Source organism: Salminus brasiliensis, chromosome 11 (assembly GCF_030463535.1).
Source record: "Salminus brasiliensis chromosome 11, fSalBra1.hap2, whole genome shotgun sequence".
NCBI classification, from domain to species: domain Eukaryota; kingdom Metazoa; phylum Chordata; class Actinopteri; order Characiformes; family Bryconidae; genus Salminus; species Salminus brasiliensis.
In genome coordinates, this window is record NC_132888.1 from 12,128,337 (window position 1) to 12,358,580 (window position 230,244).

The 230,244-nt window shown below is 40.4% G+C and overlaps 5 protein-coding genes and 1 pseudogene across 8 annotated transcripts in view; 4 read left to right on the forward strand and 2 right to left on the reverse strand.

Annotated features, from left to right (window-relative positions):
• The first annotated feature begins 2,810 nt into the window (after positions 1 to 2,810).
• gbe1b (glucan (1,4-alpha-), branching enzyme 1b) lies at positions 2,811 to 131,120 on the forward strand. The gene is made up of 16 exons (XM_072691768.1): positions 2,811 to 3,067; positions 16,481 to 16,650; positions 19,434 to 19,549; positions 26,361 to 26,486; positions 28,423 to 28,558; positions 36,673 to 36,763; positions 39,300 to 39,509; positions 53,879 to 53,994; positions 54,466 to 54,593; positions 58,062 to 58,160; positions 68,814 to 68,924; positions 74,123 to 74,294; positions 89,402 to 89,586; positions 96,392 to 96,522; positions 109,454 to 109,571; positions 128,230 to 131,120. The coding sequence occupies exons 1-16, from the start codon at positions 2,970 to 2,972 to the stop codon at positions 128,290 to 128,292; spliced, it is 2,070 nt and encodes a 689-aa protein (XP_072547869.1). The 5' UTR covers positions 2,811 to 2,969; the 3' UTR covers positions 128,293 to 131,120.
• Positions 127,464 to 127,611, forward strand: LOC140568447 (U1 spliceosomal RNA; annotated as a pseudogene).
• An 11,944-nt stretch (positions 131,121 to 143,064) lies between the features above and the next one.
• Positions 143,065 to 158,728, forward strand: slc7a1b (solute carrier family 7 member 1b). Its single transcript, XM_072691789.1, has 12 exons — positions 143,065 to 143,144; positions 150,887 to 151,320; positions 151,825 to 151,983; positions 152,070 to 152,235; positions 152,326 to 152,459; positions 152,592 to 152,814; positions 153,990 to 154,129; positions 155,274 to 155,376; positions 155,483 to 155,691; positions 156,403 to 156,554; positions 156,658 to 156,766; positions 157,270 to 158,728. Exons 2-12 carry the CDS (start codon positions 150,951 to 150,953, stop codon positions 157,461 to 157,463), a joined length of 1,959 nt encoding a protein of 652 aa, XP_072547890.1. The 5' UTR covers positions 143,065 to 143,144; positions 150,887 to 150,950; the 3' UTR covers positions 157,464 to 158,728.
• A 3,145-nt stretch (positions 158,729 to 161,873) lies between these two features.
• Positions 161,874 to 211,127, forward strand: mtus2b (microtubule associated tumor suppressor candidate 2b). Of its 4 annotated transcripts, none has more exons than XM_072691775.1 (15): positions 166,033 to 166,111; positions 175,229 to 177,262; positions 177,423 to 177,630; positions 179,593 to 179,802; positions 188,328 to 188,492; positions 193,133 to 193,228; positions 194,970 to 195,169; positions 200,796 to 200,862; positions 201,238 to 201,452; positions 202,165 to 202,270; positions 203,206 to 203,279; positions 203,395 to 203,493; positions 204,861 to 204,980; positions 205,624 to 205,721; positions 205,872 to 211,127. In XM_072691775.1, exons 2-15 carry the CDS (start codon positions 175,409 to 175,411, stop codon positions 206,074 to 206,076), a joined length of 3,717 nt encoding a protein of 1,238 aa, XP_072547876.1. In that variant the 5' UTR covers positions 166,033 to 166,111; positions 175,229 to 175,408; the 3' UTR covers positions 206,077 to 211,127. The 4 variants fall into 4 exon arrangements, with proteins under 4 accessions (XP_072547880.1, XP_072547876.1, XP_072547879.1 ...); XM_072691777.1 differs by having other exon boundaries at positions 166,070 to 166,111; positions 175,226 to 177,262; XM_072691778.1 differs by lacking the exon at positions 188,328 to 188,492.
• A 2,531-nt stretch (positions 211,128 to 213,658) lies between these two features.
• On the reverse strand, positions 213,659 to 220,206 carry stoml3a (stomatin (EPB72)-like 3a). Its single transcript, XM_072691113.1, has 7 exons — positions 220,090 to 220,206; positions 217,220 to 217,323; positions 217,042 to 217,114; positions 216,482 to 216,564; positions 216,015 to 216,218; positions 215,731 to 215,865; positions 213,659 to 213,850 (listed from the first exon to the last, which is right to left on the reverse strand). The coding sequence occupies exons 1-7, from the start codon at positions 220,181 to 220,183 to the stop codon at positions 213,659 to 213,661; spliced, it is 885 nt and encodes a 294-aa protein (XP_072547214.1). The 5' UTR covers positions 220,184 to 220,206.
• Positions 220,207 to 225,210: 5,004 nt separating this feature from the next.
• slc25a15a (solute carrier family 25 member 15a) overlaps positions 225,211 to 230,244 on the reverse strand; it is a 5,459-nt gene continuing 425 nt past the window's right edge. Inside the window, 6 exon segments of the mRNA XM_072691041.1 lie at positions 225,211 to 226,151; positions 227,106 to 227,264; positions 227,382 to 227,557; positions 227,759 to 227,899; positions 229,868 to 229,895; positions 229,898 to 230,125. Coding sequence (XP_072547142.1) covers positions 226,030 to 226,151; positions 227,106 to 227,264; positions 227,382 to 227,557; positions 227,759 to 227,899; positions 229,868 to 229,895; positions 229,898 to 230,125 — 854 coding nt within the window. The 3' untranslated portion in view covers positions 225,211 to 226,029.

Genomic DNA, 230,244 nt, shown 5'->3' on the forward strand with positions numbered 1-230,244 from the left:
TTTGTATGATATTCAGGGTTTAAGAGCAGTGTATGTTGAGATTTGTGTATCTAGGAATCCATATGGATTAGCTTAAGGTATCTTTTGGATTCTAGCCAACACAAACTAGCTAAGGATATTTGAGTAATTGATTGCACTTTAACAATAAGATGTTAAGGCCTTTCTATAAACGTCCCTTCAATCCTCAAGTTTCCTGGTGGTCCTATAATTACGTCTTAGCTGAAGCTGGTGTGAAGGCTGTTTTAGCAATGAGGATATGCGACACTATAAATGTGTCATACAACATGCAAGCCATTTTAAAATTAAATATTTGAATTATCCATCTTCCTGTGTTCTCACGTACTTTAACTAACAGTAGCATTAGCTTTCATATGGAAAATATGGATGTGCACTTCCTTTTCATAAAGACACCTTAAGCACTTTACATAAAGTGATGCTTCTACTTGTAGGAGTTAATTAAGCTATAATAATATGCATTTGTATTAAAGCTATTACAACAATCCCAAGGACAGCAAAGCATGTGACAGATTTTATATGTTAAACACATCCTTACACTCACACGGTCACTCAAGTTGTAATACCAGGCTTCCCTTCACACCCAGATCTCCCATCTGTCAAACACAGACTAGGGTAGTAGATACATTAACAACAGGTAATGCAAGAGCCACACTTTATATACTTTATCAAACTGAATTCCTTAAGTGTGAAGCATTTTAACAACCAACCAACTGAGCTCAACTTCCCCCTCAGTCTACTACTGTACTTGTGCAGGAAGGCAGCCGATGGCATGGACTACATTTCCCAGAAGCCCCTTGTTTGCAGAGATGTAAAGGTGACTGGCAGGGCGTTGGAACAATTATGAAGGAGAATAACCCCTGTAGGGGAAAAAAATAATTGTAAAGGCATTTAAAGTTGTACTTCTTGCCTGAAATACGCTTCATGTGCTTTAGCTTACTATTTTAGCCAATGAATTAATTAATAGAGGAGAAGTATACTCATATATGGTTGTTTTTGTAACAAGGCTATCCTCGACTTTTTTCATTGTGAAAGCCTTTGTTTTTGGTTGGTGAGCCTTAATGGACAGATTTCTTGTGCAAAAACCATTGTGGCGTCACAGCACTTCCTGTTTGATGCAATTTAAGCCCAGTAAGAGGCAAGTAAGCTGTGTGTAAAGCTGTGCCCTATTCACCAGATTGTGCGCTTTCTTGGTGTGCTGGCGGTTAGACGTTTCAGTGCAGATGTTTCTAATCCTACAATGCAGTACAACAGTGTTTCTTAATGATGCACCCCTGCTGAATAGCCACAGATTCACAGCTTATTTTTTCTTTTTATGTATATGTGTGTAAATTTCAGATTGTTCATGCAACACAATCAGCTGTAGCTCCTGAGTTTCACATGTAGGGGATTAGCAAATAGGGCACAGTTTCGAACACTGCTCTTACATTAGGCTGTGACTGAAAGCTGTTGACATCTTAAAAATGTTAAAAAATGTATTTGCTTTTGAGCAGCTCACTAATTGTGAATATATTTGTAAATATTACTTGTATTGACTGTATTCACCCAGGGAGCACTGGGGTCAAATAACCCCCCCTTTTTTTTGCACCTAACCAGAAGCATTTCCATTTGTCTTCTCTAATGGACCTTCATAATGATGGAAAATACAGCTTTAAGTATGGATTGGATACACATATATACACTAGGTTTAAGCTTCTTTGGTTTAAAAAGCTTTTCTTGGGCCAAATTAACCCAAAAATGTATGTGGCGAGAGCAAATTAAGAGACGTGTCCCCTCCGTCCACTTTATATTAAAGCTGCCAAACACTGTGTAAAAGAGGGGAAATCCTCACTGTTTCCTTCTGAATTGAGGCAGAGTAAAACCAGTTTTAGCCGTAAAGCAGCTACAGGTGGACTTATCACTTGTTTTAACAAAATACATACAGCGCATATGTTAACCCTTAACCCTTAATCACTACCCTACATTTAAATATTTGCAGATTTTGATTCAGATTTCTGCATAATTTAATTGCTATGAAGTAAACAAACTGGAGATGGCACATTAGTATCAGTGGCTATGTGTACGGGCTGATATCAGCAGAACATGCTGGATCAGATATCAGAGGAACAACAAAAGCATGAATTCCAACCGATCCTGTAACAAATCTAGCCTGAAACAGGGCCACACTCACACTGTGAAGTGGTGATGTTAGCTGTGTATTTCTGACTATTCTGTGCTGTCCGTGGAGAAAAAGGCAGGATTTTAGGATTGAGTCAGGATGGATCTCAGTGGTGGTGACAGAAACTATATGTCTGACGTGTTTAATGGCTCTAAAAGCTGTGTATATTATCATATATATATATATATATATACATAAAATACATATACTTGGTTATATTACAGAATAAGGGGCATGTGCTTATAAAAGTCACACCTTAAAGAGGAATTACATACATAAGTTAAAAAAATATATATATGTCTATATATATATATATATATTTATATATAAATGTCCACCTTATGTATGTAATTCCTTATTAAGGTGTGCCTGTTATAAGCACATGCCCCTCATTCTGTAATATAACCAACTGCTGTGATCTCATGTTCTTGACCCATAAGGGTTGGAGTGTCTAGACCCCCTCATGACCCCTGTGTGTAAGTCCCCTGCATGTTTCCAGGGCAGATGATTAACAGTGTGTGTTCACTCCTTCCTCCTTTCCAACGGTTCTGGTGTCATCTTAAAGGAACAGTTTCATTTTAGGACACCAATGTAGCAGGTGCCCCAAAATGCCCTTTGCCATTCGAGCTGAGGGAGAATCGACTGACCCGTCGTGATCTTTCACCGCCACCAGCAGCACTAAAAAGCCGCTGCCCTCTGCACTGGCTCTGTTTCCGAGCAGCGTTCAAGCGCGTGCACTGCTCTGCTCTGCTCTGCTCTGCGAGCCTGTACTCGATTACTCCCGTCTGGAGCGAACATGGCAGATGCTGAGGATAAGGTTTCTGTTCCTGAGCTCAGCTCGCTTCTACAACTGGATCCTTACCTCAAGCCTTTTGAAAAGGACTTTAACCGGAGGTAAAGTGTGCTTTTAAGTATAACATTTGCATCGCTCCGGCTTGTGATGGCCCTAGCACGCCGAGAAGCGAGGCTCACTGGCGTGCCGGACGCCCCTGCTCTCCTCTGTGAGAAGTTGCAGCTGTTAATTCACAAGACAGACCCGCAGAAGCTGCTTGTGACTTCTCTGGCTTGAGTATTTGGCAGCTGCTCCTGCTGCCATGTGTCCTAGCTAACTGTCTTCTAAACACTGTAGCTGAAGCGATGTGCCCTTGAGCTCTCTGAGGGGTGCACAAGCAGGCGAAGCAATTGAACGCCCCCAGCCACTGTTAGCCAGCTAGCATTAGGCTACATGCAGCTTGAGCATTTCAGCTCTGTTTGGCTAGCCGTGCATGCTAGCTCTCATTGATGCAACCTTGTGTTTTTACACGGCGAACTAAAAAAGCTAGTACTAACAGGTGTATGCTCAGTAGGGCTCCGAATCATAGGAAAAGCAAACTTCCCCTTCGGCTGAATCTCAAATGCGTCTCTGCTCCCTACCTAGTACACTAGCTACGTAGGTCACGTAGATCATTAACGGCTTCTGTACCCAAAAGTCAGCAGTGTGTCTAACAAAGGGCCACTGGGAATTCAGCCAGGTGTGCACAGATACCTAAATGCACTGCTTTGGCGTAGAAGCTGTACATTTGCAAGCCATATGACTTCTAGTGTACTAGGGTGTAGGGGGCGATTTGGGATTGAGCCGGATTCCGCTTTACCAGGCGCACCTCTTCCGCGCTTGTGATGCAACGCTAGCAGACAGATTAAGCATGTTGCAGTGACTCCAGCTGAGCCTTAAAGTTTAGAAAAGTGCCTCTATCACTTCCTATGGTAAACAAAAAATCCCCAAACCTGATGCTGTCTGTTCTGTGTGCATTTTCCTCCTCAATAACACTAAAGGCTGATGAAATGTCAAGGCTATTTTGGCATGTAGAAATAAGGGTGTTGCAACATCCATGCTTAATGACTGAGCTGACTACATAACTAACTTTAAATGGGATATACTATTAAAAACTTTTTTTTTTCTCAGTGCTTCTGAACATACATTTGGGTATACTTGGGTATATCTGCAGTGCCGTACACAGCGTTCAGTATCTCCATAATGCCCATTTTTTTACTCTCTTTGCTTAGTGGTAGTATAAAATATAATAATAACATATTATTATTATTATATTATATTATAATACATAATTATATATTTAATAATATTTAATAATATTTAAATAAATAATATTATTTATTTATATATATAATTATTTATAATAATAAGTCCAAAAACTGCTGAATCTGTCTGGATTTGCCTTTCTGTTACTCCCAGCACCAGTCGCTCTTGTGTCGGGAGCTCAGCAGTTATCTAGTCTGACAACAGCCGCTGGCTCTTAGTCGGTGGAGCTGTGACTGAGCTAGCTCAGCAAAGTCTAGCTTAGCGAGTGAGCTACAAATCCAAACCCAAAACCGAAACAATCTCCTTAATGTCAACTTTCTATCCTTTCAACAGCAGTCGCTCGATTAGAGTTATTTCCATTTAGCTAAAGGCCTATACAAGGGTTTTCTGTCAGCCAGACTTGAATTGGTTCAGTAGTGAGCAGACTGTTATCCTGCTAACTATTTTCTCTCTCCCCATTCAGAGCGGTCTAACATTAGCAGCAGTTCTCAGACTGGCCATTCAACATTTATTAAATGACAGATCTAAAATTGTGCTTGTCCACTTAGTGTTTCACACTGTGAGCAAACTGATCTCTGTGTTTGATCAGTTGTCAGTAAAAATAAGACGGGTTGAGGAGGTAGCACTAGCTCCCCGATATCGGCCACTTCCGTGTAGTGTGGATTTCCCCTCTCTCCGCTCTCTCTTTGCCAATCGCTTGGATAAAATTAGGCCTAACTTAAACTTTGCTCTTGCAAAAAAAAAACTAAAAATCACATCTGAAAACAATGTTTAAACATCGCTAACAGCGGCGTAATCTTGCGTATCTTGGGCGTCAATGCGCAGTACGCAGAAGTGGCCGATATTGGGGACTTCGGTTGTTTATTGATTAAACGTTTGGTTGTTCAGTGAAAGCATTTATATATTTTTGTATATTTATATAAGCATTTATAAAGTTCTGCTTGCAACTAACTATGTGGCGTGTCATTCATTTCTGCTGTTGACAAAATGTACATTGATGATAGTGTTATATGATGATATAGTTCCTTTAATGCATCCAATATTTTCTATTCCAATAAATTCCCAAAATTTCCATTGAAAGGGTAAATTTTGGAATCTCTCCAAAATTCCTGATCTAAAGTTCCCATGTCTAGTGCTTTTTACAACTGTTGTCATCACAAAGCAGCTGCACATAAATAATGATTAATAAAAGAGAGACAAAAAAAAGAAGTAACGTAAGACATGAAGGATCAAAGACCCCCATGGAAAGTAACCATTAATTTATTGGAAATTTACTGGAAATATAAGGCAAACATCCCACCCCTATTGCAAAACCTAGCACCAAGATAACAAGCATATATCAGTCCACACCACTGAGTGTTTGACACTGCCGTTCCCCCCTCGGACCACCTAGGTATTATAATTGTCATATGAACAACACAGAACAGAGCAAGTTTTTAAGCTGCTTTCATGTGCTATTGGAATTATGGTAAATACGGCTTGGAAGTTGCACATGAACACACCCCCTCAAGTCATAATTTCTGTTGGGAAATTCAGAGATAATTTTGAGTTGAGGTGAGGTAATTCTTTATTTTTAACAGTGCAGCTGCTCTTAATGCTGTGGTTGTGCACAACAGTGCTATTTCCGTTCTTTCTATAGTAAATTGACTGCTCTGCTAGCGCAGTGTAAGTTATTACTGTTAGATTAGCTGCCTTTTTAATTATTATTTTAGGTTCATGCTGTGTGTTATTGTTTCTAATTGTTATTAGTGTATCTGCACACTCCTCACTGCATATTTGGCACAAGTCGTATCACAGTGTAGCAGTATTTTGTCGATATTATGAAGACATGAGAAACAAACAGCGTTTGTGGTGATGTTTGTGGACTTGCTCACATACGCTTGCCTGCTTTTGCAGAACGACATGATTCAGAATGACTCAGCACTGATTGATTCAGCGTACTTCATGTACTGCATTTCAGGTCATGTAATGAAATGCAAATTGTAGCATTTTCCTTGAAGCTAATGTGTGCAACATGCTGCTGGCTGCCGCACACCTCGCCAGTGGTGGTATAGTTGCTGTGTTCAGGAGTTTTGGCTGCTGAGTAATCGAACACTTCATTGTAATGCAGCGAGTGATTTTTGCTCTGTAAAGGTAATGCCTATCCGTGCACATCTTAGTTTGATAGATGCTGTCTTTCCTGGGTTGATATCGCTTGGGAAATCACGATCATGCAGCCCATCATTAATGATAATGGTGATAATGGTGATAATGATGAGCAACAGGTCCGCACTATCCATCCCTCATATTTGCTGCTCCAACCAAATTGGCATCAGGTTTTGCATAATCCCATAGCTACTCTGGTGTGGTCCTTGAATAGACACAAACACTAAGCAACACAAACACACTGCTTTTGATCCCAGTATGAGACGGAGTTGGTTTCAGAAGCTATGGCCATTGCTGTCATCACCAGAGAGACCTGTAAGGGTAGAACCAAACTGTTTTAGATTTTAATTACCGTCAAAGTCTGGAGAGGTGGTCTCTGAAGGACCTCAAATATGAAAGGTTACTCATTTTACCTTTCTCTGGGGAAAAGGTCAGATCGTTCAGATCTGTTCTATATAAATTAATATGAAATGAGTGTCAGGTGCTCACTGCGGAGGGTTTTCCTGAGGCGCAAGATGGGTTTTGATTATTTAAAGATCCTGCTATTCTAATTATTTAAGGGTTCTTTAGTAAGGGCAGTGGATCCAGGTAGAGCTATGACTTAAAGAACAGTTTGGAAGTACTATTTTGGGAGAATTTAACTTGTTATTTGACGTATAAATAAAAGATTGGAAAATGTCCAGATTTACAACCCTGTTATTTAGTTTCAGAATGAAACATGCTGATTTTTCTTTTATGGTGGGCTTGCAGAAAATGTTCTATGCTCTGATTGTTTGGTTTATGGCATTGCAATGGCTCACAGGTCCCACTTAGCATAGCATTTAAATAAATTAATTAATTAATATTCATTCGTTCATTCCCTGGATAATCTTACTAGATGGTCTGATGAGCAAGCTGACGAGATTGTTGTTGGGATGGCTTTTAGCCTAGCACCCTTTTACCTCCCCAGCTTTAACTGTGTTTAACTGTGTCTGTGGACACTGGTACATGCAAAGCCACAGTGGCAAGGCCTGGTTTGTGTAGCACCCTGTTTTCCTTTAATTAGCAGAGTCTGGTTAGTTGAATGTAAAACGTTGGGGGTGTAAATGAAATGAGTCAACGGTGGTTGAGGTTCACGGTACGTCACTTTCAAGTACTGAACTCCCACTTAAATATACCAATGATTACCAATGAAACCATTGGTAGATGCTTTTGTATGGCACCAAGAACCATTTTCATTACTGTATTGAACTTTATTGTATATAAGCTTACAGTAAAGACGTCTAGAATTCCTGGTGTTTTCTGGTGATTTTTTTTTTTGAAGGGTATCTTGGTATTATTTATCAGCAAGTGAACTCGCACAAGGACTTTTCAGGTTAAATGACTGACCCTTATGGACCCAAAGCAAATGATGCCTAGAAGTGAGCTCACAGGTACAAGAGGCCCATGTGTACAACTGTCGACTAACGCTTGTGAGCAAAGTCTAAAATTTGACTCAATGCCCTGATTAGCTTGAATGGTCTAACTTGGCTGGCAAACTGCCAAGTGAGCCGAAACGGGCCAACACTGTTTTTCCCAGCTTTTTTTTCATGAATATTTAATGTTGCGCTTTTCCCTTAGTGTAATAGTTAATAGGATGGTGTGTGCTTTCAGGACATGTAATTGGGTGTAATGAGTGAACCCCACCATGCTCCAGTCTTTGCATTAACATGAGTTACGAGAGGAAGCAGAGTCAGCTGGCTTTTTTTTTGGCTTTGCTTCAAGAGGGAATACAAAATAAGAAGAGGAAAAAAACCCAAAACAAATATTCAGAGAGATTTCCAGGATCCAATTTTCCAAGTTGCTTCACTGTCCAAGTTAAATGAGAAGCTATCCTAGGCCATATGTATAGTTATAGAGGTTTAGACCAGTTAATGACGGAATTCAGTCATCCAATGCTGACACAGGTGTTGGTTTGCTCGGGAGAAGCCACACATGAGCCTAAGGTTACCCTGCCTAATGCAAAGAATCTGCCCCCAGCTTTGTGCTGTGGATCTGTCTTCTCTGGAATGACGAAGCTCCATCCAGTACTTGGCTTTGAGATGATCCAGAACTAAGCATTTGACCTTCACTTTAGCACCCGGCCTCGCTAATGCTCTCAGGGCTTCTACCTCAACAACAAGCTCCCTATTTAATCAAGCCATGATCATGCTTTTATTTTTTATGACTATTCTTCTGATTGTTTTGACATATGGCTGAGGTCTTTATATCTATTAGCCTACTTAAAAATCTAAATAGGCTAAATGAATCTTTTACCTGGTTAGTTTATGTGCTAGGTCATATTAAGCATAACCTATTGGGTCATGGCATTTAAACTTTCAAATTCTTATGTTTCTGCAGTCAATATACAGTGACATTTACCCGCCTCTAAATGGCTTCTGACGTTTGGCTACATGGTCAAGTGCAAGGGGAAGGGAAAATGTATTATTAACCAGTAATATCACAGCATGCTTTCCCTCCCACTCCAACCACCCCCACCTATTATCGAGTGAAAAGGCCAGTCCTTACCTCAGTTTTACGGTTGTATGAACAGACCTAAATAAATATGGAGCGAAAGCCGTCTGCTCCTCCTCCATCAGTATTCTGCCCCCTTTATCCAGTGCAGGTGCCAGTGTGATGTAGCAGGAGGCAAGTACTCCTCCATGGCTGACTGCAGGCTAGCGTCCAGCCCTGACTATCGAAATGCCTGCTTCCCACCATCCAATCAAAACCTGATAGAAAAAATCGCCTGCATGTCCCAACTCACTTTCATGTACTGAACTCCCACTTAAATATACCAATGATTACCAATGAAACCATTGGTAGATGCTTTTGTATGGCACCAAGAACCATTTTCATTACTGTATTGAACTTTATTGTATATAAGCTTACAGTAAAGACGTCTAGAATTCCTGGTGTTTTCTGGTAGATTTTTTTTCGAAGGGTATCTTGGTATTATTTATCAGCAAGTGAACTCGCACAAGGCTTTTTCAGGTAAATGACTGACCTTTATGGACCCAAAGCAAATGATGCCTAGAAGTGAGCTCACAGGTACAAGAGGCCCATGTGTACAACTGTCGACTAACGCTTGTGAGCAAGTCCCAACTCACTTGGAAATATGTAATCTGAGAGGAAAAATGTCCTGATATCTGATCTGATTTTTCATTGTAAAGTAACCGGAAATGAAATAAAGAGCTCCATCAAAAGTAAGAGGCAGCTGTTAACACACTTTTGCCAGTGTCAAAATAAGAAACTGGCCGATTGCAGTTGGTAAAATTTTATTCCAAGTAAGAGGTTATGGCCGATACCTTTAACAACCCTGGCCTGTCTCGATACCTACTGGGCTCTCTACACAGACAGCATTTTATGTCTTGACAGCATTTTGTAGCATGCGCCCCCGTCAAGAAGACCATCTCTGATTTTAGGGACTCTAAATGTGCTGCCTGCTGAGATGCCTTTGCCGAATATAAAGGCAGTTTTGGACCCTTTCTCGGCTACAAAGGCAAAATCATGAGTGACCTACAAACTTTTGAACACCTAGGACTGACGTAGTTTACACAGCTATACTGTCAGTATCTATCGAGCTGGCTGACTGTTTGTCTGTGTTGCAATTGATCTGCCTGTTTATGTGGAGTGCGAGAGACAGGCTGGTTACTCTTAGTTCAGTAGTACCTGAGAGAGATACTGGCCCTTTAATTTGGATTGGAGTGTGTGGTAGTTTCTGACTCTGACACAGCACGGGCTCCAGCAAACCACAGACGTGCCTCCCGCACCTGTCTGACCCCCACTATAAATAATTTTACATAGGCAGGCACCACAGCGAGTGTCAGTTAGCGGCTGATCAAACTCCGTACGAGACACCCCAGAGCACCAGCAGGATTTCTCATGAATGTAAGCGCCCAACTCCACAAGCTTGTTGAGAATCATGCTGGGCCTAACTGGAGTAGCACGGTGCCAGGACTACTGATGACTAATTCAAAAGAGACCTGGCTACCCCATAGCTGGGGTGAATTTCATTAATGTTCCAAAGTTGTCTCTCTTGGTTCCAGAGGCCAAGGCAAAGCTGGAGAATGCAGCATTTATTGATCACGGTGGTGGCGATCTGTTCTGTGGACATGCTGGATTTAACTAAGGCTCCTCTTGTCCACTGCTGGAAGAGATGCTGTGTGAAAGATATTCCTCACAGCTGTGAGGCAAGAATAGCTTTAGACCATTCAGAGCGTGCTGGCCTGGCTCTTTCATGATTGTTTGACCTGCTTTCTTGCTTATTTCTTTATTTATGGCAGCATGTCCTTTTGCATTTAAGCCGAGTTGGCCTTACTGAGTTACAGTGTGGCTCGGTGTCGAAGAACAAAAGGGTAAATCCTCAGTAATGCCAAGGTCTTGGCGGTAGTAAAATGCCGGCCTTAATAGAATGCTGGCCAAGTTCATCTCCTACAACTCCTCCAGCTGTTTTCTTCACTCAGGCCTGCGCTGAACACCTGCACAGATAATAGAGGGGCAAAGCTGAATACTTACAAACCGCTGGCAACCAGTCAAGAGCTTTGACTGGTTTCATCAACCTGAACCTTCATTCCTTAGGTGTTGTTTTTAAACCTAACTGCTGAAGGCTTCTTTTACGTTAACGTGTCTGTGTTTGCCAGTTTCCCAACCTTGGGACTGCTATCTCTGTCCTGTGCGCAGTGGGGATGCACGATGATGGTGGGTTCATGTTTGTATTAGGCAGATAAAATGCTTAAAAATGAATAGTGTGGGACAGATGGTTAGATTTGACCGTCTGTATTACGTTCCGATATTCACTGGTGGTGTTACTGAAGGCAAGCAGTGGAGAATGGTTAGGCAACACTGGGCTAGCTGCACTTAAATAACTGTGTTTTGGTGCATTTATTTATTTATTTGCTTATGTATTATTTTTTTAACCTATGCAATTTAATAGTCAGTGTGTAGTTCATCATATAAGCTTGTGTGTTCTGCTATGAAGAAGATGAGGAGGCTCAGATTGAATAAATCACGCAGCAATGCAGTCCTCGGTTTCTAACGGTGTGAAAGACGTATACGTGTGTTCGTTTTCTAAACCTGCCGTCAATAAACCTTATGATGACCAACAACCCAACAATGCTGTAGCATAAAGTCATGCAAAATTAAGAGACCTTGGGAAATGGAATATTATAATTAAACGTTTAACTGCTCACAGAAACCAGGAAGGCATTCAAGAGCAATGACTTGTACAGGGCTGTGGTGCTGCCTTTTGAGTGCACACTCTTGATTTAACCAAGACGGGCCATATCGGAGTACAGCTCGTCAGCCCTACCTGCATTAAAACAGTGGCGAGACCGTGTGAACCACAGGTGATGGGTCACTTGCTGAGAACACTATTAAAGGTGGATTTGAGGAACTAGCTGGAGGTTGCAGAGTTTCACAAGAAGGTTAGGGAAGTTGTGTGTCTGTCCCTCCAGTTCAGTACCGTTTTAACACACTCATCAGCTTGCCCTCACCATTTCCCCCTGAGGAAATCCCTGACTCAATCTTGAAGGTCATTCTGTTACTGTATTTAGCTTAAGCGAAGTTAGCTGAATTGAGCCAACATGTGTGAACATTTTAGGAGAAGTCTGTTTTTGTACCTTTTCAAACTTTTTTGTTCTGTTTTTGTTTAAGGTATTTTCATCTACTTTTATTTTTAGAATGCATTTAATATTAATAAGTACGATAATAAAAATCATTGGCATAAAAACGTATCGATTAGTTGGGTTGATTTACATTTGCCCTTGCTATTTACATCATGTTTAAAAAGTGGGAAATATGATTTAAAAATGTGGTTTGTTTAAAAGAACATTAAGCAATGAATGCTTAATTAGAAATATTTAGTTACTGACAGACTACTAATATATATATATATATATATATATATATATATATATATATATATATATATATATATATATATATATATACACACACACACACACACACACACACACACACACACACACACACACACAGTATGTAGTCAGCCACTGATTGTGCTCTAGAGGAGATCTGCATGGAGGAATGGGCAAAACTACCAGCTACAGTGTGTGCAAACCTGGTGAAGACTCACAGGAAACATTTGACCTCTGTCATTGCCAACAAAGGTTATGTTACAAAGTATTGAGTTGAACATTTAGTTATTGACCAAATACTTATTTTCCACCATAATTTACAAATAAATTCTTTAAAAATCCTACAATGGGATTGCCTGGATTTGTTTTTCCTCATTTTGTCTCTGATAGTTGAAGGGTACCTATGATGAAAATTACAGACCTCTCTCATCTTTCTATGTAGGAAAACTTGCACAATCAGTGGCTGACTAAATACTTTTTTGTCTCACTTTAAATATTTATCTTTTTTTCTGATCATTGAATAATTACTGAATACTAAATTAAATATTACTGAATAACATAGCATTGGTTTTTGTGATTAGGTTACCAATATGGTTTCCTTCTGATGACTTTCCACCCAGATCATGTTTGTGTGAGCATTGCTGCACAGTAGAATAGTGCACCACTACTCCGTTGTTGGCTCAACCTTACTGCGGGTTCTTTGCTGTCATAGTGGGGTTCTGTACACCATACAGTCAGTCCTCAACTTCCACAGTTGCCCTTAACTGCCATTTCTTAATTGCTTTCTGGACAGAGGAAATTTTGAGCTGGAGGTGCTTTGAGACCTTGTTCTAGTAGATGGAGCCATCAGTTAACTTAATTTTCAGATCCCCAGAGATCTGCTTTGAGGAGCCCATTGTTGATGAGTGTTCACGACCTGTCTGATCAATCCTAATGAGTCAATATTAGAATCAATACAGGACTGCATGTTTCTGTAAGTGTTTAAATTAATCGAGACTTTCACATGGCCTAACAAACATGATCCGTTTTGGTCAACATTGGACAGTCTTTAATCATGTCTCATCAAACATTTACTAATAGTGATTAGATTGCTCAAGATGCAGGAATATAGTCGCAACATGGTGTGTTGTCCATATTGAAGCTGCAGTTGTTCATAAGGCTTTCTGGTGGAGCTGTGAGTTGAGGGCTTTGTTCAAGAAGGAATATTGCTATGCATGTTGACACAAGAAGATTTTCATTGGCTCATGACCTTGTTCTGAGAGCATTTTTAAATCCCCTTTTGCTTATGTTGAGGAGCACTATATCTGAGGATTCGTGGGGGATGGACGCTTTTATATTACCAGTCGCAAGGATTTCTCAGTACCTCGGCTGTGATGAGGTGCTTGCCGACCTTCAAGTAGACTCGTAGTCGAAGAAATAATTCCAGAAAGGTGTATACAAAAAGCTTGATGATTTCTCAAATTAAGGACGGTGAGGGATTGTCTTAATGGATTCTCATTCAATTGACTGTTTCATAATTGGACAATTAGTTAATAATTGGAAAAGTAGTTAAAATATTTTGAAGTATCCCCATCTGTTGTAATAAATGCTGTAGCATATCACAATTTGCTCTCCTGGATAGGCCTGTATCATGGATATTGTCAGCACTTGAAGAATGGTGGGCCTTCAAGATAAATATCTTCTTCTAAACCACTTAGGCAGTTTTCACAAACCCCTTGACAGATGCCACCGTAAATGAAGGTAATGTAGGTCCTTCACTGTACTTGTCGGTGGTGCTAATTTTATGGCTAATTTTATTATATACTTATATCAAGCTGTACAGTTTCAGAAATTCTAGAGTTGCTAATATCATATTTAAAGATGAATCTTTTTCTAATATTATGGCAGACCTTTAAATCTTAGACATTTAACATTGTCTAAACATTGGACCTGGGGGGGGGGGGGATGTCTTTGGACTCTAGTTTTAAGAGGGTCTGAGAAGCAAATCAGCTTCTAAATGATTGTTTCTTGTCTTCACTAAATGTAAGTTGACACATTTGGCGTGAAAATATGTTTTATTTATCCAAAAGGTTTTCATACAGTGCTGTAATGTTGTGCAACTATGGCCTGCGGTTATACGGTTATTGGTTTATACATATGCATATACTTGACATCTGATGCATTTGAGAGTATTTGTGCTTTTTAGTATTTTAAGTAGTGCTAGTTTGTGGCGGACTGAGCTTTTATCAGAACCACTGCTTGGGGGCCTATGTTGGATGATTTAGTCTGGAGTGTACTTAACTGATGATGTGTGTGTGTGTGTGTGTGTGTGTGTGTGTGTTGAACTTGAACTTGAGAAATAATCGCAATTTAAAGTAAGATCTTTGAATCTGCCAGTTCTCTACACTACATCCCCCTCTGCTGGCTTTGAAAACCTATAAGTCTAGTAAGCCATGTATAATGTGACAACCCTGCTGAAATATACTGAAACGTTATTCTAACTCTTCACAGTTCACACTGCCTCGCAATTTTGTCTAAGTTTCACAGTACAGCAAAACTTTACTCATCATCATAAACATGTTTTTCATTCTTGCTACTAAATGAAGTTTATTCATGTAGAGGAAAAAAAAATGAAAAACTTGTCATCTGTATTTTGTATCTTAGGATATCAAGGACGACTACTGTCTGCTCCAGTTGTGCGCTCATTATTACTAATAAGCGGGTTGGCCCAAGTTTTGATTCTGCAGCCGTTCGAGTTACGGTAATGACTGTGCTGGAAATCAGCTTCCTATGAAGTCACCTTGACTGGCTGATTGAGATTCAGTTTTGGATGTCTTCTCCAGACTCTAATCATCTGGGACACGAGCCGGTGGACATGCCGAGAATAACACTATTTTATGGGGTGCCACTAAGCAAATCCTTCACCCAATCAACAGCTTGTGAATTACTTATAATGGCCATGACTTTGGGCATCATGTTGTAGTTTGTGACTGAGGGTCAGATCAGATTGAATGGAAGGGAGTCGTGATTTTAGATTGGGAAGGGGGGAAATTATAATTACTATATACACATATATGTCTATGTGAGAGGGAGAGAGAGCTGGGCAATATGAAAAAAATGTATATCACAATTTTTAACAATATTTATTGCAATATTTCATCATGTAGACAAAATGCTCAAACAGCGTAAAAATAAAAAAGCTGCTATCCGAAATCTCTCCCATACTGAGTACTGTAATGTTTACTCAAAATATGCAGCAAAGATAATGAAATGTGCAGATAATCAGTGCTCTGACGATATATATCGGTGAGAGATCTCGATATGTCTTTCTCTCTATCTCTGATAAAAGTTAGCTTGTGTTTGGGCATACGTCCTTTAAGAAAGTCATACACACTATGTCAACTGAATGGCTGACTCAGTAAGTAGTTAAATTGGTTGACAATTATTATCTAATGTAATATTAATAAAAATCCTGCTATATATAGAGTTTCATACCCTTGATACCATCAGGAACCAAGCTGTGTGATAGTTGGCACAACAGGGGTCTGTAATGTATACCAACAGTAATGGGGGTGGAAAGTGATGGATAGATGTGTTTGTTTCATTCTTGATTTCAGAAGCACTTGGCATTAGCTTCTGGCTTGGTGTATTGAGAGTGATTGTGTTTCTAACGCAGTGTCTGGTGCTGGAAAAAGGGTGAAATTGCTTGTTTGGGTACAAGTATAAAAGTCAAAGTGTCTGTTTGACTGAGAACCAATATGGTGTTCTGAAGATTTTTAAGAAGCACTTGGTGTTTTGATGTTTTTCTCATTCGCAGTGTTTTTGTTTTGTTCTATATTAAATTAAGAGGGGCCTGTTGTTCATATTCTGCACTGTGTTGTTGAAAGGTAATGCCTGAGGTGCTCGATACATGGTATGGATGATAATAATACAGCACTCCAGCTTGTTGATACAGTCAGCTTGAACTTTTGAATGCCAAAGAGTGTGTCTGTATAGTTTTCCTCCCATATCTGCGAGGGTCCTTTTGATTTTCTATATGCCATCCTAAGCATCCTTGAGTATGATTCTACTAATGTGCTTTTCTTCTTGTAGACCCTGAAACATCAACCCTATTAATGTTTCACAGTGTTTTCAGGGCTCTTAAGGCTTTTAAGGTGAGGATAGTAAGATTTTTGTCTTACCCAACCCTTGTTTATGATGTGTGTCTCTCCTCTTGTCTTTGCTCGGTAGATATGGCCTGTTCCAGAAGCAGCTCTCACTCCTGGAGGAGGCCGAGGGAGGCTTTGATCAGTTCACACGCAGCTACTGGAGCTTCGGTGCTCACCGCCAGCCAGACAACAGCCTAGTCTTTAAAGAGTGGGCCCCAGCTGCTGAGGCGCTGTTCCTCACTGGAGAGTTCAGTATGTACAAGTTTCTTTCTTTCTTTTTTTTTTCTTTTTTTTTTTCTTCTTAAGCTCTGTTTTGAAAATGCGTCCTGCTGTTTGGTTGATGAGATTGCGTCAATTAGTTTCCGTCCTGTAAGTTCTACACGCTTCCTTGTGTTTATATCCTGCTCTTCATTGAAATGTAGCCCAAGGTATATTGCGCTCCTTTTAGAGCACTAAAAATACCATTATTGAAATTGCGCAACACTGACAGAGAGAGCCACATTAAAATCCATTGGCTGCTGTTTTATTTGGGTCATTAGTGTGTGTGTATGTATGTGTGTGTGTGTGTGTGTTCTTGAAAATATTTAATGAAAGCGAAACCCATAAACCCTTTATCTGCATTCTATGTGAATTTTTAGTTGATTTACTTTTTAGTCTTTTTGTAACACTAGATAAAACAACTTTATGTACATCTGCCACGGGAAGGGGGAAAAAAAGACATCAAGGGTGTCTTGGATCGCATGTAAAATAAAATTAGAGTCTGGCTTCACAAAGAAACTGTCTTCTGAATTTTTTTTATTCAGTGATTGGGTTTCTCTTTGAGAAAAGAGAGTTCAAGAATAAAGAACATTTCTTCACTGTTTCCTGTGTTCAAATTAGGCCAGATTTTTCCCTCAAATATTATTTTGGCATGGGTTTGATTCATGTTTTCTTATTTGAAGCATCACAGTGCAGTTTATAAATAATTATTATTAATTAAATAAATATTTTTATTGTTTTAACTCTGCGCTTCAGCACAATGGATTTGAAGCAGGACAATGACTGAGGTTAAAGTATAGAATAGTATATGTCAGCTTGAATTGCATCTAATTCCTTACATCTACACTAAGTAAAAATTATTCTTAAAATGGTATTAAAATAATTATTTTATTTTATTTTATTTTATTATTTTTTTTTTTGAATTTTCCCTGCTTTGTTGTTGTTGTCACTGTATAATTAGCTAATGAACAAGAAAACTGACAGCATGTCTTCTCAAACATTACATGTGTCAAAATAAACTGCTTAGGTATATTAAGAACTTAATGTTGTTCTGGGATACTAAACCCATGCTCAGGGGTCTGGGGACACTGGGTCTAAAACGATAAATAAAAGGGTATTTTAGTGATATATAAATTCCATACCCTACATGGTCCTCTGAATTTCATGGTCATTAAAAAGCATTTAGAACCTCATCTAACTTTACGCATAGCACAGTGCAGTCAGGCAGGTAACGCTCTCCTGGCATTTGCCAAACCAAGACTCCCCCAGCAGACTGCCAGATAGTGATTCGTCACTCCACAGAACACCTTTCCACTGCTCCAGAGTCCAGTGGCTGGGTGCTTCACACCTCTTCATCTGCCATCAGCCATTAAAAACCCATGCTGTGAAGCTCCCGGCACACAGTTTGTGTGCTGCTGTTAATGCCAAGGGAGGTTTCGAACTCTGAGCGTTGGTGACTTATGCACTATGCTCCTCAGAATTTTTAGACTCCTCTCTGTAACTTTACGTGGTCTGCCACTTTGCGGCTGAGTTGGTGTGGTTCCTAAACACTTCCACTTTTTAGGAATATCACTCATAGTTGATGGTGGAATATCTAGGAAACAGGGACTTCACAAACTGACTTGTTGCTATGGTGCCATCTTATTACATACAGTACCACACTGCAATTCAGTGAACTATTTAGAATGACTCTTTCACGAAGGCAGACTGCATGGCTAGGTGCTTGATTTTATATATATGTGGCAATGAGACTGAATGAAAGACTTAAGACTGAATTCGGTGATTAAGAAGTGTGCCCAGATATGTTACACCATATGGTGTATTTTGGCTCAAACATACACAAATTGCATGTCCGGTAATTGGTTTCTCAAAGTTTTGCTATTATATATGTATATTATGTATTATATATTGTATATTCCCTGATGTTCTGAGCTTGTAAGCCAGTCTCGTCTTGTGTGAGCTCAGTCTCATCTTGTGTGAGTTGAAGATAGATTTGTCCAGTCTAGAACATTTTCACTTTCATTGGCCCTGAAAAACTCCCAGGTGCTTTAGTAATATTTTTCAGGTCACTGTGCTGCAGCAAGGTGAAGCCACTCACTGGGTGAGGTTTTGAGGCATTTGGAGGAGTTACCGGGTTTCTGTGTACTTCAGCATTCATCCTGCTGCTGCTGTTGCTGCTGCTGCTGTTGCTGACCGACACATAATCAATAACTAAAGTAAACCAGTTCTTCCTCTGAAACAGTGCCTCACAGATGAGGTAGTAAGGTTATACCAACACACTGACACAGAGACAAAGTGACGACTGAAGAGTTTTAAAGGAGCTGGAAGCTGAATGGTCAGGAAGGAGAGTCAGACCGAATTATAAGATATTAAACACTATAAAACAAGAAGTAGAAAAGTCTCTACTAAGCTAAATCGATCAGTCCAGAATGTCTCATTATAGAAACTGATACTAAAAATAAAGGGATTTTACTGAACGTTTCATAATGATATTAATCAGCAGCTCATCTGATCTAAACTGTGTGACTGTTATTTACACAAACACAAAGATCGGATCAATTTCAGCTGATTTTCAACATTTAAGAGACTCCAATTCAATCTGAGAAATTCTTGTTTTTTATAAATGTTTTCATTACACTTGCTTGAATTTAAATCCCAGTCGCTTGGTTTTACTTTGATGTACCACATGGTCAAATGTAAAAATCGTCATACGTTTTTGGAGCTATTTCTCCGCAGCTGTTCTGGAATTAACACGACTTTGTCTTTGCTTTTAATAGACGGCTGGGATAAATTCTCTCACCCGTACAAAAAGAAGGAATTTGGGAAATGGGAGCTGCACATACCACCAAAGGAAGGCAACACCCCAGCTGTTGCTCACAATTCCAAACTGAAGGTGAGTAGTCCTCTTGTGCATTTTTCCTCTCTTGCATCAGTTTGAAGGGGCAATTAAGTAGGATATTGTCCATTATCTGCACAAACCTGCAGATCTGCTGACTCAAAACTGTATTGTTACAGAAAGACAGCTTTACCTTAAGCTCATTAGAAAGCCAGCCTGTCATCAGGGCCAAGTGAATGAGTGTCCGATTACTGAGATCCACGTTTGATTTCCAGTCATGCTGCAACCATGAGAGAGTCTATGAGAGGTTATTACAGACTGTAGTGTCTTTTACTATCATATAAATATGTGTAGATAGAACATGTACACATTGCTGCATATCTAGTGTTTGAAAAATGAGGTTCTTTAACGCCTCTGTGTTCTGGTCACCGTAAAAAATAAAAAATTAAAAAGAATTAATGAATAAATAAACATCAGGGAAAGACTAACATTTGCCATCAAGCATCTTTACAAAGAACCGTGTGCTTTGAATAGATCCGTCTTGAGTCTTGCCCTGAAGCGTGGTTTCCTCCTTGCACACCTCCCATGAAAGTCAGAGTAGATGCTGTACTTGACATGCCGTGAAAACATTTTTTTGGATTGTTGGAGGCTTCTTTACGCACCTTGTGGTCTGCTGTTGGACTGAACTGGCTAGCCGGACCGGACCTGACCTGACCTGACCGGGCAATGTTGGTGGTTGTTTCACTTTTAAATGATTTTTCTGGACGTGAGTGATTTCTTCTGATTGTTCTGAGATCTTTTGAACTTCCTTCTCAGACCCCTCTGCGTCTACAGCCTTCTTTCTGAAGGCCCCAGAGTGCACCTTGGTGATATATCACCATGGTGATCTTCACCTCTCACTTCAAAAATCAAGAGTAAACCAAACAGAATTAGACGGGCTTCTCTAATGATGTTCTAATCATCTGCTGCTGATGTGCTGCACCTGGTTCTAATTCTAGGCAATTTAAGTAGTAATGAATGTGGGAGTGTTGTAACTTTTTCTTCACAAGAAAACTGCATTTTACTAATTATTTTTAAAAATATATATTTTTACTTTTCATGTTTAGTTCCATTACCTCCAACTCTCAATAGTGTGATCACATGTCCATATGTGTAAATATGTCAGTGACTGTGGTAAGAAAAGCGCCCAAAGAGCAAGAGGGAGAAAACATGACAGGAAAGAAGACTAAGACGTGGGACCCATCTTCTTGTGATTGACACCAGGGAGGAATTTAACAACTTGCTTGGGCCCGAAGGTGGCGATCGTCTAATAGGAATGTCACTTAGCTTTCTCCGTTTGGGCAGGCGAATCTGTCTAAACTGAGAAATGGCAAAATTACACACCAATCCCAATAATTATGAATAAAGATTAAGGTTAGCCAATTAATTCCAGTCGCTAATGTCTACCAGTGTTGTCAGAAAATTAATTACATCAAGTAGACTAAGTAAATGAAGTACACTTAAGTTTTAGAAGCCCATGTTAAAATACCAATAACAAAAAATATCTAGTTAATGCATTATTTTTGCTTGTTCAGAACTAGGAGCGATCTTTAGTACCCCTCCATTTATTCAGAGCAGTGCTGTCCAGTCAAGGGTGTCTGTTAGATCATGTACATACAGTGGATAGCACTTGAGGAGAGTTTCCTTCCAAAAAGTGCACTGAGCTGTCCAACAATGTCAAAAAAAAACTTTCCCAGGTTGGTGACTGTCATATGATGGGGAGACAGTGGGTGGGAATTCTAGACAGTGGGGGGGAACTGACAGTGACTGTCTTGTGGATTGTTTTTGTTTTGTTTTTTTAACTCCTCACATTTCCATGCTTATTGCATTCAATAACTACAGAATTTTCATAAATCCTAGAGACAAGGAATAGAGGTCTACCTCTGGTAGAGGGTTGTGGGCATTTGAGGGTTAACTCTGTACCCGGCAGTAGCAAAGTTTGCAGCCAGATTGTTACTTAAAAGCAATAAAAATGACTTTGGCTGCTAATAAAGAGCGACCGACAATGGAAACCAATTAGCCTCTTTCACCAGGCCCTTCTGGCATTTGTCAAATCTTGGCTTTGATGGCTCTTTTGGGGTGAAGTGTTCCTTTAAATACCACCACCTACTAGAAGCAGTCCACAGCGGTAATGGTGGCTGAAGTGTGATGGATGACATGAGGGCGGCTCTTTCGCTGGATGGAGCTCAGCAGGCGTAAGCTGGTCTTCTGGCTGCCGGGTTGCTATTGTCAGCCTGGGTCAGGCAGTGGGTGATAAGAAGCAGATGCAGACCCTGGCATCTGCTCCTGCCTCGGTTAGCCCCTCGGCCCAACTCAGACCGCCGCTGTAAACTGGATTATCCTCTCTGAGAACAATGCTGCATGCTGATGTTCCTGCAGCCGATCCTTTGCAGGCCCATGGATCCAGGAAGCGGGTTTCCACCACTCATTTACATAATAAAAGACTTCTTTCCTGTTATTCACCTTTACCTTTTCTAAAAAATGACAGATTTTTCTACACTTGACATGCTTAATCTACAAGGATAGTGCTATTATTAATATATTAAAATAAAAGGTGCATAGCAATATTAGAAACTCCAGCTTTGCTAATAATGAGTGGGTGCTAAAAGGTCATAGTTGACAGTAATCTAATTTTGTTTGTGAATTTTAAATATACATATTTTTTCATCAATCACATTTTTCTGCTTAATTATTCTGCTTAAAAAAGGGTTCTTCCAGAGATATCGACACAACTCCAGATGGTTCTGTCTGATTGTGCGGTTTGGACTTGTAAACCGCTTTTTGGTTGGACCGATGTTTTGTTTTGATGATTTTATTTATTTTATTTTTTTTGTTTCATAGAAATGAATGGAGTGTAAATGTTTGTGCACCATTCCCATGTCACAGTGATACAAATATACAACTAACACCAACAAACCACAAAGGCTACCACAGCAACTGCCTAGCAACCACTAAACAATACCATAGTGAACACCATGCAACTTTGTAGGACCCTTCTGACATCAACCTAGCAGTGCTCTAAGAACCACCTGTGATACCATAGGAAACATGTAGCAACCAGCTAGCACAGAAACCACCTGGAATACCCTAGCAACAGCTTAGCATTTGCCTGGAAGTGGAATTGGCTGCACCGTCTAGTTGTGTGTGTTTCTCTCCATTGGGACAATTTGTGTGGGTTTTCCAAAATTCGGTTCTCCGTGACATGAACCCTTTATGTCAGTTCATTTACACCTGTGATGTAAGAACTTGTCATTATGTCCTTTTAGCGCTTTCTCTTCTGCAGCAGTCCCCACCTGTCACTCTCTTTCCCTCTGCCAGTTTGTCTGGCAGTGCTTCCCTTCATTCATCCAGTGGTTTGGCAGTAATTGTATAAATGGTGCGGGGCCTGCAGTGCGGCGGGGTTGCATAGCCTCCAGAGAGATGGTGCTAATGACTGTGTCCCAGTGGGACACTGCTCCATGGGTCACCTGCAGGGGACAATGGGCTAGTCATTACCTCTCTATGGTAGTTGAGAGAAGGCACCATCAAATGATCTATCCTCAGAGAGGGAGAAAGACAGAGCGCCTTCGGGTGTGTTCGTGCTGTGAGAAATGCTCCAGCATCGATCCGTGCTCCCATGCTGACTGCGCCGTGACGGTGCATGACTGCAGGCACAGGAAAGGGGGGGGCTGTAAGTTAGTTAGGTTGCAACAGTCGACTGCACACAGACCAACACTCGCTCCTTTTTACTTCTGTTTGAAAAGGCTGATTGGAAAGTGGACATGTGACTGTAATGACAATCAGTGCATGGGAACTTGCTGTCTGTTGCCGTATTTAGAGAGAGCATGCGTACGTCCTTTATTGTTATTAATGCAGGCCATTGAGGTACTGATAACACTGAAGTGTGTAGTTGCTCCGGAGCATCCCATTGTATTGGCAGTTTTTCTATGTAGGTTATACAAGCTATGTTAGCTATGTCTATGTGCAGCTAAACACCAAAGTCAGCAATGGCTGCACCTTAAGTTAGCTGAATTCAGATTTCAGAGGTGCAAAAGGTTATTCCTTTGATATTGGACTGGTAAACTGTAACTCCCTTCAAAATACAAAGCTGAATCATACCTGAAGCTCGTGCATCTCTAGGTGCATGTCTGTGAACTCGAACCATTTTTTTTTTATTTTTATAAATTGCTGTGTACGTGGCCATGTCTACAGTGCCTAAGTTTCTGGAAGACATGGTGCAGAGCTGGGGGAGGGGGTCCAGGATATGCTTTGATATCTAATGAATTTGCATTGCTTGAATCCCAGAGGTTGCATATAACCGGACCAATCCTCAACCTAATCCAGCACGATCACAAGTCCTCTCTTGCCTCCCAGCTCTAGTCTCATTAGTAGATTATGCAAGCACTGCATACAGTCATCAAGGGGGGAAATACCAGCTTTTAGGGCATGTTCTAACTTTGTAAAATTTAATTAATAGAAATGCAATTTTCTTGTGAGAACAAATTATAAAAAAAAAAAGATTTAGGTATATTGTTTATTTTACCCCAGTCTCTTAAAATTGTCCATATTTGTAAAAATATTAAAACCGATTATCATGTCCTAGACATTTTTTAACAAAACTGTGTTCGGGATGTCCTATTTTAATGAATCGGTAATGGGCTATTTTAATTACAATCTAGTTCTGTGTTCAAATGGTTGCGGAACCCCTTTTTGTTCCATAACTAACCATGTTTGTAGTGGAAATGTGAAAGTGTGAGGATCCTTTACAATGGTAAAGAACCTTTACATCAACCAGAAGATCTTCAGACCATCAAAAGGTTCTTCATGCTCTCATTTCTGTTACAGACTTGGTCCTTTATGGAACCACAAATGTTTCTTCTGTGTTCTCTATGGACTCAAAATCCTAATACACTGCAATCCGAAACACCCGCCCGGAATCTCATTGGTCCTACTGTGTGTGAGAGGATGCACAAAGTCAAGCCTCCTGTTCCTTTGGTGTTTAAAAACAGTACAGATGACAGTGTTTTAAATGTTAGCATGGCTATAAATAACTTTCACCAATACAGACGTGAAGATCAAATGACTCTATAACCAGAAATTTGTCTGCTCTGCATTAGCAAACATCCTCTCCCTAAGACGTGGGTCAGACCACACTTCCACTAGGAAGAAAAATGTGGCGTGTTCAGTGAACGCGTCATGCTTTGTGGATGATTTTGATCATAAAGCAGTGTCAGGGGGGAAAAAATATCTTCCTTGAATGTAATTTATAATCTCTACTCACCTTGAAATGTCAGCGCATCAGACGATCCGATTATATACGCACCCACACATAAGCATATTTCCCTCCTCTCTCTTCACTGCCTTACACAGACATGTCTGGCCTGCCATGATAGAGAGAATGTGCAGCTGTGCTGGCGCACATTCACGATGTGCGGACAGAACGGTTCTGACCATGTGACTGCAGCCTGTATATATGCAGTATTTACATTTACATTTAAGGCATTTAGCAGACGCTCTTATCCAGAGCGACTTAAAAAAGTGCTTTGCTATTTACCCAAGAAAAACTTCAGCTAGTTAGAATAGACCAATAATTCAAAGGATACCTCTAAGCTTAGACATTACTAAACACAAGACAATAAGGTGACCATAGTACTCTAATCGTCCAAGTACTCTCGGAAGAGGTGGGTCTTCAGTCTGAGTTTTTACATTCCCCTGTATCTCTCTTAGCTGGATTTCCAATTTCTAAAATAATCGCCCATGATCTGCAAAAGGTGATTTTCATAAGGCAACTAGGAAATGAATTAGTTTCCGGTCATTTGCACTGTCCTCAGCTCTTTGGAGGAGAAGAAGGTGGAGGTTGGGGGTTGGACTATATGATCAAGTGTTCAGTTGATGGGAGATTTACATTAAGAAAATAATATCTGTTTTTTTTCTGTATATGCATTTCCTGTAGCTTCACATGGTCTTGTATACAGTATATGTGGAAATGGCGAGACTGGGTATACAGTTGCAATTGAAAAATATTCAATGCTCTTTGCAAATTAGGTTTATTAGCAAAATTTACATACTCTCAGCTTGGGCTACGATTCCTCAGGAACGCTACCAAAATCTGGTGTTTGCAGCAGATCATAACAGCAAAAGGATGCTCTGTTAATTCCTAAAGACGCTGGTCATGAAGGATTTTAATAATTCTGAGACTGCAGTAGTTAAGTGTTCTTTTGTGTTGGATTTGGAGAAAGCACTTGTCGAACTACTGTCGACGTGGCATCACCTGTCAGCAGGTACCCATGTGTCGACCAGCAAGTAGACACGTGTCGACCAGCGTCTACAAGATCTGTGCCGATATCACCATCTACCCACCCGGCCAATTGTGCTCTACCGGATTGTGGCCTCTGATGTCAAAGCATGGCCCAGGGTCCAAACTTGTGAGCCCTGGGCCATAGTGGCCATTCATTACGCTGCTGAGCCACTCGCGTCATCTTTATTATTTTTCATTTTTATATATTTCCTTTTGTTTTATTGGATGTTTTTGTCCTTTTCTGTGTTCATCCGATTGTTAATGGTTACCGGTACTTGAATATCAAAATTAGTTGGCATGCAGCACATCCTTATTGAGAACATGGCTCAGCCAGGCAGGTTTTAGGACCAGATCTGTATTCTAGTAAGCAAAAGACCCGGTTTTAATCTTTTCCAGATTGCCTCCTCTGTGTGCAGATCTCTCTCCCTCCTCTCCTCTCTCTGTGTCTCTCCCTCTCTGTGTTTATACTGAATGTCCTTCACCCATACCAGCTTCATATCTACGTCCTCGCTGTCCTTGTCGTAACATTGCATCGTTTGTCTCCCTCACTAGGTGGTCGTTCACACCAAAGAAGGGGAGCGGTTATACCGGATTTCACCTTGGGCAACGTATGTGACTAAGGTCGGCACTTCTGTTGTGTATGATTGGGTGTTCTGGGACCCTCCTCAGCCGTATGTGGTAAGTTACTGGGTGTTGCAGCCCTTAAAGTGGTGGTTTGGCCAAAAATGTCTGTATTACAAATTTACAATCTAAACCAAAAAGGGGTCCTGAAAGTGGGTTCTTTGACTTGTAGCAATAGTAGAAACACTTGAATTCTACATGTGGGGAACTCCCATGTACAAAAGGTTTTCCGCCAATGTGGAAAATGTGTATATTTTAGATTTGATGAATATTTTAGTGTTTAATGTTTGAAGAATCGTAAGTTAGCTCTGAGGCTAATGTAGCAACAAGTAATGCAAGCTCTGTTTTTTTTGCAAGCTTGTGCAAACCAAAATAGACTCAAACATGATCTCAAATATACTTGCTTATGTGTCTGGACAAAATCACAGACAAAGCAGAACTTGACAGCACCTTCTGAGTATGTCTCTACATTTACATTTATGGCATTTAGCAGAAAGTGCTTCACTATTCACTCAAGGATAACCTCAGCTAGTTTGAATAGACTAAAAATTCAAAGATACTACTAAACACAAGTCAATATGGAGACCATAATTCTCTACTCTTCGTCCAAGTACCATGTACTTTTGACCATTGCCATCAAGTACGGAGGCGCTGGTCCTTTCTGGGCTTTGTAGGCCAGCATCAGGGTTTTGAATCTGATGCAGGGCGCAGCTAGCCAGGAAAGAGAACGCAGCAGTGAAGTGACATGGCTGAACTTAGAAACGTTGAAGACGACCCGTGCCACTGCCTTCTGGATTAGTTGCAGGGGCCTGATGGTGCACAAAGCGAGACCAGTCAGAAGAGAGTTTCAGTAGTCAAGTCTTGAATTGACGAGAGACTAAACGAGCACCTAGGTGTGCCTCTGTAGAGAGGAAGGGTTAAGTTCTACAGATGTTGTACAGGACTTAGTTCTGCTCATTTTTGTATAGGTGTCAGCATTAAATTTTTGGCCAAAACGTTGTATTAAATTGAAGCGTCTAACATTAACTCTCGAATGTCAGGGATATGTCTAAAATCTAAAGATGTATATGCTGCTGTTGCTCATAAACTGGTGGTACACCAAATGTTTGTGGACACCCCTTCTAATGAATTTGTTCAGCTACTTTAAATTGACCCCACACAGCTTGTTTAGTCCCTGTGGAGAAGTATTGCCAATAAAATAGGACTCTTTAGCGCAAATAAACATGAACCTATTGGTCCCATGCCTAATGCCAGGTGTGGGCAAGTGGGCAAGCTTTGAGCTGTGAAGCCATGTTTTCTTTGGAATGATGGTGCTTCATCCAATACTTAAGTTGGGATGTGGGGGGCTGTTGTGGATATCAAACATTCTGACCTCACTAATGCAATGCTGAATACAATCAAATCCTCACAGTAATTATCCATCTAGTACAAAGCATTCCCTGGAAAGTAGAGACTGTTATTCCAACAATACTTTTGGTAAAACCGCTGATTTTAGAAGAAACACTGAATTTAGGTGTCCCAATATATATATATATATATATATATATATATATATATATATATATATATATAAAATTGTGTAAATATCTAGTGTAGGTGAAAAGCTCATTCATTAAAAAAGCTAATTAAAAGTGTGTTATTATTAGAATGTGTCTCTTTTTGAATGATTTTCTTTATGTAAAGAGAAAAATATTTTGTATGTATTTTCAAAATGTATTGAATATTTGTGTATAAATGCAATAAAATAAAATCATTGCATTCATTTTTAACCAGATTCAACTACAGGCTTGTTTAGAATTTGTCACATTTGAATATTTAATGGAAAGTGAATTAATTAAAAACAATAAAATAATAATCAGCTCAGTGTGAATCTTCTTGGCCTCAGGGGCTACTGTATGATATGGCTCCCTGCTCCAGTATGGCAGATCTATGAATCAGTGTTTATATAAAAAGAATGAGCTACACAGCAAGTCTCTTCCTTTTCCTGTTTCAGCACAAGCATCCTCGGCCACGGAAGCCCCGCAGCTTACGGATCTACGAGTCTCACGTTGGCATCGCGTCACCAGAGGGCAAAGTGGCATCTTACAGCAACTTCACACACAATGTACTGCCTCGAATAAAAAACCTTGGTGAGCCATTTCTCAGTTAACACTGATTATCAGTGAGTCCATATTAGGGCTGCACAGTATATTGTTTTAGCATAGCCATCACAATGTGTGCAAGCACAGTAGTCACATCACAGGATGTGCAATGTCCAATTAAGTCTACAAGCTCTAACTTGCTTGATACAACAGGAAGATCTTCACTGTTCTCATTTTACACGTTAGGCAGATTCTCTTATCTGCCCAATATTATTTATTTTACTCCAGAGCAGCAAAATATCGCAATGAATCTATCATCTTCAAAAGAGTTTGAATGGTAAAATAAGAGTTTATTCTAAGTAATTTAGAGCATTTCTATTGGTCTATTTGTCCAGAATTATTTACAGTGTACAGAGCAGCTCAAATCATGGAGAAAACTAAAAACAGAACAAATGGAGATGCATGGTTTTCCTTGGACAGCAGCGATTTGGGCTTAAGTTACTCTCTCTCTGGTAACTACTTATTATTTAATAGTAGACACCAAATGCTTCATAGTAGGTAGTTATTAAGTTTTTAGATTAATTACTGACTATTTCTTCTGCAGTTTTATAGTATCAGCCTTGGAATTGCAGTTATTACCAGCAATAACAGAAGCATGGAGTGATGTTTGACTAATTATTTCTTAATGATACCTTTTAGCACATTCAAATTCAGCTTGTTTTAAAGCTATGTTTTGCCAGTGTTTCTCGTTGCATTGAGGGGGGAAAATACCTGAGGTTCAGACTCTGAGCTATCGATACAAAATATAGACGGGATGTCAATTTAATTCATTATGTAAATCACTTTGCAATTTAATATGTAATTGTTTGAATAGTAAAATGTATTTACTAGTTATTTGTGTGAGGTTAATTTATTTATTTATGAAATAGAAGTGAAACTTTGTTGCATTTTTATACATACAGTGTGCCTGGTGCACTCTACACCCCCTCAAAAGATGAGGCGCAAACTGTCAGCTCTGAGAACTCTGAAGTTATTTTTTTCCTTTTCTTTTTTTCCTTTTTTTTTTTTACATTCCTTGTTAGTTTAGGGGAAAGAAATATTATTATTTTTTTTTGCTTCACACACCTGACTCTATGCCGGAGAGGTTGTTTTCCATCTGCCAGTGTTTCTCCATCAGGCAGGCCCTGAGTGGCATTGGTGCTTAACCTGGCAAACCTGACGTGCGGAGGATGAGCCGCTGTCACCTGCATTAGACGTGTGGAGGAGCTGTTCACAGTGCGCACTCTCGGCTCTCTGCACTCAGCCTCTTTTGCAGGCCCTCCTGTAGGTCAAACCCCTGTTTCCAGCCTGCCGCTGGCATGTAAAGTGGTCATTAGTGTCTTTTCTGTGTGTTTTGAGCTTGCATGTAGATTTGCTTGTGTATGCAACAGAGTGAGAAAGGGTGAGTGAGAGTGGCATGACTGCTTACAAGCACAAATCCCCTGCAGGAGAAAGGTCTGATGGGGTGCTGTGGTGGTTTGGCAGATGAAGTGCAATTTCTGGATTCTCTGTCTAATCGTTCCCTACTTAGTATTTCCTGTTTTTATAGTTTGCAGTATTTTTTTTATAAATGTAAGCAGTTTACAGTCATGCAGTTCTTTTTTTCGTCCTTAGCTTTTTTAAATATGATATTGCCTATAGAATCTGCTGGTATTTCATTAAATCTGTTGTCCCCTGTGCCACTGGCTGCAACACAACCCCAAAGTGATCAGTTCATCCCGTGCTTAACAGTTGGAAAAGTGTGGTTGGTGTGGCGCAACAGATAAAACCACTAGCTGCCAGTGAGCTATTACACTGTGTGGGAGACCAGGGTTTGATTCCCAATCTGGGCGATTCCCAGTCCCTGGGCAAAACTCCTAACACTACATTGGCCCACCTGTGTAATACAAGTCACCTTATAAGTTGCTCTGGATAAGCGCGTCAGCTAAATGCCATAAATGTAAATGTGTTCTATTAATTAATTTAACACCAATTTTTCTTCAAACATATCTTTGTTATTTGATCTATTTTAACTTCATGAGGCCACAGGACTTCCCTGAAATGCATCAGGCACATTTAGACGTTCCTTTAGATGTGTCTGATGCTTAACTTTGTGGTGAAGGCAAAATGGTTTTCTTCTGATTATAATGGAGTAGTGCAAGACCTATCCAGTGTCTAACTGCAAAAGATCTTCAGGTAGATTTAGCAAACAGGTGTTTTGCCTTTCTAGCAATCTTACGAGTAGTTCAGAAAGTTTACTTGGTCTTTAAGACCCAAGTTTACCATTTACAGTTACAGTCATACAAAGCAAAAGTAATTAGAGCTGTCCCAATGGTCTTCAGTGCTATCTTAAAAACAGAGAAAGGTGTGTGGTTCTCCCGCTGGTAAAACGGAGCATTTCAGTAAAAGTTTTAGAGAGGTTCAGACATTATAGTCCGTTTTCATGTTCCATTATAAAATAGCTTCACACTTCAGACTCTCAACTCTTATTTTCTGCCGGCTGGGCAATAACGTCCATTAATGGCGCCTCAAGGACACCAGATTTCCTTTAGTTTAAGACTGTGTTCTGTGTTTTTTGTTACTTGTCATACGTGTTGCTCTCACCAAGACAAATTCCTTGCATGTGTAACATACTTGGTGAAATAAAGAGATTCTGATTCTGATTCTGCGCTCTAAACACCATGGTTAAAACAAAGAATCGTAACAGGATTGGGATTAAAATACTTGGTACCCGATTCATTAAAATATGCCGAGATCGCCCCTGATCCGATCCACTGGATTAGGGCCGCCCTAAAAAAAAATAATAATAATAATTTTGCTTAAAATGATCAAAAGTGTGTTGCACAATTAACGTTTCTGACCAGCTGTGCCCAAACTTTTGCCGTCCTGCATAGGTGGGTGTTTCTTTATCAGGTGTCTCCTTCCACACTGCATATGCCAAGCAGCTGCTTAGAACGTGATGCATAACTTGGTCACTTTACAGCCATATTTCTATTTTAGTGTCTTCAGGCCGTGGGTTTTCGTCTAAGACGCAGTGTGATGGAACACTCACTTTGATGTGACAGTTCCTGCACCACGCTGCCGAGTCTCAAAGGCGCTCTTTCACACAGGCTGAGGTTTAAATAAACGCTTTCTAAAGTCAGCAATCTCTCACTAGAGACCCAGCACAAACAATTAAGACATAAAAAGGCCCCAAATTACGAAGTGTCTGTGCATTTTTACACCCCTAGTTAATATAGCTCTGGCAAAAGTGGAACTCTTGGATAAAAAAAAAAAAAAAACATATCGTTTTGCCTGTGTTTTGAGAATAAACACAACAATTAACAGAAGTATGAGCAGACACTTCTGTCTGAGTCTGATTCATCTTTTGAAATGTTTTCAGAAGGGACACAATTATTTGAATTTTAGGCCTTTCTAAATCTTAATTGTTTGTGCTGTGTCTCTAGTGAGAGATTGCTGACTTTAGAAAGTGTTTATTTAAACCTCAGCCTGTGTGAAAAAGTGCCTTTGAGACTCTGCAGTGTAAGAGACTGTCTCATCAAACGTCTGACTTCCATCACACTGTCCTCGTCGCCTGAAGACAGTAAGATAGAAACATGGCTTGAAAAGTGACCAATTAGTGTCTTTTGATTACTCTAATAGATGGTTTGTAAGTAATTTAGAAGTGAAGAATCTGGTGCTAGTAGGGCTGTAAAATGCAGTGATGTGTGACGACGGGTCAGTCTGAAGGTGGTGATTTTAGCTACATTGCTTTTAGAAAGTTGAAATCAACTAGAAAAGTGCATTGCCTGAAGGAAACATGGCTTGAGTGTTTTTTTTTTTGTTTTACATCCAAGTAATTGCTAGGCGGTTGCTACATGGTCCCTAGGGTTAAACTGTTTTTGCTGGGTGGCTGCTATGGTGTTGATGGGTAGGTGCTGTTTCTGTGGTATCCCAAGTAGTCCCTAGGGTGTTGCTGGTGTTGCTATGGAATCCCAGGAGGTTGCTTAGTGCTTGTTAGTTAGTTGCTAGCCAATTGCTGCCAATAGGAAGTTGGTGGGTCCTTGCTGGTGGTGTTGCATGTAGTCTCCAGGCGTTTGCCAGGTAGTTGCTGTGGTATCCAAAAGAAACCCTACGTGGCTGCTGTGGCATCCCAGGTGGTTGCTATAGTGTTACTAGGCAGATGCTTTGTGATTGCTAGGCAGTTGCATTGGTCCGTTTGTGTTGTTAGTTAGTTGCTATCGTGTTTCTAGGTGGTTGCTTTGGTATTCCAGGTAGTTCTGGAATCCTAGAGTATTGCAAGGTGATTGGTGTGGTATTTCAGGAGGTTGCTTGGTGGTTGCTATGCAGTTGCGAGGAGGTAGGAGACTGGTTCTTGCTATGGTATTGCAGATAGCCTCTAGATGTTTGCTTGGTAGTTGCTATGGTATCCAAAGGTGTTGCTATAATGTTGCTTGGTGGATGCTATACTATCCCAGGTGGCTGCTGTGGTGATTCTGTGTGGTTACTGGGCAGTTGCACCCTCTTCATTCATTGAATGGTTGTCACAGATCACAGTCACAGATTGGCGCTTACTGTACCGACGGTCTCTCCAGAGCTGCCTGGTTTTGACTCCTCTGTATTTCCTGAGGAAAAACTGCAAGATGACTGTGACTTCCAAAGAGCTGTGTGTGTGTGTGTGTGTGTGTGTGTGTGTGTGTGTGTGTGTGTGTGTGTGTGTGTGTGTGTGTGTGTGTGTGTGTGTGTGTGTGTGTGTCACTGAGAGCTTCTGGACAACCGTGAGCCGAGCGAAGCTTCTTCAGAGCCCATAGCGCTGTCACACCTCATCACAAAAAAGAAAGGAAGGAAAAAACCTCCAAACTTTGTGTGAAGCGGTGAAGAAGCTCTCTAAATAAATAAATAAGCCACTTTCTTCTCCAAAAAACAATACAAGGCCACGCCAGCTCCCTCAGAGTACTCCTTTCGCTCTCGCCCTTCTTTGCAAAGGCCTGTCAGCGTGCGTCTGCAAAGCGTGAGTGTTTTTGACCTGGTGAGTCATCATGCACGCGCCTGCGTCCCAGCGGCCACAGCCTGTCTACAGGATGCAGGGGCTCGTGGCAGCAGCGAAAAAGCTGCCCTCTTTTCTCTGGAACCTCTGGAAGCTCTGGAAGCTCACCTGTCAAGCGTGGAAAGGTTCGAACAGGGACAGCGGCTTGTTGGGGTTGCGAGAGGATGATGGGGTTACTGGATGTTTATTGTGAAAGAAAAAGGAGTAACGAGTTGCCTGAGCCGCTCGTGGGGACTGAGAGCACAGATGTGATGTCAGACGAGTGGCGTGTCTTTTTTTCAGGCAGATATTAAACATCAGTGTCAAACGCTGGATGCCTTTTTTTAATTTTATATATTATTATTGTTTTTATATACTTACATTTCTTCCTGTTTAAACCAGACAGTTTCACTAACAGCCAGTTTGTTAGACATGCTTAAGCAATGCTTGCTTTCTGTTTATGACATTACGTGAACTGAGTCGCTGAGGGCCGATCAAGGTTTGGTGTAATTTGTGTGGTTTGTTGGGCCAGTGCTGGACTATTGATTGACTGAGTTGTGAGTTCAGTACCTGGGTTCGGGTTTACATCTTAACCAATTAGTTACACAGACAACTCCATGGAATTTTCATTCAAAAGCCTCAAAGTGATGGGTGTCAGAAATGGGAGCAATGCAGCTTTGTCTCAAGAGGAATTTGTACATGTGAATAAAAGACCACCAACTTATTGACACAATCAAACTTTATTAAAAAAAAATAGCTGAACCTATATCTCAACCTTAACCTAAACTTTACCTACTACTTTACCCCTAAACGTAGGCTAAACCCATCCATTATCATAACCTTAACCTAATCCTTACACTAACCATAATGTTTGCTTTAACCTAACCCTTACCTAACTCTAGCCTTAACAGTAATTTAACCTAATTGACTACCCTATCCATAACACTTACCATAACTTAAACTTCACCTAACTCTAACCTATACCTCTAGCCTTAAGAATAACTTAACCTAGTCCTAACCTTAACCTAATTAACTACCCTAGCCTTAACACTTACCATAACCTACACTTTACCTAATCATTAACTACTCTAACCTTTACCATAACCTAAACATAACCTTACTCTAACCCCTTATCTTACCCATAGTATAATGTGAAATTCTTACCGATGTGCAGGAATTTCTATCCATTATTTCTATTTATATATTCCTGCTCCATAATGGAGAAAATATTGTGTCGATACAGTTTTCTCAATTCTTCTTCGAGTACATTATAGGCTGGCAAAACGTCTGCAGTGGACAGGAGCTCTTTTTGAATTGTTAAATGTATACAGTGAGCTCCTTGTGAATCATGTACAGATTCTACGCTATGTATATGCGTTATCACATTTTATGAGCTCTTGTTGAACAGTGTCTACTCTGTACCATTCAAATACCATTCAAATTAAATTGCATGCCGTGTAGATCTTTTGTGTTGGAAAGTGTGTTGTGGTAGTAATACAAACTTTATCTGCAATTAGACCAACATCACACCCACTGAACAGAAGTGAAAGTGTGTGTGTGTGTGTGTGTGTGTGTGTGTGTGTGTGTGTGTGTGTGTGTGTGTGTGTGTGTGTGTGTGTGTGTGTGCTTTTGTTGATGTAAGAGGCAACTGCAGTGCCAAGTAAAATAGGTTCACGCTAATGAAGCAGGTTCGACTGTTACTGTGATATTAGTACATCTCCAGCCGTTCACTGGGTAAAGATAATTGAACCATCTCTGCGATTATTTTTGTGTCTATTTGATCCTGCCACCGGTCTTGCCTGTCTGTACAGGTGTACAGAAACTATAGCTCAATCTTTTTCCATGTGAGATTTGTGTTGGCCATTGAGCTTCATCAGAGTTCAGTTTCTGACTTCAGGGCTTAGGATGTGCATTCTGACTAATTTTGATATTCAGACTGCAGTAAGAGTTAATGTACAGATTTCTGGCTGCCTGCAGAGAAGGGAAATGTCAGGTTAGGGTTTTATGTATTGAAAATTCACTAACTTCAAAGTAAAGTGGAATTATAGAGCATCATAGACCGCAGGAAGTGCAGCGGGGCGACTGTTGAATATACAAAAAAGGTTTTTGCACATGCAAGACTGTACATACTGTCTTTAGAAGGTCAGTTTGCATGCCACTGTACAGTTGCAGTAGTACAACACAGCAGAGCATGAGATTACATTGAGCATGTTTTAATGAAAAAGTGCAAGTTTAAAAGGGGTAAAAAATGGAAACCGAAGAAACATTATGAAAAACCCTGTAATTTACAGAAATCTTTTATCTCTAAAACCATTATTTTATAGAGCAGGACTAAACATCTGAACCTTCAGTGGAAGTCAGTGTGAAAAGTATTTATTCCAGTCATCATTTGGAGTGTTTCTATTGGTCCATTTAGCATGATGTTTTTACACAGGGTAAAGAACAATATCAGATTCAAACATGTTTTTTGGTTTGCTTGATCTCAACAATATAAAGATAAAGGAAAATGCTCCAATTGAACCAGATTTCTCATTTGCTATTGTAAGGCCCATGGGAGGGTATGGAAATGTCAACATTGTATAATTATTTTTTCATTTTATTTTTTTTAGTTTACATTGAAACTCATCGGAGGCCAGCTTGAGAGCATGCTTAGTACCAAACTCTAAAATCCAACGATTCTACTTTTAATGAATAAATAATAAATAATTGTATTAAATTGGAAAAGAGGAGCGTGAGACAGAAGCATTTTCTCTAGTGGTCCTTTTCAGAGTTCTGAGCTGCTCTGTACATACACGCACAGTGGAAACTATTGACAAAGGAAAAGAAGAAACAGAAAGAGGGGTGGAGAGAGCAAAAGCAGCAACAAAAAGGAATAAGACTGAGTCTGGCCAAAATTAGCCTAGGGCTTACTTTTTAGTTGATATGATGGTTTGGAGGTTAAAAATTTAAAACGTATTTTATTATTCAAAAATAGCCAAGGGAAATCTGGGCTTTCATGTTGGGTGAGTAAAGCAGTCATATTAGAGGCTTCTGATAAAATGGCTAGTGACTGTAGATGCAAGTTAGATGTGCCTTATCAACATTTGTGGCAACTTTGCACATTCCACACAACTACTCGTTTTCTCTCTTCTTTGCACAGGCTACAACTGTATTCAGCTGATGGCTATTATGGAACACGCCTACTATGCTAGCTTTGGGTACCAAATTACAAGTTTCTTCGCGGCATCTAGGTAAGTATTGTTTGATCATTTGTTTTGAATGTTTAACACATTCAGGATGCATTTAAGGATAGCAGTTTTCTAAAAGCAGTGTTATTTTGTAGATACTGGGATTGTAGCGATCCAGCTGTGTTTGTTAGCTACAATTAATCCCATGGTAATTTGTCAGAGAAAGACAATGTCTTGGTGTAAGTGGTGTGTGTGGAACCTACAATACGTCCCTAATGCAAACGGACGAACATGCTGTGTCAAAAATACGTCGCTAATTCAACGAACAAACAGAACACATAAAAATTAGTCGCTAATGCAAACGAACCAACAGAACACGTCATAATACATTGCTAATATGAGCGAACAGAACACTGCATAATATGTCGCGGACGTACAGAATGTGTCAAAATACGTCGCTAAAGCAAGCGGATGAACAGAATGCCTCAAAATACATCACTAATGCAAACAAACGAACAGAACGCATCAAAATACGTCGCTAATACGAACGAACAGAACACGTTATATGTCGTTAATGCAAGTGGACGAACAGAATGCGTCAAAATACGTTGCTAAAGCAAGTGGACGAACAGAATGCGTCAAAATATGTCGCTAATGCAACAAGCAGTAACGCTAAATACTTTTGAACTAAAAGCTAAAATTGGTGTCTCATTTTTCAGTTTTTTTAAAAATTAATTTTACAAACTTTACAAATTTATTAGTTTACAAACATGATCTTTCACTGTCAAACTGTGCACCACTCTGAACTGTGAGTTTTGTGATCCGTTACACCACTGCTTGCTGTATATGGCATATATGCACCGGTACCTTAAGTCTGTGGGTAACAGTAGCTGAGAAACATTGCATGTCATTTGATTGATTGATCAGGGTAGAATAGCTAAATCCCCCCTCTTTGTCAAAACAGCTACTTGTTCCACATTTGTCTGATATTGCAGAAGTCAATACAGCAGCACAGCTATGACACAATTTTCATATTCGCATGTAAGACTTGGTTATCAATTTAAGCATAAAGCAACAGCAAAGTAACGAGTGCAAGTCCTGTGTTAGGGGTAGCCAAGACCTAGAGGGATGCTTTCTACAGCCGCAGCTCTAAATGGAAGTGAGGGGCCTCTGACGGGACCCGATAATCTCCCTGTAAACACATTCAGAGTTAATCCTGAGAAGCGGCACAACTCCTAGATAAAGGAAGGCCGGGCAGGGATGCTTCATTTATGCTCTTGATTCCTCCGGTCGTCTTAGCTAGCCGCCTGGTGGAGAGAGCCCAGAGCCGGAGTGTAATATATACAGAGTAATTTCACCCATGATTGATCTCTCATGGCCATTTAAAAGTGCAGCGGCTGGATGCCGGTAAGCGAGGGCAACGTTGTCGCCGCGCCCTGTGCTTTGCTGGCAGGCATGGGGGGGAAAGGGGTGGGGTGGAGGTGTGGTGGGTGATGTGATGATGGCTCAAAGGACGGTTAAGCCTTCATGGAACAATTACATGAGGGGGATACATAAGGATTGTTGTTGTTGATGAAAATATACTCCCTGTTGCCCTTTGTTCCACAAAGAGCATCGGCCCGCTGGGCACGGCCTCGAATGTAAAATGTGACCTCCATACACTGTCATTGTAAACAGTCTTGCCATTGATTTGATTTTTATTGCTGGTGTTTTTAAATGGGCTTTCTGAAATGCAAAGTGATTACTGTGTGAAATGAAAAACACGCACACGGATTATACGGATGTGTGGGGTTGACTGAGCCTTTGATATGCGTGTTGAGTAAATTTATTTTCTACAGTACTGTGAAAAAGTATATGCCTCCTTCCCAATTTGTTTTTTGTTTCACGTTTAAATGTTTCAGATCATCCAGCTGATTGTAATGTAAGGCATAAGCCTGTTTACACCTGGCATTAACATGTGTCTTGCATCCGGATAGTATCTGGATCTACGACTGGATTCTGTTTACAGTTAAACCGATTTCACATTTCCACGTAAAAAGTTCATCAACATGTACATCATTTTCGTGTTGCTTCCGGTCAACAAGGCTTTCTCATCAAAGCTGTCCTGCTCCAGGAGAACAGTGGGGGTTCGACAGTACAGTGGAACAACGAATGGTTCCTGCATTCCTATAATGGCTCTTTCAGAAAAAGCAACAGACTATTGAAACCACAAGGGAGAAAACTCTAATACCACTCTCATCTACCGGTACCTTAGCACGTGCATGCATGAGTTGTGCAGTTGATCAGTGTTCTTTAAGCTCTTTAAATACCATGAAAGTCACACACACACACACACACACACACACACACACACATAAAAAAAAGATTATATATATATATGTATCATATCTACTGGCTAACTTAGTAGAGTGTCTGCAGAAAACTACAGTATTAAGGGATGGGTGATAGATTTTAGTGAAAAATGCAGAATGAATGATTTGCTGCAGTTTAAAAGCACATCCACCATCATCACATCTTCTATAGTCATTGTGCAGCTTTTCCTGCTCAGAACCTCTGATTAGTCTTCACTGAGATTTTCTTTCCTCCACTTTTCCTCCAGTCGTTATGGCACTCCGGACGAGCTAAAGGAGCTGATTGACGTGGCTCACTCTATGGGCATCGTAGTGCTTTTAGACGTGGTCCACAGCCATGCATCTAAGAACACAGAGGACGGCCTGAACCAGTTTGATGGCTCTGACTCCTGCTTCTTCCACAGCGGCCTGCGGGGAGAGCACTCGCTCTGGGACAGCCGACTGTTCAACTATTCAAGGTGGGAACTTTAGACTCAAGGTGCTTTAGACTGTTGTGAACGGACGGTGCACAATTGTTCAGAAGTTTGGGATCACCGTTTTCAGTAATATGAGGTTTTCAGGTTCTGGATTGGGGTACTGTGCAACTGCACAGGGTTCAAGAAGAGTGAGAAAATGGGTTTGTGCACCCAGAATAATGAACAGAGAGGTAGGTCGGTCCCATGACAGTCGAGACAGAGTTTCAGTAAAATAAACATTCGACTCCCATTTGGAAGTAGATACATTTGTGCATAACTGAATATAAAGAGCACTTTTTAATTTATTTAATTTACTTAATTTAATACACATTAATTATTATTATTTTTTTTATTTAATCACTTTTTTTCTCCAAAACAAAAAGTCTGCAGATGCTTTTTGTCTACTCTGACATTTAGATATATACTGTACAGGTTAAACTATATTTTTCCAAACTTTTAGCAGTGGTGTTGTGGAGGTTTTGGCACCCGTCAATTCCTGTGCCCTTAACCTTTTAAATTTAAATAATGATAAATTCTTATTATGGAGACTCTGAAGGTGCATTAAGTACTCCAACAGACCTTCCTCTTGGAAAGCCATGGACACATTTTGCTTTCCACTTTTATTTTCCACTATAATTTTAAGCACTATTACTCATGCAGCATTTAAGTTGCACTTCTTCTAAAACTCCTGAAGCCCTTTCCTCTGTGTGTGTACGAACTATGCTCCCAGGTCATGTCTCTGTAATTAATAACATGGCGTGGAATTATGCCTGCATAATTAGTTCTCCTCATCAGCACTTTTGTTTGCTCATGATCAAGCATGTATTTGTGCTTATCCAAAGTGGTGGAATATTCATGTAAATTGCTTTAAGCATTTTTAAAGATTTGTTTGTGAATAATCGTAACAAAGGGTTTTTAATTCTCTGAGAGTCCTTTATTTCCTGAACAATAGCGCAGTGAGAAGTGGCTTTAAAGCCCAGCGCTGGCAGTGGAGCTGTTGATGAACATGGCCTCATTGGTGTCCATGGCTTTCCAAGTGGACAGAACCTCAAAGGTTTTTGTGCATTCACTGCAAAAAATGAAAAATAATCAGGACCTATTTCTGGATATTTTATGTGTAAGAAGAGTTTATATTAAGCTTATATGATTTTCATTTACATCTTTTAAGCATTATTTCACAAGTAAAATTGTCAAGATTCAATAATTTGTCATTTCTTAATATTCTTACAATAGTCTAGATATTAGGCTGCATATACATCTCTTTGACTTGCCAATATAAACTGTATCGTTTTTTTTTTATCAGGTTTTGCAGCAGTATAACACATTATTAGGAAAATGTTATGATATCAAAGTTTGTATTATTTTACTTGAATCAACATTATGTAGCATTTGTACCTTAAAATAACAGCTCCAAAATCACATGTATGTTCTGCTGAGCATCTCTGTAATAGGCAGAGTAGCATCTCAGTCATTGCTACTCCAAGCTCGGCATGCTGCTAACTGCAGAATGTAACTTGGGAGATGACTGAAGACCCATCTTTTCCAAGAGTACTTGGGCAAAGTGTAGAGTATGTTGAGTATTATGGTCTCCGTTTAGTAGCTTCTAAGCTTAGAGGGATATTTTGGATCCTAATCTATATGAACTAGCTATGGGTATTTTCTAAGTGAGCAGTGAAGCACTTTTGTAAGTCGCTCTGGTAAATGCCTTAAATGTGAATGTGAATGCAGGTGGTCCTTCAGATGGTCTCTTCCAACTGACTTCTGGGGGGAAAATAAAAGGTATCCAAATATTGGCTGTTGGAATTAGACACTGGAGATGGAAAGACCATTTAGAGGATAAGCATGAAATAGAAAATGAGCTATTGTGTCATTGAAACATCCGGGGATGGGTAGAGCTACACATCATACTGCAACCAGCCAGCAGAGGCGCTAGACCTGTGGTGGCTTCACTTTTTAGAGACTGCCCATGCTGTCCATGCTTTTCTCCAGTCATTGCCTCAAAATGAAATTTCTTTTCCTATAGTTTCATTCTGTTTAATTTCACAAGATTTTGTATTTAAAAAAAATAATAAAAATTACTTGTTCAGCCCACATGCAGTGTAGTGAAATATTAAGCAAATTGATTGACCTCTTTATACAGTTATACAGTAACCAGACAGTGAGGTTTACTGAGTGTACTCCACACTCAGCGCACTGGCTGGGTCTTAAGTCACCAGTTTAGACCTTGTAAGTAATGGATCATTTTTAATAATGGTATTTATTTATTTATCTATTTTCCTGTTTGTTTTTATCATTAATAGTGGATGTGTTTTATGACTTACTTTCACACACTCCTAACAGCAATTTAGTTGTTTATTGCTGCTGTTGTCACACTCGTTTCCAGTTTCGTCTCGGAGGACAGATGTGATCAGTGGCTTTTGTATTCAAATCCACAATTTTACAAATTGGGCAGAGGTGTGAGGGTGTTTTGCTGTCAGCTCGGATTCTGCGCTTAATTAAGATGTGTTTTGGAAATCCGAGTGCTTATATGTAGTCTGTGTGTGAGAGAGATGGTATAATTCAACTTTCAACCATTGGCTGTGGAGTAGACTTTGTACATTTTCTAAATTTTATATATATATGTATGTATGTATGTATGTATATGTGAAAAGAAAAATTATATAGTACTGTATTTGAGTAGAAATATGCTGCTCTCCTTTTACGCTGAATGCACTGCCAGTGATGCTATTTACAGTTGTGAATGACTGATGCTGTTTGATGCTACAAACTATTGGATTAATTGTTAAACTGTAAAAAAAAAAAAAAAAAAAAAAAAAACAGCTGACAAAGGTACAAAACCAAGTTTCTCAACCCACCAAAATGATGCATCCTTCACTTGTTTCGAGCATCCAAATCAATGTGGTTTAGAATGCATAGCTGAATACTGGAGCAGCTATTCTGAGTAAGCGGAACCATTTTTACATGAGCACAACAAGTGGTATCATTCCACACAAGACGACCAAAGGCCTCATTTCCGTAGCGGTATGAAAGCAGAATAATACTACAAAGCCTGGGATAATTATGCAGTTCCCATTTTAGCTTAAAGGCGCTGTTTACGATTCTGGAGAAGCACTGTTGATATTTGAACTCAAGAGCAAAACAAACACCCCCCCCCCCACCACCACCACCCCTCCCTCCCTTTAGTGCTCCGTCAGAAGCTCAACCCCTCATTCATCTGTGTGCATAACCAAACCTTTCTTTTTACATCTTCATGGCCATAAAACCCCTCTAAAAAAATTTTTTTATTGTACAATCAAATTCCACGATATAACTCGGGTAATTGGCTTTAGCTAGGTTAGCTTTAGCTAGGTAGTTTGTGACATAGCAATCTGTTACAATTTCTGCTGCTAAGCAAACCCACCTATTCAGCGGGATAGAGCAACATCCTCATCTCTGTACATGCCTTTCAGTGTTTGGAGGTCTGTCCACCATCCAAATGCCCCACCAACGTGCCTTCGCCCTCGCCCAATCCGAGACTGTATCTGGCACTTGGTCCGAGCCTTGTGCATGTTGTTACAGAGATAACATTGGTGGCAGTTTAAGCCTAGTGATTGTTAGCCACATTAGCCTAGCATCTCCAATTTTGTAATTAAGAAGCACACATTAGATATCAAACATGTCTGACTGTGGTGAGAGTGAAATCATGTTCGTTGAGCTTTTTGCCAATTCCAGGTTTATGGGCCTGGTTTGGAAAAAATGTGTAGACTAAATGTGCTGGTCAGTTAATTTAAGAAATGAAAACCAATATACATCCGACTTCAAAGTTGAATGTGATTTGTAAGCATTGAATTCAAATAGTGGGGAAACAATACAACATAAAAATAAAATTCCAGAACAAAATAATCATCTCTGCGTCTCCTGTGTTCTGAGAAAGGCGATGCCCAAAAGTTGTGCCTAAATGGTGGGCACCTAATTGGTCTTCTGGTCTGTCTCACCTGTGTCTTTGCTGGTCAGTAGTTGGACTTGGTTGTACCACTACTTTGATTTACTTAGATGTTCCTCAGTGCCCAGCAAAGGCTTCTGGAGCAAGCTCTGAACAGATGCAGTGATTGGAGTCTTGATCAAGAGGCAAGCACAACTGTGAAATAATGAGAGCCAGTCACTTTCCGCTCTTATGCCGCGTCAGTGACACACCAAGGACGTGGCCCTGTTGGACCCTGTAAGATGAGTTGTAGCGCTGTGAAATATATAATAATTATTTCATTATTCTGATTCATTACTCTGTGACTCAATGGGGACAAGACCTAGAAATAATAATCACAGGAACAGACTTGATGTGGAATGTGAGAACCCAGTATTAGAGTCTAAGTGGTGGAGTGACTTCACCCTCACTTCCAGAATGGCCTCCTGGCTCAGGGATCTATTATATATTTTTTAAGCACGTCTGCACTTCAAGCATTCTTTAAGCTCCAAAGGCTTTGACCCCTCATAATAATGCAAGCAACATATGCCACTCCATGGAAACCTGTCCAGGGCGGGTTTCTCGCATCATTACGACTGTATTGATAAGAGCTCCATAGGTAATAGTGAGCCCGTCTGTCTCCCAAGCGTGCTCTGACCCTTAACGGCCCCTCGCACCTGGACCAAAAACCCCTGATTGGCGCTGTTGCGGCTCCTGATAATTAAGTGTCTCTCTCATTTTTCTCCATATCTGAAGCTTTGGCATCAACAAGGCGCTATGATGTGATTCGGCTGCCTTTTTGAACCCGGGTTTAACAAGTGTGTGTCAAGCTGCAGCCGGCAAAGCATTATCCAGTGTTTAGTGGCAGGCAGTGTAGGGTTTGACTGGTATGAGTGAGGCAAGCTGGAGTTTCATTACTTATGGAGCCTACCCTGTTTTCAGAGGGACTCATTAGACGGGGTTCAGACATGTGTCACAACTGCCAGGCTTCTGAAGAAGAGCCATTTGTAGAAGTAAAAAAAAGAAAACAAGCCCACAGGACAACTTCGGTGTCATTTTTGGTTGGTGGGAGTTAATTTTTGTTTATTATAAATGTTTTTTTTTTGTTAAATGTGTTAAATGTTTGGTTTTTTTTGCTTTTTCAGGCTGGTGTTTGTTTGTCTGCGTCTCAGGGTTGAGCCGTTTCCTCTAAAGCTAGCTTTCCAAGGAGATTAATTGAGAAAGGGAGACCGGAAGCTTGGGGAAGAGTGTATGGCTTTGGTGCAGCATCGCTTAATCAGGCCACTTTGATATTGATGATCAGAAGGAGCTGGCTGTGGCTGCCATTAGCGGAAGAGTGAGAGATGGAGAGAGAGAAAGTGGGGTGGAGGGAGAGGGGTTGGCAGGAACTAAGCTTTTGTCTGCCTCTTTTTAAGCCTGCTACGCTTCTTCATAAATGTCTGACTCTGTTTAAATGCCGTCACAAGAGAGTTGTGGGTAGGTGGAGGGAGGGGGGGCAAAGCACCGGTATGACTCACCGCAATTACCATGCTGCAATTTACCTTCTGCTGAGCGTGGTGGATTCACACCACAGCCAACAGACTCTTCCAACATAAACAGAGAAACTCTGAGGAAATTACCTGCTCTGTATTGCAAAGAAGAGGCACTGCTAGACTTAAAGCAGGCTGTTGCAGCGCCTTGATTTGATGAAAGGTATGAACAGAGTAATGATTGTAGAAAGAAGTCATCTTTGGAAGGTTGTTGAGCTGCAGTTGGAGTAGTTCTTATGTAGGGGAACCAGAGGGAGAAGAGCCATGTCAGAAGGATGTGCATGGTTCTTACCATACTTTGAATGTCTGTTTTTTTTTTTAGACCCTTAAAGACATTTTGATTGATCAGTCTCAGTGTTTGGAGCTTCTTCAGGGCTGCTAGAAAAGCATCAGATATGAAGCTGAAATGTCTAAAATGTGTCTTACATTAATATGGTAAATTAGAGAGGTTGTCTTTACAGAAGCTTTGAGCTCATATGTTAACTCCGGACACTTTTGAGGAGTGTTCTTATCCTCAGATTTTGAAAAGCCTTTGGTTAGTATAGTACCGCTGTGTTGTGGAGGTTTAAACCGTTTTTTAAAGGTTCTTTACACGTCTATCTTATATCTTGTTCACAAAAATCTACTGTAAGACTTTCATAGAGAACTTCTGTTTTTGTTTCAGAGAACAGTTTTTAGATATTGTAAAATTTGCTATATAACAAAAATACAATGATATCCCTAGAAGCTGCAATTACAGGGTTCAGACACAGCCAACTTTGAGGCCTAGTCCAGTTTAGATGGGTAATGGAGAGTCAGAGTTTTTGAAAAGGTCTCCAGCTGTTAGGATTAAAGATCAGGGGTTCATTGTTTGCTCTTGGTTCAATAATCTTTTAATGTTTATTGCAGTCTCTACATCTTAAGATTGACACTTTTGCCAGTAGCTTCATATCAGATCAGTCCAACCTGGGACTAGTTCATGAAAGAATGTTGTGCATTGAATGCAAATTGGCAAAAAAGAAAATAATAAATTAGTTAAATATTTTTGGTAGATGAAGCTGGGGGGAAAAAGGATTTGATGTACGACCTTCGGGAGGCATGGGGCCACAATACATTTGACTGTGCTGTCGCGCCCCCTTGAGACCAGTGTGCATGAGTAGCAGGAGGCATTACTACCTATTGACCAGGTTTCATGTCTACCTACCTACATTTCGTTCTGGGTAATTTCTTTAATTTGAGAAAAGGGAAAGGGAAAACAGAAACTCCCAATAGGATTTTAGCAGTATGTGCTTGAACCTTTAATCAAGTGTGTCTAAACTTTGGACTGGTGCTGTACCTTTATCATTAGATCAGCTGCTGTGGTCTCATTTAGAGGCTTACAGTGTATGAAAACTCTTGCTGAGCTCTGTAATGTTTTAAAGCCACATCTACACCATATTTATATTCAAATGGGTCAGAGTTAGATGTGTGTGAAAAGATGCTGTGTCCCCACAGACCAAAAACTCATTCAGCCCTTTGAAAGCTCCATGTTGCCTCCACAAATTCCACATAAACAAACAAAGCCCTTGGAGTAGGCAACTCTCTGCTGAATAACAAATACACAAACACGGTAGGTGTGCTCAGCGCAAGCAAAACCCTTACTCTATTGTACTGATTTGGATTTGATGGTTCTTTTAACCGCCTTATCTATGACTTCGCCATGTAGCTTTGATACGTTTTAGAAACGGATTTCAGGAGATTTTGGAGATTCAGGAGATTAATGTAAAGCCATGCATTTTGGAGACAGGTGTGAAGAAAATCGCCCTTTTCTCAGGCTGAGGGTTAGCATTGTTGTTGCTGCCAACAAAACCCTAAACAATCATATGCAATGTTGGCCTTTTTAGGAGAAGGAGGAAGTGGTCTCACGACTTTATTCCAAGCCCTTTTTTTTAAAACCGTTTATTGGTTCATTTATTAATTCATGGAATATTCACACAGTGTAAAGCAGGGCAGCTGGAGGTACATCGTTTTGATATGAAGGCAATGATGTGCATTTAAAATCAGTAACATTTGAACGCAGAGCAGCGACAACCAGGAGAGCCCTTGAATGGCTGCCCCCTTCTCCGGCATTTGTATGGAAATGTGCCCGGATGAGCGCTTGAGCATTCTGTCCTTGTAGTGTTGGAGCTAACTAGCCCAGGGCGTCCGCTCGGTCGCTACGTGCCTTCCTGGGCCTTTCACTTAATAGGCTTTTTCAAAGCGCCGCAAGGACACCTTGTGAAGGCGAGTAAATGAGTCCGGCAGGCTCCTCCCGGCTGCTGAAGGGCAGGCGCAGGCCCTCTTGGCCGCGGCGGCATCCTGCGCTCTGTGCCAAACGTGGAGCACTTCAGATGTGTGACTTCATAGGACTTTTCCCCTCCACTCATCTCTGCTCTATTGGTTGATTTGCATCTATTTTTCATCAATCATCATTTAAATGTGCCTCCACTTCAAATAGGACCTGGACCTGGACTGGATGATTTTTATTTACTTATTTATTTACTTACTTATTCATTTAAACGGAGGCTTTTTCGAATTGTGCATTATGTTTTATTTACCCCCCCCCCTTCTTCTTCCAAGGAAAGCAGGAGAAGGTGGTGTTTTAATGGCCACGCAAGACATGCTTGATATGCCTAGCAAGTAATACTGGATTATGTTGAGATGTTGAGTGAATGATTCCCGATGCCAAGTGTCGGTAATTTCCGCGTAGCATGCACGTACGGCAGCGCACCCAAGCAGCCCTTTCCATTTGACGAAATGCCCCTTTTTTTCCAGGAACATTCATTATCTTAACACGCATTGCCTATTCCCCCAACGCCTCTCAGTGTGACTTAATAAACTTTCTATTGAGACGAATGTCTCAAATCGGCAGGAGACGCAGCTGGGTGTCAATAGAAGCAGCCTAATTCTGGCAGTTTTAGCACTGCATCCAGGAAGCCCTTTATGACATGGAGATGACACCAGGATGGCACATGTCACATCGTTTCATCTGAGCGCGATTCATCTCTTAACCAATAAACATTAATCCGCCACGCCTGTCTCTTATTGAATGAGCGAGGAAGCGCTTTTTGCCCGTGCTACAGGAGGGCGGCGTGAGAGAGACGCGTGAAATGAGGTGCCTCAGTCATCGTTTCCCCGCAAGGCCCAGCGGCCCACCATCCCTCAGCCTGTCAGGTGCCGTCGCTTCGCTGTTACGCCTCTTGTGAAATGACCTGTCAAGGTGGTAAATTTATTTGTACTTATCTGCAGGTTGACTGTAATGGCGAGGATTCAGGGATTTCAATCATTTCTCACTCTGGCTCAGTCGGGGTTAGCCGGGGTTGGAGTCGCCACTTCAGGGACGAGGGATGCAAATGAGTTCCTGCTGGGCCTCTGTTAATGAGGGAGCAGCCTGTGTTACATTTCACCTGTTAGGGGTTTGGGTTTAGGGATGTTCTCACTGTAGAACAGGTTTTGGTACCTGTGGGGTGTGAGGGGACACAGCCGTGATTTATACTTCTTTATATTCTGTTTAATCAAGCCTGGGCTCTTGTTCCATAGGGGGAAAGGTGGTGAAAGATGGGATTAAATACTGAAATACTGCAGAAATTTCAACATCAATTCACACTTTATAAAAGGTTTCTTTTAGTGCTATTAAGGAGCATATTAAAGTAATTCTAAGGTTTCTTAGGGAAGCAAAAGTGATTCTTCGATGGTGGTGATCCATAAAATTAGCATCTTCGTGTGTTTATTCTGCTTGCTCCTAGGAACCTTTCCCCTGCTATCATCACCCTTGAATAGAGGGTGTGCAGTTACGTCACATTCCCGTTGGAACACGCCCCCTTTAGTCGGACTGAGTGGAAAGCATTCTGCAGCACGGCTGCGTTTATTAGGGAAAGCGCCCAAACTGGGAATGAAACCAGCGATTATCTGCTCAAGTTAAAGGCAGTTGGACCTGACAGCGATCCATCCACATTACCAAAGAATCAATGCTCCCTGGACATTGATGTGTAGCCAGGAACGTCCAGCTAACTGAGGCTCAAATCATGCCCGCTTAGAGGATAAAACCTCATATCTGAGAGCAGAGTGACTGGCCTTAGGAGTGTTTTCCACTGTTTTCAGGCAATTTAGTAGACTGGTACTCCCAGGACTGCTAGCTTTCTTGCGTACTTGAACTTGGCGTGATGCCAAATTTGCAGCTATAGTGGGCCTGGTTTTCCCCACCTGTTTTCAAAGCGTGACTTTTCGGGTCTGGATTGCAAGCATTTCTGCAAATTGCAGCAATCCTTTCGTTTCTCTTCTCTTTAGCTTTCAGCACTCTGTAAAAGGACAGCTTTGATTTTCCTGCCGAATCTGTTTGTACAGTGTTGTCATTCACACAACAGCTCTTTCAAACACTGCCACTCTGTGGAAAGGCTGCAGTGACTCCCGCCACCTGTGACGTCCCATGCATGCCCTCTATTGCCCCTCTGGGGTCTGTGCCCACGTGTCTGTTATGAGAAGTGATGTAATAAGAATTGAATGTGTATTTAAACCGTATCAGAGTATTGAAGTTTCATCTGGCATTAAACTGAAGAAAGGGACAAATCTAAGCTCATTAACATGGTTTTTATCTGTGGAAGCAGTGATGACCGTCTGAAGTGTCTGCACACCAGCAGACCCAAAAGCAAAATAATTGAATTTGCCAAAAGGTCTTTTAGGTGATATATGAGTCTTGTAAAGGGCATTTTGCTTCTGGTCAGCATGCTAGCCAAAGCACTTGTCACAACAAGTGTAATGGATGCCCTTACAACTGTAGGAAATATGAAAAAAAAGCTCCAAACACAGTCTTGGAGGTTTGAGACTCATATTGGAGAACACATAGCTGCATGGTTTTATAGGTGTTCAAGTCCCCTCGACTCAGACCTACTTTACTGTTACGATGTTTAAGTTACAATGGTGGATACCCGTTTCTCCAGTGTCCTCTTTTTTTTTAAATCGAAATATGGTCACTGCATTCAATCGGGTCAGTGATTATGTTGAGAGAAATGTTAATGTAGACATATGTGAAAAATTTCTGCTATGGAATGAACTCCCTCTTGTCAGTTTCCTTATTCTATGAGCTGGCGTTAGTTGGTGCTGTACAACAGAGGGAAATACTGGATGTAATGCTGGCCTTTTAGTGAGAAAATGCGTATAACATTAGGTGGGAATTGTAACCGTAGCAAGCCTTCCACCAACTACACTAGCTAGCTAACTAACTTGCAGGACTCAAAAACGATCCTTCTCAAGTTAACAGTCTGCTGTAAGTATGTGCTGTAGTTAGAGATGGTGTCACTTCAAGTTGGCTTGCATTAGTGTCAACAGCTTTATGGGCTTCTGGCTAACATGCAGCGCCTGTACTCTGGTAGCTTATGTGTCTGGGCTTCAATACACCAAGCTAACTTGGCACAGTGTTCAATGAGTGATGGGACTAGATTTGCTGGACACGCTCCGCTCTATCACGGTCACTTCTAGTTAATTGGTAGCTTTTGTACCTCGCATGTCACATACCTATTTAATTAATAATATTAACAATAATAAACAAAACTTTACTGGCTAAGATAACAGTGGGTATTAGATTGTGCATGGAATAATGAAATGCATGACTTTGTATTAATAACAATAATCTTCAACCCAAATACTGACCTTTATTTATCGACCTATTGTTTATCGGCAATGGTACGCCCTGCTCTCTTAATATTGAAATTGCCATTTAATCTGCCATTGAAAAACCCATATCAGTCCACCACTATGAATTACATCCCTAGTCACTGTTCTGAATGAATCTATGCTAGTATAATGCTAATATATACATTATCTAGTGACTAGAGTGAAAATGTGGGTCCTTATTCAGACCCTACAGCTGTACCTTTGTACTCAGTTGGGAATCCACAGCGTTGAGAAAAGGTTGTGTTGGGGGGCAAAAGACAGATTTAGAAATGATTAAAAAGAGGATTTTATCAACCTTCCATATTTCCCTGAAGTTGTTCATCTTCAGAGCATAACCTCGGCTCATTCATCACTTTATCACCCGATCAGTGTCAGTTACACATAATTTCACAAACCATCACCTCAACTCCCTCTTTCCCCGACGTAAGGCCAAGTCCTCCATTTAAAGCTTCACAAGCGCCTGGTTGTCTTAGTCCGTAAGCGGGCCGCTTGCTCTGGGCAGTAATTGACTGTATTGATTAATAGCGGCGCTTTAGGCTGTAACGCACCGGTACGGTTTTGTGGTGGCTCTGCTGCTCAGGGTGGCCATTAACTCATTCCCAGTAGGGCGCAGCATGCGCCGGCTCTTTGTGGCGCCGTGCGCACAGTGTCAGGCGGAGGCTAATCTATTCATCACACACAGGCCAGTGACCGCTTGAGCCACACGCTTATCGGGCCACTTCAGGCCCCGCGCCTGGGGAATGCTAACTCGCTGTTCACACCTTCATTTACGGAAAGTGCACCAGGGATATCTACATCAGCGGTTTCACCACAGCTGAGAAAACCGCAATCTGTCCCGGCCCCGTTCTACTCCCAGAGCAGAACCAATTGTGAGAAGCACAACAGTTCAGAGAGAAACGTGAGGGGAGGGGATTTGTGCCTTCCCAGTGGAGGCTTGTATCCATATATTCGATTTAGCATACATGAATGTAGTTGCCTACCTCAGCAGGAAACGGAATATGTTGGGTTGATGCATCACATGACTCGAAATGAAGGTTGTGGCACCAGATTTTGTATTAATGTTATCAGACATCTGCCAACGGTTCTGCAGACCCACATGTGGGACAGGGGGGTCCATGAGTTATGCTGAATAGCCTCAAATTCCGGTGTAAGTGTCAGATCACCGAAAAGACACTTCATTTCCATATTTTCTCATTTTCTTGTCTGTGGCCCTCTTGACGTTGTTATTTTTTTTTTTTTTTGAGGAGAGGGAGGGGAGGGTCATAGAAAATTCATCCATGCACTCATATTTTCTTTGAATTTACTATTGGAGAAGTGGGATTAGAGGTATTTTTCGTGCTAAATCAAGGCCCGTGTGCGAAACTGAGACCATAACTGTCAGACTGCAAAATGAACGACCCATGAGAGCATTTTGAGACAAAACAGTCACCGATTACAAGTGCAATACATTAAGCTTGCTGCAGCATAAAGGGCCTGTTAATTTGCCATCCTTGTATGATTGAGATACTTTACCTTGTTTTGTGTGCATTACGCATAATGCTAGAGGACCCCGGCACTTGCATTTTAACTAAGTTTCTATGGCAACATGGCTATTACTCCTGGAGAGCGAAGGTGTAGAGGATTCTCAACTCAAAGTGGCTAGTCACAAGTGCCTTCAGATACCATCCAAACACCCCAGGATATGGAGCTACTTTAGAGATGAGGGTTTTCTTTTCCTTTTTTTTTCCGCTGCTATATTTTTCCACCTCAGTGCTTAATTTATGCTCATAGCCTTGTGTCCTGGGGAGCTGAGTGAGGTGCTTGATAAAAGTCTGATATAGCTAGCTTGAATTAGTATTCACTTTTGCATTTGGACTGTTTGGACTGAGGCACTCGCAGGGACCAGTGTAGATCTTTTGAATTCTTCCACTGTTAAGGGTTTGTAAGCACACTGTGCACAAGTAACAGTGTGCTTGAAGTATCACAGAAAAATAAGCAATTAATGAAGAACCTGAAATAGCCTTTGTAGAATATTATTATTATTATTATTATTATTATCATCATATGCTTTTCTCAGTACCAATAAGCTAAAAGCGTTTTGACCACCTGATTTAAAATGCTGTTTGTCTTCCATGTGTTAGCAAAATATCTCTGAAGGCACCCTGTTAGTAAGTCCTGTAAGTTATGAGGTGGAGCTAATGCCTTCCACTGTTCCTACTAGTCCTACTAGACCTTCTTCCATATCTCCAAGGTCCAGTTCAGATGCACACACATCCATGGTAGGTGCTTTCAACAGTGGACAGGGGTTAGCATAAGCACAATGACTGGTTTGAGGATACACAGCCCCATACGCCACTGACGCACTCTCCCCATAACCATTGTTTAACAGTTTAGTGACCTGCAGTAGCTGTTCTGTTGGTTCCAATGACTGTAGAAAAAATGGACACAGTGTTTCTATTCAAATGCATTCAATAGAAATTAAGCCAAAATTAAGTTTACACACATAAGCAGAGTGGGTTTTCCTCCTGGATACCCAGTTTGTCCCAATAAGCATAATGTTTCAACAGTAAACCTGCAGTTCATTTAAGTTCCACTACAACTCCGCTGTTCCACATAATGAACCGAAAAGAGATGCAGGTCCTGCAGAAGGTCTCTTTCAGCCCAGGCGGTCAATCACTTCATTTATAGCAGTGATATAGCAAAGTCGCATTTTAAAAAAGGATTTGTTTGGGGGGGGGGGGGTCCAGAGGCACTACACCAGTGGTTGCTTCACTTTTGCAATGTCCATGTTTTATACAGTCGATGTGGAAATGAAAGATGATTCTTACATCTTCATTTAAATTTATCAAGCCTTATTTGAACTCCTCTTCCTGGTACCCACTGTGACCACACTCACTCATATACAGTATACACATTTGATGATGTCAGTGCTATCGATTCCACTGCCATGGTGCCAGGAAATCTGGAACCACAGTGTCTCGGCTGTCACCACCCGAAAAAGTGGGCGCTCTCTGACCGTGGTAATCTACCCTTTCAGCAGGGTCTCAAGTGGGAAATGTTGTGTGACTTACACTGTCGAGCACTTTGAGAGCCATTTCAGCAGTTGCGTATACAAATCCATGACCTTGTAAGCACTGGCTGACGTTTCAAGAGTTTTCCAAATATTCAAGAGTTTTCAAAGTCCACTTTTCCCAAACCATAATCCTGTAAACAGAACGACTGAGTGTGTATGTATGTGTGCCCTCTCTCCTTTATAGCTGGGAAGTGCTGCGTTTTCTGTTGTCGAACCTGCGTTGGTGGTTGGAGGAGTACCGCTTTGACGGCTTCAGGTTCGATGGGATCACGTCCATGCTCTACCATCATCACGGCATCGGTATGTCCATGGTACTGTATGAAAACTATGAAGGTTTGAAGTCGGAATATTTCATTGCTTAAAGTGTAATAGAACATATAAATAGCAGCAGACTGCCATTGTTGGTTCTCCAGCTAATCTGTTCCAATCACACACATTTTTATATAAAGTTCATATAAGAGGTAAGAGAAGGGAAAAAAGCTCTTCACACAAAGTGCTTTCAAGCAAGAAATTAATTAGAGAGCTTGTTCAGTATAGGCTTTTTGGACTTTTTTTTTTTTTTTTTTTTTTTTTTTTAGATTTGTAGTTAAAGGAACTTGCAGCAGAACTGCAAAACATGTTGTACAGTTGGGAAAGTCATAGAGTGGGGAAAAGAGAAATAATGATTTCATGAGTCTGTAGACATTTTAAAATATGTAATTTCATATTATTGCCTCTAAATACAATTAGTGCTTTGTGCTGAATCTCATCTTGCTCTTGTGCTATGTTCAGGTGCAGGATTTTCAGGTGACTACTCAGAGTATTTTGGTCTTCAGGTTGATGAGGATTCATTGGTCTACCTCATGCTAGCCAACCACATTCTTCACACATTGTATGAGGACTGCATCACTATAGCAGAGGTAAGGTTGTTGTTGTTGTTGTTGTTGTTTAATGGCTAGACAGCCTAATTATCTACACTTACATTAGAAAATACAGCTGCTTTGTTTGTTCACTTAGTAGATGTAGGTGTTTTGTTAGAAAATGCATCTTTTACTATTCATCAGTGGTCACTTTCTGACCAGGGGACCACTTTGCAACTCAGCAATGGCCTTAAGATATATATATACAGTCATGCCCGAAAGTATTCATACCCCTGTCAAAGTTTGACTTAAATTTACTTTTATTTAACCAGAAATTATATTTTTGCCTGGAAATGACACAGGCATCTCCCAGGAGATAACACGATGATGTACAAGAGGCATCATTGTGGGAAAAAATATTTCTCAGCTTTTATACACATTTGAACAAAAAGTGGCATGTCCAAAATTATTCATACCCTTCTCAATAATTAATAGAAAAACCTTTATTGGCTATTACAGCAATCAAACGCTTCCTGTAATTGCTGACCAGCTTTTTGCATGTCTCCACTGGTATTTTTGCCCATTCATCTTTAGTGATGAGCTCCAACTCTTTGAGGTTCGAGGGTCTCCTTGCCATCACCCTGATCTTTAGCTCCCTCCACAGATTCTCAATTGGATTCAAGTCAGGACTCTGGCTGGGCCACTGCAAAACATTAATGTTTTTGTCTGCTAACCATTTCTTCACCACTTTGGCTGTGTGTTTTGGGTCGTTGTCGTGCTGAAATGTCCACCGGTTCCCAAGGCCAAGTTTCTCTGCAGACTGCCTGATGTTGTTGTTGAGAATCTTGATGTATTGCTCTTTTTTCATGGTGCCATTTACTGCGATCAAGTTCCCTGGCCCATTGGCTGAAAAACACCCCCAAAACATTAGGTTCCCACCACCATGTTTGACAGTGGGGATGGTGTTCTTAGGGTTGAAGGCTTCTCCTTTTTTACGCCAAATGGTGCACACATCATTGTGGCCAAACAATTAAATTTTTGTTTCATCTGACCATAAAACAGAACACCAGAAGTCTTCTTCTTTGTCCAGATGAGCATTTGCAAAGGTCAAGCAGGCTTTTGTGTGCCTTTTCTGGAGAAGTGGTGTCCTCCTTGGCCTGCGTCCGTGGAACCCAGCAGTGTGCAGTGTCCGTTGAACTGTCTGCCTTGAGATGTCGCCACCAGCAGAGTCCAGATTCACCAGGATGGCCTTGGTGGTCATCCTTGGATTTTTCTTCACCTCTCTCACTATTCTCCTGGCCAGCACAGGTGTCACTTTTGGCTTCCGACCACATCTTCTGAGATTTTCCACAGTGCGGAACTTCTTGTATTTTTTAATAATACTTTGCACTGTAGCCACTGGAACTTGAAAACATTTTGATATGGCTTTATAGCCCTTTCCTGACTTGTGAGCGGCCACAATGCACAGCCGCAGGTCCTTAGTGAGCTCCTTTGTCTTAGCCATGACTGTCCACAAACCAACTGCAGAGAGCTGCTGTTTTTCTCCTGTTGAGTTGATTAAAACAGCTGTTCCCAATGAATCAGGGTAATTAGGATGCTTTAAAACAGCTTGGACTATTTGGAATGGTATAGAACTTTGGATTTTCCCATATACTGTGACAGTTTTCAAAGGGTATGAATAATTTTGGACATGCCACTTTTTGTTCAAATGTGTATAAAAGCTAAGAAATACCTTTTCCCCACAATGATGCCTCTTGTACATCATCGTGTTATCTCCTGGGAGATGCCTGTGTCGTTTCAAGGCAAAAATATAACTTCTGGTTAAATAAAAGTAAATTTAAGTCAAACTTTGCCAGGGGTATGAATACTTTCGGGCATGACTGTATATATATATATATATATAAAAAAAAAAAAAACACCGCCATGATGAACACCTAACATGACACTCCTTCAAAAAAAGCAAAGGAGCAATACCATAGAAGATCAATAAAACATTTTTCTAATAGCGATTAAATGAGTGTGAAGAACCTGTAAATTGACAAGGATCTTTAAGCCCTGTAAAGGTTCTTCACTTGAACATGCTCTACCATCAGTAGCCGGAGTTTGAGAGAGCAGAACTGCCCATGCTCTCTGCGGTTGGGTCCGGTTCGGTTGGCGCTCTCTCTCCCCTCATCACTCTTAAGCGATGTTGGCCGGCACTGGCGTCTTTTAGCTGGTGCGGTGGAGCTGGGCACTCAACGCTTTCCTGCCATATCTGCGGCAGTTCAAAAAGAGGCCATGGCTGGCTTTGCATGTATCTGAGACGTGCTATGTTTTTACTCTTCTAGTGGCTGGAGCTTTGATGGTGCTAATGGGTTGGGCAGTACCAAAATTGGAAGAGAAAGAGGAAAATTTGACAAAGGAAGTTGAAAAAAAATCAGTGTAGAGACAAGATACTACGACCATGCTGATGTCACCAAAATATTGTATGGTGCTCTATGGTGGTCCTGTAGTGGCTTTATGCCATTCATAATTGAAGTAAATGGAGACCAATACATTGTGCAGCAACAGATGATGTGAAAATAACTGTCAGATTCACATTATATTAAAAAGTGACTGCAATGATATCTTGGATTTCTTAATAAACTGAACTGCCAGAGGTACCCAATCATGTTTCTAAGCATTGACCTGTTGCTATTCAAAACGAGGGGATGTTTAGATTAGCATGTTTTAAAGGTTCGTTCTAGGGGTCTATGGAGATTTCTGGGGGAATCTCTTAAGATGTTATTTCGTCAATCGTACTACTGTAAGACCCCTCTCCCATGTTTTATCTCAGTAAAGTTTGATATTCTCATACCTCATAACTCAGTAGCAAAGTGCAGTAATGTGCTGAGGTGCTGTTTCTTTCTCCTCATTACTCCACATAAAAAATTCTACCATCATCCCAAGTTCCAACAATAGTTGTGTTCTCGGTTCACTAACCCTAGTCTTGTCAACAGAGCTAGTTTCTTTTACCTCCACAAAGAAGAAATTAACCTCCAGAGTCAAAGGAGCACAGCACATTAAATTAGCACTCAGTGCCACTGTCTTACTGTCTAAAGCCATGATTAATGAAAGCACTTACTCATTTGACTCAATGTTCTCTGTGTTTTTGTAATTAGTGGACAGTGCCTTCTCTAGATAAAATCTTGCACTTGTTTATGAACTGCACCGAATTGGATTCAAGTCTTCTAAAACTGGAAAAAGGAAAAAGGTGCTTCCTCAGCTCCCATTAAATAGTGAAAAATGCAACTAATACCTAATCAAAAGTAGATAAACACAGGCTTTTGATACTTTGGGAAATGTTGGACTGATGAATCAGCAAGTGTAGTTAAATAAAGGTAAGATAAGTCAAAACAGTTTTTCAGCATAATTGCAAAAGTTATCAAAGTCCCTCTTGGCCTTCTTTCACAAAACCTATCAAAGAGCTGAAAGGACTAATTCTGATTTAAAATTATGTTTATTTTTTTAATGTTTTTTTTTTTTTTTTTTTTTTTTTTTTTCACCCAGGATGTGTCTGGTATGCCCACGCTATGTCGACCCATAAAGGAGGGAGGCTGCGGCTTTGACTATAGACTGGCCATGGCCATTCCTGACAAATGGATCCAGGTGAGCGTTCTCTCTTTTTAGGCAGTAAATGTTGAATATGCCTCTCCCTTGTTTTGCACTGCACTGGCTCGTGATTTGTTCTCCAGGTTGCGATACTTTTAATTTAATCCCTTGAACTTTATGTGAGACCTGTGACGCTACTCTCTTTCACTACACATTGGTTTCAGAATCCTTTACTGTGGTTACCAAAATAATAGCAGTTACTGAAATAAATCTTAAGATTATTAACAAAACAATAATAATTCAAGGGTTTAGAGGTGCAATTAATTAATGAATTTATTGAGTACTTTAGGTTGTTTATAGTGTATAAATAGTAATTATGGGAGTTTTTTTGGGGTGAAAATGCTCACGTGCAGTTTTACAACCCTGTTACAGCACTGTTTTTTTTTATTCTCAGAATGAAACACACTGATTTTTCTTTGTATGATTAGCTTTTCTTGGCAGGTTAATGTCACTGTGACGGCCCACTCTAGCTGCATAGCATACCCAAACCTAGCCTAGCATGGTTTTTAAACCCGTAACATGAATTGTAATTATTTTTTCTTCATTTTCAGAAATGAAATGAAGAGGTTTTGCATGATGGTGAGGTACTGCTCATCAGCTATTGCAACATTACTGCTACAACGTTTGCATTAATGCATTACTGAGAATCATTTCAGTGTTGGGAACATAAAGTCTTAGCATTATGATCATAGAGCAGCAGACATTCAGTCTTTCTGAGGATTTTTCAGTGTATTGGTAAGTGTGCCATGCCATGTAGGGCATACACACCCAGTAAGCGTTTCCAGAAACCTCCAATCAGACTACATTCCATGGCGGAGTAATTGACAGCATTGCAGGTGGCTCTCGCTGTGCACCCGTTTTGGCAAGGTCCCTCAGGATAGCACCGTCAGCTCTGGGTTGTTCAAGTCTTGTCATGCTAAGTGTCTCATTTATCAAATGTTTGTCCTGGTTGCGATTCAGAAGCAAACTATGGCTCTGCTCCCCCTCCCTCTCTCTCAGGGGGACAAACGAGACATCTGTTTTATTTTTGGATAGGTTTCAATACTAGGCTCAGTGAGTTTCTCTTATTTAGTCATTCCTTTATTTATTTTTTGATGCGAATCATTAAATGTGTGTCATGTATTTATTTATTTATTTTTATCTCTGTTTAATTACTTTGTCTTCAGTGAATTGATTTAGTTTTAGGCACTTTCTTTTCATGCATATTCAGGACAGCCTGCCTGACCACTGACATACATTTGCATTTGTTTGCATGTTTTTTTTTATATTGTTTTTGTTTTTATCTCTGAATATTTTACTCTTGATCAGAGTGCGTTAGTTTCTGCACAGTTAGTCTGATACAGCCAATTGCATGAACACTTTTTTTTTTTTTTTTTTTTTTATAACCTTGCTCAGTTCTCAATTAAAGTGCAGATATTTTTTTCCAACTGTGTCTGCATTATCGTTTATATCCGTCAGTGTCTGTGACAATTCCTTGAATTTAGTTAAGTACGAATTACCATTTATCGGAGTGTTGGTGGCTGACACCGATAGGAAATTTCTTGGACGCCCCCTTCTCCCTTTTCTGAAGAAGAGAATTCGATCGTGGTTACTTAAATAACTCAGAAACCACTCAATTAACCGCCATGTCACGTTTTTGGCATTTCTTTTCTCCTACGCTGAAAGGAGCCTTTGTGGAGACGGGTAATTAGAAAAATCTGCGCCGTCCAAATGAAAACCTTAAAAGAGTTTTGTGCTCTTGGCATGAAATGGCGGGCCTCCATTGTGCTACTGTACATCAAGGGCATGCAGACTTTCGCCCTATCATTTAGAGCAGTAGTTTTGCAGTGTCCTTGTTATCTGATTGGAAGTTGGTGAATGTCATGGAATTTCCAAGTCTGCTATTTGCTCAACCCTCTAAGGCAACACTAGTGCTGTGCCAGTTCTCTTTCTTGGCGGATTTGCTGAGGTTTCAACGTTTCTGAAAGCTGAAGAAACCAACCAAATAGCGTACAAACCTTCATCACTTACCTTCTCTAATCTCTTCCTCATCTCTTTTCCAACATTTCTGCTTTCCACAGCTTTATGTTTTATGGAGGTGGTTATTAAGCAGAACTGTGAGAAAGTTTCATGCATGGCTCATAGCAGTGATTGTCAAACAAGTTAACTCAAGGAGAGTGGGATTAAGTTATTTGCCTTGCTGCTGCTGTTGCTGCTGCTAATACTGATGTTGCTTGTGCTGTTGTTGCTGTATTTGTTGCTGGTGCTGTTTATTGATGGTTTGTCCCTCTGTCCCGGCAACGTAACATCATAGATTTTTAAATTTTGCATAGCCTGTCTTCAAAATGTTTCGCCATACCTTTATTTTCTGTCAGAGTTTCTTCTTTGTCTAGTCCATATAGCAGTGGTCATGTTTCACTCAAAGTATTTGCTACACTGTCCCTCACAATTTCCAGTGGTACTCCTCCGTTCCCCTTCGTATCCATGAGCTTTCAGAGAACGAGCACAAATACAGACAAAGTGAAGAGTGCAGAGTAGGGACAGAAAGCTCCATCGGCTGCTGTTAATGCTGCTGTTTTGGTGGTTGCTGCTGTTGAAATTTTAGACCATTTTTGGTGCTTTGTTTGTCATGAAGTGTTAATATGTGCAGTTGGTTTTCTCAAGTAAAATAAAAAAAAATTAAGAGGTTTGTTTTGTATGACCGTGATGTATTGCTTATCAGCTATTGCTATATCAAGATTGCTGCTAAAATATGAAAGCCTTATTTTAAATCCTTGTAGTTCTGTGAAAGTAAAGTCTTAGCCTTATGAGAGAGCAGCACATATTCAGTCTTTCAGAGGAATGTTCAGTATATTGGTAAGTGTACCTTGACATGTAGGGTACACACACCAGTAAGTAAGCGTTTTGAGAACCTTTGAATAATAATTGTAGTAGTTGCTGTTTTTGTTGCGTTATCATTGCTGGTGCTTTGTATAGTCAGATTTAGCTGGAGTTGTATGTATTCTGTTTACGACATAATTGAAATTGCATAATTGCATTATTTTATAGTAGTGTTCACTTTTCTGTTTCTCTCTTCTTCACCACTATTCCTTCTGTTCAACTATTATTGTAGTATTTTACAAAGTTTTTTATAGTTTAAGAGGAGGACCTTGCCCAACGCATCTCCTCCTTGTAATCGGACTAGGTGTGTTCACACACCTCTACCTCCTCAGTCCTCTCTCTGTATGTCAGGGAAGAGAGATGTACAGCCATCTAGCATAAAGCAGTAACCGTCCAGAGCTCCATCTGAAGTTCTGAGAGCTCCGAGTCATGCAGCCTCTTCAAATCACGTCCTGATATTGAAGCATTTCACCATAAATTCTCTTACTCCAAGACTTATTTTGGATGCCCTTTTTATAGCATATGATCAGTTGCACTTACACGTCCTGCTTTTTACTTCCATCTATAGTTTCATTCTACTTTCTCTCTGTTGGTCTTCCTGAAGCCTGAATGTTAAGTATACTGGTGTCCTGAATGCAGTAGCTGGGGTAATTCCTGTGGCCGAGGCTCTAGCTGTTTCTCTAAGTGCTGAGCGCAGGGTCTCGGCGGAGGAAAGGCATGCATTACTAACCAAGGCTACCAGAAGTACAAGGCTTTTTTTTTCTCTCTCTCTCTCTCTCCTTCCCTGGACTTCCACGGAGCAGCACGGTTCACTTTGATCCCGGATGACCTCTTCCTCGGCTGTGCTCCGCTAGCCCGGCTCCTCGCTGCTCTCTCAATGCACAGACGCATCCACTTGACTGACTCCGGATCACTCCAGGGAATAGCTTTTGGGCTGCTGGCCCCCATTTTTTCCCCTTTTTTCTACATTTGCTTTTTCGTACAACGTTGCCCAGCATGCAATATTTATTTAGGCCTTTTCATCCGACACTGCTATCGATTTCATTCCGTGTTGCGGTACCAAAGAGACTGAGAGACTTTGAGGGCTGGTGCACTCCGATACCCACAGTTTTTTGTGTGTGTGTGTGTGTGTGTGTGTGTGTGTGTGTGTGTGTGTGTGTGTGTGTGTGTGTGTGTGTGTGTGTGTGTGTGTGTGTGACTGGCTATTCTCTTGTGAGGTAGTATGTGTATGATATGTTTTGACATTGCTTGAGAAGGTTTTCTGCCCTGTGCTGTTGTAGAAGCCCAGTAAACTCACACATCATAAACTCTCTCTAGACTTGGCTGAAGTGAGCAAGGGAAGTAAATCTCAGAGTTTCTGATGCACACAACTGTGTGTTAAACAGTTTTGGTTGTCGTTCTGTTTAGAAGTGTATGGCACTAAAACTGGAGAGGTGTGGTTTTGTATGCAGTATTTGTTGATGCAGTTTGTCTTCTGCACGTCAGGAAGGGACAGTATCCAATTCTGAGTAATGAAGGCTGATATCTACGTACCAATTACAAACGTTATGGCACAGTGTAAGTCAGCTATGATCTTGCCATCTCCTTTGAGAACTCACTGGTCACTCCATCTACAGAAGTACGGAGTCTTGGTGTAGTCATGGATGATCAGTTATCGTTCTCAAGTCACGTTGCAAATCAGACTCGTGCAGATTTCTCCTTTTTTGACCCTTCCTGTCTAGAGAGGATCTCGTTCCGTCCAGGTGCTCGTTCAGTCTCTTGTCAATTCAAGACTTGATTACTGCAACTCTCTTCTGGCTGGTCTCCCTCTAAGTTCAGCCATGTCACTCCACTGCTGCGTTCTCTTCACTGGCTTCCTGTAGCTGCTGCCTGCATCAGATTCAAAACCCTGACTCTGGCCTACAAAGCCAAAAATGGACCAGCCCCTCCGTACTTGATGGCAATGGTCAAAAGCCAATCACTACAAAAAATTGAGCCCTTCAAGCTTTAGGTACAGCTTGGCTTGATCCGCCATCCCTTAAGATCCACGGAAGACAACCGTCCAGGCTTTTTTTATTATCCTGGCACCAAAGTCACTAAAAAAGACCATTTACTTAATGCCTTCAATGTAAATAATTAAATGTATGTTGTGCAAGAACCTCATTTCTGAAGCTTTGTAACTTTCAATGGACGTAAAAATGTTCATCCACCATGCTCTTTAGTGGTCTGGACCCCACAGGACCACCACAGAGCAGGTATTACTTGAGTGGTGGTTCATTCTCTGCAGTCCTGCTGCACTGCACTGACCCTGACATGGTGGTGGCGGAGTATTGCCCTGGTGTCCGCTCACAGTGCGCTCTATTAGACACCCCTACGTAGTTGGTCCACCTTGTAGATGTGAAGTTGGAGACGGAAGCTCGTGGTCACACTGGACACTGACAACAGGGTCCTGTGGCCGGCATCCTGTGACCACTGAGATTTCGGTACTTTTCATGTTCCCCCATTTGTATTAGTTCCACATTGCAGACTCTAAACAGTTCTGTTACACAGGGATCCGAAACTGGATTGGGCTTAAAATGCCCTATCCATTAAAATACCCCTGAAACGGCCCCAATCCACTGGATTGCCTAGGGACAACCCTAACATGCACACACACACGCTGCATCAGCCTCCACTGTCCCCTAACCTGCTTGATTAATCAGTCTTCTGTCCCTGTCAAGGCCATGCTTGCTCATCTCGCAGCCTGCGAGAAATGAAGATGTCCTAATAGGAGAAGCAGATAAGGCATGGCGCACAAGTTTGGCCTGATTGTATCTGATTACGACTCCAAAATGCTGTCGCTTCTAATGGATAATGTAACAAAGGCCCTCTAATTTACCAAGCGCCCTTCCCCGCAGCTCCAGCAGATTGAAATGTAATGGAAACAATTAGAGCGAGGGACTGGAGTGAGGTGTACCGCCAAGGACAAGAAGCAGTGAAAGGGCGTCACTTTGTTCTGTCGCCCGTCTAAATATACAAATTACCTTTTGATTGTGGTCTGAAGACCATCTCATCGATTATGGCCTGATTAGGTTGCTTTTTAGAGTTGATATGTATGAAAGGAACGATGGAGGACCGCTTTTTTCTAGTGTTTTGCAACCGGCGGTGCAAGGGACACATGCCCTCCACACAAAGCTTCAGGTTTATGAGGATGAATTTTACTCTTTTTCAGTAACAAAAATATAAAATTGAAGCTACTTTACTATTAGATGCACTACACTAGATGTCTAAATGTTTGTGGACACCCCTTATAAAAAAATGCATTCAGCTACTTTAAGTTGCACCCATTTCTGACACTGATGTACAGATGTGCTCACACACGCAGCTTGTCTAGCCTGGGTAGATAAGTACTGCCAACAGAAAAGGACTTGGCATCATGCCTAATGCCAGGTGTGGGTTTGAGGGGTATAAAGCCCCCCAGCACTGAGCTGTGGAGCAGTGGAGTGATCATCTCTGGACCGATGGTGCTTCATCCAGTATTTCTGGGATGAGTTTGGGATAAGGTGAGGTGGTGATCATGCAAGCTCCTGTACTTTAGTTACTAAGCTAACTGTACCTTAGCATGGTAGCTGCCAGAAATGCCTGGGATTTCTTCCTTTCTTTACATTATCAAACATTCAGAAATAATACAATAAATAATAATAAATAATAATACAAAAAAAATGAGGCATTGTTAGTGTTGAGTACTCTTTAGTGGATTACATTTTGCCCATGCCATGAGAACCATAGTATGCTAATTTGTGGAAAATGTGGAGAGCAGTGATTGGGTACAGCAGTAAATGACCAGTAAGCTGCCTCTCTCACTCCCTCACTCTTAGCTCTTAGTCCTACTTCTTCAACAAAAACTTGATCGGCTCCTCAGTGGGCTTGTGCAGATGCTGAGAATCTGAACCACTCTGTATTTTTTTTTATTGTAGCACAGCCCTAGGCTAGCAGAGTTGTAGTGGGATAAAGGTTCATCCTGTAGTTAATGGTTGAAAGAGGAGTGAGGGGATGTGCAGTTCATGCTGTGTGTTTTTACTAAGAGCTGAGAGAGCTATGGATGGGAGCAATATTTTTAGGCCAGGTGCGGGTGCAGGTACAGGTCACTGCAGATTCAAAAGAGAGATGGAAATAAGTATATATGGGACAAAGTGGGGGGGTTCCCTCTTGCTCAACTAGACTTGTTAAATCAGTTATAAGCCGTGTTCCCATCTCTGTTCTTCTTTTGTGTCTGTTGGCTTTAGAGCTTCTCCATCAACTCTGCATCCTTCCAGACCCACAGTATTTAGTCGTCTTCACCCAGTGGAAGAATGGATAGAAACACCTGTGGATTAGTTCAGATCTGAAGTGGAGCTTGACATTTCTCCTCTCTGGAAATGATAATGGATAAACAGCACTTAAATCTGATTGGGATCTACCAACTCTTTCACAAGTATATTCCCACCCTTGGAGTCAGAGCGTTTAGCCTTCAAAGTGATGCAGCAATCAGCATCACTTTTCTTCTCACAACATACTGCACATCCCTAAAATGCAAGAATTTTTACATGTACCTTAAATGGTGCATTAAATGGTGCATTACAGGTAGCCAGAACTTCCTTGCGAAAGAGTCAATAACTCTATGTATTTCCACCTTCCTTTTGCAAGTGGATCTCTAATCTCCTCAGATATGTTTTCTAAAGTTGTACTGAAAGCAGTGTAATGCCGGAATGGGTATTGCCGTCTTGCTCCTGGGCTCCCCCTACAGCCAGGAGGTGTAATTTGTGCTTTGAGCCACCACTAAAGAACAGGCTTTACACAGCATTTCTGAACAAAATGAAAGACAAATGAAGTTAGGGTAAAGCAGTAGAGTGATATTACTGGTTTTTACACAAATATCACTCATGTTACGCAGTGTTAAGGTCATTTTTGCTTATCGTTAAATACATAACACAAGCTAATGGGTACAGATGGAATGGAGCAGTACCAGTGAAAATCATGGGGGCAGTGTAGCCAATAGTTCAGTCGAAACACGACCACTGCCATGTGGACACGTCGAAGAAGAATCTCTGGCAGAAAAGAAACTCGGTAGAGCTTTTTTACACAGATTTTGTCAGTTTGTGTGTAATATATATGCTCTCACTTCCTCCTCCTTCTCTGTTACCATGTTTGTTGTTGTCAAAAATTGCCCTCTAGTGGACGTACTGCGTAACATCTATGCCGCTGTAAAGGACGCACAGAAGTATGTGGGCAGTGGTGGTAACATCTTTAAATGAGCCTTTACAAAGTTTGTAGTTTGAAGCTGTAATTTTAGGTAAAAATGCCAGTCGTCGCACAACATGCAGCGAATCTCTACAAAGCAGTAATTTTTGGTTCCACCTTAAATGGCCTGTCTGATTTTAAAGCTGTCTTCCAAAACATACAGCTCATCCCTATAATGCCTGTAATCCCCATAATATCATTCCACCTTAAATTCTGCAGAACTGTAGAACAGGAACATGGACCATCACAGGTAGATAAAACTTACTTGGACCTGCCTGACTTTTGAAGCTGTTTTAAGGTAAAATTTCAATGTCAAACAGTGTGAGTTCTTAAAAGTGGTAAGCTTCAGCAAAGTGCAGCCTGCATAGTGCTAATGGGTGGCTATAAGCTCCCATCCAGTCCGTGATGGTTGTATTGTCTATGTAGCTCCAGTTGGACAGCCGACTACATTTTGTGTCGGGCAAATCGTCTGACAAATCTGATAGTTACTTTAACTTACTCTTACATATAGAAAAAAAATGTTCCTCTCTATTTAGCTGAAAACTTTCCCTGTAAATCCATCCAGTGTCTGCATGACCCTCTTATTAAACAATTCATGCGGGTAAAAATAACCACTCAGCACATGCAGAGCTCTGTGTCCCTCTGAACACATCCTGAGGGACCATCACACACACGCTTGAAGGTGCAGAAAGATGACCTTAGCTGGGCTCTTTGTTGTGTCTATTTTCAGTTCTTTTTGCTATCTGTTTCTCCATCTCTCGCCCATCGATCATGCAGCTGTGGGGTAATAAAAAGGTTTCCCTGAGTGTCACTCAACTGTCCTTCCTAGTCACGTTGAACACACGGGCGCCTTCAGCCTGATGGGCCACTGGGCTGCTGTCAGTCACCACACCATTACCCTCCCTCCCCCTCCCTAAGCCTCCCCCTCCAGACTGGGTGATGGAGCCCAGGCTGAAGGGTTGAGGGACTGAGAGGTGTGAGCAAGGCCTCTAGAGAAAAAGTGATTACCCTTACTGATTTTGGGAGTATGAAATTATGTACCCTTTGCTTGTACTTGTGCAGTGAAGATAGAGCTGGTTCTTTGAGGAACCTCCTCATAATGCAGCACTTTTTACAGATTCCTACCTGGGCGAGCCTCCTATATTTTTATAGTCTGGGCAAGACTAAACCTAACACTGTGTTCATCTTCAAAATGTAACTGACTTTGGAAAATAACAGCAAGACACATGTGAAGCCCACAATTCCATGGTCTGATCTCCTTAGTTGAAGATTGTTAAAAAAAAAAGAAAAAGAAAAAATGAAACATGGGTGTCATGGTTCCACCTTCCATTCTAAAGAAATCTGTGTAGTAGACAACAGAGGCGGAGCCCGATTATCCTACTCATTTGGTAGACCTACCCTCTTCTCCCAGACCAGGTGTATCTCAGACAGCCTTCATTGAGCTTACAGTGCTAAAGCAAAGCAGACTAAAGCCCTGGATTTATCCCCTGGACAAACTCATTCCCAGTTTGTCCATTAAGTAATGTTTTAACTCTGCCATATATTCAACTTCATTTTTAAGGATAACTCCCAATAACAGTCTAAGGTTTTTAAAAATGCTTTCTGGGGGAAATAAATACTGTGCTAACTGTTGGAATTAGACACAGGAGATGGAAATATAAGTTCAGCAGTAGCAGCTGCTCAGATCTGAGGAATCAAGGCACCAGGTGTGCGTGGAAAATGACTGACTGTGCTGCCATCCAGTATCTGCGTGGGGTATTCTCCGTCACACCTGGGTGGTTGTATTGTTTGTTCATAGTAAATGTCATGCTATTGAAATGAAACCCATCCAGAAGGGACAGACATGTTCCAGTACAGAGGTGAATCGTGTCTGGGTCATTTTTGAATCGAGCATTCTTCCTTTCAGCTGTTCTAGACAGCTGTGTGGAGGTAGGTGTCGGAGTCTGCTGTCTAGTAAAATAAGCAAGTGCTAATTCATTTGCAGGAAAGGTTTTTTTCCTTTTCTTCAGCTCTTCTTCACTGAATTCATGACCTTGAGCTGCATTATCACCTCAGGACTGTTCTGCAGGCCGGCAGTGAGAGATGAAAGCATGCTCTACAGAAACCAAAGATTCAGCTCTGTGTGTGTGTATGTGTAGATCTGAACTGAACAGACTGAAATAATGGAGAGAGAGGATAAACACACATTCATGAAGCAATGCGGAACTGAACACGCTATCCAGACTCCAACACACTTTTTTCTTTATTTTCTTTTACTTTTTCTGTCTCTCTTGTTTTCTTTCTCTCTCTTTTTTCTTTTTCTCCTTTTTTCTCTCTAATTTTCTCAATTTCTCTCTTTCTTTTTCCTTTTCTCTCTTTCAATTATTTTTATTCCTTTCTGAGCTTTTATTCCTCTTTCTTTCTTTTTTTTCTCTTTCTTTCATGGCTTTCTGTCTTTCTTTTTATGCCTTTTTTCCTTTCCCGTTTCTTGTTTTTTGTTCTTTTTTTTATTATTATTTCTTTTTTTTCTCTTCCAACAACGCATTTTTATTCTTGTGTGTGTTTTCTCCTCAGATCCTGAAGGAATTTACAGATGAGAACTGGGACATCGGAAATATCGTGTACACGCTTACCAACAGGCGCTACGGGGAGAACTGCATTGCGTATGCAGAGAGCCATGACCAGGTACTGCCACCACAAACTCCCCATTCTACACACAGGGCAGAGAGGAGCAAATGTAATCAATGCATCATTTAGGATGGAAATTGGTGTCACCACAGGTTGAGGGACTCTGGGGGAGAGGGGGAAATTAGAAATGAACACATCCACCTTGTTTGTGCACTTTCCAGCCCCACCAGCTAAAACAACTCTCTTACTTTCTTTTACTTCATCATCGTCATCACCATGGGGCTGTGAGGTCCTAAGGTAAACAGCAGAACAGGTTGCTCAGTTTACAGGAAAGAATTTCTCACATATAGCCCACAGAGCGGTCACCATGGGAAAGTGACTGTATGGTGTGTGGAGCAGTCATACACCACACAATGCTCTGAAAGCACTTTTCACTGCATGCTTTTCACTCTGTTTATATAATGATGCTGCTTCTCAACATGCGTCACTTCAGTGAGCCTGAGCCAAAACTCAAATTTCATACAACTTTTCATTTTTCAACTGTTGTTTGCTTTTGTTATGTGTCAACAAAATAAGACTCACTCTGGATTCAGGATGTTTTGTTCAGTGACCACAGAATGAGTTTGGTGGCAACATGCATATATAGACTAAAATGTGTATTGTTTGAATACAAAGGTACATCTAGAATCAGGAGATCAGAGGTCTCCTATCATAACATGGGGCGGAAGACCAGTTAGTGGCCTGAATGTTAAGTGAATGATAAGTTAGATTAAGAGACAGGTGTTGGAGGTAAATGTCATTTTATATATAATTATATAAATTATTTTATATATTTTATATATACATACATATATATGGTTCCTTATATTGTGCCACAATGATGAATCAATGGAAATGCTCTAAAATCACATGGACTGAAATCTTTTACATTGACCTTTATCAAGTTATTTTATTAGTATATATAAAAAGAAGAAGTTCAAAATGTCATAAGGCAAAACTTTCAAAAACGATCAGTATAAAAATAATTCGGCGTCATTTCCATTGGTCCATTCATCATGAGATTCTGATACAATATAAACATCTATTCAGATAATATCTTTTTTTTTTTTTTTAAACCAGTTTAGGCTCCATTTTCCAAGCTTTATTGTCTTCTATATTGCTACACACTCTTAAAAATAAAAGTTCCTCAGTGGATTTTATCCTGGATATTTCCAGGATATTTAAACTTTGAAATGGTTCTTCACGAATCTCATTTCTAAAACGCTCTTTGAACAACCATCTATTCAGATATTCTTTAGGGGATTTGTCTGTTGCATCGTTTCAGAGGATGCTTGTTTCCATTTTCATTAGAGCATACCAGGGGCTGCCAAACAGTGGGAATAGGACAGTTCTTCTTGGAACCTTCATTCAATCCAAAAGTCCTTTAAGAAGACCGTATCCAGGCTTAGGATGCACTTCTGTTTTAAATTAGGGGTTCTCACTGGTGTGGGGTCCAGTGAGCCTGTGCTATTGCACTGGTGCAGAGTTAGGATCAAATGAAACAAAGCCAAATGTGTAATATTTTTATTTATTTTTTTGTTTTTGTTTTTTTAATTGCCTGTTGCTTTTATAGTCACAACATGGCAAAAAGTCCATTACAAATGTAGCTGTAGCAACATCTTTATTAACTACTCATGTTTAGGAACATGTAAGCAACGCGTTTGTAGAACCTGTGAATTTGCAAATGAACATGACTGTGTGTGAGCAACTGGCAGTACGTCCTGGTGGTGTACACACAGGTGTCAGCTGTACTCTTTGCTGGAAAGTGCTAATGATCAGTTCCTGGAGCTGTAACACCCTTAATTTACTCAACAAGCAGCCAGTGCAGCGACACACGTCGCTGTTCACATACACTCCTCTCTTGCTTTGCCTTTGGGAGTGAGTTATGACATGTTTTGCTCAAATGGATTTATTAGGTCCAATCTCATTTTTAGGTGTAAAAACTGCTTATCCCAATGTGTTGCATTCTGAGAGTGGAGTGGAGTGGTAGTCATTCTGTTACTCACAAAGCATTCTGTAATCTCTGTCACTTCCACCCGACTCTAGGTCCCATCGTTTCCGGACGCCTCTTGGCACCTGCTCATACCATTTGATTTATTTTTTGTTTATTTTTTATTTTTTTCCCCCAAAACATTCTTTATTCTTACAGTATAATGTGCTATTAATGGTTCTTTGAGTGATGCCATGGAAGAACCTCTTTTGGTACTGTGTTTGTAATACAGATATGTGAGTGTGAACCTTCTCAAGGTCTCAGGAACCATCTCTTGGTAAAATTTTTCTTTACTAATTCAAAGACTTTTTACACTCTCACCCAGGGGCACTGCTATGGATTTTGGCCCCACAACTCAACAACTTTGCCAGAATATTCCATTAAAACATTTTTAGAGACCATGTCATTCACAGGCCCTTAATCATCCTAATTTCCCCCCATATGGTGCCCCTGCTCACACATATATTACAAACATGGTTCTTGATTGAACCAAAAGCGGTTCTTCTATGCAATCACTCAAAAAACAGTCACAGTGCGTTTATTTTTTAACAGTGGACTGCAGTATTTTTATTCTACTGACTTGTATGCATCTAACTTAGAAAATATCCCGAAAAGTCCATATTAAGCACAGTTTCTATTTTTGATGAATCATTCAAGTTATTTAAATATTTAGTCCTCACACAGATATTAATGGTGTAACTTTTCAGCTGATTCACTGTTCGAATTGGATCACAGTTTCTTTTTATTCATGGATCAGGTCATTTTTTAGATCAGCAAAAATTTAAATGAGTACTTTTATGTTTGAAAGTATTCTTGTGTTACTGACTTTTATTTTGACACTGTCTGTGATGTAACAGTCTCTCTCGCATGCTTTTTATTTATTGAATTCCCCCCCCCCCACACTCTGTAACACATTTAAAAGTTAGATAGAGTCAGTTTTGAGGATGACTTCCTTCAAGCTTCCTCTTTGTTTACACTCGGCTCGTGTCCATTTGAGACTCCCATGCCTCACACTAATATAACTCTGCTCTCCACTCTCACATCAGAGTGAAGTCGCTGCAGATGTGTGGCCATGCTCAGTCAGAATCCGATTGATTGGCCAAGTATGTTCACACATACAAGTAATTTGTTTCCGGCTGTTAGGGTCTCTCTAGTATTAACAATAAGCAGATTCTCTACATTCAATTTACAGACAATACACAATATACAGAGAACAATAGTATATACAGTATACATAGACTTTACGAGGACATTTCTATACAGTGTGCTTTACAGTGTTATTCACAGCATAGCAGCATGAAACACTATACAGATGTGTGTATATATATACAGATGTTAATATTCTGTAACCACAGCAGCGTGCACATGAAATTAATAATGGTGCAGTAATGCAGTAACTGTAGGATAAGAGAGATAAGAGTTTATCTATAGCCTGAAGCTGATGATGGTGATCAGCTGTTGATAAAGGTGATAGCCTTATGGCTTTCGTGGCACAATGTTCGTACCAGTTTTGTCCACACACCTTGGTTACGTTACAGACAGCTTGTATGTTTTCACTGCAGCTCTTTGTCGAGGTTTAGAAAATTACTGTAAAAAGTAACTGCAGCAGTAAAACTGTATTTCACACAGTCATGGTTAAACTGCTTATTATCAGTGGTTTCGTACTCGCTACTGCTCTAGCAGACATATCAGAGTTGTCCGAGCACTGCAGAGTAACCAAATGCTTGAGATTTTAAAGGTGAACTACTGTGCATTTACTGAGTATGTTAAGTTTGTTTGGGGGGGGGCAAACAATGCTCAGATGTGGTTTTACCACCCTGTTATTTTGCCTTAAAATATAACATGCTGCATTTTCTTTTATGGTGTGAAGTGAGCTTTGCTTTGGCAGGTTTGTCACTATGGCAGTCCACATAAGCCTAATCTAGTGTTGTTTTTAGACCTATAACAACTATAACTGTAATTCTATTCTTATCAGATACTGATGCTGTCCCCTCTGGATCATCTAGGGTTAGCTTTTATGGTTAGCACACACTTGTTTCACTTACTCTTTCCTGGTCGTTGCATGTGGCCCTCCTTGCAGTCCCTTTCGCAGCCCCAATTTGGCTGATGTACAGAGACGCTACCTCTGGTCAGCTGTTCTCAAGGTGGTGCCTCACCTGGTCAGCTGTAGCCTGTTTAGCCTCATTCTCCCAAAGTAGTGGTTGCATTTAACCCTGAAAGGCTTTTGAGGTTTATGGCACGTCAGTTCCATGTGCTGAACTCTATTATTTAACTCTGTCAAAATAAACACAGTTTACCATTCTAGGGTGCCTTTGTCCCAATTTACGTTCCAGCAGCAGAATGGATTGCATGAGACAAATTGAGTGAAATCCAGTATGACTGAGAATTTCCAGTATAGGCTCACTGCACCATTCCACAGGGCAAGCACTCTGTTATGTGTCTGACTGGCCTGTGTGTGTGTGTGAACTGTAACGCTCACACCACCGCATCACTCACGCCACTCAGAGGTAGTATAAACAGGCCTTCAGGTCAGGTGGTATCGGAGCAATCTTGGAGTGATACAGAACACTGACGTGCCGACTTTCTGAAAAGCTGCTTCTTGCTCCAGGCAAAATCATGCCACTGTGCTCCATGCAGCACTCTCGCTCTGCACCGCTCACATACTGAGTAGGGAATACTTAAAACTAGCATGGCTAACAATAGATAGAAGGTTGTAACCACCAATTAGCTCCAATTGCACCAATTAACATTAGCATAATGCTAATTAGGGCTGATCCACTTTTGTTCTTTGTTTATTGCATTAGCTTTTGCCCGAACTCTTTCTGCTGTAAGCTGATGTATTAAAGTACGCTCTTCTACACGCCCAAATACAACAGTTGCCTCTTGTAATTCCACAGCTGTGACCAAAAAAAAGAAAGAAAAAAAAAAGCAGCATCACATGATTTGTGTACTTGGTCGCTCTTGAAAATGTGACTTGCTCGGAGATAGCGTCCCGTCATGTCCTACAGTGTTTTTACACGATCTAATCCATGTCCTGATCTTATCTTAACTCCAAGTGACTGCGGGTTAGTCTGACAACATGTTCAACGCATAGCCTAGCAGCCTCCCAGAGCGTCTGCCCACCTTCAGGGACAGCTGACATCCATAAGCCGGTTCAATAATCATTACTCACACAACTAATGTACTGTATGTGTTCAATTCTCATAATCCTGCGACTTTCTGACAGGCTCTGGTGGGAGACAAGACCCTGGCCTTCTGGCTGATGGATAAGGAGATGTACACCAGCATGAGCTCCATAATTCCCATGAACTCCATCATTGATCGGGGCATCCAGCTGCACAAGATGATCCGACTGCTGACGCACAGCCTGGGAGGGGAGGGCTACCTCAACTTTATGGGTGAGTCTCTCCATAGGCACCATACAAATGCTATAGTCTTGTGGGGAAAACTAACTTTGATTGTAATTCTTTTTTCTTTTTATCACCAATTTTTCATTGATGATGCAATGACTACGGTGGAGAACGCTGGTCTTAGATCTGCTTCAAAGGGGGATCTCCCACCCAGAGTTTCATTTACATGCATGGATTTGATAATAAATGAATGAATAAATGCATACATTTGCATGGACTTGATAAATAAATGAGTACATGGATAATGCCCCTGACATTGCCTTGAGATTCTTAATATGGCCACATATTAAGATTTGTTATGTACATTCAGGCCATTTTGGATTTGTCTATTTCAGGGCCATGATATTAATGGCTGTCTGAGATATGAATTTCTAAGATATTCAATTATCACATTACACAGCTCCACAAGAGCATGCATAAACTAGCATTAGTGATATTGGTATTGGAATCATTACAAATCATAGAAACTCACTCCTCCTGTATTCCAATCAATCATCCAGCATTGCTGATTGGAAGAAAGAGCACTCTCATTCCTTCATAAATCTGTAAATCCATACATTTGTAAGAAGCACTATATGGAAAAAAAGTATTGGGATGCCTGTTCATTAATGTTTTTTTCTGAAATCAAGGGTACTAAAGAGTTTATCTTGCTTTTGTTGGAGTAACTGGCAGGCTTTCTACTAGTTTTTGGAGCATTGCTGTGAGGATTTGATTGCATTCATCTACAACAGTGTTAGCAAAATCATAATGTTTGGTGATCACCACCCCAACTCCGCCAACTCACCAACTCATCCCAAAGGTCTTGGATGGAGCACCGTTATTCCAGAGAACACGTCCACTGCTCCACAGCTCAATGCTGAGGGGCTTTATACCCCTCTAGCCCTCACCTAGCATTAGGCTGTAGTAGGTTTAGTTGGTTCATGTTCATCTGCTCCAGAGAGTCCTACTCTATTTGCAGTACTTCTCTTATCTAAACTAGCATTAGTAATGTCAGTCCAATCTCGTTATGGTTAGTAATAATTTGGACAATGTTATTTCCAGCCTTATGAAACTCCTAGAAGCTGACTTGCATCTCCCCTATCAGTTTTCCAGTCATGCCGAATAAGAAAGAGCACTGTGTTAAAGCATTAAAGCAGTGTGTTGTGTTTTATATTGAGTACGTTATGAGAGTTCTGTGCATAAGATATCACTGCCGGACTCCATCTAGACTTTGTTCAGCATTACATTGACCACAGAGTTTGCCGTCATGAAATGGTCAATATAACTGTCTGAAAGAGTGCCTGTCTTTCCTTCCGCTTAGGGACAGGGTGTTCTTCAACCAGCTTTCTATGGCGTTCTAGCCCCACCTACTGATCAGGTGAACGGCCAGTTGAACAGGCAGAATGGGGACGCTACGCTTTCTTGACCCCTCTCATTAGCTTAACTGATCCCACTGTAGTCTCTGTATCAAGAAACTGTGAAACAGCGAGGAGCCTGATTGTATCCATACAAAAGTTGAGGGTGTTTGCACTTACAGAAGTTGGAAAACGTGACCGATGTGTTGTGGAAATCACACCGTGGGGGCACAGGCCACAGCATGTGTTCAGCAATGCTGGTCGGCTTGATCACACCAGTGAGCTTTTGCATTTCCAAACAGACAGAGAGCGTGCAGGCTCCCCTCTCGCTAACCAAATGACTGGAACTTTCCCTTTCTTTGTATAAGAAATTTCTTCACTCTTTTTGTCTAGAGTTTTGTGTTGTTTAGTGAGCCGCTGTTTGTTCTTCTTGTCTGGGCTTGTTACCATCTGCCTTTCCAAGTCCCACATGAGCACAGAGTCAGCAAGCAGCTCAACACTCAAACAAGAGCGCCTAACGCTGTTTGAAATATATGAGAGGATGGAACACAAGCCTCCTTCTAATTAAGGTTATATAGTGGGTCCTCACACAACACAGTGCGTGTTGGACTTGTGACCCACAGACTGGATTCATTTTATGATTAAAGAGGAAGACTTCCAGTGTTTTTCAATGTGCTCTCTGTCTGCACACCTTTTGATTACCAGAGAATTCATTTTGACGACGTTTTCCTGTAGTTAGAAGAGAATTGCAATTCTCTGGAATCAAAACTCGCTTATTGGAATCTGCTGTGTGGTTGCTAAGTCTACATAATGGGAGTTTATAACTATAATTGGTACATTTGTTTAATATATACTGGTCTTGTATAGGGATGCACAAATATGAATTTTGGGCCGATGTGATTATCTGATAATTTCAATGTATATATCTGCTGGTGCTGGGCTGATACATAAACATTTATTAAAGAAATGCAGAAATTGAGGCTAAATATATGTGGATTAGCATTCCAGAGGAATCTAACCTATGTTACAATAGGGTTACAAATGCAGTAAAAGGAGTAATGTGCTGAAATCTTAGCACATCTGCATCATTTAAACATTCTGCTCATTTGGAGATCATTAAATACATTACATATACATTTAAAATGTTGATGAAATATAACAAATCACATATTGTTAATCAATAAATATTAATATACATACTTATTTTAAAGCATTTTTCAGCCAGTGTTAAATTGTGTGTCCCCAGTTTTTTTAAATAAGACAGACATGAAGGACTGATCAGTGTTTTTGGGAGCTATACCAGCAATACCCATTGTCTATTAACATGACCAGCCGATTGAGGGTGTGGCTGGTTGTCACATTAATCATTTCCTTATGAGACATTTTTACTTTTAGTCATATATGATATAAAGCCAGCACTCAGCAGCTATTCCAACACTGGCTTTAATGGGGTTCTGCAACTGTTAATAAGGTCCAAATTAAACGAGGAACTGCAGCATGCTGTGACATCACACAAAGCTGCAGCAACTTGCAAAATGTGGATAATGTGATCTGACCAGCTCCCAAAATTGAGCAAATGATAAAGTCGATCACATATTCGGGATGAAAATTGTTTGATACCGATACATAACCCATGGATCTCTCTATCTCTAGGGAAAGCTTTTAACTTAAGTTTGATCAAATGTAGGAAGAATGTTATGGTTCTAAAACATGACACATACAGAAACTAAATTTCAAAATTAGCTAATTCTGATTTATAGTATTTATAAATTTTTAAAATGTGATGATCCCTGTGATGTCTACGCATGATTTGCTTTTCTATGTTGGTAATGCTGCACCACAAACTCTTCCCTTTAGAAAAGTAGTGCCTTCTCTTAAGGAACAACGTTTTCATTAATTTGGACTGAAGAAGTCTTCTACAAAGACATTTCTCTAATACATTTCAACAAACAACCTCTGTAGGTTCTTGTCCATGCAAGTCAGCTTTCCTGTTCTGTTCACAAGGAAAGTGCATTGTCTATGGTGGTTGGCTGTGCAGTACAGAGTTGGAGTATTCATGCCTCCTGAACCATCTCACTGAGCAGTGTAATTATTCCTCCATCCACACAGGTTCCATCTCGAGACCATTGTCTCTTCAGCAGTAATAACCAAGAACGAAGCCAAGCAGACTCCATTGATTCCACAGATTTCGTTTGACCCATTGATTGCTATTTTTATGATGAAGAAATCCAAATCTGCTGTGCTCAAAGTGAAAATATATTTATTGCTTTTCTGTACGCACATTTTGTAAGCATGCAATAAAAAAGCAGGGTGAAAAGAGTGAGCAGAAGTAAATACAGGCCGACATGTCATGTCAATGGATCAATGGCTGTGGAGTCATTTAACCAGTGCAGAGCAAGAACAAATTGTTTGTGCAAGCGAATCAATTTGAGCCGCTCCCCTGCTCGGCGAAAGCCATCTGTTTACTCTCCGGCAAATAGAGGAGCCTTATGAGCTAAAAGCCTCACATCTAGGTGGTGGCCAGGTTCGCTTGCAGACAGTGGAGCACTGTAACGACGGCATATGACATTAAAACACACACACTCCTCCACAAGCAGGGAGCCAGCAAGCAAGTTACTCACCAGCTCCAGCAATGGAGCAGTAGGCGGACAAGGGAAATATACATCCAGCTTCCGGCTTTCAGATCAGCTCCACTGTCGCTGAGGCACTCCTGTTTGAACAGGAGAGCTGTCAATGTAACTGAAGGTGCTTTTCTTCGACAGTAACCTATACAACAACAAGTGAGTGTACAGGAAGCTGTCAGACCTGATTACTCATAGTGCTGGGTGGTATTGATGAAATCCAAGATCATATATCAATATAGGCACCCAGATATCACTACCATATCAGCTTGTAGGACATCTCATTCAAAAAACAAAGGGATGGGTATTGATTATGGAGCCAAATCCCCCCCCCCCCTTTTTTTTTTTTTTGGCTTTCATACCAGCTTTCTCTCATGTGGGTTCACTAGATTTTGGCACACTCTATTTCCCTTCCATTCATTGCCATTCCATTCAGCAAGCAAAGCATTAGAGTGAGGTCAGGCAGTGATGTGGAGTGATAGTTGGTGTCCTAATTCATCACAAGGGTATCTAATAGGCTTAAGGTCAGGGCTATGTAGGTCAGTTTATTTCTTCTACTCCAAACTCTTCAAACCATGTCTTTATGAGCCTCACTTTGTGCATGGGGACGGTGGGGGTCTTCCACAAACTGTCCCTACAAAATTGGAAGCTCATACAAGGTCTCCCTTTGTCCACCGTCAGGCCCCTGCAATTAATCCAGAATGCAACTTTCTGGTTCAACCACGTAACTCCTCTGCAGCGCTCTCTTCACTGGCTTCCTGTAGCTGCCGGCCTGATTAGAATCAAAACCCTGGCGCTGGCCTACAAAGCCAAGAATGGACCAGCCCCTCTATACAATGATCAGGCAATGGTCAAAAGCCAATCAGTACCAAGACCCCTTCGAGCTTCAAGTACTGCTCCGCTTGACCTGCCATCCTTTAAGATCCAGGGAAGACGAGCATTCAGGTTTTTTTCTGTCCTGGCACCAAAGTGGTGGAACGAACTTCCCCCCCTGGGTGTCTTCGCTGTCTTCGTATTTAGTAGTATCTAAGCTTAGAAATATCTTTGAGCTAGCTAAGGGTATTTTCTTGTAAGTTGCCCTGAATAAGAGCTTCTGTTAAATGCTTTAAAAGTAACATTGCTTCCAGAGGCTTTTTGGAACTTCAATGTTAAAGTAACAACACAGGCTAGATTCTGATGTGCTTCACAGCTGAGCTGCTGTCGCTCCTAAAAATATTTGCTTTGCAAATAACAGTGCCTGCAATTAACCAGTGCAGCTGTAGCAAGGGATGCATTTGACTTGTTGGAAAGGTTGCATTCCAGGACAGTGAGAGGACATACAATGTTTTAGTTTGTTTGCATCTTAAACTGCTTTTTCAAAAGGTTAACTACCTGGAATATACTGTAGATTTAATGTACTGCTTTTTTATTGAGTAGACTGTTCTCATGGATATAATTTCTCATTGTCCATAGTACCATTATAACTGACACATTTTAAAAACCAGTGAAAAATTCATATCATTTGTTGGCCCAGGTAACGCTAAGTTATGCTATTTGTTGCTCTATTATTTGTTTCTCTTTTATCTCATTTCTTTGTATGTGATACACAAAGAATTAAGGCTAAAGGTAGTTTCATCAGTAAAAGCATTGTGATGGGACAGTTACTGATGTTACATTTCTAAATAATTGCGAAGCATACTTGAATGGCATGATTATCTATTCGGGTACTTGGGCTGACCATTGTTAGATCCTTTCTGAGGCATTTTCTCATTTACAAACAGCCTCACTTAGCTTGAACTTGGCAAAATGTAAAATTTCCTATACCCATAATTTTGCTCAAGTTAATGCCATTTCTAGGAAAGTTTTTTAATAACAAAACCCTTCTTATTTAAATAAAGTATTGTAAAGTTTAGTTTTTTATATATGCACCTATTTGCCTTGCATATAACCCCAGACCTATTAGCATTATGCAAAGATATTTAATATGTTCACAACTGATTTCAGTTTATTTGCACCATCACCGGTATACACTTTTAAAACGTTTTTGCCTTACACTAGCTATATATTATATATTATATTTGGTCTGCAATGTAAAGTAAAAACAGTATTGTCTTTATAGTATTGTATTGGACATAAATAGTCAAAGTACAAATTGTTTTTAGTATCTGGTGGAAGAGAGTGTTTGATTAAAGAAATCCCAACTAGTGTTCAAAGCTCTGAAAATGCTGTTTAGACTGGTCCTATTCCTTACCAAGCACTAATTGCACCAGTGGAAATGCTCAAAATGAAACGTTAGTTTTTAATTAAAATGTAATGTGTAATATTTTGTTTTTCCCGTGACTTTTTTGACTGATTTCTTTTCCCAAAAGGAATATTGAGCCTTTTTCCATCATCAAGTGGCAGCAGCCACTTTATTCTTTTAAGTTTTCTCTTTTTGACTAGACTGTTGGCTTTGTTTTATATGAATGGTGATGAAAGCACATGTATTGCCTTTTATTTTTCAGTGTAGATGCCTCTCCATTCTGAAGTCTGGGTTAATAGCTTAAATCGTTTTGGATCCTTCAGCTGGGTCCGTTCTTATTTTAGATCCTTTTCCAGCTATAGACTTTCAGAGCTGCATTCAGATTCACATTCTGAATGGATGCCCTCATCTCTTGTAGCATCTAGTTTCAGGCTGGCATTTGCTCATGCTAATTACCTACATGGAGTTTGTTGCCAATGTGGCACCAAGGACAGCCAGAAATGTGTGCCCACAGTAACTAGTTTGTTCTGAAGTAATTACTGACCTCTTTTTTTCATGCATTTGATTTAAACTGCTGCATCGTGCTGGGATTTGACATGATCTTATCTACAGCCTGTTTCTGAACTTCTTTTATAGGAGTTTTGGTAATTTTTCAGAAGCTCCTAAACACGTTTTTTAACTTATTTGTAAGTGATTGGCAGGGATGGACTTTATTACTAGGATTTGCCTTCAGATTGTCAACAGTGATGTTTGATAATGAGAAGAACTTGAGCCAAGAAATCTGCAGCAATGCCAATTACGCCTCTGATATGCGAACACCTTGAAACTTCGGAAAGTCCTGAAATCTTCCTTTTTCTTTTGTTTCTCCTCTAAAGTCCAGCTATGGCCAGAGGCTTTTACCTGTTGTTTTAATTCCATGGCAAACCAGATATTCTGTGTTGTTCAATAGAGCACCAATGACAAATTCTTCCACAGGCAGCAAAACGTTCCAGCAAGATTTCCCAACTTTTGCAATCGAACATAAACACAATGTTGATTTTTCTGGAAACATGGGTGCAGTGAAAACTAGGTGTACCTAGTAATGTACAACATAAACTGAATTTTAATTGAAATTCTGTACCGCGTAATATTCATGTATTTGCAGAACACTACATAGGATAGACAGTCAATAACAACACCATGGTCCCACAGGAATGCTAATGCTGATGTATGTAAATTGACTTTCGTCTGATAGGCAGTCCTATATTGTGCCTCATTGAAAAAGCAGTCAGGAGTGAAACTCTCATTCAGTGACTAGGTGGAGCTAAACCTGCTGTGCGATGAATATGCAGCTATATGTAAATGAAGAATTCAAAATGTGCTATATTTGCAGCTAGTTTTTCACATATGGAGCTGAATGGAATGGTGAATGACTATGTCTCAACCCCTTAAAGCTCCTGGGAACACATTTTGCACATTGGTTTATTTGTTTTGTATAATACTAAACTTGGATGTTAAATCAAATGTTTAATAAAAAAAAGTTTAAATTGAAAACGCTCCTCAAAAATCGCCAAAATGCACTCTTCCGGCCTCTCTGAAAATGGTCTGGGCATGGTCTTACAGCCCCCCATCTCTGGCGAACATTTCCATTACTATGGCAACGCACACATCCTTGAGACTGAGAATTTTTTTTTTTTTTTACTTTAAAGCTTTGAAGCTATGTGCTACGTCACCCCTTCCTGTATGTCACGGCCTCTAAATTTTGCGCTAGCTTTAGCTTTAGCTCTCCAGGTTGTTCGGACTCTAAGAGTGCGGCGCCAAGTTAGCCTTGTGATTTGGTCTGGGATATGCTGATGTAAACCTCACCCACGTTTAGGACCGCCCATTCCACCTCGAGAGTAGAGTAATACTGGGCAAATACGGCAAACGTATTAGACTTTGGGAAGATATTTACAGACATACTTTGTACATTTACATTGGGGTTCCTGAGAAGCTAGAGTAACTTTATTGTAAAGAAAACCCAGATTTAGGTTTCCCGGGGCTTTAAACCCTAAAGGCGTGCATGTGAGCTCATGATTCATAATTACTTGCCCTGAGATGACACAAGTTTCATATTAGTCACATAGAAGTTACTCATTTCTTTTTGAGAAGTTACTGAATAATTAGTAGCTTTAGGGTCAGTCACAGGCCCTTAGAATTGTCCACATCTCTGGTTCCCCAAAGTTCTAAATAGAATCACCTATAAAATTATTATTCTACTCGTGTGAAGAACAATGCAAAAAACTATTTAAGCATCCAAATGGTTCCTTAAATCTTTAATGCCTGTATGTTGTTATAACTGCATTATAACAATAATGTGGTTATAAGATAATGATGTTATAATGTTTCATAGACCCTAAAATGGAACCCTGTGGGACGCCACAAATTGTGCTTAACTGTTACCACAGTTCATTGCAGTTTCTGCATTAGGATATGTTACGAAATGAAGTGTACTTCTGTAAAGAAACCCTGCCTTTCCTGAAGAACCCTCAAAGAACCATTTTTGTAGAAAGTCTAGTGTTAAAGAGGTTTAAACTGTTTATATATTTTGTTTAGTCTATTTCCCCCCCCCCCATGATATGAACCCTTTTAAGTTCACCCGCTGATTAGTCTCAGAGCATGCCAACTCATAAAATACAGCCTTTTTAATGGGAGAAAAGAAAGTGACAGTTTAAGCCGTGGCAATTTACAGCTTTTGCGCGAGACCTACGTGAAGGAAACACTCAGAAATTCACGTCGCACCTCATGCTTCCGTTTCTCCACCTTCTCTCTGTTTAAATCGATTCCGGATAGCGCGGCTTCATGCCGGGAGACTTTCTCAGCTCAGAGTTCGACTTTTTTGACCCACTTTGACTTTCAGTCCGTTCACCTTGACTAAGCAAACACTGGCCTCTAACTATACTTTCTGCTTCGGAGTGGAGATGACATTACAGGAGCTTCCCGACACTCTTTGAGCTTCTCCGTGGGATCGGTTGGGAAAATCTTGGCAGGCTTTGTGAGGGGCTACGCTACAGAATACCACATTGAGGTCAGGCCCCTGTACAGGTGAAGGTTTTCAATCCTTTGAAGCACGGCTGACCAAAATCCTTTAAATGGCTTTCAGTTCTGTCTGTACCTTCATGCCTTATTTATAAATATTATCTTTCTGGAGACTGAGCACAGTATTGAGCACCGGCATCATCTGGCAGTACAGAACCAAGGAATAAAGGAGTCAGCAGAAATAGGAGAGTTCTTAGAGACGCCTCCACACGCGTAGTGCAAGACAAAGAGAATTAGATTATTTGAATGTATGTCAGAAGTGCACCTCAGAAAACTCCGTTCTGTTTGAACAGAACGCCAGTGTTGTATATCACCCTCTCTCACACACACGAGCAGCACACTCTTTGAACAAAACTACAAGGAAAAGGTCACCCCTGAATACGTTCTACAGTCAGATGGAAGGAAAAGAGAGAGAAGGAGAGGGAGAGAGAGGAAGAAGTTCATCCTCCAAACGAGGTTTACTTTCTGCTCTGGGAAGTTTGCACACTGCCGTCATGGTGGGATGTGTGTGTTCCTCAAAGGCTTAGTGAGAATACACTACCTGCTGCGATTGTTATTGTTCAAATTCCCTGGTTATCTCCCCATTTCCATATTTTCAGGATTTCGGATCGTGGCTGTATCCAGGGATTAACAAACGTCTGTCTTTTAGTGGAACACACTCTCTGTCTCTGTCTTTCTCTCTCTCTCTCTCTCTGTCTCTTTCTCTCTCAGTCTCTCTCTCTCTCTCTCTCTCTCTCTCCCCCTCTCTACCTTTTTCTCTAGCCTCTCTTTCTCTCTCCCCCTCTCTACCTTTTTCTCTAGCCTCTCTTTCTCTCTCCCCCTCTCCACCTTTTTCTCTAGCCTCTCTCTCTCCTCTCCCCTCTCCTCCTTTTTCTCTAGCCTCTCTTTCTCTTTTCCCCTCTCCTCCTTTTTCTCTAGCCTCTCTCTCTCCTTTCCCCTCTCCTCCTTTTTCTCTAGCCTCTCTTTCTCTCCTTTCCCCTCTCCTCCTTTTTCTCTAGCCTCTCTCTCTCCTCTGCCCTCTCCTCCTTTTTCTCTAGCCTCTCTTTCTCTCCTTTCCCCTCTCCTCCTTTTTCTCTAGCCTCTCTTTCTCTAGCCTCTCTTTCTCTAGCCTATCTTTCTTTTTCCCCTCTCCTCCTTTTCTCCAGCCTCTTTCACTCATGCTTTTTCTTCAGTTGTGTGTCTGTCTTGCTCTGCTTGTCTCTTGCTTTTTGTCTTCTCTCCTTTCCTCTCTCTCCTTTCTCTTTCCTTCCTCTGCATCTCTCTCTCTCATATTCTTTTCCTCCCCTATCTCTTATGTTTCAAGGTAGCTTCATTATTATGACAGTAAAGTGTACAGTACGTTTGCCAAAGAATTACAACCACAATAGCAGCAATAGTGACGAAGAAGAGACAACAATAAAAAAAGATAATCATAATAATAATTAAAACAAAGGTTTTGGCAAATTTACAAAAAGATAGTTATAGAAAGGCTCTCTCTCTCTCCCTCTCATTCTCTCTCTCTTTCACTCTCTCTTTCTTTTTCTTTCTCTCTCATTCTCTCTCTCTTTCTCTCTCTCTCTCTCTCTCTCTCTCTCATATTCTTTCCTTTTTGGTTTCCTGCACCCACTGTCTCTCTCTCTCTTTTCCCTCCCTCCCCTTATCTCTGTTTTTGACAGTTCTCCACTTGCTAATTCATAAGCATGCGTAACAGTGTATGCGTACCACGCAGTTCACTTATTGTTTGATGCTTCTTTAACAGCTAGCTAATGTATTTCATTAGAAAGCTCTGTCACTCCCTGTCCGTTCCACTTCGTCCGGTCACTCTCTCACTCTCACTCTCACTCTCTCTCTCACTCACTCTCTCTCTCTCTCTCTCTCTCTCTCTCTCTCTCTCTCTCTCTCTCTACCTCTCTCTCTCTCTACCTCTCAACAAACAACGTGCTTCATCACCATTGTTTTTGCCTCCATTCTCTCACTCGTCAAAGCGTCTCTTCGCCCCCTCAGAATTCAATTACCCAACTGTTGTTTTATGATGTTGTCTTGTCAGCTGATGACGGATTCATTATCTCATCACTCCGCTTGACAAGGCTGTCGCCTCTCTCCGTCTCTTTCTCTTTTTGTTCCACCGTTCATGTTCTGTGTGCAAATGTATCCCCCGTTACTCCCCTGTGATCTCCTCAGCTTTCCCCTCTTCTATCTCCTCCAAAGCCGATCTCACTGGGTGAGGTCACTGTGCCCTAGAAACTTCTCATGAAGGATTGCCTGGAAGGTGTTGCTGTTGTAAATTGAAGTGAAGCCTGGTCTGTATTTTAGAGAGTTTGGAGTAGTTAATTAAGGCAGTCAATCAGTAAATATAATAGGGGGGCAACAACTTATCAGCTTAGTTGTATAAAACCCATCACCAAATTCGTTAGCAACTAATTTAAGTTGATTAGTTGGTGACGTCATCATGCAGGTTTCTCACACTAACTAGGAGCAATTCAGGGTGCACATGAACCACAAATTAACCACCGAAATTGAACCAGAACAGTGTGGAATACAGTTTTGCTGCTGCTGTTCATTTTAACAGGAATTCCCTCAATCTGACGCAGAGCTGCAGTGAAAACATACAGACCGGGCAGTTGTCTGTCACGTGAACGAAACCGCTACAGAGCTAGAAGGCAACATGGCTGCACATTTGCAGTGGACACAAGTGTAAAAAAGAAGGATTTTTTTTTAAGAAACTCAACCCAGAGACGTTGTAAATTAGGAGACCGGTCACTGGTTAAAATATGTATGGGAGTTCTTGTAGCCCTCAACGTGGCACCTGTGTACAGATAAAGTCCTGTCCTTCTACCAAATAAGCCAGTCAGCTTGCTAGTTACAGAAAGTCCCGCCCTTCTACAAAAAGAGAGTCTGAGAAAAACAAAGGGAGAGAATAGAGCCTCGCAATCGTATTTTATCATGGTACACAAAATGCTTTTCTAAGCGTTTTGTGAGTGCTTAAAGGACACTGTTTGTAATGAAATGTGCAGTTAATCAGTGTGTAATTAGTCACGTTTAATTAGATAATGTGCAGCATATTTTGAATAAAAATCTCTGTACTCAGTATGGGAGAATATTTGAACAGTAGTTTTTAAGAATCTGTCGCTACCAATTAATTTTATGTGATCACGTGTATTGCGATAATAATGTGTATTGTGAAAATGACGTTAAATATTGCGTTGTCATTTTTCAACCATATCGCCCAGCCCTACTGTTTTACATTTTTGTCTTTTTTTTCTTCTTTGCTGACCCGGAAATGTATGGGGAACTGATTGACTTTTTCTTGTGTGCCATCTGTGAATTTTAATTTTTGACAAGAAACAGATGATTTGAGTTTTATTATCCTTTATGTCAGCAGAGAAGTTCATTAAAACTTTTTTTTGAGGTATTAATCACTTTGCCTTCATTGTTAGTTAGCTAATGCATAAATAAAGTTAAGCTAAATGTTAGTTATTTGGTAATTTAGTGATTTATAATTTCAGAAATGCAAGACTTTCATCTTAGCAGATGCAGTATCAGCTATTGGATACAGTTCAGTCCCTCCTTTATACAGTGGTCCACTGACTGGATGCCAGTCTAGCTATTATAAGGCAACTGTGATGCATCAAAATGTGCCTTGGTCATTACAGTCCAGTAACCAGGGGAGTTGTTGCAATTTGCAGCCCAGCAGCAGACAAAGTTAGGAAGCAGAAGGTGGGGCAGAAGCTAAGCTGTTCAATTCCTCTTTCTTAACTTCCAGACAAGGTCGCCTTTCGTAATCCATTATTCAGTCTTTTCATTCTCGTTTCTCTCTTTTTACTGTGCGAGTGTTGTTGGCGCCTCACTCTTTTCTGTCAAAAATGTTTGGAATATAGATCATTTGAATTAATTTCGCATTCATTTGTTTGTATGAAAGCAAATCACACCAAGCCGTGGGAATAGATTCTGAAGATACACGCTTCCCTCTACTTTAGATGCATGTTGAATCAGCGCTTTGAAGTTTGATGCTGAGAAAAGGGCAACATTGCTGTGGGAGTGAGAGTCACTGTTGCAGAGTTGAACAGTGCCAGTCAGAAGTTTGGACACGACTGATTTGACTATGCTTTTCATACTCAACAATGTTTTGATTTTATGCAGGGGCGAGGGGTGTTCTTATATGACTCTCTCTTGTTTGTTACAGTGAGCCTGAACCGGTTGGCAGTTTTGTTGCTTTTTTACTTTCTAAAAAAAACAAGTAGTGATACTGATTTTAAAGGTGACCTATACTGGACCACCTTTCCACAAGATAACACCATTCCCTGTGGTCTTAATGAAATATCTCATACAATCAAAACTGGTAAATAATTTTTGCTCACCTGAAAATGTATGGGAACTTGATTAAGGGGAAACTGATTGACTCTTTCTTTGCCATTTTGTGGTTGTGCTATGTGGATTTAATTTTTAACAGGAAATGATTGGAGTTTTATTATCCTTTATATCAGCAGGAAAGTTCATTAAAACAGTACATTTCTGATGATTGTGAATTTATGACCTCAGTGTTTTAACCTTGAACTAGATTCCACAAAGTACATCTAAATCAACACATTAAATTTAACACATTATGGTTTATTAAAAATTGATTCCCTCAACGTCACTAACATCTGATGAATCATCAGTATTCTGTTGGGACATCCTAATCATTTTATACCAAAAAAATTAGGATTGATGGATCTCACTGCCTTCCACATATTTCTCTCACTCTGTCCATCCATCCATCCAATTACATATTTTACAGAAAATATTCCATTCGAACCTGGAAGTTACACTTGATTATTTCTTGTAAAATTCAAATTGAATGTATGAATAAACAGGTAAAAATAATCAATAATATATGTTTGAGTGTGAAAATTGTTTGTTTAATATTTTGTGTATACATTGTGCCTAAAATGTATCATTTATTTATTTATTTATTTATTTATAGGTTTGTTTTTTGGAAAAATAACAAAAGGTCCATCTGAAAGATAAGTCTAAGAAGTGCCTCCAAAACTAAATCATGCAGAATAGGACCCCCTCCTTACAGCTAAAATATTATGTTTTATCTCTTATTTTAAAAAATAGTATTTTTCAGTCGTCGTCAGTTCTGTCTTGCATCATGTTGTTTTATGTTAAATGAAGGATTGAGATATATCTTACCTGTTTTGTTATTTTAACCATTACAATGTATTTGCTAACACTTTACTGCAGGGCAGCATTCATAAGGCTCCGTAAGCCTTATATGAGACATGGCCTAAACCCTTAAAAAGGCTTGTTCTGTCAGAAACTCTTATGATGGGCGATAATATTTATCTGACATTACATCGTGTCAGAACACTTTCTGGGGTAAAATGACAGCACATTGACAGTGGAATTTGTAGCTCAGTTTGTGACTTAGTGAGTGCTAAGTGAGTGGTGCATTTTGTTTTTTACAACTTGACAAATGAGGCTGCAAAATAAACCTAATTTAGCACTTTCCAAAATGTGCATATGATATACTGTTTCTATACACTATATATACTGCTTAAATCATTTATTTAATAATTAAAGCTAACAAATTTAACTTCCTGACTGGCTATTACTGTGTTGTACTTGACTGTCTTTAGGATTCAGTTTCAGTCCATTTAACAGACACTGCACAGTGGTGTTAACCTTAATTTAAACTTCAGTAAAACATTAGAAAGGCTCTTTGCTGCATTCCTTTTCCTTCTTCATTGTCTTTACAATGTGAGGAACAGTATAAATAAAGACAAGCTCGTCATAAGAAGTTTCCAGGGTTCAGAGCTGCATCTTTTTTCAAGGCAGACACACCACCTACACAATGCGCACTCTTGACCTAAACGCAGTCTCCCCTCTGGGCCTTTGCAGGTAACGAATTTGGCCACCCAGAGTGGCTAGACTTCCCCCGCGTGGGGAATAATGAGAGCTACCACTACGCCCGCCGGCAGTTCAACCTGGTGGACACGGATCACCTGCGCTACCACCAGCTCTACATCTTCGACCGGGACATGAACCTCACGGAGGACAAATATGGCTGGCTGGCTGCACCCCCGGTGAGAGACCAATCACTCTCTTTATGTCTCTCTTCCTCTGCTATACCTCTAAAGCTCGCTCACACTCTTATCTCCGCTTCTTTACACCGTTATGTTTTATCCTGTGTCTTTTCTTTATAGCTTTACGGCTGTGTTTGAAAGATAAGACTGTTCAAAAGTTTTGAGTCACTTGTAGTGTTATTTAGCTTTACAGTAGGTTATTACTGCAGTGCCATGAATACTACTACAATGACATTAAATTAGGGTTGCCGCAGAATACCATGGTATGAAATTGATTTCTTATTATACTGTGTACATTTGCTAAATAGTGTTATGTTTGCAATTGAATTCAATTTCAATTTCTTACAATTTCTTACTGTTATCAGAGTTTAAAAGCCAATTAATTAGTCGGTTTATGGAGAAAATAATTGGCAGATTAATCCATAATGAAAATAATCACTACCTGGAAACAGAGTAGTTTAAAAGAGCTCCACCTAGCATACAGCTGTCTCATTTGTTTTTGCAATTCGAGACTTTACATAATGTTTATTAATAAATTGTAATTATTATAATATTCCCTGTTTTCAGTGCTTTAAGGGTCAGTGTATAACTAGAAGAAGAGGAATGTGTATACTGTGATACTGTATATACTGTGAGTCGGTTATGATATGTTAAAAATCTTTACAACCCTACGGTAAAATAAACGCCAGAAAGTATGATGGGTTTTTTAGGCAAAACATACTGTAATTGGAATGTCTTGAATCGCCTGAAGATTCAATCACCAGTTTTTAAAGTACAAGGTTTATTTATTTATTTTTTTTCTACTTCAGTATTCTTCGTCATCTTCTACCTTAAAGAAATGAAAATAGGGTTTTCTTTTGAAACTTTTTTTTAAGCTATTTTGTATCCGGCTAATTATTTTCATTGTGGATTACTCTGCTAATTCAGCATTCAGTTTTTATACCACAGTATACCCAACTACGCTACACTGCTACAACCCTTGTTTATCAGCTTCAGTCATTTTATAATTATCTACAGATCTACTGTTGATCATTCTAGACTAATATTTCTTCCCACTTTACTCTACCCTATTTTTTAAGACTAGTATTAATTATAAATTTGATGACTGTGTATGAATTCATTCCCAAAACATAATTACTTGGGGGGACATTTTGAACAGTCAGCAAGTATTCTACCTATTGGAAAAGCAACCCAGGTTGCTCTTTATGAAGCTGCTTAAGAGAATGCATGTGTAACGCTGCAGCAAGGCACAGGTGGGCTGTCTTGAAGACTGTCAGCAACAAAATGAGTTTTATGTTATTGGAAACAGAATTTCTGAACTTGTGAACAGTGTTTCAGCAGATCTGAACTGCAGTGTACAGCAATATCGTACTAATACTTTGTCCCCACTTTTCATAAAGCTCTCTTTCTGCCTGTCTTTTCTGCCTTTCAGCACCACACATAGTTCTAGACCTCAGTGCAAATGGTATTCCATTCATTTCACTGAAACAAATCAATTTCACACCTTCCCAACAAAGCAGGCACCATTTCAATCGTTTGTTCTTATTTATTTTGCCGCTGCGCTCCTCCGCGGCACGATAACGGCCCCTAACCAGTCAGAACCCGGGTTGCTTTCGCGTCGTAACCCACCACAGAATACAGAGAAGCACATTAAGCCCAGGGCGTCGCAGCATATACAGTAATTCAGGTCTCGTTCCGTCTCCCACCCCCGTGACTCATATTTGAGCAGTGCAGAGCCATGGAGAAGGTATCAGGGATGGAGAGAGCATCTTAGCCTCTCTGCTCACAGCACACTCTCCCAGTCTGCAGTAAATGGGATCATAACGGAGAGCGCGGCGCTGAATTGGCCAGATTAAGAGCCGGGCTGTGTAATTGATTCACTAACACTTTCCTGCTTCCCTGGATGATCCAGGGTGCAGATTACACTCCGCTTCACCTTCATCTGGGGAGCAGAATGACCTTGAGACCTCGCAGGAGTGCAGATGGTAACTGTTGCTGAGTGCATCAGCAGGAAAATGTGGGTTCTTCAAGGTCTCAGTATGAGTGTACAGTTTTGCTAAGGGATGCAAGTGGACAAAAGTATTGGGACACCTGCTCATTCTGTGTTCAGGGGATTAAAAAAGTTCATACTGTCTCTACTGTCCAGGGAAAGCTTTCTGAAATACTTTCCCATACTAAGTACTGCGATCTTTACTCAAAATATGAAGAACTCCATTGTATTGAATTACATTAGTCTTTGTAATGAAACGTGCAGTTAATTAGTCTTCTTTAAGCACCAAGGATATCCACGATACACTCATAAAAGCCTATTGTTTACCACGATAACAAAATTCATCACAATATGATAAAATATTGTCCTATTGCCCAGCTTTACTTATATATATATATATATATATATATTCAGCTTATAAACTATGGACAGTTCCAAATAATAATGTTGCTATTTCAGGTATTTATTTGCAGAAATGATGACAACTGCTCAAAAACAGCTGCTCAAATAATGCAAATAATGCAAGAAAGTATTATAATAATTATAATGCAAAAACGTTATTATTCAAATTTAAACAACAAAGTATTAATATGTGAAATTTGAGTGTTCAAAAATCACTATGGTGAAATAACCTTGACTGCTGATCACAGCTCTCATGTCTTGACAGGCTCTCCAATGGTCTTACACATTGCTTTTGGGTGACTTCATGCCATTCATAGTATTCAAATTCAGGTAACTCTGATTTGTTTGATGACATGCCTGGAATAAAATGGCTGCCAGACGTAGAGATGCAAATGTAAGGAAAATAAATGTACGGAAAATGCTGTATATATGCACTTGAATATATTTCACCACATTATTATAAATATATACATATATTTATATACATAAATGTATGTATATATTTCACCATATTTCAGCATTCTGCCACTCCTACCCCACCACTCAAGCTTAAGTTTTCTGTATGGAAATAAACTAAACAAATATCTCCTTATACTAATGTACCGAAATTTTCCTCTCAAAACATTTTATGAACATTAAATCTCGTGATTATCGGTATAAGCTGTTCGTTAATATTTGAGTTTTGCATTCCAAAAACATTATTCAATGCAAATGAAGGTGTTATGAAGTCCCTAAGCAGCCTTTGAATAAAATGTATTAATAATCTGTAACTAGAATTTTAAGCCTTGAACCAATTACTTTAAGCCTGCTACACTGACATCAAAGCAATCTGCTTATACTCTTTTGTCTATTTTAATAGGTTTGTAGATAAAGCTGAATGGGCAGACACAGTGCCAAAATCTGTAACGAATGAATAATGAATTCTTACCATTCTTCTGTGTCCTTACGGGCAAACAACAAAGTTACAACTAAGTGTGACATGAATAATAACAGGTACAGAGAATGAAGGCACATTCCAGCAGTGTGCAATAAACCAACCAAGACCACCTGAAGGACTATAAAGGTCTCTCCACCTGTGTCCTTCCAGCCAGAGCGCTCTGGGTAACATAAGGAGGAGCCCCTAACACAAATATAGGCGTGCCATATGAGAGATGAAGGTGAAAGCAGGGGGTGGGTGTATTATAAGGGGGTCTTATTAAGAGACTTGCAATGATTCAAAGTGAAATCAAGTAATAGAATAAGGGTTTAAATGCTTTACTGAAAATCAGAATTTTACCCAATGTTCCCTTGGTTTCAGTCCAGCCACTGCATAGGTTACATTGTGTAAAAGATCTAATAGAACAATGAAACTTTGGCAGTACCACACCACCTCATTTACCTAGGACTTGTTTTTCCATATTTACAATAGCAAGAGCTAATAGAGCCACGGAGAGATTCACACAGGTGTCTAATTTGTGAAGGAACGTTCTTTTCACCTCCATTAGCGAGCACCTAGCACCATCCTAATTTGATTTGCAAACAATTTCATGCCCATTTTGGAACATTTGTAAGCTGACTTTAGTATCTGCTATGGTTATCTGAAAGCTTCCTTTTTGTAGGTGATGGGAATTATTAGTAGTGACTAAGGGTGCTTTCACACTAGACCTTTTTTTCCGGGCCGCTTGCTCTGCGAGTTTGGTACATTTAGTCAAGTGTGAAAGCTGTTTTTGAGCCTTCGAGCAGCCCAGAGCAGCGGTGGTCTGGGGTTCGCGTCAAGCTGACTCTGGTCCAGTCTGCTGCAAGAGTGGAAGCTATACCATTCCAGCATTTGCATGTGGTTGCATTGCTTATTTTTTCATGTTTCCTTTGACTTAACGCATACATCGCTGAACAAGACAACTATATTCACCACTGGTGTTGGACACAGATGGAATTTGGCCTTTAAACCATCCTTGCAGTGAACACACACGCATACACACTAGTGATCAAACACACACACTGAATGTGAGCACACATGCCCGGAGCAGTGGGCAGCCATTGCTGTGGCGCCTGAAGAGAATGGGGAGGGAGAAGGGCCTTGCTCAAGGACCCAACAGTGGGGGCATGCCATACCTTTTAATGAACAGTAAAAACAACTCTTTAAAATATGCCCAAATGAGTAAAGTCTATGTGGGGGGGGGGCACACTTCTTTCCAAGTAGTTGGTCTCTGTGATTGATCTTCACTACAGAAACACTGACCTGTCTGTCCAGTGCAACTGTAACAGGGAAAGGGAGCATCACTCCAATGTTTGTGTGTTGACAAGATTCTAAATTCACTCCCTGTTCCACCTCCTTGGATGTTTGGGCTTGGCTAGATATTCAGAGAAATTCCGCAGAGAGCACAATCCTTTATTTTATTGTCTGAAGAAGAGCTATGTCTGGCTGGGTGTTTGGGCAGGGTGGGGGGGGGTGGAGTGGTGGGGGCAGTATCTTTGGAATGGCCGTCTGGCTGAATGTAGAGGAGGGGATGACATGCAGGGGACCCTCATTTTGAAAAGGCCGAGGTGTGTGCGCCGAGCGCTTTGAAGATGAGGCACAGCGGGCTTGAAAGGGCCACAGTGTGGATGTTAACACCACCATGGAATCACACGCACTCTCCCGCCGTGGTGTAAACAGGGTCATCGGACAGTAACTCGGACTACACACCGAATGCCAGCATAGACAATAAATGGCCTGGGGGCCGAATTTTACAGATGGTTTAAAAGCACCTTCATTTTCCTTGGGTGCTCATTCTCATACCCCAGCATTGCGCTGGCCTGATAACCCCCCCCCCCCCCCCCCCAAATCTTATGAAGTCAAATTGGGAAATCTCAAACCTGGTTCCACTTAATTTCCTCCTTTTTTCACATTAAAATACTTTGTAAACACATTTTCTATTATGTCACCAGGTTCTACAGGAGATGAACATTAAGATTTGAATAAAGGAAATAAACTGGTGTTTAGATCAAAGGTGGTATTTACCAAATAATCCTCCAAAGATTAAATCTTTGAACCTCAAAGGCCCCACTTCCAAAATCAGACACAGATTATTTTAAGCCTACTATACTGAAATCAAAGCCGTGTGCTTATATTTTATTTACTTGTTTATCTATTTGAATTGGGGGGGGGGGGGTCCCACTGAGACTTTAATTACTTACTTTATCCTCACTTACAGAATACACATGTTCAACATATGCGGCTCTTCTCCAAAATACCAAGAGCACACAAGATTCAACAAGAGCGGGATTTGATACAGACCAAGTAGACTATTGTGTACAATACACACACGTCCCAGGGATTAAAGGTCTCTGTCCCAATGACTGATTTCCAGCTATTGGATTTTAAGAGGCAACGTATTGGAATGGGTAGCTGAATTCCCGCTATCCATGTAGCAAACAGGCTACATGGATAGCGGGAATTATACATAGCCTATTTGGGGCATCCTACTGTACATAATTCACAGCCAGCCATTACCAGTGTTATGTGGACTCCAGTGGTGTGTCCTCAGCTGTATACAAAACTCTACCCTAATCACAATCTCCTACAAATCTTCTAAAAACCAGATCACTGTATAGAGCCCTTTTATAGAGAAGAGAATTTGTAGTGGTAGTGAACGATTTTAGACATTTCAGAATGCAGTCTGAACATTAGTCTTCCTCAGAGAAGCTGTGCCCAAATCTTCAAACCAAACCACGCCACTGATCATTTGTACACTATATATTATGATGCACTCTGGGATTGTTACTATTGCTGCTACTACTACTAATAAAACATCCTTCTTTGTTGACTGACTCGAGACTAGTAGTAGTTGACATCACTAACGCTCTTGTCACTGAATGCAATCAAATCCTCACAGCAGATGGATGCTCCAAAATCTGTTTTATACTCTTAATTTTGGAGAAATCAATCAATGAGGTGTCTCAATACTTTTGTCTATGGATTGTACTTAAGGTTGTGGTATCTGTAACAGGAAAATGAAGTGGCGTCATTTCACCTCTATTCGCTACCTATTTACACACTGATTGCACTGGAGAATTTTGTGAGCATAAGTGGATGGACTTTTGCCAAACTGATTCCAATGTGCTGGAAAGCCTGTTGTTGTCTGAAATGTACTGAAGCATTGGGAGTTGAACTAAGTGGTCGAGTCCAAACCTAAAACAAACCCTGCCCTAGGCCATTTCCAGCATAACTCTCTACTAACTGTTGACACTACGCAATCCAGTAGGTAGCATTCTCCTGGCATCAGTCAGTCCTGGATTTGTCCATCAGACTGACAGATGGCGAAACATGATTCATCACTCCAGAGAACCACCGTTTCCACCGTTCCTTAGTTTAACAGCACACAAGCTTATGTGTGCTATAAATGCTGTTTTTGTCTGATTCATGTCCCTTTTTTTTCTCCCCTCTTTACCCAGGCCTATGTCACGGCAAAGCATGAGGGAGACAAAGTGATCGTGTTTGAGAGAGGTAACGTCATTTTCATCTTCAACTTCCACCCTGTGAACAGCTACAGCAACTACAGAGTGGCAGTGGGGCCACCAGGAAAGTATCCTTAAATCAGCCTGTATTACATTCACAAGCTGTTTTGTGTGTGTTTGTGTGTGTGTTTGTGTGTGTGTGTATGTGTGCGTGTGGTACAGGGAATTAGAGAGTTACCACTTAATGAGTAACCGCAATCCTATGTCTGTTTACAGAGAGGTATTTGATTGTCACACATTGATGGATGGATTGACCCAACAATTAGCTTTAATTCTGCTAGTTTATTAAATCTGTCCATACAGTACATCCTTAAAACACAGTCTAAACCTGCAATCCTTGCTAATGAACGCAAGCTTCTCGGCTTGTTTGAGTGCCCTGTTTTAAGGAACCTCACTTCCTCATGAAGCAACATTTATGTGGCATTTTTACCTTTTATGTAACCATTTCAAAACCACTCTGATGCTCCACTGACCTGTAACTGGGAGAATTGGGAGAATACCGGAGAATACAGTCGGTCATTGCTACTCCTTGCTTGACATCCAGAGTCATATTTGTGTAAAATCCTATAATCTTACTCCACTGCATCAGTCCACATGATTCTTTCACTTTCAGTGATGATTGTGTATCTTTGAGCTCGCCCAGAAATACCTAGTGTCCTTGGGGAGGCTGAAAGTGCAAATTACACATCTCGATTGTAGGGAGAGCCCAGAAAAAAGAAGTACCAGTTCTCCATAATGCTGCTTTAATTTATAATTAATTTAATTGGGGAGGGGGAGATATATATATATATATATATATATATATATATATATATATATATATATATATATATATATATATATATATATATATACATATAGATAGATTCAGTATTGGCAAAGGCAGTGCTTTGTACAGTGTAAAATGTGCCCGAGGCTGTGATTTTTCTGTTCCATCTGAAATGGTTTAGAAGTAGAACATCAGACCTACCTAGGGCACCATTTTAAGGTGGAGCTTCAGCTTCATGGTTAGCATGATTATGATTTTATGTTGCAGAGGGGTCAAAGGGTCCTCATTACACAGTTTTCATATTACCCAAGTTGATGCATTCAGGAAAAATACCCCAATTGTGTTTGCAACCATCAAGAGCTCGAACTTTGGACTTTGACAGAGTTTACCATGCTTTTTCTGTGTTCTGCCTGGGAGCGCTGTAGATTTGCATTTACCCTGAGTGGCAGCACCTCTTCTTAGCTTCCCCAGCTGTTTGAGCTTAAAGGAGATGTGTGCGCTCCAAATGACATGGAGGAAATGTGGAGAGCGCAGAGGCCACGTTGAATTGTTGTGATTATGAGCGCGAGGAGAAAACATGCGCGCACACACTGGGAAATTCACGGGTCCTCGCAGGGAGTTTGTATTCGTGTTTGTGTGTAAGGTAAAAACGTGCTGCCGTGAGCATAGTGACACTGCTCTGTGAAGGCGAGCAGGAGCAGAGGATCCAATTAGAGCAGAAGACAGATGAAAGTGCCACTCTGACTCGGAGGAGGTAAACAAGGCCGGCCCAGCGAGTCCAGAGTGCTTTTTCATTAAACCTCAGCCTTTCACACGCGCTCTCACACTCGCACAGAAACGCACACATACTCACAAACTTGTATTAGAGAGTGCCAGGGCTCCAAGCAAAGTCATGCAGTCTTGTGTCTTTGGATTGATTTCAGAAGTGTGTGTGTGTGTGTGTGTGTGTGTGTGTGTGTGTGTGTGTGTGTGTGTGTGTGTGTGTGTGTGTGTGTGTGTGTGTGTGTGTGTGTGTGTGTGTAGGTGGAAAGGGCCGTCACCGCTGCCATAAAAAGGAAGAGGGTGCTAGATAGATTGCATCTGCTGATATTGGCCATTTACAGAGAGCTAGAGGGGCTCACACAGACTTCACAGCACAGATCCATGAACTGGATGATAGTTTTGAAAGTGAACTTTTTGGAGTGTCTGCTGATATTGGGCTTTTGGTATGTCTGGATCCAGCACTGCCAGTCTGCTGAAAGCTCTGGTGAGTAAGGCCAGATTCACGTCACTTGTAATTTTCTTTTTGGAGTGTCTGTTTGATTATTTAGCTTAACTTTTTCAACCTCAGTGTTAGATCTCACCTTTCCATTTACTTATAGAGGTAATATGGTTATATGTGTTAACCTTGACACTTGAAACCATGACACTATGCATTTCTTGTACTTTTGGCAAGTAGTTTTGAATTAAATTTTACTTTTATGAGGTTTGTTTGTTGTTGTTTTGTTTTTTTGTTTTTTTGGTTTTTTTTTTACATTTCCTGTCTGAGATGATCGTTTTTCAAATGCACTTCTCAGTAGATTTTTTGCCTATAATGTGGTTTGCCTATAATTCCATAATGTGGTCTGTTCTGCATCCGTCATGATACAGATATGGCCGATGGCTGAACAATATGACTATTTTATTGCTATTGCGATAGTTTTACATAACCTTTTTAAAATAAATACTATGTTCTTTACAAAAGGCATACTAGGGCCTAGTTAATTGGATGTCAAATATTGATTTAAATGAATGAACAAGTTTTGAATGGCAGTTTGCTAATTCTGCATTGAAATACTGTGATACATATTGTGTATCCTAAACATATTCAAGTGTGGTGATGTTATGTATATGTAGTATAACTCATCCCTACATACAAACAAAACATGCTCATTTTACCATCTTGCCAAACTATGGAACCTTATTTAGAAATCAGTAGGAGGCAGTGATTACTTTGTAGCCTTTGTAGGCAGCGGTTAGGAGATATTTTGTCCTATTGCCCTCTATGCCCTCATGTTTATTTGATGTCTTCAATTTACTACTTCAGATCATGCCATAGCATTTTAACAGAACTGGCTTTCACTTCATATTCAGGCTTTCACTGAAATGTAGACGTTGTCATTGTTGATATGGTTATTTAGTCTTTCAGTAATCTATTAGCGATTGCAAGCTCTTAAAGCCTTTATTATGTATGTAGTCCCACACTACGACTGTCCCATCACCATGTTTCACAGCTGAACTGAGAGTTTGGTTTAGGTTTAGTTTTTTCTAGAAATGCACTTATACACATTCATACTGTTAATGGCTGTTATTGTGCAGTTTAGGTTTGTAAGCCTTTTTAATACAAGTAAGCCTGTGCTAATACACAATAGTGAACACCAGTAAAATCAAGATTTTTAGTGAACATTGAACTGATTGACTTTGTTTTGTAGCATCTGCTAACTGTTTTAAACTCTGTAGTGTTTAATTTCTTACAGTCCAGTCTGACTGACCCACCTGACAATTCTGCTCCCAGTTCCTAGACACCACCTAGACAGGAGTAACATTAAATCTTTCTAAATGGATAAAATGGAACAACTATAAATGATGTACTACAAACAAACTGCGTGGTTTTGGCAGTGTGGGCAAAAACTGCAGAAAATGGGCAAAGATTTTTTGGAAGAGGGAAGAGTTTAACTCCTCCTCTTCTGACAGATTAACCAACAAAGTCTTTTAACTGCTGCTGTGTGTGCAGTTGGTTTGCTAAGTTACATTTACAACAAGGCTCTAAGCTAACTCTAAACTCTAGCCAACTGAGCACATAAAAAACTGCTGGGAAATGAGGCTGAGATGCTCTGACAAACAGGAAAGTGGGCAAGACTGTCCTGTTTCACCTGGCACATCCATAGATCAAGTTTATGCTGGAAAGCGGTGATCATGTTGGACATCTCCGTGATGACTTGTTTGCATCCCTGAAGCTTCTTATTCAGTTGGGCAAGATGTTCGGTAATGTCGCACAACATTGCAAAGTCACACAGCCAATTTGGATCTGACAGTTCGGACATGGGTTTTCCTTTACCCTGCATGAAAAGAGCAATGTCTTCCCTAAGCTCAAAAAATTGTTTGAGGACTTACTGAGCTCCTACTCAGCCACCGCACCTCTATATGGTACGGCAAGTCTCCGTGCTCTGAGCCCATCTTCTGCAAGAACAGCTGGAACTGATGGACAACATAATCGGCATGCATTGTGGGAAATGGAGTTTAAGGTCAATGCACGCTTTACAATTAGTGGCGGAATAATTAAAAATTAAGTCTAAAAGCATGCATTGACCATAAACTCCATTTCCCACAATTCATGCCGATTATGTTACCCGTAAATTGACTGCATTAAGCCACAAGATTGCAGTCAATCAGATCTTTTAAGCTCTTGCGGGCCACATCAAATGACACAGCGGGCCACGTTTGGCCCTTGAGTTTGACACGTGCTTTAGAGAATGTGCTTCTAGGAGAGCAGCGGTGCTGAATCTGGTCTGCACTGAGAAATCTTTAGACTTCCTGAAGTCTTTAGAAATCCTGTTGGAACAATTTCCAGTTCTTTGAACTTGGCTCTTGAGGCAGACGACCAAAACTGTGTTTGTTTGTTTTTTTTTTTATAATGCAGGGCAGGTCGATTCTATACCTGAATTGATTGAAGTGACTCCAATTACCCTTTTTGTAAGAGGTCGCTTTCCAAGGGGCTTTCATTTATTGTGAAGCTTCACACTTTTCTTTCCATCAGTGGCCTTGACTGCTTAAACTTGTTGATCAATACAGCCACAGCAATATAAATAATGTTATGTAAGATGTTGAAGTCGGGTGGTATATATATATATATATATATATATAATTATTCATCTGTCTGTCCATGCATATCTTGTGTGTTATTGTATGTTAAGTGAGCAGCTTTACCATACTATACTTTTGTCTGGTGTTTTCTGCTTGTATGTTTATTCTATTTGTTCTTTTCATTTGTAACAGGTGGTTAGAAAGTTAAGAAAATTAGACACCGCTAGCTGACTGTATGACCTCACACAACCTCTCCTCTGCCATTTCTTGTTTTCAGACTTCATCCCTTCTTTAATAAAAAAAAAAAAAAAAAAAAAAACGAGAAGTTTGAGAAGAAAAGTGTTTCCCTCTGAGTTAAGTGCTCCACTATAAAGGCCAGCCATTAAAATTCTGTTGACACCAGCTTTTGACTGGCCCTCAGACCTCCTCCCTTTTTTGTATTATTTCTCTTTCATTCTTTCTCTGTCTTCCATCAGTGGCTGCATTCTTTAGGCGCTTCAGTACATCCAGCTGATTGGAGACTTGTAATTCCCAGTTGGGTATCTGCATGAAAGCGCTAGCTGTCAGGACTGATGTGTTTTTGATAGGACAGCATGGCAGCAGGCTGCTGCGGCAGTGTCAGGTCATCCCCCTCTCATTATCTGTCAGGTACATTTACCTGCACACCACTCCGAATAATTCAGCCATATCAGCAGCTCCTCCCTGAATGTGTAACAGCTAGACCCTCGGGCGGAAAATCAGCAACACGTCACACAACAGCAAACAGTTGTCCGAGTGTCTTAGGAATAACAATGTAATCAATTTGATGAACATCCACCCTTGCGGACGTCAAGATGCATCAGAAGGGGTATAGCTAGGAGTCATGACATCCACTCTGTCCATTACCTGGGACTGGGGAGGCTGTTTGTTGTGTAGAGTGAATGTTGCCTTTCAGTAGTTAGAGATGTTGAGCTCTGTTGTTTATATGAAATGTTTTATTATCTTAACCCAAGGTGTACATTTTGGAGCCATATAGAAGTTCACTTACCATCAGTGAGGAGACAAGTACCAATAACGTACTATGGCACATTGGAACACTATTCTGTTTGTCAGAATATGGTCGGCCTCGCTCAAAAAGACTGTTTTGCTGATAGCATTGCTGGCTTGAGGTCATGAAGAATGAATATAACTGAACAGAGCTACAGATGAAGGGGGTTTTTGTGGGTTTTTAGATGCCGCTGCACAGCGCTAGTAGTTATCAGCAAAAAGCTTCCCTATCCACTTTTCCATTTTGCCAATGAAATACCATCTTTGTGAAATTCAGCCTGGCTAGAACTCAAGACCTGTTGTCTTCACTTAGTCATTCCATTACTTGTAATGCTTCCTGAGGGACATATTCAGAATTTCAGTGTGAGCTGTAGTCACGATCATGAAGATATATATATATATATATATATATATATATATATATATATATATATATATACAAAAGTATTGGGACACCTACAGGAGCTTTTTTACAACATTAACGTCATTAATGTGCAGCTCTAACAGCAGGTTTGGCGACTGTGATGTACAATGCACCTCATCAGCCTCCACTTTGTAGAGGAGTTGCTGTGATTCCTAAACACTTCCACTTTTCAATAATACCACTCGCAGTTCATGGTGGAATACGTAGGAGGGAAGACGTTTGTGTGTGTAAAGGCAGGCTGCATGGCTATGTGCTTGATTTTATATGTCAGTGGCAATAGAACAGAATGAAACACCTGAATTCAATGATTAAGAGGTGTCCCAGTACTTTTGTCCATACATTAATGCTTCAGAATAGGCATCCTTGCAGTCACCTCCATGTCTTTCTCAGAATTGCAGAACAAACCGACTCTATAGACTCTAACAGTCTTCTTTCCTCAGTAAGCCATCATTGATTTCAGCTCTTCACAGGTGGCGGTGGCTGTGTCTGGCTGCAGAGCCATGCATCTGTAAGGGCTAACAAAAACCATAATTGCTAAAAGCCTTGAACTGCCAATTCTGGGCTGGAATGCGTTCATCAGCAATAGCCTAATGAAACTTTGAATTCCTGAACGCACCCTGGCATACACGCCGTTGCAGGTGTTTTGGTCCAGGAAGACATGGTGATGCAGCTGGCCTAATGGGAATGGGCAATATTGATCAATGCAAGATGCTTCCTTTTCATAGACTTGTATATATCTCTCGGGTCTTATGCCTTTCTTGCTCTCAAACACGCTCTCTCTTTCTCACGCTCAGCATTGTTTTGTTTTGTTTTTTGTTTTTTTTGTTGTTTTTTTTTTGGGGGGGGGGGGGTCTCAGCTGGCATGTCTGTACGAATCCACAGAGAGCAAAGCTGATGTTCTGCAAGCCAGCGTTTTCCCTCTTCACATCTGGCTCTCTCCTCGGTAGCTGCAACATCAAATGCTCTTAACAGCCATCACTAAGGCTGTCATCAGTCTGAGGAAACAAAACCTCGCTAGTCTGGCATTTCTTAAAGAGGCAAAAACATTTTTCAAAGCTTGTGGTCAGCATGCTTTTGAACATGGCTTGTCATTTTGAGTAATTGGTGTTGATCTGTATGTTTGTGTAAGATCAAATTTGGCTCTGTGTCGTATTTAGAGATAACAGCTCTGAATATCGTTGGTCTTAAAGGAGCCCTAGAAAGTCGAACTGTGTTTGCTTTGGCAAAGTTGAATAATTACAGATCAGTACGTGGAGCTGATGTATCATGGACCTTACATAGTCAACAGAAATTCTGACATTATTAAATGCTGAAAAATTGGTCTGTTTCAAACCCCCAATATTAACAGGCTTGAGTCTTTATATTTATGCCCCCGAAAAGTACAAACACCCAGCCCAACAAAGCAGTAAAATATGATGGCGGCATCCGTAGAATATGGTGTTTTAGATATTAGATATCACCTCCAGACTCTGCTAGTTATAGGAATAAGGGTTTCTTTGTGAACCAGGTCTTGTGACCACAGCTTTTCCAGTGCCATTGTCCACAGAAGGGGAGCTCAAACTCCGCACATGACAAAGCGAGGGGGGTATGCCGAGATCCGTGCTTTGCAATCTCTCCTCTAATTTCCACTCCCTGGAAACCAAGTACATTTGCTTGCTATTTACACATCGAAGAACATACTTTCATTCTTTGTCACCACCTGGTGGAGTTTCCCCCCCTACCCTAAATGCTGTCAATCAGTTGCTGAGGTTATGACTGAGATACAAGGCTCCTGTACATACAAGCCTAAAACCACCAGTCAGCATCATGCAAACTGCTAGCCCAAATTATCAAGCTTGCCTCAAACTTTTGGTGAGGTATTCAGTCATTTCAAACAGACATCATTGTGTGACCTGTGACATTATCTCTGGAAATGGAGACCCTAAAATACATCAAGCTTTATTGCTAGCAATTTTACATAATGGTGTGTCATTCCATGTCAAAAGACACACATAAGCAAGTCACAGTTTGAAGAAAGCGATGCAGTGATTCAGGCATGTGTAATGCTATGTGGTTTTATGGGGTAAGGGGGGAACTAGGCTTGATTTTTCACAGCACTGTTGCTTAAAGCCACTGACGGAGCAAGCAGACTGTCAGCTGCCAAAACAGTTGGGTGGTCAGTGGTTGACATTGGCCGTAGCTTGAGTGGCATGTCCTACAACATTGGCTCTAGTCGGTCCTTGTCAGCACTGTTTTTGGCCGCTTGAGCATGTTGAATCCGTGCCCAAGGAGAGAAGCAGACGTTGCTCTTCAGAGCACTGACACCCAGTTACGCACAGAATCCTGTAGCTTTAAATTAGAACCAAGTAGTATTTGAATATCTCATTTTAGAGCCGTTTCCTTTCTTGCAGCTGCATCATTTGCACAAACAATCTTACTAGCTGACCTGGAGTGAGAAATAAGGACTTGATATCTGTAATGCACCTAACATAAACATATACATTGTACATAGACATCTGCTCCTGCAGGGTTGCTTTTGAAATCAACGGTAATAATAGGGAGTTTGTTTACCTCTTGCTGCAGTTACAGCCTGTACTCTTCTGCAAAGGCCATACAATAGATTTTGGAACATTTGATGGCATTCAACCCTGATGGCATTAGTGAGGTCAGGTACTGATATGGACAATTAGTAATAAATCAAAAATGCCACCCAGACTTATCCCAAAGGTATTGGATGAAGCTCCAGCATTCTAAAGACCTCAGTTCCACTGCTCCACATCCCAGTGCTGCAGGGCGTTATACCCCTCTATCTACTTGGTTTGGCATTGGTTATGGTGACCGTAGACTCATGTGTGGCTACAGAGCATCCTTTTTTAGTGCCGAAGCTTTTCTATGCTGATTATGCAAGCTGTACATGCCCAACTAAAAGCCTGTGTCTGTAACAGTTGCCACGTAAAGTAGCTGAACCCCACTCCTTAAAAACTCCTTTTTGTATGTGTAGTGTATTATTTGTGCAATGAAATTATAAGTCGCCAAACAGAGGGCAGCTGTGGCCTAAAAATTGGCTTGAGACCAAAAGGTCGCTGGTTCAATTCCCAAGGCCCCAATTAGGTCATCTAACCCCCAGTTGGTTCCCCCAGCACTGATATGATGGCAATAATAGGAGCTTAATCTTAACTTTAAGTGAGTGATATTATAATAATGTTTACATTAACACGCATGAAGCCAGTGGCGCAGAAAGTTCAAAACCGATTTCATCCTTTCAGGGCACACTCATTAAAGCACTGCTTAGCTGTGCAGCAGAACACTCTACAGAAATGATTTCAAGTTCAAGTCCCGGCAGCACCGTGATCCTCCGTGGTCAGGGGGATTTAAGGATGAGGATGCATAATAAGGGATTTTTAGAGCAGCAAGAACCAACTTCAGCACTGAATTCTCTAAAACTCATGGGGAGCTTTGAATGCCGCGACCAACAGCCAGCGAGAAAAACACAAAGATAAGAGTTTGGAGGCAGTGAATATTAATTTAAGATTAATTTCACTCAAAACAAAAAACAAAATATCCTAATGTGAATAACTACATAATAGCCAAGTTCGAAGGATGTAGCCACCATGTGTCAAGCCACATGCAGATATTGAATGAATAACCCCCTTAAACTGTGTATGTAGAGACACATTTAGTGCATAATGTAGTGAACAAAAGCTTAAATTTAATATAGATGCTAATGTTATATGATTTACGTTTAAATTTTGCAGGTCTTTTTTGTTTTCATACTATTTTTAATAATAACAATAATAATAATAATAATAATAATAATAGATAAATAATAGTATAATTATGATCAATCCGAAGATTAATAACCTTAAGTGTAGTGTAGGCCTGGACACTATGAGGAAAACCAGCATGCAGACATACTGGAGCATCATTTTTGCCATATATTTCTAGTGATATTTCACTGAACAAATCAAATAAAGACCAAATTATATATTCCTGAAAAAGTCAATCATATTGAATCTCTCTCCCTCACTCACTCTTTTGCGCTCGCTCTCTCTCTCTCTCTCTCTCTCTCTCTCTCTCTCTCTCTCTCTCTCTCTCTCTCTAACAATATGCCCAAAATATCCAAACAAATGATGTTTGCTCTGTCAGGAAGACAATTCAGTGCAAACAGGAGCTTGATGGGAGTGAAGGGAGGAGAGCAGGAGAGAAAGGAAAGGCAAGGCGTTTTTTTTTTTTTTTTTTTTTTTCTCTCCACCCTTCTTCTTCTCTTGTCCTCCTTTGCCGAAACAATACACAGAGCAACACTTCGCTTTTAATCATCGCTATCAAAGCCGACAAGCAGGCAGTAAAAGGCGAGCGCTCTCCAGCTCCGGGGCAGAGTGGGAGAGAGGCTTTTTGAGGATCACACCAAGACCCCTGCGCTCGCCCATGGGGAAAGGAGGTTATTATTCAAGCAGCCAATTAGACGCCTGCCTGCGTGTTTGTTACAATGCACAACTGTTTAAACCTCTGAGAGACAGAGGTAAACAGGGGGAGGAAAAAAAAAAGATGGGAAAGAGAGCAAGAGACTCCTCAGAGCTCAGCAGTTCTCCTTTTTCCTCTGCGAGTCTCAAGAGTAGAGTGACATACACAAATGTAGCTGATCTAGTCATTGAAACAGCAAGAATTGGCTAGTTTTTAAATATATACTCCAGATAGAAAAAAAAACAGCTGTTTCCATTGGATTGTTTAATTCTGTTTACATTTATCCACCTGTTTAGTCTACAGCAGTTTAGCCCCGCCCATCTGCGTTCACATTATAAGGAGGGTTGCCTGGCCACAGGGCAACCAATCAGAATGAAGGTTGTTTATATGCATCGGTCTTAAAGGCACAGTTCCAAAAATCCTAAAGCTGGCATCATGCTAGGTATTTGCAGTTGGTGTCCCCTTGAGAAATGGCCTTTTTTTGTCACACTACCAACCATAAACAGACACCAGAAGGAGTAAATACATTAAAGTGAACCTAGTTATGCCACACTGTGTTTTACTCATTCAAGGTGGGCAGCAGTGGGGTGATTAGCAATTAGTACGCTAGCTAACTCACTCACTACAAACATCAAGTGAGCTTAATTATACCAGATGGTTGTGTGCTCGCTACAGTACTGTGCATCACATTTGAGTTTAAGAATCAAACAAACTGTTTGTACGTGTAACTACCATGATTCTGGCTGTGTGTCTGCTCTCTTCAGCTAAGGAGCTAACTTGAGGGCGATAAGCATACTGGTTAGCACTGGTGTGCTTCTTTACTAGTTTATTTAAAGGGGGATGAAACATTTGTAGTTAGACATGGCTTTGAATTTGTGAGTTCGCCAAGTTTACCAAAGTTTAGCTTGACGCAAAGTTCTGTGTGCAAAAGCATATTTATGCTGGAGGTTTCCAACGCAAGACGAGACAACACAAGCATATTCACCATTTGTGTTTAATGCACAACTGGATTTTGGCCTCCATCTTTAACCCATCCGTGCTGTGAACCCACACATACACAAAGGTGATCAAACACACACTGTGGCAATGAACACACGTGCCCGGAGCGGTGGGCAGGTTTTGCTGCATTGCCCAGGGAGCCGAGAAGGTGAAGGGCATTGCTCAAGGGCCCAACAGCGGCGGCTTGCAGAGCCTGGGTATTGAACCAACAACCCTGTCATCCGCAAAATCCGTGATGTATCGTAAGGATACAGTATCGTGGTGATTATCATCAATCATCAAAACATTTGCTTGAAAGTTGGCTGAAGAGATTGGAAAATGGTTATGTAAAAATAAACTACAACTGTTTCCGTGAAACCGAGCACAGTGCCCTGCGTTGAGCTTGGGAATGAAATACAAATGGTCTCTTCAAAGCAGGCATGATTACCAGCTTTCAGATAACTCTATTAAACTATGAGCAGGCAGCTCATGGTATTTAAAAAATTTAGCAAAAGAATAGATTAAACCAAAACTGCTGCATCATATTTTCAAGGCTATCAACTATTTTTCATAATAATTAAGCTTGGGATTCATATTTTAATATCTAGTATGTCAGCTTTATTCAGCATTATCTCTGCACAGCTTTGAACCGAAGACAGCTTGTCTAGTGTTGCCAGCTTTGACGTGAGAAAGCTGTATTCTTTCAGTTCTGAGCACAATGCTGGGGAAAGTTCGCAGGAACATCAGTTTCTCAGCAAAACTGATTTCCAGTTTTCTCCAAAGCATCCTCGCTTTGTTCTTTTATAAGTCATATTTTTATTTATTTATTTATTTATTTCATTCCGGTCATGAGTCTAGGCAATTACTTTTTTAATATTTAATTTAGTCAGTGTAGCGCAGACAGATTGTGCGTGTGTGTGTTTGGTGTTGTTTGAAACAGTTTTTGATGGAATACATTATTAATATATTGAAATGGATAAATAATTCTGCCTGAAATTGGCTGTGTGGTGTCTCGTCGGTTTTTGGTTTGCATGTTTATTTGCAGTGTGTGTATCGTTGCCTCCAAGGAGCACTGTATAATCACAGCCGCTGATGTGCCATACAGTGCTGCATCCAAAAGAGGGTGATGACTTCTCAATTAGTGCACATCTAAAACATTCCACAACAAATGTTCAGGATTGTGTGTGTATGTGTGTGTGTGAGGGGGTCAATTTAATGTTAAATGCTAGATGCATCTGTTTAAATTTAGAGGTCTCCTACATCTGGGGAATGACCTTGACCAGGATTTTGGAAAGGTATGGGTGGGTGGTATGGATGGGTTCAGAAAAAAACGGAATAGAAAATAATTTTGAGTGCTTTATACATTCAGTACGTATGCCTGAACAATATCCACACAGATTCACTTGGTGTGTAATAACGTGGCAGTTCATCATCCCGTAAAATTCAACATATTTACTGTAAGGCCCCATTTCTTGCGTTTTCTCTCTCTCTCTCTCTCTCTCTCTTTCCCCATGGAATTCCTTAACCCAGCTCGCTGCAGATACCGAATCAAGCTAGACTCCGATGAAGTCCAATATGGAGGTCATGGAAGACTGGACCACAACACGGATTTCTTCACTGAGCCCGTCCCGTTTAATGAGCAGCCCAACTCAATGCAGGTAAACTCCTCGTCTGTAAAGTCTGATCAGGTCATAGTGTGTCCATCAGTGGAGCACATTCTTACCTGTAGTCATCTCCAGGGTGATGAATGAACTTCTAGGAACGAAGCTGGGGTTAAATGAAGGGCTGAATGATTTTGTTTTTATATCATAAATCCCAGGTTAAAGAGAACAGTTTTTCAGTCACACGCTGTAATTTTAACTATAGTATATATTATTAATCCTCTTTATCTTTATGAAGCATTAAGGGGTAAATGTAACCTAATGGCACAGAGCTTGTGAACTCCCTGTATACTGTAAGTCCAGTAAAAGACTAATCAGAAGCAACCAAACTGTGTGCTGAATACTTGACAAAACGACTAAACCGAGGTTGCCAGGGTTTGCATTTTTCCCACCTTATTAAACTCATTTGGAAATGCATTCGCGGTGAAAATGATATTTTTGTTGTTATTGTTTGTTGTTTTCTAAATTTTCTATGGCTGCCAAAAGGGTACTCTGACTGCAGACTGTAGAAAATGAAAAACAAGCCATCTTGAATGAATAGCTATTGATCCTGGTGCTGAATAGCTGGCAACCGAAGGGGTACAGTAATGGTGGCAGAACAAAGAGCATGGTGTGTTTTTATAGCATGTCCTGATCGTTCTAACCTGAATGGTAGACAGGCATGCATGATACATTTTACAAAGAAAGTCAGTAAGGGTATTGCTAGGTGTTGGGAGTGAATATTATAACTATATAATAGTTATATAATGTTATTTGTATGCCATACACTGATCAGCCATAACATTAATACCACTTGCCAAACATTGATTAGGTTCCCCTTGTGCCACCACAACAAATCTGGGAATTTGAGGCATGGACTCCACAAGATCTCTAAGGTGCCCTGTGGTATCCGGCACCAAATCCTTCCAGCAGCAAGTCCTGTTTACTGTATTTTTACAATACTTTGAACAGAATTTGAGATAAAGGAGAAAAATGTTGTCTCTAACCACAGTGTTGCATGATCTACCAATGAGACTAGAGCGAGAAGACCGGACACAGCCGCGCTGGAGTGGGTGCAGTTTAGTTGTTTAGCAAAATGAATAGAATGCCTACATTTTAAATTCCCATAGTTAAGTATTGTGAGATCGGCTGTGACCGAAATGATCCCTTTTTACATTTGAAGCATTAATGAGTACATCAGCCATTTTTTTCCCGGAGTGGCTGAATCGTAAAATGGAACGTGATTTTGGGGGACAACAATCTCCCACAGTGCACTCGTAATTTATAGTAAACATTGGCGATTACTAAATCAGCTGGATGCGCACCAAAATGCTTTGAGTGGCTCTACTATGCTATACTAACTGACAGTGGAACGAATTGGAGCCGACATTTGTTTATATAAGTGATGGTTAAGAGCAGCTTGTGTGTATGGAAACACTGCTCAGCCACTCACATGTTTGTTTATGTGACAGGAACTGATGCATGTTGATTAATTAGTAAGTGTGTGAATTCACTTGTGTTTCTACCTGGTAAACTACATATCCCTCTCTCCCTATATAGCACAGTACTAATGAGGGAGTAGGGGGTCCATTTCAGTCACATTCAGTGTGGTGTTACACTGTTATTTGTTTATTATTGTCATTTTTAAGCGCCTTATGACTAGGTATTTAACTTAACTAGTGCATCTCCCACTCGTTCCCAGTTCCCAGACTGTAAGAATTGCTTACCGTCGTTTCAGCAGCAGGTCTCGTATAGCTGTATACATTTCAAATGAGTGTTCCCTTTCCTTCCTTAGAATATTTAAACATAAAGCATTGTTTGCCAAGTCCCTTGCTAGCTGCTTAACATGCTAGCTTCGTCTACTGAGTTAAGGCCTCAGATTTTGCATAATTTCTTGGACCAGGCATGCCCAAGCAATTATATTAATTGTACACCTATTTGAGGACACAGAGACTTCTGAGGTGGCATGAATATGGAGTTGTGTGCTTTAGTGCATAACATTGATTTAGTTTGCTAACTTGTTTTATGTGCAAATTGGCTCAATGGCATGCACTAAAACCACAGCAGTCACCAAAAGTTTAACAACGGCAACTGCAGAGACTGTGATAAAGGCAGGAAATAAAATTTTATGCAAAAGCGACCCCTTTAAGAATCGTATTTTAAGGCCTCGTCTGTAATAAAGCCCTTATCACAGCAGTAATATATGGGAATCAAGTCTAACACTGTCTGGGGAAAGTCATAGCTCAGCTAATCTGATTCATATTCCCCTATCAGATAAAGCAGGCTCTCTTTTTCTTTCTCTCGCCCTCTCTTTCCCTCTCTCGCGCTCTCTCTCTATCCCGAGGTTGAAGGCTTTTTTACATTGTGTATTTTATTTCCAGGGGCCTGATTGAAATTAAGTGCATAGCGTGAAATTTAAACCCCTCATTTCCAGTCTGTGGCTTTTGACGCACGGCCCCTGTGTCTCCACCCGTTCTCAAGGCCTCCTCCTTTTTTTCTTTTTCTCCTCCTCTCTTCTCCTCTCTTCCCCTCTTTTAACCTTGGGGCCTGCAAAAGCTTTAGATAGAGCTATAAAAAAAAAGTGAACAAGCTCTTCAACTTTGCTGACTTTTATACGTAAGCAGTATGATGAGAGCCCAGCTCGAGCAAATGGCTTTGCGGGAAAGTGACGAGGGGCACTTTTGACATTTTGTTTGTCTGAGTTCAGTTGTGTAATAGCCAGAGGAATTCTTGGTACAACGTGGGCGCTGACATACGGTGTGAGAAATGTTGCATGTGTTGATGCTGTGATTGACGGGGCATCTGTGTGGTGATGCTCTTCTGATGTCTTTTCTGCCATGATCTTGCAGTGTGAGATGCCTTAAGGTGATGTACAGCTGGTTTCTGATATTGGGCTTCATTCACAGCACCAAAACCAAGCCTATAACAAGTAAATGGGGCTAAAAGCATGGGGCAGAGAAACAAGAAGCTGTAGGCAGAGTTACCCCATGTTAGTTATGCATTCAGTAAGTCAGCGAGCAGAACATCCTTTATCCATGTAAGGCTCAAATTACTAAGGCTTAAAGTCCTATCATTTAGCAGATATTTATATAGTAGGAACAATTGATTTCTGAGCTGCTCTGAGGCATCTTGACAATCCGCATTATTTATGAACTGGATTATTTTCATGCTATTAAACTTATAAAACTTTATAGTGAGCAAAGCAGGCTGCGAAGATGATCCTCTGGGGCTTCACCAAGAAGAGAGAAGCAAGCTCAAGGTCTTTGACAAAAAATAGAAGCAACACTCCAAACTGATTTACAATTCAGTCTGTAAGCAGTTGGACAACAGTTTGTATTCAGCACTGAAACACTCCAAAAAAATAATAAAATGTTGAATTTACCTTAAAGTGCTTCAACACATCGTTGCTTATTAACTTCTAAGATACTTCATTGAACAATATGTGCTCGGTGAATTCAGGTAAATTAAGCAGAACTTCTCATTCTAATTACCTGGACTAAATGTTTTTATGTATTGCTAATCATTCAACCTGCTACACTAAATTCTGAGCAGTGCCTTAGAAGAGCCACTTTTGGATCCATAAAGAAGCGTGTTTGTTGTAAAGATGTGTAAATGTGACAACCCTTGAAGACAAGTGGATCTTTTAAACCTTTTAAAGCTGGGGTGTCAAACGTGAAGCTCACGTGTTTGAACCGGTCCGATAAAGGTTCTAATCCAAGGTAGAATCCCAATGTTCCCAAGAGTGACTATTTGAGTTCAGACTCTTATTAAAAGAAATACACTCTCCCTAAACCACACTGACCAATAACCACGAACAGGGAGAAGGCAGGCAGCAGAACCAATCAAAATCTCTATTTCAGCTGGAGGTGGAACAACAGAAAGGCAAACCAACGTCTTTGGTCAAACTCTGAGGCAGAACCAATCACAAGCTTCATTTCAGGGCAGGAATGTATTCATAAACTGATGCCATGTTAAGCATTGAGAGAACTCCCATTTATATCTCGATCAGTGCCCGCGCTTCTCGTTTGAGCCAGTCAAAATGATCATTTTAGGAGGGGAAAGACAACACAGTTATATTCTAAGGCTGGGCCATTCAGAATCTAACTTTTGGGGAGGGGCGGGACTCCATAACACAGAACTTGTTCTCCAGCTCTGCAGGGTTAAAACACTGAACACTGACTCTGTTCAACGCCCTTAAGCTTGGCACAGCAGCCAGAGATTTTTTCTCAGTAATGCTCTGTGGGAAAACTTCCGTACAAGAAGGACATTTTTTTTGGACATAGGACACAGTTCTGTGTATAACTCCTTCAGATCAGGGGGTCGTAAATAATTGGACTTTTTAATATAATCTTGACCAAAGCTGAACGTTGAGTACTTTTGCAGTTGATCACTGCCTGAAATCTGCAACCACAGACATGGCTAGACAGTGCTAATGTTCCCTGGTGATGCTCTGCTAGGTCTCTAATGCAGCTATTATCAGTGTGTGTGCCTGTTTCAGGTCATGCTTTTTGCCCTCAGTGTTGCCTTCAGTAATGTTTGCTAATGCTTAATGTAGGTCTGGTTGGGGGATTGATCTGGGCAGCCAAGAAGTTTACAATTTTTGGCCTTGAAAAAAAGTCAGTTGCATTAATAATGTGGTTGAAATAAGCAGTCTGTTTAGGTGTGTTTTAAATATTATATTATATAATATTTATGTATTGCTGTAAGGTCATCGTCATGCAAAAACCTTTTTTTTTTTTTTTACTTTTCTACTTTTGGACATGATTTGAATCTGCCAGTTAAGACTAAGTAAATAAAGAGTAAATAAAATGCAGAAGAACAACTTAAAACTGTCAAACCAAAAATGTTGAGTCTCCATAATTGTAATTTATGGAAAACACATTAACTTTCAGAATATACCAATCAGCCATAACATTAACAAACTCATGCCTCCAAAACAGTTCTGACCTGTCAAGGAATAGACTTCACAAGACCTCTAGAGGGGTCCTGTGGTATTTGGCACAAAGACATCGCAGATCCTTTAAGTCTTTGACCTCCATTACATTGAATCAGTGAGCCTTAGATGCCCAAGACTCTCTCACTGGTTCACCGGTTGTCCCTTCGTTGGAGCCCTTTTGGTAGATATTGACCACTGCATACCAGGAACACCCCACAGGGCCTGCCTGATGTTTTGGAGATGTTCTGACCCAGTTAACTAGCCATCACAATTCAGCCTGACTGTTCACTTGCTGTCTAATATATGCCACCCCTTTTACAGTTGCCATTATGACCAGATAATCAGTATTATTCACTTCACCTGAAGTTTTAATGGTATGGCTGATCGGTGTTAGTTTAAAGATGTTTTGGACTGTTTCTGCTGATCCATTCATCATCGATTGTTTACACCGCTGTAGAAGGCTGGCTGTGTTTTCTACATGAGCAGAAATGTTAGAAACATTGCTACAGAGCTGTGTATTACTTGTGAACAGTTGCTAAACAGTGTACAGCGTTATTGTACAGAAAAAAAAAAAACACTCTACTCTAAAATCATAGTAAACGCATTTATACTTGAAACTGATAGTGCCACCCTACCCTGTAATGGTCAATACATATTGATCTACAGCGTAGGCTAGATTTAACGCACCTTCAGATGCCCTTGCTACTAATGTACCATAGCAGTTTACAAGCTGGAGTTTATTTTAGTTCCATTGCAACAGCAAAGAATTCCCGAAACGGTGCCATGATTAGCCGTGAATTTCCAGAGAACACGATAAGCCTAATATACTGTTACATTTTCTGCGCTGGTGTGCTCTTGGAGAGCAAAGTTAAAAGCTGCTGCAGTTTATTATGCTGATATGTTCAGATCACTTTTAAATGATGCTGCTAAGATTAAAGCACCTTAATTGTCAGGTTATTTAAAGCTAGAGAAATCAGATGTTTCCTTCCTAACGCTGAACTTTGGTGAGAATCTGCAAAATAAATGTGTGACCGTGTTCTTGCGTTCACGTGAAGTGCATTAGGCCAAGACTCATTCCACTCAGGCTGCAGGCCTTCTTTTATCTCAGCTGCAATTCTCAACTGTATTAAGACAGCTTTCATCAGTTAACCCCCCCACCGAATTATACATTCTCTTTTTTCTTTCTTGCCGACTTTTTATTAATTCAAACACCACAATCTCACTCCCGCCCCGTTTCCAGCTAAATGCAAAGTGTAGTTTAACAAGTCTGGCTAATATAAATCCCATGAGGGGCTGACTGGAGCCGTTGCAGTTCAGTGTGAGGCGCTCCCAAAATTCCTGACAGACGCTGCACCTTTTTCCTCAACGTGTTGCTAGCATGCCTCCGTATGATTGGAATTAATCACTGTGTCTGTTGGCAGGTACTGACAAAAAAAGGGTCCCTTTTATTCCCACCCAATTTTTTACAATGATTTATTTAAGGGCCACAGCTTCAAACTCGGCACGAGTCTGCGTCAACTTTTTCTCTGCTGTTTTATTTTTTTTCTTCATCTTCTTCTCGTTTAATGGTTCCATCAGCTCCCCCTCCCTCCTCTCAGTGAGTGACAATAAACTCTCATTTACTGTCTGTAGGCGTAGTGCAGCCTGATGCATCGCACTCTTAAACTGACGGAATCCGGCTGAATGAAGGATTCAGAGCGAGGCAGGAGACACAGGCTAAACTCCTTTCTCTTCACACCCTCTGGAGGGAAAAAAGCACTCTTCATTTTTCTATCCGGTCTGAGTACGTACTGCATTGTAGAAAACTCCAAATGAAATGCATAAGCCGACTGGATTGATGAGGTGTTAATTAAAAGATGCAAATGAATCCTCTACAATGAATCAACTAAAAAGGACTGGCCAGTTCCCCTTTTACTAAACAAGAACACCCCAAATAGCTGCTTGCAAATTGTGCCTATTAACGGATTTAAGAGTTACACATATGCACGTATGGTGTCTCCATATTTATCACATGATTAAGCACCTCCTTACTCACAGCTGTGATCTGGTGTGCTTTGAACCCGAGTGCAGATGACTCCTTGTATTCTCCTACAGTCTGTACCTATAAACATCTCAGAGCGATCTCTTTAATCATGGCCTAATGAAGCAGCAAGGCCCGCAGGAGAAGTGTGTGTTCCACAATCACTCGAATTCTCTCTCTCGTTTCCTCTCGCTCGCGCTCTCTATCTCACTAATGGCCGCCTCAGTGTTTTGCAAGCATTCTCGTTCTTGTTTATTAGTTATGGCTCATAGGCCTATATGTTATGTGTCTAGTTTTTGGCTAATTATGCGGGCAGTTTTTACAATAACTGAGTTTTGTTCAATGTACACTCTTTCAAGTGCACTTTCTGGCTCCAGTTTACTCCCGGCATTTATGCTACATAGGTCCTTAATCTCACTTAAAGCCTACTCATGCACAGTACTTTGTTTACCAGTAATTGGGAGTACCAGTAATTTGTCACGAGCTGGCCATTGATCATGCTAATAAAACTGCATGTGCTGGCCGTTTTCCCCCCCATGTACTAATTGTTCAGGCAGTAATGGTGTAAGGAAAATGGGTCACAGTGACCTTGAACTTGTATGCCTTTGCATGTTCTGTTTGGTAAAATGTACTGCTTTACTGATACACTGCTGTACCGAATCAGTGCTTCAAGCACTAGTATAGCTGTGGTGTTTACGTCGGTGTACACGAGCAGTTTAGAAAAAAATGGGACCACTAACAACTGTTAAAGACCTGAAACTAACAAACACATAAGTGCTGGTAGACCAGCAAGAACAGCATCAGCATTAACCGCATTAATGCTTTTGTTTCTGTTGACTGCATCACAACCATATCCTTTCAGTCTTCTAGATCTTGAGGCACCATAATTTTTTCTAAAAGGTTTGCGTAATATGCTGGACCCCTGTATCTTCATGATTTGTGGGGTCAGCTGTGGCCTGAAGCTTAGAGATGTGGATTGGGACCAGAAGGTCACTGGTTCAATTCCCTGAATCCCCTGGAAGGTGAGATGAGGGGAGTGAACGTACAGCGCTGTGTCCTCCCCCCAGCTTTCATGGCTAAGGTGTCCTTGAGCAAGTCCTTGAGCAAAGCACCTCATGCCTAATTGCTCCCCAGGCAGTGCCCTAATCGCTAGTGTGAGGATGTGTATGTGAATGCAGTGGGTTAAATGAAAGGGCACTTGTCAGACCCCATTTCTTTTTTTTTTTTCTATATTCTTTATATATACAGTAGAGGAAATAAGTATTTGACCCCCCACTGATTTTGAAAGTTTGTACTCTGACAAATAATTAAACAGTCTATGATTTTTATGGTAGCTTCTTTTTAACAGTGAGAGATGGAATATCAAAAAGAAAATCTAGAAAATGAAATAATATTTAAATAAAAAATAATTTGCATTTCATTGAGGGAACTAAGTATTTGATCCCCTAAAAACCATGACTAATGTTGGCTCCAACAGACCACGGACACACCCTAATCTCAGTTAAGTCATTACCTGCATGAGAGACACCTGTCCCAAATTGTCACCTGTGTAAAAGGCCACCTGCCAAGAGACTCCGTGACACTCCACCATGGGCAAGACTAAAGAGCTGTCTAAAGATGTCAGGGACAAAATTGTTGACCTACACAAGGCTGGAATGGGCTACAAAGCCATAAGTAAGAAGCTGGATGAGAAGGTGACAACTGTTGGTGCAATTATTCGGAAGTGGATGAAGTACTGTCAATCAACCTAGGCCTGGAGCTCTATGCAAGATATCACCTTGTGGCGTCTCATTGATCATGAGAAAGATTAAAAATCAGCCAAGGGAGGAGCTGGTTAATGATATCAAGGCAGCTGGGACCACAGTCTCCAAAAAAAACATTGGTAATACACTCAGACATAATGGTTTAAAATCCTGCAGTGCATGCAAGGTTCCTCTGCTCAAGAAGGCTCATGTCCAGGCCCGCCTCAAGTTCACCAATGAACATATTAATGACTCGGAGAGAGACGGGGAGAAGGTGCTGTGGTCAGATGAGACCAAAATTTAGCTCTTTGGCCTCAACTCGACGTGTTTGGAGGAAGAAAAATACAGAATATGACCCTAAGAACACCATCCCCACCATCAAGCATGGTGGTGGAAGTATAATGTTTTGGGGGTGTTTTTCTTTTAAGGGCACAGGCCAACTTCACCGCATTGACGGGAAGATGAACGGGGCCGTGTATTGCAAAATCCTGGGTGACAACCTCCTTGCTTCTGCCAGGGCACTGAAAATGGGTCGTGGATGGGTCTTCCAGCACGACAACGACCCAAAACATACAGCCAAGGAGTGGCTCCATAAGAAGCATATCAAAGTCATGGAATAGCCTAACCAGTCTCCTGACCTCAATCCCATAGAAAATCTATGTAGAGAGCTGAAGCTTTGCGTTTCCAAATGCACGCCTAAAAACCTTAAGGATTTGGAGATGATCTGCGGAGAGGAGTGGCCCAAAATTACTCCTGAAGTGTGTGCAAACCTTATAAAAAACTACAAGAAATGTCTGACTGCTGTGCTTGCCAACAAGGGTTTTGCCACCAAGTATTAAATGATGTTTTACTAGGGGGTCAAATACTTATTTCCTTCAATGAAATTTAAGTTACTTTTTGTTTCTTATTTTATGTAATTTTCTCAGTTTTTCTTTTGATATTCTATGTGTCACTATTAAAATAAAGCTGGAATAAAATTGAGACGTTTCATTTATTTTTTTTGTATTACAACTTTTAAAGTCAGTGGGTGGTCAAATACGTTTTTCTACAAATATATATATATATATATATATATATATATATATATATATATATAGTGGAGGAAATGAGTAGTTATTTATTGTAATTAAGTATTTAGTAAGTGAGGTGAAGTGTGTGTGTGTGTGTGTGTGTGTGTATATATATATATAAAATGGGGTCTGACAAGTGTCCTTTCATTAAAGTGGATGAATGACCGTACCCAGTATACTGATTTATTGATCAGTTTAATCAATGACTGTTCCATTTCATATAGGTTTTTATCATGGCCTCAGTGCAGCATTTAGACTCACTTTGAATTTGGATTATCATGACAACAATCATGACATTAAAGTGCTGGTGAACGTGCTGTTAGATACAGACTGACATTAAACTGGGCTTTTCTTGGTTTTTCACTGGGTCCCATGACCTGCTCCTTCAGTGCCGCATCAACATGCAGTACTCTGCCTGTACTCTTTTTCCTTTAGAACTGTTGACTTTAGCATCATTGACTGAAGTGTGTGCCACAGATGTACACACACTAACTGGCCAGGTCCCAAAGTTTACAATTTTCACCCTTTTTTTTTTTGTCCTTTTCTTTTGCTGTTCTTCGCTCTTTTGGAGAGGTGAAGAAAGTTGGGACCTAGGCTTAGTTTTATTGTTGGACACGCAAAATGCCACGCAGCAGTTTTTAATAGTAAGGACAGTTTGGTCGCAGCAATATGATTAGGGTTGTTTTTTTTTAAACAATAAATTATACCCAAAAAGGGGCATGGGCGTGCGGGCGCCAGGGAATTGATGCATGGTTGCTCTCGTTTATATGCTGTATATTATGAAACATGAAGCCAGAGTCAAGTGTTCCTGCTCTTTAAACCAGCACAAGATAGGAAGAAGAGAAAGCGGCGAGGAAGAGTCTGAATTCAGTCTTTGTTTGAGTTGAGTTTGACTCTCTGAGCGCTCTCTCTTCCTCCACACCCCAAAGCTTTGCTGATTCTCCTCCAGAAGCTTCTGCAGCTCGCAAACCTTGAATCTGAGAAATCAAAGCGTTCGAGAGATGCCATGAGATGAGAACCGAAATTCCTCCCCGGGCCCCCCCCCTTTCCTCCTACCCCACCCCCATCCCTTCCTCTCTTTCGATTTGTTTATGCAACGTGGTGCTAGTTCAGTGGCTTTCAAAGACTTTTCAAACCCCTCTAATGTGTTGAGAATGAGACAGTAAAGAGGCTTTCTGATGCTCGACTATCCTTGGCGCAGCACACATCACAGCTGGGGGTTTTTGTGTTGAATATTTACGCGGCAAAACAAACCCCAGAGCCCAGCGAGGCCTTCAAGCATCCGACGCGTGATCCCCGCCTCCTTAAACAAGCTCCTACCAGGCTTGATATGTCTTACAAAAGAGACCTTCTGCTTGACATGACCTACTGAGTGGGAACCGTGACTGCTTCTCGATTCTTTTACACCTTGAAAACAGTTGGTTTGGAAGATATTGACATGTGACATGAACTTTTTACTGATTTGAAGAAAGAAAGGGAAAACCGCACAAGCGCTACGCACACTGATTCGTACTTTATCAACAGTATAGCGCCCGTAGAAGTTGTACTGTAGCGCGAATTGGTGCAGAGTTAGCTGCAGTATGTACCGGCTTATTGACTTGCTGCCCGTTGCTGTATGAGAGGTGGTGATAGGTAGAACACGAGCTTTCGCATCGGTCTGTTTAACTTCGTAGATCAAAGCAGGTGAGTGAAATGAGGTAAAATCGTTCATGGAAAAGTTTAGAGTTCAACTATGTGTGTGTGGTGTGTGAATCTGGGGCTCTCTGTAGAGCGCTAGACTCAGCACTGCCTCAGCTGTGGTTCACACACACTTTCTGAATCTCTTAACGCGGCCCGTGGTCAGGCCTTGTTCCCAGAGCTCCCCTGTCTGACAGTGAAGTGTGCAGTTGCTAATATTTGATGCATTCATCAGCATGTGTGCGGAGCGGAACAGTGCAGCTCAGTGCAGTAATAGCATTAGGGATCGGTGTTGTTTTTTGTTGGCTGATTAATTTGCTGTTTGTCGCTGTTGTTTTGTTCCACCCTGGAAAATAAACGCTGTTGACACACAGCAGCTCCTGCACAGTGGCAGCTTTTGTCTCACCAGGTGCAGCGATTCATTCTCGCTCTCTCGTTCATGCTCTCGCTCTTTTTCTTTCTCTCTCGCGCTCTCTCTCGCTCTCTCTCGCTCTCGTGCTCCCTGGTTTTTATTCTGTTCTCACCCTCCTCCTCTTCACCTTCACTTTCTTATTGTTTCTACTTTCTCAGACTCTTTTTGTACCCCTCTTGTTCTTTCTCAACCTCTCTTCCTACCTTTTTTCTTTTCTACCTTTCTGCCACTCTCTCCTTCTTCCCCCTCATTTTCTCTTATCCTTCTATTGCTTCTTGTTCTCTTTCGCCTCACCCCCCCCCCCCTTTTTACCTCCTGCTGTCCTCCATCTCTCTCTCCTACTCTTCCTGCCCCCACCTTTCTCTCTCTCTCTCTCCTCTCTTCTTCTTCTTTCACCTTCTCTTTCAATCCATCACCCTCTTCTTTTTCTCTTTGGACATCTTTTTATCCTCCATCTCTCTTGCTGTTCCTCCCTCTTCCTCACGCTCTCTCTGCCTTTCTGTCCTCCTTTCTCTTTCTCTTGCTCCTTCGCTCTCTCATTATGATATTTACCGGTTTTAATCCTCCCATTATTCTCTCTCTCACTTTTTGGACTTGTCCGTTTCCCCTTCAGTCTTTCACTCTTATTTTTCAACTCTGTGTTCTCTTTTTTTTTTTTTTTTTTACCTTTCTTTTTTGACCCCTCTTTTTTTTTTACCTCTGTTACCTTTCTTTTACCTCGTTTCTTCTCTTTTTATCTATCTTCCCCCTCTCTCCCTCTTTTTTTTTTACCTCTTTCTGCCCCCTCTCTCTTTACCTTTCTTGTCCTCTCCTTTTTTCTCTCACTGCTTCTCTTGCTCTCTTCTGCTCTCACATCCCTTCATATCTCTTTCACTCCCTTCTCTCTTCACCCCTTTCTGCACTCACTTTCTCTCTCCCTCTCTCTCTCTCTCCTTCTCCCTTCTCCTTTTGACCTTCCTGCCCCTCTCACTCTCTTCCTTGTTTTTCCCTCTGTTCCCTTTCATACACTATTTCTGCCCCTGCTTTTTTATAGTGATTTTTGAATCTTTCTGTCCTTTTCTCTCTCTTTTGCTCTTTTGCTTTTCCCCTTTTACCTCTTTCCATCCTACAGCTCTTTCTTTCTCTCCTCCCCTTTTTTTCCTTATAGCACCCCTTTGCTGCTTCTCCCTCTTCTTTACTCCCCCAGCACATGTCTCTCTGTCTTTGTCACTCCCTCACTAACACCCCCCCCCCCCCTCCCCACTGAATAGCTTTAATTAGTCACTGCTGTGTGCTGTCAGTGTTGCAGCACTGGCTTGTTGGGTCCCGTGTGTGTGTGTGTTTGCTGAGTGAACACATTTGGAGGAGTGTGGGGGAACTCTCAGGCTTTCGCTGAGGGAGAGAAGGAAGGAGAGCGAGAGGTGTCGAAATGCGCCTCTCTCGCCCCCATGGAGTCAGCTCTGCAGTTTGACGGTGTTTGCTCCCTGTTAACTTGCGTGCGTCAGAGGAAGCCTCTGAAGGAGGGAAAGCTCATGGGTGGGTGGGGCCGGGTGGAGCTGATGCACAAGACTGCAGCTCATTCTCCAGAGGGTTAACTCCACTCCACTGCCTTCATTGTTTAGCATGCTAACTGATTCAGTTCTGCTCTGCGAGCTGCGAGAGGCCTTCTTGAAATAGCATTAAAGCAGAATTACAGGTTGTCAGTCCCCGAGTGACTCATCCAGCAGAGGCATGCCTTCTGCAGTGCTGCTGTGGGGACTGAAGTTCCAGCGTTAGTTGTGCTCTAAACAATGCGGAGTTGGCTCACACTGCCTGGATAAGAATAATCCCACATTCACTGTGTCTCATTAATGTAAGACATAAAGAACAGTTGACTAATATACATTGCTGGACGGTCACACTCATCAGCATTCAAACCATTAAAGCAGTTTTAGTTTTTAGCAACATTATGTAACATTTTTATCTTAAAATAACAACTTTAAAATCATGTTGACGCTTCCCTGGCCTGTAATAGGGGCTATAGTGTCTATATTGGTGCTACTCTGGGCTCAGCATGCTGCTAACTGCACTATAACTCTAGTGAGAAGTGCAGGATAACGCTCATCTGATATTCCTGTAATATTACTCTACCAGTTCAGTTCACATGCTCATTTCACTTTCAGTGATGGTTCTGTATCTCTCAGCTTGTCCAGAAATACATGTGTAAAGCATGTTCTTTAGTGGTGGCTCAGAACTTGAATTACACTTCCCAACTGAATTGGGAGCCCAAGAGCAAGAAATTCTTACATAATGCTGCTTTAAGATGACTATGATCAGTATTATATCAATAAGTTGTGCTAACAGTTCAACCTGTCAAATCATATATATATGATATACTTTATTAGGAATTATATTTTAATTATATATGATATACTTTATTAGGAAGACCTGTACACATACTCAGTCATGCATTTATCAAATCAGCCAATTGTGCACCACTGCATAGAGCTTTAGGTAGCATTCACAACAACTGATCAGATGTGGGATTTAAGTATTTTACTACTGCTGATCTTCTTTGAGACTTTTTAGCACAACAGTCTATTGTGAAGGAGTGGTTGTGGCAGGCTGCATGTGTATAAGGATTTTATTAGGGCTAATGCAAAACTCATAGTCAGGACATGCAGGGGCAAACACGGGCAGGCAGGTACATCAAAGGCAAGTCCATACTCCGGCAGCAAAAACAAGCAGTGTGTCCAAAACCAAGTAAACCAAAAAGCATCACATGTGCAAGCTCAGGTAGTGTCAATGGTAAGACTTCGCACTAGCACACCAAGCAAAGTAGCTTAAGTGGAGTCCTAATCAGCCCAGTGAGCAACTGCACCTGTGCTCTAGAGTTGCAAATAAAAAGGGGTGCAATAAAAAAGGGGCAGTTATGCAAACGGAAACACCTTGTTGATTAGAGAGGTCCAAAGAGAATGGCCAGACTGGTTTGAGCTGAAAAGAGACTATGCCAACTCTAAGCCAAGCATCTCAGAATTAACACATCATCAAACCTGCATTCCAGCTGAAGGACACATCAGGTTCCACATCGGTCAGCTAAGAACAGAAAGCTGATGAATCCATTAAGTGTCACAAGTTGACACCAGCATCATGAATCCATGGACACAATCTGCCTCCTATCCGCAGTCCAGGCTGGTGGAGGTGGTGTGGGGAATGTTTCTTTGGCACACTTTGGTACCATTAATACCAATCGATCAGCGCTTGAGTGCCACAGCCTGTTTGAGTATTGTTGCTAATCATGTGCGTCCATTAAAGGCCACAATTTAACCGTCTCCTAATGGCTACTTTTAGCATGATAATGCACCATGTCAGAAGGGAAAACTCATCCTTAACTAGTTTCATGGTTTTAGTGATCTCTAGGGGCCTTCACAATAACTGGATCTGAATTTAATAGAACACCTCTGAGCTGGGAATGGGAGATTTGCAGCATGAAAGTGCTCCTGAGAAATCTGTAGGAGTTGTGTAATGCAATCATGTCAACATGGACCAGAATCTCCAAGAAATTGTATCCAACATCTTGTGAAATCCATGACACCAGGAATTGAGGCTGTTGTGAGAGCAAATGGATACCCTACCCAGTACTAGTGTAGTGAAGGCAACATGTTTCCTGCCATATATCGTGTATCCGCTGAATTACCTCACGTCATTTTTCTCTCAAATACATTGAGATGGTGTTTGGCCAGTAGTTGAAAAGGTGGACTGAGAAGGTAGCCTACAGAAACCTAGAGCATGGTAACCACCTTGTGTACAAGTAGAAAGAAAATTGGTTAAATCCAATGAGAAAAGATTGAGAACATTTGCAGGCTGTCAGAACAATTGAAACTGTAAAGCTTGTACGAGCAATAAAAGCAATTTTACACGTCGGACTGCTCCTATCCAGATCATTGCAGCGACACAGCTGGATACAGGAGACCTGAGAGAAAAATAACATGGCATGCAAGACCCCCTGAAGGAGAAAGACAGGCTGATATTAAACTCTTAACAGTAGCTATGAGGGGGTTTCACTTAGTTTTGCTTTATGCTGTATCAGGGAGAGTGACAGAGACAGAGAAAGCGAGAGGGAGCGAGCGAATGAGTGAGCGAGTAGCCACATTGCTTTAATACACAAAGCCCAAATTGCTAATGGGTCAAGGGGTAAAACTGATAAGCAGCAGGCAGTTCTCCACCAAATCCCAACCCCTTTTTAATGATTAATGTAAGAACTAAGACAGGCACTTGGTGTGTTCACTATGTGCGCACCGAGTTGCCTGTTAAGAGGCACTTTTGGTTTCAAACTTGAGACATCTCTTTTACAAACATGGTTCTTCATAGAACCTAAAGTGGTTCTTCTTTGGCATCCAAACTCTTGGTATTGATAGGCAGGTACTGGTGGGGTCAGATGCTGCTAGGTAGGGAGGCTAGCTGTAAAGATCTCTGAATTTCTGGTAAATAAAGTCAAACACAGTTCATTTATTACGGTTCTGTTGTTTGAACCAGGCAAGCTTTCCAGTTCAAGTACAAAAAAATGTATTTGCGTATTATTTGATTAGTGAAAGGAGGCTCTGTCAAGCATGGCACATTGATTTTTGACTGCAAAGTGGAAAAGCTAATATCAAAACAATAAAATGAAAATATTTGTAATTAACTTGATGCCTGTGGTGTGATTGATTGATTAATTTGAGCACGAAACACAAAGAAATTGGCATGTAATCAGGCCAGTTTGTGCTTATGTGTCGAAACTACGCCATAGCCTACTACTAGCCGTGGACCCTATACCGTACCCCATATCGTTCCCTATGCCATACCTCACACCGTAGCGCGACACACACCTCCCCTGAAATATATCTATGTGTCGTCGCAAAAACTGTAATTGGTTCGATTGGTAGCTTGGTACTTCTGCTTTAGCTGCCATTCATAAAACCAAATCATTACATCTCCCTGCATTTGCTCATCTGTGTCACTCAGTGGCCGGACAAGCACAGAAAACTCACCCTTCTACCTCAATCAGTTCAATGGCCGTACGGTCCATCTCATCAGATCTTATCGTCTTCTCTCTTTTTTATTGCAGAAATTAAAGTAACGGCTATGAGCTTAAACTCCAACAAATAATCTGCTCAATTCCATCTGCCGTGGTTTGTAGTACTCCAACAAAGTCAACACAATTTAGTGTAATTACACTGCTGTGCCAACCATGTAATAACTGACTGGTGCTTGGACCTCTCACATACACTGTATGTCCAAACGTTTATAAACATCCCTTCTAACGAATGCGTTCACATTCACAAACCTAAAAACACTATACCTTATTCCAGGCTTGGGTTATAAAGCCCCCCCTCCTCCCTGTTGGGATGAGGTGGGATGGTGATCATCCAAAATCCTGATCCTCACAGCAGTGCTTCAAAATCTAATAGAAAGTCGCCTTGACGGTAAGGACAGTTACTATTTTTTATTTGATACCCTTGATTTCAGAAGACACTATAAATGAGCAGGTGTCCCAATACTTTTGTACATATAGTGTATTCTCACTGGCCATTTAATCAGAGAGACCTACTGTATGGGTGAAATGTACAGCATTACAGTTATTGTCTTTTCTTGCACAATTTATCAGCTCCCCTCTACCCTAGATATTAATGGAAAGGGACCACCATAGGACCTTCGCTGACCAGATTTTGGTGGTGGTCCATTCCCAGCACAATTGCAAATCTGACATGGTAGCTGTATATTAGTGCTTGTTTTGCTGGTATGAGCGCATCAGGTGCTGGGTTTTTGAGTGTTTGCACATCTCAGGGTCACTACTGAGTTGAGAATAGTCTGATAAAAATATCCAGGCAACAGTGGTCCTGTGGTCAAAACTGAACTGACCATAGGATTAGAGAATGACTAACCAACAAACTGAATGAAAAAAGATGACCTACAACTTGCACCTGAGGTACAGTCTCTAACTGTACGCCTACAGCTAGTGTAAACAATGCTGCTCCCCTCATACCAGTGCAGTAAACACACCACTACCATGTCAGCTTTATAGCAAGGCAAAGAATGGTCCCCCATGTAAATAGGATCTTACCTGGCAGGGTTGATAACATGGTCACAAAGGTGTTTCGCCCAGGGCGAGACTCAGCCATAGCACTTCGATTTTGCTGACCCTTGTGAATTCCCCACATGCAGGAATCTCGACTGCATAATTTCAGGTAATGAGGGTCTGCATAGGTTGTGGGCAGTGGTGGCTATTGATGAGAGGATTGTGGGGATACCTAGGTTTGATACATGGGTTCAGCAAGCTGCCACTGTTAGAGCAAGGCCCTTAACCTTCTGTTGTCTTAGCGCCGCAACAATGGCTACCAACCACTCCGGGAACCTGTGCTCACTTAATCACTGTGTGTGGGCATGCTTGTATATGTGTGTTCACTGCACGGGTGGGTTAAAGGAGCAAGTTAAAGGAGGTGAATGTGGTGGTTGTCTTTGTCTAATACCTGATCAGCGGTGGTCCAGTGATGCAGAGTGGAGTGGTTGACCAAATTCTGCAGCAAAGGTTGGACTGCAGTCAGTACTTGTAAATCTACACCGTGCACCTAAATGGAAGGTGTTTCTAATGAAATGTCCAATGAATGTAGATGCAAGGTAGACGTTAACTCCTTGTGTTTATGATCTTAAGTGCAGACAAACAGTACAGACTGTTTTTCTTGGTGATTCGTGGTCTTTTCTTCCTCTGCCAACGTCGACATGTTTTAAACTGCAGCATTTTGTCTTACAGAGGAGTTTCTATTCTCAGAAGTGAGTGACTCTTACTCTGTTTTCCTCTCCCTCCCTCTCCCCCTCTCTCAGGTTTACATTCCCTGCAGAACAGCTGTTGTTCTGGCCAACGAGGAAATCGATTACTGCTACTGAAACACCATCATTGATTCAGTGAGAGATTGATACTCAGCGCACATCTGCCTCTCCGCTGGCCTCTCCCGAAGACCTGTCTGCCAGACACCTCCGCACTCTCCCTCTATTTCTTCACCTCACCCAGAGATGAGCTGTTTGAGATTTCCAAGTGTTATCTGGGTTATTTTGAACATGGATACACCTCGTAGTGTGTGTGTCATGTCCAGTGTAATGGATAGCATCCCTAACTTCCCTTCCCTAGATGTTCGCGCTTAGTTGTAATGAATCCAGTGGTTGCTTACAACCTTATTCTGTGCCAAATGATATCCCAAGTGTTTCTCCATCTTTTAAAGACCACAGGTCTGAGCAGATTACATTACTCTATGATAACTACTGAAATTGCTCTTCACCACTGTCCCAAATGACAAGCCACACCTAAATGTCATTATAGTGACATTGCTGTCAATTTCACCATTAAACATGGTATATACTGTAAGTGACCATGCTAATAATGTTTATGGATTTGTTGTAGTTAGTTACTTTGAGAATTTACCAGAAAAATGGGAAACGATTAATTTGTGCTATTTAATCCTTAAAAGATGAGCACTTTCTCAGAAATTGAATCTTGTTTATAATATTTTATATTTATTTGCTGACTGTTAATTCAGCTTGTCATGCAAGATTTTTTTTAAATATACATAAGCACATTTAGTGAAGAGTGGTGATTGTGCTGATCATTGCCCATAAGGGAAAGGAACTGAGCTGAGGAGGAATATGTGGTAACTTCAGGTATACTTAATCCCTTTTAAAAACCACTGTGTGTTGACTGATTAGCTTAGTGATTACGTGTGAATACCTACACATACTCACTGTATATGAATATGAATTTCCTAGCAATGTTGGAGCACTAGTGGAAATCCAAGCTGTTTGATTCACCAGCTCGTTTTCAATGTATAGTCTATCTGTGTGTTCAGTAAGGGTGAATAGTCATCAGTGAAATGACCACATGCACTGTGATGATTGCGTTCCAATTTTTTTTTTGTGTATGCTATAGCTGGTTTACTTTTCAGATTTGTTAAGTGTTTTTTTTTTGGCCTGTTAGGTGGGTTAGGGTGAGTGCAAGGCTTGCACTGCAGGAGGACGCTTCAACAAATGTGCTGTATTAAGGGCATGAGCATTTTGACAAAAATACACCACAAAACCTTTTATTGATGTAAGAAATTAGTACTAGTGTCACATTTAAAATTATGCAATGTTTTTTTTTGTTTTGGTTTGTTTTTTTTTTTTGTTTTTTTGCAGTGTTACAACCTTAAAACTAAAGTTTCTACAAAGGGTTCTTGAGTTATGCTGTAGGAGAGCAATTTTGGGTTTCATAAAGAGCCATTTTTGTAAGTAAGTAAATAAAGTAGGATGTGTGAAGAACCTTTTAAAGGTTTAAAGAAGTGGATGTAAAGGTTCTGTACCTATTTACTGTCTTAAACCCTTAAACTCCTTTCTAAGCATAAGGGCTTAAAGGTTCCTCTCACACAAGGTTCTTCTGTGGCATTGTTTAAAGAACGCTTTGTAGCGTCTTTACTTTTTAAGAGTGTAGTCAGGCTCTTTTTTTCCATTGTCAGCATTCAAACTGGCAGTAAGGCAAAACCATATATGCACTAAGGTAGATGGAATACGGAACGTTCTTAGCTTATTGTGGCACAGGATCATTGTATCTTATTACTAACCTCTACGATAAATGTTAAATCATGAATGAGATTTTAAGTATGAATATTAGTTTATTTAGACAAATGATTTCTAGTGCTATGTGAACTTAAAATGACCATTTTATTAAAATGATTGAACAGTTTAGTGGTTATTTTTCTAATGTTCTTGCAGTATCCTCATAATGAGAAAGATTTACTTACTTTTAAGATGCATTCAGTTTCTACAATTTCGTTTTACAGTCCAGCACGCACCCAAACCCTAACCTAAACCAGCCAAGTAAACAGAGTGTGGTTTTACCAAAAACTGCTAAAGACAAATCCTATAAAATGCTATTTAAAGACATTATTAACTATCTAGAGTGCATTCTTCAAATGAAGTGTTGTCCACAAAGTATTGCAAAGTCTTCCTTCTTTCTAATGTCGTTCAATTTGTTCCTCACTTTTAATGAACCTGTGCGGTACGATAAGTGATAAATGGCCAGCGCACTGTCCCATTATAATAATATTAGTCTCTTATGGGCTAGCCAGAGTCTTCCCTCATCAACAACAGTGTTTTCTCATTAATGTTGAGTAGCTGCTTGAAGATAACGTTGACCTGCTTTTGAATCCTCTATAGAGAAAGCAGAAGAAGTCTGTGTATAAATACATTAGAGTTATTATCCCAACCGGCTTCGTCTGAACAAACAGTCAGACTTTCTTGTGCCCCCTATAATGAAGAGATGCACCTCTCGCTCTCTGCTTTGTGGTTTGAACAAGTCTAATTTGCCCACAGGAAGGAAAAAAATAGATGCTCAGATAGCAATAATTAGCCTCTTCATGTCTCTCCGTCTACAAAAGCTAATAGAGAGATAACATTTTTCTTTTCTTTTTTTTTTTTTCTTTCCCGTTCTTGCCAATTCTGCTTCAGTCTGATGTGGATGAAAATGTGTTGCAGCTATTTTCACTTTTCTTTGCATTTGTGAAAGATTAAAATGATTTAATTAAAAGTAAATAAATATAATTGTAACTTTAATAGAAGCTCTAGTGGAAATGGCGAGCATTTCCCCTGGAGGGATGACGGATTGTGGCTGCGTGTACCCTGTGTCAGCAGATTTCACTCTGATTAAGTGCCGGTTTTGTGTGAAAATAACATTATGCGTAAACTACAAACCGATCTGTGTCCTGTCACTCATTATTATGCATCCCGAACGTCACTGTCGGCCTCGTTTATTTGTGTTTTGCATTAAGCTGAGATCTTACAGGACCGTGAGTGGAAACAGTAGCTTAGTTTCTAAAAAGGTGTCCTCCTCAATCATTAGATATATTGGATTATGGCTGTGAATTGGTGCAGAAAATCATTGAAACAAACCCCACTGCAAACATCAATATCCCTGCTACCTGATTATTTTACACAATGAAGACCAATGGTTCGCAGGCCTTCAGCAGGGCGATGGTGTTTCACTGACTTCCATTTTTCCATTTTTTTTTTGTTTGTTTTTTGTTTGTTTTTTTTTTAAAGTGGAAGGCTTATCCTGTGCCGTGCTGTTTTTGCTCTTGCAGTAATTTAGTTTAAGCTCTCGGCCGTGCAGCCGGTCCTAAACTGTTTTAACTGCTCTACCATATGGTCGGTTTGATCTCCTTTTTTTTTTCTAGCATGAGCGAAAAAATAGAGAGATGGAAGACATTTCATATTCCACCACCGTCCTTTTAATGGTTCACCATAAGAGCTCAGAATCCCCAGTCTCCCTTTATGTAACACCAAAAGCTTTTTTTGTGCCCTCTTTTTTTTTTTGTTAAATATCTCCCTTTTTAGCTCTTCAAAAGCTTGAGAGGACCACTCTGCATAAATATCCGCCTCATGAACAAGCACCATTGTGAGTCTGAAGGAGGTACGTCTTTGCTTAATCGCACCTTTCATCCCCACCAATGGCATTTTCATTAGTGTTCTCAAATTGAATGTGTTAATAGAAACAGAGGAGTCCACACGAGAGCCGCTGCTACTTTGTTACGGCTGCTCCCTTTTTTGCTAATCAAGTCCGCTCCTTGTCATCAATCACCTCTGTGACTGTGAAGAAGCAGGTATGGAAATCAAGACTGAATGGGGCCAGTTATGTCCTCCATCTCCTCCACAAGGGCAGTGATGTGTGGGACAGTAGCACAGGCTTCTTCTTCCTCCTCCTCCTTCTCCTCCTCCTGCTCTCATTTGGCTCTTTGGTTTTATTCGTGGTGACGTCACATTCAGTGGTAAGAGCTTGTCCTCGCACACTCTTGTTGCCTTTTGTTGTTTCTTGTTGATCGATAAATGGACCACATGGGGGAAGGCACTATGAAAGTTTGTGGTGGCTCACATTTCTTTGTATTTTATCCAGGCCATAAAACTACACTATGTCCAAATGTTTTAGGACCCCCCCCCCTTCATTTGATGAATGCATTAAGCTACTATAATGCTGCCCCTATTGCTGACACAGATGTGCAAATGTGCATACACAGCTTGTAAATTATTTCCAATAGAATAAGACACGCTAGGGAGCAGAAAAGAGGGGCTAGAGGGGTATAAAGCCAACCAGCATTGTGGAGTATTGGGACTGTGTTCTCTGGAATGATGGTGCTCCTTACAATACTTTTGAGTTGGGGTGGTGATCATCTACCATACTGACCTCACTTATGCTCCTCTTGCCACTAAATCCTCACAGCAGTGCTCCAAAAGTGCCGTCTTTGGACAGTAGAGGTGGATACTCCAACAAAAGCAGGATAAACTCTTTTTAAGACCCTTGATTTTAGAAGAAACAATGAATTAACAGCTGTCCCAATACTTTTGTCAAAAATGCATGGATAAGATGGAGAACCCAGTGAAACAAGCAATCCCATCAGCAGGGGGAACTGATCACCAGTAATCGGAAAATCAAAGAGCTAAGAGAAATCAAGTTGGATAATTTTGCTGAATTTTAGGTCCATTTTATGCAGAAATGCAGAACACTGTAAAGCTCACACACTTTCCACACCATGATGGTGGTGATGCCAGCAGAGCTGAATGTAATATGGAATAACAAGCAAGCTGAATACATTTTTACTGCTCTTTTGAGGTTTCTTTTACCGTTGTTATTGAAACTCACTTAATTCAATCATATTTCTGTTTGTACTCCTGAGGACTGTTAAGGTGTTTGGCCAAAAAAAAAATAGAATATATATATATATATATATATATATATATATATATATATATATATATATAGTGTGTGTGTATATATATATATATATATATATATATATATATATATATATATATATATTCTTAAATCTATTATTAAAGAACTCTTTTGTGATTTCCTCTTTTTTTATGTCTAATATGGTAAACAGGCCTTAAAATGTAAAAATTAAGAAAGTTAAAGACTTGCCAGATCTAGCCAGTTTCTATTGAAATGAGAGGCTTGATGTCATCTGAAGTCATTTACCTTGGAGCCGTGTCTTTCATCAACGCAACGAAAAGCTGCTGCACATTATGCTCCAATCATTAAGGAATATTAACATTATATTGCAGTATGCTTGAGTTATCAAGCCGGCAAATGTGCTGAGGACATACAGTGCCCCAGGTGTTGTAGTGTTAACCAGGTGTTGCACTGTCTGAGCGCTCTCTCTCTCTCTCTCTCTCTCTCTCTCTCTCTCTCTCTCTCTCTCTCTCTCTCTCTCTTTCTCTTTCAAAGGTCTTTCTAGGACACACACTGACTGCATTTGTCCTCATTTTCATGAAGGGTACAGTGAAGTTCACTCTGCCCAAAGCAGCCAGGTCTGTGATACCATGCTGCCCTCTGTTGGCTGATCCATAGATTCCATCCAGTTAATTGTGCAGTACGGGACCTGCAGTCGTCCACACAGCATTTTGGAAAATGAACTTTAGCATTTATTCTAACACGAATTGAAAACCAGTGAACTATGATTGCAGCACGTTTTACCAGGAGGCCTGGGTGGTTTTGGGTTTTGGGTGGTGGGCTGTTTTTTTGGTTTGTCAACATACTTTGCAAAAAAAGCCAAAAATCCATTTCATCTTTGTTCAATGACAAAATCGTTCTCTTGCTGGCGGTGGTTTGCAGAATGTAAAATGTGTGTGGGATTAGCTTGTTCTTGTAAAGGCTTTCGTCTTACCAGGCCCAGGGTTGTACAGAGCGAGCGCTATTGTTGTTCTGTGCACAAATTGGCAGTTCTTTGACGTAAAAGCCTGCAGCTACTTCAAAGTTGCCATTAGATTGTTTGTGGCCTCTCTAATCAGAGTCCTGCTTCAGCACTAATCCTGTATGCAGGCTCATGCATAGCAACGTGATATAGGCTATTCCAAGCATAATTACAAAGGAGAAAGCATACTGAGAGATCCATGAAAGTCAAACCGAGCACACCAACAATACATTCTGACCAGACAGTATGACCGAAATTAAACACATGACTGGAAGCATGAGTTTAGATCATCTAAACTCTAATCTAAGTCAAATAATCTCTTGGTTATTGAAGCAATTATGGATTATAATATGGATTACGATAACTCTAATGGAGTGATCAGGTTTTAAATTTTGCATCAGTTTGTTTTATGCATTTGCTAACTAACAAAGACGGTGAAGATCAATACCTTATTCAAAACGTCACTGTTTAAGTGAACTTCCCTCCTGATATAAAATATTAATAACCAATAATATGCACAGTAAGAGCAATAAAATGTCATTTTAATTCCTGATTATGTTTTAAAGTGTGAGACAGTAATTTAAGCTTTCAGTTTTAAAGTATTTTGTGTTGCTGCTTTATGTTAATGACTGGCTGGCCAGAGCCACACTACAAGGTCTGGAGGTTCAGGCCGAATGATGCGCTCAGTTGATCATGCAACTGGAGAGCCCGCCTGTCCTGCTTGGTGCTGTTCCCAAACCAGGCGGTGAGGTTCCCTGTGAGGATGCTTTCGATGGTGCCGGTGTGGAAGTTCCACAGCACCTCACAACACTGTGAGGTGGTAGGGACACTGACGGGCCTTCTTCGCCAGGGAGTTGATGTGGCAGGACCATGACAGGTCCTGTGAGATGAGAACTGAAACTGTCTACTCTTTCCACTGCAGCTCTGCTGATCCAGACAGGTTGGTAGCTCCTCTCCTGCTTAATCTTGCAGTCCACGATCAGCTCCTTTGTCTTGCTGATGTTGAAGGAGGAGGTTGTTACCCTGGCACCAGTTCTCCAGGTGCTTAATCTCTTCCAGGTAGGCCCTCTCATCACTGTCAGAGATTAGATCCACCACAACAGTGTCCTCAGCAAACCTGACGCTGGTGGTAGAGCTGGAGGTGGCCATGCAGTCATAAGTGTATGTGAACAGCAGTGGGCTCAGGACACAGCCCTGGGGTGCTCCAGTGCTGATGGTGAGGGTGGGTGAGACATGTTTTCCTACCCGCACTGCTAGTGGTCTGTCCAAAACTATCACAGAGTTTAAGGTCACTGAAAAACGCTCTCCAGGGTGGGGATGTCTTGTGACCTCAACTGTTGTAGTGTTTTCACATGTACGGGCAAAACACAGCATTCTAAAAAAAACGCTGACATCCAGGTAAGGCCCTGTTTAAGGTCCTGTGATCGATCACAAATAATTGCCAAATTGTTCCCACCTGGCACCCATATTTCTCACTTTTCCTGCTAAAGGAGGGGCAGGACGCACATTAATGCAGTCACTTTCCCACTGCTTTTGTTTTGACCATGAAATTGCTAGCGTTTTTTTTTTTTTTTCTTTTTTTTTATTAGTTATATAAAAAGTTATTGTAGCATGCTCAGCTAACTCGTGTGAACAGTGCATGGTGTAGTCTTGCAGTGATGCAGTTGTTGCGGCCATGGCCTAACTGCCTGAGACACATCAAGACACTTTGGCCTTTCACATGTATGAATAATGTGGTCAAATGCATCTCTGACTACAATGCATCCTTAAGTCGCTCTGTATCCCGTTCACACCCAAAAGTATTTGCATTTTAGGGGTAGTAGCTCAACCACCTTTATTCCAAATCATTCACTGGAATGTTTATTCTCTAATGACATCCCACAAATGCATGAATTATAGACAAACCACAAGACAAGGTGCATAGATAAAACCAAATACACAAATATGCAACCTACATCTACATGCTACATACTCTCATCAACATGCAATCGTTGGCCAAACTGCTTCCCACCACAGCATAAAAATGCCTAAGCACAAATGTAAAACCGAAAGAAATGTTAAAGTGGCAGCACAGGGTACAGATTCCCAAGGATGCAAGTTAATGCCAGGTGCAAACAGGGCCTAACTTGCACATGCTTATTGCACAATAATGACTGGGTGTGCTTTTTTATTGCACTGTAACCAAATATACTGTGCTCATTTTGGAAGAAACTCCACTTCAATGCTGTTACTCAACCTGCTGCAGAGGCAGAGCACACAGTGGATACTAATGAAGTCTTCTACAAAAGCGGCCGCTGCAGTTTGGTGTATGAAGCAATGTTCAAAGGACCATCATATCTGTTTACTTATACATTTTGCTATGCTCAGTCAGAGCTAAACACTGTGTGCATGGGTGATTAAGGATCCTTTTATTAGTATTGCACTATATAGGTGGGTGAGTCAGAAACTGTGCACTACTTTGGGATTTTCAGTGCACTGTAACAATTTCACAGTGCACCATAATATACAGTGTCCAAACAATGCACCATATAGAACATGAAATACCCATTATTCTTCACACAGTTTGGTATGGAGATTCGTGCACATTGGAAGACTAATGTTCAGACTGTTCATATGATGCAATCTGCCATCATGCAGCAATGGGCTCACATGCTTAATGAGGTGTCAGAAACTGTCCACTACCATGTCGAATTCTGTTTCCTATAAAAGTGCTCTTTTATACACAGACAAACGTGAGTGGCTGAGCCATGTTTAAAGCTCCATATGCACATAAACTGGATTCTTAAGTAATGTTAACTCCTTAAACATCCTATGGCCTGCTGGAAGCATTACTACAAACATCTATTACTAAAGAATAGCTCCAAGAGTTTGTACAGAGGTCCCTGTAGTTACTGAGTAATACACCTTAGTGTGTAATAAGCCCTGCTAAGGGTCTTCTGCCCTAAGCATGTTTCTGAACAGAGCTTAGACAGCGAGCTAAACACGGCTTCAGAAATCTCCCAAGACAGTATCCAGACTTGGTGTTTTACTGAAAGCCATTCTGTAAAACTGCAGTATGCAAACAAATAAAGGTGTTCATTTGCATTCCTACATTTGCACTAGATTATGATGTAAAGTAATCAACAGCAATCCAGTAAGAGCAATGTAGGAATCAACATGTATTACATGTTCCCACTTAGCTCAGCTCTAGCATTCATCCTGGCTGTACAGAGAGTAATGGATCTAAATGAACGTGCATATTACTATAAAACAGGATTAGGATATTGTAGAGCAAACTTATAAATGGGGATAGATATAGATTAAGGGTGAAAATGAAGGATATAGTAAGGATGTAGTAAACAAAATGGCTTCTCTAGCGCATAGTGTTACTCAATTTCACCACTAGGTGTCAGTACTTTACATGACTGCTGGGGCCAGAACAAAGGGGTTAATAAAGCATTATGCTGTTCATGAAGTTATCCTTGACCGTCACAATGGTCACATAAGCCTGTCATTAATTAGAATGTATGAATTTATGGCTCTATGTCTCATAACTTTCTCTGGCCTATATCCGCAAATTTTGGTAAACATTAGGTCATGTAGAATTCACTAGAATTTACAAGTGCAGCCATTGTGGGAGATTGTAGTGCCCTCAAAAAAAAAAAAAAAAACACTGCAATGCCACTTTACCATTCAGACACTCTGAGAAAAATCCAACATAGTCAATAGTGACCTAAAATGTAAATAGGTTGCCATTTTGTCCTAACCCTTAGAGACAGCAGCGTTGTCACAGCAATGTAAACCCAGAAAATCCCAAATGTAGATTTTTGTGTGTGTGGATTAAAGCTTTTTTAAGTCTGGTACAGATCAGCTTGGAGTCTTTGTAAGCATTTATAGTGACCACACAGCGAGAAATACTTGTTTTTAAAAGTCTCTTTCATATTTGTGCTGTATTTAGGTCTGTTTTGGCCGTTATGCTTTTATGGAATTTGACATCAAACTTACGGAGGGATTAGCAGTCCTCGCTGGTCTGGCATGCTCATGCCAGCTCTTTGGAGACATTGCATTTTGCATGTTAAGACAGATAATCAGAAACCCTGTTAGGTTTTGATCATTCAGTCATTTTGGAGGTAAAATAAAACTGGGACAGGTAAGAATAGGAAACATTATCATCAAGGAACTGCTAAAACTGTAATATATATAAAACAAATGATGTATAGTATATTATATAAGTAATCCTGCACTTTTTTATGCAGTTTTATTTGTGCAATAATATAAAGTTATACACAATGTGTGTACATGTATATCTGCGTGTGTGTGTGTGTGTGTGTGTGTGTAATGATTTGTGGAGGTCTGTGAAACTTGCTGTTAGGCTTGGAAAAATAAATAAATAAATCCTCAATTTAGTCCACGGTGGGCTGAGAGATCCCTGGGTACAGGCCCTACTGGCCCAGTCAGTAATCCATCCATGAATATAAATGATGCCTTATTAATCATGAATACATATATACATGCACAACATCATGTGATTTGCATTTATGGGGTAGTAGCTCCACCACTAGAAGCTAACAAAATGTCAAATGTCAAATCAAACCCTTTATTCCAAATCATCCACTGGAATGTTTATTCCCTAATCACATCCCACAAGTGCATGAATTATGGACAAACCAAGAGACAAGGTGCATAGAAAAAAAACAAATACACAAATACGCAACCTACATCTACATGCAATCGTTGGCCAAACTGCTTCCCACCACATCGTAAAAATGCCTTAGTACAAATGTAAAGCAGAAAGAAAGAGGTCAAAAGGTTTCAGATCAATAATCAAAACAATGTCACACACAGTTTTAGCCTGTCAGACACACCGGGAGGAATGAAAAATAACTCAGTAGTGGAATTTTATATAGTAATAAATAAAAATAAAATGCTATTATCAGTCTTAGGTAAATGAGTAAATGTTTATAGATTAATGTTCATTACCATACAGGGACAAAGGTGTTGGGACACCTGCTCATTCATGGTTACTTCCAAAGTCAAACGTATTAAAAAAAGAGTTTATTCTGCTTTTGTTGAAGTAACTGTGTCTACTGTCCAAAACCAGAATATGGTCATCCTGTATGCAAGGACTACTATGCTGCTCACAAGGATTTTGGTTTAAACTGAGAAGCTAACAGCTTATTTTGTTATCTAGAGATAGCAAACATTTGGCATATTAGTTACCAGTCTAACAGGCTGACCTGCACCATTATTAATTCTTCCACTACCGGCAGCAACAGCATCTTACCACGGCAGTCAGCAGAACGTTAAATCAAAAGTTACACATTCTAAGCTTTTCTCATCAGCTTTTTCTCATTTCTCGCTGTGTGGTCACCATGAATGCTCCTTAACCAATAACAATGCTGTATTAGTAAGGCTTAGTGGCTCAGTAGTAATTAGCATGCACATTCTGATATATTTATTTATTTAATTATATTATACACTGTTACATCTGCATATTTAATTCTATTTTTTTATATTGTTTTTATCCTTATTATTTCAGGTGGGTGGACAGTTACTAAAGCATTTTACTGCTAGCTGTACCGTCTGATTATGTAGGTGACAAATAAACTTTGAACGTAGTGTATTATATTAAAACAGTATACAGTAGAAAACAATGAACACCCAGACATTAGGCAGAGCCAATTCAGCATGACCTACCATGTTATTGCTGTCCAATGAAAAACATGTATCTCCAAAATGGTGACTTTCAAAATGTTTTGCCTTCCCCATTTCATTCCTATTTCAATGGAAGTCAAAATAGAAATATAAAAGGATTCCAAGTAATTGAGAGCATTTCTATTGGTTTATTCATTCTGAATTACTTAGTACTGAAGTACACAGTGTACAGAGCAGCCACTGGGCTCAAACCATGGAGAAAACTAAAAACAGAGTGATGTGTTTTTAAGAGGTAGGAGGAAATCCTATAAAGACATGGGGAGAACACACCAAACTCACAGACCGAGAACAGAATGAGAAATAAACCCACCACTGCAGGCCTCTGGAGTTGTGTGGCACCAAGATAAATTAGCATATCTACAGGCAGATTCATGTTACATGGATATGAATTTGCCTGTATGTTTTACTTAAGACAGTATTACTAAAATGTGCAGCACCATGTGCAAATTTCAATGACAATGAAAAGAGTATGTTTGCATTTCACAAGTATTCATTTTCAGTAATATTTGAGTCCAAGTTGAACAATTCCTAAATAACACCTTAGTACAATAATGCAGTCCCATTACTAAAGTCTCCTCAACACAAAGTAGGTTATATTTCAAATGAAGAGAAATGTGTTATTTCAGTGAAATATTGACTGAAAATAATAATAATAATAATAATAATAATAATATAGAATAAAAGTGTGGGTGTTCAAGTAGAAGTAAAATGATGACAATTGGAAAATATTCCAGAAGTGTTTACCAGAGAATGTGTAGCTTAGTAAAAGTAACTAGATATCACCCAGCTCTGGACCTAAGTGCCAAAAAGTAGATTAACTTGGCACCAGTTGGGGTTTGACAAGACCAAGGACAAACTGATCTGAAGACATGTTGTTTTTGGCTGGATAGTGAAGTCTTCTGCTGTGGAGGGTGAGGCCTCTCTGTGCAGGTGTGGCTGAGAAAAGAGAGCTCTGGATTCTTCCCTCACTCAAGTATTTTTTACCACCAAGAAACCCAACCTGTTCTAGGAGTACAATGGCAGACTGATCGTGGATAAGGACTTTCACCCAATCCCAGCATAGGATGATACTAACAACCAATCAAAGCAAATTTACTACTACTACTATTTTTTCACATATGCAAAGCAAGGAGTACACAACACTATAAGCCCCAGAGGTACACACACACAAAACACACATTAGGAAAGGTTTAAAAATAATAATAATGATAAATAAATAAAAATTACTGTATTTTTGTCCGTGAAGGCACAGTCTAGCTTTGAGGGTTTTGGTTTGAGTCTAGTCTAGTCTGTCTTATATATATATAAAATGTGTGTGTGTGTGTATATATATATATATATATATATATATATATGTTCTTCATGGTAAGTGATGGTAGCAGGAGGGTTGTACACTACATATGGAGCCTAGATGGGATCCGTGTGAGATTAAGGAGGGCTGTAATAATGGGGCTCATTCGGGAATGTCAACTGGGTCCCAGTACCCAGAGCCCATGCCCACCACATGAGCATGTTGGCTTGGTTAACAGGGTCTTCACATTATTATTATCATTTTATTTATTTATTTATTAAATATAAATATGATTTATTTTGTAGTTAAGTGACCATGTAGACTCACCACATTTATGCATAAACGCTAGGAAGAACAATATAGCCCCCAAAAATCGGAATGTATGAATATGGTTTTTAGTAAGTACGAAGCTTGATTATAAAGTTCTCTATTACATTGTTTATAATTAACTCTGCACTATATGTCCAAAAGTATTCAGACACAGAATTGAGCTACTTGAAGCTGCACTCTTTGCTGATACAGGCATTCAACTGTGCGCACACAGCTCTTAGGCTATAATCTCCATAGTAAGGTGCTGTCAAGGGGAGGGGATATTCTAGAGGAGCTGCCCATGCCCTATGCCAAGTGTCAGCTAGAGGGGTATATACCCCTATACAGTGTGGAGCAGTGGAACTGCGTTCTCTGGAGTGATGGAGTTCCACTCAGTACCTCTGGGATGAGCTGGAGTGTTTGTGTTCCACACTAATTACCCCACATCAGTAACAGTCCTCAGTAATGATCTTGTGGCTAAATGTAATTTAACCTCCCAGTATTTCATACATTTTTATCTATATGCTTTTATACATCTCTCAGTTGGACATCACCTCCTCTTTCTGCTCATATTGCTACGCAGTCTCACTTTCTCACGCATCTGCTCCAAGCACTAAGCACTGCTGCTTTGACTAATGAATATATACATCGCTCAGGCTTCTTATGTACATACTGATGCCAATACATTTGTACCTGCTGTAGTGTACATTGCACCGCTACTTTACCACCCCTTGCATTCAATCATTATTATTATTATTATACTCTTATTTTTATATGTTTCCAAGTTGTTGTTTCAAATCCATTTCCACTGTATTTATGCTGCTTTAATGTGACTTTCTTTCTGGGATTAAGTAGTTATCTATGGACAAAAGTATTTGGACACTTGCTCATTCATTTTTTCTTCTGAAATCAAAGCTATTAATGGAAGAGTTTATCATGCTTTTATTTTGGTAACTACCTTCCTACTAGATTTTTGAGCATTACTGTGAGGATTTGATTGCATTCAGCAATACAGAAGTTACTGATGTTCGGCTGTTGGACGATAACCACCCCACCTCATCCCCAACTCACCGTATTGGATAAAGCACCATCATTCCAGAGAACACAGCTCCATGGCTCAATGCTGGGGAGCTTTATACCCCTCTAGCCCATGCCTGGCATTAGGCATGGTGCCAACAGGTTTGTGTTTATCTGCTCCAGAGTGTCCTATTCTATTGACAATACTTCTCTATAGGGACTAGAAAAGCCGTGTGTGTGTGTGTGTGTGTGTGTGTGTGTGTGTGTGTGTGTGTGTGTGTGTGTGTACTTACACATTTCTGAATGCACTGATTAAAAGGAGTGTCCACAAACATTTGGACATATAGTATATAATATATGTCTGTCTGCTGTTCTCTCTGTCTAACCTCTCTATAATAGACCCTGCTTTCAGAAGAAACATGATGAGCACATGTGTACAAGCATTGTTACTCCCCCACCAGCCAATCAGGGTGCAGGGCGGGGTTTGTCTGAATACAGGTGGGAATGAAAACGCCAGGCCCCAGTTGTAAGGGCGGGGCTTGGTGCTAAAGCCAGTGGGCCTTTACTATTACACTACAGCACGAACCCCACCCACCGTTTTTACGCTGGCTTGGTGTGTTTAGTTCCTCCTTTGGGGTTGGCCGGTCCTGTACTTTATCGTGTAATTCCTGGTGTTATCTGAGCTCTGGTTTAACACACACTGACGCTCTTTCGAGGTAAGAACCTACAGTTTTTGCTCCAGTACTACTCGCTGTTCATTGTTTGCAGGAACAACGTGGTTCCTTTCTCTGTTCGCTAGCACAGGCGCGCGCGATGCCGGCTCATCCTTGTAGTTCCAGATGCACATGGTCTTCCTGAGAGTCCATTTTAGGAGCTGATGCAACACGCGCCTGGTGATTGCTCGGTCTTCTTTGACTTCTCTCATTCATTCTGCTTTTTTGATCGCCTTATTTTAGCGACTCCTAAATAAATAAAAAGCTCTGAAGAAGGTGCAGTTTCTGTTTTACGCGCTTTGTGTGCAGATTACACGCCAGCATGTATAGTAACCCGTCCAAATGTGCATGCACAGCAGAAATAAAGATGATCTGTAAAGGAGAAATAGTCAAAACGTGCCTTTTACGCCTCCCCCCCACCCCCGAGGCCTACAAACCGCACGTGGCCGCGGCTCCGATCGCGCGCTTTATGGGGGTTCTAAACGAGTCATCACTTCCTTCCTGTAAGTCATTGGAGGTCATGTTGTTGTCGGATCACTTTAGTGGGATACTGATACCCCACCTTACTGACTTTACAAGAGATGCAGGGAATGGACCCCCCAGCTAGCAGTGAAAAGGTTGATTATTTATCAATCAATAATAAATAATCAGTTATTTCTGTAAATTTTTTTTCTTTATACTATTTATTTATTTATTTTGCATATTTATTAAAAGTCTTGGAGTAAAAGTGCTGATCTAGGATCAGATCTCCTCAGTTCCTTTTGAGTCAGTTCAGTGACTGACTCACATGGCGCACTCACTGATCCCAGATAAGCCTTCACACTCAGATGTTTGCTAAATGTGTGTCTTGCCATATTTGCATTTATGGCTTTTGGCTGCCGCTCGAACCCGCAGTGACATCCCTTTTAATCAAGTTACATAATTAGGTGAATTAGGTGTAGCGTTGGTAGTCTTGACCAGTGAGCTCTTATTGGTGTAAGTTGGTGTGCTTATCTGGCCAGGAAATCAAACTCTGGTCTGCCACGAGGAAGGCAGCGTTGATACCCCCTAAATCAACAGCCACGAGACCAGAATTTAGATTGCAGTACTAATACCAGGTTGAGTATTATGGTGCCAACACTGATACCCAACAAAACTATCATCATAGGCTGTTTTACTGGACATTGATTAACCCTAGCCTTCAACAAAATAGCCTTAAAAACTACAAACCCTGAAAATGTATCAATACAAAACTTAATACGTCCTAAATACGTACTTAGAGCTTAGTTTTCTGAGGTTTGCAGATTGCAGTACTGAAAAACATGGAACTCTCTGTTGGCCTATACATGGGCCACTGCCTGTAGGACTAAGCAGTAGCTAATCCATAATTTAAAGAATGGATTGTACTGGGGCAGGTGGGTAAAATTGTTTTGTAAAAGAAAATGTGGACGTTAATTTAAAATACACTAATATTGTAATAATTTTACCTCTAATGTAACACAATCCATAATGTAATGCATTGGGGCCCATAACTAATAAAGTTATACAGGGTCTTGACCATTAATGACCCTTCTTTTACCAATAATGCATTACTGTATGACGTTATTGGGTTTTATTACATTTGTGGCTGGTGTAATTTAGGGCTGGGCAGTATATCGTAAATATTGATATATTCAAAATGCTATTGTATACAATATGAAAAATGACCATGTTCATGACATGGTTCTGTTTTTGCAGGCATGACATTCAATGTTAGGGCTGTACAATATATAGTTTCAGCATAGTCATCGCTATGTGTGCATCCGCAATAGTCACATGGTGCAGGTTGTCCGATAAGGCAAGTTAAATGTTATGCTAGTAGGTTTTTCAGTTTGAACAGCCCATCTACGATTCAGCACCATCACTTGTTAAGACATCCAGCCTTTATTGCAGTTACGACACTCCCTTCTCTGTGTCTGCATGTAGTAGTAACTGATGCTAAAATGCCGCTTGCTGGTTTGATTTCTTATCTAATCTGACGCAATAATATAGTTTATAGTTTGATTATTCTTCTATAATGAGTGTGTGTCCCTGGAGGTCCCTCCCTAGTGGTCTCGGAAGACCTAGTTGAGCATGTTGTCATAAGGAACGAAGAAGAGCCGCCCCACCAGCGCCAAGCCAGTTTGCTGTGTGGGGCAGAGGTGACTGAGAAAATCATTCAGATCTGCATACTAATTCATATTTCCATCACTGTATCGGCCTGTAGTGATGATGATTGTTTAGATCTCTTACACTTTAACCTACAGTCTTGACTACGTACTTACCCAAGGTCTGTCGAAATCATGCGTCTTCACACAAGTACTAAAATCCCAGTGGAAGCCCCTCTGTCAATGGTATCAGTGGTTCTGATGTTGTAGTAATGATATTATTGTATATGTTTCCTGGACTAGAATCAAGCCTAGTCATGGACTGTATGTTCCTTTCAGTGGGAAACAATGACCCAGACTTGCTGACTAACACAATCTTCGATCTCAGGGCCCTTTCTCTGCGTTGTTGTAAAATGAAACATTATAATCTATGATCCTGAACTGAAGACAAAACAGAAAAAGGAGCGAACCAATGTGTCATTGTGGGTTTTGGTCTCTTTATCTTCTTAAAAAGAAACAGCATCTCCAAGAGTGCTTGGTGATTATTCAAGGCATTGACGTTCTCTCCAAGCAGGCCACACCGCTCTTCCAGAGGGGAGGTCGCTGTGATCACTGACTGCTCTTTGGCTCATGTCATGGTGTTTGTTTTTCGAGGCAAGGGGTTCTGTTGTTTGGGTGTCATGACATTTTTCAGCCAATGGCCCAGAGTTCATGTTTGGAAAGATCAGAACTTGGTCACGTCTAAATGACAGCCCTGTAGAGATTAGACTCCTCTCAGGAGCCCCTTATTGGCTCCCTAAAATAAATCACCTCAGATGACTCTGTTTTTGGAGTCTTTTTGTGGAGCTGGAGGCAGTTGGTTTTGCTTGTGTGTGAGCTCTTCACATTACATCAGTGGCAGGAGCCCTTGATGTTTAATTTTAGCATCTTGACAGAGTGTATGCTCTCAGGGATGGCTTTTAATCAGAGTAGGTTGGCATTTTCAGGCTGTCTTAGTATTTTTTTGTTAGACTTCTCGCAGCATTCTCGTTACTGTCTGAAATTTTAACGTGGAGATGACATGTTAATGATAATACAGTGTCGGCGTAAGTAGCCGTGTCTGATTATATATCTAGATGCAGTGATGGCTTCAGCTTTTCATGGCTTTACATTCAGGGTGAGTGAAAAGGCAGGAGCCACCCAGAATCTGTGAGATGTAACGGTTGGATTGATCCTATAATAACTGTTCTGTAGTAAATCACTTGCTGTACCTGTGGGATGTTCTGCAGTGGACTAATTCATAATTAGATTGATGAGATCAGTCTAACATTTAAAGGGCCCATATCCTATGTGTTTTTTATATTATATTTGTTTCCTTTCTAAGAACCACTTTTTAAATTATTATTATTATTATTATTATTATTATTATTATTAATTTTTATCCTTCAGATTTAACCAGGCTGTTTATCACTGGTGTTAAGACTGATCTATGTAAATGTCTCTCTTGTTTGACTGCCCTCGAAAAAGCAGTGTAGTAGGAAATACTAATAGCTAATTCTAATAGCTATGTAACTTACAATAGGTGGAGCTCAGCTCTTGTACAGGTGGTGATTGGACTTCTGTTTACATATGCATTCCATTGAGTGCCTTTCATGTGACTGCTTGCCGTCCTGATCTCTGGTTCCTGTAGTGTGCCCGTGATTTGATTGGTGGAGAAGGAGGCTGGGTTCAGTCCCTGCCCACGCTTACAACTGAACAACTTCTGAAAGAAACTTGAGTTACTGTCTGTCTACAGCTCCTCCCTATCGCTATATGTTTGGTTTAACAGGCTGGTTTCGTCGTTTAGCCTTCAGGCGTGACCATGCCAAGCGTTCCAGTGTGTATTGCACAACTCTTACTCTCTCTGCTTTTTAACCCACCCCCAACCCCCCGCCCCGCCCCGCCACGCCACCACCTTCCTTATTTTCGTCCATGTGAAGCATTGATGACAGTTAAATAGAGGTTAAACAGGTCTTCCTCATGCTGCTGTGCAAACCTCACTTGTTTCCTAAAGCCACGTGTACCTGCTGCTCAGTTTAGAACTGTATTCCCGTCCGTGATGTGAGCATTTGTTTGCTCTTTTTTTTTTAATACACAACATTAAATGATTTTAATTAGACCGGTATGATTCTAGAATACTTGGCTGACGTGTAGTTGTAGATTGGTGTCATTTGGGGCAGATGTGGTCTGTGTGTTCACAGGGCAAATAGTCTCTGGGCTGAATATGGACACGTGTTCTTTGCAGGCATATGCTCTCACTTCCGACTCAGCCAGAGAGGACTGCACTCCTGCTTGGCAAGTCCTGCCTTCCTTGACTTTCTGTTGTGAGATTGCTCGGATTGGATTCCTTGGAAAGCGCATGTTCATAGCAGCTCGTAAAGGGCATCAGCTAGGTTTTGCACAATTTAATCATTTCCTGTGAGACAAAACAAAACTTCTTTGTGGCCTTTATGGCAAGTTGACTTGTCCAAGCTTTCTGCCCACAAACCTCTTACCAAATGTTGGTGTTAGGTACGACCCAACAATCCCAGTAAACCTAAAGAGAAATTGTACTGTTGTTTTACATATCTTGTGTAGCTCATGTAACTAGACATGATGGACATGACCGCAGAGAATCTGCTACCATGCCACCAGAAATTAAGTCAACATTGTGTACACCATGTCCACCTTAAGATCCCATTGAAAGCACTGGCGTGTTTCTCTTAAATTGAGAAACTCTTCTTTAACTTGGGTACAAGGACAAAACCTGGTGCAAATAGTTAGTTAGGTATTACTTAAACTAGACAGGGAACTTTGTAATTTGCTGTTGATCTTCTCCACCCACCTCAGTATTCACCTCTTACGGTCATGTGTGGGCAGAGCATGGATGAGTCATTTCATTTGCCTGTACTGTCCCTGCAGATGATAACAGGCTGAGACCTCTAAATCTAGAAAAGCACCCATATGTGACCGGTGGGCCAGTGCAGATACATAAACTGTAGTAACTAGGAATGGGTCTGCCTTCATTACCATTACTAAGTTTACTATATATATACTATACATATATATATATATATATATATATATATATATATATATATATATATATATATATATATATATATATATATATATATAATGTATGTGTGTGTGTGTGTGTGTGTTTTTATTTATTTATTTATTTATTTATTTAAACATTACTCAATTGTAATGCACCATTACCTAAACATTATTTTTCTCTGGTAAAATACCAAGCGTAAACTATTGATAAAACTAGGCGTTGGCAATACGGTAAAAGATTGTGATATTAAAATACATTTTCACGATATTAACTATGATGTACATAATCGCAGACAAAATGCATCAGTAGCCCCAGATTCTTAAAAAGCAAGTGCACTGTTTGTAATGAAAAGAAAAGCATATTGTGTATCACAATTAAAAATGATACAATAAAATATGGTGCCATTCCTAGTTAAATCTTTAACATCAGTTCTGATTAATTTTAATAATTAATTTTCTGATGCCCATAAGATTCCCTAGAAATCTCCCTGGATCCCTAGAAAGCACCTAAGCTGCTCAATAGCTTTTTTTGTGCAGTTGTCTACTGCCTCTCGCTGACTTTCATTCTTCTTTAGCAATATGTTAGCATTATTGAGTAAACTATTCCTCAGCTAGTCATTCAGTACTGGCTTTGGTGTCATGAAAGTGTGTGTGTGTGGGGGGCCAGTCAAGGGGCTGAGAATCTGATAGTGGAGGAAGCTGATAGTGACTGACAGACAAGTGGGTGGTGTCCACGGTCACCACAGCTGCTGGAGTCACCCTGTCACGTGACCCAACAGAGTGCTATTTGTGGGCCACAGGCCTGAAAGGGTTGGTTGCCACAAAGACCTCTGACGTGTGCCTGGATCACTGAGCAACACACATAAAAACCTCTCCATACATGTAGTTGTCTGTACACAAGAGGGAAGCCCACTTTGAGGGTTTGGTTAGCGGTTACTCCTTTTTTATTTCCTTTTTTCTTTTATCTCATTTTCTTTTATTTCTCACTTTTTTGTGTGTGGTGTGCAGCTGTGGTTTTGAGTGACGGGTCACTGTAAAGTTTGGGGTTTTGCTCAGTGGTTTGCGTGGAGTGTTGCAGTTTGGTAAGTGAAAGTTCTCATTCAGCTCTTTCCCTTTCAGAAAGTGTTTCATCATAGTTTGATCTTGGCTGGTCAGAACTCATTCTTTCTACGTTTCTTTAAAATGTAGGGATGTAGGGATCAAGGGAGCTTAGGATTTAATGCTGTGCACTTTTCAGCTTTGTTTTATCCGCTACAGGCATTCAGACTTCAGGTAACGCCGGGACTTTGTTTTAGTATGCAATGGAGAACCAGTGTGGCATCATCTGAACATGATCCCATTTCACCACACTACATTAGGCCAGTGACGCAGGCAGCATGCCCATGTTTCAATGAGAGAGTATACTATAAAAAGACCTTACTGTAAAGTGGAGTTCCTCCTAACTTACCCCTGGCCTGCTAGCTGACAGTGTGTGCTGCAACACTGAGCTAGCTATAAATCAGTCTACTTTTGGCTGTAGGGCCAGGCTCTTAGCTAGCTACACATGGAATTTGTCTGGATGGTCTGCTGATAGTCAGAGCACTTGCACACTAACGTCACACTCTGTGAATTTCAGTGGCTGTGCACAGAGGTTTCTACAGCAGCAAGGATCTGGTAGGTGTGAGCGTTTCTAAATTCAGAGGCCTAAGCTCACTCTAAGCACTTAAACATCTATCAAATGATTGAAGTCAAGAAATCATCTGTACTTTCTTGAGAAAAGGGTTTATTCCTGTTTAGTTCTTTAGTGAAGCCAGTGGTTCTGTACAGGACTGTGACAAATGGAAGAACCATTTGAATTCTTAAAAGCAACAATATGTGTCATTTGTACCTTTTAATAATAGCAGCTTCAAACTTTTGTGATGCTCAATTTATTGTAATAGAGAGAGTAACACTGCTATTGTTGCTACTTTGGGCTCAGCACACTGCTAGCTTTGGCAAAGGAGGCGGTAAAACGCTTGACAACATCGTAACCCTGCGTAATATTACTGCACCTCCTCAGTTCATATGCTTATTTCACCTGTAGTGACAGTTCTGTTTCTCTTGGCTCGTCCAGAAATGCATCCTTTAGTGGAGGTTCAGTGGCGGCCCAAGAGACAGATTACACTTCCAAACTATACGAGGAACCAAGAAATGGGAAATACCAATTTTCACCCAAAAGAAACCATCATCTATAGACAGTGTTTTCTTTTGGTTTCCCACAAAGGATCCAGAAGTCAAGAACCAGTCAGTGCTATTCCAGTTTGGCTAAGGGTTCCATAAAAAGAGGTTTTCCTTATTGAGACTTAGTTCAAGTGTATGGATTTTGTTGTAAATTCTAGAATAAAAGTTGGCATACTGTAATGCAATATAAACAAAAATAGGTTTGTTAGAATTTTTCACATTTCATTGTTTGTTTGTTTATTTATTTATTTATTCATTTATTTTAAATGCTCAAAAGTTGAAACTGTGGCAATGTCAACTTTTTCTCTTAAACATTTCTTGTATCCTTAGTAATAAGTATAATAGTATAATATATATTAATAATTTTTTTTTCTCTCTCCGCAGGTCACTGACCCTGCTGTGTGTGTGTGTGTTTGTGTGTCTGTGAGCTGTGTGAAGCAGCATCATCATGGTCCTAGCCAAACTGAAAATCTTAGGGAAGCAGCTGCTGAGAGTGAAGGCAGTGGACTGCAGTACAGAGGAGTCACGGCTGTCGCGCTGTTTAAACACATTTGACCTGGTGGCTCTGGGTGTGGGCAGCACACTTGGTGCTGGTGTGTACGTGCTAGCTGGAGCAGTGGCACGCGAAAATGCTGGACCAGCTATCGTCCTCTCCTTCCTCATTGCTGCGCTGGCTTCCGTCATGGCTGGACTGTGTTACGCAGAGTTCGGCGCACGCGTCCCCAAGACGGGCTCGGCGTACCTGTACAGCTACGTAACCGTGGGAGAGCTGTGGGCGTTCATCACCGGCTGGAACCTCATCCTCTCCTACATCATAGGTGAGCAAACGGTCATAAGGACGTCTGAGGCATATTGGTATTGGCAGATGTGATCAACGATCGATTCAGCTGTTTCTGAGGTTTATATCCGGAATATCCAGCATTCCACACGTTTACACATGGCATACACAAGGCTTGATCTCATCTTGCATTAAAACTAGTCTTTTGTCCATTAGGGTTGAAAGGATGAGCTTGTTTAACTCGTCAACCCAAACCTGAATTTCATAAACTCCACAATTTCATTAGAATTGTAAATGGCCCGATGTTCTGTAGTTTGCTGACTACTGTTTTACATGGAGTTTCTGATTCTGCATGCTGTTATTAATGTTATTGTTTACTATATAGACTTTTTATATAGAGGTTTTTAATGCTGTGCATAGTTTATAACCACTCTTTAACCCCACAATTCTACTGAATAACACTGGATCATTTTATGAAAATATGATATGATCTCCATATTTGTCATGTGACGTTTCTTTGTGTCTGTGTCAATTCTTCTGTTAGGGACCTCCAGTGTCGCCCGAGCCTGGAGCGCCACATTTGATGAGCTCATAGGGAAACAAATAGAGATGTTCTGCAGGATACATATGAGCATGAATGCTCCTGGGTTTTTAGCTGAATACCCAGACATGTTTGCGGTTCTCATCATCCTCATACTTACAGGTAAATACATGCTAATCACTTGAATGTGCTTAACTCTGATAATCTGTGTGCAGTATAAGGTTAAATGTTGTAAATGGTGTTTTCAGGGTTGCTGGCGTTTGGTGTGAAAGAGTCCGCAATGGTGAACAAAGTGTTCACCTGTGTTAATGTGCTGGTGTTGATGTTCGTGGTGGTCTCGGGCCTGATCAAAGGAACTCTCAAGAACTGGAACCTCAACCCAGATGAGATCCTTAATGGCAGCGCTGGTGTAAAGTGAGTATAGGATCTGGATTAGCTCCCAGTGTGTACTCTGTGCTGATGTCAATTTGTTCATTGACCAGACCTTGATTGATGTATTTGCAGTGAATCCCTGCCATTGCCTTCAAAGGAGAGTCTGGGTGAAGGAGGGTTTATGCCATTTGGCTTTACTGGAGTGCTATCAGGTGCTGCTACCTGCTTTTATGCATTCGTTGGATTTGACTGTATTGCTACTACAGGTGAGTGTTTAGTTCACAGCATCAACCTGTTTCTTTCTGACCAGTTTTGGTACCTTTATTACCTTTTACAGAATTTACCAATCTTTTACTGAGCTGTCCCAGGTGGCTTGTTAACTGCTATCTTTACTTTAGGCGAAGAAGTGAAGAACCCCCAGAAAGCCATTCCCATTGGCATAGTGGCCTCGCTTCTCATCTGCTTTGTGGCCTACTTTGGTGTATCGGCAGCCCTCACGATGATGATGCCGTACTACATGCTGAATAAGAACAGTCCTCTGCCTGTGGCCTTTAAACACGTGGGCTGGGACGGGGCTACATATGCTGTTGCAGTTGGGTCACTATGTGCTCTTTCCACCAGGTAGGACACCTCACCACTGTCCTTGGGCCCTTGTGGTATAAGGCATGAAATGCCAGCTTATGGATTTTAATAAATGTAGCTCAAAGTGCAAAAAAAAAAGCTGATCATTTAAAAAAGCCTCTAAGAGCAAAGTGTGTAATAAATAGTTGCTGTATTTTGCAGTGCTATGCTAAAATGAATCCGGTGAATAAGATTGCACTTAAGTGAACTCTTACGTCCGGCAGTTTGTAATAATATAAGTGTAGGCTTTTCTACATAGAAAAAAGATGGGAGAGTGAAACCACATCGGATAGGTTTATCATTTATACAGTACTAGAGAAAGCCACACAGTAGACCTCCGGGGATGTGTTGTCATTTTGCAGTCAGTGACACAACATGCACAAATGAGGAACTCTGTCTTTTTTTTTTTTTTTTTTTTTTTTTTTTTTTTTCCCCCTCTAAGGGTAAAAAAAAAAAATTAATGACTTTTGCCCTATCACACTTGCTTGTGGAAACCTGAAGTATATAGTATATGTCCAAATGTTTGTGGACACCCATGATTGCAACTACTATGAATTGCACCAAGTGCTCACACACATGTCACAAATATGTGTGCGCACACAGCTTGTCTAGTCCCTGTAGAGAAGTACTGTTAATAGAATAGGACTCTCTGTAGCAGATAAACATGAACCTCTTGGCACTATACCTACCCAGCTTTGAGCTGTAGAGTGAAACTGTATGTTCTCTGTGAAACTGTAAAACTGTGTCTTCTCTGGAATGATTGTGCTCCATCCAGTACTTTTGTAATGAGTTAGGGACCTGGGCATGGTGGTCATCCAACATCCTGACCTCACTAATGTGTTTGTCAGTGAAATGCAATCAAATCCTCACAGCAATGCTACAGAATCTAGAGTAGAGACAGATACTCCATCTTGAATTAGCAAGTTTCCCAATACTTTAGTCCAGGTAGTATGTTCTTACATGAAACATACCATTAATTCAAACGCATAACCAGCTTAACCCCAGAATTTCTTTTTTTTTTTTTTTTTTAAAGCATGATGCCAAATATAAAATTGTGTGACCTTAGAGGTCTGGTCTGCTTACCATTTTTAGTTGTTTGAAGAAGTACCTACTTGTGTGTTGTAACTGTCTTACTACATTGCATGACTCTGTTTTTCTTCCCCTTCCTAAACTAGTCTACTAGGTTCCATGTTTCCAATGCCCAGAATTATATGGGCTATGGCTGAGGATGGGCTGCTCTTCAAGTTTTTGGCCAAAATCAGCAGTAAATCCAAAACCCCTGTACTGGCCACAATAACATCAGGAATCGTAGCAGGTGAGCACAATGAACTAAAACCACTAACCGACTGGTTTCCTTTACAGATCTCAACAGGATGTTTTGTAGCTGTAGTGCGAATGTGTACCTAGTCCCACCCTTTTCTACTAAACTTTCACACTGAAGAGATGAGAGTTTGGCGCAGTGAGATATTTCTCTGGGCCCAGTCAACAAGAACAAACACTGTAATAAGAGGTCAAACACATCTGTGACTTAGTAAGACAACAAGTGTGTTGATCAATTACACAAGCAGTGAACAGAGACCAGACATACTTTTCCTACATTTTGAAGGGTTTCACATTCTCTGTGTGGACCTGGCTGAATTTTCCAGTTAGTAGGATGATGTATGAACATCATTCACCCCCACCCCATTCTCCATCCCTTTTTTTCTTTGTGTGCCTCAGTGTGCTGGGCTCCATGTTTCCCCTGCCACACATTATCTTTGCCGTGGCACACGACGGCCTGCTTTTCTCCATCCTGTCCTGCCTCAGCAAACGGAAGATGCCCATTTTCTCCACCGTGGTGGCTGGGCTGTTGTCCGGTAAGCTCAGAGTAGGAGGAGAGAAGTAGCTTGAGTGTTAGATGTGGACACACACCTACCTGCGTTTGCTTTGTCCTCTATAGGGAGTCAGTATTTGCAGAGGGGTCTTGTGGCCAGTGATGACACAGATGTGCAAATGCACACATGTACATAGCTTGTTTAGTCCCTGTAGAGAAGTATTGGCAACCTCTTGGGACTATGTCTAATGCCAAGCGTGGGCTAGAGGTGGCATAAAGCCTCCCAGCATTGAATTGTGGAGCACTGGAATAATGGTTCTCCGTCCAGTTTATTTGGATTTGGGAGTTGGGGATGAGGTGGGGTGGTGATCCAACATCCTGACCTCATTTGTGCACTTGTTGCTGAAGGCAATCAGATCCTCACAGCAATCTAAAATCTATGGTCTACGGTCGCTAGACAGTAGTTACAAGGTTACTTAAATTCTTCTATATTTATGAATGAATTAATACTATTAAAGAAACAACGAATGAGCAGGTGTCCCAATACTTTTGTCCATATGATGTAGAGCTAATGATTTGAACGGTTTTTGCAGCATTAAGGGCAGTTTTTATGACTAAGTGTTGCATGTTTTTGTTTTCTGTGCAGCTGTGATGGCTTTCCTGTTTGACCTGAAGGATTTGGTGGATCTTATGTCCATTGGGACACTGCTGGCGTACACCCTAGTGGCGGCTTGCGTCTTGGTTTTAAGGTCCGTTATGTTGCTGACCAAATGTATGCACCGTGTTTTGGTTGTTTGATTGACTGGTTGATTGACTGCCATTATTTCCTTTCCTCCCTCCTTTTCTCATGCTCAGGTACCAGCCGGAGCAGCCCAGTGTGAATGTGCAGTATCAGATTGCATGCTCTCAGGAGGACACTGAGCCAGACTCGGTCAGTGAGGGCAGCTCCCGTTTCCTCTCTGGCCCTCCGGAAACCTGCACCCTCAGCAACCTGCTCTTCCCCAAAAATACTGAACCTTCCCGCCTCTCCGGTTTTACCGTCAACATCTGCACCAGTGTCATAGGTAACAAATACACCCCTCCCCCCCCCCCCCACACACACACTCTACACACCTGTTTAGAGGGTTGATGATGGCAATTTTCACTGCATATTTGAGCAGAAGCTAAAGGTCTGGTTGAGTTGGGTAAGTGTGGCTTGATCAAATCAGGTGACAAAACACATTGGCACATTGGGTTGGGTTTAAACGCAGCAAAACCTTACGCCTCTAATATGTCAACGTTTATGGTTACTTTGACTACCATACAAAGTCAAGATGGTTTCAATGAGATGCTTACACCATAACATTAGTACCATCTGCCTAATATTGAGTAGGTCTGACCATTTGAGGCATGGACTCCACTAGACCTCTGAAGACGTCCTGTGGTATCTGGCTCCAAGACGTTAGCAGCAGAGCCTGCTGTCCTGTAAGTTGTGAGGTGGGGCCTCCATGATCACATCATTGAGCCTTGGGGACCCATGACCCTGTCTCACAGCTGGCTCACCTGCTCTTCTTTCTTGGAGCACTTTTGGTAGGCGCTGACTACCTCGTGCCAGAAAAAACCCTACAAGATCTGTCTGATGTTTTAAAGATGTTCTGACCCAGTCGTCTAGCCATCACCGTCACAGTGTCCCAGTAATGTGATGCACCTATTCACTGATCTGCAGATCTACTCAGTGCACATTCATGCTGTGGATGCTCAATCCTCTCTCTCTGTATCTCTCTCTCTCTGTGCAGGGGCGTTGGTCTGTGTTTTCTGCATTGTAGCCGTGCAGGGTGGTTTAGAGGTGTGGTCCCTAACTGTGCTGAGTATACTCGCGGGAGTGTGTTTCCTTACCACTATAATAATCTGGCGGCAGCCTGAGAGCAAGACCAAGCTTTCCTTCAAGGTAAGACATGGACGATAAACTTAAGATGTCTGCTTAAGAATGAAATGTTTCTTATTTTCTTAAGACTGAGTGATCTGATAAATGCTGGTGTGTTTTGTTTCAGGTTCCTCTCCTCCCATTTTTACCTGTGCTCAGCATGTTCATTAATGTCTACCTGATGATGCAGCTGGACAGAGGCACTTGGTGGCGTTTCTTGATCTGGATGATCATTGGTAAGCCTCACCTGTCTGTATCTCTTTAGGTTCTGCCATCATATTGACACAGGGAGTCAGAAATGAGTTGTCTCTCTCCTAACTCAGCAGATTTAACTCTGAGGTCTTTTAGCTCTGGGTTTAATAGGTGGGTTAAATGAAGTACAGTGGGGAAGCATGTCAGTGCTGTAGTCTGACACCCCTGCACCGCTGTGTATTGTGGATACTCTGCATCCCTCGAGGACAGCAGTGCTACCATGGAAGCCAAGTTTAAGATGCCTGGGCTCAGGGTGTGACTCCTGATTTACTTTACTTCACTTTTCCTTTGCTAACTTGCTTCTGTGGTCACTGATTAAATATATCTAAAAAAATATTTAATGACTGTAAATTACATTTCTGTTAAACTTCGACATTTAACCATTTTAGCAGACTCCTGTATCGTAAAGCCTAAATTTTTAGAGAACATTCATCATCTTTGCCGAATGTCTTTTTTATTTATTTTTATCTTTGGTTAACCCTTTTAGGCTTTGTCATCTACTTTTGCTACGGGATCTGGAACAGTGCAGAGTCTGCTTTGGCCAGTGGTAATGCGGAAGAGACAGAAGTCAACACATGTCAGCCAGACTGCAAGACAAATGGACTGACCACCCCTGAGAAACAGGCATTCCTGACCAATCGTGCTGACGCTCCTGTAGAGGAGGAAGATGGAGACCCCTAAAAACGCACCCGTGCCTTCAACACTTTGCTTTGACTCAACTTGAGAGAAAAAAAAAAAGAAAAAGTAGCTGTCTACACTTGCGCTGTCCAAACTCCCTGCTGCAGGTTTACAGCATTAACAGCTCTCATGCTAGTTTAATGTTACTTTTGATAAATTTGTTCACAGTCCTCAGTGCTGCCAATTAGGCAAGATCTTGCCATATCATCACAGAATAATGGCTGTGGCCATTTAGCAGCACTCTTGCATGCAGATGTCTGGAGTGCTCTATTGCAAACAGCCAACTTACTGTTGCTTTTAAGTGTATTGCCAAAGAGTGTCTCATTTCACTGCTACATGATGTGTGAGCTATGTGTGTATATATTTGGGTTTTGTAGGAGTTGTTTACAGACACCGTGTATATATGGGTAGGTGGGTGGGTGAGCGACTGTGTGCATAAATATGTACAGTATGTGTGTATATGTAATTATTTGCACTATGAGAAAAGCCACTCTCTGATATTGACCATGGCAAGTTTTGCTTCAGCCAGTTTTCCATTAGCTTTAAGAATTGCTGCACACCCTGACATCTGAATGTCTCTTTGGTAACTGCGCTTCACTCCACCTGCTTCAGAGTTCTGGTATAAAGGTGTGAGCTTGCGTTCTTCAGGACACAGCGATACAGTCTTGACTGAGAAAGAGCACATCAGTTTTGTGCAGTATATTTATCTGCATCTGTGAAAACGAAAGAGTCAATGATGAAAACAACTATGTATTTATCAACATCAGGAAAAAAAGATTTTCTGTGAAACTCAACACTTGAGTGGTATTGCTCTATGTGTATTTAATGGTGGCGATGAATTGCAGTGCCTTTGCATAGGTCAGTTTCTCTAATGGACAAATATTGTGTGCATGATGCTTTCTGATGGCTTTTATTTTTTTGTATTATGTCAGTTTTGGTTTGGGATTAATGTGATTATTTATGTGCGACTTTTTGTCAAGGTTTCTTTGTACATTTTGAGCTGAGCTCAGGTCTGCTTTCGTCCTCTGGACTTGCAGCCTTTGTTTTTTGTGACAAATGCCTTGATTTCATAAATGTACATATTTTAAGTAATACTTGCTGTGATGAAATTCACCTTGTGCCCTCAACAACACTAAAGAGAAAAAGGTAAAAAAAAAAAAAAAAAAGGGAGTTTTGGGATCATTTAGGTTAAAAGAATTTAATTGGAGGATGTATATTAAATGACTTTGTTATATGAACAATGAGACCTGTACATTACATGTACATATCACCTGTTTCTCTCAATAAATTATTTCTTTGTAAAAATCAGTTTGGATTTTTTTTTTCTTCTTCATATTCAGCTGCAGTTGCAAGAACCTACCTACCTGCCTGACCTTTTCAGCCCTGCATACCTACATGCACTTTCAGATGTTCTTCAACTGGACTGCTAACTGTACCCTCTTCCAACCCCTGTAGCTTTAGTGACCAAGCATTCTCCAGAGCTTTCTCCTGAAAGCTCACCTTTTTAAGCCACCTTTTTGTTTTTTGAAATATCTTGGAATATCTTCTATCTGAAATATGTAACTTGCACAATGTTTGGTTAAATGTTTCTCTGTTCCATCGCTGAATCAGGTTCACTACATCAGAGGAACTGAATATTCTGCCCACTGGAGACCTGCATTCAATGGACACTAAGAGGAGGCAGCTTTAAAATGTGCCAATTGGTCTGCCGACCGCTTTAGGATGGGCTAGTTGACATGGTGGCTGGTTTAGGATGTGCCAGTTAGTGTGCCGGTTGCTTTAAGATGAGCCAGTCAATGTGGTGGCTGCCTTAGGATGAGCCAGTCGACATGGTGGCTGCTTTAGGATGTGCCAGTTGGTATGAAAAAGGTAAAAGGTTGCAGTATACGTCACATCTCGTAAGCTTGTATCATGTAGCATTCTGAGTTTCCCACTTGTAAATATGACTTTACTGTTCAGTGCACTTTACAACAGTATTTCCCAGTTTCTGACACCACTCAGCTTTTTTTCTGCACTGGAACAGCTGAGTGAAGGTTGGCACTGAGGCTACAGGCCTGTGTAGGCTGTGGTCACTCGCAGTGCTAATGCATTTCCACTGGAGGGCAGCATATTGCAAAACAACATTATGTGGTGGAAACCTTGAAGGCCAACATCATTGAACTGAGTTTGTCTGTTTGGCGATGAATTGCAGTGCCTTTGCATAGGTCAGTTTCTCTAATGGACGAATATTGTGTGCATGATGCTTTCTGATGCTTTTTTTTGTATTATGTCTGTTTTGGTTTGGTATTCATGTCATTATTTATGTGCGACTTTTTGTCAAGGTTTCTTTGTACATTTTGAGCTGAGCTCAGGTCTGCTTTCGTCCTCTGGACTTGCAGCCTTTGTTTTTGTGACAAATTTAAGCTCCCTCCCAAAAGAATGCCTTGAATTCATAAATGTACATATTTTAAGTAATACTTGCTGTGATGAAATTCACCTTGTGCCCTCAACAACACTAAAGAGAAAAAGGTAAAAATAAAAAAGGAGTTTTGGGATCATTTAGGTTAAAAGAATTTAATTGGAAGATGTATATTAAATGAACAATGAGACCTGTACATTACATGTACATATCACTGTTCTCAATAAATTATTTATTTGTAAGATGAAACCAAGGCCAACATCATTTTTTTGGGGAAAAAAACGTCCTGTTCTGAAAAATTGTTTGTGATGTAACGGACAACACTGTATTTTTACATCTGTTCACTTTTACGATGCTTTATAAAGAGGTTTTTAGCCTGTACTGCTTTTTGAATATAAACATGACACACACTCCAGGTGAACATCGGGCCAAAAGGTACATAGACACAGACCTTTTAAATAACCCTTTCCAAGCACTGACAGTTGCTGGGACAGATGCATTGATCCAACATGAATCTTATGTTAATAGTTAATAATGTAACCATGGAAACAAAAAAAATCACCAGTTTGCCAGATAAAGTGACACACCTTCAAACTCACCAGCACTTTACAAACTGAATATTTGAGTAAGATTTTACAAAACGTACCGCTCACTTCTGTACAGTTTACATAACCTAACCTGCAAAACTGCAGCTGCATCCAAATTCCAGACTTATGGTCATTTTTGGAGGGGACTAAACTGTGCCCACCCCTCAAACCCCATTAAATGCAGCAGGTGGCATCAGAAAGGAGTTAAGAGGCTAGACTATCAGAATACACAATCGTAGGTACAGTAACAATTAATGTGTTCTTGTAAATACAAAGTGCTGGTTTTCCAGACAGGGGGAGGCCAGGCATGTGGATGCAAATGCATGTACTGTATTCAGGGGTCCACAATTTGTTTCGCCCCACCTGGGCGTGCAGTGTGTTTCCTTTTGTCTCTCAGGCAGTGACACCCTGATACATACAGTGCAATGAGGGGGCTGTGCCTCTCTCTAACAACCCACTGTAATTTTTCCAGTTGTGGAATTTTTTGGGACAGCCATGGCTTAAAGGTTAGTGCAGCGTACCTGTGACCGGAAGATCATTAGTTCAATCCCCTGGACCAGCAGGAAAAAAAAGTGGGGGTGGGGGAAGTGAAGGAAAAGGGTGGCTGCCCACTGCCCTGTGTGTGTGTGTGTGTGTATGTTCGTTGCCACAAATGGGTCCAATCTAATTGGTTTGGTATTGTATATGTCAGAGTGGGGATCTCCAAAGATGCTTGTGCTGAGGGACCTTTTGACCTTTTGTCCCTGATGGCAATGGTCAAAAGTCGATCCCTACCAAGAGCCCTTTGAGCTTCAAATGTGGCTCAGCTTGACCCGCCATCCTTTAAGATCCATAGAAGACAAGCAGACCAGACCTTTTTCTGTCCTGACACTGAAGTGTTGGAACGCACTTCCTCCTGGGTGTCCGAGTGTTATGGTCTTCATACTGACTTTTGTGTTTAGTAGTATCTAAGCTTAGAGGTATCTACTGGATCCTAGTCTATACAAACTAGCTAAGGGTATTTGTTGGAGTAAACAGTGCGGCAGTGCTGTAAGTCGCTCTGAATGAGAGCATCTGCTAAATGCCTTAAAGGTAAATCCATTCCTGGACAGCAGACAGCTCACATACAGCCAGCTTATGCTCTTTAGTACCAGACCTGAGTTACTTCTGACCGACAGGAATATCAGTGCTGTCGCTCACCTCTATAGTGGATGACTTTGCTTGTCCTTCTGTCATCGATGGCGATGGAGGCTGTGAATGACAGTGCACAGCCCACCACCAGGCGGTGCTGCAAGCACATCTAACGCAAAGTTACAAACTCCATTAGACTCCAACGTTCAGCATCCGTGCTGTGCCATACGTTAGCGTGACTGCCATCCCCTCCCTCTCTCCCTCCCTCCCTCCCTCCTTCCCTTCCTCCCTCCATCTCTGTTTGGAGGATGCTGATGAGAGAGACAGCGCGCAGCGGCCATATGGATTAGTCACGGAGCGCTCTCAGGTAAGACCGTTTTACGCAGCTAATGGAAAGCAGGGCAGGCTGAAGAGAGTGCAGTGCTGTTTACCTGTCACCTCCAAGCTTCTGTAGTATGTAGTACAGTGATAATCACGGCTGTTGGCTGTTGGCTGTGCTCGCGCTGCTGGGTGCTGCTGTGACAGCTACACTGCAGTGATACAGAGGCAGGCTGGCGTGTATGGAGCGCAGGGGGACATTTCTCACTGGGGGCGTGAACTGGATCGATCTGCTCTAATGAGGTTACAGTGTGTTCTTCTATTTTGGTAGCTATTTTTGTGTGAGTGTGTGTGTGTGTGTGTGTGGGGTATGTATGTATATATACACACAAGGATATATATATATATATATATATATATATATATATATATATATATTGGTGTGTGTGTGTGTGTTAGGAGCTTTTTCATTATTCTCAACAATAACAGTGTTTTTGCTCCTATTCAAATTCATTTAGAACAGATGCAAGAAGTAACAATAAGCTATACAGCTATGAGAATTTCTCATTTTGAAGAAATTTGAATTATCTGAGTTTAAAGAACGAGGTTGGTTCCAGATTTCTCTGGGATGTCCGGTTCGGTTGGATTTCATCACCAGCTTCCCTGATTTAACATCATTAAGCACTGATTTCCTGATTTCTCAACCCAGGTATGGGATGATGCCTGTAAATAATACTAGACTACCATGAGGAGAGCGTTGGAGATGTTTCAATGAACACAGTAAAGTAAAAGGACTACAGACAGGGATTACCTCTAGCCATCAACTTTTATTTTCCTTTGAACGGGAAATCTCCTTTCAACATGCTGTGTGTGCCATGACCAAGATCAATCCCATCCGGGAAACTGTCTCTTACTTTCCGGATAAGAAGGTTTGTCATTCTTTTAATTTTCACAGGTGCCTACAATTTCTGCCCAGTACTGTATTGAATGTGTTGAACTGAAGAGATATGGTAGCTAGACCAGATACTTGTGTTATTTGTTTTTAGGCATTGTGTTATTTTTTGGTTATTTAGGGATTGGTTGTCTTTAGTGTCAGTGCATTTTGAACGAGTACACAATTACTGTCCAGATAATAAATGTAGGCTTTAGGCCTACAGTGTATATCATTTCCATTTCACAAGACGCTTTCACAGTATTGTGTAAGTGCACATACTGTGTAACTTGTATCTGTGTATACAGTACTGTATCTGTCTGAGCAGTAAAGCAGTATTCAGGACACTAATAGTATGCCGCTTAACCGTTTCCAAGACTCTGTCCCAGTATTTACTGCTGCCTCCATACAGTACCTAGTTTATCTAATCAGCCCCTCAGTACAGTAAATCCAGTGAGCTGCTGGTGGAACTAAACAAGTCCATACAGTGGATTGTTTACAGAGTTCACAGAGAAGTCAGGAACCAAACCTGTGTTCCTTAAACTGTTCCTTTATCAATTATCTAATTTTTGTATTTTATTGGTGTTTATTTTTATTTATTATGGTGATATAATTGGATAGAATTGAGAAAAGTCACCTCCTAAACCTTCAGAAACTCTGCTATGATGAAGGATTTGTGTTTGACAATGAACTATGTAGTACAGTGTATATGTCGTCGCTGTCCAATGAAAAACATGTATCTCCAAAATAGTGAGTTGACAGGTCTTTGAATAGTAGTCAGTGTAAAATAACAGTTTGCTCAAAGTAATTTAGAGCATTTTTATTGGTCTGTTCATCCAGAATTCAGTTCAAATCACTAAAACTAAAAACGGACAAAATAGAGATACATGGTTTTCATTGGGCTGTAGCTATATTTTATAAATGGTATATATTACACCTATCTTATAAGTCATGGTCCAGCCAAACAACGTTGTAGTTGTTCTGCTTATAGTTCAAGTGACAAGCTTTGTGACTTTTTAAAATGTTGCATTGATTTGGCATCCTTTTGGCAGCAAAATTGAACCCCTAATTAATGAACAGGTCTCAGCTCTAAGAATCCTGCCTGACTATCCTACACACATACACACACACACACACATACCCCAAATACCAAACTGAATTCTTATTTTGCAGATGTCTTGATTTGCACACAGCTGCCATTGTGCTGGCAGCAGTGGCAGTAATTTCTTCCACACACATCCTGATGTATTTATGATCAAACTTCAGGGCATTGGCTTGGCTTGTGTGTTTTGTTGTTGGTTGTTGGTGCAATAGGCAGAAATTCAGTGGTGTTCCCCAAAGAGAGCAGCAGAGAGGAAGTCACAGTGGCACAAAGAACTCTTAAAGGGCCCATATCCTACATTTGTCTTTATTCCATGAGATAAGCTCATAACGGTTGTGTACTTTATGTACTAAAACATCCTGCTGTCTGAATCGATCTTTCCTAGACCTCTTTTTATCTTTTGTTACCATAATAAATTTACTCTGCTCTGAGCGACTCCCCTGTTTCAACCTAGCACTCTAGGTTGAAACACTTCTTATAACTTCAGTAGGAATGGGCAGGGCTAAACTGCTGTGGGCTGGTGTATGTATTGATTTGTGTGACATCACAAAATCAGATTTATTCTAAATGGGTCAGTTTTGAGGCTTGGTTTTCATATATGTGCTGGGAAGTGAACATTCCTTTTTACAAGTAAACAGTGTTTGCATGCTACATTCAACTCTGTTATGTAGGAAATTAATGGCAGTTTGCTTTTCAATCATATGAGCCCTTAAAGTGCACTCCTGCAGAACTAGACTGATACTGTACACTGTGTTCCTTGGGCTTCTTTGAGTTCATACCATGTATTATTTTTCAGTGTTTTATTTTACATGTATTGTGTATCTGATATTATCAACAGTTCAGGAGTTGATGGAGTAATGCAGGTATCATTTAAAATGGGAGAATTGCTGTTTTCTGCAGATTCTCTTCTGAGCTTTCAGTTTTACTTATAACACATGTTGTTTATAAGCTAGATATGATGATTGAGAAGATTTTAACATTATTATTGATGTCTTACTGCGCCTGTGTACTTGCATTGTCACATGGAAACGACCTGCTGGATATTATGGCTTCTGAAGGTGTTTTCGGGACGAGGGTTGATTCTAGAGGAATAGGGGTGTGACCTGTGATTTTCCTGTGTTAATATTTCATGAGGACAGCAGTTCAGAGAGCTGAGTGTACAGGAAAATCTCTTAACCTTACTGCATGAGCTATGATATTACAAAGTAGTGGTACAAAAGGCATTAGTGCTTTGTGGTATGTCAGTCTGAAGGTAAATATTCCAATGCATTGGTTTGGGAATAATAGAAGTGATTGTAATCAATGAAAATATTAATCAACAATACAGATGTGATTATAATATAATAATCAATTGCAAAATATGCACTCAATTTGTGACTAAAATAAAATGATCTGGCTACAGTCAAACACAAAATCTCCTCAAATCACATGTTTTGTTGATTTTTGAAGGATTTAAAACTTGAAAGGTAATTAAAAATAATCTTAAATATGTCTTTTTTTGCCATATGTAGGGCTATGGCATATTTAAATGACATATCATTTCCAGTATGTTTAATTTTAGCAAATACATTTCTCTACTAAATAGAGCTGATCATGATAAATAATATGATTATAATGCATGTAGCCGTACACACACATACAAACTCACACACAATACCCTGTATATACCTGCAAGTTTGATAACAAATAAATGCACATGAATGCATGTAAAAGGCAAACACAGATGTAGCATGACTATCTAATCCAGGTCTCCTATATGTTAGCTGCTGTGATAGAGGAACAGGTGCAGTTGGCATGCTCTGAATATGTAATGGTGGATGGGGTGATTTTTAGCATCTTAATGACTATAGCAGTAATTCCCTGTTCACACGTCATGCCTCTGCCAGCATTAGCAGCATTAGCAGCTTTACGGGTAGTGAGAACATCCAATGTGTTAAACTGAAGTGAAAGAAGCAAAAGAGGAACTACCACATGAGCTATGACTAACAGGTTGCAGCGACATGTAGGGCATGCTACCAGAATCCTAGTAAATACAGCCAGAACTACAAGTTTAACGTCAGTGAGTTGGTCAGTGATATATTCTCTCTCTCTCTCTCTGTCTCTCACTTTCTCTTTCTCTCTGGGTGTCTCTCACTCAGTCAGTTGCAGTCTGGCAGGAAGAAACTAAAAGCTCAGAGAACATGACTGGATGGAGTGCACTAAAAGGTAAGTGAGCCGTTTGAGCTCAGGTTTATTATCAGAACTGCAGAGTTTTCATAAAGACTGTAATTGCTGTTGTTGAATCCTTTGGGAAATCTGGTCTGATCTTTGAATTAGTGCTTACCACTAACCAGATCCAGGCAATTCCTGTGGAAAGATGGCACTTGTACCCTCTCCAGTTGGGCCAAGGCTTAGAATTCCCCATATCCCCCTCTAGCACACTGAGATTTGGCAAGATTTGCCTGGCTACTTCAGACACTGGGTTAATGTGTTTGAAATGGAGCCAATTACAGAACCTTACAATAGGCCCCAGTTTAGAAGTTTAGCCCAGTTTAACCTTTAATGTCTATTGTTGTTGGAAAGCAGATACACAATATTGTGTAACATTTCATGCTACAGTTGATTTTTGCAATGCAATGCAGGCATTTCTGGAGCACCTGCAAACAAGGAGCTGTACTCGTAGGAGAAGGTTTTTAGCCATGCAGGCAATAAGTTGAAGCAGTCAAAAGACAAAATGAACCAATCAAATAACCCCCCAACTGCAGCGGACCGCAACAGAGTCCGCTTGAAGCGAAGCCCAGACCACCGATTTCAGGAAGACTAGAGATCTGTGTTTTGGACTGCTCCCAGGCTTGAAAACAGTTTTCACACTTGATCAAATGAACCAGTCTCTTAGAGCACAGACCTGGGTCCAGAAAAAAGAAGCTATTGTGAAAGCACTCGTCAGCATTTTACACCTTACACTGGATTAAATTCAATTAACTAGGACTAATTTGTCTTCTGATGTAATTTGTCACAATACTGATGGGTATTGTTACATTGTCCGACCATGTCCTGCTGTATATACACTACATGGAAGTGCTGGGACACCAGCTTATTCATGGTCTTCATGGTATTCATGGAAATCAGTGGTAATAAAAAAAAGTTTAACCTGTGTTTTTTGCAGTATCCGTTTCTACAGTCCAGAGAAGGCATTGTACTAGATTTTAGAGCATTGCTGTGAGTATAATGTCCTAAGAAAGTTCTTCAATTTGAAACTGTGGTGGAACCTCTTAAGGTGCTTTGAGGAACCTTCAAGGAATCTTTTTCTTCTGAAAACCTTTTCTTGAAGGTTCCTCAAAGCACAAGGTTCCTCCACAGTTTCAAATTGAAGAACCTCCAAACGTTCCTCAAGGATCTTATACTTTATTATCATAATTATATCATATCATCATATTGACAATGCCTACTTGAGTCCATTCAGTTACACGCCATGTGTAGCAGGTCCACCTCCCAATCTTTGTCTGTCAGTTGGATCATAATAAAGATGAAGCAATGGAGAAGGAAGTTTTGACAGGTTCCAGCAGTCAAGGGATTTACGGTGATATTTAGTAGGTTATGTGCAGTGAAATGGTGGAGCTCACATGGTCTGTTGGTTGGTTAGTTATATGACTACTGTAACTGAGACATGTGCTTGTTCCCCACTTGTGAGGGTTTTTTTTTTTTCAGGTCCATATATTACTGTCTGAATTAGAAGCTGAATTAGAAGCTCCTGTGGTTCCCCCCTTTATGTGCACAATGTTGGAGCATCCTGGGTTGTATTGATCTAAAAGCACGACTGATACTGTTGGCGTTTCCTGCTGGCAGGATGTGTGATGACTGACTGCTGGGTGTTGCAATTTCTACTTTTTCTACCCTCTCTAAAATACAGCTTCTGGAGCGTAATTGACACTCTAAAATGATCTGTATTTTGGGCAGTTTTGGCAGTGCAAAGTCTACATTCTGGAAAAGTAGGTCACTGTTTTGCTCATAGGAGCAAGACGCAGCCTAATAAAGCCGACCTTAAAGCAATTGTCAGCATCATTCCTAGTCATGTTTCGATATATTGACATTATTTGTACAGGTTTAGGGTTTTAAGTAATGATCAAAAGATTTAATCTGTATAAGAAAACAATCATGTGAGAATTTAGTGTACATTGACTGTTTAGAAAAGTGAAGCAAATTCGAATTAAATGTAAACTTGCGCAGTGGGTTGATCAGGTACAGGCAAAGGACGAGATAAAGGAAAAAGGGCAGGACACTGGCAGGCCTGGCTTGCCCCACTGAGTGCAAGGAGGAAAGGGAGAGGCCAAAGCAGAATGGGAAGGGGTGGGGGGCATGACTGTGCCAGATTCCCTTTCAACCCTCAGGAGTAAAGATGTGTCAAAGGGCTAAGGGATGGGCTAGTGCTGTACAGGCCACCACACGCTCAGGTACACTTGGGGCTGCGTATGGGGGCTTGACCATGGCTAGGAATAGCACTTGCCCTCGTCCTGTGATTCCTGTAGGAAGGCACAACTACAGCAAAGGTGCAGGACGTAGGTGCATCTCCAGTAATGGAGCCTCGCATTCAGGCACCTTTCACACAAAGCCATCCTTGGGGTTTGTAGCCACAGCCTGTGGCTGGCCTATCCAGCCAAGAATAGACAAGTGAACATCTGTGTCAGCGATAGATGCAGCTTGCTTGGGACTACAGATTCACTGGTAAACATGGCATGGAGCAGCGAACCAGCATGACCTCTGTCTGAGGTTGATTTCTGAATTCCTTTTCCTTTGACATTTTGTTTTCTGTCTGTTCTATTGTTAGTAAAAGCAATTCTCTAGCTATGTCGGTCTGAGGAGGGACCAAGCCACCTTGAATGGGAAGGGGAAACCCAAGTGACACAAATAATTTGCACCGTAGGCTAAACCCATTAGGAATGTTTTCTGACTTGCACCGATTCCATGGGGTTGGCTGATTAGATAATTGCATGAACAGGTAGGGGTACAGGTTCTCCTAATGAAGTACTCAGTGAATGTATTTCGTTGAAAGCAATACATGTGACACTGAGATTAAGAAACAGACTGGCTGCAGAGACACTGAATGGTGTCCATGGTGAAATGAGGCCAGCATATTTACAATCAGCTTTAAGTGCTTAGAAAATAGCACTGCGAAATGTCTGAGTGGTGTTCCTTCAGTGACAGCTGCAAAGCTTGACCAAAGTGCTTAGTAATCAGCTGTTTTGTGCAAGACTGCCGTCCAAACTGATCAGCCACACTCACTTCTTAATGAAATATTTCATGCCACTAGTGTATTTTTGTGTTATTTTCAGTCTACCTCATTTTAATTTGTAACAAAACCATGTACTATATGGACAAAAGTATTTGGACACCTGCTCATTGATCTTTTTCTTCTAGAATCAAGGGTATTAAAAAGATTTTATCCTGCTTTTGTTGGAGTAACTCTCTAGACTGTAGAGAAAAGGATTTGTACTAGATTTTGGAGCATTACTGTGATGATTTGGTGTCCACAAACATTTGGACACATAGTATATTTGTGTAAATGTACTAGATGATGCCCAGTTTGCAAAAAGTGAGGTTCCTAATGGTTTGCTGAGTTTGGTGTGGTGAAGAACTAGACTGGCAGGCACAGAGTCCTGACCCCAACTCCTGATGACTGGGAGCGAGATGTTTTATCAGTATTGAACCTCACAGATGCTTTTGTGGAAGTGATTCCCAACAGCCATTTTCCCAAATGTAATGGAACGCCTTTCCAGAATGTAGGCTATTACAGCAGCAAAGGGGGAACAACTTCAGATTAATTAGGGTTACAAAACCTTTGCTCCAAGCAAAAAATGGCAGTTGGCCAGTTTATTATTTTGATTCTTTCTGATGTGGCTTTTTATTGGATCTATGTTTTTAAATGGGCGTGACTAGAAGAAAAGAGCAGTCTATTACGCACTGGGAATGTGCTAATGTATTTCACATGTTCATTTAGCCTACACTAATAAATACAAATCAACAATCAGCCAATCAGGTTAAAAAGAAATCAGACTGGAAATTGGCAGCAGCTGTAAAACCAGTCATGTTCAGTACATTCCTAAGTTTAATTCCCAATGTTCTGGATGTTTAGCTAACGCATATGGATGTGATCTGGTGTTCACATACTTTTGGCCATGACGTACGTCAAGAACAGATTTCATTCGCTCTGTCAAATGAAGTATGTAGAGTACACAATCCCAACTAAGCTAACTGTCCATATAATTGTTGCAATGAAAGGAATGATGCATTCAGTTTACTTGATTTAAATACACTGAATGGCCAAAAGTATTGGGACACCTGCTCATTTATTCTTTTTTCCCCCAAATCAAGGGTATCAAAAGAGTTTATCCTGCTTTTGTTGGAATAAATGTCTCTGTTTGTTCAGGAAAGGCTTTCTACTAGACCTAGAAGCATTGCTGTAAGGATTTGATTGCATTCAGAGACAAGAGCATTAGTGAGGCTATCTATTAGCAATACTTCTCCACAGAGACTAGGTAAGCTGTGTGTGTGCGTTTGCATATCTGTGTCAGCAATGGCCGCAGCTGAATGCATTTATTAGAAGGGGTGTCCACAAACATTTGGACATATATTGTATGTACATGGTTTGTGCATGAATAAAATAAATAATAACTATATTATATCAGCACATTTATTACAAGAAAATGAAAAATTGAAAACAGACAATTGTGTTGCTGTAGTATGTTATATTAATGTGGAAATGATGTACACATTTCAGTTAAGTTTGGTTGAGGGCAGGATTTCGCTACTCCAGATGCTAAAGTGCAAGTGGTGTCATTCTTTTTGGAGCACTGGAAATCTTTCTAGGCTGGTAGAAGCTCAGTAGAGGCTTTGAACATTTTTGCTGTAAGACCACTGAACCCCTGTGGTAAAAGTAGGTCAAGTGCAATGTTGTCCGTGTGGATGGATGTTGGATTGAAAAATTTTGGGGTTGGGAAAGATGGTGCAGTACACACTCTCCAAAGAGCTTTTGTGATATTTGCAGTAATATGCATATTACGTATATTAACCCTTACAAACTGCAGCTGTTTCTGGGCTAACAAAGGTGTCATTTCAACACACACACACACACACATATATATATATATATATATATATATATATATATATATATTTATTTTACACACGTCTTGACATTGACACAGACAGAAAAAACGTTTTAAACCTCACTACCTCATGAACACCAAAACATAGATGTCTAATCTTATCCTCGCTCTGTTATAATCCATGTCAAGCAGCATATTTTTGAGACATGCTGTGTGTCAGTTCTCCCTTCTAGCCATGTACTTCTAGAAGTCTGCTGCTGACCTGATAATGACAATATCTGACGTGTGTGACTGACAGCATGGATAGGCGTAGTTAGTCTTCAACTGCTTGACATTTCATCCTTGATTAACAGCGTTTAATGCAGTCATGATAAAAAACTGACTCCATTCTTTGTCAGTCATGATTACAATGGCAGTATGCAGTCACTAATATTAATAACTGGGTTGTTTTAATGAGTGTTTTTATTATATATATAGCATCTAAAATGTATATAATGTATAATAAGAGCATTCAGCATACAGTCATATAAAAAATTCAGAACACCTCATGAATATATGAATATATTTAAACATAGGGACATTTTATCATCATTTAAACAATAATAAGAGATGGAGGTGAAATAAAAGTCATTTGTAAAATGTTATTAATAGAAATGCAATTTTCATATTCCCCCCTTGGCTGAAGTAGCTTTAGTTAGATGTTGGTAGATCTACCAGTTTCTGACATCAACTGGGAGAAAGTGTTTCCCACTTCTCTATGCAGAAATCTTTCAGCTGTGTGAAGCTTCAGCTTTAGTTTTTTGGACAGATGGGCTCACATTTTCAGTAAGCTTCCTCTGATACAATAAAGAATTCCTAGTGGATTCTATGTTGGACAGCTCTCCAGACCCTACTGCAGAAAAACAGGCCCAGTCCATGACATTTCCACCTCCATGCTTCCGTTGATATGGATTAATGTGCTCAAATGCTGTGTCTGGTTTGTGCCAAACATTTTAACTTTGTATTTATTTGTCCAAAGCAGATGTCCTGGTCTTGATCTAAGTTTTCTCTGGAGAATTTTAGTCTTGCTCTGATGTTTTGTTTTAATAGCAAGGGTTTCCTCCTTGCACATTCATGATAATCTTTCTGATGCTAGATGCTGTACTTTGACTTCAGCTGTGGCAGGAGCTACCTGTAGATCCAGTGATGATTTTTCTAGGATTGTTAGATACTTCTTTATGCATTTTGTGGTCTGCTGTTGAACTGAAGTTGGCAGTTGTTGCACTTGTAAATTATTTAGCGGTCAGTGGAATGGCTGATTTCAAAGTGTTTACAAATTATTTTAAAATCCCTTCCTAGACTCATATTACCTTCTTTCTGAAGGCCTCGGAAAGCACTTTGCATCTCACCATCTCACCAACACTTACTTTATCAACCAAAAGCAAACCAAGCTACATTTCTGAAGTTGAAATAAGACAAGTTCCTCCAAAATCCCCTCCAGTGATGTTCTAATCATCTGCAGCTGATGTGCTGATTTTAAGTAGTAATTAAGGTGTGGGGTGTCCTAGGTTCTTCCTCATAGAACAATAGTATTGTTATGTGTTTAGTTATGTTACATCCATCTCTCAATACTGTTTAAATAAAGATCAAACGTCTAGATGTTTTAAATAGGTTTTCATAGGGTGTTCTAACCTTTTCACATGATGCTATATGTGCTATCACTGCATATACTCTGCACTGTATGTAGGGATACCTAGACTATGAGTGCTTTTTGGCACAGTCCAAAGCCCCTGACCATCTGGTCAGTGCATTCATGCTATTGGTAACAGTTTGGTTACCGCCAGCCTGGTTTTAGTGTTTTAACAAATCTGAAAATCTAAACATGTCAGTTAAAGAATTTCATTTTTATGTGTTTAATTGTTTGTTTATTCGTTTACTTTTCCACCCTCCATTCAGCAGCATGTAATAATACTACAGTAAGACTGCAATAATACTACAGCAATAGCCTCATTGTCCTAATCCCTGCCTAGGCAAAATGAAGGTCAAGGTTAATGTTTACTGCATGAACAAATACAAGCCTATAATGACATCTTATATCATTCTAGAGTCGATCTGAATTCAGACGTGGAACTGAAGACATCATTACAGTCACTGGAACCAAGTAGGTTAGATTTAAGACTCTGAAGGGACAGGATTGGCAGAGAAAAGTAGAACAAGATAATTGATGGGACCAAACTTTTTATAAGACATGTTTTCATTGTATAATGCATGTTTCTTTAATCTGCTAAAGAAATGCTAAATAGACAAAAGTATTGGGACAGCTGCTCATTCATTGTTTCTTCCAAAATCAAGGGTATTAAAAATATTCCATTCTGCTTTTTTGGAGTAGCTGTCTCTGCTGTCCAGTGAAGATGTTTTACTAGATTTTGGAGCATTGCTGTGATGATTTGATTGCATTCAGCGATAGTGACAGTGTTAGTGAGGTCAGGGCATTGGAAGATAATCACCTCATGTCTACTTCATTCTGTTGATTTGCTGAAAGTCATGTTATCATCATAACTTATATATGTGCTATATATTCATACTTGAGATGATTTTAATGTTGTCTAGTCTAGTTTGTCTGTACACAAGCTTTCTTTGTAAATATCATGCACCTTACCTAGACGTGTTTAATGTAGCGTCCAGTGTGCTTTGTCTGAACATTTGCTTTCTAAAAATATCATCTTACCTAGAGCAGAAACTATGAATCAAGTTGAGTTGCACACCTGTTTTCCCTGGAAAGTCTGTACCTACACAGAACATTTGTGCCTTTACCTCAGGGAATGACCTCCTACTGGCATGGTTCTGATGCCAGCCTTGTTGCTGGGGAAAATTGTAAGCTAAGCATTCTGTTCTATGATCTGTGGAAACTATGACTGATGTACTGCTGTATGTCATGCTTTTTAAATGAGAAAAATCTTTATTTTTGATTAGAAAATCAGGTAAGAAGTTCTTGCCAAGCAATAAGTAACTTATAACAACAGTTATTGTGGCGTGGTTTGCTGATTCCCTTTAGCATTGGATCCACTCTTTCCTGTCCTGGGCCCAGTAAATATGTTAGGGATGTGCATAGAAGAAAGCTGTATAATATTTTATACAGTTTCTATAACTTCAGGATGGCATAGAAGGATCCTGCAACATGGTGATGGCACCTTCTGGCCTGCTTGTTACATGAGAAGAGAAGACAGATGCCTTTAATAAAATGTGGAAGCCTTTCGTGGAATATAGTGATATAAATACATCAGCCATAATGTAGAGCATTCATATGAAGGATCAACTGATAAATATTAGGCATGCACTGATACCACTTTTGGTACCAGATTTTCAAGTATCTGCAGATACCGAGTACCAATACAGATACAAATTTGCGAACTTAAATACTGGATATAAATCTTGATAATCCATGAAAGAGTAACTGCACATTTGAAAAGTTTCAGAGCTATGAAAAAATAAAAATCACCACAATGCAAGCTTGACCAAATCTTTTAATTGGTGTCTAAAATTCACATTACATTACAAGTACACATCGCTATGTAAAAAGGTACTGAACTTCAATGTGTTGCTTAAACTCAACCAAACTAGAACCAAAAAAACACCACATGGAAAAAGTTCCATTAAATATCTGTTTAATGTTTTTTGTATTTTTTCTGGTTGTGTAAACATTTGTTTTTTGTTTTCAAACAAAATATGCAAACAAAAATTTTCATGGTATCAGTGCTCTCTATTACCGATAGTGATCCTTTGTGTAAGTGGCAGTATCGGCACCAATAGTGATATGGTATCGGTATCAGTGCAACTGTTATAAATATAAAGCTATATATTACTGTCTTAATGCATTATTTATTTGATTGTATCAAATATCAAACAAATAGAGAACTTTTGTGTCTGAGGAGCTGTTTATTTATACATAAATAACTTTTCCTGTTGGTTCCTTCTTTCTTTTTTTCCTTTCTCTTTAAGAGTGGACTTTAAATTCTATTCTATTCTATATGTTATGTAAAATGTCTAATGTTTCTGTTGTTCTTTTCTTTAATATTAAAGCCCCTATCTACTATGTTCATGATTCTCCACTAACTGTTATCAGTATTTTGATAATTGATAATAGTTATTGTGATTAATTAACTATGAACTGGAAAATGTGTAGTTTTCCTCTGTTGGATTGCATTCACATAACTATTAGGACTGCCCTTCTTAATGTAATTTCTTTCTGTGTTGTCAGCAGGTTAAGAATATGAGCCTCTGATGACTTTGAGTGCATCAAGCCCTTCTTCTTTATGAAAGATGCAAGTATATATTTCTGGCTTGAGTTGGCGAGGCTGCAAAAGGCCATTGTCCTGAGAGAAACTGTGCTGAAATGGATCCAACAGCTATGCGATCATAGATATTCCGAATCCAATGAAACATGAGCATGAGCGACAAGCTTGTTGGACCTGTTGAGTCTAGCTTTCAGGAAAGCCATGGGGATCTAACAAGAAATAACAACAGATGTGCTGATGATTCCCTGGATGGAGATGCAAATGCCAATCAGATCCAAAGCAGAGATGGTAGAACTTTGGAAGAGGTTGGCACTGAGTCCTCATTTGTATCTCATGGTGAGGAACAGGACAAAATCATCATCTGGGGCACAGACTCTCAGTATGATGACCCAGAGCTGGCAGAGTTTGAGATGCTGGAATGCCAAGAACTGGAGGCATATCTTGTGGAATCAGATGAAAGTTATGGTAAAGACAGAAGAGCGCCTTCAGGGACACTTTCCAGTAACCTCTCTCAAAGTGAGGTTGAGATCCCGAAAGACCCTAGTAAGAATGATGCCTCTCAACCTGACACAAAAGAGCAAGAAAATGTGTCCCACAGGTTGCTCAGCAGACATGCTGAGACGTGCATAGCTAGAGCTGAGGTCAGCTCTGACAATGATGTTTTCGTCTCTTGTTACTCCACAATGTCCAGTCTTGGAGGAAGTCTTGCAAGTGCCCAAACAGCTGAATCTTGGCCTACACAAACAGGACCTTACAGAACTCTCTCAGAGGACCTCACAGTTGCCTCGCAGTCTTGTTTGACTGTTTCAGATAGGAGCAAAGGTTCTCTACACAATGACAGTACTCACACTGATCTCAATCTTAACACTACAGTCTTACCTGAGGAACCTCTTTTAGAAGCACAAGATAAACAACCAGCTCAAAATGTAGTAACATACAAGGAAACCTCAGGTCATCTGAGTAACGGCATAAATGAATGTAACCCAGGCATTGCTAATGCTGCAAAGGAGCACAATGAAGTAAGACCTGCCAGTGAGAGTAATGTCGAGCATCATGGAGATCCTGTTAAGGAACAACAAGCTATAAATAAGGAAGAATGCAAACATACAGATGCGAAAGTCATTACAGTGCAGCACAAATCTTGTCAACCATTTGAGTCTGAAGACATGCAGTCTCTTTCAATGACCAAGAGTCCTCATGATGCAAGTTATGAACGAAAACATAAAGCATCCCAAAGTGAAGAAGCCCCTGAGATAAATAGCAGATGCTCTAAGCCTAGTTCAAAGGGAACACTCAGTCAAGGTGTGATGGTGGATCCCAAATTGCACAAGAAGCAAGCTTCTTTTGAAAGAACTCGCAGTGCCAGCCCATCCAGTCTAGAAAGAAGGAAGCCGTGGTGCAATTCGTCAAACCCTGCTGCTCCACCATCTCCTAAAAATACTGGCTCCCCAAGAAGACAACTTCCGTCTTCACCAGCCAAGGCGGTTGTTGCAAGAGTTTCAAACCAGGAACCTCCTGGATCTCCACAAAGGGGCACCAGTGGCTTAAAGCCACCAAGTAAAAGCTATCTTAGCACTGGCATCCCAAAACCTATCCCCCCTCAACCTCCAGCTAAAACAGAATCTCCCCAGAAGTCATCCCCAAAGCCAAAAAATGTCCGTCCAAAAATCATCACCTATGTCCGTAAGAGCCCTCAGGCAAAACCACATTCTGCAGATGGTCCATATGAAACATCCACTCTGCCTTCAAGGCTCACAGCATATACTAGCTCACCAGCTGCTAAAGAGCAGAAAGTTGGTGGTCCCAAAGGCTCACCGGTGCTTAGTTCCTCCAATATCCTGTATGACAAGTATCGCCAGGAGCTACAGAAAGCAGGATACTACTCCCCGCCTGGCCTGGCGGTGTCTGGAATCAGACCTCCCAGTCATACAGTGCCTCACAAACTGGTGGGAAAGTCAGAAAGTTTTCACGGAGAACTTCCAGACAGATATACGCATGAGGTGAGAGTGTATGAGTAACAGTCTTTTAAACATAAATGAAAAAGTATCATAATTCACATTTTTATTGTTACATTTCCTTGTGGTAACTGCCTTTGTCAGTCTATTTGACTTGAGTATTTTCTTGGCCTGCTGTTGATTTGAATCTCTATGTTGTTTTCAGGTGGGCAGAAGTGTTCAGCTCAGTGGGCATGAAGTAGCTAGTGTCTACCATTCACCCAGGGCTCTCAAGCCTCAGCTGGGCCTTGGAGCTGTAACTAGGCAACCTACAACCAGGACTAGGATGATGATGCCAGGCCAAAGGTCAGCTTCACCCCTCAGTCACGCAGCTCCTCCTGGTCAGCCTGCCTACTGCAACCCAGATACTACAGGTAAGTTAGAACTCAGGTTCTTTAGTGACTCATATTGGACTCATATACTTTAGCCCTCAGTAGTGAGAGGAAACTGCATATATTAACTGGCAGAGGACAGGAAATCTTAATCTCAGACGGACTTCTCTGTCTGAAAAAATATATCGTCTGTATAAGATAATAAAAATATATCAGTATTGTTCCCATTATGCCAGTAGTGTGGCAGTTACACAGTCAATTGAATGCAGTTATTTGAACTGCCTACAATAATTAGTCTTTTACTTTCCAAGCCAAAGTTAACATGTATGCATTTGTATCCATCAGACAACTTTTTTCAGAAAATTTTTTTAGGTTAGTATTTTGTTATTTGTTATTCCTGTTTAGGATAACAGCTTGTAGTCTTGGAGCCATGGAGTGCCTGTCGGTTTGTCATTTTTGGATATCCAGAGTGTGGCAGATTGTGAACGCTTTCTGTCTCAATCCATGTCTTCAGTACATTGTCATGCTAGATGGTTTTCATTGTTTTGGCAGATTCGTTTAATTCATTATTAAGAATTTAAAATTCTGCAGTATTTTTCAGAAGGTAATGGTATCCTGAGCACTGATGATGCCTTGTTTAAACTTGATGTGTGTGCATGTGGATTAGTGTCCCAATAGGTGGTGTTGCTATCTGAAGGTTTTCTACACTGGTAAAAGTATAGGTTCCTTGAGGAACTTTTGGAGGTTCTTCAATTCGAAAGTGTGGAGAAACCTCTTAAAGTGCTTTGAGGAACCTTGAAGAAAAGGTTTTTAGAAGTAAAAGTTTCCTCAAAACACCATAGGAGGTTCATCCACAATTTCAAATTGAAGAACCCCTAAAAGGTCCTCAAGGAACTTAATACTTTTAACAGGGTAGTTTGCTCTTGTTTACTTGGACCCAAAGTATTGACTGATTATAATGTGACTGAAATGACTTGAATGTGGTAAAGCACAATTTCCATAATACATTAAAACACTACGAGAATGAGAAAACTCAATCTGTAATATCATGGCTGAATGATGATTGGTAATGATGCATGCTTAGCCACATAGGCAGATTATAGTAACTACCATTATCTAGCCTTCCTGCAGTACAGTTGACTCCCACACAGTCTTGCAAACCTGTTCGCTATTTAATTATCCGACCGAATGCAAAACAACTCCATTCCAGCTGTGAGGCTATGGACTCTAATCATTTGCATGAAGCCTTTGACACTCCTCTCCCTTTGAAGTCATATTCAGGACACTGCCTTTTCTGAGTCTGTTTATGGAGCTTTTCTGCTTCTGTAATCTGCTGCATTCATAGTCAAAGCTTTGCATTTATTCTCAAAGATTAATTGAGTATTTAGAATTTATAGGCATTGCGTGGATTAAATGCATTCTTAGTGCTGAAATCCCATTTAGCTTAACCTCATCTTAATGTCTTGAGGCCACTAATCATTTATTTTACAAGATGTATTCAAATCATTGGCATGTTCTGGAATAGCTTATGCAAATGATCTGATTTATTTTATCTTGATATGAATTCTGAATTCATGAAACTGAATAAAATCCATAGTGCCGTAGGTTTTGCAGCAACATTATGTGGCATCTTTACCCTAAAACAGCAGTTTCTAAATCATTTTGATGCTCCACTACTTTACAATAGGGAGAATGACGTCTCTGTCATTTGCATTCCGGGCTGTGTAACTTTGGTGCACAAGACTCACTCCCCAAAGGAAGCCAAAAATACCAATTATTGTATAATGCCGCTTTAAATGTGGGGATCATTCTGTGCATTCTTAACTAATACCAACAAATGTGTGTGATGCATGTAATGAACACCCCATGAAAATAAGCTAGAGTTAACAAATTAAGTAATAAATGAATGAATTATTAAGTTAATTAAGTTAATTATTATGTTACTCTGTGTGATTTGTCTTATATGATGCATGTGTTTATGGTATTTCCCTCTTAATGTTTCAGCGGGAGATGTGAAGAAGCCTCTACTAGAGGTCGCTCCAAAGTCTCTCCTTCCTAAACCAGGTCAATCCGGCCTGCGCCCCCCCGGCTTTTCCCACCTGCCTACGGCCCGCCTCGCTGCTTTTGGCTTCGTCCGCAGCGCCAGTGTGTCCTCAGTGTCCAGTAATCAATCCAATGAGAGCACTCACAGTGACCCCTGCCGATCCACCAGTCGTGAGTGCCTTTTCTTCTTTTACTGACATGCACAGAACAAGAAAGGAGTGTGCTGGGCTGTTATAGGAGAAATGCTCACTTAAACTGATTGCAGTGAGGTATTTGGTACAGTTCCATACATGTGCCGTATTATTTGATTTGCAGCTTTGGCTCTTTAAGCTCTCTTAAAATAGCATTAATATGTTTTTTGAGAGTTTGGAAAAAAACAAACAGTAAACTTACTTTCTGCCTGACTACAGAATATTATTATTGCAGTGGAAATTCAGCTCCGTAAACAAATTGCAAACAACTCCATTAAACACAGAAATTAGCTATAGCTCACAATTCTCATTACAGATAATGAGCCATAATAGCAATACACACAACAGCACAAATTATAGGAGTATTTTTTCATCAGTTACAAATAGCACATGCAGTGTTGCCAGGGCCAACGCGTTACACAACTGCTCTTTTTTATCTAACTGTTAGTGATGGAGGGAGTTGAAGTCTCCTGTGTATCCCCTTTAGGAAGGATAGAGAGAAGGAGAGCTGAAATGGGGAATATGGAGTGATGGGCAGGGAGGAAAGGACAGTGAAGAGAGACAGAAATTTGATATAATTTCTTTATTGCACCTCTTACTTGCATTCCTTGGAAATCTGAGCTCATGGGGTGCTATAATACACATATAACTGTGTTATTTGAAAGACCAGTGAACCTACATGTCTTACAGAGAAGGAGCAAAAAAGGGTTCTTTGGAGTGATGCCACAGAGTAATGTTGCAGCAGTATACCGGTTTTATGTATACCATGGTATGAAATTATGGTTATCATATGCATGTACATTTACTTAATACAGGTATTGGGGGAAAATACAACCAAATTCAAAATGCAATCAGTAAAAAAAAAAAACAATCAGCTGATTAATGGAGAAAATAATCAGTAGATGAATCCATAATGAAAGTAATTATTAGCTGAAATATAGTTGAAAAAGAGCTTTTCGCTTTTTACTTGATTCATAACAGTTACAGTAATTACGGCCATATCTTGCAAGGCATATGGACTGATGACTTGTTGAACAGTTGTCACTTGTCTTAACAGATTTGTTGATACACAACAAAGAGCTATTAAACACATAATTAACATCAGTGAAAATATCATTGCACCTGTACACACATCATATGCTTAAATGTTGAGGATTAACCTACACAGTTTTACCACATCTTGATTTCACCTTTATCTTGCGTTAATTTGACCTATATAGTTTTATCTCATCAACTGGCTTTTTACATCAATTTAATGAAACCTTTGACCTTAATCATCCTTTTGCAGTATCATTCCATCAACTGCAGATGGTACCTGACGGGTACACATGGTAGAGGTTAAATATGAGTACCATAGGCGTACTGTGTTACAATGTCTGTGTAGTATGAACCAGTGTATTCTCACTATGGAATAATACACCTTAGTTCCTCAGAGGACAATAAAAATAATTGCTACATCCTTAAAGCCACCAGGATTCAATAGATTTCGAGTTCACAGGCTAGAGGATGCAAGAGCAAGGAATTGAATAGGTGTCAATTAGAGTAATGAGATGTGCCAAGGGAGATTGGGTTGTCTTGGAGAGAGGGGTTGCAGTTGCCTGGTGGGCATTATGGCAAAAACAGCTCAATATGATATATTATAAATACAGTGAGTTTTGGGTTCAGTGTTTGTAAAAATAAACAATTTTTTGTAAGGATTTGTGAGTCAGATCTGTGTCTGATATTGAGTGGGATTTGATTCCACTCCTCTCCCTTCTTGCTTCTCTTCTCTGTAGGGCTGTTGCTGGGGAAGTATGCTGATCATTAATTTTTAAGTGTTTTGTAGTTCTCTGGCTTTTTTTAACACCATAGGCGAAAAACTGAAGAACTTCAAAGCAGCGTATGCTGTCTTTTCTGATTAATCCAACAGCAGAGAGTCACACTGGAGAACAGTGTTCATTCACACAAGCTGAAAGAGCTGCAAGCCATTTCTACAACGGCTGTGGATCATTCTGCTAGTTATGTATTCAAATGTTCTGCTGTAATATCGCAAACTCTGATCTGTAGATGAAACCACCATGGTTTTCCATGAGTTCCCGCTACAAGTCTCTGGTTATCATCAAATCCAATGATCTTGTGTGTAATGGTGCCAAAAGGGTTCTCTGAGCGACGGCATAGAAGAATCGCTATAGAGAATAAATTTTCCAAATAAGGTATGTAGAGACATTGGAGGAGTTTTAAGGAAGCTCTACATAATGGAATTCCTGGACCTGTGCAATCAAATACTAGCAGTGGTAGCGCAGATGGATGATCTTATAAATGAATGCAAGCTCGTTTTGTTGAGACTGACTCAGAATGTGGATTTGACCGCTTCTACTCAGGTCCAGGTCCATGAGCTTAGCTTCCAGCAGCTATCATTAACTCCTTTTCATTATTATATATATTATTATATACAATCTTTTAGTTTTATGTTTTAGAGACAAAGGATAGAAATGACATTTAATGAAAATGTTTATTTTTTTAATTTATTCCCATGCTCCATAGACGGCTAGTTGCATTTGGTGTAGTACTCTTTATGTGACTGCTTAATGTGACTTCCATTTAGGGAAAATTATCTCTTATGTATTAACCCTCTGGAGTCCATGAACACACCAGCGCATCACATGTGATGTTTCTTAATGTTTCTTTTTGATAATACAGCACAGAAATACGGTTCACACTTTTCGGTTCAAAATTTCCTGAATCTGGAGAGCCCACTCTTTCCATTGCCAGACACTTATCTCTGCCTTTCACCATGTCTAACTGGTGGATTTGTGTGTCCGTCACCTGCCTCTCATTTATAGTTGGTGGATTTTTGTGTCTGTCTATGGTTTTGAGTGAAACTGACCAATTTACCTTCCACTACTTTCATGAAAGTAAGACTCTGATAACCCAGTTTCAAGCACCACAACCAATTCGTTCACATGAGTAAAGATATGTTTTCACAGGAAATATGAAGAATCTCTAAAATCGGACTTCAGTTTTTCAGGTTTAAGGTCAGATTACCTCTGTGCTCACACAGTGCTCTAGATTATTATAGTGAGAGCTGAGATTATTCTGAACATTTTGATTTTAAACATGGGTGTTATCTTATATTAACTTATAAAATATATTTTAGTATTTTAAGTGCCTTTAAAGGAGAATTTAGGAAGACATGTAAAGATCAAGAAAATGTCCTTAGACTCCAGAGGAGAGTCCCACAATATGTCTAAAATCCGATTTTTGATAAAAGATAAAAGGTTTTACAGCTTTACTGATTACAACACAGTCCACAATTAAACACAAATAAACAACAGGAAAAACTGTAACAGTGTGGTATCAAACATAATCACTTTCAAACACTGTCAAAAACAAGACTTCAGTTTCAGTGCTTGAGACAAACTGCAGGCCTGCACTGCAAATTTGTACATATCTCCTCTAATCTGCAAGGTACTTCATATTCAGTTTAGTATTAATGTGCACTGAAATGCTGTTTAAGAAAAGTTAAAGCTGCACCCCTGGTTTGGAATAAACTTGTCCCATTATATCAGCGCCACTACCCACATAGGAGCACTCTGTATTTATACAATTCCAGACTGTCATACCTTCTGTTTCTCTACTACTTTGTTAGCCTCCTTTCACCTTTTTTCTCCAATGGTCAGGAAAGACCCCCGCAGGACCACCACAAAGCAGGTATTATTTGGGTGGTGGGTCACTCGTACCAGCAATGCAACACACACTAAAACATACCCCACCACAATATCAGTGTCACTTCAGTGCTAAAAATGCCCCACCACCCAAATACTACCTGCTCTATGGTAGTCCTTTGGGGTCCATTTGAGAGTACAGGTTGAAAGGAGGCTAATAAAGTATGCAGAGAAACAGATGGACTACAGTCTGTAATTATAGAGCTACACAGTGCTCCTATATAGGAAGTGGAGCTGATACAATGGTCTGAGTAACTCCAAATCAAGGGTGGTCATAATATTTAGATTTAAGGATATTATATTGCACTAGTGTCTAGATTCTAAACATTTTTAGAGTTTAATTCATATTTTTATTGAAAATAAATACTGCAGTTGTTTTGGAATTGCACCCTGAAGAGAGAGGTCAAATCACAAGGTGCCTAAATACTCTCTCCTTTATGGAATAGAGCTTTAGCTTTATATTTCTGTGGAGCTGTCTGACCAGCCGGAGCGTCTCCTCCTATCCTTCTCTGACTGCATTCACTGCATACATCCACCCCCTTCCCCTCCCCTCCCCTCCCTTCCATACCCCACTGCAGACCAGTGCTGAGTCAATATCTGCAGTTTTAGAAAACTGCTGAGAGTAGCTTCCCCCTCTGTCTCCCCAATGCTCTCTTACACTTCTATTATCTCTCTCTCTTTCCCTCGCTCTCATAACCTCCTTCACTGCATCTGCCTGCCCCCTCTCGCTCTCTCTGTCTATTGCTCTGTTAATACACACGCATACACACAATGCTTTCTCTTTTTTAACAACCTATTAAATGAATCACTGCAGTGAGACATTTGAAAATGGGCTACAGGGTATGTATGGTTGCTGGTGGTCCTGTGCACAGCATTAGCGTGCTCTGTTTGTTTTACAGTAGGCGGTTATATCTGTGAGTCAGTGTTTTGTACAGCACCAGTTTGAGATGGCCAAGCCCACAAAAATGGACAGACAGTAGAAAGCTGTTAGTCAGCTTACGGGCTACAGGTTAAGGATCCGCAGTGTCTCATAGCATATTGTGGGTGTCATAAGAAAATCTCATATCTCTGAAACAGTAACTTTATAGGGAAGGGTTTTTGAATAAAACATTTTTTTCCTATTAGTTGTGGACTAATTGTATTTGTCCATTCCACAAAAATGGAAAAGGCAACTTACTGTAATCTACTGAATATTCTGAGTTTTTTTATTAAGGCCAAACAATAAGAATCGACTTGAGTGAATAAAATCTAACTATTATTTGGCCTTTAAAGATCCCAAAATACCCACACTGCAGACATGGGTGCAGGGAATAGACAAAGAAGGCAGCAAAACAATTATAATGAGAGCAATAAAAGTGATCAAAACTATTTTACCCTTTTTAGGACTCTGGTGGATGATTTTTGACATTAAAATGAGTAAATATAGAAGTGAATTTTGGGAGAAAGCAGACAATAGAATCAACATTGTCATTCTCCCAAATTAGCTAGTAGGCTGGATGTGTGTATATTTTGTGGGTATAAATAAAAGGAGCCAAGACTGTTAGGCAAAAGTTTTACGGTTTTAGAATTTGCCAGTTTTACGGCTGTTTTTGTATTTTGTTCTTAAAGAGGACACAGCAGTGTTTGAGGTTGGAGACATGTCACATCCATGTATTTAACTGTGCGAAGGTAAATAAAGTTTCCCTTCTTTAAGTTAGAGTTTAGTCCATTAATCATGACAACACTAACATAGACTTAGGTACAGCTATATGAGCATAATTTAGGATCCTCTATCTATTAAATGATCCAAAAATGTTTTAAACCACTAAGCGTTTTCCAAACCTGAACATCTGATTTATGTCATAAGATGGCTATGAAGCCTTCATGAGCCGAGTCTGATTTAGATCAGGGAAACTAAGCTGAGCAATGTTGTCAGCCTCCAGTTCTAGAGTTGGTTACTCCTGCCATGTGTCATGAGGAGAAGTTCAAGCTTGTCTGATTCTATAGTGAGGACACATTTGTCTCCTTAACAGCTGAACGGTCAGTAGCGGCGCCCTCCCAGTGCTGCTGACTTTTACAGCCCCCTGACATATCTACAGCTGGACTGCTGGTTATTTAGGTGTGTGCCAGTAGCATTTTTGTCAGATGCTAGGGCCAGCAGCCACAAATGGAAGCCTGAAGTAAGAAATAAAGAACAGCTGTCATCCACACCCGAACTGATCTCTTGTCCACGCCTTCATGACCACTTTTACTTTCTGGCACAGACTTGTTTAGTAAGAGACACTGTGTAGTTAACCAGTTGTGCACTACCTGCTGCTAGAATCCTCTTGCTTTCACTTTTTTCTGTTGGGACCTTGCTGACCCTGCCAACGCAACTTTCTTAATACTGTTGTTGTGTTTGTCAACCATGCTGCTAGTGTACAACTGTGCTGCCCTGAAGAACCACTCCAAAGTGAATAATGTTCTTTGTTAGAAAAGATCTGAAGCCAGGAGGCACCTTCTCAGTGGAATAAAGCTAAGTTTGATGCTGAAATGTTCACATTACTGGGATACTTTGTTCCACTTTTTTCTTTTGTTTTTCAAAGGGATCCTCCAAAAGAAGACTTGACTTCATGTAAGTGTGTGTTATGCTTCTCATGGCTACCTGAAAGTGCGTAGATCAGTTATCCAGGACTCACTGGTAGATTAACTGTAATTTTAGTAAAGGTTCCTCAGTGAAATTGCTTGTATCATACAGCTATGTAACACATTCCCAGAACTAAAATGCATGTAGGTATCATCTCCATGCTTCTTATCTAGTTCCGATGAGGAGTCTTTAATGTAATGGTGACTTCTTTAAATTAATGTTTGCTTACATTAATTGGTTATACACATTGGAATGTAGATCTGTGTCTTTTTTTCCAAGTGGCAAGAGAGTTAAAGCCATGGTCAGAACTGATCAGAAACCTGTCTGCTCTTCAAATAAGAAGTAGAAATTAATGCCTGAATTAAATCCAACCAACCTAGTAGCTATACTCTCCATGTTTTAACCAGAGAACTACACGTGCATTGTTATCTGATTCATTGACTTGAGAACCTTAAGACATGTTATATTTGTGAACCTTTAGAACCTTTAGACATGTTATATTTGTGAACCTTTAGAACCTTTAGACATATTGCAGTTCTTCTAGAACCTTCTGAACCTTGAGACAGATTGCATTTTGGACACTATAGAATATTGAGGCAGGTTATGTTTTGGGCATTCTAGAACCTTAAAACCGATTATGTTTTGGACATCTAGAACCTTGAGACAGATTGCATTTTGGAAATTCTAGAACCATGAGACAGATTGCATTTTGGACATCTAGAACATTGAGACAGATTGCATTTTGGACATCTAGAACATTGAGACAGATTGCATTTTAGACATTCTAAAACCATCAGACCAATTGCATTTTGGACATCTAGAACCTTGAGACAGATTGCATTTTGGACATTCTAGAGGCTAGAGACCAATTGTATTTTGGACATCTAGAACCATGAGACAGATTGCATTTTGGACATTCTAGAGGCTAGAGACCAATTGTATTTTGGACATCTAGAACCTTGAGACAGATTGCATTTTGGACATTCTGGAGCCTAGAGACGGATTGTGTTTGGAATAGATTTTCTAGACTTCTAAAACCATAACACATTACATTTTGGTCAACACTCACTGTTCTCTCTAAAACTTGTAGTGGTCATCATTGTACTTAAAATGTAGTGGATTTTAAGTGAGCTTTAGAGTGATGAGCACAATGATGTTGTGCATATCTCATATCATGTTTATTTTGGTTTTATATTAACATATTTTGGTCTGCAGGCCCCTTTGGTTACATAGATCAGAGATCCCTGGGTTCCTCAGACCACAAAAATGGAGCCAAACGTTTAAGACTATGGCACTGTGCAAAGTGCCCTTTTATTGAGAAGAGAAGTCTACCATTATCATCCTTCTTAGCGTTAGTTTGAAAAGCAGTAGCAGTACATCCGCAGTTCATTGTTATGTTCAGAGAAACTGAGGCACCTTTTAGACCTCATCTCTGTTCATGGTCAAATTCAAGGCGTTCGTTTGAATGCAGCGTTAAGCTTTTGAGTCACGGCTCTTCTCTCCCTCTGTTATTCGCATGGTGATGGAAGCTTTTGGCTACCAGATGTGTGAATAGCAAAAGAGAATGAGTCAGCGTTCCTGATCTTGGTGTCAATTCACAGAGGGGGCAAATTTGCAGCTGACCTGAGAAGATGGATATCCTGAGTGGCTCAGAGAGAGCTGCTAGACCATTTCAGCAAGAAATGCTGTGATTTCATGATTCTACAACAAAGTAAAAGTTCAGAAAAATCTCATTTACACCTTTTTCCCTTAGCATATATTGAGTGTTACACAGCTAAGGTAAGACATGTCCTGACAAGTTGTCTTATTTAGTATTGTAGAAGATTCTGCCTCTCTACTGTTACCTATAAAAACAGTACTATAAAAAGAGCTGGACAATGAAATTGCTAATTGGTGGCAGTTCAGAAAAGCACATGCTGGCCTCTACCCACCCAATGCTGGTATCATTGGGTGATAGAGTGAATGGCTTCAGCCACTGTGTTTCCATTTTTATAGATACCAGTAGATCATAAAAGAAACCACATAGGCAAGTCCATTTAAAATGACTTGACATGGTTTGAGGCACGTGTAAATATAGTGGACATAAAGTTTCATTAGCTACATTAGCCTCAGCGCTGATTGACTACATTTGGAATAAGGTAATTGACACTGCATATTACTGAGGGACATTACAGGCTGCATGTTTCTTCTGCACAGGTCCAAGCAGTGGAAGTGAGGAGACTTTCCTCCCTCGTTCCTCTTGCTGTGGCAGCAGTGACAGTGGCAGCAGCAGACCACCCAGCTGCAGCAGTCCACAGCCCTCCAGTGGCCATACCCCCACACGACGCTCTCTGCTGCCCCCGTCCCACGGCTCCCCTGTGGGTGAGTGTCCCCACCAATGCCCATAATAGGCTTGTATGTCTTATTTTCTGTCCTTGAAGACCCTGTACTACCTGCTTGAATCATTAGAGTAAGAATAACAGTGTTCTGAATGAACACCCCAGATTTTCTTAGCAGTTTTACTCTATTAATAACATGATTACCTAACGTTATGAAGGTGATCAGGCAAAGCCAATGATTCTAATTTTTATTTTGTTAGTGTCCGAAACTGTATCACTTGTATTTCATTGTGTATATTTTATATAGCTCTAAAAACTATATACTGATTCTATATGATGATTTAGCTATTTTACTATGTGCAATGTGAACATGTACACACCATAACTCATATTTATTTTCTAAATTTTAACCATTGAAAACAAAATATTAGCCAGTTTCTATCCTACCAGCAGAATGGCCACTAAGGAGGCTCCAGAAAATTGTGTATGGTAGCTGTTCCAAAATGAACTGGTTTTATTTAATGTAAAATAAGTATTTTGAATTAATAAATTAGTTATTTTTAGTTTTTAATTTTTCATATTTTTACAGTATGATACATGATCCACCATTTCGAGACACTTTTCCTTACTTGGTTTAACTACTGGAAGAGGATACATTCCTCCCTTGTACCTCTTGCTGTGGCAGCAGTGACAGTGGCAGCAGCAGACCACCCAGTGTAAAAATGCCTTTCCATCTGAAGTTTGATAAAACAAGCAATTAAATTTTGCAAATATTGCAGATCATAATCTTTCAATTCATGCCACTTTGTCATCGTAATGAATCTAAATGTGAAGATATTGATGTAAAGCAAATCTAATCACAAAAGTATGTTTAAATAAGTCAACTTTTAAGGGGTGAATCAAGTCGCATGGTCACATGAGTCAATTGTACATGCTGTCAGCAACTAAGGAGACTTACTTTATTCAGTTCCACCAAGACAATCTAAAATCATGACATCATTGTGGAGCTCTAGGCAGTTATCAAGGAATTGCCATGGAGTCATGTGTCAGGAAGACGGAGGGTGGAGGCCTAGAAACGGGACCAGGGCTATACAGGATCTGCTGTTTTTTTCTCTTGCTGACAAGCTGTAGACTGCTGTAGGTAGGGTCAGCACATGTGGGAGTCTTGTGTCAGATGAAGTAGTTTGATGACAGCATTATGCCACTGTGACTGTGAGATTATATTCGTGACACATAGTGCACAAGGCGCCTCTGAAATAGCATTCTGGGTGACTTCTTTGCCATGGCTATTTTTTATAACCTTAAACCACATCTACAGTGTACAGTGACTGCTGTGTAATCTTGCTTGTAGCACCTTTGTGTAAGAGTGTGTAACAGTGTAATAGACAGTAGATTAAGTATAGGTGTCATTCCTGCACAGTGTAATGCAGGCTAATGTTCTGCAATGCAAAGAATAAGGGCTATGCTGACCTATTGATTTTCATCCACAGTTGCATATGCAAAATACACACACAGGTTGCTTGCCTAAGTGTCATGGTCACAGATTGCCTGATAGATTTAACCAACATTACAGAAATAGGACTATCATTTTTTTTTTCTCTTTGACAGAATACAGCTTAGCTAAATATGCCAACAGGAGATATGTACATACATGTAGACATATTACAGCATATTAAATATATATATATATATATATATATATATATATATATATATATATATATATATATATATATACAGTAGATAGATTTACCTTTGTTATTGTTCAGTATGAGAACAAGGCAACAAAATGCAGTTAGCATCTACCAAAAGTCCAAACAGTTACATTGTAGGAAAACTAAAAGCAAACTGAACAGTGTAAAATGTGCAATAAATACATTATATGTCCAAATGTTTGTGGACAGCCCTTCTAATGCATGCATTCATCTACTTTACGTTACACCCATTCTTGACACAGATGTGCACAGGTGTACTTAAATTATTTGTATTATGTAATGATAACTTTACCACACTGAAGCATAAAGTGAATAGATACTAGCATGGGTGGAGACCAACACCGATCAGCCATAACATTAACACCACTATAAGCCTAATACTGAGCAGGGTCCTCTTGTGGTCTGACCATTTGAGGCATAGACTCCACAAGACCTCTGAACGCCTAACGTCCTGTGGTATTTGGCACTGAGACGTTAGCAGCAGATCCTTGAAGTCCTGTGAGTTGTGAGGTGGGGCCTGTATGGATGGCATCACATCTAAAAGAGTAGTTAAGCTCTACTCTACCTCAATGTTACTCAATCAGTATTCTGTAGTACCTTTGAAATTAATTACTGACATGCTTTGATAACAACCAGCATATACAGTCTTCCTTCTCTCAGAGCATGGCCACCTGGGAACAAACTGTTCTGCAGGGATGAATGAAGATCAGCCAGTCAGCACTTTCCATTAATGTGACGTAGGGCAGTGAAATGTGTTGAGGAAGTCTGCATGGCTGCTTTAACGCATGGCTGAAGCAGTGTGAAAAATTTAGAGCCCTCTGGTGCTGGAAAAGTGGATAACAGCTGATGAGTGTGGCCTCCTAGAGTTCTTTCCTCATATTTGGAACGCTCACAGCAGGAAAGATGGGGCTGAGTGTGGGATAAGAGCTCCAGCTAGTGGTCACTGGGTGCTGTAGCTTTGAGAATACAGTAGTATAAAGACTGAATGTTGAGTAGTCGTGTGTTGAATGTTGGGTAGTGATGGAAAGTAAGGGTGTGGGTAGCCTTGCACACATGTGCATAACCAGTGCATAACATGTTCTTTAACACTATCACTTTTTCATATTACAAGGATGTGAGCCAGGCTTTCAGATGAGTATTATTTCTTGAGTTGCCACTTCTCAGTGTTGTGGGACTGCAGTTATTAAAACATCATGATTTGAATGGTTTAATTTGTACTTTTGTACATATGTTATAGTGCATGTGTTGCACTGACTCTATTGTACTGTAGCACAATAACCCACAGAATTCCTAGTTAACACAAGAAACATGTGGAGTGATGTCACCAGTTTACCGACTATTAAATTAGTTACCAATTATTGAACATCGATTTTAGTTGATTAAGTCCATTAGTCATTAGGCACTCTTAACAGAGATTAGTAGTTTTGGTTTGGTTGGAGAGTAGATGGTTAAGCTATTTCCATAGCTCTCCTCAGGGGACTCATTTATAGATAGATATAGACTATAGATAGATATCATTTATAGATATGAATATATCTATATCTCATAAGAGGCGTGGACCTGGATCTCTGTAAATCGCTTTGTGACAACATTTGTTGTGAAAGGCGCTATGTAACTACATTATACATTTAATTGAATTGAATTGAATAACATCCAACACCAAGTTTGGTAAATCAATACATAACCATGTTAAATCAAGTGTGCTGGTGATGGAAAAAATCCATGTGCTGGTTGGGGCGCCCAGGAAAAACCTGGAACCAAGCTTTGTTCTTTAGACTAGCTTACAAGATCTACAAGACTACTTTCTTCAAAATGAGAAATTCTTGTTACCCTTTACTGTGTTTGTGTTTACTTGGTGTTTACTTGTTGCTGAGATATATATACACTTGTTTCCATTGCAGTAATATAGTCATCATTCAAAGATTGTCATTTCGTCATTTTAACACTTTTAACGCTCAACTTGTAAGGATTATGACCCTATTGTTGACATAATCCTCATATAAAGCACACCATGGACTTTGTAATTTACAGTCATGTAGCAGACTGAAGATTAGTACTCACATAGCGTTCACTGCGTTTCATCAGTGACACTCTGTCTTTGTTTAACACTTTTTCAGACTCCAAGTTGCTCAAGTGATTTGATGATTTGTTGTTTTGTTAAAGTGACATGAATAGCGGGTAGCCTTATACACTCTGAAGAATTTTTATTATTATTACTCTGTGATTACATGAAAACTAATGATTGACTTATTCCTACATTTTGCTAGTTGGGACCATACCTTTTATGATGTAAGGGAGGGAAAGAACTATATGAAGGTGTAGGCTGGAGTTCACAAAGCAGGATTCCCCTCTGAAATGTGAGGATAGGAATGATAGGGTTAAAAGGGAGATGACGGGTTGGGGTGTGGGATGAAAGACAAGCACAGACTTATTGTAGATACGTGAATAAGGTAGAGGTGTAATTTAAGTCAAGTATGGGACTGCCTGCGATTCCCTGGAGTTTGAGGGGATAAAATATTTTTTTTTTGTGTTGGGTTTGCTCTCCTTACAGCAATAACAAAATACAACAATGTCTTGGGGGAGGTGGGGTGCCCCTATTCAGTACACATTGCACTATTCACTATACAGTGCACTACTTTGAGGTTTAAATTGTTCACTACCTTGTTTAATTCTGTCCATATAACAGTGCTCTATATAGTGATCTGATTGTTCACATGTAGGGGATATTAAATATTGCACAGTTAACTTTGTGATTATTGTATAAGCAGAAAGTACTTTACTGGATGGGGGGGGGGGGTGTAAATCCAATCTTGTAACTTGTTTTTAAATGATTAATTTATTTAGAAATAGCTCATTTCATTATTTGAAAGGAAAAATCTGTACTGGATCAGTATTAGTACTAGTCAATGCTCAGGATTGCAATATTAGTCTCAAAATGTCCTGTGTGTCTCTTTTTGTTCTAAATCAGCTGCTAGAAAGGAGTTTCAGAGAGATGGAGAAGTCCCTCATCCTGTATCCTCCCCAAAAAGGTTTGCAGTGGTCTCTCCCAAACCTCAGTTCCCTGGTGAGTACCGTGTTCTGTCTTGCACATTTGTGTGTGTGTCTGTCTGTGTTTGTGTGTATGATAATGCCACTCAACACTCTATCTAATTAAGCAGGGCATGGCTGCCCAGGGTTGCCATAGCAACATCAGCATAACCATTAGCAGCCAGGCTAGTCTATTAGTCTGTCCACCATGCTGTTCATGTGCACATACAACAGGACGAGCCTGGGCAGACACACACACACACTGCATTACTTCCGTGCTCCACAATTTCTTGCTGCATGTGGATGTGTTCTTGCTTTAGCTTGCTTTCGGCCCTGTTAACCAGGGTTCGATTTCTGCTCGCTAATGCATGTGTGAGCCATTTTCTGTCCTGGATTACTTTCAGTCTGCCACAACCTGCAGGACTGATGATCTGACTCATCAGTGCCCATGGGTGTGTTTCAGGAGGCAGTGTCAGTTTGTCTGGTCATATCTTTTGGTCTACCGACCAAAAATAGAACAGGGATAGCTTGAAGAAATTATTTTTTATATTCAAATAAATAAGACACTTATTTATATATGGAAGGATCACATTATTGTGTTTTGCAATGCTGTATCAGTTTTCAGAAACACAGTATTAATTAATAGTTTACATGTAAAGATTGGTAGACAGTGGTTCATTGTTGTGTTAAACCCTGAATGCTAGATAACGGTGCTGATCTTCTCAGCCTTCAGATCCCTGTTCTGGTTGTATAAAAAGTAAACTTTTCTTTTACTCAGATTTCATGCTTTTAGGCTTTGTTTTATATTATGACAGTTGTCCTAAAATGTCATTAATCTTGCTCACAGTAACCACAGCATATTTCAGCACATTGAATTGTAACCCTTGTATCATGATACCCATCAGATTGCCAGGTTCTTGTCAATACACAGCCCTATAAATTACTGTGACTACTGTAAATGACTGTCATTTCTATTGGTCCAAAATGTTTCAAAAGGCATATAAAAGGCTCTATGAGTGGCCCAAGAGAATATAATTGGCGCTCAATCCCCACATGGTGAAGTTGGCCAGACCTATTAGCTGGCCTGTTAGCACTGTTAACTGTTTTAGAGCTGGGGATGCAGCACTTTCCTCAGAGCACATGGGCTGCCCAGTGATGCTGTGCTAGCTGCAGTTTGAAAAGAGGCTACTACTAGACAAACTACTGATTGTGTTGGGCACCCAAGGCTCATTGATAGACGAGGGCGACAAAGGCTATCCTGTCTGGTTTAAACAGAGAGAAAGCTGCAGCTATAGCTGCAGGAGGAATGTGTTTTAACACACAGTGACCAACACACCTAGCTACAGACTGGCCATGCTAACCCCTGTCCACCTGTGGACACCCGGTCAATAAAACAATGGGACAAGGTCCCCTGCCCAATAAGGCCTGTTTTCTTCTACATGATGTGGACAGCCAGGCACATGTGTGTCATTTACCTGGGGAAGTGATGGCACCAGGATGCACTGTAGGATGCAGGTTGTGTGACACTCTGGGCAATGTTTTGCTGAGAGACCTTGACCTTGGGTCCAGTGATGGGGTCCTCCACTTCACTTGCAGGACAGATGCTTCTAAAGTCTTGGTGCCAGGTACCACAGGACAGCTAACGCCATTTTCAATGAGCTTAACCAAGTCACACTCATGCTGTTAGACAGATCTACCAACCAGAACAGAGTGAACTCATCAGAAGCTCCTGTTATCACATTCTCCATTTATATCCATTCTATCTGTGTGTGTTTCAGTGCGTCAGAAGTCATGTGTGGGGCGTCTGGGTGGTCGGGTGGACGGAGCGGATGCGGAGCGGGAGCGGCTACTGGTGCAGAGTTTGAGAGAACGCTGTGAGGAACAGGCCCGTCAAATCACGTCTCTGCAGGACAAACTCAGAAAAACCTCTCTCTGCATGGATATCCTCTCCATCACTACACAGCACTTCTGCCGCAAGGTAACACATACGTGAAAGCCTTCAAAACACACTCTACTGTTTTACACCCCAGCTGTGACTTTAGGCTGTGTGGCGCTGAAGTTTGAAATGACAGTGTAGCCAGAGAAGAAGCAAAGCAAAGTCTGAGTAATTGTGATCCACAATATGTCCAAATGTTTGTGGACACCCCTTCTAATGAATGCAGTCAGCTACTTTAAGTTGCATCCATTGCTGACACAGATGTGCCCTTGTGCAAATGCCCTTTACACAGCTTCTAGTCTAGTCTCTGTACATGAGTTTTGCCAATAAAATAGAACACTCTGGAGCAGATAAACATGAACCTATTGGCATCATACCTAATGCCAGGTGTAGGCAGGATGGGTATAAAGCCCCCCAGCATTGTTCACTGGAATGATATGTGGCTTTCTCGTGCCTGTGTGGGTTTCATTTGGGTGCTCCAGTTTCCTTTCACCTCTCTAAAAGTGGATTGGCTGTGCTAAATTACCCATGGGTGTGAGTGAATGGATGTGGTGTGTTGTAGACTGGCACCCTGCCCAGGGGTTATATCTGCCTTCTCGATATGCTCCAGACCCAACGTGACCCTGACGAGGAAGAAGTGGGAAAGTAAATGGATGGATTGAAGTACACAATTTTCACAAATGATCAGCCATGATCGAGACATGACGATGAGACATGCTTAGTTTACATCTGAAGCTACTTTTGCAAAAAAAAAGCTATTGTTTAACCCCCCCCAACCTTAACTTATAAAGATTTGTTATGTTAAATAGCCCATACTTGGACTTCTGAATTCCTGTTTGTCTTTCCTGTTCTACAAGGTGTTGTATAAAGTATTTATTAACCATGATACTTGGTGGGGGATGACATAGTAAAAAAATAATAAATAATGATATTTAAATCTTTATATTTACACAATATACTATATTTATCATGATATTTTGACACACAGGTAAACACATCAGTAGTGGCAGATTCTTAAAAAACTGCTCTTTGAGTACTTTCCCCATACAGTGATTTTCCATACTGATTAAAAAAAATTGATGTTGCATTTCGTCCTGATAAACAAGAGTAATTTCACTATTTGTATTGTCATCTGCAGTTGGTCAGTGTTCTTAAATTTCTGGAAATATCCACAATATGCTCAGAAAAACATATTAAACAGATATGTAGTACAATAATAAAATGTAAAATATAATATTCAAAAAAATAATAAAATTAAATAGTCATATTGCCCATCCCTAATAAAGCCTAACACTGTTAAATATCTTAATAAATAACTATTAATAATAAATATTCTGTACGTCTCTCATATGAAAAATGAGTGTAGGTATGTCGTCAATGTACCACAAAAATCCCTGGTATCACCAGGTGATAATCCAATATCCTGACCTTACTTACCCCCCAAACATATGCTAACAGCAGTGCTCCAAAATCTGTCCTTCCAGTAGGGGCAGTTACTCCAACAAAAGCAGGATAAACTTTTTTAAATATCCTCAGAGGAAACAGTGAATGAGCAGGTGTGAACATATTATGCATTACAATAACACAATTACAATAGCAACATTTCAAATATAATGAATATAATAAAAAAATGTCATATTGCCCACCCCTAATGAAACCTAATACTGTTAAATATCTTGGATAATAAATATTCTGTACTTCTCTCATTTGAAAACTCAGTGTATTAACAGTGGGATATCGTCAGTGTCCCACAAAAAAACAGTACTTTCTTTTTCTTTATAATTTATTTGTCAAATGTTTCCTTTTTTTTTGGTACTGCCAATTAACCCACCTGTTCGGACTCCCCTATCTCTGGCAATGCTTCCAACACTAGAAGGATAAGGACTTAACACATGTCTTCTCCGATACTTGTGAACTGCGCTCTGAGGAAAGCGGCGGGTCCCCGGCTCTGCCGCGCCAGCTAACAGACGCAGAAAAGGGAGAGAGTGCCATCTATGCACCTGGAGAGATCACAGTCAATTGTACTCTCTGAAACTCCTGCCACTGATGGCAAAGCTGCTTGGGATTTGAACTTGTGACCCTCGGGCCATAGTAGTAGTGCATTAGACACGCGGTACAACTCAGAGCCTCAGATACATGTTTTTGGTTTTTTTTGCATTTTCATTTATCATGAAATTTTGCTGCATTTAAAATATGAACTTTATATCAGAATTATGCCAAAATGTAATAAAAAAAGACAAACCTGGAAGGTTTTTGCGTCTGACGGCATGTAGAAAAATGATTAACCAAGATGCTTCAATATTGCTAAATATTAACCGTGACTTAATCATGTAGCAGTTTTCTGTTTTGAGGCAACACAGTCTTTAAGTCTAGTGATAGGACTGCTCAATATCAGCCTCCTCCTGTGTTTCCTTCAGTCAGGTGTATTAAAGACAAAGGATAAAGATCTTTTATCCAGGTCAGAGTGAGTAGGGTGGTGAATTAGAGCTAGATTATGCATGTGTCTATGCTGTTATTGTGAAGCCTGCTTTGACGGTTATCAGCTGTGTGTAATTGGGCGGCTTGCATGTGTCTCATTTCCCTGTGGACCCTGTTGAATCAGGCGGAGCGTTCCGCTAATCCAGCCCTTTATCGTTCGCATCATCATTCTCCATCCCTCCTCCTTCTCTCCCCCACTTCCGCTCTTCAGTCTTCAGTTGTCGGCGAATGAGACCTCTTGCATGTCTGTGGACGAGAGACAGAGAGAACGCATGAGTGAGGGTGGGAGGGAAAGAGACAGAGGAGGACAGAGAGAGAGAGAAAAGGAGGGAAAAGGGAGGAGGAAAGAGGCATATTGGGGGTGCTCGCAGAAGCGGATGCTGCAGCTCTAGCGCTGTGATGCTCCACACGGCAGGCATGAGGTAAGGCACTTTAAATGTAGGGGGGTTGTCTATTTCTTGCAAGCTGTCCCCATCCCCCCACCCTCTCTCTCTCTCTCTCTCTCTCTCTCTCTCTGTCTTTATAAGAGAGGTTTTTAGTATGGTATTCCCCAGGCATTCTGTGTCCAGCACTAGCATGGGCCAGCTCTGCTGCTCACACTCTCTCTCACTGTCTCTCCGCCCTTTCTGCTGCCTGGATGCTCAGTGGATACGGGTAAATGAGTCGCAGCCTCAGCTGCACTCTCAGGGAGGGTGTATGTATGTCGTGAGGTTTGTGTGTATGTGTGTGTGATCTCCTGCTGTTGCTTTTAGAGTTGTCAGCTGAAGTGGAGTCTAGTGAAATCTGTTGGTAATCATTTAAATGTACGAATGTAGAATTTTGTCATTCTGTCTGTAGTGTTTCATGTTTGATGAGAAGCTTACATTTAGTAAAGGAGTGTGTGTATGTGTGTGTGTGTGTGTGTGTGTGTGTTAGCAGCTGTGGCTATCTCCAGGACATGTGTCTCCTTCTAGACAACACACGCCATATTAACCCCCAAAACACCTGATACTAGGTATTTTAGTAGTGATGATCTTTTTTTATTATTATTATCAATTATTACATGTTTCTATATGCATGCATACGCAGCAGTACAAGCCATTGAAAGTTATTGGTTTCTAATTTTAATGACTACTTAATTAATAATGTTTTCCTTTTGTAAATGTAGTTGTAAAACCTTTGGCCCTTTGATATTAATGAAGAAACCTTTTATTCCAAGGCATTTTGGAGCATTTCTATTAAATACCATGACATTTCTATAAATCATGAACTGTTGACACAATGTGAAGGACAGCTGCCAGATTCAAATTATGCCCAAAAGTTAAAAATGGCAACAAAAAATATATATACATGTATTTATTTAGTTCAGTCGATTTAATTCCATTCAGTTTCCCTTGGATTTAAAAATGTATATCAGGGAGACTGTACCTGTACCTGTGCTGATAGTTGACAGGGAATGTGTGAGGGTCTAGTCCAGTTAAAGAATTAGATTTATGGTCTTATTCAGTCGTAGGTATAGGAACAGTGTCCTTGAGACCGACCCTGCCAAGACAGATACAGATATTCTCCAGCAGGAAATGAAACTAGATTAGGTTATCTTGGTAAGGAGGAAGAAGAGAACCTGAGATTTATATTCATGAAAAGGGTCTCTTTAGACCCTACCTGCCTGAGTGTGATGAGGGACCTCACACATAAATGTTAACAGGATAGGTGAAAATCATGACTTTGCTGTTTGATTACAGAGGAGAGGCGAGAGCGGAGAGGAATGGAATCAGCCAGCACAGTAAATCATATTTTGTAAATATGTTTAAGGCAGGGGTTCCCAATCCCAGTCCTGGATAGCACCAAATCAATGCAGATTAAAGTTAAAGTGGTGTGTTACAGTAGGGAAAGCATGCTTTGGGCCACCAGGCTATAGGTATAAATGCTTTGGTTTTTTTGGAATGTTTACATCGAAAGTGTCTACATGAAGTGTCTAATCTAGTAAGTGGTTGGCCATTGGTGGCTCAGCGGTTAGAGCTCTGGGTTATTATTCACAGGGTTGTGGGTTTAATAGCTGGCTGAGTTGGGCCACTGTTGGGCCCTGGAGCAAGGCCCATAGCCCTTTTTACTCCAGGGATGCATGGCTGACCCTGCAGGTGATTCACTTGTTGATTGAATTAGATAGGAAGGTAGTGAGTTACAAAAATGCTGAGTCATGATGCACAGCTACACCATCATGATACACAGCTGCCATTATTGATTATATGTCTACTTTAACTATTCAAATTAAGCCAGCCCTAAATACATTAATGTTATAACATTAAAGACAAAAGTATTGGGACACCTGCCCCTTCGTTGTTTCTTCTGAAATCTTTGAAATCTTCTGAATGCTTCTGAAAGGCTCTTCAAAATAGTTTATCCTGCTTTTGTTGGAGGAACTGTCTCCACTGTCCAGTTTTTGAGCATTGCTGTGAGGATTTGATAGCATTCAGCAACAAGAGTGTTAATAAGGTCAGGATGTTGGATGTCCATCACCCTCCTCAACTCCAATTCCTCAGTCATCCCAAATGTGTTGGATGGAGCACCAGTATTCCAGAGATCACAGTTCCACTGCTCCACAGCTCACTGCTGCGGGGGGCTTTATACCCCTCTAGCCCATGCCTGGCATTAGGCATGGTGTCAACAGGTTCATGTTTATCCAGAGAGTTCTGTTTTTTTGGCAGTACTTCTTCTCTACAGGGACTCAACACGCTGGCTAGTGCATCTACACATCTGTGTCAACAATGGGTGCAACATAAAGTAGCTGAATGCTTTCATTAGAAGGGGTGTCCACAACATTTGGACATACAGTGTATAAATCACTACTCTCAGTACAGCAACTGTGAGAACTATGAATATTTGTCACAGTTTGTATGTCAGTGGTTGGTTCCATGGCTATTGTATAGACAGACGTGAATTATGAGGACAGAAAAGGAAAATCAATAGTGTTAGATCATGGCGTGTTACTGGCCTTTGCTTTGAGTATCTGTTCAGAGCGTAGTTGGTATCACGTTAAAGAGGATCCCCTGTGGTCCTGGTGAAATCCCACTCAGTGACTTCGATCAAACCTGCATATATGGGCTCAGTTATCATATTGATTGTGGAAGACATCTCCATCAAGCTTCCTCATTGTAGTGTGATATTGTGAATGATTATGGCCCTGCTGTTTTGTGTGCATGTTGTTTTGCAGAGTGAGAATGCTGAGGTAAAGGAGAGGGAGCTGTCCCTGGAGCTTGCTCGGATCAGGGATGAAGTGGGTAAGTGGCACTGGGACTTCTCTGATTCACCTTGTACACACCCTCGCATCCCTCATGAGGTGGCGCTCTGGAAATGGTAGCATGATGTCAACATGTGGACCACCTTTATGAAAAATTCAAGCTTCCAGACATTCAGCAGATCAGCAGACCTTTTACTCTACTCACTTTCGCTGTCATTTTGTCGGTATATTTAAATCTCAGACTTCACCACAGTTAGATTCTTATTTTTATTTAATGAATATAAATAATCAGTTGTTTTAACTGAACATAACTGTTTATAACATAGTAAATTGGTGCTCCCTCCCTAATAATATCTACCTATTTAGCTATCTGTATTTGTGTCTAAATATATTTCTATCCCCCCTTTCTGTGTAGTGGTCAGTGTGGGCCGGTGGGAGCGCTTGCAGGGGGAGAAGGCTGAGCTGGAGCGCAGTTTTGAGCAGGAGCTGAGAGAGCTGAAGGAAAAGCAGCAGAAGGAGCAGCAGGCTCTCCAGGAGAGGCTTAGAGAAGAGCAGCAGAAAGAAAAGGAGCTTCTGCAGAAACAGCAGAGCAGCCAGCTACAGCAGCTCCGCTCCCAACACCATCAACAGGTAAAAGACACGCTCACCCACATGCTTGTTTTTATACCCTGCCAGGACATGGGGTCCTGTATGCATGGTGTCGTATTAGGGGGGAAAGTTAGGACAAGTTGGCAGTTGTAGAGCCCTGTGAAATATTGAAATACTGAAAAGACGACTTTGCATGATGCTTTAACAAAACTAGAAAATCAGTCTAAATTAAACATCTAAATGAAATTAAACGTGCTGCATTGGGTGGCGGTCCTTTGTATGTTCAGAAATACTAGTTTTGGTTTGTACATGATGTTTTCATCAAATAATTATTTAAAAAAATAATAAAATCCTTTTTGGGCTAAATTTGGACCAATCAGAGGGATAAAACACAGACCGATTTTCAACGTCTCTTTTTTCCCTTTACCAGATTTAGCCCCAAAAAACAAATATCCAAATATGGCAAACTAAACCAATTTAAACAGGAATCTCAGTCGAAGGTGTGAAGTATTATTACACTAAACATGATCTTACCTGGGATGCCCAAACTTTTGCACACAATGGTTTATGTGTTTAACTACCAGTATGTAAATTTAAAGGTTTTCCAACAAAACTTTTTTTTTTTTTCAAAATTAACCCACAGTTTTTGTAAAGTAGGATAATAAGCAGTTTTCCTCAGAAGTGCATGTTTTATAGAACTAGGCTAAATAACCAGACCTGTTATATAATGTACTCTGCCTGTATACTTGGTCAGGTGGAGGAGATGAGTGAGAGCCATGAGAGGGCTATGCTGGAGATGGAGGTGGCCCACAACGCCACTCTGGCCACCTTACAGGAAGAACATGCCAGGACAATCAAGAGTGAGTCCTTTCTCAATCCAAACCGCTGATTCTGACATTGCTAACATTAAATAAATGCTTGTTTGAGTCAGTTAGCTCTGTAAATAAACGAAAGCTGTCTTGGTATTCTGACTGTTCTGCTGTTCTAGGTTTTAAATGTGTATATATGTATCTATATATCTATATGTGCAATAGAAACAAGTGGGAGTGTATGATCACGTTATAAATGAGACCGAACGCTGGTTGAAATATGAATGGGAGTTCTCATAAAGCTTGATAATTATGTTGCGTTCACATGCTAGTTGGAAGATCCTGAAGTAGGGATTTTTGAGCATGTCGCATTCAAGTGCTTTGTTGTCAGAGCAACATAGAAAATACAGGCTAATGTAAAGTTAATATCTTGCATAGCGCTAGCAGAGTATTCACTTTACAATGCATAGAACAATAAATAGCATTTGTTCTATTGCGAGTTAATTGCACATGGACTGCAGACTAAAATAAGGTGCACAACCACAACCAACAACCATTACCAGCAGCTGCACTGTTAAAAATAAAGAATTATGTACAATCCAGTACCGATTCTGTCTGCTCCTCCACCATCTTAAAAGGTTCAAGGTCACCTCAACTTAGGGACTCTGGTATCAAAATGATCTCATAATTTCCCACTAGAAATTAAGACTTGAGGGGGTGATCATGTGCAACTTCCAAGTAAGGAACTCATATTTACCATACTGCCTTTGGTAATCCCGCATGTGAACGCAGCATTTATCTCTTTTCATTCATAGAGATGAGAGCCTGGTCTTTTGTTGCTGAAAATTACTGCATGGTGGCATTGTAAAGATGGCTGCTGAGTATAGGCAGCCATGCTGTTATCACAAATATAACTTCCCAACCAATCAGATTGTGAGGTCGGAACTAACTGTTGCATGTTATATTGATGCTGGTTGCTCTGGCAGATCTAAGGATGGCACATGAACAGCAGAAGAAGTCCCTGGAGGAAGAGTTTGAGAAACTCAGACTGTCGCTGCAGGTAGAACATCATTTTAGTGACCATTGTCATGTACAGCACATTTGTTTGATGTCCAATATAATGGAAATTGTGTGTGTGTGTGTGTGTCTGTGTGTGTTCTGCATGTTGTTTTCAGGATCAGGTGGACACACTGACGTTTCAGAACCGCAGTCTGAGAGACCGAGCAAAACGCTTCGAGGAAGCACTGCGCAGAAGCACTGATGAACAGATTGTGGTACTGCACTGAATCCTAATTGCATTAATGTGCTTCAGTGTGTGTATGTCTGTGTGTGTGTGTGTGTGTGTGTGTGTGTGTGTGTGTGTGTGTGTGTGTGTGTCTGACTGTATCTCTGTATTGCTGAACATACTGGCATTAAATTTTGCCACACAGATGTGCATTGTTTCCAGTTCACGTTAGGTTTATTATTGTATACAGTACTGTGTAGAAGTAGAGGGCACCCTTCATGTATTTGATGTCCAGTCAAAACAGCCATTAAGGTATTATTTTTTTCAGGAAACTGGACACTCTCTCTTTTACTGCAGAAATCTGGTGGGAGATTTTTCCACACCTTGATAGTTCAGTCTTTCAAACTTACAATTTCTGCTTTCCACTATCCAAGTCATCCCAAACACATTCAATGATGTTCAGGTCTGGACTCTGGGGTAATCAGTCCATAGTTCTGAGAACAGCAGCAACATTCTTTCTTTCTTCATACAGAGAAAGAATGCTCCTTTTTTTCTTTTTCCTTTAACATTCCTCCTCCTGACATAATCAGACTGTGTTTAATCTCCTCAGAAATATCTTCAGAAAATAAATCTCTTGTACTAAATGGCTGTTTTTAGTCGAAATGAAAAAGGCTTTACTAAAAATGATGTAGTCCAGATTCGTAGTCAACAAACAGGCAAGGATCACTTCAGGCAAAAGAGAATAAACATACAAAAGGAATACATGCAAGGGTCAAGGCCAACTCTGAGTCACAAAATCATGGGGGGGGGGGGGGGTCGACATCACAAGGTAATACACACAGGCAAAGGGCAAGACAAAATGCAAGGTTGAAAAAGGCAGAAGTTATACATGTGATAAATAATCAGATATAAATGCGTATTTCACCAAAAGTGATACAATACCTAACTTAACCTAGCCTAAAGCCCGGCCTTATATACTATACTACTAGAACAACAAACAGGTGATACTGATCAGTACTCAGGAGACTGAGAATGTAAAGGGATGGTAGGAGGCATGTGATCACTTCTGAGGTACTCAGTGGAGTCGTGCCATAATGAATATATATGTACATTAACTTTCAAATTACAACAGAATTCTACAGCAGCTTCCTCCCACAGACAGCTTGAAGTATGTGAAGAAGAGAGTAGTAAAGAATAGTGTTTTGTGCAGGCGAGTACTCCAAACAAGTAGCAAGAAATATTAGCAAGAACACCAAACACTACAGGTGGCTGATGGTATGGAGTAAAGTCAAAATGGAAGGAATAAATAGCTATTCTATCATTTGCAGACATTTGTGTGTATGGGAATTTTTACTTTTAGTAATGAGTAATTGTGCACTCCCTCACCTGTATGCATATGTTTGTTTTTGTACCCAGGATGCTTTGGCACCGTACCAGCACATAGAGGAGGATCTGAAGAGTCTAAAGCAGGTTCTGGAGATGAAGAACCAGCAGATTCACCAACAGGAACTTAAAATATCTGAGCTGGAGAAACTGGTGGGTGCCAATATTGAACCAGAAGAGAACCAGTGAAAATCAAATGTATTGATGTTGCCATCTTGCAGGACCGTAACTGTAGAATTCTCTTCTTTTTCCATCTTGCCTTAAAGCAGATTAAAATGACTGGTAGCAGATTTGAATTAATGACTTGGCTTTTTGAGAAAATACTGAGGCCAAGTGCTAGTCATCAACTCAAAAACCAAGAACAACTGACAGAAAAGTACTGAAACTAATTATGCAGTTATTTAGTGTTTCATTCCGCTGATCTGCAACTCAGATTGGACTGGTCATGTCCTCATCATGTACTGTGAGCAGGAAAAATGGCCAATAGACTGGGTCTAATATCCAAACCCTAACTAGCTGAAACTTTCTAAAAACTACCTAGCACTGTGGAACTAGCTCAGAAACACACAAAAGACCCAGTAACCCAGTGGCTGGTGTACTCAAACGCTACCCAGCACTTTGGAAATAACCCAACAAAATGGCTCAACAGGCTCAACCCAACAGAGTGAAATTAGGTGCATTTCTCATGGAAGGTCTGCCAGAAATGTAGCTCAGTCTGTTGTTTTAACATAGTACACACACACACACGATTTTGCAGAACAAGTTATGTTGATCTATGTTCCATGTCTTCAAACAGGCCCAGAAGAATGTGCTTTTGGAGGAGCGTGTTCAGGTTCTACAGCAGCAGAATGAGGACCTTAAGGCAAGGATAGACCTCAACCTCGCTGCGTCCAGGTCTCTACACTTCTGTACATGTTTGATAAAGCGTTGACATGACATTATGCCATATTAGCCATTTTGAGCTTTAAAGTATTAGTTACTATAGAATTTTTGATGAAGTATGTGTTAAAGCGTTTGACAGTCCACCACCTGTCTCATTCTCAGACAACTCTCCGAGGAGAACGCTAACCTGCAGGAGTACGTGGAGAAGGAGAGCAATGAGAAGAAGCGACTGAGTCGAACCAATGAGGAGTTGCTGTGGCGTCTGCAAACGGGCGAGTTGAGCCCACGAATGTCCCCTAACCAGTCACCCCTCCACCGGCCCTCTTCAGGCCCGGCCTCACCCTCACACCCTCCCTTTCCCAGATAAGCCCCTGTCTCTCTCTCTCTCTTTCTCTCTGTCCTTTTCCCGCTCTCTTTCTCTCACCCACAGTTGCACCCTGTTTACCTTCATCTATGCCCCTCCATTCAGACAGACACTGTATTCTGTATTCTCATAGACTGTATCAGTTTGGGCTGAGCTGGGTTTGTGCATCAGTGTGTATTATGCTTAGGTGCTGATATTCCAGGATTTCAGTGGCTCAGGAGGAGTGTGTGTGTGTCTGAATACAAACACATAAGCCCTTTGTAAATCTGTGTCTTATAAATTTGAACAAATGGAAATCCTTCAGTTTAACAGAAGAGTATTTATTTCCAGGAAGAATGTACAGAGGACTCTTTTGATTTTGGTTTTATTTGAATGACTTTCTCATGCTCACCACCGTTTCAACATTGATGTTCCACAAGAAGCTTTGAAAGGCAGACCTTTTTGCCCTGCTTAATTCATGACATACTACAAACTCACTTTCCTATTTGCTGGTGTGTCTTTCGGATTTCATGGTGCCTGTCAGTCTACATTTTACTTCTACTAGCATTTATGACTCTCCCAGGATAACAAACGGATTACGACGCAGAACACCTGCACGTAAGGATTATTCTCCATTCCAACTCTTCAAAGGATACACATCCACCAGCAGCCTGTTCTCTATGCCTAGACATTACTATATTAAAGCCACAGGTCTTTTAATATGGGCACATCTCTCTCTTTCTCTGTCTACAAATGAGGTAACAGGCCCTTTTAAATAGGCCTTGTTTCTACATTTTCAGGACATTATCTATGAACTCACGTGCAATCAAATGGGGATATGTATGCTGTATTGACATGTATGTGTGCTTTGATGATGAAAATGGAAGAAAAAAGAATCTGTCCTCATATGACCAAAGTGGTTCTTCATATTACAATGCATGGTGACTTTCCAGAGAATTTACTTACCGTCCGCATTTAAGTTGATGTTGAGCATGGGTTGGCCATGGATGTTGACCATGAAAAGGATATCCAGGATGGTCTGATCCATTTATGTTGATGTATTTCAGTACCAGAATGTCTTCAAGACCGCTCTTGTATGGCTTTCTGTCATTTGCATCTCTAATTGAGTTAGTAGTGAAAACAGAGTTCATGCCTTCATCTGTGGCCTGTCTCACAAAGCAAGTCAGGTTCCTTACTGGGTTTGAGCCTCACAAAATAGAACATCTAGGAAAACTTATTTTATGGTTACCTTTCTCTGTTAACCTAGGTTTACATCAAGCTATGATTAATGAATATGCCCATGCACATGAAAGCTCAACGTTTGGGTGGATTAGTGGTAAGAGGGGACCCAGTAACCAGAGGGTCATGGGTTCCCTGTCTCTTCTTACCGCTATTAAAGGGTATTCTGAATTCAAGGGTATTCTGAAATTTGCTTGCATTCAGTGACAAGCCTTAGTGAGTTCAGGATATCGGATTATCACCACCCCGCCTCGTCTCTATTTTTCCAACTCATCCCAAAAGTATTGGATGGAGGACCATGATTTCATAGAACATAGTTCCACTGCTCCACTGCTCAATGCAGGGGCGGATTTCTATCCCTCTTGGTGCAAATTGGTTCATGTTTATCTACTCTATTGGCAGTACTTCTCTACAGGTACTAGACAAACCTGTATGCATGCACATCTGTGTCAGCAATGGGTGCTACTTAAAATAGCTTAAAATAGCTAGTGTCCACAAACATTTGGACGTTTATTAAAGGTTCAGCCTACAAACAATAAAGGTGTTTCAAATGTTCTTGAAGTGATTGCATAGAAGAACCCCTTTTAGTTCCATTTAAAAACCATGTTTGTAAAAGGACCTGGTTTGACCTTGATTAGTCAAAAGACTGGGTGATTGGTTCAAGAACTGTTTACAATTTGTAGTCCCAAATTTAACCAGGCCCAGAACAAGTTTAGAGTGAATCAGGCATTTTTCAGGCCTGTTTGTGAATCATGGCAATGTAGCCCTGTAAAAAAGTGCTAGACATTTGTGAGCCAGAAATTTCAGAATTTAGACCCATTCAAGTATAATGTTAGCTGACTAAACAAGAACTCCTGCTTGGTGAGACAGGCCCCCTGGTCTGCAATGTTTACCAACCGCATTCAACCATGAAGCAGCCACTGAGACTGCTGATTCTTGTCCTGGGTTATTTGTATGCTGACCTCCTCCTGCTGCCATAAGTCTTCCAGTTTTACTGACCCGGATATTGTAAATTCTATATATTCTGTTAAAGCTTGGTGGCACCATTGGACAGTGTTTCTCATAAACCTGCAGGAGAAAGGCTTGGTTCCATTTTGCTATGATGTTGCACCACAGGGCCGTCAAATCTCATTCAGGCTAAAACCTACTACAGCTAGCACCAAATTTTAGCATCTAAGCTATCATACATTACCCCTTGACTTCTAGCATGCACAAAGTTTCAATGACACATTACATCAGTCAGAAATGAGATGCAGCCAATGGCATAAAAGGATAGGCTAAGGTGTAACATGCAATTTTAATATTAGCAAAAAATCGGGCGTTTCTCCTAGCATGGCAAGTTTTTGTGTAGATTAGCATTGGATTACCTCGCTTCTTGAACTGGATTTGTGTTTAACCTGTGCAAAAATAAGCCTTTTCTGATCAACTGTACTAGAAGTTTCAGGGTCTATAAGAATAAAGCCATGCTAAAAACCACTACAAAAAGTGACGTTCACTCTTCTATGTGATGTTTCTGATAGATGACCATAGCTCTCTACAAGGCAGAGGTTTCCATTTCCAAATTACTGCACATTTTCTATTTTTATCTAACATAGCTCACAAGGGCCGTAATACCTGGCCGGTGAGCAAGGTCAGATGTGTTGCATTAGACAGAAAACCAAGAAATGTGGGACTGGAAACCATTGCAGTACGGGGTTACAATCGGTTATTAGTCAGCAAAGTACAACATAACTGACTCCAGCAAAAGATTACTGTAATGAGTGGTTGGTCCAGAATTAGGTGCCAGGATGTGTTTCTAACTGATGAACTGATGATTTTACTGACATAAAATCAGAGGTGACAATGAGAAGGTAAAATAGTTTTTCTCATGAATGTTTTATATGTCATTCGTTTCAGTCGTGGATTGTATAACTTGATTTGATTTGTTTACAGTAAGTGTACTTATTTTTTTTGCAGCTATAATTGTGATTGAAGAACAGTATGAGATGAATGGTACCGTCTGTCATATAGGCAATACCTCTTGTCTGTGTTTACTCATTCTTCTCAGTCTCGCAAACCTCCTTAGCAGACTCAACGTTAATGCCTCCATTTCCAGTGTTATGATCTCTGCGTTTTATTTATTTTAATTTTCGCGTTCATTTTTATACCATTACCTCCCGTCTCAGTCAGAGATCAATCTCAGGTTCTGAAGCTAAGAGGTCAGGAAGATTACAGTGTTTAAAAGGCATTACTCTCGAATTCCATACATTTTTTTCATGTATAAATAAATTAAACCTAAATTTTTCCAGAGAGTTGAAGAATGTTCTGCAAAATTGTGCATTTATTAGCTGTAAAACTACCAACAGTGGGCCCCACTCACCAACCGTATTCCGAATTTCTTCTTAAAACTTACTTGAACAGCTTTCACAAAGATGCTGACTTGTTCACTTGATGAGGGGAATGGGATCCGTCACTATATCAGCACAGCTTTCAGTAGACTAAGGTACTGCCTCTATGCTCAGAGGATCACTGGTTCAAATCCCGGGTCATGCTGCCTGCCATCAGCAGCCGAAATCCAAGAGAGCACAATTGGCCTTGCTTTCTCAGGGGTGGGTTAATGGTACTTTCTCCCCACATCACTCCTAGTGTGCTGTTGGTCAACAAAAGCATCTGTTAGCTTTTGCATCTGAGCTGGGGAGTCACGCTTTCCTCAGAGTGTGCTGGCTACCTAGCAATGCTGCATTAGCAGCAGTTCGAAAAGAGGCGTTGGGGGCATCGCTAATGATAGGGGGAGTCCACATGAACGAGGATTGGGTAATTGTCCTTCCAAATTGGGTAGAAAATGGGGTAAAATTAATAAATAAATTATTTAAAATAAAATAAAAGCTGTGCTGTGAAAAAGAAAATAAATAAATGTAAGAAAATTCTTAAGAAGATAATATTGGTGGATGAGGCCCAATGTCTTTGTAGCCTATTATAGGGTGAGTTTTCAATCTATAAAATGATTCTGCCATTATAAGTAATACACACAACCACAGTATTCTTGCATCAAATACATGTATTGGCAGCTTCTGAAAGATGCTTTTATTTTTGTGCTTTTGAATATAAGTGATGTACGACATTGACATGTTTCTATTACTTTTGGAAACCACACTGGGCTCAGATTTACAAAAGCACTGTAATATTAAGATTCTCTTAATTCCTTGAGAGCGTTTGCACAGTGATGGTTGAATAGCTGTCAGCTAAAGGTCTAATATTTTGGGGAAATGACCCCATAGGTTTTTGGTTTGTTTTTCTATTGGCTTCTGATTGTGTGTGTATGTGTGTGTGTGTCCCATGGACATAATTATGGAATAAATATTATTAATTTGTTTGTTTTAAGGCAACTTGTGAACAGAGTTTAAAGGGTTGAGGTTAACTTCAGTCGACTGTGCATCTCTCCTTTTCAGTCATTCTATTTGAAACTACATTGTACAACTCATTTGAAGCTTTAACTGTAAGCGTATGTTAAGAAAGCATGTCTAAAAGCTGTGATTTTTATGATTTTTGTTGTATTACAACTTGTTAGTCTAGACTACAGTAGATTACAGTTTGCAGTCGTAATGCATTGACACACCTTACTGTACATGTTGCACTTTGGAATTAAATATTAAAATCAAGATACAAATGACTCACTTTTTAAGCACACATAGGTTTCATAGTTTGTTCGCCAGTATCTTAATCACTGAGCTAAACAGAAGTCTGAATGATGACCACAGCATGCTGCAGCTACTGTGTAGGACTAAGGGAATCAATACATACACTTAATTCATGTATGCATTTAAAAGCAAGTAAATAAAGGAACACAGAACTGTAAACTGTATTTCTGTTGATTTCTACAAAGCCTTGGTACCTTAAATCATTTACTCAGTTTAATCCCAACAGTCTTGACTGTAAATGCAATACTGAGTTTATGGAGGTGCACATACACACACAAACGCTATATATGTGTTTTCTTAGATGTACAAATGTATACAATAAACCTTCATGATTTCTAAATGCCTCCATAATTCACTTTTACAGTCATTTGAAGATTGGGCCAAAGCATGATCAGTACAAGAACAACATCTGCCAAGCTCTGAAGCGCTGAACCACCTTCAGGAACATGCAAATGTTCATTTACACCAGTCAGTCAGCATTAGCACCACAAGACATCTAATTGCATCAATGGATTACTTGCCCATGACCATTTCACCAGATTACCAGCTTTCTTGGACCACTTTTGGTGGGTACTGACCACTGCATACCAGACAAAAAAACACAAGACTGGCCTTGTGTTTTGGAGATATTCTGACCTAGTTGTTTAGCCATCAAAATGTGACCCTTCTCACAGAGGTTTAGCTACTTACACCTTTAAGAACTGTCTGCTATTTGCTGCCTGATATATCCAGCGCTTGACAGATGCCACTGTGGATGAAGACAATGTAAGACAATGTATTTTTCCAATTCACCTGGTACTAATGTTAAGGCTGATCAGTGTAAATCAGCAGAGTTGCAATGTTAAGATACTCTGTTTGACCTGAAGGTGGCAGCATTGATTTTAGACAGCACAATATAACACCACAAATGGGTTCCTCACAGAGGTAGGTATCTGTTGTAATGCCATTCTTATCACACTGCCTATGTGTGGTATATCTGCAAGACAATGACCACCTTCTAACCACACAAACCTCAATTACAAGTCAGATTGAAAGATATTTAGATTTACTTAATTTTATTATTCACTAAACCATCAACGAATCTCCATGTGTTAAGTTTTCTTTGTAGTCTTTAGTTGTTTTCTGCCATAAGACAAGACAAGACAACCATATTCACTATTAGTGTTGGACACAGATGGAATTTGGCCTCTGCCTTTAACCCATCCTTGGGATCCTAGTGATCATACACACATACACACCAGTGATCAAACACACACAGTGACAGTGAGCATGCATGCCTGGAGTGGTGGGCAGCCATTGCTGCAGTGCTTGAGGAGCAAAGAGGACTTTAAGGGCCCAACACTAGCAGCTTACGGTACATCTTATGATCTCCACACGGTGTTACAGTGATCTTAGTCAAGTGCCTATACTGGTAATGAACTGGGCTCATTTGGGCAGGACATATTCCCAGTACAGTGACTAGTCCTCACACTTCCCACAGATACAATCAGTGTATTCTGCTTCCTTATTAATTTTGCAACAAACCAGCAAGTCCAATGTGTTGCGGTTTCATGAAGCAATAGTCCAGTCTATGTGTAAGTGTTTTTACTGCTTCTTACAGTTTGTTGTTCTTTTCCATCTTTTATGTGCCTGGCAGTCATGTTTGCAATGCACTTGCGCAGACCTCAACATTTTTGAATGTTCATGTTCAAAATGTCTCACATGTACTGTTATTTTATACAGTACACATAGTTACGGTTAGTCCCACAATAATGTAAAATGTGTAGTTAAATTCATTCATTCATTTTTTCAAAAAAATTTAAATAACAAAAAATTGTCCAACCTAGCAACAGTTGCTATGAAAGAAAGGCCTACTTGTAACCTTGGGGAGTGGGGTTTGTACTTTTGCCTACATGCTGTATTTTAAAACATCTGCACTGTCCATTTTCTTTCAACCATACATCCTCCTGCATTCTGTGACATGAGTTAGAAATATGAGCTGTGTTTTGTATTGTGTTAATTCATCATTTGAAGTGAAATAAAATCAAATTAAAGCCTGTATCAGGTAAAGTTATCACAACAAATCATTTTTGACAGTAAACTGACATCAATTACACTAACTTAATGGATAAGTTATTAAAATCTGCTGTACACAGAATTTGTTCTACTGAACGTACATTAAATATATAAAATAATAAATATCTGATGCTTGGTGGGTGTGTTACACTTTCATGAACATGCAGATGTGTGTTTTTTAAAGGATTTTAATATTAGTTACAGCTGACTACATAAGATGCAGTGGGTTTCAGGGAACAAAACCACCAATGCATGGAAATATAGGAAGTGCAACATAGTTCTTATGAAACAATTACAATAATTTAATTTAAATAAATAATTCTTAAAATAGAAAATATCTTTAGAATGTTAAACAAGTTACAACATCTCTTGGTTATCTGCTTCCTGAGGCCTTATAGGTCTTGTACATTTGCCTTGTAGTTCCACTGCAAAGCTAAAGAAGGAAACCTTTGACAAAATATCCTGTCTGACTGACTATGTTTACTGTAAATCAGATTTTTCACTGAATCATTTCTTTACTAGGATCCAGAATCTAGATCCAAACGGACAGACTATGGCAACATATTTTAAACATCACAAATACAAAGCAAAACTGACAGCTTGTTTAGAAATCTTTTTGCAGACTATATCTAAAGTCATTTCCTGGACATGAAGTGCTGTAGGAGATCAATGGGTAGAGGGAAGATGATAGTGGAGTTCTTTTCAGATGCGATGGTGTTGAGTGTTTGGAGGTAGCGGAGCTGCAGGGCTGAAGGTGACTCTGCAATCACCAAAGAGGCCTCCTTTAAAGCACGGGACGCGTTCATCTCCCCCTCTGCTGCGATCACCTACAGGACAGACAGTACAGGTGAGCTAAAACACCCTTTTCTCACTGTTTATGTTTGGTGACAGAAATATACCTTGCAGTTAAGAGGATATGTCACTAAGCTAACTGCCTAAAGCCCAAATCACACACACTCGCTTTAAATCCCATTACGTTTTACTCGCCTATTGTAAACAGGCAGTGTGTACCATCAGCCACCAGCAGGGGGCCTGCACAGTAGGAAAGCTGGTGGAGCTGGAGCAAAGAACTCCAAGCCCCAGAATCCCCAGCGGTAATCAATGCTGACCAGACTCACCTGTGTGGCCTGGTTCATATACAACCAGCTAAACACACTTCCCTGTCGCACCTTTGTAGAGGGGCGAATGGTCTTCCATTACCAGAGTTGGGAGTTCAAGCCCCACCACGGCCAGAGTCTCACCAAGCACCAATCTTGTCTTGACTTAAAACATTCACCATCTGTTATGCTCACATAAAATAATACCCCCCAAAAAGTAGATTCATTAAATAAATTAATTTATAAATAAATTAACTGCAAACACACCGTAACTCCTATGTGTTGTCTGACACTGCATTAGGTAGGTCTTCTGTTCTCTATACGTCTAGACATGTCAGGTGTCACGGCTGCTACTGTTGTTAGCTAAGCAACATGATTTTAAAATGAGTGTAACATTTCCAATATATAGTGTACTAGAATGGAGAACTAATAAATGTGGCATACTTGAATTATGAGAATTTAATACATAAAACTGACAAACCCCAAATCATCATGGAATACCATTAATGGAAAGAAATTTCTTCATAGTCAAAACACAGCTGTAAAACGAGCCAATTCCAAATCAGCAAGACCGCTACGTAACAGTCTTGGCTCATCTATCCCACTAGTGAAAGCTTTTCGAGGCTGAAAGCTAATGCTAGCCTGAACAGAAAAAGAAGAGGGGCAGACCGGAGGAAACATTAGGATTTTTTTTCACCTGTAATATTGCCATTGTGTAGATACATGGTTTTTATTGATAGAAGGCCCACATTCAGGAATGGCTAACACTAGGGATGCATCCCAATTGCATTACACACTACACACGAATACTGTAAGGTGAGACTGTAAAATATTAATAGGGCAAGGCTGGCAGGTTAGTACACATTATAATAAATTACTAACCCGTTTTCGAGCGCTGCACTTGCATTCGCTGTGTGAATTAATTTTTAGTCTACTCATGTCTGCTACCCTGAAGACAAATGCAATGATTACACACATATTGTGTAACAGGAGCTTGTCCCTTGGTAGTGGTGTTATACTAAGCTTTTTCCAAACATGCTGCATTATTCATGTGTAGTCATCAGGAGGATTGTATACAGGCACATGGCAACACAGGCTCATCCACTGCTACCAGCTAAACGCTGAGTCACTGCCCTCATCCCCCCATGGCACCACCCTCGCAACTATAGTTATTTTCCATCATTTTCATATTATGTTATAAATATAAATACATATTTAGATCTTGTGTTTTTTCTTATTTATTTATTTATATATTTATTTATTTCTCATCAGATATACACTCCTCTTTAGGTTCAGTAGTGACCCCTTCTTTATTTTTAGTCATAACTGAAATGGCTAAAATGGAAGGAATGAATGAATCTTGAATCTATCCCCTATTCCCCTGATGATGAAGCAACCCTCACCCAAGTTACGGTTAATTTTAGAGTTCACTTCCATTAGTAACCTGATCATCTACAAATAATCTACAGATGACCATCAATTTAAAGTGTTACCATGTTGGTTTCGTAAGAACTGGGATGGGTTTTCTGGCAGTGGTATGTTTTCAATATTACCCTTAGGATGATCTCTGTCATTTCAAAAATAGTGCTGTGAATTATGGGAGGGCCCACCTTTGCACGAGCCTCTCTGGAGGCCTCAGCCTCTGCCGCCATGGCTCTCTGGAGCTGCTGAGGGAGTTTGACGTCCTTAATCTCCACACGCTCCACCTTGATACCCCATGGGACTGTGGCCTCGTCCAGAGCAAACTGTAAGTGTAAGATCACACAGATAGTAGCCTTTACACTCTATTTGGCTGTAGATTATTAGTGGATTACATGGTAGATATTTCTTTGTGCTAAACATTTATAGACTATTTTAAGTTGAATGAATACTGTATTCTGTATATTCTCCAAACCTGCATGTTGTGGGAGATGCCCTCTCTATCAGACAGGACTTCTGCCAGGTTTTTAGTGCCCAGGACGTTCCTCAGGGTGGTCTGGGCCAGCAGACGGGTGGACAGGTCAGCATTCGTCACGTTAGCCACAGACAAGATGGGGTCACTGACTCTGAAGTAAACCACACCATCCACGCACACGGTCACGGAGTCCTTTGTCAGAATCTGCTCTCAGAGGAGAGATGGTCACGGTTTTGGGAGGTAGAAGCTCTTTGCTGCTACTACAGGAGAGCAAGCGTTCTTTAATTATACTCTCCAGCAGTTACATTAGTAGGCTACAGTGGTTGGAATACAACCAGGGGAGAGGGGTCATTGATTTCATTAGTACATTGTTAAACATTAGTTATATAAGCAATAAGTATAAGTAATATAGCAATAAGAAATATGGATGGATATAATGTGAGCTATTCCCTGGTGTAGAGGTTTACCTCTTGAGGTGGAATGTCAAACAACTTGGATCTCAAGTCCACCTTTGTCAAAGAATCAGTGCAGGGCAGCACAAAAAACATCCCTACATAATAAAACAATGGACATGAGTTTATTTTAGATGTTTTGATGTTTTTTCATTCAGGAGTGGAAATTCTTAAAACTGTGTTACTGACTGTGTAAGTCAGTCGAGTTGCAGCACATTTGAGCTTATGGTTTTTAAACATCCAGCCAAATTCATCCCAGTGTTAAATTAAACTGCCCACAACTGCTCATTTGTCTTGGACCAGGACCAGGAAAAAGCCTGCCAACATGTTACCACACCACACACCAGCATACCACACCTTCACCACGCCACACACAACCACATCCTACACCAACAAAACTCTTTCTTTTTTCAAACATTTACTTTTTTATGTATGTATACATAAAAAAGTCATACTATTATGTATATTAGTCCATAAACTACCAGCATTTTTTTGGATGCCGGAGTTTTTTTCTGTTCTGTGAAATGGCACACTGATCATATATCATACACGTCAATAAAAAGGAGGTGTTGTACCTGGCCCTTTCGGCTTTCTGTCCATGATGCGACCCAAACGAAAGATCACAGCTCTTTCGTACTCCTGCACAATCTGAATAAAGAGGCTGAATAAACATTTAATTCGCTACAACTGCTGGAATGTGCAGGTGTGCTGTAAATCAGTCTGTGCTATCTGTCATCTTTGATTTAATTTTACCTTGATGCACATGAATATGGTGATAGGAAGCAAGGAGATGGTGAAAACGATGGAGAGGAAGATGAACAACCAGCCACAGAAACCCAACGAGCGAGGTTCGTCTCCTGGTAAGATGAGAAAATAACAAGGAGAAAATCAAATAAACAATTTAATTTTTTTATACTAATGAACTTTAAATACTATATCTACTAAATATAGAAATAATAAGGAGTACATTTTACTTTTTAAAGAAAAAAAAATCTCCCAGTCCCTGAGCAGCAACGCATCCCCACACCTTCACAGATGTAACGAGACCCCAGTCCTTTGAAATGTTCCATGTTTGAAACCCTGGTCCAACATTATTCCAAAAAGCCTCAGAAATATCATGTGAAAAGAGCCTTTTTTAAGTTATTTATGCTGCTTTCTCAATACCATTTCCCCATCCCAATCTTTTTTCTAATGGTTTAGTTGATCTCAGTTAATAACTAATTTTGTTCAATTGTTTTGATAACTTTTTTTCCTTGTTATGTTTGAAACATGACTGAAAACGGTTGAAGCTTAAATTTGTTTTGTTTTTTGTTTTTTTAATTAAAAGTCTTCCATTTATCATGTCATTAGAAGTTGCCATTATGGAGATATGAATGTTTTTGCATGAAAGCCTGTTTGTAAAGTTTCATAATTAGGTCTATTGATTTGGACATTACATTGCTTATATATAAAAAAAAAACATTAATGCAGTAAAAAAACAAAAAATATCTTCTAAAATAATACATCTTAAAAAAAATCTCAACCTCTTTGCAATACCACAAAAATGAAATTTCAATGAAAATATTATTTGTAAATATTTTTCAGCTGCCTAAACTTTTCACATCAAATACATAGGAATATAGCAATCAACTAACACCCCAACCTCACTAAATATGTTTGTCTTAGAACCAAATATCAATTATTGAAGCATTGTAAGGTTTCAGATACACATCTTCATTCATCCAGGTGTATCCAAACATTTGACTGATATCGTACATCCTAACCTTACTAAAACATGTGAAACAATGGTTGTCAGGAAGGTCACAGATATACAGTAGCTCACAGAAACCTGAGAAGCTTTGCGGGTTCTGGCACTATTTAGCAACGCCCTTTTCCCGAAGCCCTGTGTACCACATGATTCATGTCAAACCTATATAAGGTCTGTGCAGTTCCTCTGAAAATGGGCAGTTTTACCACTGCTGTGTTGTGTAACTCACTTTCTTGTTGTGTAACTCACTTAGTTTTCTTGAGGAAAATGTCTGATGTCGTGATCATTCGCCAGACAGATTCCACTCTTCGCTTTGCTTTCTATAATGAGTTTGCAGCTTTGTGTCCCGCAGCACAGACGGCTATTCTGTACTCTGACAGCAGTAAAGTGTACAGGTCTTATGGCCTGTGATTCAGTACAGCAAAGAATAACCAAAAATAAACATGTTTTTCACCAAAAAATAGGAGGCTCTGATTCCAAGCTAATTCATATATGCTTTTGTGTTTTTTTGGCTACACCTTTCAGGTGCAATTATGTGATTGCATTTTTAATTAGATGCCAAAATTATTACATGTTTATTATTTCTTGTAAGTTCTGAACACTGCAAAAAGTAGTTTGTCCGTTCAACCTAAAAAATAATAGTACTTTAGGATTAAGCTGATCTTGGTTTATTCAACTAAAATAAATACTTTGAATGAACCATTATTTAATTATTCATTGGTCACTGTTTGATTATTATTATATAAGGTATTTAATAAGTGCTCATTACTCCATGAAGTTTTTGTTTGTTTTTTTAAGGCTGAACACTTAAGCAGTAGAACACGAGTGGTCGCCGGCACGAGCCGAAGGTGAGCCCGTACACAGTCCAAGATAAGTGCTGATACCATTAAGGCTCAGCTTTTGTGGAAAGGATAGCACCATAGAAGTACCAAGTTCATCGAGAGATGTTAAAAATTAGGAGGCCGGCTAAAGGGCTGAAATATGAAAGGAGGTTCTCATAACACTAAACATGAAAGAGCCAATCAGCTTGCTATTTATCCCATCAGCGCAAGAAGGTCCGGTCCCCCTGAATGTGAAGGTGTGGGTTTGAAATGCTAAGTTGACCTTCAGTTTCAAGTAGTTTGGTCTTTCCTCATTCATAGAGATGGAAATCTGGTCTTGTGTGACTAGAAATAACTGCACAGCTGCGTTAAAAAGCTGCCATTTCAAATTTTTAATTGCTATTTTATTATATTGTTAAATATTGTTTGCTATTTTCTTTTATTAAAACACACTGAAAACAGAATTTCAGTGAATAATATTTAGCCTATTATCTACCTTTATAATATTTTGCCAATTGTATTTATCATCTGACTGGAAGAACTCATTTGCCAGACATCTTATATTGTAACTTTTACCATTTCTGGTATAAACTGGTATTCATGGTCCTGTCAATAATGGCAAGTCAGCCCAAGCATTCCCACACCTTTACAGCACCAGGTTTTACTGTTGGTATAATGTTCTTATTGTGAAATGATGGATTAGCCAGATGTAACAAGACCCTAATCCTTCTGAAAGTTCCATGTTTGACTCTTCGGTCCACAGAACATTATTCCAAACAGCTTCAGCAATTTAACACGAGACTTTATCTTCCTGTTTTTATCACGCTATGTTTCTATATAAGTTTCATAACTTGTTTCAGTGAGATGATGAAACTGGTCAATAAAACTACTGATTTGAACAAAACCATCCAAAACACAAAATCCTAAATTAACTGAAAAAAGGCCCAAAGGTCTGAACATTTTAAATCTACTGTTAAATGCTCATCCAATGTGTAACTATCCATATGTCTGAGACTAAGGGAGTCCAAGTCCTCCTTGTTTTCTTACATACATACCTTGTATGATTGGTCTGGTGCTGTCAGATTGTGACTGTCTGTCTGTTGTCTGTCTGTCGATCTTGCTGTTGCTCATCATATCCACTGTTGTCATCTCTACCGGTTAGTGGAGCCGCTGGCTTGCTGTGTGGGAGAGAAAAGAAAGGGACAGGGGAGCTTTTATTATGCCTCCTGTCTCACAGGGGTGTGGCTTCTCCTCTTACCTCTTGGCTACAGGTGTGTGAAGGTAAGCACAGAGATACAATCAGCTGATAAGCGCTTCAGTGTAAGACAGACCAAAAATCATATGTTTAATATGGGCTGGTATGAGATAATGTTAATGTTCATGATGTTCATAAAATAGATAAAAGGAAAAACGTAAATAGTTAAATCACAGCTAATAAGTCATTTCTGTAATTATGTATGAAATACTATACTATTACTATACTATTAATACTAATACTATTATATTATGAAATGAGCTCATTAAATTGACACACACACACACACACACACACACACACATTGCATAGTTAATCTGTTATCTAAACACTTTAACCTAAGCCAACAGTGAGCTGTACATGACCATATTTATTCTAAACATGTTTTACTATAATTATATATAATTAAATATTTATGCAAAACCTCATATCTCCTGCAAAGGTTTGTGCACACTACTTACATTTAAGGTGATTTTTGCACTAGAGCTCGGTACATTTGGTCAAGTGTGAAAGCTGTTTTCGAGCCCGGGAGGGGTCCAGAGCGTGTGGGGGTCACGTGTGGGGGTGCGTGATTGTTTCATTTCTTCTCACGTGACTGTCTCGACTTATCGCGTGCATGGTAGGTGTTAACAACCTTCTGCAGGTAACTTCTGCACGGTGTAATGCCATACCTGCAGAACAGCGCTGCTCTTTGGTCCCTGAGTGTCTGCATCCAAGGAAATTCACGAAAAGCAGCAAACGGTTGAACCAAGGCCCTGATATTTTAGAGAATTGCACACAGAAATGCGACTTTAACGATCCACAGTTGGTAAAGAAATGGAGCCCCTCCCCAAACCAGCCCAGAATCGGTCCTGGGTGCGGACTTACTGTAGTCTAAATCAACAGGACTCGAGAAGGAGTGTGTTATCGTGAAATGGCACGCGACCTTAAGTGCTCTATTACTTTTAATAGTGTACAATATTTTGGAAAATAAATACAGTGAGAAATAAAAAAAAAAATGGAGCCGTGAACGTAGCATGTAATGTTTTAATGGTAGCAGCATTTCCTACCGCCTAGTATAGTTCCTTAACAAGCAGCTTGGAGCCAAGTCACAGTACCGAGCTTCACTATTCCGCTGCACAGCCTGCAGGTCCTTCCCCTGTATTTCCCCTGTATGTTTTATTATTATTATTATTATTATTATTATTATTATTATTATTATTGTCCTAAGCCTTTTAGATCATTGTGGGTTTATTTTGTTCAGGACATTTACGTTACCTGTAGTTTTATTTCGTTTATTATATGATAAATAGCAACGGCGTTCAGCGGAGTGATACAGTGCTTGTGAAAAAAAAAAAAAATATATATATATATATATATATTTTTTTTTTACATATTTTCAACGACTTTGCACTACTGTGCACACGTTTGAAACATATTTTTGACGATTCTGAAGAAAGTGCACACTTTAAACGATGGAACAAATAATAACATGTAGATGTAATTATATAATACACTTAATTAATTGATTTATTTAACATTAAAAACACAATAAAACGTTATAAATGATCTGATTATAAAGTTATCTGACTGCACTGATGAATCGAGGTAAATCCAGGTAGGATGAAATTATGGACGGACTGCCAAGTACAAGAAATAACGTGCGTTGATATGCGCATGCGCAGTAAGCCTTGGTAGGTCATAATAATTTAATACTTTAATACTTAAAATATCAGCGTTTGCAAAAGAAGTAGCACATTAAATACATTATGTTGTTGTGAAGTGTAACAAATAATATAGCTGTTTGTTTCCTGTGGATGATTTGCTTACTGTCTTGTGGTTAGTGGAAGCTGGTAAGCAGGAACAGCACCCTGCCAGTGGTAGACCAGGGCTTGATTCCCCAAACAGGCCTGTGTGGCACACTACACCAGTAAGAGTCAATAGGCAAGACTCCTGATGCTACATTCGTCATACATACGTTGTGCCATAAATGTAAATGTAAGTGTGATGTAATATGAATATAATAAAAATGACTGTTGTGCTGACATAAATACACATACACTTCTCCTTTATAGTGTTATAGTGTCTATTTATATATCTAGTGTTGTTTTTTATTGCTTTCTTCAGTCCCAGCTTGTTTCCCCATACACAGTCCTGCACCTTTCCCAGAATGACTGCAGTGTTTTGCCCTGGACTGGTTTTCCCAGATTTGCAGCCGTAGGAGTGTGAGGTGGTTCACACTTTCCACTGTTGCCACATCAACACTGATTACAGTGTGACTCCCTTGGTGCTATCTGGAGCCCACTTGAGTGTTGACGACACTGAAGGCCAGTATTGCCACTTTGCAACCACAGTTTTCACTGCAGTTTCCACCACTGTCAGAATTCAGATTCAGCCAGTGCCTTTAAACTGGTTAGTACCTTTTTGCCTATTGGTTTAAAATTGTGTTCCTTCATGATCACATGACATTTCAGGTGGCTTGTCACAGTGCTGAAACGAGACCTGACCTGACCTAGTACAGCTGCGTTTTTTGGGGATGCTTATTGTCCAATGGCCAGTTTCACATAGGACTCTTACTTATTAAAGACACTTGTAATGGCTGCAAAACATCTCCTGACCTGCAGTTTATATAGCTAACAGATAAAATTGAAGGGGGCTTATGAAAAAGAAATGTTGAAATATGCAGATTTGGTGGCTGAGGTGAGAGAACGTGGGTGGCAGGCATATATTAGACCAGTAGAGGTGGGTGTTTGTAGGGAAATCTGTCACGTCATTGCTGGTTCAATTCAAATTCAGATGCCATGTCCTGAGGGCAGCCATAAAGGAATTGTCGGAAGTAGCTGAAGTTGGGTGAGGAAGGGCAGTGTGTGATTGAAGGTGTGGTATGGTGGGAGATAAAGGCTGTGGTGTGCATATGCAGTTGGTGTAGTGTTATTGAAGCTTTGAGTAATCTAGCAAAAAGTCTGTGAAGTGGGCTTGGAGGAGAGTGGGTCTGGGACGGAAATACTGACCCCTGTGAGGAGTTTGCAACACAGTGGGTGGTTAGAATATGGATGGAGGGCTGGGTGTAGGTATTTGGTGTGGGATTTTATCTGTTCTTGTAGTATTTTATTATAGTTATGCTTAATGTTTTTTCTGTAGGTCTGACTACATGGTGGTAGAGACAGTGTGACCATGAACATAGTGTTATACTCTGCTTCTGGATCCTTGTCAAGCAAGTATCAGTTATAGCGGATGCCCTGTTCTGCTCACAGCAACGTTAAGGTGTAAAGTAGTTGGTGGTTGAGGTAGGCTTAACCCAGCAAAGCACTGACAGAGGGAAGTGACTAGCTGATTACCCTGGTGAAGAGGTGATTGCATGATTAGGATAGGGGTGAAGGGAATGTGCTGGGTATTTCACTTTCACTTAAAATGCCTAAGATTAGAATCAGTTAGAGAGGATTTTGGAGAAGCTTGTCTTATTTACACATTTCGTTTGGTTTGCTCTGGCTCGAGGAGCTATCTGAGGACTTGAGAAAGATGATTGTAGGTGCATAGGAGTCTGGGAAGGGAATTTAAGGGAACTTTGTTTCACATGACTGTACATAGTATTCAGTGGAAGTTGGCTGATTTAAAAAATCCATGTCAACAGATTAATTTTCTACAAATGAGAAATAAGGAACCTAAAAGGATACCATGTTTTTATTATCACCAGTGAAAACCGCATCTTCTCAAAGGCTAAGGCTGGTTGTGTTGGCCAAAAACCAAAAATAACAATATTGACAAAAATATTATAATAACCACAATAACGGCAGTTCAGATTAACGTTGATGGACATTTGTTGCTCACAGTGTTTTGCATATTCTATCAGAGTGCAAAAAAACTCCTGTGTCCCTTAGGAGCTGTTCAGTGGCCTATGTATCTGATGGTGCCACCCCCGCTGCTGCCAGCTTGTTTGCCTCAGTGCTGCTCACCACAGAGACAGACCCTCCTGGAGATGGAAACATTATGGAATATAGGCTGAGTTTTTTTTTTTTACCTTGTTCATCTACAACAGTGGTATCAGCAGTGTGGCAAAGCAAGTCTGTGGCAAGAATGCTTAGAGTCTCTGGTGATTTACATCTCCCTTCTTTTGCAAAATATCCAAAAAAGGAGTGAAAGCCTCCAGCATTTAGAGTACAAACACAGTGTGAGCATCTCAGTTCCTTTGCATTAATTCAGAAAAGCTTGGGAAGTCTTTTGCCTGGAGGAACAGTGTCAAACACGGTATCATTTCAAGGTGCTGAAAAAGATTCCTGCCATCCTAAATAGCACAGCCACAATAGCATAATAATACTATATATTGAGTTCTCTGCATCTTTATGTGATATGTAATGATTTGTTTTTAAGGCACTCTAATTCACAGTAGTCTAGCTAATCTTTCTTTGTACAGGGTCGTCTAACAAAACATTTATCTGGAACATATCTCCTCTAGACAGGCTGATAACAGATAACATTTCTCTGAACACTGAAACTGAAGGACATTTTCATCAAATCATTTAACAATAAAGAAGTCAAGGTAACAGAACCTTATACAGCAAACAGTTAAATAATCAAACTGAAATTAAAGAACTGGAATGAGTGGAAAATGCTTGCTTTGAGCATAGAAAGGTAACAATTTGTTGAGTTTGACCGTACAATCATCAAATCACTTTGTAATGACATAAAAACAACAGAGGGAGACCATCGTTTTAATCACACTTGTTAGTCAAGTATGATATGACAGCTTATATGGTAATAATATATAACATATATAATATAATATCATTTAAAAATACATACAATTTTATATATATTATAAAATAATCAAAATAGAATTACATTAAATGTTCCTAATGTGAATATTGCAGTAGTATTTTGTTAAAATGTCATAAATGGACCAATAGAAATGATAAAACATGACTTGGAAAATATCTTACTTACTTACTAAAAAAAAAAAAAAAAAAAAAAAAAAAACATTGAAAGTTTCCATTAAAAGTTTTTGCTTGACAGCAATGATATAACGCCCCTGAAAATGAAGTTCTCCAAGGAGGAGATCTCTGAGCTTAATGACATACTGCTGTCACAATGCATGCATGTTTCTGTCTGAATTTTAAATACCTTAATATTACTCCCTAAATAGTAAACTAATTTCATGAAGACATTATGTAGGGAGTAGTGTGTAATTTGGGATTAAACCTCTGCGTTTTCTTCCTTCTTTGTGGTGTTTTGATGTCTCTTTTTATGAGGTACTGTTGTCCCGCACAGGGATAGCATGCTCATGCAAGCATTGCTGTCTCTTGTGTGGACGAGGCTTTACTTTAATGTATACAGGAAACCAGAAGCAATCAAAGGCAATGGCAGCAAATAAATATGCATAGGGAGAAAGGTATACTGACATTCACACAGTTGAAAATGGCACTTAAAATGATATCTGTCCAAAAATAAATTTTAATTTCTGGAAGAAAACAAAACATTATAGAGCTGTATTTAACACATTACACATCTAAAGAGGTTGAATGACTGTCAGCAGATAAGGCAGCCTGGGGATATGCTGACTGTCTGATTTTCATGCTGACTCACACTGACTTCTAAACCAGTATGGATAGTAGTGTTCCCAGTCAAATCACTGTAACGGTTTTCCCTAATACTGTACCAAAAAGAACACTCTGCATTTAAAGCACTGAAATTAATAACACCTGTTCTCTGTCACTGCACTACTGTACACTAGTGCTGTTCTGGAGTGTAATTATGGACCTAAGAGTCACACGTCAAACTGTTTCATCATCATCTTGCGGCTGAGTTCATAGGCCAGAAAGAGAGCACCATTGGCAGGGAATGTCCGGATCAAAGTCGGGGTCAAACCAGAGTACAGAGGCCGCACTCCTGGAAAGGAGGAAAACAAAGTTTATGCTGCGGTCTAATATATACTTTTTGGTCTACTTAAAAAAAAATCTATAAATGTCTATCCTTCCATATCCTTCTCAGGATATGTGGCGGCTCAGTGTGGGCCTCCACATATCCTGACCTTATGCACTCATGATGCAGCTGAAATTAATGTTGATTAATTAACACTGTAGATAATCAAACAGTGAAAGTCATGAACAAACTCCAGACAGAACAGAGAATGAACATTTGGAACTGACAACTGAAGATACCAATCTTAATAGAGGACTTTCTTCCCCATCAGAACATTCAACAGGGGCTTAATTTGATTTAATTTTACAGATTTTCTGAAACAGTAGCAAAGACTGCATGTACATACTGTAGCATCGTGGCATATATAGACATACTGTGGCATTATTTGTCAGTGCATCTTTACAGAAAAGACACAGTAATGTTTACAGTAAAGATTACAGCACCTTTTACCCTCTAGAAAGCAAGCCATAGAAATATGCTCAGGTTATATTAAACCTGTGTCATATCCTATCAAATTAGTTTTTGGCAGCTTTTTTCAAGTATGGAGGCATTTAGTTTCGTTGTGCATGGCACAGAAACCTCGGCCTATTTCAGAAGACAAGCCAAAAGTGTGGCGCTTTGTGTAGCGTAGAGTATAGCCAACATATGTGTTATGAACATGTAACTGCTAATATACAAACTAAAGTTTCATTAGTTCTCTCAGTGGGCTATAAGATTGAAATGATCACGTTTTTGAAGATGACAGCAGTCCGTAAATCAAGGAGCCACTCCCATCTCAGTCATTTATGCCATGATTTCTTATTATCCTGTGAGAATCTGTCCAATATTACAGACGTCCCATAGTAAAATTACATTGCTCCACCTCCCCATGTAAAACTAATCTCATCTGAACAGAGCTTTAGTTCGTGATCTGATAATTACCTTCATTGCGCACAATGCCCATGAACGTCTTGAGAAAGCCACCTTGTTGCCCAGCCAAAGACAGCACTTGAATGCGGGACTTTACACAGTCTATTGGATAAACTACTATCCAGAGACAGGCCCCTCCAAACCCACCGCTGAACATCAAGGGAACAACCCCTGCCAAACAGAGGGAGACATGAGTTAGACCCTTGATTCATGGCACAAAGTTAAACCTTTAGTCAGGACATTGGAACAATATAATTCCCAGAGGCCACAGAGGCTTCCTCAGTTTACCTATGTCCTCCTTGTCCCTTTCCATAGCACGTGCAAAAAGTGTGCGACTCAGCTCATAGCCTCCAAAAAAGCAGAAGTAGCCAGGGATCTCTCGTACTATTGTAGTGGTTAGGCCTTGATAGAAACCCAGCGGACCATTTGTCTTCAAGACATTCCTGACCACAGACCACACTGTGCTGAGTGTGACAGATGTAGAAATAGAGAGAGAGAGACTCAGATAAAGGCCATCATTCATCAGAAGACTATTCAGTGGATAGTGCAGTAAGCTCATAAGTTATCAATATATGTACGATTGACCACACCATATGACTACAGTTAATCTGAGATAATGAACATGTTTAAGCTCACAAAGCATTTTGAATATTTTTGAATGCTACCTCTTCTGTCCGCTGGCGATCTTGCCTGATGCCTCCATTTCATGCATGGCCTGCAGGCGACACTTCACAAGTTCGGTGGGACACAGAGCCAGAGAGGAGAAGATGGAGGCCACAGAGCCAGAGCAAGCCTTCTGAACATCACTGAAACACAAAGCACCTTTCATTAACCACCCCAAGCCTTCATTACCTCCCTCATTAAGCACAGCATCCGCAGTTACAGCAACAGTTACAGGCAGCTAAAGCCTCCAACTTCATCCCAGCTGTTTGCAACAATTTGTAATTACCGCCAATGGGACCTAATTCCTATAACACTTTCATCACGCCTGCATAATAACTGCTAATTACTGTGTAAGTGTAGTCTAACTCGCTTAGATCCCTCATGGTGTAAATACGTTCAGATGTCTTAACTTCTATTCAGTTTAGTTATTTCTCATTGGAGCTCATTGAGACAAGTGAAGAAATTCTGTGAAATGTCTGAATTCAGGTCAGGTCAGTACAGCAGCTGTTCATTTGCAATTCTAACCCATCCAACCAATCGACAACAGAAATGATGTTTATTAAAACTATGTTTTGTTATAAACAGTATTTTGGTGGAAAGTGAAAGGAGAAAAAACATCTATTTCAAAAGACAATGTCAGGATTTATTTTCTTCACACTTTTAATCAATGTCACTTTTGTTTACATGAGCGGAAGAGGAGATACTTATGATTTAAATCTGATAAAAAAAGGAAAAAAAAGTTTTTGGACAATTCTTGTTATTGAAATTCAGTCTGTCTAAGCAGAATGTACATCAAATGCAACTGTAACAATTACACACGTAACTGAGTAATTAATTATGTATTCATGTAAATAGATGTAAATAATATAGATGTAGCACAATGTGGAAATTTCTTTCCAAAGTTAAAACAGCTAATTATATATGAATTCTAGGAGCTGATAAACATTCTTAGAAGTCTGTTTTTATTCTGTAACTGCTGCTATAATTACAGCATTTGTAAAGGTTATTCATTTAATTTCAGCACTGTTTGGGCTCACTCTGCCTTTCGACCATGAAGCAGTATATGGACATTAGTCGCTCAGCGGTTAGAGCACCAAGCTATTGCTGACTAAAATGTGGGTTCCATACCGGAGCTAGGCAAGCTGCCACCGTTGGGCCCTTGAGCAAGGCCCTTCGCCCTTTATTCTCCCCGGGAGCCGCAGCAATGGTTGCTAACTGCTCCAGGCACGTGTGCTTACTGTCACACATTGTGTGTGTTTGATCACTAGTGTGTAAGTGTGTTCACTGCAAGGATGGGTTTAAGGCAGAGGCCAAATTCCATCTGTGTCCAACACTAAGGGTGAATATGGTTGTCTTCTTGTCTTGTTTAGCCATAAGGTATTAGTCATGCATGTGTTTAAGTCGAAGGAGTAACATAAAAAATGAACCAATCATGAAACCCCACAAATGGTGAATATGGTTGTCTTATCTATTATGCGAGAATATATATTTTTTGCTCTTGGTCTCCCCCTAAAATCGGGAAGTGTAATTCGCTTTGCGAAAGCATGTTACACCTGCATTTCTGACAAGCTGAGAGTTCCAGAACCAACGCTAAAAGTGAAAGAAGCATGTGCACTGTCGAAGTAGATGTTTTACACAAATATGAGTCAAGTTATGCTGTGCAAGGCAGTTGTCACATGCATTTTTCTGCCCGCTTCACCAGAGTTACATAGTGCGGATAGCAGCGTGCCAAGCCCGAAGTAGCAACTCTCCTTATTACAGGTCAGTGGAGCATCACAATGATTTTGAAGCTGGTTAAACTTAAAGGTAAAGGCTCCATAATGTGTCTCTAAACATGGCTGCACTGTGGTACACTGCCCAACACTGTGGTAGTTCGTCCCAGCGAATAAACATCATCTGTAACTGTCCTCCATGAAATATTGGTATTTAAGCTTTTATATTAATTCTATAACAATATGTTATTTCAATCCATTTATTTTACTGCAGTACACGTTCTGTACTTCTTACTTCCAGTTTACTGTATATGTGCATATAAAAGTAAGTAGGAATTAATGCATCTTTAGAGCTAAGCTGCCAGTTACTTTAAATTAACTTAGTAAGAAGTATCTCACCTGAGCTCCGCTCCTCTTTCCAGCCCAAGGTGAAGCGAACCACATCCTGGCAGAAGCCATAGCTCATGAACAGCACCGCGTTCTCTGCTATGTTGGCCAGCAGAGCCGGGCTGGTGCCCTTGTACAAGCCACGCAGACCCACTTGCTTGGAGATGGACATAAAGCAGTGAACGAACCCTCTGTACATATTAGGGAAAGTCTGCATCTTGACCTTGGCGGTGTCGAAGGGCTGGCCGCACAGCACACATGCTATACCACCTTAAACAGAAAAAAAGGATGGAAATGTTACAAAGAACTGCTTGTGTTACCTGCAGGCGCAAGAAAGCATGGTGATTTGTGTACAGGAACAACTGTGGGGTGGGTCTGAATTTTAACAG

Coding starts and splice junctions, on each gene's coding strand:
- gbe1b (XM_072691768.1), top strand. CDS start 2,970: ATGGCAGATGCTGAGGATAAGGTTTCTGTTCCTGAGCTCAGCTCGCTT. Junction 3,068..16,480: donor GAAAAGGACTTTAACCGGAG/GTAAAGTGTGCT, acceptor TTTGCTCGGTAG/ATATGGCCTGTTCCAGAAGC. Junction 89,587..96,391: donor GCTGGCTGGCTGCACCCCCG/GTGAGAGACCAA, acceptor CTCTTTACCCAG/GCCTATGTCACGGCAAAGCA.
- slc7a1b (XM_072691789.1), top strand. CDS start 150,951: ATGGTCCTAGCCAAACTGAAAATCTTAGGGAAGCAGCTGCTGAGAGTG. Junction 151,321..151,824: donor CATCCTCTCCTACATCATAG/GTGAGCAAACGG, acceptor TTCTTCTGTTAG/GGACCTCCAGTGTCGCCCGA. Junction 154,130..155,273: donor AACATCAGGAATCGTAGCAG/GTGAGCACAATG, acceptor TTTTCTGTGCAG/CTGTGATGGCTTTCCTGTTT.
- mtus2b (XM_072691775.1), top strand. CDS start 175,409: ATGAGCATGAGCGACAAGCTTGTTGGACCTGTTGAGTCTAGCTTTCAG. Junction 179,803..188,327: donor CCCCTGCCGATCCACCAGTC/GTGAGTGCCTTT, acceptor TCTTCTGCACAG/GTCCAAGCAGTGGAAGTGAG. Junction 202,271..203,205: donor ACATGCCAGGACAATCAAGA/GTGAGTCCTTTC, acceptor TTGCTCTGGCAG/ATCTAAGGATGGCACATGAA.
- stoml3a (XM_072691113.1), bottom strand. CDS start 220,183: ATGACAACAGTGGATATGATGAGCAACAGCAAGATCGACAGACAGACA. Junction 216,565..217,041: donor CAGAAAGCCGAAAGGGCCAG/GTACAACACCTC, acceptor TTTATTATGTAG/GGATGTTTTTTGTGCTGCCC. Junction 216,219..216,481: donor TTGACATTCCACCTCAAGAG/GTAAACCTCTAC, acceptor CTCTGAGAGCAG/ATTCTGACAAAGGACTCCGT.